The 243,793-nt window shown below is 36.0% G+C and overlaps 1 protein-coding gene and 1 pseudogene across 1 annotated transcript; both read left to right on the plus strand.

Moving 5' to 3' along the window:
* Nucleotides 1-66,576: 66,576 nt before the first annotated feature.
* LOC150108654 (BAI1-associated protein 3-like) lies at nt 66,577-242,125 on the plus strand. The gene is made up of 10 exons (XM_090390496.1): nt 66,577-66,726; nt 79,609-79,675; nt 99,523-99,628; nt 117,000-117,044; nt 152,484-152,543; nt 187,009-187,096; nt 200,441-200,635; nt 219,763-219,872; nt 222,102-222,350; nt 242,077-242,125. The coding sequence occupies exons 1-10, from the start codon at nt 66,577-66,579 to the stop codon at nt 242,123-242,125; spliced, it is 1,119 nt and encodes a 372-aa protein (XP_090246622.1).
* On the plus strand, nt 208,816-210,173 carry LOC150108655 (eIF5-mimic protein 1 pseudogene; annotated as a pseudogene).
* Nucleotides 242,126-243,793: the final 1,668 nt, after the last annotated feature.

The following is a 243,793-nucleotide window of genomic DNA, read 5'->3' on the forward strand; positions in this document are numbered from 1 at the left end:
TAGTATTTAATATCATTTTCTGTATAATTCTTACTTCTTTGCTGTGTTATGGAGGAGATTTGTTTTTGTAAAAGCTTAAACATCTCCATCGCCTATTTCATTATTGACGACGTAATTTACTTGCATGGTTCATAGTTCCTGTACATTTTATGGAATACTGAATTTTCTTGATCGCATTCGTTTGTCTAATGGCTATGCGCTTCGCAACCATATGCCTGGGAAAGGAGTGTCCTGGGTTCGATTCCCATTGCCGACGTGAGGAGTTTAAGGATCTTTCTCAGACTTAGCCAAGTTACCGGTTTTGGGCGTGGACAACAGAGTTTTTTCCTGGGGTTTTTCCTCCCGCAAGCAGGCAAACCTTCCCCGTGAATACACGAGCTACAGCCATTGGATATACCGGGAAGCATAGGGCTAGTGACCTTATCCTCGGGACGGGTACGGCTTAAGATAGCTCTGTAAGTAGGGAGAAGAAGAAGAAAACAAGTGGCCTCCTGTTATGGAAAATGTGGTGCAACATGATCAACGTTAAGTTCGTTATAGAATAAAGCATCAAAAGGTAAAAAAATATCAGAATTGTTTATGCTTGCTACAGAAATATAATTTCGATGCAAAAGGAAATGGCCAATATTGTGTATACCGCTTGTTAATTATTCTACAACGCACGTCTACATAGCTTAAATCATCACTAAGTTATCTTTCATACGAAAGATAACTTAGTGATGATCTCACCAGACTAAGGTTATTTCTAGTAAATGAATGGACTATAACGGAGCATAAGAACCAAAAAAGGATGCGAGTAATAACTCATGGCTTCATTCTGACAATGTAATGCCTGCAGTTATGGATAGCCTCTCATTTCGACTATTCCCTGACCCGAAGTTTTTCAGGTCGTTGTCCTTACATAACCGAGTATGCCAAGGAGTTTTGAAACTCGGCGAAATGCTGCCATTCCTTGCATACCCATACAGTTGTTGACATTGCGATAAGGAAGTGAACTGAACTGCTGCTACGAACGAGAAAATAATAATTATTATTACAAATTGCAGCTAAAGAAAATTATATGGCTGGAGTGAGATGGAAACGTCGCTATTCTAACTCCAGGGAACCCATAATTAAACGGTTGTAATACCAGAAATTATAAATGAAAATCATGGCACGTCATAATATGCAATCCTAATTGGACGAACCAGATTTATTAGCGCAGTCCAATGACATGTTTTATTACGAAAATATAATTACAGTCTCGTGACTGTGCGTTTCCCACTCGCAAACCTTTCTTGGTTTAACTATTCCAGTGTGCGGAATCACGCTATACGAACGGCCCCCGCTACGTATCTGATTAGCTTCCCAAGCTCATTACATCGCGGATGGCGCAAAATTGATTTATTTGCAGCGTCGAGTAACTGTAGTATAGAATTAATTCTAGACGTACTCATTTCCTCTTCTGTTCTCTAACGTGTTCTCCATCTAGTTAATCTTCCTGCTCTCGTAATGAAAAACTTTTCAAACTGGTTTCCTAAATTCCAGGCATTTAATATTTACCACAATTGACTTTTACTTAGTGTAAGGAATAGGGGGGGGGACGATCGCTCATCCATTATTTAATTCTCTCTCTCTCTCTCTCTCGGCATTAGTTTACTCTTATCACACGTACGCAAGATAACAACGCTTGCACGTGCTAAATTGAGCACCGATCACTGACTGCTAACAGAGAACTTTGCATTTTAGTAAACAACGATAGATAGAACAAATGGAAAATAGCTTTGATCTTGACCTTTGGAAATAGTGTAGATGATCCGACAAATATAATTGCGATTAAGATAGGAAGGGCAAGAAGATATCTATGTAGCTAAAATCCAACAGTAAAGAAAACTATCCCCATACAGATTAAATACAAAAATATCCCAAAATAAAACAACAAATAAACAAATACATTTATTTTTGTTGTTAATGCAGCGGTATGTATGACACTGTAGCGATAGTGGTGCGGGGCGCATGATTCTCGGATGTCTTGGTGCCATTGATTACAATTGAGTTTTGGTAGAAATATGTTGTGATTTCATTTAGGTCTTGTTATGCTTTTGGAGAGAATCGTGTTGACTGTTAGTAGCGCGGTGTCATCTGCGTACTGAAATATTTGACTTCGTGGGGCCAGGTTATGAACATCGTTAATGTATATGTTGAATAGAGCAGGTGATAATATGGAGCCTTGTGGGTTACCGTGTTTTATTTGTATACCTCGGCTATAATATGTGCTTATTTTTACCTCAAAGTGATTTAAGAGAGTTTAATAAAAGAAGGATTTCATACTTAAGTTTAATGTGCGCGCAAGTGAAAAATGTTATCTAGTGTTTCCAAGGGAAACTAATGATTATCGAATATTAATTTGATAGCAAATGATGAACAAACGCAAAGAATAAAACCAAAAAATAATAATAATAATCAAATATAAACATCTCATAGTTTATTAAGTAAGTTCTGCATGTATTCTATTAAGGAGGGACTCTTCCACTATAATATAATATAATATTTCGCGTGAATTATAGCTGCCGATCATAATCCTTCTTGGCATTTTCGACAATCATCTAAGCCATATTGATCGATGCATTATTCACATAATGGCGGCGGAACACAACCCAAATAATGAATAATCTCTGCTATCACAAATGAAAAATATTAAATCTAATTACACTAACTGTGCTTAAAAATCACTAGAAAATATGGAGAGCCGTTATAAGCTTTTTTTTTTTTTTACAATCGAAGTTTTCAGGATGCATAGCTACATTAGAATGAAACATAAGTGATGTGCATATTTCTGTCGACAAACTCAACTTTATAAAGCAAACAGGCATACTACAGTCCACTGTGTACTGTCATTGTCATTTGGAAGCAGGTTTCATCGTATCGTAGCAAGTCAATAGTTGTCCATCCATTCGTGCCAATTATAAAAGACTGCTGCGCCATCCAAAATCAAGAGGAAACCACAATCCGAAAACACAAGGGTAACTGATTCAGGTTAGAGTATACACGTGTAATAATATCTAAAGAGCTACATAGTTTTGGTTTTTGACACATAACTAACCAAACCCATTCAATCCGCAGAACATTGGAAGTCCATGACATGAAGGTAAGCATCACGTCAGACCCTTTTCCGATCGAATAGTTTGGTGTAGGATAGTGACAGAGGTATAATATTCTAGAGCTGTTTCTCTTGGTTTGAACTGCGATCGTGTCTGGAAGGCAAAGACAGACGGATGTGCAACATTTTTGTTATACACGAAGTAAAAATTAAAGAAGACTTTGCCATCCTTTTTTTATTCGATATATGGAATTGTTATAGGTATATCAGAATATGCAAATATAATCCTTAAACCTTCGTTCTATCATTTGTATATTCTGTAAAACCTATAAGACTATAATTACATCAAAATAAAAGAAGAAACGTTTTAATCATTTTTCAATCTATCCTATACATTTGTCTATTTTATTATTTATCATACTGATTAGAAACAGAAGCAGTAACTTTAATAACTGCCTTCTCTCGTCATATGATTTCTACGTTTACGCATTAATTAAACCGCTTGTTACAAAAAATTAAATGAAATACCGCATGAGTTTGACAATATACCGGTCACATCATTTTGTACACCCATCTTCGTGTCTAAATAAAGCGCTATTAAAAATTAACCACGAAACAAAAGTGCCACGTGTGAATTTATTATAATAAATGTACTGCTGAAACAGTGTGTTAATCACATTAATGAAAATTACACTTTACGCACCAATGAACATTTGGCAGCCGCGATGACTGTATTTGCCTCTCATTGGCTTCAGGTTAGTAGCTGTTACTCGTACATCCACTTTGAGAGTGCCGGTTGCCAAAAAAAAATCTAACTTATCAACTTCATTGTTGATCTATCTATTGTCGTGAAAAGCGTAGTCCTGTAGATTTCCAATAGCATTAGAGCACTCTATTTTTTTTTTATATATATTTTTTTTATTAAAGCTATTCGCTGGTTGCTGATGAGATTTTCATTAACACTGTCTTTTTTTAATGTTCTAATCTTATGTTAATTTTAATCTAATCACAATAATCAACAATAGCCGTTCTATACATATATTTATATGGCATTGTGTCTTAGAGAAAATAAGTATAGAACTAAAACGTTTATTATTTAGTGAGCGCTCGCAGAAGTCAATTGATTTAGAATTTCATCAGGGAATTTTTTTTTTCTTCGCAGAATTATGAACCTTTTATTAGTAAATAGTTGAGAGAGAAGCAATATTTAGATATCGATTGTGTGGCAAAACACCACTACTACCACTGGGAATGATCAAGATAATGACACACACGTCTTGGTGTCGGTTCTAAATTAATCTCAAGGGCTCAATATTGATGTAATCTCTGATCCCTATTGCCTTCTCATCAAATCCTCTAGCTGCGCTTTGATGTATGAAGGTTAGAATCGAGGTCGCTTCTGTCCTGCACGTTCCTGCAGTAATCCGACAAGTGTCGCCCAATGAATATTACAACAGTTCCTGTCATCAATGGTGATCACGTGTCGTACATTTCGACATTGATCATTCGCGCTCATAACCAATAGGATATGCTTCGTTCATTGATTTATATGAATTTATTCGTGCTATCAGTAAGATGGTAATGAAAAATATAGATGGCATAACATATTATATGTTATATAACATATTATATGTAAAAATATAGATGGCATAACATATTATATGTTTCTAGGCTTTCTCTTAGAGAAAGCCTAGAAACATATAATACCTTCGGATATCGAATCCATCTATGGTACAATCAACATTTTGTTAGGGAACATACATAAAATCGAGATCCTGAAAGGCAGGTCATAAATGATTTATGCGAATTGTAACCACGAAAGGGTATAAACCAACCGTGAATTAGCAGAGGTAGTGGGCCAAGGTCAGATTATCCAGAATCTCTCTCTACTGAACTAAACAAAGAACCTTCTTTAAGCCTCCAAAAAAAGTAGGGCAGTGGCCTCACACTCAGCGATAAAATTCGTCTATCACCTTATAGACATTCACAGATATCCATAACCAAGGTGGGATTTGAACCACAACCTGTTGGTAAGAGAGCAGGTACTCTAATCACTCCACCTAGCCGAGAAATATGAATCAGATTAATCTTACGAAAATGCATGTTGTTTTACTCGATTGAAATGAATGAATCCTATCCCAAATAAGGTTCATTTCTTAACTAAAATGTAATTTAATTCAAACATTCCAAACAACTTTGCTATTCTCGGTTTTTGGTGTGGTTCGCAAAATGTGTAACAATCTATTAAATATTCTTTGGGTTCGAAGTCCGTACTTGAGTTTATTCCTAAATTCTAGCTGGACATAGTTAAAGTTTAGTTTCAATCAGCGCACTGAGATTATTGACAAAATTCTCGAAATGATATTAATAATTCCTCACAGGGCATTTAACGAAATTTGGTATTCAGAAACTCTATAAATATTTGCTGATTCGTCACAATCTTTTGAATTTAAACCCAACTATGTTCATTATTTGTTTTTAATAAAATTGCTTCCTGTGTTTGCATAGAGTGGATTATCGGTGTAAACGTAATTAACTTTCGTAAATATGGAGATTATCTCTTAAACTTCTATAATAACACTACCTACTGTCGATTAACAAGCATTAAATCATGGCGAGAGGATAATAACAGATACCTGACAATAAGCTAAGTGGTTATAAAATAGCAAGTAAGTAGTCAGTCTTCTTAAAAGTGAAACAGAAAAGAAAAATCCGTTATCCATACTAGATTATAATACTTACTTTAAAATGATGAGCGCAACAATTTAAAACAAACAATATACGTGCAATTCGTTTTAGTAATTAATAATTCTTTGTTGAAAGATGCGATTTTAATTGATTGTTGGCAATTCGTTCGATAATTCATGATTAAAGGATGCAATTTTAAATTATTGTTGGCAATTCGTTCGATAATTCATTGTTGAAAGATACTATTTTAAATGATTGTTGGCAATCCGTTCGATAATTGATTGTTAAAAGATCCAAGTGTTATTATTTGCTCCTCATCACGAGTCGTTTAACTGATATTTTTTTCCTGATTTAATTCAGAATCTACGAAAGTTTTCCACCTGATTTTATTCGTCTTCTCAGGTAGGCAAGAAAGCATCAAGATAAAATCGTCTTCTCTTTTTAAGTAACAAATCACTTGCATTTCTCACCTTTCAATCAAAAAGTTTTTTGTTACCATGACATAAAAAAGCGCAGGTATTTTGAAGAACGTGTTCCATCACAGGTAAAGACCGCATCAACTCTAGAAGGTACTTGAACTGCTTTTTTTGGTAAAAATTTCGCTTCGTCTTTCTTCACTTTAACTTCGTTTCAAAATATATAAGTTTCTTAAAACTCTGTTCGAAGTTTTGAATCAACCGTTACTAAGCTAACTTAGGATGCCTTGTGCCATGGAAACGCAGAAAGCAAAAACACTTTTCGGTGTCAGAATTTTCTTACGACGCTCATAGTAAAACAATCTTCTCGACAAAATTGACTGTTCCGTTTTTAAGGAACTCGCCATGTAGCATGTAGAAGCGTTAGAACGCCTCACAACTACCAGAATTTTATTGTGAGTTTCGGTTGTTCAGTTTTTCTTTTCTTTTCTCTTCTTTTTCTAAAGAGGATATTTGATCAGCTATCTAGCTACTATTGTTTTTTTCCAAAGTTGAATTAACGCGTACGCATATAACGACATTTGCGTTTTGATCAAGTATCGATAAGTGGAATCAAAAGAAAGAAAAAAAAATTGAAGACTAAAGAAAACATTAGTCTAATAACTGTTATCACTAAAAATGATGAATAGTTTTTTTTTTCCTTTTTATTTATTTAGTTGTGAACGAATATAAGCAAATTCACATTCTACCGACCGATCTGTAAATATTATACAAGATGTAGCATGCAGCAGTTAAACTCATAACGTCCAGCGTGCCGTCTAGAACTTTTAAGAATCCTTTTATAATGAAATTAGTAAGTAATCAAATATTAACATAATCTGGATCAGGTCAATAGAATTTTTGTTAAACATTGTGCTCTGTTGCGTTTTATTATTATCTTAAATTGCCAATTGTAATGCGTGCTCAGGATTCAAGCAATTCAATGATAGATAAATTACTAAGAAATAGACACTCCTCCCATTTGAAACCATCAGCCTGGTGATAGTAAGCAGTTAACCTAATCATATGTTCATTATATAATAATTACTTATTACCATGCTATTTTATTAATATGCATTCCATTGTATTCCATAAATTCATTTATTCTTCAAGCAGTGAAACAACATCGTAGTGTAGTCGGTAGCAACACTATCACCTGGTTGGAAAATAACCAGAGTTCGAATCCAATCTAGGATGACAAGAATATTTGTTAGTCCTTTTCAAAGATAACTCCCTCAAATAAAGCCCAATAAATTTTAGGGAAAACATACATATTCTAGTATTTATTATTAGATTAATTTTCAACTTTTTATTCCTTTTTAACATTGTTGGATTATTCATTGGAAACTGATCGAATACCATTGGCTTACTGTTAGATATTTATTTATTCACCTGAAAGTGATACCCCCTTTTTCTTTTATTCTTTTTGTTAACTGAAAGAGTTTTTCAAACGAAAAGGTCACCAAAAGTTAACCTTACTATAAGTCATGACGACATACGATCTCGATAAAGAGAAGCAAGAAGGAACGCAACCCAGTGATAAAGCCACTTGGGAACTGTTATCACCAGTTCCACATGTTCACTTAACTCTAGTGTCAAGTTCCACTCCACTTCCGAAATTTTGCTTCTCACCATCAGTCCCATACCAAAGAAATTGTAGTTTCAAACGGCACCAAAAAAAAAAAAAAATACGATAGCGATGACGAATACAGCTTGCTGCAAGTTATCAAGCGATCGCGTGCATGTCCAGTTAAGATAATAGGTGAGCAATATTTCATTCGACTGCACTTGTTCATCTATAATCTCCCGTTTTAGTTAGGAAAGGTAGTGAAGTGATCAAGTAAGGTCTCTAACACTCTACAAAGCCATTCGTCGGCAGTTTCTTCTAAAAAACGTAACGAATTATCGAAGAGAAAGTTCCGCCCAGTCAGTTAGGTTACAGTAATCCAGGAAGAAATGAAGAATGAACTCTTTGTTCAACTTGCCTTTTGTGGATAACTTTAGTCTGTGATTAATGATCGAGTACTTCTTCCAGGTTGCATCATAGGCAGAATGAGTATATCGATAGAGCAGTGGTTTCGTCGAATGGAAAGAACTTGCCCAAAATGACATATTGACTTATAAACAAGGGGTTAACATGATTCTCGAGGAAGATCATACGCTTCGCAAACTCCTATGTAACCAATAATGACATAATTATCTTTATATAGGATGGACTAGGGAAAAAAGTGCAAAAAATGAAATTAAATGTGGAATTAATTATGTTATATAAAAGTAACATGTTTATTTATTTGGAGGTCTCTATATAATAAAATCGTGCGTTTTTTTTTTTTTGTTGTTGTTGTTGCTGCTGTTGTTGTTTGGCTAACTGCGATGAATGTGACGTTACGGTTTCATATTTCCATGACAACATTTGATTTTGCTTCAACTTTGACAAAGCACTGCTTATGTAGTCAATTAATTATTGATCATGATAATACATGCTGATTGACCACATATTACCATCAATAGGGAAATTCTGGTACCTATTGTAATTCTGTTCCTAATGTTGGTTTTTCTTCGTTTTTACATCCTAAATGACACTTGAAGCTTAAAGGAAAGAAAAAAAAATTCCGTTCATAATCAAATAATAGAGAGAAAAAAGGAAATGACAGAAACATATAAGTTACTAAAGCGATTCTATAAGAGTGACACAAAGGAAAGTTTTCAGTATGTGACGAGTACGGAGAGAACTAGAGGACATCTCCGGAAACGATGTAAGAGTGAGGCTAGTGGGGGGGGGGGGTAAGGAATACTTTTCTACTTGGAAAGGTGAATGACTGGAATTAATTGCCAGAAGTGATTGAGAGGGCCCTGTCATTGAATTAGTTTAAGGAGAGATACAGCAGGTATTGCATGATTAATGATTAGTGTGGGTCTCCCGCGATGGGTCTTCAGACTTCATGGAGATACCCGTATAATAATAATAATAATAATAATAATGATTTGTGGAACTTAATTTTCATAATTATGGCAAACAACGTTTGATGGTTTAAGAAAATTATATTAAGAATATCCTATCTTTCTCAACATACAGAAATGTTGTTGAGAAAGTTTACAGTTTCAATCTCAACAGACAAATTAATGCAATAAAAGGCTAATGTTTTCTTTCATGTATAAATCTGTTTGACTAGTACACAAACGATCGCCGAGTCCCTGTTGTCAATCATCAACTTTGTTCCCTGTTGCATCGAGACTGCGTCGATTGCGTACACTTGTGCACAAAGTTAACACATCAGGGGGAAAAATTTGATGATGGCGTTTTGATTTAATGCCAGTTATAAAGAGACATATTGCTGCTAGGAGCAATTCCATTCTCCAGAGGTAATGTACATCGTTCATATCTCCTGTAATATTATTCTAGTAATACATTTAGTGAGAAGCTTGCAGCTGCGTCAGATCAACAAGTTCAATATTCGCCCTTGGAGTCACGAATAATGCTGTAAATGAATAACGAGTTCTGCAGGTCACTTGATAACACTGACCTGGTTTCCGATTAGCCGAAAGTATTAGCAGGCAAATTTAAAGGGCTGTTTCGGATATTGTAGTTATTATGCTCTGATGACATGACCTGTCCATAGCAATCACGTGGTTTAGTATGTTGCATTTGTTAATCGTATCGTTTCTCCAGTAGTAAAGGACTAATATCACATCGCACAACTCCACGATAGATTTACAGTTATTGAAATGGTTGCAAAGTTCAAAAATATTTGGCATTTATATGCAAAATATAAATGATTTTTCCCTGTACGAATTCCAGTATTTCAACATTCTTAAATTTTGGGCTATTCACAAAGACGAAATGCACTCAAAATAAGCCAAACAAATATCTAAATAGCATCATGGATACAATCGAAAGAACTACCAAACCTTAATAATACATTAGTTAAGAAATAAAAAAAAGAAGATACGAATGTTCTTAAAATGAATACATAGCATAGAGAGTAAGTTGAGAACCTCAGAGGAAATCTTACATAAGATCCCGCGACTCTAATACGGATAGCTTGAAAGAAAGGTTAAAAATTGAATCTCCGTTTCCTCTTCAAGAATTATTAAACAGTTAGAGAATAAATTGGGGAAGTTGGTCGTAAAAAAAATATAAGATTGGATAGAGCGAGAGAAAAAATGAAACAACTAGCGTAATTCAGATAGACTCTCTCTCTCTCTCTCTCTCTCTCTCTATTTATCTATCTATCTATATCTCTCTTGCAGAATTATTCAACAGTTAGGGAATAAATTGGGAAATTGATCGTAAACCAAAGTAAAAGCAGAATACCACAAAAGAGATCTTTACTTTCAAAATTACAACGCGACCCTTCGAATCCGCGTTCCGATAAGGGAGGGCGAATCTCACAGTTTGAAAAGTATTATATTAAACTATATTATTTAATTATTCTAATTTTAATATTATAATGATAATATTATAAATTTATGATAAAATCCTTAAACCATTTCTAAATAAACATAAATACGAAAATACACCATTTATTTAATATTATAAAAGAAACAATGGAATGGATGAAACCCTGGGAGGGTAATGGATGGCAATGCTGTAGCCAATGAAGTTCTAACTGAGGCTCGGCTATTGCTGTTACCCTCCTGCCATGATCAGAGCTTTAATAGCTCAATAACACCCTATCCTTACACTGTCCTCTACAGATAACGGGGAAGATGAAAAGCATTCTTGCTTCGCCCCTTTAAGCCAGTCCTTATAAGGACTATAAGGTTTGTTTCATAGGAAGTTCGTTGTTGAAGGTTATCTAATTGTAATCAATTGCGACTTAAGCTGCATGCGTGCAATATCGTCCTCTTAGCTTAATCCGTTGAGATTATCTGTTAATGAAAACAATAGATGTTGGTAAAAATGTATTTTATTACTGGTGGATATCGAGTTTTCCTGATTCCACTATTATCATAGTAATAAATATGCATTAAAGCAATTATGCTTCCCCTTGAAGTATCCTCCCTGTTGCCTAATACTCGTTACACATACAACCATATCCCATAATTATAGACCATTCTAAATTCGATCATATACATCGTCACCCGAGCCTTGTTTGAACTTCCTCCCGTAATGGCGGTTTCTCCGGGCATCACGTATAACTGTCCCAAACGAACGATCCCCCCATCCGGAAACTTCCTGCAACCACCGATGGAGCCACACATCTCAATTCATTATTACCTTGGCCGTCATTTACAGCCAGATATTTGTGTTATTCCAACACATTAGCTTAATTGCTTGATACTTCTGTTAAATCATAAATGACTTCCAACAGCAGAAGCTCATTACTGTGTAATTAGAAATACAAATTGTAACTACAGTTTTGGTCATGCAGGTAAACATCGATATGTTGCATAATGAAGTAATTACGATCTACAACCTTAACATCTGGGCTATTATGCTAATCTCTACCGTCTATCTTTCCCACTCACCCTGCTATTTGAATACTCTGTTCGGCCTCTTCTGAAATGTCTGCCTACAGCATTAATTATCTAGTCACACTGGTGCTTGACATATTGCAGCATACAACCGGCTAATAATCAAAACAATACACAGCTACTTAAAATCTGTCGGTCGGTATACCTTCGGATGCAAGGTATTATGCCTTATTCATGTACTGATTACCATTAGCAATGTGACTTGTTAAGTCTTTTGGTTATACTTAACTATTTACTAACAAGATAAATGATATATTAGGCTCAAAGGTGTTTAAAAACCCTCTGAATTAATTAAACTAATCTAATACAAGCGTAATGCTATTATTAATAATATTATTGTTATTGTACTTCCACCAGGATTAAGTTAATCTTGGGTGGCAAAGGCATAAACAGCGTCAATTACCTAAAGCCACGCCTTCTATCTTCACAGCACATGTGAAATATTGACAATTGTGTCCGGGGTTAATTTTATGTTAGTGAAGGAAGAATGGAACAACATGAAAACATCTTGAAATCATATTTTCATTAAAAAAAATATATACAGTATATGAAAATATAACCAAAACAAGCTACCAGCCAATGTCAGAGACGGATTAACTTAATGCCGAAAAAAAAAACAATAGTAGCAGAGTGATAACGAAGAATAATCAGGTGTGCAGATTGCATTGCCTTTCAGTGGGAAAATGAATGTATTCCTCCTGTTACGATTATTCTCCAGTAGAGTGTTTAGGAATAGTAAGTCGTTTTCAGGTTGATTTTTCAATTTTACAAATGAAAAAGAAAAACAAGTCAGAAGAACGACGAATGTTCTTTAGTTAAAGATCTACAGTATAATAGAAACGCGCCCAAGAACGAAAAGAAATTGTTGACTCCTTTTCAACAAAAGCTGAGTAAAATATTCTCAGAAATGAAGGAGTTTATCTCCGTTAACAAGACAAACTGGATTCATGCGTGGATTCATGCTTTTCGCATATATGATACACATTCTTTGCGGATCACCTCGGTTACTTTCACCTCATTCTAACAAAACTCAATTGAAGAATAACTTTCGTCTCCATGGCAAAATAACTAAATGTTACATGTAAATTGAATATATTTTAGTTTGAAAATGCTTAGAATTTAAAATGCACTACACAGTAGTCGACCAGAAATCATTACGAACAAGGAGAAGACGAATGAAGCAGTGATTTTCTAATCCTTTTTACTTTTACAATCAAAATGCTCTACCCTTGTTAATACAATCAGTTAGGTTAAATTAAAAAAAGAAAAAGTTAGGTTAAATTCTGCAACAAGTTTTGGAGTGTAAGCTTGAAGCGGAAACTGTTCTTGCAGAATTCGGAGTTGTTTGGACGTTAAGAACTTTTATAAGCTCTTTTCAAATGAAGATGAATTAGCTGGTTTCATACGGCGGTGGCAGAGGTTTTCTTTCTTCACACACACACACACACACACACACACACACACACACACACACACACACACACACACACACACACACACACACACACACACACACACACACACACACACACACACACACACACACACACACACACACGCGAAAATTAACGAATATAATACATTGCCCTAAGCCTTAGTTGCTATTAAGTCAAAATAACTGCAATCACAAGTTCCTTTCGGGCAGTGAATGCTTTATTGCAATAGAAGGATATTTGGAAGAGAGAGAGATAATCAGACTACTAGTGTGAGCGAGGTGAATTACGTGGCCGACTGTTGACGTGTACATTGATTTCTGGACAGGAAATGAGTAGCTCGCTTTCATAATAAATGTCTTTAACGCATTTATAAATAAAATTATAACAATCTGGAAAGAGTATAACCGATTTGTTATAAAAAATAACCCAGAAATGAAGATAGATACACTACTTTTTGCACATGATCAAATAGTATTAGCTATATCAGAAGATGATTTACAAAGATCATTAAAATCATTAAATGAATCTCAAAACAATATAGTATGACAGTATCTAAAGAAAAAAAAAACAAAAATAATGGCGGCATTCAAAGGAGAAAACCCAATAAGAAGTAAAATAGTGATAGATAATAAAATACTAGAACAAGTAAATACTTTAAGATACTTGGGATGTGATTTAAACATACGAAGAAGAAAAAGATATAGATACTAAAATATCACAAAAAACACACTAGAATCAGACTGTCTTGTCAAAACCAACTCTACTATGCGGAAGTGAAACATGGACCATAAAAAAGGAAGATGAAAAACGAATTCAAACAGCAAAAATGAAATTTCTCAGAAAAATAGCTGGATATACCAAGTGGGACCATAAAACAAATGAAGAAATTTTATAATTCCGTAATATAAAACCAGTTAATTACTACATAAGACAGTATAAACAAAAATGGATAAAAAATTTAAATCGAATGGACAACAGCAGACTACCAAAAATATTATACAGATACAAAATAAGTGAATAAAGAAGAATCGGAAGACCAAGAAAGAGATGCATGAGACCGGAACAGGCCACTTAGCCATGTTAGGAAGAAGAAGAGCTCATTAATGTCTTTAATGAATTCAAGGCATTGAAAAAGTAGCTTTCAAATTTATATTTAAATGTTTTTAAACTTTTGCATTTTGACTCTCATATTTTGCTTTCCTTAATAACCAACAAAGAATATAAGCAGTTTTGTTTTCAGCAAAACGGTTAGGATTTAATTATTTCTAGCTTTCTTATAAAGCTTCTAGAAGTTGAAAGTGTAATGCGATCTATTTATGATAGCCTAAGTCAGACTTAGAACACGAAGGTTTGAAATTAGTGGCCAGCATCTTTACCACGGAGCTGGAAGTTTTACGTATTTCTTCCTTTTTGAAGAAAATTAATGTACTAATGATCTAGCGGCAATATTAATTATAATACCACCACCTGATAGATATGCAGAACCTATTACGATCACGAACACCTGGACACATTGAAAAATACTGATGTGCCACATTGTTACAAAGAAAATAATTTTATTTGTAATAATGTGGCATTTTCTACGTAATCCAGTTTATTATGTAGAAAACTGTGTTAAATGTTGACAGCTGGATGGTTTCTCAGTTAAATTCTTTCCTGAGAAACATACTCTGGTTCAAATTTCGTCTATAATAGGAAGAATTTTACAGAACATTTTTCACCATTTCATGTAATTATTAAGAGAGCGAATGTTAAGATTATATGGATTACAGAACAGTAGATTATGGTTGAACTGGACAATTAACTATTTGAAAACTGCTCTGGAGAGATGAATCAAGGTTCACCTGTTTCCATTCTGACGGCAGGGTGTGAGTGTGAAACGGCCTGGTGAACCACATTGTGTTTTACCCACAGTAAATTTTGGTGGTGGAAGAGTAATGTTGTGGGGTGCATTCAGCTGGTTTGGAGTGGGACCACTGGTCGTTGTCCGTGGTTCCGTGAAGGAAGCTCAGTAGCTTGATATTCTTTCAGGTGCTGACTACACAGTGGAGGTTTTATGGAACAGACACGTGTTACTGTCAAGACGACGATGCCCCATACCACAAAACTGCAGCTGTTATGGAATGGTATGAATTTTGAATCGTACCAAATTCTAATCATACTCATTCTAAATCCTCAACCCCATCGAACGCTGTGGGACGAATTAGAGCGGCGATTGAGGTCCAGAGCAGCACGTCCTCGATCTGTCGCTGAACTCAGTGCTGCTTTGATGGAGGAAGGGAGGAAAATTCCAACTGATATCTGCGACACATTGGTGGAAAGTCTCCCTCAAAGGGTGTGGGAGCAGGTGAACTCGATATTAGGATTGGTGGAAAGTCTCCCTCAAAGTGTGTGGGAGCAGGTGAACCCGATATTAGGATTCACCTGCTGGTATGAATTCTAAATCGCTAAGGTGTCCAGACAATTATTTGCAGAAGTGTATTTCTATATAATCGCCAAAGTCTTCCCATGATTTTTGTTTCATCTACTTTAACGCATAGCTTAACTCCTTAGAAACTTTTGATATACTTTATTCTTTTTCTGTACTCTCTCTTTAACTTCCTGCATCCACGAAGGATCTCCTATTTTGCTATCCTTGCAAAAAAACTCCATCACATGTCTCATTAGCTGAATTAATTTCTTCTGAATCCGTCATTGAAACACCAAAAATTTATTTTTTCTTTTCTAATTCTTTCATTTTTTTCTGAATAATATTTATATAGATGAGTCTATAGTTCACCTGTGAAACGTGATTAACTTTATTAAAAAACATTTCTCACATTTTTTTCCTTTTAATATTATATTCATTTTTATTTAAAACTAAGTGATGAACACTTGCAGTTTCAAATCCTCTTTATACTCATAAATCGAACAACAGTAAAGATATCACCTTGAATAATAATGTAGTCAATAAGACTTATTTTTTTCTTGTCTTCTCTCTCTACGCGAATCTGTGCACATTTGGTGTTAAAAGATGATGTTAGTGATGGCATTTCAATATTGAACAGAAATCCAGCGAGCATTTATCATTCTTATTATCTTTGTCCTTTTCTACAAATTTTTCGAAACATTTCTGGTATTCATTTCCTACCCTATTTGATCTTCAACAAAGACAAACTTTTCCTTTTTGTTTGTGTCGGCTACCTTCTTTAATTATCCAAAAAAGTTCGCCTTTTCCTTAAAGGAGAACCTTCCGTGGTTCAATTCCCTTTTTGAAATTTGCCCTTATTACTCTACTTGAAATTGCCTGCAAATCAAGAAGCTTGCCATCGTGTTTTGGTGTTGAATGCTATCATTACTCCTTTCTTTCTTTCCCTGAGAACAGAATATAACGTCTATATTTATTATTTATTAGAATTTCGTCTGGTTTAGTCTTCTTCGTCCCAGTAATACCATTTAGGTTCACATGTTGCGTCTCCAGTTGTTCTGCAGTTCGACTTTTTTTCTGTTGATGTTGAGCTCAGTAGATGACTTTTCACTGATCTCCAAGTTCCCTGACAAACAGCGTAGGCCATTTTTAATCGGTCGACGCCCCAGCCATCATGAAGATTCATCACGTTGTACCACTAGCTTTGTTCAGTATCTAGTGGATATCTCCTGACGGTGCGCAACACGTGACGGTGAGCATTGGACATTAGAAGAGAATCTCTAGTCGGATCTCAGCATTCCTTACAGGTTATGTGAAGGTTTTTTTTTTTCAGTTATCTAGCCTTGACCCTTAACCGATATTCTCTTGAATTACAAAAAATCTACTTGGTGTATTTATAAGGTTAAATATATTAATATATTAAACAAGTGGAATATGCAGAAAGATTATTTTCGCATCTTCAGACTACATGGAGAAACTCAAGCAATAATAATAACAGACGAGTCTCAACTAAATGTGAGATTTCTGCATTGTACTAAACTAGATTACATAATACCACTATAAAAAGAATAGAAAAAGATTCCATAACCTTATTACGTAGTTGAACCTTTTTTTTCAACATTTTTCTTTCTGCAGAAAATAGAAAAATGTGTATAAGATAGCAGTCCATTGTTGAAGAGTTTATTCATTAAGCCTTAAATAAATTAATAAAAAAAATAAAAGAAAAACGTGCCTGAGTTCGTTAGACAATTGTTATCTTACGTTGCTTTTTAGGAGTCATTTTAATCGGGCTAAGCAGTACTCTTTAAAAAATTATATTTATCAAATTTGTTATAACAATGCAAAATTGCAAAATAATATTTTTCAGAAATGAGATATATACAAAAAAAAAGCTCGCAAGATTCCAGGCAAAGGAAAGCTTTATTCATTGTCTTTTCATGAAACTTTTAATTTAAGAATTACCCTGGACAGCAATAAAACACCAGTCCATGTTTTATTTTTATTTTCTCCTTCTTTCGTTTTTATTCCGTGGTTCATGATCAGATGCTAAAAAACTTCTAAGCAACACACAGCTTAGGAAAAAGCAGTGTAATCGACTAATGAATGCTGTTAAAAATTGCTCTCAATGGCATGAGAATTGTTTCGACTAAAGTAATGAATAAACCTCAGTTTCTTTCATGGGACAAATCTTTTTTTTTTCACTAAAATTCTCTGGGTGTTTATATACAGACATATTAGCTTCTTAATTGAATAAAAAAAAAAGTTCAACAATCAGTGGAATCTCAAAGTTTTAGAATCAATATGGTATTACGTTAAAGAAATTTATTTAAACATTTTGTGCAAATTACGAAGCTGCTTGGCCGTAGTTAAACAATCTTGGAATGGTTCCAAAAGCGTGGCTGTTTTCACAAATCAGCGCAAATCTGATATCGCAAAAATCCAACCGAAACTACAGATCTCATATATTTAAAACAAATACGCAGTAAAATGGTGTGCGGTTGCTTCTTTTTTTTAATCTTTTTTTTCTGCATTGTAATTAATATTTCAGAACACAGGGCAGCCCATAATTAACCTTTCCATCGTATAGAAAAAGTTTTTATTTCTCTCATTAATCAGTGACACAACACATGTATGTAATTAAACTAACCTCTCAGCTCGTTTCTAACTGTTTTATAAAATTATTGATTTATCAAGTGGAAATTGAAAAATTCCTATCTTCACATCGCATCACGTCTGAATAAACCAAGTAAAAAAAGTGGTATTATAAATGCAAATGAAAAAAAATTATAAATTTCATTTTGATGTCTTTCATTTTAATCGGTCGTTAGATATTATCTCTTTGACGATATGTCCTTGACATTTTCTCTTTTTTGTGTGTGTGTACTTTTATCCGTTTAACTCAGAAGAGTAACGAGAAAGTGAAATGAATCTATTTACGTGTGAAATGAAGTAAAATGGATTAGTATTCATTGTGTGACACGCAATACATCAGCGACCACCAAGAAAACAGAAAGGAAAGTGGATGGTAAATGACTTGGTAAAATAATGGATTGAAAAGAAAAAAAAGTAGGAGAGAAAACGACAACAGAACTGAAATGGTTTTTCTTTTCGTTTCTTGTAATCAAAAAAGCTGTTGCAATTTGATTCACATACTTCTTTGTCTGAGATAGAATGTCTTGATAATCAGTATCGCCCTTTTTTTTCCAACAGCAAATGCGAGATAGTGAATAATTATGTAAAATGCAACACAGCGAGATAATGCTTAGAAATTCGAAAACTTTGTATACTAAAAATATTGTATTTTTTGCAAATATACAAGAATACTGTAATGGCACAAATATACTATAAGATACAACACAAGAAAGGGCATATAAAGACATTGCAACTTGATATCTACCCCCCCCCCCCAAAAAAAAAAATAATAAATAAAATAAGTCGAATTCCGTAAGACTGGAATATAAAGTTGCTTGTTTGTTCCGTAATTTGAGAAATGGCCAAAGAAGAAAGAAGTGAAAACCAGTTGAAATATTACACCTTTGACACAAACTTTATGTAGGTGTGTGAATGGCAGCTGTGTTGAATAAATCACAGCGGCGGTGGTATACTCGAACGTGCAAGAAGAGAAGGTAAGGTTTCATACGTTCTACTTCAGTCACTACATGGCCAAGCCATAAAAGTTTTAGAGAGGTCCTGAGCCACATAAAATGGCGACTGTTAGAACAATGACAAGGCACAAAGAGATGCAATTTAGTCATCTGTCATTTTTACTGATCCAAAGCCGACATTGGGCTCTACGATTTATTCACCTATCCACACAAAGTGGTCGATTTAGTTACCAGCCCCCACGAGTCCGACTTCACATAGCAGCCAACATGGTCGTCATCAGCGTTCTACGGGGATAATGTACTAGAATAAAAGACGTTATTCCTCTGCAAAATGGAGGATATATATTCCTCCTTTATGATATTTTGAGAGACGTCGACATTGATAGTGTAAAACGAAGGCTCGCATCGTATGTCATATATAAGATTTTTCTTCTACGAGGGATGAGAGAGAGAAAAAAAAATCCGTGGAAGCTTCAGGTGGTAAAATCTCTTTCGACGCTCCAGTTCGTTGGCGTGGAACCGAAATGACACGCGGTACGGAGCATAACTTTAACCATAACGACACGATGTAGGATATCTTCCCGAGTTCACTGATAGCCCCTATCTTCAGCGCAGCACGAGTAAGCTCATTCTAGTTGAAGCTGAATTTTTATTCCCTTTCATAACGGCTTTTTATTTAGTGAGGTGTAAAGTGAAATACTCACGGTGCTCGTTTCTCTAATGTCCGATTGCTTTGTATTTTGTGATGTTATGCTTTCTGACGAAGTTTATTTGATAAAAATTAATATTTAAAGTGTAATAATGTTACTAAATTCGCAGCCAGTTGTGTGATATTGCTTGTTTTACATCACTGATCTCTGAGATGACACTAGAAATAAGTTTTTCTTTCCCATCCACTCCGATTACGCGTTGAAAATTGTTAAACCATCTTCAAATTCATGTAATATGATATTTTCGTAAATCAGAACTTCGCTATTGTTATCTTGTCAGAAATTCTTTTAAAAAAATCGAAAATCTTAATGTTTTTATGCTCTGGGAATTTTGAAACAATTCAAAATCAATATTAAAATTAAATTTTCTTTAACAGTTTAATTAAATTTTACATTTTCTTGGACAACTGTTATTGGTAATCGGATATGCTGGTTTCTGTTATTAATAAATAGCAATAAGCTGGAAAAAATGATAGATGAATATCATTAATAATATTCATTAAGTGTGCACATATTATAGAAAAAGTTATTTTGAAACGGAAGAAAACTACATTTCGCAATAATTGTGCCTCCTAATCACTAGATATAATAATAATAATAATAATAATAATAATAAACGTTTTAGAGAATGCTACATCTTGAAATCCGCATTAAAATCTGGGTTTCCTGAATTTTTTTCGACTTAGCTGACCGAGTGGATATTTTCTTCATTCTCCAGACAAATTGCAGGTTCGAATCCCAGTAGCAACGTTCTTCAAAGTATTTAGGGATAGACGATTTTTATCTACCGCTGAAAAAACGCTATCCTTTTAGTGGAAGTCTGAACCGGCTTGAAAAAATGCATATGTGGTACATCAAAGAGCAGAATTTCCAGTTTATCTAACTCTTAGCCACTGTCACCACAGTAATGTACGATATATATTATAGCGCCTTCTACAGGTGGACGTTATAACTGTCTGTTGGGGATAGTTTAATACTTTCATCGTATAATTAAAGTAATAGAGTAGAACTCACGTCAGTAAGATATGAATTTAGGTATTTTTTTGGCAATTACTAAGTTATTGCGACACGAATGTTGTTGGGTGATATGGAAACGCATGCAATATATACAGCCAAAAATACTGGCCTGAGATTTTTTTTTTAGTGTCGATGTGTAGATGCTCTGCACTACAAGAGTTTTGCATGTTGTTCGTTAAACTGTTTAATTATCATAAAAAGATTTCCAAGTAAAAAAAAAATCAATGAATTGAATGAATCAATGAAAAAAATCAATGAATCAATATTTTTTAAAAGAAACGAACCTTCCGAAGCCAGTGGAAAGATTTCTAAGGAAAAAAAGGAAAATGGATACGCAAGAGGTATTAATTCATATTATTCAAAATCTCTTTAAGAAGTATTGGGCTGAATAATCGCAAGATTTTCCCCATTATTTTATCACTAATCGTTCTTAGTAGAAAAATGCTATCTCATGTGTTTTTGGTTATGTACTTCGATGTAGCGCAGACTTTTTTTAAACTTAAATTTTAATAGGAATTTTATTTCTTTACTCCTCAAAAATGTGTATGTAAACAAACTAATCTCATAAACCTGTAAATTCTTACAGGTAAAAAATTTTTCTAATCCTGTTAGAATAAATCATATTCAAGAAAGTTCTAAGAATAAAATCATTTGGATATTAACCAGTGAAGAAGTCTGGACTTTTTTTCTCTAATCCTTGGCTACTTAAAACTTGAATAAACCAGAGAGATAAAAACTTTTTATAAGTACTAATCCAAACACATAATCCTCAGTAATAGTCTAGCCTAAATATCAGAGGTTACTTAATGATTATCAGCTGTTTTCCAAACATACCAAACTGCCTATACTTGAGAAAGATCGAACTTCTTAAATTGAGAACGCTAATGCATATTAATAGATAATTACAATTTTATACGCGATTATTTTTGTAGTGGCGCTAAAGTATGGATTCTCCATTAAAAAAAAAAAAACTTAAGCCACTGCACTATTCAGAAGTGTGAAGGGGAAACCTGTAATATTTACTTATGTCAAAGTGAGCGATTTGTTATCCAAACAGAATTTTAGAGTTTAGTGGAAAACCTTCAATGTTTTTTTTTTTTATCTCGTAGGGATTTTCAAAACCGAACTGGTTATTTTCTTTTGGAGTTTTAAATGTGATGAATAAGTTTTGATTTCTCATGGTTCAGTAATATTTCTTCGCAAAATCAATGCAAACCTTTCAGAAATATAAATCTTACTCGCATTATTATACAGTTTATCCTTATTAATCCGAAACCATAATAACCATACACGTTTCTCTGGTCTAATCATTAAAATCAATCGGATGCTTATAAAGCTTTAATTTGGGTTTCACTTTAAACTGTCTAATGTTTATTTAAACCAAAAATGTACCACAAATGTTCAGAATAAGAATAATATCCATCAAAATTCCACCAATTAGTCTCTTCTCTTTCTTGCCTATACCAAAACTTCTGTAAACAAGTTCTTAATATTAAAAACGTACAACTTTTTCGAAGCGGTTTTACCTATTGTATCATGAACCGTGTGCATCTGACAGATTACTCCGTAGTAAAGTAGCTCTGTTACTATAATGATTAATCTTATAGGGTACAGCCTTCTCAGCTGTTATTATGGTAAAAAAAATGCAAAAAAAAAAAAAACGACAGTACCCTTTTAGATAAAAAGATCTCGACTAAAATCCAGTATAGGATGGAAAGAATTTTATCACGGTTTTGTGAATAAAGGCATATTAACTTCTCTCATACAGGGTTCTCCTATAGAGCACGCAATTTACAAACAAATTATTTACTTAAATTAAGTCTTATTCTCTAGGAAAGAATAAGAAATTATAAAACATTATAAGTCGTATTCAGCTTTTGGAAATGACCTCTTTATTTCTAGCCCGTTTCACATGATGGTTGCATTGCAAACTTATTCTGAGATACACACCATTCTTGCTATTTTGGTTTCCTTCTAACTCGCGCATTAAGAATCGGGGAAGATTATCTCTTACTGTTTCAAATAAGGTATGCTCAATGCTTCTTTCGATAAAAAAGAAAAAATAATAAAGAAAGAAAGAAACTTTACCAGGAAGTCTTATGATTTGATAAAATCTTTCCAATCATTTTCACGCACTTACTCTAGTATTTTTAATTGTCTTTTTATATTGTCGTCTGTCGGTATATAACTCCTCTTATAATTTCCTATTCTCTTGAATGAATTTTCTTGAAATAAAGTTTTTCGAAATAAAATCATTTCGAATAATTCGAATGCTGTCTAGGACGTGGAGAACATTTATAGGGTTTTCATAAACTGAAAATGAATTACCTAATGTCATAGGTGACAGGTTTCCCTCTCCCTCACCATGGAAATTTCCGGATTTTCTATTCCACAGAACAGACAAACCGACCAGAAGAACACACGCAATTTATACACATAATATTAATACATATGCACAGCCTTAGCTGCTTCGACTGTCATTCCAATCAACCTAACCTCTCACTTATTCTTTTCACATTCTCGAGCGTTTTTTTCTTCTTCACTGATGACAGCACTCGACAAGTTCTCAGAGGGTTACGTTACGCACCGGTAGGGCTTGAATTGTCTTCTCCAAAGAATATATTTTAGTTATTTCGGCTTCATTTTAAAGTGTGCGAAAAAAACTACTTATTCTTATTGCTCAATCAAAAACTTTGTAGTGATCTTACTTATATTTCCAAATGGAAAATAATGTTTTATTAATAAATAGGTAATGCTTTACAACTGTAGAATCGACTTTTTCATGACTAAGATATTTAGTTGTATACGTCGCAAAGTAACCTCAAGAGTGCGTAATGTGGTGGATCACACTGCCCGCTATGAATTTTATTTTCATTCGTGTTTATCTAAGATATAGGCCGCTTTCATAGATAGATATCAACCCATCCTTTTTTTTTTCATTATGCCAACGAGAATTTATACACAGGTGCGAACGTCGAATGGACACAGTGGATTATTTTTTTTATTGGATAAGATCCAATTATAAAATTTAATAATTAATATTTGGTCAATTTTGTGAAGTCAACCTGAGATGTATGCAAAGAAAGCTTATTCAAAATAGCATACAGATGTCATGCTTTGTTTTTTAAAAAACAAAATTGTTTGAAACGTAGGCTACCATATTCTAGCTACCAATATATACATGCGCGTACTGATCCACAGCTCTGGAAACAGCTGCACTAACACTTAGAAAACAAACAACGAACAGCTTCTTAGAAGCATAGAAGCAATTCCGCCAAACACTACACTTCGGATAAGTGTTAAATTTCATGCTGACCTCAGAAAAAGTGATTTTTTTTCGTAAATCAGGAAAAAAATCGCTTGGAAAGCAAACTCTGATGACAGCTCTGGGCTAGTTTTTCGCCATATGACAGACATTCGCTGATGATACGAGATTCCCCCTGGAGCTCAGTAGAAATCGAAGATGTGTTTTTCTTTTCTTTTCTTTCTTTCTTTTTTTTTTTTTTTTTGTTTCTTTTGCTGAGCTGATGAATCGTAGGGAACAGGAATTATCAGAGGCGCTTACTTCTCACGTTAAATTCTATAAAACGCTATGTCAAACTATCCCAATCTTCTTCTTCGTCTATAGTTCAACGTCTATAGGGGGAAAAACTCCCTCGATATTCAAATGGGTAAACATATTTGCTATTGTTTTGATGCATTTTAAACATCTCTGAAGAACTGCACATTCCCTAACCATGTGGAAATATGCATTAGATTTTCCATACAAGCATACTCATACACATATAACGTGTATCAGAAACACAATAAGGGAAATCCTATTCCCTGTGATACTCTTCTCCACTCTAAGATTCAAATGTCCATTTTATTCAGAAAGGAGGAGCGAATTCTACCTTCTCAAAACGACTTGAGTTTCTTTACAATCAGCGATATTTAGAAATGGAATCCACCATACGCCGAGATGTGCGACAGAGATGTGCGAAATAAAACAAACATATTTCTGAAAAAAAAAAAAAAAAAACCTCATTAGGTTTGATTATTAGAGTGAACTGTGTCTGTCAGTTGCAGCATTCTCTACTTGCAAATAGTGTCTGTCGTGTTACCGTAGCAGAGACATTTTAAAGTTATTACAGATACAGATTTTTTAGACTCATTGACAGTATCGTTAGGAAATATTGTCTTAGAAGACTTCCTAGGTTCTCCTTAACAAATATCGATGACTACACTGTACAAAATAGTGACTGAAGAACATTCGCTCTTATCTAACTTCAAGTATTTTTAGCACACGAAGTTCCGTCTTAATTTTGTTTGCATTTTCCTGATATCCATTCCTTTCAATGAAACATAAAATTACTATAAAATACCATTTTACTGGATAGCAATTTCCTGCTTAATAATGTAGTACGTTTGGCTTGCAGTGGGCGCCTTCCAGGATAATGTTTCCTGCTATGTATTGCACACGTTGAACAGAACAAAGACAGCAAATTCAGTGTCTGCAGAGATCAACTTGACTTCCAGATGCTCAATAAACCATCTATGAGTGATTTAAGTGTCGCTCCAGGCGTTATTAGTTGAGCAGCTAGTTGTATTTCTGAAATAGAATGGCGATGTCAATCCCCCCCCCATCTCTCTCTCTCTATACATAGCGCCCTTTTAGTTGTTTCTATTACTGCAACTATTGTTATAACGATAGATAAATAATGCGAGAAATTCACATGGGGATTTTGAGAAATCTAAAGTAAATTTACTTAATAACGAAAAAATACACTTTTGTACATATTATGCTGTTTATCTTCTGATCCTCCAAAGAATTGATTGCTAGAGAGAAATTTTAATTTTTAAAAAATCAATTTTAGGTGAACGTTGCAATGAATAAATATCCATTGTTTGTATCGGTATCTATAAATATCTTAGGTATTTATTGGGGCGGAGATTGTCACAACAATGGAAAGAGTGAAAAAGGACAATACCTACAGAGTTAACTCAATGACAGTTGGGTAAACGTTGCGATGAACAAGCAGTCATCTTCTTTTCTCGAGTTCCTCGAGAAGAATGAAAGTTGATTGTTTATTTGTTTATTTACTTCGTTTATTGAAAAGAATGAAAATTAACTATTTGTTTGTTGACTTTAAAGGAGTCATTCTTTTCAGAGCAATCCACCACGTCTGATCATGAAGAACATTGAAAATCAGAATTGAAATGATTCCAGCTACTGTTCTGCTTAAGGAGCATACCAGAACAATTTTTTTTCAGTGATGGGCATTTGGAACACACTGTGTGATTCATGACGAAAATTACTATTATTCACTACTAATTAGATATATACGATCGATATGTGAACTTGGTTGATTTGAAATCCTACCGCTTCTCTCCCTGTATTAGCAATATCATCAAAGTCTTTCAGAAATACTAAAAACGAAAGTTAAAAAATCCTATTTGTAAGCCTCAGATGGGGAAACATTTCGAATATGTCAAATAGAAATGAATTTTTATGCAACTCACCTCCAAAGGCAGCTTGGAGAATTTGAACATAAAATGTAACTGAACAGCATTCTGCATAAAGAACTGTTTCATGATCTATGACACCCTAGAACTTATCTTAGAATAATGTTTATGTTATTTACAACATGAAGCCTTCGTAATTCGGTCAGCATAGATTAAGCCCTTTGGATGGAAAAACCTGGGTTCTAATTGAGTCCAAAATATAGACATTTATTAAGCCTTTTCACTTAAAGGTGAGTTAACTCATCTCATCTCATATATATTTAGGCACGAAATTAAGATTTAAGCGATTTATACGAAATAAACCTTATCCTAAACGTTTATTTAAACGTTTAGGATAAGGATTAAAATATTTAAACGTTTTTCAAAACGCCTGTCCAGTTTCAAGTAATTGGTCGTTTGGTCGTTATGATATGTTCTTTGCATCTTTGAAGTCTCTCATCGTTCTCATGTTCAGCGTTTATAATTAGCAGTGCTTGTCCTAACTGATAGATACATTTTCTCCCATCATATTTTGAATACCCTTTATTGTTGAGGATGTTTATCTTTTAGTAACTTGAGTAGAAATATGGTTCATGTAGAGATCTTAACATTAATGATGTATTATTTCGATATCATCGCCAGTTTTTGACGACTACTTTTAACTACTTTTCAGGTATGAATGAGTAAACAAACCTTAACGAGAGTTGATATTTTAGACTAGTTACACTCTTTAAGAGAATGCTGAAAATAATTAGTTGAACATTATTATAGTATAGTTCAATTCATTTATACGCGATGCTATTTTGAATATAGTCGCCAAAGTATTACAGCGCATAAGAATATTACTTTAATATCAGTTCGAATTACACGAGGAACGTTGCTCTTGACATCTCAATAAATCTACCTTGGGGAGTAATAATTTCAAGTGATGAATCTAGTTAAATCTTAATACAATTAAAGTTGGTCTTCTCTGTCAAAATATTACACAAGAAGCACAGCTTATGTGGGTATGATTTTTATGCTCACTACTATCGATTACATTTTGGCAACCTTATTAGTTTAAGAATGAAACTGTTTCATCCTTGTTTTAATTTCCACCCGAGATGAAAATCACCCAAGAAGAAAACCTGTCAGAACTAATTATAAATAGCACATCCAATATAATAATAATTTCTGAATTCATATATGTTCTTCGAATAAAAATAATTTCCAAGTGTTTTTTTTTAAGAAAAATTTGGCAACAGACATGTAGTGACAGACATACAGCCAGTGTCTTTAATTAAAGCCGTAGAGTCCTAGAAAATTAATCGGTTCCAGACTGATGTGTTATATTATTTTTCAAAGTCTATCATAATGATGGATTAGATTTTGTTCCCTGTTCGTAGCCTATTTATAATAAGAAGGGCTGCTTTTTCTTGCCATCTTCTTGCCACAAAATATTCGCGATATTAAAGAGATCTGTTATTTTTTTGGTAATATGCAATGAAAAATGACCACATTAGCAATAATTCCAGTGTACTATGGGATCAATAGATTGCACGATTTCCTTCTATTGCAATGCCAAGCATTTCTTCGAGTACTACGATAGTCATAAGAAAACATGTTTCTTGAAAAATCATAAAATGTGTGTCAATTTTGTCAACTGATATGAGTAACATCATGGCGAAATTCTTTTCATTCTTCTGATATTGCGAGAAAGTCTAAAAGATAAATATCATAATATCTTTATCTTGTATTATAGCAAACAAGGAATCTTACGAAAGGCATTAAAAATATTTAAAAAAAAATAAAAAACTAGGTTTGCATACATGTTAGGCTTAGGTGTATCACTACTCAGCTGCATGTGAATGGCTAGAAGTGGAAGCCTAAGTTGTGAATGATTTTAATTACCTCAGTCTGATATCACCATTCTGCTTACATTCTGGATGGAAAACTCATCCATATTCCTACGTTCTACTGCTATCAAGCAATCGCACCAGCAAAATTTATGTTATGGAAAATACTAAACTTATCAAAGAATATAATTCTATCCACAGCTTCATTTTCGAATTATTATGAAAATAGTTCTAGACATGCAGCCTTATCATTTTTTGAGTAGAATCTTTGAGTAGAAAAGTGTTAAATATCTTCATTATATTTATACACTTATACATTATCATTATACACTTACCATTTGTTTTTATATAATTATAATTATTATTACATGTCAATTTTTTTGTAGATTTTAACTCGATTACCTACGTAATCTTCCAACTAAGCAACTTTTTTATATACACATCAAGATGTTTGAATGCTTCTTGAATCGCAAATGTAATGATTGTATAACGTAAGGATGATAACATTGGTTCTCTACATGGGATTCTACGACATGGGGCATTTTGTTTTCTCTGTTACTACAAGTTCTCCCTCATCTATAGTTGAAATTCGAACAGGCTAATAGGAGCTTAACATCTCCATCTCTGCCAGAAGGTTTTGAGTAGAGTTTCTTAGAGGATCGATAATGTGCTCCCATAAGAAGAGCTGACTCAGCACCATTAGTAAGAAAACGTGGGAGAGAAAATAAATCCCTAAAGAATAAGGGATTACCATCGGGTGCCCTGTACACAGTTCCCACGGTAAATAGCCTCCCCAGTATTACGTTGATGTAACCATATCCCTGTCAAATAAGGATTACCTCGTGAAATTAGACCCGATGCCCGAGCGTCTCCTTACGTACACGAAGAAGACGTAAAGAAGTAATAACAGAGTTTAACTTAGCATTCAATTTAACGTCGCTCCTCGTGCATACAGACGTATGCAGACATGCAAACTCAGAAATATTTTGCTGCAGGACATCTCAAAACATTATTGAAGTACTCTTGAAAATTAGGTTGAATGGCTTTTGCGACGTGTTCAACAAGAAAACATCAGAACAGGAAGGTCAAGTAATAAATGATTTGCTTCAAACTCTTCTAAAAGGGACACTTGAGCATTAAAGATTAGCTTTGCAAATAAATTATTAATCACATTTCAATGTTAAAGTAACGATGATAGGTTCAAATATATAGCAGTCATAAAAATGGTGCAATGGTTTCACATTTTTTTGTAACCTAGGTAACCTAATAGGTTACCTAGGTTACAAAACACAACTGATTTAACAGTGACAAATAACATCCTGCCTTAAGTGGGATCAAATTATAGGGTATCAAATTGTTTCTTATCCTCTACCTGGCGCCAAAAAAATGGATTTTCAGTATAGGGAAATCTGAAAGTCAATAGACGATCTTCTGGTATCAGTTATCGTTGATCAACATTACTTCCAATTTACCGGAGATCAATATTACATAGGCGTTTGCCAAAAACGCCTAATGCAAATTGATTCATTAGGCGTTTTTCACAAAATCACATTTCACAAAATTTTTCACAAAATCAGAAACATTCCACATTGCAGAAAAAATCACAAAGCAATGCTATTTCTGGAAAGAAGTAAAAAATATTCATGATTAACTCCGCGTTTCTGTGTAGAAATAAAAATCGCTTTGCTATCATTACTTCTAGAATAAAACAATATTGCTTTAATTCATATTTATTTAAAATTTTTATTTATTTTCAGCGAAATCCCAGATTTTACTGTTTTACTTTATGAAGTAAAAAAAAAAAACATTGAATGACTTATTGCAATAAAGTAATTGTTGTTGTTTTTTTTTTCAATCCTTAAAACAACAACAAAAATTCTACCAAATTTACTTCTACTAGTAAAATTCTATTTACATTAGAATGAGTTTTAATTTAAGTTAAGTTAACTTTAGGAAATTCATTTAGAAGGGACTTTGAAAACGTACCACCTGCTGACTTCAGTGTTTCACTCTTCATATAACAGTCAACTCTTCACGAAAATCTTTGTTGCAAACAACAGTAACTCCAATAGCAAAGTTACCAATATTTCCGATTCATATTTTATGTTGCAAATATATTTACTCACTTTATTATCCATCTAACCTTATTTGCCGTGAGTACTTCATGCCTTAAAACTGTCGAAAAAATGAAGAACGCTTTGCTATTATCACTGGACTGTTTGTTGCCGTTTTTGTGTCATAAATTTATATTTCCAAACATCCATATATTTCCGACCCACAACTAAATTAAATATAATTGTAATAATAATACAAAAACAATATTATAAAATAATGATACGTTATCAAGTCTCTAATGAAGAAAAGATAAACTGTGATGTTTTTATGCATCTCAGTCTTCTCACAAAACTCATTATTATCAGACCCAAGTTAATTACTGTATTTAAGTGGACTTTTTCTTCACTTTGCAATGTTCTTTAGAAAAGAATTTATGAAGCACGCGGACACTACCATTCAACATATGCGCTTGAATGAAGTAGTTTGTTTAAGCTGCAAGGAAAAACAATGCGAGAGCAACCATATTATACCACTATAGAAAATCTGAAAGAAAGCCAAAAATTCTACCCATTATTAAGTTTTCCTTGCATCATTATTAAATATTGTTAATTTCCTCCATATAATTATAGAGATTTAAACTCTCGGACATTGGGTAAAATAAAAATCTAACTACATTTTAATCGTAAAAAAAAAAGATCGATGTGTTCCCAAGAGAAGAAAAAAAAAACAGTACACAATTATCTTTCCCTTCGTACTGCAGTTAATTTCTATCCTTAAAGAAACAATGTAATGAAATCATGCAGTCAAGCATGAAGCATTCATATGTGAAACTCCTGCTCTTTCTACCCTTCTTTTACTACGAAAGTGGGAACAATGTTTACTCCTATTATCAAATCAAACATCTACTAACAGTTACCAATCAAAAGTCTAATGTTTCTTATTTGAGATATTGATAAGAGTGGAGAAACAGAATATTAGTCCTCTGTAACATGTTGTTTTCATAACGTAACTACGATGTCAAAAGTCGTACTACTTTTTAATTGACATGAACTATTATATATCATTCACTTGCAAACAGCATGTAAATTGGATGTATACAATGCACTATAATAAGAACTGACACATCCTTACGTTTTAGAATGGAACACTGTGATGTTTTTATTAGAAAAAGACTTTGAAAAACTAACACCTGCTGACTTCACTTCTTCACTCTTCATATAATAATCGACTCTTGACGAAAATCTTTGTTGCAAACAACAGTAACTCTAGATTATAACATAACAACACATTCCTGTCATCACAACATGGTCTGTATGCTATATAAGACAAATATAAAAAAGTGTATAAAGTGTATACACTTTTTAAATGTGTTATGGTAGCATACAATATTAGTACACTCCCCGTTCATAACATTGGTAATGAAGTCTTTATGACCCACAATCAGTCGAAGAAATATCAGTCAGCCGGAATGTGAGGGTGCAAGAAAACTCACAGGACGACTGCTCTGTAGAAAGATGCTCTGTAGAAGGATGATACGGAATTTAAATAAGAGCCAAACGTCAGTCTTAGAAATTAACAGAACAGATTACGCCGGTATATGAATCATTTTGACATGTATGTAGAGCATTGGAAGTCGATGCTAAATTATATTTAATCTTTTTACGATCGAATGGGTGGATGGTGAAGAATGACTTGTGTTTAGTGCATCATCCCAACTGAGGCGAAGTTTCGTGAAGTGTGAATGTGATGTTCTGGATCTCATTCTTCTGGTATGAATTTTAGTGCCAGGAAGTATTATTTGTAGTTTCTCCTGTGGTAGAGATACTTGGAGAATCACGCTAGGACCTGCCAATCTCTCTCTCTCTCTCTCTCTCTCTCTCTCTCTCTCTCTCTCTCTCTCTCTCTCTCTCTCTCTCTCTCTCTCTCTGTCGTTCAACAGGACAACGCACATTGTCATACCGCAGGTGCTACAGCGAAATTGTCTGGGAGAAAATGATATGAGAAAAAAAGTTATTTAACCTACATAAATTCTAATTTCAACCCAATGACCCTTCAGAAGAACTGGAATGTCGAATACGAACATCGGTACATCAGTACCTGCACTCGTAATAATGAAGGAAAAAGGATTCAAAATACTTGATCTATATTATTACAAACTAGTGGAGAATATTCCTAGAATGTGAAGAAATACAAAAGTACCCACTTTCCAATCCGATCCACAAGTGGTTCCAGTAACAAGAATGATGATGCAGCAACAACTGTAAGCTGAAACGGAACAAGAGGAACTCCATGTGTTAGAGTGAGTTAAAAAGCAGTAGTGAATCATTATTTTTGTTCATAAAGAGTGAAAACTCAAGTGCAAAAAATGACGTAAGAGGACTTCAATTTTCTCAATATGTATCAAACGAATGTTCAAAAAATGCGTTTCATGGAGTATAACTTTGAATTCTGACATAATATTTCACAAGATAAATTATAATATATTCCCGTCTGATTTTTACAGACTGCTCGATTGAATTACATTGTAGAAAATAAATATTATTTCTCATCAAATATGTTTCTTTCAAAAGTTCTTCATAATGGAATTAGCATTATACCATATTTTTACTTAGAAAAAAAAAATGTAACCTTAAATGTTTACTTATAATTATACCTTTGCTAGGTACGTGTTTTGAATTTATTTATGATAATTAATTACTTCAAAATTCTATCATAATTTATATGAATTTCATGGGATACTTCTATCGCTCATCAATCATGATGAGAGAAATGAACAGCAAAATTGAACTTAAGCGAAGGACTTCGCATAATTGTGTCTGAAAATCTGAAATTGCTGGTTACATTCTTCTGATCAGCAAATAACAGGATAGAAAAATCATTGAAAAAATTGAGTGATGACGAAATGTAATGAAAATTCACCATTCACTGTATATGAGAATAGAGATATTCCGTAATAACTTGAAAAGCTTTCTGTTAAAGCGATGGAAAATTTACTTTCATTGAGCATTGGAAAAAAATACCCACTTTCCAATCTCTAGCATAGGTTTAGATTAAATTACTAATTAAAAATAATAGGTGGGAGAACTCACAGTGAAGTTGAACTCGATTACCCAACCTTTGTCTATTCCTTAAGGTGAAATATATATTACATTTCTTTAGTGTGATTCTATTTTCTGCTATACTCATTTGGAGGAACCGAATCTATTCTGCTAAAGATAAACAAATTAATATATGAAATACTTCCCTTTAAAAAAATAATAATCTTATTATTCATAACTAAACACATCCGTGTTTGCCTGTACTATATTTCCGTATTCGTTCGTACATATTACATTGCACAGCACATTCAAGGTATCTTGGTATTTATTGTAGCTCAAATAGATTGCTAAAATAATTTTATCGCTGCTTTTTTTTTTGAGAAGGGGGGGATTAATATTTTACCGCTTTGTTACTGAAACAGTTCGTACAAATTTTTCAAAAATTACGCATTCTTGTATTAATTTATATTGTTCGTATAACTAAAACGAAAACTAAAAAAAAAAAAAAAAACCAGAAATCCTAAAGATTTCTGTTTTTTTGCCTCATTCTGCTTCACCTCCATGTCTATCCGATTTTAATAACGGAATATACGAGGGAACTGACTTCGGTGTTTTTATAAATACGAAGAATGCATTCTTGCACTTATCTTTTTATTAGATGGTTCGGTTTCCCACAAGTAGTTTCCCCCTCTCTCTCACAGTTGGCTGCAAGATATTAGCATATAACTCAGCAGGTGAATAAAAATGTAAATAGTCGAAGGTTACAGCGTACCGGTTTGGCACGCAAACTACAATAAAGCCGAAGGATTTTGTGTGTGTGTGTGTGTGTGTGTGTGTGTGTGTGTGTGTGTGTGTGTGTGTGTGTGTGTGTGTGTGTGTGTGTGTGTGTTCTTCTCCCTAGCGATGTACCGCAATCTCAAAACACTCAGTGCCTGCATTGCTTCCAAGAAAAAAAAATTAAATCATCACACCAGTTTTTCTATTTCTCACTTCTTGAAGAAATTAAATTTTCTTGCGTTATTTGAAAAGAAGAAAAGCAAATAAGCACAGGCGTATGTATTTCCACCTGAGATTTTTATGCAGAAGTGCAACACTTGCTTTCGAAAAGCATATTTCGCTAATCATCGCTTTACGACCAAGTTAAGGGACACACAAAAACTTTCCATTTGGTTAAATGAATTGAATAAGATATTTCTACGCACGCTTGTTGTGCTAATGAAAGCGAGAAAGGGGAAAAATGTTTAAAATAGGGACGAAGCAGTGCATGTGTATGATCAGTTTTTCATTGATATTCTACCGAAAGCAGAAAATATAAAAAAAACATAGTTTGCAAATTATTTTTTATGTGACTTACATCCATGAATGGTTGCATTTATAGTACATTTGGACATTTTTATTTCTTTTCTATTGTTATTAATTGTATTTTTTTCTCGTTTTTTGAATGTATTATTATTAAAAAATAATAAAGTTCTTTATTATTATTTTATTTTTGGAGCGTGGTCCCTACATATCACATGTACTGTAGTTCAGTTCATGGCCACTAATGATTTTAAAGACATCAGGAAAAGTATGGCAAACAACTACCGCCATCTCGTGTTCGTAAACACTGACTGACATTATTGCCTGAAATAGTTTGAATTCTACTCGATTTTTTAATATTATTAATAATAAATAAAAAAAATTAAATCTATCGTAATTTCCTAAACACATTACGTAAAAGCAAAATATTAATTTTTTCGAAATTTTTGAGAACAATTTTAAGTCATGTAAGACATTTTTATCCTCATCAAATGCGTTGAAGGATGCGATTACTACATCTATTCATTTCAATTGAATTATATTCTCCTGTAAATCATACTTCTACTTTGATAACGAAATAAAAAGAAACCACGACTTGTTTTGTTCCTTAAATTGCAACTTTAGTTTACTAAGTAAGATGATAAAAAGTCTGACGCCTTAATAAATCTATCAAAAAGGGAAGTGAAAGCAAAAGCTGCTCACAAGATCTCATGATGCGATACATTATTTCTCTCGGAAATCTAGTCTCGATCGAGTAGTGTTAGCAGAAGTTAAATATCTCGTGAATACAACATTCTCTTAAATAGCCCGATATAGGAACAACTAAATGGCGCTATTTAATGGGCATCCACAATGAGCTGCATCAGTCTTCGTAGAAGATTTGAAGCGACTACTTGTGAACATTGCAAATGTTCACGGTAATGATGTGTCTACACGAAAGGCGAGTTAGACTTGTTTAAAACGCGTGTATGGAAAACTTAAAGATTAATAATGGTAGAACACTGGTTGAATCCAGAGGCCCTTGCACTGATGATTTCGTGGTTCCCTTCAGGAAAGTAGAAGAAAAAAGTTTATGAGATGCGTCATAATGTTCCGCAAGTTATTTACTAAAACTATCTTTACTTAGTCGCAAACCTTAATATATATTTTGGGGAAACATGAAATAAAAAAGTCCCTAAAATCATATATTGGAATCGAGATTTCTTTAACTGTATGAGAGTGCCCCGCAACACAGATTTTATAAATATACTGTAATGGGTAGTTAATGTATAATAAATAATGTGTAGTTGACAAAAATAATAAAATATCTGTAATAAATATCTGTATAAATTTTTTTTGATTGTTTATTTTTGATCATAAATCTTGTATAGCTCATATTACTCAACAAAATATTTAAGTGATAATAGATAAAAACAATTCCTCAATATACCTGCTACTCTCCTTCTACTTTCATCTAATCATGTACGAACTGCCTATGGATGTTGACCAGCAATTACTGGTCAACATCCATAAGCAGTTCATCTCCAAACTCATAGAAAAAACCAACTTGTCGTCTTGTCTTCGTTCCCTACACCTCTGTTCTTTGGAAGAGTCTCGCTCATGTTGTCTCCAATGAATGGTTAGGTTCACTGGTTTAAAAATAACAGTGCAATCAAGAAAAGCACTTAAGATTATGGATGATCTTTTTGTTTTGCCTCGTATTCGTTTCTTTCTTTCTTTAAGCCTTTTATTTATCAAGAAAAGTTGATAAATAAAAGGCTTAAAGAAAGAAACGGAAAAAACCAACTTGTCGTCTTGTCTTCGTTCCCTCCACCTCTGTTCTTTGGAAGAGTCTCGCTCATGTTTTCTCCAATGAATGGTTAGGTTCACTGGTTTAAAAATAACAGTGCAATCAAGAAAAACAATTAAGATTATGGATGATCTTTTTGTTTTGCTTCATATCTGTTTCTTTCTTTAAGCCTTTTATTTATCAACAAAAGTTCCTGCATCTTTGGAGACAGAATTTGGCATATAATGGATTTGCATCAAACCTGCTGTAAGCTTGTTTTCTGCATGTCAAAGTTTTCAGTGTTTCACAAAATATTATTCAACAAATAAACTGATTCTGAAAATCTAGAAACATAAAGGATTCATTCCAAAGCAGTATTTGTGCATTCTTTCATCTTAACTTCTTTCATTTAACTCTTTCCATCAATGTCTCGCCAAATCTTTTCTCATCTTCCTAACATCGTACTCAAGGTATCACTGAATCGCTCCCACCACCTCCCAAAAAATCCTTAGTGAATTCGATAACAGAATGCCTTTTGATCCTTATGGTATCACATTTCTCTTTTTATCTGTGATTCGCAACTTATATTTTGACTCATTTTTGACACACTTCTGTTCTGCTGACACTTATCCTGAACATGAAGAATTCGCTATCTACAGAATGTTGTTAAACGAAAACAGAAATACTTATCATCCATCCCAGTGTTCCTGTTTCTTCTTATATAAACTCTTCTTCGCTGCGAGAAATGAAAAAAGTTCATTAGCAGTCAACTTGCATATCAACTCGAAACATTGCTAAAATGATCATCGATATGAACTTCGTGATTGCCGATCTATAAAAGACCCTTTCACGAGTATGTATAACAAAGCTTAGAAATGTTTAAAATATTAGATGATGGCTTCTCTCCTTTCAAAAAAGATATATTATGCTGAATAATTAATGGTGATGACTATATTTCAGAGAATCCTTGTAGACTCGACTCTCTGAACTCATGGGTGATATCGTTTCCACATTGAATCGACCAGATTTTGCATACAACTTCTTCTAAACATCTTTATTCTTTTGGTAATGGCCTACTGAGTCTTCCTGTATTTTTTTTTTGGCTATGGTAGCATCCTCACATTTCCATCTGTTAATAATATTGCTCGCTTCCAATTGATTTAGGATGATGCAGTCTTTTGCCACTGTCAAAATGCTATACTGATATGCCCTACTATGATGATAGCATCTTTCTTTTTCGAGGTTCATACACACACACACACACACACACACACACACACACCATATATATATATATATATATATATATATATATATATATATATATATATATATATATATATATATATATATATATATATATATATATATATATATATATATATATATATATATATATATAGAAACGTTGTGCTATATCGTGATGGAGTATATTTTGACATCAATCTTCTCTGACAATGTAGCAATGTCTAGTAGTTATTTCATTCGTCTTTCTATCCTATATAATAATGATCTTATTCATTCGAATGTAAATCTATCCGAAATTTTCATTATGTGTTAATGCTACACGTAGATTTCTCATTTATGAAAGAATGCATTGCATAAATGGAATATTGTGGAGTTCTCCGATGAGCAATTGCTGATTTATAAACTTCATGGAAGCATAACGCTATGTCACCTTTGAAATTTCCAACAAAAATATCTTTCTCCTTTTAGGATCTCATACAGAGATTTTCTCTCCAGGAAGGTCGGACTTCAACCCCCCTTCCCAGTAAAAAAAAAAAAAAAAACACAAAAGCAGACACACGATACTAATAAACATTAAATACCTGTTTCGGAATAATCGGTAAACAACATTAAAAAAAAAAGGAAAAAAAAAGAGAAGTGTTCGAACTCATGACCTTCAGACTTATTTGTTACTCCTCTTGTTATTTTATTCTGAATATAAGTGCATTGTACTTAAATACGAGGTGTCTATTATGACCTATAGGTGAACTTTGTTTATACACATTATTTCCTCGCACGATAGAAAAAAAAATGTTTATACATTTGCTCCATTCTGGCACAAGATATCAATTCCGACGTTAAGAGATCGTTACCAACTGTCTTTAACCAGAAAATCACAAAATCACATGTTGGTGCAAATCGCTTGTCAATCGAGTGCTGCTTCGATGGTCCAAAGATATAAAAACCATTGGATGCATGATCAGGGATGTGCAATGAATTAGGCCATAATACTCCGTTTATAGCGCCACAGTCACTTCGATAAATGGCTTCTTGTCTTAGACATGCATGACGATTTTTCAATACACTTTTGCCAACTGATGATGAATTTTCACCGCTGTGGCATCTTTATCATGCAAATATTGGGTCACTTGCTTACCTCTACGTATAACATCTTCTTGTCTTGAATGTGCAACTGATGATGCGGTCAGCAGTCATACCAAGCCCATGTGATGCCATCTCGTGGTGGTATGAGGAAACAGGAGGTACAAACCCTGCTCTTTCCTCCTGTCGAACAATGCATTTTCAATGTGCTGTTAGCTTATTTTTAAAACATTTTAAACATTTTAAAACATTTATTTAAAGCATTTACTATATCAACGATCTGAAGTACTGCACCTATTGTCTTCTTAATTTTTTTTGTTTCTTCCAATTATATTAATCACTTCCTTAAAATATTGTATATATTAAATTATACAATACAGAACAGCTATGTAAATTCATCAAAAACAACATAAAAAAACTTAAAGTTAACATCCTATCCAGTAGAAAACTTTATTACCTGTTATGTTCATAAACCATCTGTTAGTTGGCCTCTTTTGTAATATTCTTCCCCTGAGGAATGCATCGAAAAATAGGTTCAAGTATCCTGATCTTGTCCATTCTGTTGACATGCTGAAGTTAATGCAGATCTAAATGATAAATGCAGATCTTCATACTTTACTTGGGAAATAATGTTTGTCTTCAAATAGTAGTTATATATATATATATATATATATATATATATATATATATATATATATATATATTTTATATATTATATATATATATATACAGGGTGTTCGGGATAAATTTGACATATTTATAATTAATTATATTTTTCCGTAAGTTACATGTATTAACACACACTTCTCTTCATTTAAAAGTTTGGACCCTTCTTCATTCATATACAAGATGTCAGAAAGGATGGATAGCTGGAACCCACCTGAATCATGGAAGAGAATAACTTGTATCATGATGATTCGTGCCCGCCATCAAAATAAGGATATTACGACTGCTGCCCAATGCTCCCTGAATACAGTAAAAACAATCAGGCATGAACTAGAGACTTGCAATGGTGACTACGAGGATGTAGCAAGAAGAAAGATCCCTAGCAGACGATCTGATTGCGTTCGTACAGCAGAATTCCTCGCAAATCTGCAGGAACAGGTGTTGAAGAACCCTGGCATTGGAATTCGGGCTTTGTTCGTGGAGTTGCTAACTGTAGTCAAGCCCTGGATAACAAGGGTAGCCAATGGTAGGCCGTATGTATGGCAGCAGGATTCGGCCCCTTGCCACACCTCTGGGAAAAGTCAAAAATGGTTGTCTGAAAATTTCTACGACTTCACCAGTCCAAATGTTTGGCCTCCAAACTCCCCAGACCTTAACCCCATGGATTATTTTGTATGGGGCGCAGTTGAAAAAGACACCAATCGCACTTCCAGTAATACAAAAGCCCAGTTAATGGATAAAATTAAAACAGTTTTTGCGGCCCTTCCCAGGGAGACTGTAGCATCAGCTTGTTCGAGGTTCCGAAGCAGAATTGAAGCTGTGATCGATGCTAATGGTGGTTATTTTGAGTAAATCTTGTTGATAGTATTGTAATTAACTCTGCCTGTAATGTTTTTTTGTCAATTCATTAAATTTAATAGATACAAAGAAGATTTTCTTTTTCCTTACGAAACTGTCAAATTTATCCCGAACACCCTGTATATATATATATATATATATTATATATTTTATATATTACATATATATATTATAAATTATATATATATTTTATAAATTATAATTTATAATTTATAAAAATTAAAAAAATAAAAATTATAATATATAAATGTATATAAGTGACATCTCTGCTCTCCAAGTTATAACCTGTAATCCCACCGTAGGCTTGGATGTCTATGAATGTCTTTTGGTGGTAAATAATTTTCATGGCATAATGTAAGATAAGTGCCGTCACTACAGCTTTGCTCACAACCTGAAGTAACTTTCAAAAATACGTTTGCGCTCAAGCGTAGAGTAACCGGTTCTACCCACACAAATCTCTAAATCTTACGGAAGTGGAATTGCCAGAAAAGTTACTTGTGTAATTTTCATGAGTCCTTAAAAATATGTGCAGTTGACTTCCATCGTCTTTTAAATCACTTTTAAGTAAACTACAGCACATGGCTGGATAACAATCTTAAATCTTTGATGAAAAACTCTTCTTCTTCTTCTTTTGCAGCTTCTCCCACCTAAGTGGGGGTCACTGTTGATGATGAGTCTCCTCTACATCCTCTTGTCTTGGGCTGTCACCACATCCAAGTTCTTCATCCTCAAGTCCTCTTCTACCAGTTCCCTCCATCTCTTCTTTGGCCGCCCACGCTTCCTCCTTCCTTGCAAATCCATCTGCATGACCATTCTTCCCACATATTGGGAAGAATGGTCATGCAGATGGATGACCTCCCTCCTCATCACATGACCAAACCATCTCAACCTTGCCTCCTGTATCTTCGCTCCTAAGTTCGTAACTTTCACTGTTCCCCTTACACAGTCATTTCTCATACGATCCTTTCTGGTCACACCGCACATCCACCTAAGCATTCTCATCTCTGCTACTTCCATCCTGCTGATGTTATTTTTCCTCAGGGCCACAGTTTCTATAGCATACGTCATAGCTGACCTCACTACTGTCCTATAAATTTTACCTTTCAGATTGATCGGCACCCTCTTATCGCATAACACTCCAGCCATTTCCCTCCAGTTCCTCCAACCCGCTTGTATCCTGCATCCCACTTCCTTCTCAGCTCCTTCATCTTCTTCCACTGTTGAACTTAAATATCTAAAGTCCCTCACCTTCCTGATGATATTTCCTTCCAGCTCCAGATCTGTCTTCTGGCCGCCGCCCACTGTGCAACACATATACTCTGTGTTACTTCTGCTCAGTCTCATACCTCTCTCTTCCAGTACTTTTCTCCATCTTTCCAGTTTAGTTCCCGCTTCTGCTCTTGAATCTGCACACAGCAAGATGTCATCTGCATACAACATTGTCCAAGGCGCATATTCTCTCAAATCCTCCGTCACCACCTCCATCACAATGTTAAACAGAAACGGACTTAATGCTGACCCTTGATGCAAGCCAACTGTTACTTCAAAACTTTCTGTCTGTCCCAGACAGGTCCGAACACTTGTCTTCACATTTCTGTACATCTCCCGCACCAACCTGACATATTTCTCCGGAACCTTCTTCTCCCTCAGACACCTCCAGACTTCTTCCCTTGGCATTCTATCGTATGCTTTCTCCAGATCAATAAATGCCAGATGTAGCTCCCGTTGTTTCTCTCGAAACTTTTCCATAATCTGCCGTAACCCAAAGATAGCATCTGTTATTGATCTACCAGGCATGAAGCCAAATTGTTCCTTTGCAATCTCCGCCTCCTTCCTCAATCTTCCATCAAGAACCCTTTCTAGGATTTTCATTGTGTGGGACATCAACTTTATTCCTCTGTAATTTTTACAGTCTTGTGCATCCCCTTTATCCTTGTAGATCGTGACAAGAGTACTCTCCCTCCATTCCTCGGGTATATTTTCCTGTTGGTGAACTTTCATGAACAGGTCCCACAGCTGGTCAATTCCCTCTTCCCCCAGTGCCTTCCATACCTCCACTGGAATCCTGTCGGGCCCACAGATTTTCCATTCCTCATCCTCTTCATGGCCTCCGTCACTTCCACTCTACTGATGTTCTGCACCATCCCCTCAGAAGGCTGCCCATCTTCTCTGTGAGTCCTTGCATTTTTCTCATTCAAAAGTCCCTCAAAGTATATTCTCCATCTGTTTCTTATGTCCACATCCCTCCATCATACTCTTCCTTCAGCATCTTTGATCTGCCTCACATGTAAGATGTCCTTTGCTGCTTTATTTCTACGTTTCGCTAGTAAACTTTCGTTGGTAAATTTTTCTCTGTCCTTCCTTTGTTTCTAATTGATCATCCAGGTCTTGATATGCCATGGCCTTCGCCTGTGTCACAACTCTCTTGGCTTCTTGCTTTCTCTCTCTGTACACTTCTCTATCCTCTTCCACTCTTGACTCATCCCACTTCTGCTTTGCCATCCTCTTAGTTGTCACTGCCACTTGCACATTATTATTCCACCATCAACCCTCCTTCTGCTCTCTAATCTTTCCAGATGTCTCACTTTTCCACCTCTCCACCTTTGATGAAAAACTAAACGCACTAAATATTTTATCCATTGTTTATCCTTCCTTCTTTATAAGAGAAGAATGGGAATTCAATCCCCTACTAATACATTGAAGTTTCCAGTACAATTCTAGGAAACGTCGAGGTATTAGTTGAGTTTACTTTTAAAATGGCTAGAAAAAACAACTGAAATTATTTCAAATTTTGTTTTCTGACTTTATATAGGTGATAAATAAGAAAGGCAAACGACTTATTTTATGTTGACTGCTAGGCATACTTAACTATTAACAGAGGATTTGAGTATCCAATAATGCATTTACTTATTTTCCTATCCACTGTAATGAGAACGAATCAACAGTTATCTTCCAGGCAGAAAGCGCTAAGAAAAAAAATTCCACGTAAGTCGCTAGAGAACGTTTCTAAAACATTTTGGCAGAAGCTGAATTAGCCAATCCCATGAAGAAGAGGCAAAACTTTTCCTTTTGAAAATTCAAGTTTTGTATCCTATCAAAATAAGCAAAATTAGTCAGAAAACAATCGCAATTATCATGTATAGAACACTAATTATTTTTCCTCTACCATCATTTCGACCGAACAATTTTTCTTCTAATATTAGAGAATCAGTGATATATATACTTAATGAAGTACTGTTCACTATATTAATGAAGCAAAAGCAACGAAACTTGGTCTATTCATTATTTAATTATTACATTAAGAAAATAAAGTTAAATCATATTTCACATTGTTTTTATTTTCTTTAAAAAACTTTTAGATGATAACGTAATGCGTGTTTACTGTTTTAATTTGTAAAAATAAGACATTTCAAAAGAATTTTATGTATATATTTTAAATGTCCTCCTATTAAATATTTCTTATATTCCTGCACCGGTTTACATAAAAATAATGCTTGCATAAAATGAAGTCACGTTATGGTCAACACGCGCTGTGCTGTTAATATTTTCATGCTAGACGTGTAGTCATTATTGCTTCAAATTCTTGTGCTAAATGTTGGAAGGATTCGGAATATGGCAGTTTTCGCCAGTTCTAACAAAATTGATTTTTGTTAACTGACAACATTAGAGCAAAATGTTTAGAATTGGATGTCTGAATTGCTTCAGAGTCAGGTAAACGTCATCTTGGATTTTAATTTTCCCCAGTAGATCTAAAATAGGAATAAATGAAGATTAAATTAATGATATTTCGTTCTGTGTATATGTTTCGTTCGTTCAATAGCAGCACTGTATTACAGTTTGATGATATAGAATTTTTTTGTGTAACTCATTAGTGCGTTACGTAGATGCACACCGAGGAAGGCTTTGGAGTATAAATTCAGCCAAAATCTAATCTTTCCAATTGCTATTTCTTATAAAATGTTGAAATCACATGCGAAATGCAAGCTCTATTAATAATAATAGCAGCTAATAACCGACTCTGTATGTGTGAGATTATACATCTGTTGCAAGTGACAAAATTTCTTGTACTGTGATGGAGAAATGAATATATTCAAGTCATTTATTGTGATAAATACATAATATCCGTTGATGGAAGTTTCAAGGAAAAAAAAACGACTAAATAACCGATATCTGTTTCATTTTATAATTCTTACATTAATATGCAAAAGACAAACAAGCCTTCTGAGTTGAATTAACATTTCAGCCATCTTGCTCCGGCAATGCCTGAATCTACAAATAATGTTAAAAGAATCGCATCCATTTATCAAATTAATCAACTAATTCAATAAATAAAATAACATCACAAATCGCATATTATCAGTCAATGATAGCCAGGAAATGGATTATTACAGCAATGTATTTGCGTCACTTCCTGTAAGCTTCTTGCGCATTTGCTAATTGCTATAATCTTTTTAGTTCGAGCTTTCCTGAAACTACAAACTGTAAAGTTTTGTGCAACTGAAATTCCGCAAGTCTGTGTGGTACAGATGTTCCTTTGAATATATGGAATACAGAATACACTAGTTTCTGTAAGGATTTAAAAACATTTGGAGTGATTATTACTTTCTTTACGTGATTCCATCAATCAGACTGTATTTTTTTTTTATTACCTACCAACTGTTTTGATCACGTGTAGGAACCTGGGTCCTCTGAAAAAAAACCTTAAATCCAAGCACAGCATTTTTGTTCGCAGATAGCTTTCTCTTTAATAGAGTATACCTTGGAAATCCTATTAATATTTTTCATCTCTCCCTTGTCTGAAAAGATGCAGGGTTTCTTTGCTTTTTAATTGCATTTAATAGATAATCTGGAATCTCTTAAGTTTTAATTAATTAAAATGTAGTAGAAAACTTGACTGCAGGCTAACATAATGGGCAGAAAATTTAATTGTTTTCAAAGTTTCTTTCTTCCATTTTTTTTTTTTTTTTGCCTTAGTGGAGTGCGTTCCGTATAAACGTCTTAATGCAAGAGAAAGGAAAGATTATATAAACCAGATAAAACAACCCGAAAACTTCTCAAAAAGCAACTATATTAAAAAAAAGGAAAACTTTTGTTTGACATTCACAATAAATAACTGCATTTACCCACAGCTATATTACGGCTTCTTAGAGATGCATTAGAGATATAAGATTCTCTCACCAAATCATAAGTTTTAACAACGAGCCACCTGGCTTAAAGAAGTCTTCCCATAAATAGTTTTGTTTTAGCTATATGTATAGTATGAATGGATCTGCTTATTTTGCACCAGTTCTCACTATTTAAAAAACCTTAAGTGGAGAGGAACTTTTCAGTAAAACGTTGGTGATATAGAATTTGCTGTTTAAAATTATAAGATTACAAGGAGGGTTAAAATTATGTGGCAGTTGAATTATATCATCAATTGCGTGCATTCTCCAAGTGATCTGTCATTTTTGTGAGGTGGGGAGGGGGGAAGATTAAAAGTTTCCCGGATGAAAACACCCTACCACCTTTCCATAAAACTGCCTGATAGAGCTCCCTAAAAGTTTTTATAAATGTTTCAAAGCTTGTCGAAGATGACATTCAAACCCAGTTTGTGTTGTTGTTGTTTTCCTTTCAAAAGCACTCTTTCAACTTATGCTTTCTATCCGTCTTTAGACTGTGCTATGAAGCACCGACTACTCATCCATCTTAGCCGAAACTATTCTTTCCTTAATTATTTAATTCGACCAAAGCTGATTACGCATAATAAATAACAAAAATATTTATCACTAACGGACATTTTTATAACGAATTATAAATATGTAAAACTTTGTGTAAGGAAAACTTGGCGTTGTGTATTAATTATTCAATACTTACACCTTTCTTAGTAAATACTATTAATAAAACAATTTTCGTTTCCACATCCTATTATAAGAAATTCTCAAGAATGTGCCGAAACTGAAATCAATAGATAAAGATTAACTACTCGGTGGTCCTAATTCTAAAAAATAAAAATAAATAAAAATAAAAAATAATTAATAATAAATAAATAATTCTTTTCCGGAGATCGGCATTAAGAGTGTAAGAAATTTTCAGAATATCTCTTTCCACCTCTCTCTATACCACACCGAAATAAATAATGAAGTAAAGATAGATTTGTTAACTCATTTTAATTTCTTAGGAGTTATATAAGTATGATCAGTATGCTGTGTGCGGACATCGAAGAATATCGACAAAATCTTTTCTGCTGTTAGAAAATCAAGTATTGCTGATTGGCTGCTGATATGTATCACATAGCGCTTTACATACTGAACTACATAAGGCACGAAATACTCTTCAGATAAACGGGTGTCTCTAGTTACTTATTATAGTCTGATACAGCAGCACATGCATTAACTTGAAATAGTTTTCAACATTATTACTTTTCCTGCTGTTGTAATGGGAACAACCTGTAGACGTTCCATAATCATGCTAACAATTTAAATCTCCGACTGGCTTTTATGAAGAAACTAAAAGTCACTAAAACCATACGCAAGACTGACTTTAAAAATTAAAATGAGATAATTACATGTTTTAAGCGAAAAAACATCTGCATTTATAAATAATTAGTGAGTCGTAAATACTCATTTTTTACATCTACGATGTCCATTTCTGCTTTAACTAGGATAAAATGATTAAAAAAAAAAAGGATGCCGTCATGATGCCGCCTCCACTCATCCACTCCTGTAGGATTTATCCTCCTTATCCCTGGTAGTTCCCTTTGTTCTCTCCATTACACTAAGATCGTTATGCAGAGTAAACACAGATTACTTGTTAAGTCTGTCTCCAGTAGCTCACTGATCCGCTCGTTTATTATCTTGTACACGGAATCCCCTGGAAGCTGGCAGTAATTCTCTTTTGTGGTTCGCTGCCAGCACAGCTCTGCAGGGAAGGATTAAACACGAGAAAAAGTAATGGTTCTCGGTAAAGTGAATTACTCGAAGAGAAGATATTAAGTCGCTTATAGAGTGGACGGGAGGATCGCGTCTCAAATGATGCATATATCTTTGAACCCGACAGAACGAATAGCGTCTGTCGAGCATAAAATAAGAAAATATATCAACCTTAAACATGAGAAATGCGAGCCCGGAGTTGGTGTTTCTCCGGAAGAAATTTCTTGTCGCCCAAGTCCGTTTATGGTATTAATACGAAAGCTGCTGTATTGTTGTTAACTTTTTTTTTTCCTCTCACAGCAAAACTTATGGTTTGTATAAATTTTTTTGCTGCCATTATACTATTTAAACTGACTTTCGTTTGTAGATAAATTCCGTATCTGAAAAGCAGAAAAAAAAAAAAAAAACTCGACTTGTAATACCAAAACAAATAGGATGAATATTATACTCAACAATTCAAGTTATTTCGTAATAAAAAAAAATCGCTTGCCATCGTAAAGCCTTGCGTGGTAAGTCAAAAGACAGAAAGCCTGATTCAAAGTCCACGCAGGACTAGTGAATACTGATACGCATTAAAGTGACACGAGAACATTCAATCTTCCGTTAACTGTTAAAGCAAAATGCGCGTCTCTCGCCATAGTTCTCATATCCCCCAAAAACTTCTTTTAGAAACCAGCGAATTAATTTGCCATCGAGAAGAAAGGAGACGTCATCAGTGGATGCGGGGAAAAAAAAGGTTTCTAACCTTTAGAATCCATCTTCTGCTTTGGCAATGTGAATGCTTTCAACTTTGAGAATTCTAACTTTGAAAAATAAAATGCATTCAAAGTGCCAAGTTGTAAATTGGTTCGAAGACCAGAATTTTTTCCCTCCATCTCTCGATTTAAATGTGAAATTATCCTAAAAAAGTTAACTCTTTTCCAAAAGTTTTCTTTTTTTACTAAAACTCAAAGAGGAATACCTTACATTCTTGATATTACGATATTTCTGTTAAATGACAAGGAGATGCTAGCTGCAAAAATTTATCACATCTCATATAAATTGTTTTAATCGTTTCATGTCCTTAGTACAGATGACGTTTATTTTGACTCATTTCATATAATAAATTTTTATAACATTATTTTGAGTGAGGCAAGTGAAAATTTCCTGCTAAATGAGGTTGTATTTTTTTATAGAAAGAGAGAGAGAGAGAGAGAGAGAGATTTAAAACTTACGGCTAGCCAATTTACGACTACGTTTGTTAACTACGTGTGTTCTTCTTGCCAGTTTGTCTGTTTAGCAGAATCAAATGCCCGAATTTCAGGAGTAGTGAAAATACTTCCACCAACATTATTTATCTTCAGTGGAAAATTTTATAAAAATTCTTCATCAGAAGGGACCCGCAGAGAGATTACTAGCATTATTACGACTCGCGGAAATGTGTATTCAAGTAAAAGGCAGACATTCGGAGCAAATATTATTAAGAACTTCATTAGTATTTAGTTCCTAAGCTAACTGATTTTTCAACTTAATAATGAGTTTTAAGATGACATTAAAACTTTTTGCACATTCTAATTCTAAAATGTACGTTTAACACCGACATTTTAGTTTATTTCCTCCTCTTCCAGCTCTCCTATCTCCACGACAATTAAAATTCAAATTCTTGTTGATATTATTTTGTCATCTTTGAGTGATTGCTTGCAATCACCCAAGGATGACATTATTGATCGTTTTCCCAGTAATTATCCGTAACATACGAATTCTCTTCCTTTTATTAATTTAAAATATTCCGATTTCACTGAAACGTTTTTTTAAGTTGTACCTGTAATGTTTACAGCGACAACATCAACATACTACAGTAAATTCCACCAAGTACCCGAAATTTCTTAGCAAAAGACCTGACATGTTCACGAGCCCTTATTTTGCATGCATGTCAGTGCAGGGGCTCATGTTTCACATGAAGAGTAGCCGATCTCATGGAAAAGTACGGATAGTACGTGCTTCCTCGCTTCTCGTAGTGTGAAGTGTCTAGACCTCGATCTATTCCAGGCTTGTAAATGTATTTTGTTAAATAAATGTTTGGTTTGACAACAGGAGCGCAGTATGCAGAGGTTTAGAAATGATCCTCGTATATCAAAATCTTAAAGTACAGTAAGTCAGAATATATCCTACTCAAGACGCGAGTTTACCAAATGGATATAAGAGAATCTCTAGAAGTTTAGAAATTAATGCGCTTGTGAAATAAAGGCCTTGATAGGCCACTGAACGTTAACAGAGATGAGTGAATAAATGAGTAAAATAAAGGTTTATATCGATTACAAAAATGGAAGAAGACACAAAAGTTTGTCTGTTTAGTGTCCATCGTTCAGTCCGTCAAGACGATGTCCTTTGAAGGGAAAAACCTGAGTTTGCATTCCGATTAGGATGCGGTTGTCCTCTTATACAGGTGGAAAGGTTTTTTTGTTTTGTTTTCCCCCCAAGAACTTGGATTTTTCCTTCTCTCAGAAGCAGGCAATCTGGCAAGAAGAACATGCAAGTTCACAAGCATAATCTGGCCTCAAAGCCTCGACTACCTCAGCTGTAATACCTAACAGCTCAACCCAATATGCATTCCTTACACACGAGATCCTGATCTAATTTTGTATGCAGTGTACATTCTCCCAAACGAAATAATGTTCAGTTTCGATATTCAGTTACTGCAATCTTGCTGTTTAATAGTGAATATAGCAAAGTCATTCAGAGAATTTAATTAAAGTTTTCCTTCATGCAGAACACACGAGCAGGAGCCGTTTGACTACAACGAAGACTACGAAAGTGTGATTCTGTCTGCAGCAGAAGATAAAAGCAAGTCATCGAGAAGTCGTATCACGGTAAGTCGATTTATGATCGAGTTGAATTGGAAATGATGGAAAGAAAAGCAATATAAATATTCATCACAAAATTTATAATTTGCGACGGTTAGTGCAGTTTGTTATTATCTGGCATTCTATTTAGTAAGAAGTAATTTAATGCCTCATTAGATTAAATTATATATGCGAAGAGGGAAGATGAAGCAATTTTTGTTTATCGGACATGCCAATTGAATATATTTGCGCACCTTTAGAAACATAAGGTACTTATTTATGTAGCTTCGTATTCCATTGAATGGCCCTCTGTTTGTTTGTTTTTTCGTTTTTTTTTTGTTTTTTTTTTTTTTAGTTAGGAAATTACTGACCTTTTGTGGCGCTTTCTAGAATTGTCTGCCATTGTTTAATCGCCATTACGTGATCTTGAACTGACTAAGTTCCTATGGTAATTAGGCGAAAATTCTACGCTAATGAAGTTTCTTTACGTGAGTTTTCCTTCGGTCTTATAATTCTTTTCAATATGCCAACTCACGGTATTTCAGTATTGAAACAAACGTTACTCAATATTGTCATTATCGCATTGCGCTTCTAAAAAATGGTGCTACTATAAATAGTAGCACCATTTAACCGATTAAATTAAAAGCTTTGAATCTACGTGTGGCGATCATTTAGAAAAGATTAAATTAATTCATCCAGAGAAACTAGGAATTATAAACCTAATCAGAATGGTGAACTGTAACAGTAAGAAACACTGGGCACGATGCCACTTTTATATGTCACTTAGGCTAAACATGGTTGTGCAGATTTATTTACTTGGTAATTAAATTAAGGCTACTCGTTTAACGTGTTAAAAAGGAGGAGTTAAGAGAAACTAAACAAATCATAAACTAATGAAATTTAATTAGTTTATTCATATATAGCAAGTGATTTAAATGTCATTCTTATGACGATAATCCATTGCAATTTTATTGCATCCCACCTAAATATTTTTTTTACAAAAATAGGTATTAGATCTTTGGCATCTAATCTGTATCTAATCTAAACATGGAATTTTTTTTCTGGCTGCTTCGCCTTCAGTGAAATGGGTGTATACATACGGAGAGAGAGAGAGAGAGAGAGAGAGAGAGAGAGAGAGAGTAGTTTTTCGTGCTTTTGTTTATTAAAGTAATGGGTGTATCCATTATTCCAGACAATCCATACATGCCAGAGAATCCAGGAGCCTAGGTATGGCCAAAGAAGTTTCTGAGGAGAGGGTTCAACAAGATTTTCAATTTCTCAAGGACCAAAAAACTAAAATAACATTTGCTCGTCTTATTTTCACTTTAATTTCTTTTAATTTTATCTGATCGAACGATTTCTTCATTACCTTAAATCGCCACTAATACCGGAATATGTAATATAAGGAAAATTTAATTGTAAAAAATAATTCGATTGTTCGTTTGTCCTTTAAGGTTGTTTATGTCGTACGTAAGCCTGTTATAGGTCAGTTATTTGTCATTTCTTTGGAGATAATACACTCACCTGTTCAACATAAATTTCAGTGACTGTTTGATCAGAATACTTTTCCTGTTCTTCTTCTTCCTCTTCAGTGTTTCACCTTCCCTTAAAGAGATCATCAAAAAGCATTCAAGCTATAAATTAAAAAAAAAAAATCATTCTCAGTTACCTTTTGTGCTAAATTAATGAACCCAACAACAAACTTCGTCCCTTCTTCTGTTTAGAATATTTTTGACAATTTTTAAAAATCCGTTGAAAAATCATACAATGCATTTTAGATTACAATTTTCTTTATTGTTTTGTAGTAGACTACCTACAATTTACGACATATAGATTATGGTAAAAACTGAGCATAAAGTTTGAATTACTTCTTAAGCCGACCTGTAAATCTGTGGTGATATTTTAATAAAAGTGATGTACATTCTCAACAACATAAAGAAAGGAATCGATGTAGTAGGTCACTCAGCATCTTAATTTCATGTTTCATTCTCAAAATTGCAACTCAAAAAATTACAAACGAATGGCTAATTTTAATACTGCTGCTGCTGCTACTACTACTACTACTACTACTACTACTACTACCACTAATAATAATAATAATAACAACAGGTCTTTCTGTTCTTGAGCTGGACAATAGCTGACAAAATTATCCAGGAGAAATCTCGTTTGCACCATGTGTCTGTTTCTATCAGTCGGTTTTTCTTTTATTAAATAGAGATGCAAATATCATAATTCTTCCTGCTGGCAGAACATCTCGGAAATGTTTTTGGTTCAAAAATCGCATTGAACCAAACTGTTCTTCTCTAAATATAATCTCATAATTCAATAATAATGGGCCATTGTACAATGTATGTAGCATTATATTAGAGAAATTAGTACATTGTACTTGCAAATGAAAATACTATGCCCAAGAAATAACTGATAATAATGCATCCATTGACTTTAAAAAGTGAAGATACCTCTTTATTAAAATCAGATGAATAATCAAGGGCGATTCAGAAGATACCACATTTGTGCATGTATTTATTTTCTTTGTCTTGTTAGCTGCATGATTCATATATTAGATCAGTTTACCGACTGTTAATTGATTACATGAGTTTCTCCCTTCGTGTTTGTAAATAATCAGTTCTGGTTTTGAAATTTATTTATAATTTTAATAAAGTATTTATAATATATTTCTTTAAAACAGTAAATTGACGAAAGATAAATTTTAACCTTATTTAAAAAAATTAAAACTGTACAGTTAGATTACTAACGGTACAGCAGAAGAAGGACGAAAAAAAATCGAGAATCTAGTCAGAAGCATATATTGACTTCGACCATTCTCCTTTCTTCCTTAGTCTATTGATCCTCTTTCAAAAATCAGAAAGAGAGAGAGATCATAAATTTTATAAATTTTGTTCTGTTGTGGTTTCTAGTATCGTATGTAACTATTAGAATCAACACTACTTCTTTACGTATCATTAAACGAAGAAACACGTGACATCTTTCTTCTTATTGAGAAGAGAGTGAGTATGCCTGGGCTGAATCTAATATTCGATCCAAACCAAAGTAGCTGATTTTCATCTGATGAGAAAACTCTCTCTCTCTCTCTCTCTCTCTCTCTCTCTGATGACAACACAAGAGGATACATGCTTTCTCTCGGTTCGTTTTATTCTGTCTTAACTTTCGTTTAATGGGCATTTCAGTTTACTTTCCCCCTATCTTTCTCAGACTTTGATGATGTAGAGTAACAGATTAACTTGTCTAGTTTATTACAAACAAAAAAACACTTAGAAAGCTCACAAGTAGTTCTGAAAGAGAGAAAGATTTTTTTTTTTTATTTCTCCGTTTCGGTTCTCACGTATTTGTGCTAGTTAGAAAGGGAGTTAAAAAAAAACAAAAAAAAACAGTAAGAGGTGGCACTAGGACGTGCCGAGGTCCAGAAGTCAATAAGTATAGCCGAAACAGCCGTCAGCATTTCTAAGTTGTTTGTTTCTTGTCGGCAAAGTTTTTCACTCCTCAAGCGATAAGAAAGTATCCGGTCACGAGTTCTCTTTCCCGTAATGCTCCGACAATGTGTAGTGTGCTTTGCATAACTCCAGACCTATTGATTTCCATTAGACTTCTGAGAGAGAGACAGAGAGAGAGAGAGAGATGGCAATAACAGAAAAGTGTGTTTATTTCATTTACCGTATAAATAATTATTTGTTTTGTTTATTCAAATCCGCAAGATTTTGACTATGAGTAAGGACCCAGATTGAAATGAGATCTTAATTTGCAAACAGTCATACTAATGTTATAACTTCAAGTAGTACCTTACTTCCTTTTAATATTGTATGATATAGTAGAAGCCCACCTTATAATGTTCAATACTAAGTCGATTAATTTGTGCTCGATCCTAACCCACACGCTACTGTCGTGACGACTTTTTTCTGTCGTGTTCTAATTTACCAACTAGTCTTAAATCACTTTTATAAATAAAATAACTAATTACGAAATGATCACCGATCCAAAAATAGGGAAATTTATATTTATACTGCGCCACCCTATCTTAGATTAGTCTATATAAATAGTAAGATCAATCTTTAATTAGCTAGCAGTCTTCTCATTTACTCTGGCCGAATTAACTATTGTTCTATTTGGGGCACCCGCTAGATTCGAATTTTTTATGAACGGTGCAATAATGAGGAATTCAGGCAAACACAATATTTAGATTAACAAAATAAAACATTTAATATATGATATATAACAAGTACAATAATTCTACTTTTAAATGAAACAATACAATAAACTCAATACAACTCGCTAAGTCTCTCATTCCAGTTCGATGTTCTAAATTCTCAAAAACAATTTGCAACTTCAAAAACACATATTTTCTTAACTCAGATTAAAATAACAAACTTCACAATCAGTCAGTCTCTACAAATCTGTCAGTTCAATGCTTAAGTTCACAGCAGGCACTAATCTAGGTAGACAATATTCCAAGCAAGCTTATTCCGGACTTTGAGCATCGGAGATCTATTACAGTTAATGCTAGAATAGACAAACATATACAACTACTCTTACCAGATAAAATCTTCAATACATCAAGTTATTGCGAGTACACTTATGAATTAACTTATTTACATTAGCGGAACACACATAATAAAATTCTTCTACGCTTTAACTGAACTTTTGTTAACTGCGCTTCACTATTCTAAAAAAACAGCAATTTTGTTTATCTGATTACTGCATTAACTTTTCTTCACAACGACAGCTGATTTCACTTATAACAAACTTTATGATTCACTACGCTTTGGCCTTCTAACACTATTCTCATGAATATCTGCCCTAAAGAATTTATAATCTTCTTTTACTTCCTTGCTTGTATGCTACCTTCCTACTGGTTCCGCAAAGCTCACTCTCCCCTCTCTCTTACTAATAAAACTTCAATTATCCCTTTTTACTCTTTTTCTCTATATTCTATATGACCTTCACTCCCCCCTTACGTTCGAACGCCACGTTCTACTCCACTCGTGGTTGTTTACGCGTGCGTTTCCATGACAATAGACTAAGCGTAAACATTTCGCCAATGTAATGTATGCTATATTACTGCTACATGAGTGATTACATAACATTAAATATTTCACAAATAAGAACAATAGAATATTTAAGCTACTTCTTCAACTTATTGATTACGTATACAGTTAAATATAAAATAACACTTTACGTTACACCATATATATTTGGTTATACAAAATTCTATACATTTTATTATTTTATAAACTAATAATAGGTCAGGTTTTAATTAAATATTTATTTAGTAATTCTCAATTAAGGAATAATAAATAATTTTATATAAGTCATGATTAATATTTAATAAGCACTGTTAAATGTGAATGAAAAAAAATAAATTACATAACATAGCTTCATTCACAATTTAACATAGGCTCACCCTTTCTTTGAAAAATTTTTATCACAAGAAAAATTTTTCTTTTGACACTAGGCTCCTTTAAAAAAAAAAAAAAACTGGATTACATATTTGCTTTTCGTTTTCTCAAGTAATACCAAGTTTTACTGAAACTTGGTTCCTCATTATGTTTTGTGCCTTTATTCTCTTTTACATTATCAACAATTCTCTTATTACTATTATTATCAATTTCCGCATGTCTTCTAAGTTTGTAGTATAGGTTTCTCTCCTTTGAATTAAATTCACATTTTCCATTATTAGAATTAAGTTTTTGTTGTCTCACATCTTGGTGGTTTGTTCTACAATATAGATTAGACATCTTACCAAAATTGACTTCAACCGTTAGTTTGCTATTAGTGGTAACTTCTGATTTGGGCTTTGTCATTACAACTTTTTGTTCATCAGTAAGAAGAGGAGTATCAGATTGAATGTGTACATGAGAGTTATCACCACTATCTCTATTAGATGATTGATTCACAGCTGATTTTTCTTCAGTGGATGGTCCTGATTCAAGTGGCAATCTAAACTGTCTTGTTTGATACTTAGTCTTATCACAATCATGAATTTCATTTCTTCTGATATATCTCCTTTTGTTCATCAGGATTATTTCTTTCTTAGAAAAGTCACAAGAAAATTGATATCTTGCTAGGAAGTTTGTTCCCAAGATAATGTGAGAACCTAGATTGGAAGTAGTGGGGACAACAAGTAGGTCTTGCCACACATACAGTCCAAATTCTGGTAAGTATATTCTTGCTCGAACCTTTTCATACGCTACGAAGTTTGGATTTGAAAGAGTAGTAATTTTTACAGGTTGTCTAAGTTTGGCAATACTATTCCTTAACTTATATCTTATACTTTGGAGATAGTCCTTTCTAATAGTTGAAGCATTACATCCAGTATCTAATAAAATACTACACTCAGAACCTAGGATTTCTCCTCTAACTGTCATCATTCTATCATTAGGTGCCTGGTGTTTCTGAATTCTATTATTTCTTCTGTGGGGTTTCTATCCAAACTTTGAGTTCCATCTGTTATTAGAGTAGTTTCCCTTGTTATAGAAACAATTCCTGGCATAATGTCCAATTTTGTTGCAATTATAACACCTAAGAGGATTTCTTTGCTTTGTCTCTGTCTTGGATTGAGGGATAGCAGACATTTGTTGTCTAACATCATTTAATCCTCGGATTACCTCATCTAGGCTACTTAAAATAGGTTGACTTTGTTTTTCAACCTCATGCTTGATCATCTCATCAATTTTATTTGTAGTGGGGTTTTGATTTTCTTGAGACTTCGAAGTAATAGCTGATAACTGTCTCACAACTTCATTAAGACTATCCATTATTGGCTGATTTAACTTATTCACCTCCTTGTGAATTAGGGATTTCACTTCTGTCATCAGTTTCTTGTCCAATTGCTCTTTACTCTCAGTCATGTAGTTTACACTACTAGAATTTTCTCCAATATTCTTTGTTTTTCCTTTTTCCGGTGACATCATGTTTTGCCATCAGGAGGCCATCTTCATCCAAATATAAGGACTGCAAAAACGTGTGTTCCTCCAAGACTCCTTCCCCATTTTTGATTCGTCGATATATTTCTCCCCATGTAGGATCCAACTTTTGTGCTTCTATAATGGAGAATTTGGTCCAATTCTGAAGGTGTGGGGGTTTCCTTATGTTTTCTTGTCCCTCATTTTCTTCAGCTATCAAGTTCACTATCTTTTCTTCTGCACTGATATCCTCATCTACTTTATCATCTAGGGCTCTGGATAAGTAGTCAGCAACTACATTGAGTTTTCCAGGAATATAACATATCTGTATTTGGAATTCTTGTAATTCTAATGCCCATCGAATAATCCTTTGGTTTTTATCTTTCATCGTGGATAAAAAGGTTAGGGGTTTATGGTCTGATCTTAGAAAAATTTCTTGTCCTAGTAACATGTATCTGAATTTCCTTAAGGCATGTACAATAGCTAGTGCTTCCTTTTCAATAACTGAGTAATTTTTTTCTGATGCAGATAGTTTTCTACTTAGAAAAGCAATGGGTCTAATTTCTTCTCTCTTTTTCTGTTCTATCACAGCTGCAATAGTATCATTCGAGGCATCTGCTGCAAGATAGAAGGGTTCTCCAAGAGTGGGATGAGTGAGAACAGGAGATCTAGTTAATGCTAAATTTAAAGATTTATGGGCAGACTCTTGTTCCTTTCCCCATACGAACTTTTCTCCCTTTTTAGTCAACTTAATTATGGGCTCCATTATTTGAGAACAATTTGGAATAAATTTTCTATAGAAGTTTACCATTCCTAAGTACCTTCGTACTTGTCTCACGGAGGTGGGTATTTTAGCTCTTAGAATGGCAGAGATGTTTTCTTGAGTAGGGATTATTCCAGCCTCACTGACAACATGTCCTAGGTATTCAACCTTTCTCATGAAGAATTTACATTTTGAGCACTTCAATGATAGACGTGACAAATTTAATCTATTTAACACATTATCTAAAATTTCTTCATGTGATGTTAAATCTGGGGTGTAAATTAATAGGTCATCTTGGAAACATATGACTCCCTTTCCTAACATGTCTGAGAGTACAGTGTTCATCAGACATTGGAAACTCATAGCTGAATTTCTGGCCCCCTGAGGAAGTCGACAGAGTTGGTATTTTTGCCATCGAGTGGTAAAGGCAAAAAACTGTCTGTCCTGTTTTCTAAGAGGTATCTGGAAATAGCCAGAGTTTAAGTCTAGTTTTGAGAAATATTTTGCTCCTTCTAGACTAGCCAGGAGCTCTTCTATGTTACATAGAGGAAAGTCAATGGGCTTAGTGACCTTATTAATCTCACGCAGATCTAATATAAATCTGAGACTTCCATCAGGCTTTTCTACTAATAAAAAGGGACTATTCCATCTGGAATTAGATTTTTCTATGATCCCAGCCTTCTCATAATCATTCAGAAGGATCTGAAGTCTATCTAGATATTTAAGAGGGGTTTTGTACTGCTTAGTATAGATAGGCGTGTCTGAAGTGATCTCAATGGAATGCTCTACCTTGTTTGTACAAGTCAATGAGCTAATATCTTCAGTGAACGTTTGAGGGTATTTTTGAAAGATTAATAGAATGAAATTCTTTATTTCTGCTCTATCAGTTTTTGATTCTGTTAAATTAAGAGCTTCGTGCAATAATTTTCTTTTCTTATCACTCAATCCGTCTTCAAGGTTTAAGGTCTCAATCTCCATCTTGTCACATAGTTTCCTTTCATTGTCTTCATTGTATATTGACTTATGACTCACGCCACACAAGGAGATGGTTTCAGAGGCAAAGTCACACATGAATTTATTTTTCTCTAGGAAATCTAGTCCTAGTATGATTTGGTCATTTGTGTCAGCAACTTCAGGAAGGATAATGAGATCATGTGAAAACTTTACTGGAAAACAAGGTATGGAAATTTCAGCATTTAATTTTCTTGTAGCAATCAGTTCAATTTTAGCAACTCCTGTGATTTTTACTGGTCTCTGAATCAGGGTGATGTTATCAGAAAAGTCATCAACAAGTTTATTCACCATAGAGTTAGAAATAACTGATATATGGGCTCCAGTATCTAACAGAATATTGCACGGAATTTTTCCAATCAGACCTTGTACAAGGGTTAAAGGCAATTTGCCATTCTCCTTGGCCATCGTTACACTTTGCATTCTATGGAAATCGTAGTCTAGTGAATCTGGTTTGTTAGTTAAGGTGATAGAGTTATCTTCATTGACTTCCTCATTCTTAATTTCTTTCCCTTTTTTACAGTTTGAAAGACATTCAAGAATTGGTGAAGGTGTAACTTGATCATTACAATCTTGAGTGAGTGATTGTCTTATGGAGCATATTTGTTGCATTTCTTCCAATATTTTCTCTCTTTGCTTGGCCAGACTGTAACATGCTTCTAAATTGACAGCCCTTTTTTTGTAAATAACCTCTCTTAAATTTTTATGCAGTCCCAGTCGAAATTGTTGAAAGACAATCCAATTTAAGTGAGGCCTTTCTGTAGGGGACACCCTCGTAGATCTAGCAATGTTCATCAATCTGTTATAATAATTAGTCACATCTTCCTTGTCATCTTGCATTCACTTGTGGAGTTCTGTAAGGGTTTTAACGTAGCACCTAGTATGGGAAAACTTAGTAATTAGTTCATCCTTAAACTTCTTGTATTCTAAGGTTTCTCGAAGTATTGGAGATGAATGCAAAAATGTCTTTGCTTTACCTACCAATTTACTTCTAATCAGAACTAGCAGTTGAAAATCAGTCCAACCTGCAATTTCTCTAAGCTTTTCAACATAGGTAAAGAAAAATAGTACATCATCTGATTCTTCACCTGAATATTGGGGAAAAACCTGTTGCGGGTTTACCGTACGAAAGAATTCACTGTCATTCATTTCAGAGCTTGATGTGACAGCCATAGTGATTAATAAATTACTAATTCTATTAATACAATCTTTCTACTTTAAAATAAACTTTTATCTTTGCCTGACTCCAGATTATAACCAGTTCACTGTGATTTATTTATTTCACTTTCTAAAATTTCAGGGAGCATTTCTATGATTGTTATCACTAAAACTAAACTCAATTTCTTAACTTATAGTTGTTAAATTCAATTCTTATCGATTAAATCACATCCTGTCGACTGCGCCATTTGTCGTGACGACTTTTTTCTGTCGTGTTCTAATTTACCAACTAGTCTTAAATCACTTTTATAAATAAAATAACTAATTACGAAATGATCACCGATCCAAAAATAGGGAAATTTATATTTATACTGCGCCACCCTATCTTAGATTAGTCTATATAAATAGTAAGATCAATCTTTAATTAGCTAGCAGTCTTCTCATTTACTCTGGCCGAATTAACTATTGTTCTATTTGGGGCACCCGCTAGATTCGAATTTTTTATGAACGGTGCAATAATGAGGAATTCAGGCAAACACAATATTTAGATTAACAAAATAAAACATTTAATATATGATATATAACAAGTACAATAATTCTACTTTTAAATGAAACAATACAATAAACTCAATACAACTCGCTAAGTCTCTCATTCCAGTTCGATGTTCTAAATTCTCAAAAACAATTTGCAACTTCAAAAACACATATTTTCTTAACTCAGATTAAAATAACAAACTTCACAATCAGTCAGTCTCTACAAATCTGTCAGTTCAATGCTTAAGTTCACAGCAGGCACTAATCTAGGTAGACAATATTCCAAGCAAGCTTATTCCGGACTTTGAGCATCGGAGATCTATTACAGTTAATGCTAGAATAGACAAACATATACAACTACTCTTACCAGATAAAATCTTCAATACATCAAGTTATTGCGAGTACACTTATGAATTAACTTATTTACATTAGCGGAACACACATAATAAAATTCTTCTACGCTTTAACTGAACTTTTGTTAACTGCGCTTCACTATTCTAAAAAAACAGCAATTTTGTTTATCTGATTACTGCATTAACTTTTCTTCACAACGACAGCTGATTTCACTTATAACAAACTTTATGATTCACTACGCTTTGGCCTTCTAACACTATTCTCATGAATATCTGCCCTAAAGAATTTATAATCTTCTTTTACTTCCTTGCTTGTATGCTACCTTCCTACTGGTTCCGCAAAGCTCATTCTCCCCTCTCTCTTACTAATAAAACTTCAATTATCCCTTTTTACTCTTTTTCTCTATATTCTATATGACCTTCACTCCCCCCTTACGTTCGAACGCCACGTTCTACTCCACTCGTGGTTGTTTACGCGTGCGTTTCCATGACAATAGACTAAGCGTAAACATTTCGCCAATGTAATGTATGCTATATTACTGCTACATGAGTGATTACATAACATTAAATATTTCACAAATAAGAACAATAGAATATTTAAGCTACTTCTTCAACTTATTGATTACGTATACAATTAAATATAAAATAACACTTTACGTTACACCATATATATTTGGTTATACAAAATTCTATACATTTTATTATTTTATAAACTAATAATAGGTCAGGTTTTAATTAAATATTTATTTAGTAATTCTCAATTAAGGAATAATAAATAATTTTATATAAGTCATGATTAATATTTAATAAGCACTGTTAAATGTGAATGAAAAAAAATAAATTACATAACATAGCTTCATTCACAATTTAACACTACCATACCACGAATTAGTACCAGACGGTACTTTTAAAGACGTTAACATTTAGACTAATGCTACGATATCAGGTTAACTAGGAAACATATTAATGAAGTGGAATATTAAAAGATAATTCTTCAAAACAATTATGAAGAGAACATTCCCTTTCTTAATTCAAATTTAGTTATTTGCATTAGGACTCGGTTTATTGAAATACTGTTGAAGTGTTATTAAAATAAAGAGCTAAAACGGAATCATTTGCGTTTGTGTAGCTCCTTCATATCTTGGATCCGCATGATGAGAATTTAAATCTGGTCAAAGATAGGGAAGTTGATTGGAAGAAACTCATGGCAGCATTCAGGAAACGTCTCACACATCAAGAGGTGAGTAGGAGTTTGGCATATATTCTTTCATGGTGTAAACAGGGATGAATAAAGCTGTCTACTTTATCAGTTTATTAAAGATGTCATATCTAAATCTTCTTTTAAACCTTGCTAAATTTCGACCTGTAAATAATAATATGGCAAGTGTAAATTAATAAATATTTACTTACTTAATATATAATTAATTATCAATAGATGATTACATCAACTGTAAAATAGATAATTGTGAAAAGTTTAAAATAAGCATATAAATATGTAAACTACATATTTTATATTATTTTGTAAATAAAATACATATAAATGTTGTTGAATACTTTGAATCCAAATAAGTTCTATTGTTATCTATAAATAGAGGTTGGAAAGAAATAAAAAGACACACCGAAAATTTCAATTTATTATATCGAGTCCTGGGTGGATATGAAGCAATAAATTCTACATCCTAAATCCCAAATCCTATCCATATACAGTACATTAATATTTTTTTCACTATTATTTATGCGTGTGGAGTAAAATTAAGGTTACAAGGAATTGTAACATTGGAGAATGCGTTGTTTACTTGAATACAATGCCAATAAAATCAGCGGATTCCAAAATCCTTATCCCTGGATGGAAAGAACGGTTGTGAAAGTATGGTCCATATGCTTGTATTGTTGATGTCCTCCCCGTCAACGACCAACACTATTTCTGAGGAATGGAAAGTCCAACTTTTTTTTAAATTTTTCTCCTTTAAATTAAAATAAAGAAAGAGTTGTCAGTTAGATCCGGGGTTGCAAATGGAGTAAGGCAGCTATTTTGAAGCATTCTCTCAATATGTCCAAGGGCAATACAAGAAACTACATGTGGAAATTATCAAGGGAATTTTGAACTGAAAAAAAAAAAAAAAATCTGCAAAACACTGAATCTTTGGCGTCCAATCAGGAAATGAGTTCATGTAAATGAATCTTTTCATTAACAAAAAGGAATCAGAAAAATACGATAATCCAGATGAGTATATCGAAGGAATGCAAGCTGAATTATATAAAAAAAATCTCACTGATATAATTAATGAACCTTAAATGGATCCTTCCCACAAAATCCTTTAAAAGTGCTATCTACGAGTATACGTGATTGTTTTGTCCGATCGCTGCAGACTGGTGTGCACAACTACAGTAATATAACAACTCAGCATTCTTTTACTTGTGAACCGATGCTTGATGCGTGTATCGCGCTTAATATCGGCAGTTTACCTCAAGTTTTATAGGTTAGATTGAATATGAAACGTTTGGAAGTAGTAGCAAGAATTTTTACAACTCATTCACAGACGCTTATCTATTTCATTCTTGAGGGTGTAAGAAGAAAGCATAGTTACCGTGGAAACACACTTGATATCCATCTTGAGAATCAAAAGAAACTCTTTCATTACATAGTATCAGATATAAAATTATGTTGAAACCGTTCCATTCTAGAATTTTAGGTGCGCTATGACGGAAATGAAGGAAGAGAATTGCAAAGGCTTGGTTTAAGTTTGAATGCTATAAATGTTTGATGTCTTTATTAAAGGCCTCGAAAATCAAATATTAGATTTTCTGATGAACAGAATTCGTCTAAGAAAATTCCTCAGTCGGCTTGTCATTTCATCACAGTTAGGAAGTACAAAAACACGATTTATCTAGTAAGATTTAGTCTAAATCAGAGTTATTGGTAAGTATAAAAAATGGAATGGCTGAAACAGAAGGTATGTCTTTCTTAATGGAGTAAGCAGAAGTGACTAACGTTATTTGAAATTATACAGCTTTTCTACATTGAGCGCACTACGCTGGAGGATTTGTTGGTTGAATCGGTGCCAAATCAACTTAAGTCATGAGACGTTCAAGAGTTTGTTCTTCAGTTTCTCGCCTGTGCCATATAAGAAATAACGACTTCGAAACCATATCAAGATAGGTCCGTTTTCGGGTTGCGGTATTCCAAATAATGAAAACTATGGGTGTGAATGTCAAAACCTTGAAAAGATGATGAATTTTTTGTTTGCAGTGATCATAAATATTTATTTGAAGGTAAACATTTTATTTTTCTTTACAATTTAAAAAATTATGGTCGACATTGATGTTGCATATTATTTTCAAGAAATATGGTAACCCTACTTTCAGACACTTGTTAAGTTTAAAGTCGTAATTTCTGTAGGAATGCAAAAGAAAAATATGGGAGTCTAAAGTATATTCTTTGGAAGTTGAAACAGAGGAATTAAGTTGAAAATTATAGTACCAGACCTAATATTCAGTTGATATAAGAATAAATAATTATTTATTTGTGTTGGAAAAAATACATAACATAATAATTAGTTTAAAATATATATCACAACTATGAAATTAATGCCAGGAACAGAAAAAAAAAATATAATGCCACACGAGAGCAAAAAAAACAACAAAACTCATCTCACTTGTCAGAATTCCACACTCTAACCATACCTAGGATTCCACACACACACACACACACACACACAGGAAGTCACAAATACCCACAACAGTAACGTCCATTTCCACTTCAACTCAATGACATCACATTGGACAGAAACCTATAAGGAAAAATAATCGAGTGAATTTTCAGTTTATTTACTGCAATTCATTCCTTCAGGCTGCAGATCATCTTGTGTGTGTGCGTGCGTGCGTGTTGTGCTGAGTGTACTGTACTGTTTTGTGTATCCCATAAAGTAAAAAAAATGAGCGAACCGAAAACCCTTTGGAATTTTTCTTTCTTCAAGAAAATAGCAAGAGAGACAAATCTTGTGAAATATTTCTATGTAATTACATGTTTTAATTTTTCATTGTGAATATACTTGTAAATAATATTTCAGTCAAATAAATGTGTATTTGTAAACTTAAATGAACAATTCAGGTGTGATTGACGTGTTCTCCATATTTAAGAATATTTATTCTCTTAGAATTTGTAGTAAAAGGTAGCATTTAATTAGTTTTAGAAAATGTGAACATGAAAGAAAAAAAAGTGTGTGTGTGTGTGTGTGTGTGTGTGTCTTTGATGGGGGTGGATTCATGGAACAGCACTGATAGCCTGTAATTAATTATTTTAGAGAATGTCTAACTACAACCTATTAACAAGAAAAACGTGGAAGAAAAAAAAAAGCAGTAAAACTGAGATTCTAGTAATTAATTATTTTAGAAAATGTGAAAATGAAAGAAACAAATGTGTGTGTGTGTGCATTTAATGGGAGGAAGGGGAACACCACTGATATTCAGTAATTAATTATTTTACAAAATGTAAACATGAAAGAAAAAAAATGTGTGTGTGTGTGTGTGTGTGTGTGTGTGTGTGTGTGTGTGTGTGTGTGTGTGTGTGTGTGTGTGTGTGTGTGTGTGTGTGTGTGTGTGTGTGTGTGTGAGGGGGGTGAGGAGGTCACTGGTGATATCCAGTAACTAATTATTTTAGAAAATGTCTAGTCGTATATTGACAAATATTTTCTCATAGTTCCACAATGAATCCAAAGACCCCAACACTTGACCAAATATCTTCCTAGAATTCCAATCTCTAATCATTACCTATAATGCCACATGCAAACAAAAAGTTCATCTCATGTCAATGACAAACACAGCCACATCCCAGAATTCGACCCTCTGACCATTACCCACAACTCCACACTCGAACCAACACACAAAGCGACATCAGTTATCTAATTCTTATCTTATCTACATCTCAATCTTCTCAGAATTCCATACTCGAATTTCATACCATACCAGGAATCCATACCAGGATTCCATACTATAACCATCACCCAGAATTCCATGCGCGAACCAAAACACACAACGTGATGTCCCAGACAGATGTGTTCCCAGGGAAATTCCAAGGATTCCATACTTGATCTTATCTCTAACCATCAGCTATAATTCCATATGCAAACCAAAGACATAACGTGATGTCAATGATGGATGGTCCCCCAGAGAAATTCCTAACATTCCATACTCTAAAAATCATCCAGAATTCCACGCTCTGACCATTACCCACAATGCCACACGCAAACTAAAGACACAATGTGACGTCAATGACGGATGCTCCCCCCACAGAAATTCCAAACATTCCATACTCTAAACATCATCCAGATTTCCATACTAAAACCATTACCCATAAGCCACCACTGAAAAACAAACAAAAACAAGGCACTCACACTAATCTGCCACCCACGACACAGGAAGTCACACCTCCCCACTACAATAACTTCCTTTTCCACTTCAACTCAATGACGTCACTTATTTACGCCTAACAAATGACGTCACTAGAACTGATAACAACACACACCGATCGCAATGACATCACTACCATGTTTATCTGATCGATCAATGACGTCACGTTTCATGTGTCACATCCCCACCATTTACCCTACCCCTATTTGATTGACACCCCTTCTACTAATGTAACTTAGATATCTTTCAATATCTTTGAATGAATTCATATGTACAGTTCCGGCACTTATACTGCATGATGCTCGGTATGGCTAATAACTGTATTGGCGTCCCATCAGTTCCATTCGATGCCACGTCACGTTTTGTGTGTCACATCCTCCACCATTTACCCTACGCATATTTGGTTGACACCCCTTCTACTAATGTAACTTAGATATCCTTCAATATCTTTGAATGAATTCATATTTACAGATACGGCACTTATACTGCGTGATGCTTGGCGTGGCTAATAATTATATTGGCGTCCCATCAGTTCCATTCGATGCAACTCCTAAAGATATCGGAACGTACGCCGCGATTATTGCCAGAAATTTAACTGCAGCAGAGAGAAAGGAGCTTGAAAGCAGATGGCGTCCAATTCAGGTAATTTTTATAACTATGTGGGTATTATTATTATTATTATTATTATTATTATTATTATTATTATTATTATTATTATTTGACTATATAATTTGACAGGTGATATAAAACAATTCAGATTCTACCCAAGAATCTAAGAATAGTCCGCCAGGTAGCATCGTAAAATATGGACTGTTCCAAGTAATGCTGTTTTTTGTAGGTCATATGGGGTCACTTCGTTGATGTTTAATTGCTGTAAATAGTTGGATAGCTTCTTTGAAGTTGCACCAAGTGCACCGATAACTATTGGGATGACTTTGATGTATTTAAGCCACAGTCAGCCAACTTCGATTGCTAGAGCTCGATATTTAGTAATTTTTTCCAGTTCTTTGTTGTTAATGTTGTTATCACTCGGTACTGCGATATCAATAATCCAAACCTGTCGATGTTCAATAATTGTGATGTCAGGTCTATGTGTTCTAAATGCCGATCAGTTTGTATTCTAAAGTCCCAGAAAATTTTTGCTGTTTCGTTTTCCAACACAATCTATATTTTATGCTGCCACAGTTATCAGAAGTAGGAAAGCCATATTTTTTGCATACATGCCAATGAATTATTTTGGCCACTTGATCATGGCGGTATTTATAGTCAGTTTGCTCTATTTTGCTGCAGACACTGATTAGATGTTCTACAGTCTCATCTTTCTGATCGCATAATCTGCATTTGCTGTTATTATTGATGTTCAAAATTTTTGCTTTGATTGCATTAGTTTGTAATGCCTGTTCTTGAGCTTGCTAGAATAGATTCCTTCTGTTTCTTTTTTAATGTATCCGTATTGTAGCCATTGCCACCTCTTGTTCACGTCATTTTTTTCCTCAGTATCTCAAAGAAATTGGCCATGCAAGAGTTTATTTTTCCACCGCACATATCGGTTATTTTGTTGATCCTTTTTGTAATCGAATTTGTTTCCTGTTGCTTTTAGAAGGCCCTCTTGAGTAATTGCTTGAAGCATTTGCTCAGAGCTATTGTCGATGTAACTTCTTAAACTAATTTCTTCTTCTTCCATACTTGCAGCAGACCCCGTCCACCCGTTCTCCTCGGTAGGAACAACCGGTCAACATCATCGTGGATTTAATGCATGATGCATAGTCATTAGTTTTCTAGTTTTGCGGTCCAGTTTGTCCAGGTCTTCTTTTGTCCAATCTATTATGCCAGCTGTGTATCAGATCGCTAACTGTGTGTGTTCTTCTGTCCGGTCTGCATATTTTTTGGAAAGAAAAATCCTAGAAAAAACCCTGACACCTCCATATGAGGTAGGCTAACTCCCCTTCATTCGAGAAGCTCTGATAATTCTCTGCGTCCTAGTTTTTCTAACAGGAGGGCTTCGTCTATTTTCTTGGATGAATTCACAGTACTCACCACCCCTAATGGATATATATTCCAATCACACACCACTCGATGAAAGGAAAATCTAGCTCTTGACTGACAAATTCCATCTACTGATATCCTGTATGACCCTTTCAAAAATTTGTAAGTCTCAATCATATCTCCTCTCGTTCTCTTGTTTTCTATTGTCTGCGTGTCCACAAATTCTCAATTTGTTCTCATAATGTACATCCTACAGTCCGGATATCATTTTTAAAACAGTCTCCTTTGCACCCTCTTCAGTGTATTTACATCGCCTTGGAAACCAGGAGAGACCAGATCTGTGCACGATAATACAGGTGAGATCGTATCAAGGTCTTGTAAAGAATTTTGCCTTGAAAAATGACTTCCTTATCCTTACATGTCAATGTTCATTTAAGCATTACAAATTTCCACTGAGTTGTATTCTGCATAGTCCTGAATTTCAGCTTCTTATCAACAAAATGGTTAACATTCCTAGAATGATAGGCTGTTCTTGCATAATCTCGCAAATAGAATACGACATCGGATATCCCATTACACAAAATCGCATAACTTTATATTTACTAACACCGAACTGAAAGCCATTTTCACATGCACATAATTGCAACCTATCCAAAGCATTCTATAAGTACTGCATTTCATCTGCATTCCTGATTACTCTGCCTATCTTTGCATCTTTGCATTATCAACAAACAGCTGTATATCACCTGCCAAATCCTTCTCAATGTCATTAAGGTAAAGCTTGAATAACAATGGATCAAGGACTGTTAAATCTTACAAACTTGCATCTCCCATGCACCACTTTTTTACATCTATCGGTCAGCCATTCTTTTTATCCAAGCTGATAGCTTGTAATTCATTCTCATATCTTCAGAGCTATATAACATTCTTCCATGCTGTATCCTGTCAAAAGCATTAAAAAACTCTGGTGAATTATTATCATGGTGAATCCATTCCTCCCCCCCTTGTCTAACTCAACGGTAACATCATTATTAAATGTAAGAAACATAACCTTCCCATAGCAAACCTATGATTTTCATTGCAAAATATAGCTTCTGTGTCAACCCATTTCTGTATGCGAGCTCTTATCAACTTTTTTTCCCAAATTCTTCAACACCACTTCAGAGATACCGATAGGTCAACAGTTAGACACAATAGTCTTTGCACCACCCTTGCGCAATGGAATTATCTTCCATTCCTTCTACTCCTGTGAAATCTTCCCTGTACTGAGATTCACATTACACGACCAAGTCAATGCCACGGCCAGTGCAGCTGAACACTTTTTCAAATCCGTGCTGTTATTCCATCATACTCTATTGCGGAAGTCTTGTTTAGTTTATGTAACAGCTCTAGTACTTCCTACTCACCATCTGTTTCTTCATTCAGTGCTGAGCATGGGCGTCCGCAGAGTGTGTGTGTGGGGGGGGATACACGAGGCACTTTCCCCTTAAGATCTACTTGAAAAAAAAACATCAAAAAAATTAAATAACTAAATAAAAATTTATTGATGCAATTATTTGTCTCCAAGCTTTGTCCGCCCCTGGAAAATTTTCTGCAGACGCCCATGATGCGGAGCTAGAATACAGGTTGGTAGCTCTTAGCAAAATCGCACGCATTAGTTGAACAACCTCTCCAACATTTGTTAGCTGTGTATGATACCATACCATACCATCCACATTCATTCTTTCTTTTACTTGCAGCATTAGAATAAAATTCTTTCGAGTTGTCTTTAACTGACAAAGCCAGTTTCGTTTCACGTTTAGACTTAGCTTTTCGTGCAATACCAGTGGTGTTGGAACTGGTTCTAGCGCGAGTCAATTGTTTTTCAAGAATTGTTCAAGAATTTTGCGAGCCAGTTGTTAAACCGATAATGGCTCTAAACTGTAGAGCGGTAGTACTTCTTCAATCCACAATGGCTAGCTGCACTGATCTGACGAAGAGGTTAAATATCATTAATTTTTTGAAAGACTTCAGTAAAGACAACTAATTCAGAAAGCACAAACTATAATCAATCATGCAAATTTAAAGGTTGGTACTGGAAAACATGAATCTCAAGTTGAAGATTAGATTAAATCAGATAAGTATAATGACAATAAAATAATAATTTCGATGCTCTTCCTAGGAAAACCTTATTAGAAAATATAATTAAACACATAAATTTATGTCTTTTATTATATGATGAAAACATTTTAAATTATTTCGGTTTATCAGAACCATCTACTTGGTCCTATGAAGAACCAAGTTCACCATGGATAGTTCGTGAAAAAAAAAAAAAAATATGCACCATTTAGTGAAATTTTAAAATAGGGAAATTGATTTGAACGATTTTCGGGATTTTTGCAGATTATATTGAATCAAAAATGTTTTAATCTCTGCAAGTAAAGTATTTAAAAAGCAAAAAGCATGGTTATCACTATTGTAATCAGCAGTGATGAAGCTGAAATAGGTTTCAGTTTAACGAACATAATAGCAGACCATATTTCGGATTTAAAAACGACAAATTTATTAGTAAAAGGTGTTGATTGGATTTTAACGGAATAGATGCGAACACAGATTGATAAGAAAATAATATTTATTAACGTAAATGCTAATATCTTCAGAGCACACAAACAAAGTTTGTTACAGTAACAAGAAAACCGCAATCCGGGTGCCTAATTAGCAGGGGCGAATTCTCCATGCTTGCTATGCCTGCTGCGCAAGCTCATTGATTGAGAAAGAAGTAATATTTATTTGTTAATAAATGCATGCATTTATAAGCATTCCATTTAGGCTTTTGTTTTTGTAGACAGAAGACGTCTTAAGCTTGCGCGGCAATAATTGAGCTTTGTGTTGTGTTGTGTATCGAAGGCCGATGCTTGCTCGTCTAGTCAAAGCAACCTTGGCTTGCTCGGTTGTAGGAGCTTCCAGATCCTCGCTGCAGCACTGTGATTTCATGCGCTCGCATAGCCACTTCCGCTCCCTTCACGTCGACTTATACACAGGCCATACGCAGTCAAAGTAGCTCTAGCCAGTGAGCTTCAGTCAGCCTTTACAAGTGTGCGTGTTGCTTGGGAAAATGAAGTTACAACCAACTTTTTATGAGGATGTTATTGATCAGTTCATAAAGAAGAACCGTAGGGTAGAATTTGTATTCAAGTAGCTAAATTGAAAAAGATAGAATATCATATGTACATAAATTTCTAAATATATAGTTTTAAATGGTCAGTAATTCATTATTCTGCTAATCAGACTTCAATCACACCTCTGACTCCCTGAATGATAACAAGAGCAAGCGTGAATTTCAAGACCAGCATTCGCCCCTGCTAATTAGGACTTTAGGCGCCATCTAAGTTAAAAATAAATAAATAAAAAAAAATCAGTGATCCAAAGTTTTGAAACTTTTTCAGAACTTTGGACCACTTTTATTTTTAATTTATTTTTTAACTTAAATGGCGCCTAATTAGGACTTTAGTCTTTATGTTGCACGCTACAACTACTCATACTAGTCCCACTGTTACACCAGATTGCGGTTGTCTCGCTACTGTAACATAAGAATTTAGGCCTAGAGTGGCTTGTTCCTGCCTTAGAAGTCATCATTGAATCTTTTAAGAGGACGTCCTGATTTTCTTTTTCTTAATGGCTTGTACTTTAAGGCTTGTTTTGGTAAATTTTCTACTTTCATTCTTTGAACGTGTTCCATCCATTTATGTTAATATTTTTTAATTTTTTCTAGTACTGATTCTTGGTTTAATTCTTTCATAATTTCTTCGTTTCTTTTGTGATCAAATAGAGTATACTCAATAATTTTAATTGACTATATGTAAATAACAATAAAAAGGATTTATTTTTCTGTTTTTATTCAAAATGGTTGTTGTAATTCAGTAAAATCCTGCAGTAACTATATACAGTACACACATTTTTATTTTTTTTTATTTTGCCAGTTAAAAATTTACCAACACACTACTACTACTACTTATAATTATTCTGGCCTGCAACATGATTTTCATACTGACATTATTCTTATTCGCATGGTACTCCTTCTGCTTTAACTTTGTCTTAAGAATCTCTTGCTTAATTGCGCAATAAGATTGCATCCATTTATTCCTTGAACTCTAGGGACACATTCAGGTACTTCATCATTTAAGTATTTTAATGCTTCCTACTCACTGCCGATATATTTCCCATCCAGAAACTATTACTATGGGCCCGAACTAATATTCTCCTAAGTTAGTCATAATTTCCAGCTTTGTAGTTTGTGAGCATATAACCTCTTCTGAATGAAACATCCATATACTTAACCACTTCCCAAGTCAGTACAGCTTGATCACTGTCATCAACCGGAGGCAGAACAGTGATTTTAATCTGAAAACTCTCTAACACTATAATCAGGTCTAACACTCTTTGACTTCTTGTTCTTTCTGTTACACGATGTATGGGAAGGTTGTCTCTCAACAGCTCAATAAATTCGGCTTCATTCTTATAATGAGATTTCACCGCTATCTAAGGAAGGTTTGGATAACTGAAGTCACTCATGATGAACACTCGTTTAGCTTCCATCAGCTAAATCGTTGATGCATTTTGTTGTCACTAGAACCAATCCACCAGGTCTGTAGCACCATCCCACTATATATTTCATCTTAACTCCAATTTACACCAGATAGCATAAACTCACTACTACATGCAAAACTGTTGGAAAACTACATGGAAAAAATATTGCAATCATAGCTTTCTAGTTTAACTGGACTCAAATAATCGGATATCATTATCAGCATACTCTTGCTGTGCTAATTTTGTCTATCTTTCAAAAAATTGCTGTACCCTTTACAATAGACTCAAATTGGTATGATGACTGCCTCTTAGAATCAGGTTTCACTAATGTCTGCAATTCGAGGCCATAATATATTCGCAATGCAATAAACACTACTCTGTTATCCCTGATACTCCCGCCATTTGTGTCCAGACAGAATAAGTTACAGTAAGCCTTTTTTTATGTATATTCACCTCTGTAGTCGGCAAAACCCAGTTGGACAGTTCGCAGATCTTTAGTAGCTAAGGCCTCACTTATGTGCAGACATCCTTGAACATCATAATTAAATCCGAGCTGGACGATCACACAATAATCACTTTCATTAATAACATTCGTATCATTAACATAGTTACATAATTTATTCGCTCTTAAGCATAGATTCTAACCTTTTTTCTGGCATGATCTAGTTTCCCTGTACTTCTCCAGCCTCCTGATATCAGAGGCATTTAAGTGAAGGCCGTCCCTTATGAATCCATTTGTCCGTCAAACTCACTCTTCAACCCCACCCCCCACACACAAAAACCTATCTCTTCTAACGGCTCTGCCACCACAGTTCTTAATATCGTACTATCATATCAAGATATGCTAGTACTGAATTCACTCTCTCTTTCATTCTTCACTCTCACATTTTTCAGCAATCTTTGCATGTCCTGTCACATGCAAAGTTAAATTTACTAGTTAATTTAACTAGCAAATTTATTTACTAGTTAAATAAACGTTTTTTACTTTACTTTTCTGTTTTTCAATTGCATTCGTCATACTTTTGATTTTCCCTCCCGAAAAAACACTCAAATTAGCAACACTCTCATTTTTATGAGGGAATCTCCATACCACATAACATCTTTCTTTTGATATTCTACTGTCATTACTCAATAATATCGTATACCTGTATGAGTTGTCTTTGCTGCTTAACTTTCTTGTCCTCCCTATGCCTCTCTAAATCTTCTCTACAACGACACTGAAGGTACTACGCAAAAATTATGGGACTGGTTGAAGAAGAAGAAAGTGTTTGTTAAACTTTGCGACAGATTGTTGTTCCCTTCAAATATTTCAGGGCATTCCGAAATGTAGACCCAACTATAGACGCTGTTTCGGCGGATAAGTACAAACTACATTCCTGAAATGCCCTAAAATATCCGATATTTGCTAATAATTCATCTTAATGAGAGAGAGAGAGAGAGAGAGAGAGAGAGAGAGAAACAGTCACTTGATGTAGCCACACATAGTGCGGAACACATAGCTGTGTTCCGCACCCACATATGATGAATATGGTGGGTGCGGAACACAGCTATGTGTTTCTTGACGCCAAAGTACTAGCCTCTTTTTCGTAGTCAAACGGAAGCTAGACATGTCTTTTATTTTTAATTTTTTTTTTTTGACACAATGATAATAACCTTACCTGATGATGACTGCTTGCAACATTTCAAAGGTTACTGCAGTCGTTTTAGTGAGCGTACACAGCCTTGCAATTAAATCGAGTTTACATATTTTTTACGTGACTTCCATGAAAAGTTGGAAACCTATAATATATCCTAAATGGATTAAAGGTTGGATCACTCGGTTCGTCACTCGTCCGATTACTCGGTGTCTAGAGTAGAGAATGCTCTAGACACCAAACATGGTACTTTTCAGATCAGTTAGCAAGGTAGTAGTGTAGTCTCATTCGGTGAAATGAAAATCGTCTAACACTTAAAGACTTTCACAAACGTCCATAGCATTGATGGATTCAAACGCAACATCCTGTTGATTGAAGGGCAGTACACTAGCCACTCGTTCAGCTAGGCCGGCATCAATACATGGAAACATTTCAAACTATATTGGTGACATTCATGTTTCTCGTAATGAAGCAAAATAATAATGCATTGAATTATACCTAAAGTGACCATGGGGCCCATCAGAGACTTTTGGATATACAAGTACACCATCGATTTTCCGGCACTTTTGGTTCCAGAGCCTTGACGAACCAACTGAGATCATGTAATAACAATTCATCAATATACTTCTGACCTAATAATTATAATTATTCCATGTCTCTAAATAAAGCGCAGTTAACTCAGAAACTTAAAAATCAAATATAAATCGAATGTGGTTTAACTATTTAAATGAAATGCATGATTGCAAATGATACAGTTGAATGTTTTCATCCGAAATCAGAACAAGTTCTATAATTTCAGATCCAGTATAGCGGTGAACAACAGGAATCCGTCAATGTTCATCCACGCAGCCAGATTATCTTCATTAAAGAGTATACCTGCTATATACCATTGGAGCAGCTCCTGTAACACATTTTGAATACTCAAGAAATTCAAGAACTTCTTTCTCGTTTCCTTTGGTACATTAAACACTGTAAATTCATTGTCAACATTTTCATCAGGAGAATTATCAAACGTCAAGGTCGCAACTTATGCCAGCATTTCATTGGTGTTGACGCTTGTACCTTCTGGTTTCAGCATTGTTATTATTTATAAACACAAACAATGATTTTTGCAATCTTCTGGAGACCTACAGGTGTGAGTGATAGAGCTTCAGGATTTTCAACCCATTCTAACATTATCTCCGGTAATCCAGCCATTTTTATTTTCAATGTCTTATGGTAATTGTTAATGCCTTTCAATGTTCTGGGGCATTTACTTTTTCCTCTCACCGCCGGTTTACATCCCTGCCTGCTTGCAGTGTTTGAGTACTTCAGGACAGTAACTCTATCACTGGACTGAATCCTCTTCAGTGGCGGCCGGTGAAAATTTTAAGTGTGGGTGTTGCATATACAAAATTAGAAAAAAATAATTCATTTTTTCCTAATCAGTAACCAATTTATTAATAAGTAAATGTACATATTTACTTATTATTAATAAGTAAATATGTACTTATTTACTTATTATTTACTTTAATAATTTATTTATTTATTTACTTTAATAAAATGTAATACTATTTATTAAAGAATAATTAAAGTTTTGTGCACAGAAATAACGCGCGCAAGCATACAATATATCCGTAGCGACACTGCTCAACGAGCAGTGTCGGTTTCCACATTCCGACACTGCGTTAGATCGCAGTGCATTTGTTTCGTAACGATAATTGAGAAAATATAATTCTTTTCATATTTTCAACAGTGATACTCGTCATAATTCAGCCTTGTATTTATAATAAATAAATAATTATATGTTATTTTAACAGAATAAAATAAGGTTTGCCAAAAATATTTCCCCCTCACCACGAACACAAACCAATAATAAAAGTTTCGTATCTCACAGAAATAATACGCGCAAGCATACAATTTATCTGTAGCGACACTGCTCAACGAGCATTGTCAGATTCACGTGCAATGACAAGTGCAAACGAATATCGGTGAGTCTTGCCGGAACTGACCGAACGTGATAATTCCGACACTGCGTTGGATCGCAGTGCATTCGTTTCGTAATCTAAAGCATTAATCGAACAATTCCAATTATTAACTATTCAATCACTGTCGAAACATAAGTTGTAACCTTTAATATGTTGTATTGCATTTATATAATGTTGTAAGCATTGTTATTATTTATAAACACAAACAACATTTTATTTTTTGGCATTTATTTTACGTTTTTTCCTTGGGGGGGGGGGGGGTGCTGCGATGTCGCAGTGCTTATGTACAAGCCGCCACTGATCCTGTGGGCCTTTCTTCGTCTGATACTGTCAATATCCTTCGCGGCGTGAATTGCCATTATAATACAGTTTTATGAGCATTATATTTCATCAGCACTTGCTCGGGACTGAAGCGCTCGTCATCTATAAGTTTGCCAAATTCTTCCACATATTCGATAGCTCCTTCATGGTTGGTTGATTGATCGTTTTTCATCACAAACTTTATGGATAGAATTTCCATGATGTGTCTTAAACCTTTGAAACCATCCTTCACCACACTCACACGAATTAAGAGAGCGTGTACTTAAATAATTAAGTACATCTCTGGTTACCCAATGACTAGGCGAGTGGTTGTAGGAATTAAAAGTGCGCTCTCGTAATTTCGTCAGGATTAAAGAACCATCCGTTGCCGGAAAATCGGTGGTATACGTGTATCACCTAGTATACTAATTTAATGTATCAAATTTCGCTAAGAAAATTGCACTTCCTGTTATTTTACACAACAGTTTTAACCCTGAAACATCAATATCTGCTATAATCATTATGAAAATTATATTATAATCGGTATTAAAGTGCTTCATTACTATGTTAAGATATAATTATGTAATTATATATACTGAAATAGCCTAAACAGTATTAATACAATATGTTTGTGATGTAAAGCGTGATGAGCTTAGCTCATCACGGTATGATTGAATAGCTTGACGTTATAATCGCAAGTGATGATTAGTCAGTGATTAGTCGTGTCCGAATCCTTTGATTAACATCTCCTTCCATTAAAGCTTCGCTTAGCTCATGTATGAATGCGTCGTAGTCACAACAACAACCTACAGAGAAACGATTAGTCCTCACATGTGCCCGCACTTTAGGTGCTACCTAAAACGAGCATGTTGCACTCTATCGGTGCTTTTTTGATCTAGAGAGATTAATACATTGATGTAATACAGCGTTTCCCAAACGTTTCCTACGACGGAACACTTCGCAAATCCTGAAATTTTTTTCAATGAACACCTTGGTTGTTTTGTAATGCATTAATTAATAATTAATTCTTAATTTAGCTGATTTTTATCATTAATTATTAATTTATCATTAATTATTAATTTATCATTAATTATTAATTTATCATTAATTATTAATTATTAATTAATTAAACATCAATTAAACATAAACATCATTAAATTAATTTGTGCTGATTTTCATTGACATATCCCATTCTGAATCACCAAAAATTTATAATATTATTACAAATACGAGTGAATGCAGACTTTTTCTCCTGTGTGCTAATAGTTTTACCCTCCCTTTGTACATCCTGGAGATCGCTTTGTAGGCTGGTGGTGGATGACTCACTATCTGTTGAGTCACAAATACCTTCAATACGAGATTTCTTAATACCAAAATTAAACAAACTCCCTTGTCTCTTATTCATATAAAAATTTAAATCTGCAGGCCTATTACTTTTAAAAAATCACGGCACTACAGTTTCGAAACTTTCACCCTATAATACGAACTTGCGAAGAAAGTATTCAGTATTACTAGATTTGAGAACCGAATACAAGACTACCTTGATCTTCAATTTTAGTGGAAAAATTTTCTTTATACTTCCTTGCTGATTGGTCACTAACATTTGCAACACAGATGTTATTTCTTTCAGTTTTCAGAACAGAGGATACGATGCCCATTGTTGTAATCGGCTTGCAGGCAATTTTTATGATAGGTCATAAACAGAGGCAGGGACACGCCAAGGGTATTTGCCGCTCTCGGGTGCAAACTTTTATCGGCTGCCCCTAATACTGCATTGTGTAATCCAAATTAGATATTAGCTGGCGCGGCCCTGAACAGCGGTATTCTCTTTCCCGATTGTTGAAAGATTTCGATGTGTGAAAATTAACGATAATTCATGAATATTTTCATGTTTAAAAATATACCGCTTGGTCACTGACATTTGTTACACAGATGTCATTTCCTTCAGTTTTGAGAAGTGAGGATACGCGGCCCATTGTTATAATCCGCTTGCAGATAATTTTTATGACCGGTCATAAACAGCGGTATTCCCTTTCCCAAATGTTGAAAGGTTTCGATGTGTGAAAATTAACCATAATTCATGAATACTTACACGTTTAAAAATACACGGCTTGGTCACTAACATTGGCTACACAGATGTTATTAGGTGTTCTGGGTCTGAGCTTTTCGACATATTCACGAATATTATTCTCCTTAGAATATTTCCGCTATAAAATATTTATTCATGAAAAATGCTTAGAAAACTAAACTGACAAATTCCAGGAGAACTCCCGGAACACAGTTTGGGAAACCCTGATCTAATAAATAGTATATCGGGATTTGGGTCCTTGTATAAAGTATGGCGAAAAATAAAATAAAATTAAATTAAATAAATAAATAAAATGCCTGCATTCCACCTCCCAGCTAATTCCTTGATTTTCATTTCTAAATGATTGTTGGATATTCCTTTTAGAGCAACATTGGCACGATTTATTGAACTGTAATCAGTTATAGTTTAATTAATCGTGCCGCCAATGTTCCTTTAAGGGAAAACTTGCCTGTCCCTGCACAGAGAGAATAACTGGCGCTACTTCAGCCTTTACGTTTTTTTTTTTTTTTTTTTTTTTTTTTTTTGAATATCGGTAAGCATCTTGTCTCCACCATTTCAATATCGTTGAGGTTCGGTGTATTCTACGTCGTGCTAGATAAGAAGGGATAGTTTCTAATTCTAGCTCGTATTTATTTGGGCATACTAATCTAACTAGAATAATTGCAAAAATAATTAGACCTTATGAGACAAGAGTGTAAATGTTAAATACTGTGTTCTCACCAGATATCCATCTACCATGAAACTCACTCGAAATTATGCCAGACAGACCAGAATATTTCACAGTGAAGCCTTTTTTTTTTCAAACAGGTCTTGGCAATTTCATGCAATGCTGAATTCTAAAATATTGATATAATTTTTTTAATGATGTTTTTCTATCATGATAACTTTCGTATTCATATTATGATCGTTCTTTGCTTTTCATCATCAATAATGGTGTATTAAATTCAACCTTAATTCCCTAAACATTTTCCTTTAATTGCAGAGCACTACAATACAGTTAAAAGTGATCATCAGAGAAGTTAAACTCGATGATGAGCATTACAAAGAAGGTAAGTAATCCATCTGTAAAGATTAAATATTTCAGGACGATATGAGAATTTTTTCCCTATAGAAAGGAATGTGCATATGAGACAAAATAATAATAATAATAACTACACTATGCTGGAAAAATTATACGAATACTCAAACCTTTCTGGATACAGCGTATCAATAGAAGAAACTTCATAGCACAACAGATATAAGGAGAAGCTAATGAACACCCATTCAGTAAAAAGGCACACGACCTGCAACTGAGTATGATACTGAAAATGCGTCATCATTTAAAAATGACCTTGATTGAATTGCATTATCATAGCATGAACTGTTTATGAATCAGCTCATGCGAATACATGTAAATAGAAAAATTTGAGCATTCGAAAGCGATTGTACATGTAATGGTGAAACGAAAAGAAACATCTAGTCAGGTCATTCCTCCCGGAATACGGTAGAGGAATCTTTCAGCATGGAATTAAAGGCAACCGAAGTTTTCGGTGTTTCTTCCTGAACACTCTATTCGTCTCTATAGCTTAAGTTCGTGTAGGTCTTTGTCCCCCTATAAAGCAAGCCATACTCTGATTCTACCTCTATTGTGGAATGCATACAATAATTAGATAGTAGATTGTGGTTAAAAAAAAAAAAACTTTTTAAATCCGATGGATGTGTTCGAATACCAAAACGAACGTTCTTTACCGAGTGCATTAATTATCTGTTAAATGTATTAGCAGCATTTCCATGTTATGAGGATGGTGCCAAATTTTATGTTGGCTATGCTATAATGGTTTGTCATACTGCAAAGACTATTGCGACATGATTTGAAGAAACCTAAGAACAGAGATTCGAATGGGCAAAACAGAGTCCCGAGCTGAATCCTAAAGAGTTAGGATTGTTCGGAGGAGTTAGAAAGTCAGTTAATTACAACAACCAACATTAAATTGCATTACAGGAACTGAATGCAATTTGGGGAAGGAATGGGCCAAAATACCCTTGTTCATTAATCCACATTAGTGAAAAATCTAACCCAGAAGAGAGCGCTACATAGAATCGTCAGGAACGATGGAAATCGAAGGTACATACGAGTGAGGCTGAAATGTTTTGTTAAACACCTAGAACAAAAATGATATTAAAGCAACTGATATAACCACAAGAAAGAACATATCTTAAACCTGTTTATCTATGATGATTCATCATGTTTCATAAAATTGTAATGAATTGTTCTTTTTCTTTTAGGATATATATATAAGAAAAAATGTCAGAGGTTTTGAAGAAATTCGAGAATACGAGAACTTTTCAACACACCCTCGTACTGCTGAAATGAACTGTTTCAGCTTTACTCTTCTTGAATTGTGATTGGAAAAGGCGAGATTAAAATGTCTATTATGCTCATAAAAATAAACGATATAGATTGTTTTGACAAAGCGTTTCAATAGCCCAAATGGAACACTAAGCAAGTGTCCTTTTGAGGGGAAAGACCGTGATTCGAATTCCATGTTGGATACCACAAGCATTTATAAGAAAACCGAATGCAAGTTACATATGGAGGATCTATTATTATTATTTAAATCTGGAATCTGTGTATTTTCTTTCCCTCTTAAAAAAGAAAAACCTGCCAACACTAAACATAATAAATAAACACGTCCACTCTTGGCACACATAACATGAAGGTAAGATTGACCTCCCTAGTCTAGTATTAAAAGTACGTTTAGGAAAGTCAAGTCGACCTTTTTATGTTTTTTTTTTTAGTGTAATATCTCTGCAGAAAATGAAATACTTCCATTGTAGGATACTTCAATAACATAATCTTGTTCAACGATAAAGAAAACACACGCGCACGCACGCACGCACGCACGCACGCGCACACACACACACACACACACACACAGTCGCACAAGCTCGGGCGGAATAAAATTTATCATGAAATTTATCAAGCCCTAAGCGACAATCTCAGAAATTATTTAGAAAAGGACAAATTAACTGCAGTGAGTGAACTAACACAGGATGTGTCTTAAAATCGCTCCTGCTTTTATCTTGATTTTGTGTGGTAACGAACAGAAAAACTGGATGTATCTAGTATCGACTGACAGCTCGTACAGTGATCTATCTAACAGTGAGTAATTTAGATGAAAGGCCAAACGGCTATATTTTCTAGTGAAGTTAGTTAAATTAAGGGGATAAAAATCCCTTATTACTTTTCAGCCAGTATGCGAAACTCTAAGATCGAAAACCACGATCTACGAGTTTCATGCCGACGAACTATCAGCGAATCCAAGCGTAAGTGACCACTTAGTAGTACAACACCAAGGCAACTCTAAGCAAGCTCCCTCAAGGTGGAGTAAGCTCCCTCACTATCCTTGATATTTTCTCATAATGTGAAAACACAGCTCCTAGGAGATTTTATCCCCTTAATTTAAGTGAGTAATTTACTCTATAGTTTCATAGCTCTAAGCACGTATGACTGAAATTTTATTCCATCTCTTTGAACTGAATGCTACTGTGGTCAGGCTATCTATTGTTCAGCTATCTCAAACCGGTCATAATAGGATTAGCTACTACAGCAAGGTTTAACACCTCCCCCCTCCCAACTGCTTCCACTGGGAGGTACAAAGGACACAAGAAACAATCCTCTGAATCCTAATTCAATGGAATCATCACTACTAGGAACAAGCAGAAAAACTGTAACTTAGAAATTGTAGCAGTTCAATAGGAAAGCTATAACACACACAACTTTAACTAACATTAAGATGGCGGCAAGGGACGAATTAGAGTTAGAAAAAGTCCTAGATCTACTGCATAATGTTGCCAAAGTATGCGACAATCTAAGAAATGATTTACAAAAAGGACATTTTAACTGCAGTGAGTGAACTAACACAGGTGTTTAATATAATGAAAAATGCAACTAAAGCATCGATAGAACAACAGACTACTACAAACAACCAGGGACAGGCTAATTTAGCTCAGTCTACTCGGCTATACTCGCAAGTTATTAAAAACAACGCCAAAAACAAAGATGAATCCGAAAACAATCCTTGCTATAAATTAATAGTCAAACCGAGAGCTCAACTAAATAGCAAAGAAACCAAAAAATCTTATAAAAGAAAATATAGACCCAAGAAAGATAAAAATCGGAATCACAAAAATGAAAAGTATTAATAACGGAAGAGTGCTAATCGAATCCAAAGAAAAGACCGATATAGACTTGCTACATAACGAAATATCTAAGGAATGCAAAGACCCATTAGTAGCAAATCCCAGTAAGAAACATCTTCCAAGGCTGATAATATATGATATTCCCAGTGAAATTGATACGAACAACGCAATTGACTCAATTCGCGTGCAGAACGAAGAACTCTTTATCGGCGACACAGAAATTTATTATGACAAATAAAAAAACGAACAAAAGAAACCTGATTATAGAATTCGATCCAACGGTGAAGACCAAACTGCTGAAAACCGGTGTTAAAATCCAATGGAGAATTTGCCATTGCGCAGACTATGTAAGCGTTCTGAGATGCTTTAACTGCAATAAATTTCACCATCATACACGACACTGCAGGAGAAAAACCACCTGTCCATTCTGCTCTATAGAACATAAGTTCAGCGAGTGCCCACGAAATAAGTCCGAGATGAATTGCATAAATTGCCAAAATCACAACGAGCATGCCAAAACCAAAAACGACTACAAGCACATGGCATTAAGCAAAGACTGCCCGACATTCAACTACTACAAAAAGCTCAAAATTCAAAACAAAGATTATGGAAAGCAATAATAAAGCTTGTAGAAACAGCACTATCTCCCTAGCATGCCTTTAAATAAATCTTCAACGTTCTATCAAGGCTGTCAATAACTTAACAGAACTCATAAATAGAAAAAATATAAAACTGACATCAGTACAAGAACCCTACAACATCAACAACAAAATATGCGGCTTTCCAAGTAATTTTAAAATATTTTCCAAAGGATCTGAAAGAAAGAGAGCTGCAATACTCGTGGTCAACCCTGAAGTCGAGGCAATATTAATTTCTCAGCACAGCAACGAGGACTCGATACTTATTGAAATTACGTACAGAGGAATTAAAACTTTTTCTGCAAGTATGCACGGCTTAATTAATTCGGAATTAACAGTCCGAATTAATAGATAGTAACGCTCATTCGGTTTTATGGTTTAACGAGAACACAAACAATAGAGGTAAAAATTTGGAAGAGTTCATAGCATCAAACTCCCTTCACACACTAAACGACGACAGTAACACTCCATCATTTGGAAATACCAGAGGAAGCAGATTCATTGAGCTAACACTGGCAAACAACGATATTTTACCCCGGGTTTCTGAATGGAAATGCGAAGAAGAGGAAAGCTGTTCTGATCATCGCATATTAAGTTTTAATATCAGTAACAAAAATATAAACGGAATAAACAACACAAACCACCGCATTAACATCAAGCACTTCACCAATTAAACCAATCTAGAGATATTTGCTAAAGTATTAAAAACCGAGTTTTCATGCCTAATCTCAGAACATCACTTTAATGGGATCAGCAAACAACAGCTCAGCTTAGACAAGAATCTAGCCATCTGGGCTTCAGAACAAGCCGATATAGACTTCCTTGCTTATGTGCTTTCATCAGCAGAAGAACATACAAGAGAGAGCAGAAGACAGAATCATGGAAAAAATTCTGTACTGTTTCAACCGTATCGAATCCTTGGAATTGCATATATAAATTAGCAGCAAGCAAGAATATGTCAACATCTATATTATCAACCATGAAGAAAACAGACGGTACCTACTAAAAACTTAGCAGAAACTGCAGCTATTATGATCAACAAGTTTATTCCTGATGACGATGAAATCCATAAAACCTACAGACAAAGAATGAAAACAAACATAGATACTCCTAACGACGACTTATTTACAACTAAAGAAATCGAGTCAGTATTAAGATGGATCCAAGTAAAACTCCTGGAGAGGACGGAATAACCAGCGATATATTACTAAGAGCGTTTGTCGAATTCCATGAATTCATAACAACAGTTTACAACGAGTGCCTAAAAAGATGGCGATTTCCTTTAAAATGGAAACGTTCTAAAATTATACCCATAATAAAACCAGGAAAAGAAACATCCGACGAAGTTAGCAAATACAGGCCGATCAGTCTCATAAACTTTGCTGGTAAGGTGCTAGAAAAACTTCTGATAAACCGAATAATGCACTTGTCTACTCAATAAACCTATTAAGCAGCAATCAATACGTATTTAGATCTTAATCCAGCACAGTAGACGCAATTATATAGGTAAAAGAGTTCACAGAAGATAGTCTACAGCAAAAAAAAGACGCACTACTGATCTCACTCGACTTACAAGGAGCTTTCGATGCTGCGTGGTGGCCAGCCATAATCAATCAATTAAGATATTTAAAATGTCCAAAAAACTTACTCGATCTTACAAAAAATTATTTTACAGGCAGAAGAGCAACCATGCTATTAAAAACCACAGCTGTAGCGAAAGAAGTCAAACGAGGCTGCACTCAAGGCTCCTGCTGTGGACCAGGCTTCTGGAACATCCAGTACGACTCGCTATTAAGTCTTCCTTTCACTACTGAAACAAAATCATAGCTTTCGCCGATGATGCGATGATAATGATTCGGGGATGCGACGGCTTACATCTAGAAGTAACGGTCAACGAAGAACTCTTTAAAATTGCAGAGTGGGCATGAGAAGAAAGTTACATTCAATAGCAGCAAGTCTAAATTGCTTCATATCTCACGTAAAAAATCAAAATAACATGTTACAGTCTTCCTAAACGGAGAAGTTCTCGAGGTAGCCAGTGAGCTAAAATACCTAGGGGTAATAATAGATGAAAGATTTACCTTCAACAAACACATCTCATATGTTGCTGAAAAAAGCTTACAAATTGTAAACCTTCTGCAAAGTCGGCAAGGATTAAGTGGGGATTAGGCCAAAGAGCGCTGAAACCAATATATACCGCAGCTATACTACCATTAATATCTTATGCTGCACCTGCCTGGAAACATTCACTAAAATCAAAGAAAAATAGACAAAAGCTAAATAGAATTCAACGCCTTATAGCCATACGTATCCAATTAAAGGATATAGGACCATATCTTTCGAGGTGGCTTGCGTTATTGCAGTTTTTACACCGATCAGCCTGAAAATACAAGAATTATCTTTAATATACGAAGTCACTTCCCGAAGATATAACGAAAATTCTAACATTGATCCAAATTGCTACGAACGTCCGCTTCACCACAGTAAGTGGCCTCACCCAGCAAAGAAAACAAATATTAAGGAGAAGGAAAGCTCTGAAACGAATTCCATATACAACACTGATGGAAGCAAAACTGGAGGGAATGTCGGCTGTTCTTCTGTTGCATATAACAGGCAGTCCATTATACAAGAACGCTGCTTTAGACTGCATCTTCTCTGTTCCAACAACCAAGCAGAACAACTTGGTATATATCCAGGAGTTAGAAGTCAACACCTCTCATCAAAAGAGAGCAACAATTTCCAGTAACAGTAGAAGCACTATAGTCGGCATAAAAAACCAGAACAACCATATAGTGTTAATACAAGAAACAGACAAGAAAGCTGGTTTGGAATCTCACTCGATCGGAATGGGAAATAATGTTCTGCTGGGTGAACGCACACATCTGGGGTTTCAGGAAACGGGAGAGCGGATCCGTTGGCTAAAGAAGCGGCTAGAAACAAGTTACCAAAAGTACTCGAAATTTGCTGTAAAAACACTTGCAGAAGAAAGAAGCCTAGACTTGTGGGAAGAAGAATGGAAAACATCAAAAAAACGGATCATCCACAAAAGAATTCTTTCCTAGCATCAGAAGCAGACTCCGGCTGAAAAATCGCGCCATTTCTTCAGGTTTAACCACACTACTAAAGGGGCATGGAAAACTAAGACACTACTTACACAGATTCCATATCCTGGAATCACCATCATGTATTTGTAGTTTAAAAATCAACAGACTGTTGATCACATACTTTACGACTGCCAGCTACTGGACTCCATACGTGATGCCCTAATGCAACTCGTTATTACTTCTAGAGACAAGTGGCCAGTGACAAAACAGAGACTTATCGAAAAGTATTACTCAGAACTAATTAAATTTGCCAATAGGATCAACTGCCAGTCGTTGTAAAGTAACATAAATGACTGATATTGTATGAATTATATAGTGTAAATATATGTATATATAAAAATATAAATATAAATATGGATGTAAAAGTCGGAATATGTACATCTAGATGTAAAAATATAAATGTAAATATGAATATTAATACAAAACTGGAAATATAAATATGAATACTAATACAAAATTGAAATGTAAATATGAATATTGATACAAAATTAGAAATGTAAATGTTAATCAGTACTTAGAAGAAACATATAATATACGCATTGTATGCAATGGAACATGTAGGAATAAATTACCTCCTGGTAAAGTTACTATTGGGAGGAAAACGCACGCACGCGCGCGCGCGCGCGCACACACACACACACACACACACACACACACACACACACACACACACACACACACACACACACACACACACACACAAACTGAGAAATTATTTATTAATAATTGAAGATAAAAATCTTCCTTTCTCTTCTTAATGCTTCAACCCCCCCTACAAACCCTACCCTCCCCATTCCTGTCTTGTTAGTAAAGGCCATTCGTGTAGCCCAAAGTTTTCAGCAATAGATTTTAAATTCTGTAGAAAAGTTTTTCCATGCTTCCACCGTGCAGCGTAGTTATGTATATGGATATTTGGAAAACACACATGAAAAAAAAATTAACTTTCATAAAATATCAAGAAACTTTGCTGTTAAGCCGTCACAGGAATAAATAAAAAAACAAGATTGATGAACTTCTGATGGCTGTTTATTCGGAATCTGCTGAAGCTCACATGGAGCAAGTACATCGTGATAAATTATCACAATAATTTAATAATTCACGTAAGAAAAAGATAAATTCCTCGAAACAACAAAACCTCAGCAGAAATGATTAGATTTCAGCAATAAAGAGGGAGCAGTGACGAATTAATGAGAGATAAATAAAACAAAGCGAAAGTGATTGATAAATTACACAAATGGTTACTTGATATAATATTAAAGATATATTTCAAGAAGATCTAGAAGTGATTAATTACAAAGCAAGTCTTCTGTGATGTGTATGTGTACAACTGAGTCAGCATACTTTCTTTAAATATTAATCAGGAGCTACCGGATGTAATTAATTAAAGTGAGTCTTACCTGATTAAAGTTTTTTTTTTGGTCCGTTAATATTACCAGAGAAGCCCATATACCATATAAGCCTCAAGAAACTCCAACCAATTTATTCAACAACAGAAAACTTCCGGCCATATGCAACTTTCTATCAGGAATATTTTTAGAAGTCTTAGTTGCCTTTAAGGATCTAGGTTATTCTTCCATTTTGTGATATTTGAACTTTCTCATTCTGTTGTTTTACCAGCTCTTGTGGAGTAATTATTTAACCTTTAGCACATAATCTAAACATTTCATAAAACTACAGTGAATTATATACATGTAATTCGCTTTTTAGATAAGATAAACATCTTTGGAGAGTTTGAGATCGCAATTCGCACTTTGGACTTCTCGGCATAATAACGGACTATTGCAAATTAAAGAAATTTTACTGCTTGTAGTTATCTGTTATTCACCGCGCGGTTAGCCTAGTGGCTTTGCGCTTCGCAACCATATGCTTGGGGAAGGAGTGTCCCAGGTTCGATTTCCATTGTAGACATGAGGAATTTGAGGAGCTTCCTCAGGCGTAGCCAAGTTAGCCGGTCTTGGGCGCGGTCAGTAGGGTTTTTCCGCCAGTTTATCTGGCGTTTTTCATCCCGCAAACAGGCAAACCGGCCCGTGAACATACGCCTCTACAGTCCAAAATATATCCCCCCAGCGGCAGACCAGGCGACGGGTCGGTTGGGAGTAGTACTAACAAGAAGTCGCATCTAAAGTAACACGCGGACCCTGCATGGGAAGCGGAATAACTCGTAGAAGAAGAAGAGAAGTTTTCTGTTAATCCACCCAAGTAGTATGGGAGCCACTCTGAACAAGATCAAGATCAAAATAAGATAAGGAATCATGACGTGTTAGTTGTTCCAATGATGATCTCATTGTGTCTGTGACGTCATGAGTTTGGGATGTCTGGAATTTTTCTGGGGATCATCTGTGTGTGTGACATCACGTTGTTTGTTTTGTTCGCGTATGGAATTGTGGGTGATGGTTGGAGATAAGGATTCGTGTCGTGATTGGTGGGGCACTTTGAACAAGATCAAGATAAGATAAGGAATCGTGTTGGGATGTGTGTTGTTATCAGATGAAGATAAGTGCCATAATTTGTTAGTTGTAAATAAGTGACGTTATTGTTATGAATGGAAAACGAAAATATATAAGTGGATAAGGATTCGTGTCGTGATTGGTGGGACACAATGAACAAAATAGGGTTTGAGTGAATGGCAAAAGTGATGTCCGTGTCCTGTATGTGTGAGATGAAGTTAAGTGATGTAATTTGTTAGTTGTAAATAAGTAATGTTATTGTTTTGAATGGAAAAGAAAATATATTAGTGGATAAGAATTCGTGTCGTGATTGGTGGGACACTCTGAACAAAATAGGGTTTGGGTGTATGGGGGAAGCGACGTGAGTGTCATGGATGTGTGTTGTTATCAGATGAAGATAAGTGACTTAATTTGTTAGTTGTAAATAAGTGACCTTATTGTTTTGAATGGAAAAGGAAGATATATTAGTGTATAAGGATTCCTGCCATGATTGGTGGAACACTTTAAACCAAACAGGGGTATGGTGAATGGGGGAAGCGACGTCAGTGTCATGGATGTGTGTGTTCTTATGAGTTGAAGATAACTAAATGGTTTGCATGTGGCCTTGTGGGTGATGGTAGAGATAAGATAGAGTATGGAATGTTTGGAATTTCGCTCATGGGCCCCTTCTGTCATGGACATTACATGGCGTGTTTGGTTCGTGTAAGCCTTGTGGGTGTGTTTTGAGATTAGGAATCGTGACGTTATGTGTTGGGAAATTTCTGGGTAACATATGTCTCTGTGACATCACGTGATGTTTTGTTTTGCCTATGGAATTGTGGGCAATGTTTTTGAGGTAAGATATCTTGGAAATTTCCCAGGGTGACACACACACACACACACACACACACACACACACACACACACACACACACACACACACACACACACACACACACACACACACACACACACACACACACACAATTAATTATATGCTGGTCTCCCCTCACACACACACACTTTTTTTCATAACCCTACCCCTGTTTGGCTTAAAGTATCCTACCAATTATGGCACGAATCCTTATCCATTAATATATCTTCCTTTTCCATTCAAAATAATAACGTCACTTATTTACAACTAACAAATTGCGTCACTTATCTTTATCTGATAACAACATACATCCACAACACTGACATTGCTTCCCCATAAACCCCACCCAAATTTTGTTCATAGTGTCCCACCAATCACGCCACGAATCCTTATCCACTAATATATCTTCCTTTTCCATTCAAAACAATAATGTCACTTATTTACAACTAACAAATTACATCACTTATTTATAACTAGCAAATTATATCACTTATCTTCATCTGATAACAACACACATCCACGACATGATTCCTTATCTTATCTTGATCTTGTTCAAAGTGCCCCACCAATCACGACACGAATCGTTATCTCCAACCATTACCCACAATTCCATACGCAAACAAAACAAACAACTTGATGTCACACACAAATGGTCCCCAGAAAAATTCCAAACAGTCCAAACTCATGATGTCATAATCGAAACAACCAATCACATCACGATTCCTTATCTATCTTAATCTTGATCTAGATCAGAGTAGCTCCCATACTACTCACCCATGAAAAGTTGTAAACCTTTAAAACAGTAGTTTACCGAGAGGGTTAAGGATTAAAATCTGGAACTTTTCTCTAGAGACAATAGATAGAATTTTTCAAGCAACTATCTCCAGAAAACTGGGTGGTAGTCTTACACAGTGCAATTAATCTTGCATATTCAAAGTAATATATATTTGCAGTTTCAAGTGTAAAGGAATTACTATCAACAAGATCAGTGCAAGTAGTACGGGAGGCGGTTTGAACCAGATCAAGATCAAGATAAGATAAGGAATGTGACGTCATTGGTTGATAAGAAGATGACATCATTGTGGGCGTAACGTCATGAGATCGGAATGTTTGGAATTTCCCTGGGGGCATATGTGTCAGTGACGTGAGTTGTTGTGTTTTAGTTCGCGTAATGGGTGATGGTAGAGATAAGGATTCGTGTTGTGATTGGTGAGACACTTTGAACCAGATCAAAATCAAGATAAGCTAAGGGATCATTACGTGAATGTTTGCTGTTATCAGATGAAGATAAGTGATGTCATTTGTCAGTTGTAAATAAGTGACATTGTTGTTTTGAATGGAAAAGGATATATATTAGTGTATAAGGAATCGTGTCATGATTGGTGGGACACTTCTGACCAGATCAAGATCAAGATAAGATAAGGATTCGTGACGTGGATGTTTGCTATTATAGATTTTGGAATGTTTGGAATTTCGATGGGGCCCTCGTCTGTCAGGGACATCACGTGGTGTTTTTGGTTCACTTATTGCATTGTAGGTGATATTTAGAGATAAGAATCGTGACGTTATGTGTTTGGAAATTTCTGGGGAACATATGTCTCTCTCTCTGATATCGCATGGTGCTTTGCTTTGGCTATGGAATTGTGGGTGATGTTTTTGAGATAAGATATCTTGGAATTTTCCCAGGGTGACACATATCCATCATTGTCATCATGTTTAGTTGTATATAGATGGGTGTACTAATTTTCCAATACATTTTGGGCTATTTCTTTCCTGTTAAAGAGAGGGAATTATTAGAGAAATTCGTGTTGGCGGCAGTGTTTCGAGCTTTTCTGAATAATTTAATTATATACTGTTGTCACTTAAACACACACTTTTTTTCCCACAGCTCATCTGTATTTTCTTCTATATTCATATTCTAATTCAAGTTCATATTTTATTCATAATTCATCCGAATATTTTGATTTCTCTAAAATTAAGATCTTAAAGCTCAATAAATAAATAAACAAATAAACAAATCGTGTGTGAATTCACTGCGATTTCGTTGAAAATTAGTAAAGATGGCTTTACTAATTTTCCAATACATTTTGGGGTATTTCTTTCCTGTTAAAGGGTGGTAATTCTTAGAGAAAGTCGTGATGGCGGCAGTGTATCGAGCTTTTCTGAATAATTAATTATATACTGTTGTCACTTAAACACACACTTTTTTCCATAGCTCATCCGTATTTTCTTCTATATTCATATTCTAATTCAAGTTCATTTTTTTTCATAATTCATCCGAATATTTTGATTTGTCTAAAATTAAGATTTTAAAGTTCAATAAATAAATAAATAAACAAATCTTGTGTAAATTCACAGTGATTTGAAAAGTGATCTTACTTAAACATACATAACACATAAACGACACTATTTGTTATTTTAAGTTTACACGGTGACAGTATTTCGAGCTTTTCTGAATAATTTAATTATATGCTGGTGTCTCTACGGCATTTTAAAATAAATAAATTAAAATAAACCGACAGTTAAATGGATTACAAAACCTTTTGCATGTATTCTAGAAATTCTAATGATAATTTACAATTACAGCTTTCCAGAATGGCTCTTCTAAATACGAATATTCCAAAAAATATTCCAAAATAGTTGAATTTTATATCCACACAACAACACAAAGACAAAAACCACAAAGAACGAAATTTCTGTAAATACTGTAACCTGAAATAGTTGAGTACGTCTTCCTTTAGATTTCAGTCCATAATGCTATGTTATAGACATGAGCAATATCCTCATCCCCCCAGCGAGTGGTGATTCTACAAATCGCAGTTTTCTTCAAAGGGGTCTTTCATGAAGTTGACATGAGTCACATCCGTAAATGGCAGTATTGTTCAAAAGGTATCATTTTCCCAAGTTTGGATGTTTCTCAAATACTTACATATTACTAAGTGATTAGCATTCACATGATTGTGATGTCACATATCCTAAAATTATTCATTCTTCATTCCCATGGGAAATTATTGCTGTAGTAAATTAATGCTTACATTTATTTTTTAAAACCAATATTGACTATTAATTTTACCTGCAATTCCTTTTGCTCTTAACCTATTTCTTTAACTGAAATTTATTTATTTTATTTATTTTTTTCTTTAGTGTTAGTAATGTTAAGTAACGGATATGCAACAAACAAGGTTTTGAACTCGCCGTTGCGTTTTCTTTTAGAAATTTCTTTTGCCAGCACAAGAAATAAATAGTTATTTCTTATTATTTCAAATGAAAATTAGCTCTGTAATATATACTTTGTTAATTTCTATGTTACCTTTTATTTTACTGTAATATTATTAAACGGTTCTGTAAAATAGCCAAATTTTTACAGTATTATAACTTTTCAAGTGAAAGAAAAAAATAAAAACACGCGTTTTTTTATTTTTTTCTTCCAAACGTTATCATAAAAAAAGCGTTTTTTATTTATTTTTCCTAAAAAGCTATCAGTATCAGTTGGAGGTGACATCATTAAAAGATGTCTTCAAATGATTAGCTCGCTCACTCATCTGTATGATGTCTCAAAGTAAGATTATATAAAACTCGCTGTTGCGTTTTTTATTAGTTGTGAAGAAGCTGAGAGATTTTCACCAAAAATGTACGACATTGATAATCATTTACTATTTTTGGAAATTGAATTACCATCTATTCGTATCATGGGGAAAATTATTGCTAATCATTTAAATTCATCAATGGTAAAATTAGACTTTCAAGATTTTATCCAATTCGATAAAGATTCTTTATTTTGGGACATTTATGAACATTTTACAAAAATTGTTTGTATATTTGCTGACAAACGAATACACAGAATGTTTAGGGAAGCATGGTGACATTTCCAGACTGACACAATATAATGTATAGAAGTGCGGTTACCATGGTATCTGATTTAAAAACTCTTTTGCACGACCAGCTATTTTGATGTAATGTAACCAAGAAACAGTGAGTAACAAAAATTTTATTCATTGAACTCTTTGGAAAATGTTAAGAGTCTAAACTAAATATTGTGAAATATTTTTAGGTAATTACATGTTTCAAATTTTTCTCAGTGAATATAATTGTAAATAATATTTCAGCAAAATAAAATACGCATTTGTAAACTTAAATGAACGATGTGTGCTTTTGTTGTTGTGTTTTTCCACAGTGAATTTTTTACTGAGTTATTCTGATTAGAACTTGATATTTAAATCCACATCTTTATATCTTAATGCAATTCTGTTTAATTATTTTAAAAATATCACAACTGTGAAATTAATGCCAGGAATGGGGAAAAAAGTGTTGAAAACTGATATCCATGTATTGATTATTTTAGAAATTGTCTAATGCTACCTATTGACATTGTTTGAGTTATCTGAAAACAATTTGTTCACATAATCGAAAATCCAAACTGTTAGAATTTGGTTGTTTTATAGAGAGAGAGAGAGAGAGAGAGAGAGAGAGAGAGAGAGAGAGAGAGAGAGAGAGAGAGCAGATTATTAACCCAAAACGTGACTTTAACTCTTAACGTTTGGTACAGAAAAAATGTTTGTACTCTCCAGATAACACATATACAAATTTTACCTTTCCTCACACAAAGTAAGATAAAAACACACCAACAGTATATCCAGCCGCATGTGAAAACATGTCATTGAGTCATCTGCACAAAAGGTTCATTTTTGAAGGAACAGTCAAGGTAGGGCATGGTAAGTGTAAACAGTACTATAAGAAAATACCATAGAGTCGAGTGACTTTGTACTTAAGGTTCATCCACTGCAGCTGCTGTTTTGTGTTGTGGTGTTTTGTGTTTGGTAATGTAAAAATAATGGGTGAGCCACAAATTCTTTGAAAGTTTCTTTGTGAAAAGTTTTAATTGTTTAGGATTTTGTAACAGAAAGTTAACATAAAATATATGATCAGAGCTAATAATCAGTGAAATAATAATAATAATAATAATAATAATAATAATAATAATAATAATAATAATAATAATAATAATAATAATAATAATAATAATAAATAACTATTTATTTGTGGTGCCATATGAAGTAATCTAAGAAGAAGAATGAAGGAAAACGATTATGAAAAATTGACAGTGGGTGAAAAATACGAATTTTCAGTTATTATCATTGGGATATTGACAGAAGAAAGTTAAAATATTTTAGACACATAGAAAGGATGGAAGGAGGACTTCTCAAAACAGTAATAGAATGTAAAGTTCCTAGAAAAAGAGGCAGGGGTAGACCAATGAGATGAATGGATGGCATGGGTGGAGTGACTGATCTTCAGAGAGTTGAGGCTGCCAGAAAAGCAAACAACAGGACTACATGGCAAGGCCTGGTGTGGAACATCACTGAGCATCGGAGTGACCATACGGCATCTGTTGATGCCCAGTGAACATAGATAGATAGATAGATAGATAGATTGGGACAATTGATTGCCAATTTCTTTTAAATAAGAGTTCAAATTTATTTCCTAAAGAAATTTGTATTTCTGATGGAATTATTGTAAGATATGCATTGACAAAATCACCTTGTAGTTGGAAAGAATTACCTGAAAGAGTTAAAAATACAGAATTCTTGGTTAATAAAATATATTCCATCATCCAATTTCTTAGTTTGTCCAGAGATAGGATGATGGAATCAACATGCAAATATCAAATATTACTCACCAGAGGAAGAGAAAAATCAAAAACATTAACAAGGTTAGTAGGGTAGCCTGTTCTTGATTTAAATGAAATTGGATACCCAAAACGTGAAACATAACGAGTACTTTTAAATGCTTTTGGAAACATAACAAAAGATTCTGTGCTTTTAATAAATCTCAGAATATATGTATTGGTTTCAAAAAATTAAATATGCAACCCCTAATTTTACTACAGTAATTAATTCCCAACGATCCCCAAATGAAAAATTAACTTTCAGATGACAGTCACATTGTCAAAAACCACATGATGGCAATTCCACAAGCATGGGAAAGAACCTTTGATGTATTTTTCAATTTAATTATTTTCTGTATGTTAGATTCAGTAAATACAATTTGTAAATAATATTTCATTCAAATAAAATGTGTAAATTTAAATGAACAAATTGGGTGTCATTGATGTGTTATACAAATTTAAGTAAGACCATAACGTTTTTTTTTTCATTGTAAAATTTCATGTCACAAAGTAACCAGGGACTTTTTTTTGGACTCAGTGAATTAAAAGTCTTATTTGTTCCTGCAAGCCCTCAAATATTTCATGAAACTGTCAACTCTTGGAACCAAAAGAAATAATCAGGTATTAAATTAATAGCCAGAATTTTAGTGGAGAAGATTTCACCTGAAAAGTTATAATACTGTAAGAATTTTTGCTATTTTACACAGCCATTTGTTAATAATATTACAGTCAAATAAAAGGTAACATATAAATTAACAGAGTATATATTACAGAGCTAATATTCATTTGAAATAATAAGAAATAACTATTTATTTGTTGCGCTGGCAAAAGAAATTTCTGAAAGAAAATGCAACGGCGAGTTCAAAAGCTTGTTTGTTGCATATCCATTACTTAAAATTACTAATGCTAAAGAAAATAAATAAATAAAATAAATAATTTTCAGTTAAAGAAATAGGTTAAGAGCAAAAGGAATCGCAGGTAAAATTAATAGTCAATATTGGTTTTAAAAAATAAATGTAAGCATTAATTTACTACAGCAATAATTTCCCACGGGAACGAAGAATGAATAATTTTAGGATATGTGTCATGACAATCATGCGAATGCTAATTACTTAGTAATATGTAAGTATTTGAGAAACATCCAAACTTGGGAAAATGATACCTTTTGAACAATACTGCAATTTACGGATGTGACTCATGTCATCTTCATGAAAGACCCCTTTGAAGAAAACCGCAATTTGTAGAATCACCACTCGCTGGAGGGGGGGGATATTGCTCATGTCTATAACATAGCATTATGGACTGAAATCTAAAGGAAGACGTACTCAACTATTTCAGGTTACAGTATTTACAGAAATTTCGTTCTTTGTGGTTTTTGTCTTTGTGTTGTTGTGTGGATATAAAATTCAACTATTTTGGAATATTCGTCTTTAGAAGAGCCATTCTGGAAAACTGTAAGTAATTGTAAATTATCATTAGAATTTCTAGAATACATAGAAAAGGTTTTGTAATCCATTTAACTGTCGGTTTATTTTAATTTATTTATTTTAAAATGCCGTAGAGACACCAGCATATAATTAAATTATTCAGAAAAGCTCGAAATACTGTCACTGTGTAAACTTAACATAAATGTATGTTTAAGTAAGATCACTTTTCAAATCACTGTGAATTTACACAAGATTTGTTTAATTATTTATTTATTGAACTTTAAGATCTTAATTTTAGACAAATCAAAATATTCGGATGAATTATGAAAAAAATATGAACTTGAATTAGAATATGAATATAGGAATAGAATATGGATGAGCTATGGAAAAAAAAGTATGTGTTTAAGTGACAACAGTATATACAGTAATTAAATTATTCAGAAAAGCTCGAAACATTGCCGCCATCACGAATTTCTCTAAGAAATCCACCCTTTAACGCTTTCATTGCCACGCTGAAAATTGGAATTTCGTGTGGTGGCCAATTTTTTTTTATTTAGTTAACGACGTCCACGCAATAATGCGTAATCGGCCGTTTGGTGAGAACTCGCATCGCGCGATATCGTGTGATTGGCAATGAACGTGTTAACAGGAAAGAAATACACCAAAATGTATTGGAAAATTAGTACACCATCTATAGACAACCAAACATGCGGACAATGACGGATGTGTGTCACCCTGGGAAAATTCCAAGATATCTTATCTCAAAAACATCGCCCACAATTCCATAGCCAAAGCAAAGCACCATGTGATATCAGAGAGAGACATATGTTCCCCAGAAATTTCCAAACACATAACGTCACGATTCTTATCTCTAAATATCACCCACAATGCCCTAAGCAAACCAAAACACCACGTGATGTCCCTGACAGACGAGGACCCCAGCGAAATTCCAAACATTCCAAAATGTATAATAGCAAACAACCACGTCACGATTCCTTATCTTATCTTGATCTGGTTCAAAGTGTCCCACCAATGACAACACGAATCCTTATCTGTACTATCACCCATAATTCCATACGCGAACCAAAACACAACTCACGTCACTGTCACATATGCCCCAGGGAAATTCCAAACATTCCGATATCATGACGTCACGCCCACAAAGACGTCTCTTCTTATCAACGAATGACGTCACGATTCCTTATCTTATCTTGATCTTGATCTGGTTCAAACCGCCTCCCCTACTACTAGTGTATACTGGTATGAAAAAATAAAATTTATTTAATTTTTTTATCAGTTTTAAATGTTTTTAAAGGTTCATATGAATATACGATAAAATTTTAATACAATATACAAATATTAATATTTTCGATATGTTAAAATCTACGTAAAGTAATAAAATAAAATGCTCAAAAATTCAATATTTATTTTATGGCCATGGATTTGTTTCTGAACAAGCAGAAACTAATCTTTACGAATCGAAAGAATGTTAAAAAGCAGCATAATACGTTGGTGTGCTGTCTCATGTTATGCAATGCTAGTAGAGAACAAGGTCGTCCAGATCAAGGAGAAACAGCAAGTAATCTCCACTTTAACAAAATTTAAATTTTAAAAACTATGACATTTCTCCATAGAAAATTAGTATGTGTCCGCGCGGTTAGCCTAGTGGCTACGCGCTTTGCTACCATATGTCTGGGAAAGGAGTGTTCAGGCTTCGATTCCCGTCGCTCACGTCAGTAGCTTAAGGATCTTTCTCAGACACAGTCAAGTTAGCTGGTCGTGGCGTGGACAGCAGAGTTTTTCTCACCAGTTTATCTGGGGTTTTTCCTCCTACAAGCAGGCAAACCGAACCCGTGAACACATGCAGCTACAGCCTTAGAATATACCGGGAGGTATAGGGCTAGTCACCTTATCCTCGGTACGGAATGACTTTGAAGGGCTTAAGATAGCTCTGTGTTATCTTAAGCCCTTCGTGTATTCTTCGACTTCATCTGTCGAAGCCTGAATAAATTCAGGTGTGTACGTAGAAAGCGTCAATCTCTGACTGTGTTGTTGTTCTCCACAGTTCATATCGAACTGTAAAGAACAACACAAAAATTATAGAAATTATTCAATCAAAGAAAAAAAGTTAACTGGATGGAAATTAATCAGGTTTGTTATTTCTGATACGCGTTCTTTTGGAACTTTTGTTTAAATATAAAGTTAGGTCTTGCAGATTATTGCTATCTGTGGTTATGCGAATGCTTAGGTAGAAACAATTAAATAATATTTAATTGCTTCTACTAATAAATAATAATATTTTAATAAATAATTAAAAATATGTCTATAACATTAAAAAAATGTCTATAACATATTTGCAGATGATGCATAATCCTTATAAAAAAATCTACGCGTATTAAATAAAGCTGAGCACATCCTAATGCCAAAGAGTGGACAAAATATTCATTTTAAATAACAAAGCATCTAATATAGTAGATCATAATTATCACATTTGTAACAGATAAATTAAAATTTAGCAGTTATTAATTAGTTCTGTTTTATTTGTTGTTTTATTTTATTATTATTATTCAAATGATTTAGGTCTAAAGGGTGTTTATTGCAAACTGTGGGTGCCAAATCAGGAGGAGGAAATCACTACCATCAAGAACGACAGCAAGTCCTTAGTGTGGAATGAAACTTTCATATTGTAATTTTATTCATTATTTAATATATTTAAATTTAAATATAAAGTTATGTCATATTTAACATAAATTATATAAATGTTCCAGAACAATATAGCCTTAACACGTTCAGCTGTGCGATAAAAATATCCTCAGTAATGTGTCCTTCCTCTCATGTTGTGACAAATCCGGAACTAAAACTAAGCGAGTCCTATTAAGCTTTAAAGCCATGCCCAATGGATGAAAGTATGATAGTTAGCAAAGGCACGAGAATGTCGATTGTTTGTTTGTCTGTCTTAGAAAGAATTGTAAATCTAGAGCGTTGAATTTTTCCAATTACAATACTGATTTTCATTAATTTTCTCTTCATCGTCTTTGTTAACATGCTGAGAATGTTTCATACCTCAGGAGCTCAAAACACAGCCTTTAAGTTGATATTTGATCTATATTATTTAAATTATCTTCTAATTTATCATTGAAATACCATCGATCAAAATTCTCATCCATTAAGGCGCAGGAAGAACGAAATATGTCTTTCTGTTTGACAAAATATCAGAATGCTTTTTCAAACAAACAGTTGCTACATAATAATTATACTCGTATACAGATGCTACACATTGAAACATTGTGAATAAACATACAGAGAACTTACTGCTGGCTGATTTGAATGGCTGTTTGTCGAGGCTGGTGAGGTAATGACTGGCCATGATAAAGTTGAAATTTCCTGGAATAGCATAATCAGATTTGCACGCAAATGATTCAGTACATGAGATCACCGTCTATCAATATCCGTTTCGTGGAACACAGTTGCTTAGAAAGTTCACCGCAAATATTAAGCAAACGTTTTGAAAAATTGTCCAAAAAAAATAAATAAATAAAAAAAACTTTCAAAAACAACGTTTTTTTTTCTTCTTTCATATAAAGATTTCACAGCATGGATCTTCATGGAAGAGTGCAGTTCAACAAACATTTATTAATAACAATGATGTATCCATCGTCGATTGGCCTGGACCATGTAGCAATGGAAATTGGTCCTTTGGATTGGGTGATCGTAATTACACTCTTTTACAGTCTGATGGAAGAAAACTGAAGGCTTTTTATCTTGAGTGATTGTCTTTTCCCGACGATGTGGATTGGCGGTAGCAGCATAATAATATGGAATTTCTTTTCGTGGTAGGGATTAGGTCTACTAATAGAGGTACCTGGACTCATGACCGATGAGTACGACAACAACAACAACAACGTTGTTGTTGTTGTCGTCGTACTCATCTTGCTGGGTGAAGCATAAAATGTGTTTTGTTTTCCCCTTTGTCTGTGTCGAGAAGCTTGATGGGGGGGGGGGGGTTGTGAGCCTTATGTGAACTATGGAGTTAGCTCTGTTCTGCTGAGAGCAGGATTGCCTTGGGTCTTTTATGTTTGTGATGGTCATGTTCACTATAACTGGAAGCTTGTCTGATTAATGGGTTGGGATGAGAGTGTGCCTTGCTGAAGAACTTTTCCACATGGTCATGAAGGAGAGAATGGATGTCTGGGGTTCTGGTTTCTCTGCGGATCTGCGTATTTCTAACGAACCATGGGGCGTCCAAGATCATCCTGCAGGCATTTTTTTGTATCCTCTGCAGTCTCAGGGTGTTAGATTTGGATGTGTGACTCCATGCTGGGGATGCATATGTGATTACTGATCGTATTAACATCTGATATAGTAGCAGCTTGTTGTGCGTATCCAATTTGCTGTTGCGGTTGATCAGGGATAGAGTTGGGCTATGGATCTGGATGTCTTTGTGCCTATGAGCTTGATGTGGCTGTTGAAATTTAGCTTTTTGTCTAGCTGTACTCCAAGGTATTTGGTTTCTGTTTGCCATGGTATCTATTTTCCGAGGAGTTGAATGCCATCTTGGATGAAGGCTGCATCTGGTGAATAGTATAGCTGAGCTTTTGATGGGGTTTACTTGTATCCTGCAGTCCGAGAACCATTTATCTAGTTTTGTAATGGTGTCCTGGAGACGACTGATCGGCAGGTGTGGGCGGAGAGATCTTCTCATTATAGCTGTGTCATCAGCATATAGGACTGCGATGGTAGTCCTCAGGTTCTGTGGAATACAGCTACGTAGATTGTGAAAAGTAAAGGAGCCAATAGAGATCCCTGTGGTACTCCTGCCAAGATTTGGCGCCTAGTTGAGATGGTGCCATTTATTTTCATCTGCATGGATCTGTCAGTAAGGTATGATTTTATTAGATGGGTAAGGTTTTTTGGAATGTTGGCCTGAATGAGTTTGTAGAGTAATCCGTGATGCCATACCTTGTCAAAGGCCTTGGCAATATCCAGAAAGACTGCAGCTGTGTGAAGGTTCCAGTTGTATCCTTGAGTGATATGCTCCACTAGTCGGTGTTGCACTGTGCTGTGTACACAGCAGAAGCCAAACTGTTCGTTTGGAATTATTCCTAATTGATCTGATTTTTCTTGTAGTCTTGAAAGGATGATTTTTTCAGCAATCTTTCCTAGGTTGGAAAGCACTTATTGGATGGTAGCTTTGGGGGAGTTGTGGATTGTTTCCTGGCTTTTTTATTGGTATGATGTCGGCTGTTTTCCATGCAGTGGAAAAGTGTTGTATCCTCAGTATTGCATTGGTTATGTTAACCAGGTGCACAATAGCCTTTCGAGGAAGTAGTTTGATGATTCTGTTTGTAATTCCTGGAGCTTTTTTGTTGTTTAGATGTTTTATGATGTTGATTATTTCCATTGGAGTAGTGGGATGATGCTGTCTGGTTTGTCTGAGTTCTGTCTTAAGATACGCTTGACCTGCTGGTGGACTTTATATATGTGGGTGATGTTTATGTTGTCATATGATGGGCTGCATCGTTTTTCTAGATTTTCTGCTATTGCTTCTGCTTTTCTCTTTATCAGTGTGCGCCATTCCATGTGCAGTTTGCATGGGGGGGGGGGTAGAGCGTTGTGTTTGGTGCGCAGGATCTTCAGAAATTTCCATATTGTGTGATCTTCTGGGTTGAGTGATGACAGTTTATTGTCCCAATCCTGATTCCTGTGGTTTGAAGTGCTTTTCTGACTTTGTTGTTCAAGCTGTTTAATGTTTTCTTGTCCTGTGGGGCTCTTGAATTGTGGTATCTTTTCCTGGCTTTGTTCTTTTGTTCCGATGAGGTCCATGTTGTTTTCTGGGAGCCGTTTGGTTGGGTGATTGGTTGTGGTTTTGGTGACTGCTTGTAGTGCTTTTTTGATTTGGTTTGTTAGATTGCTTACTGCTTCATCTATTTCTTCTTTTTTGTGGATGATGGGTACAGGGCCAATGTATTCTGGTAGGATTTTGGCTAGTCTATCCCATGACATGAAGGTGTGCTGGGGGGCCAGTTGGTCTTGCATGCCAAATTTGATCAGGATTGGGTTGTGGTCAGATGATAGTTCATTGATCGTCTCTAATTGGTATTGATAACTGATGTTTTTAAGGATAGCTATGTCAAGTACATCTGATCTGCCATGAGGGCTGTCATGAGTGTGCTCAGTAGGTCCTGCTACCACAACTGAGTTAAGTGCTGAGTAGTTGTGTAGTATGTGACCACTTCTGTTGTTGGTGGTGCTAAACCATGCTGTGTGTTTGGCATTCAAGTCTCCTGCTATGATAATGGGGTCTGTGGTGCCAAGGACGGCATCCAAGTCTGCTGTCAGTAAAGGGTTGCTTGGTGAGTTGTAGGCAGCATATATCTTGAGGCTTCCAGCATGGTTTGTGTGGACTTGTATTCCTGTAGTATCCAGGTTGGTAGTCTGTGGGTTGGATATGACATTGTGGTGGAGGTACGGTTTGATGTAGATGGCAGTGCCTCCCCCTCTGGTGCTGAGTCTATCCATTCGGTACGTTGTGTATCCTCTCACTTTTGGGTTGTTGGCAGGTCTTAGGTGGGTCTCGTTGATGAGCATTATGTCCGGGTTGTGTCTTTTTGCGAATTCCTGTAGTTCTAGTGTCTTGTTGGTGAGGCCGTTGGCATTCCTGGCTGCAATTAGAAGCGAGTTGGGTTTTACTTTTGTTTTATTCATTGTTGAGTGCTGTCAGTATGGAATGGGTTCCTTGCAGGAATCTCTTTGTGGAGGATGGAGTTGGGTTTGTTCTGCTGAATTCCTGCAGCATAGTGGCTAGCAAGGCAGTCAGTATTGCTGTGATATTGGAGCCTATTTGATTGCTCTGCATTGTGTCCTTTGGGTGGGCTACTTCTGCATAGGTCTTGGTGGGAGGTTGAGCCCTTTCCTGACTTTTGTGGATATGGTTTTGCTGGTTTGATGACTATGCAGCTGAGATGTTTTGAGTGGTCCAGAATGGGGGAGGTTGGACCGGTCTTGTATTTCCGTGATTTCTGTGGTGGTGGTTGCATCCTTTGTAGTTTGCTGGGTGGGGACCTCCACGGTTTTCACATTTGGCTGGTGTGGATCTTGGTTTTGAGCATGTAATGGTTTGATGTTTCTCACCACATTTCAGGCATCTGAACTCAGCTTTACATAGTCTTTGGGCATGGCCAAACTTTTGGCAACGATGGCATTGCCCTGCTGATGCCCTATGCATCCGGCTGACTTTGATTGGTGTTAGGCCTTGCTGGGTGAGGTCTGCCGCGATCTCCTCGGAGGTAATGCCTTCAGTGACACCTCGCAGTACAACCTTGAGATTTCTTTCGCTGCTTAGTGCAAAAGTGTGGTACTGTAGTTTGTTGTTATCCATCATTTTTGTTATCCCTCTGTAGTCTGTGACTGTTGTTGGTTGAATTTTTACTCCTTCGTTGGTGTTTCTGGCCCAGGAGTAGTCAATGTTGTGTTCTCTCAGGTTTCTTGCAACTGTGGTCAATTTTTCTTTTTCACGGAGAATTACCGGGGGGGACCTTTTCCTTTTTTTTTTCCGGCACTGTTTGTGAGGGTGTTTCGTTTACCTCGATTCTTCGTCTTTTATTTGTGTGTTCTTCTGTGAAGTCTGTCTGACTGTGGTCCTCAGGTAGGGAGATGGACGTGTTGTTGATCTCTTCAACTTCGTCCTCGATATCTTCGGGTTCATCTGGTTGAGTGTACAGGTTTAGGAAACCTGGCCATTCCGTATCGAATTTTTTAAATAATAATTTAAATAGTTTTAGTGCTTGATCTTTGTTTAGATGCTCTAGAAGATCATTAAAGTTGTCCATATCTGTTCTGTTCGTTGTTAAATCTAGTAGGTGGTGATTGGGAAATTGCGTATGAGCAAGTAGAAATCCCGCAGGTCTAGAGACCTGCCAGCAGAAATTCTGAGAAATATTTATAATCGCGAAGAGAACGGGCTAGGGCCAGAAAATTACATCAAAAGTCAAAGTCTTACCTTGTATCCCACTATCAAAGACGATTCACAAAATCTAAAACTCACTAATCACCACTGAAATCAAAAACATTCTTCGCAACAACAACAATCTTGCCGGTATTCAACTTCTGCCATCTTGAATTCCCGATGAGTACCATTTTTAACCATTAACATTACTGACAGGATTGGTGAAGCACTAGGGCTTTTCATATTCTATCTGTAATGAGAGTTGTTTGGGAATGGCAGATTTGTGAGCATTTAAGCTCGCCCTCTGAGGACAGTTGTGTTAGTTATTATCAGTTGAGAGAAGAATAGCCTTCGGTCTTTTGTGTTTGTAGTAATCAGTCTCATTGTAATTGACAGCCTTTACGATTAGTGGGTTTGAATGTGAACTTGACTTCACGAAGAATTTTTCTGCAAGATTACGAAGAAAGGAGGAGATGTATGGAATGCCGGTTTCTCGGTGAATCTGTGAATTTCTGATGAACCAAGGTGCATCCAGAATCATCCTAAGGCATTTGTTTTGGATTCTCTGCAATTTCGAAATTGTTGATATTGAAGTGTGACTCCATGCTGGTGAGGCATAGGTTATGACTGGACGTATTACCATCCGGTAAAGAAGCAATTTATTGTGTAGATTCAATTTGCTCTTGCGGTTAATCAATGGGTAGAACTGTGCTATTACTTTGGAAGATTTGGAGTCAATGAGATTGATGTGCTTCTTAAAAAGGAGTTTTTTTTATCCATTAATACCCAAGATATTTAGTCTCTGATTGCCATGGGATCTTATGACCAGAGAGCTGGATGTCTTCTTTAATGCAGACCTTTCTTCTAGAAAACAACATGGCTGAGCTTTTGAGGGGGTTCACTTGAATCCTCCAGTTGGTGAACCAGTTTGCTAGCTCATTGATACTTCCTTGGAGTCTAGTGATTGCTAGGCGAGGGCTGAGCGATCTAGCTAGAATAGCGGTGTCGTCAGCATAATGGACGTAGTAGTTGTTCTTGAATTGAGAGGAATATCTGCCATGTAAGTTGTGAAAAGTACTGGGGCCAGAAGAGAATCCTGAGGTACTCCCCCCAGAATTTTGCGCCTTGATGACACAATTCCATTGAGTTTTACTTGCATATATCTTTCATTAAGATATGAATATATGAGTTTCACTAGTTTAATTGGGATATTGTTTTCAATTAGTTTGAAGATAAGCCCTTGATTACAGACCTTATCAAAGGCCTCGGCAACATCCAAAAATACAGCAGAAGTGTGAAGGTGCCAGTTAAAACTATGAGTGATATGTTATGTTAGTCAGTGAATTTGTTGCACTGTGCTGTGAGCTTTGCGAAACCCAAATTGCTCATTTGGGATTATTTTCTGTTTGTCCACTACTTATTGTAATCTTGATAGGATGACCTTTTCCATTACTTTGCCAAGACAAGAAAGAAGACTGATGTGCCTGTAGCGTTGGGGAAGTTGTAGGTTATTACCAGGCTTTTCAGAGGTATAATGTCCGCGATTTTCCAATTTGTGGGAAAGTACTGGAATCTTAAAATGGAATTGGTAATATTAACTAGATGAATTATGGCTTTCCGTGGGAGTAGCTTTATTATTCTATTGGTAATGCCGTCAGGGCCAGGAACCTTTTTATTCTTCAGCTGGGAAATAATATTTATTAATTCTGTTGGAGATGTGGGTTGAATCATCCTTAGGCTGTCTTAAGTGCATTTCTAACTTTACGATGAACTTTGTAAATAAGATTGGTATTTAAGTTTGTGTAAGATGGGCTGCATTGATTTTCCAGATTGTCAATTAGGGCTTCGACTTTTTCTTCATCTGAGTGTGCAATTCCAAGATTGGTCTTCAAAGGGGGAAGTGGTTGTCTTTTGGTACGAAAATATTTTATAAACTTCCACATGGAGTTATCTTCTGGGTTGATTTCCATGAGTTTCGATTCCCATTTGGAATTCCTGTGCGTCTGGAGGGCTTCTCGAACCTGTCTGTTCAAGAAGTTTAAGGTATTTGTCATGCGGTGCTCTGGTTTTGTGATATCGCTTTCTGGCTTTGTTTTTGGCCCTAATCAGGTCCATTATCTCTTCTAGGATCCAGTTAGGAGCGTGAAAGACAGTGGTTTGAGTGACTGATGCTATTGCTGTGTTGATTTGCCTAGTTAAATTGCTTACAGCTTGGTCTATTTCTTCTTTTTTACGAATGACAGGGGGTGGACCGATGTGGACTGGGAGAACCTTAGAGAGCTTGTCCCATGGTAAGAAAGAATGATGGGGAGAAAGCTGATCTTGAAGTCCTAACCTGAGCAGGATGGGATTATGATCTGAGTTAAGCTCTTCTACTCACTCCAGCTGGTATTGATATTTGATGTTTCTGAGGATAACTATCTCTAATACATCAGAACTTCCTGATGGGCTGTAGTGGGTCCAGCTACTATTGATGAGTTGAGTAACGTGTAGTTAAATAAGGTACGGCCTTTGGAGTTGATTGACGAACTGAACCAAGCTCTATGTTTGGAGTTCAGGTCTCCTGCTATAATTATGGAATCCTTGGAGCCGAGAATGTAGTCTAAGTCTGCTGTCAATAGTGGAATGCTGGGAGGATTGTACGCTGCGTAGAATTTGAGTTTGCCTGCGTTATTAGTGTGCACTTCCAAATCTGTCACCTCAAGGTTTAGAGTTTGGGGATTAGCGAGTTGTGGCTTAAATAATTTTTAATAAAAATAGCTGTCCACCTCCACTAGAGTTAAGTCTGTCTGTCCTATATAAAATATAACCTCTTAATTTTGGGTTATTTGATGGTCTGAGGTGGGATTCACTGATCAAGATTATGTCTGGATTGTATCTTTTTGCGAATTCTTGCAGCTTGAGAATTTTGTTTATTAAGCCATTGGCATTCCATGCTGTTATCATAAGGGAATTCGGTTTAAATTTTTTAAACATTATAGAGAGCTGTTAATATGGATTGAGTTTCTAGATAGAATCTCTTTCTGGAAGATGGTGAGGTGCTTGCTTTGCTGAATTCATGCAGTATTCTTGCAAGTGACGAGGTTAAAGCTGATGTGAGATTTGAGCTTGTTCGCTCTTGCGATGAAGGAGTCTGGGTTCTTACCGCTTCCGCATATGATTTGGACATGGATGTAGGTCGAGTGCAGCCGAATGTGAATGTGAGGTATTATGATCTGGAGGGCGACCTGTTTCGTTGATCTACGGTTTTTTGGGTGAAAAAGGCATCCCTTGTAATTAGAGGGATGTGGTCCTCTACAATTGGCACAACTGGCAGGTGTGGTCTGGGCTTGGTGCAGGAGTTAGTTTGGTGACCCTCACCGCATTTTAGGCATCTGTAGGCAGCTCTGCACAGATTTTGGGCATGCCCGAACCTCTGGCATCTGTGGCACTGCCCTGCCGATGTCTTCTTCCTTAGAGGTTCAGTTGTGGTTTTAAGCTTACAAATGTCAGTAACTTCATAGATTCTATTTTGTGTGTTGGAGATTTCGACCAACACCAGTGGCATTGGAGTTTTATCTGACCTCAGTATTCTACTGACTTTGGTTGGCGTCAATCCTTGACTGATGAGGTCAGTTGTGATCTCATCAGTTGTGATGCCCTCAGCCACTCCTCTTAGAACCACCTTTAAGTTCTTCTCGCTTGCTAGTGCAAAGGTGAAATGGCAATTTAGAGTTGTCCAGCATTTTCGTCATCATGCGGTAATCTGTGACACTGGTAGGATGAATCTTTACACCCTCTTCAGTATTTCTTGCCCAGGAGAAATTGATATTTTGTTCCCCTAGGGATCTTGAGACTGAGGTCCCTTTATCTTTATCTCGAAGGATAACTGGAGGGACCCTTTCTTTTCTGTCTTGGGTGACCTGATTTTGGAGAGTTGTTACATCATCTTCCATTCCGTCTTCCAATGTTCTGCGTCTTTTATTAGATTGTTCTTCCTGTGAACAATCGAACTGTCGGGGAGTCTTTGTAGGTGGAACAGGTGTAATGTCCTCTTCTATGTCTAAATTATCATCTTCAGTGTCATTTACTTGAGTGAAGAGATTCAAGCAACAAGGATAATCCGTTTCAAAAATCTTTAGTATGAATTTGAGAATGTCAAGTGACATATCTTTGTTTAAACGTTGTATGGCGTCCTTGATATCTTTTGCATTCTCCATCCTTGTGTACAATGGTGGAAGCTTCCAAAGTCTTATTTCTGACGATCTAGGTGTGTAGTGTATTGACAAATCCCTTAGACTTACTCAAGAGTCTACCAGCTAAGAAATGAGTAATCACAAAAATAGACAAAACGAAGAACGCTTACCTCTATATTTATCATTCGAGAATCCAGAAACTATCACACTTAATCAAAAAAAAAAAAAGAAACGAGAGACTACTATGCGAGCCGCCATATTTTTACTCTCCCCGATCCCCGATAAGTACCTTATAGTCCTTATAAGGACTGGCTTAAAGGGGCGAAGCAAGAATGCTTTTCATCTTCCCCGTTATCTGTAGAGGACAGTGTAGGGATAAGGTGTTATTGAGCAATTAAAGCTCTGATCATGGCAAGAGGGTAACAGCAATAGCCGAGCCTCAGTTAGAGCGTCACTGGCTAGAGCATTGCCATCCATTACCCTCCAAGGGTATTGGATTGAATGAATCAGTCACCGCATCTCACGGTCGATTCCTCACGCCCCGATAAGTACGACGTTGATGTTTGTCATTTGTATATCTAATATTGCTGAAACATTATGGTGTACGGTTCCTTAAAAATGTTCCTACATGATAACGCTCCTTATCAGAAAGCAATGGTTATAAAAAAAAAAAAAAAAAGGTTGACGAGAATGACATCGAAACATTGATCTGGCCAGCACTGAATCTAGATCTAAACCAGACAAGAACACTGTGGAATGAACTAGAAGGCAGAATTAAGGCATGGAAAAGACGGCCTCATCATTAGTGGAACTTATTAATGGAGTAATGGAGCATAATTCTACTAACACTTTACAAGAAATTAGTAGAAAATCTTATAGGGTGCATGAGCACATCCTAATACCAAAGAGTGGACAAAATATTATTCATTTTATGCAAATAAAGAAGTGAATTATTTATCTTTCTGCATGTCCATAACTTCTTATAAAGTAATGTGCAACATTGTGAAATAAATATGAAATAAGAATAAAATGTATTTTAATAAGAGGAGAGGAGAAGGACAGCATTAGTAGTTAAAGAGACCATAGCGAGAATTAACACGCATTTTGTCGTGTTTTTTTTTTAACCAGTTATTTGGAGGTTGGGTTGCGAAACTTAGGTTAGGTTTGCGAAACTTTTTTAAGCCACTTCAGGCCTCCAATAAACGGGGAACTAGTTTCATACCGTGCGATGAAATTCATCTTCCACATAAACACAATAATAAACACAATCGCTAACATCCATGTCATTGGGGGGATTCTAACCTGAAGCTTGTTGTTTGGAGAGCGAGCTAAAGATCTGGTCAACCAACCGGCATTTGCGCCATTTGCCGCTGATTGGGCCAGGCGGCAAAAATATTTACCTATCCTGTCTTTCTAGCAAAAATAAATTATCATTACCACCAAATAAAATTCACCATAGAAATAGAAAAAGAATAAACTGGCATTCTCAGATGTTTTAAGCTGTTCTCTCCTTCAGATAAGCTAAGTATCTCCATCTACTGTAAATCGACTTTCAAAAGGTAACTGCATACAAGAGCAGCTTCCCATTCTCTTTCCCAAAAAACTGGAATCAAAAAGACTCTACTATATTTAGGCTCATTTGTATGCTCCAACCACCATCTGGATCTCAAACAAGAATTTTCTTAACGCATTATGAAAACAGTACGGAATAGTTCTAATTACAAATATTTCTGTATTTCTGAACCGATTTCAAGAATCCTCAAGAAATACACCTGCTGCCTGGCATCCACCAAGTTCCCTCTAATTACCGCTCTCCTATTTCAGGCAAACTAGACGCTCTGTGGAGAAAAGACTACAAGGACACCAATATTCTTACATCACTGATAAGAAATTTGAGATATGTGGCCTAATGCAGCATAGGATTAATATCAAATATAGAATCTGGTAATAATCTCTGGTCTAGATACGCCTTCCACGGATGCCGCTTCAAGGTCGAACGTGTATTTAAAGAGCGTGCTGAAGTTCTGCTGCTGGATCGTCCTAATTTAAATCGGAACGACTGTCTCTCATTACCAAAAAACTGGGAAAATCTCGTTCTCATCAGACATCAATGACTTTTTTTTTTAAATCGGTTAATATATTTTGCTCACATCACGTTCTTCTTTATCATTCTCCTTATAAGTTTTGCTGATATTCTCCTTATATATTTGTTAACGTGTGCCTTTTCTCATTTGTGGTACAATGATGTATCACTTAAATATCTATTATTATACTCAAATTATCAAATTAATCATCTCGATCTCTCAGAACCTGTGTAGCTCAGTGGATGTGGCGTTTGCATACCCCGGCGCTTGACCGCACGAAGGAAGACTTGGTTTCGAGTCTAGTCGGCGACTAGAGGAAATTTTTCTAAGCCTTTTTTTCGACCGGTTCCCGAGTTAGTCGATCTCTGGCACGGGCAAGCGGGTTTTTCCTCCCGGAAACTCGTGTTTTTCATCCCGTAAACTCAAGAAAATCGACCGTAGAACCCACATTATTTCAGAAATTAAATATATTGTGTTAGGGTTAGGGACCACGAGATGGCGGCACATTTGAGCCGTCTCTCTTCACTGTGTACCACTTAATTAGTGATAGCCTTGGGCCATCTATCTCTGATTGGTACCAGTGGAGATTGAACTGCCCACTCAGTCTCCAAAAGTTAGATAGGGCTAAATGGCCTTGCCTACTCCCCGTATACGGGAATAAAAAGGCGTTAGCTGATTTTTTTTTCGTCTCGATCTCATTTTTTTGTAATTCTTTGCTGATGTTGCCAATTAGCAGTCCACGAGAACTGTTAATTATATAATTAAAAAGCCTCCATGGAGTCAAAAGCCTCATCGCGAGAGGTCCCTGTGTTACACATTTTATCATACCACCGCACTTTCGAGTAATGCATTCCAATCACTCACCACTTTCCATGCAAAAACCTTCTACTCATCTCTTTGCTCAGATTCTCCTTATAAGAAGCTTTCAGGGATTACCTCATGTTCTCTCCCTATCTTCATCCATTCTATGCAAAACTCCCTGATATTAATCTGGTAATAATCTCTTAACAGCTTATATGTCTCAATCACATCCTCTCTCCTCCTCCTATCCACTAATTTCTGCAAATTGCATTTTCTCAATCTGTCTTCATACCCAGAATTCCAGAGACAAGAAACCACCTTAGTAAATCTTTGAATCTTTTCCAATACATCTTCATCTTTTTGAAAACCTGTGCACAGTAATCCGTATGTGGCCTAACCAAAGCCTTATACATGGGAACAATAATATCCTTACTTCTACAAGTCAGTGCCCTCCACATCATTCCCATTATCTATGATGCTGTCTTCACAATTTTAGCAATATGTCGCCGAAATTTTAGATCCTGTTCACAGTCACTCCCAGATCGCTTCTCCTCTACCTATTCCAAGATATTTTCACCGATTATGTACTCTACATCCCATCTCTGATTCCCAAATTTCAAAACCTTACACTTCGCAACATTGAATTGACATAATATCCAAATAATTTTCCCATTTAGCAAGTGTGTTCAAGTCCTCTTGCAAAGCCACAGCATCCACTATACTCCTGATTTCTCCCCAAATTTGGATCATCTGCAAGCAACTGCATGGTACCATTCAGAACTCTCCCAGTATCATTTACATACAAATTAAACAGCATTAGACCTAAAAGAGACCCTTGGGTTACACCGCTAGTAACTTTCCTCTTCTGCGATATAGCTCCTCCATAGGCAACTCGCTGATACCTATCAGATAGTCAATCTCCAATCCAGCGAACTAATCTGCTGTTTAGCCCTCATCCCTCCTAATTTAATTACCAGCTTGTCATGTGGCAATTTCCTTTGAGACCTTTCTATCTATCCCAATGGCTTTAACAGGCCTTTAAGGCCCACAACCTTCCAAGCATGCTTGGATTTCGTAACCGAAATACGAGGATAGAATGGTCATTCCTATGCCTCAAGGTATTCTTGGCTGTATCCGTGTGTGTTCACGGGGCCGGTTTGCCTGCTTGCGGGATGAAAAACGCCAGATAAACTGGCGGAAAAAACCCTACTGCCCGCGCCCAAGACCGGCTAACTTGGCTATGGCTGAGGAAGATCCTTCAGCTCCTCACGTCTCCGACGGGAATCGAACCTAGGACACTCCTTCCCCAGGCATATGGTTGCGAAGCGCAAAGCTACTAGGCTAACCGCGCGGACTTTGATACCTTTGCAAAATCGAAATATACCACTGTGTACATTTAACCCTTATCCAATGAATTTATCACTTTATTGTAATAAATAATCAGATTGCTAAAACATGATCTTCCTTTAACAAACCCAGGCTGGCCATCAAAGAGTATTTTTCTGTTGCCAATCAAATTCTGAAACTTCGTCTTAACTAACTTGTCTGATACTTTAGCTACAACTCCAGACACATAGACTGGTCTATAATTCGCAACCCTAGTCGTATCACCTTCCTTACGAATCAGAACAATTTTATTCTCTTTCCACTTCTTTGTGACTTGGCCCAGCGCAAAGATATGTAAAAGCTCTTGTTAACTCCCCAAAACATTCCTTCAAAATACGTGGTGAAATAGCATCGTCATACAGCCTTATTTACATCGTTTATTCAATTCCTCATGTATCTCCTCCTCTTCCTTTCCCACTGCATTCAAGTTCTGCATGATGCCATATTCACAAGATGAAATAAATTTATAAATTGCTTATTAAAAACCTCAACTATATATCATCTACAGCGTAACGTTATCATTCTTCCATTTTTACCAATCAGTGCCATCCTTTCATAACCATTATTTCTTCTACTTACCACATATCGAAAAAATTCCCTAGGATATTTAGCCGCATTAGCTAACTGCTGCAATTTTGCTACCCTTAATATGCAAGTCATACCTTCCTCACCTGCTCTTTGTACTTCTCATGCAACTGGTTGTAATACCCACTCATCTTGTGCTTTTTTCATGATAACTTCTTCCAGATTGAATACCTTATCTCTTGATTCATCATTTCACACCTGGTCTATTTAACCTCTTGACATTGGAACACATTCTGGTATTGCCTCCACCAAACAGTTCTCGGTTAGAGCCCAATCAGCATCGATATCCTTTCCATCTAGTTCCTCTTTCCAATTTATTGCCGCAAGCTGTTCCTGAGCTTTTCATAATTATCAGCCTTATATGACTTCTCACCCTGCAAATGATAACCACATGGTCACTCTCACCAACTGGTGGAAAATTTGACACCTCATTTATAATAACATCATCTGATGAAATGATCAAATCCAATAACCTTGATACTCGTGTACCGTCTGTTATGTACTGCCTAAGGTAAATGTCTCTCAAAAACTCCAGAAAATCATTTTCTTTGGCCCCCAGATGCAGTCTCTTGATTCCAGTCTATTACCATAATTATAATGATCACTCGTTTCTTGCTAGGCAGGATAATTTGTCTTTACATTTCCTTCTTACTACCCTCCATATTACCAGGTCTATAGCAACACTCAACTAAATATTTCATCCTGTTCACTTCTCCTGTTTTTGCGTAATATTTTATGTAAGTAGCACACACACACACACACACACACACACACACACACACACACACACACACACACACACACACACACACACACACACACACACACACACACACACACACACACACACACACACACACACATACACACACACACACACACACACACACACACACACACACACACACACACACACACACACACACACACACACACACACACACACACACACACACACACACACACATACACACACACACACACACACACACACACACACACACACACACACACACACACACACACACACACACGCTCTTACGTTTTCTGTAGTTCGCACACGAAATAAATAAATAAACCTTACCTCACCCTGTCTTCACAAAAAATATCATATCCATTCATCTCTATTCCTGTCAGGATATCATCCTCATCTAACCATGTCTTTCTTATATCAACAATTTTGGGACGAATAAATTCAATCAATGCAACAATTTCGTTCCTCTTATTTCGAATACTCGTGGCATTAGTAAACAAGCATAAGAAATCATTTCTGGTTCTCCAAGTTCTAAGAACATCGCTTCTCCAATGTTACTCTTCAATATCTTCCCAGGTCCCTTCAACTATATTTTCACCAATTCTACAACTTTCCTCACAGCCAAATTCTCCAGTCCCATCCCAGACCATTTGATCATTTTTCTCAGGACATCATCCTATGTTAATGATGTTTCACTAATACCAATATTTTAGGAGAGATTACATTCACTCAGTGTTACTGATTCATTCCCTTTATTCCTAATGCTCCTGGCATTAGTATATAGCAAAAAAGCAACTTCTCAGTACTACTTTCTCTATAAGCGACAGCTAAGTCATTACTCTTGCCCCATATATCTATCATTGTTCTTAATCTCCAGTGCACTAGACGTTCATCTCTTCAATCAACTTCTCCACACGAGGCTGTACTTCCTGCTCTCAACTCTTTCAATTCTAGTTTCTCTGTCCGAACATTTCCACTTGATCAGAGAACAGCAACCTTTCCAAAAGCTTGTGTCCTTCTCAGATACAGCTCATCTTCTGCACACTTCTATCATCAAATGCACTCCAAATATCAACATATTCTCGACTTATCTTCTTACTTATCTTCTAATGAATGATATGATTGCAAGAATGCAATCATATCATTCATTATCACTGTTCTTCTACTTAACTCTGCATTGTCAAAGCAAGGAAATACACTCAACTACCCTATCCTTTACCCTTTTCTACTGCACAGTCTGAGGGATAGGTTAGTGAGTGTACTTGTGTAATTCCTCGCTTTGACAATGCACAGTTAAGTAGAAGAGTGGTGATCATGATTTGCTCTGAGATCTTTCATTTCTTCTTCTTATCACGCTTTCCCTTTCTTCCGAACTTTCACAGCATCCTCTCATTATCTCTCTTTCTAATGTTCTTTCATTCTCTCAGCTTCCTGTCGCTTCCACTCTCTCCCTTGTTCTCATATTCACCTGATTCCCTTTCTCTCTCCGACCCATTCTTGTTCTTGTCGCATCAACTAAACTATTCTCAAGAGTCCTAATATTTATATTCATTGTCCTCAATTCAGCTCTCATACATTCCGCTTCTTCTTCTCTGACTGCATTCATTTCTCTTTCGAGCGTCGCAATTGAGACATTGTCGGGCCAGTAATAAAAGGTTTTCACATTTTCACAGGACTGTAGTCCGCAGCAACTTGAGTTTTATATTTAGCACTATCAACATTAAATGGATGGATAACTGGAGCAACACTCCGCTTCAGTTTAGTCAGTGGAACTGAGACTAGAACTGATTGGCTATTGAGTGCGGTGTTCCTTTCCTCTCTTTACAAGCATCGGACTCCTTCCAAACGCCTTTTAGTGTCACCTCTAACTGAGGTGTCTGTTTAGCTAACCGATCATTACTTGAACTAGGGATAACAGGCGCCCCAGATAGGTCCATACAATTTACCGAAGAGCTACTTTCGTCACATTAAAAACAAGCAGAGGAAGCTGTCCAAATGATATCAGGGTACTTTGATGATGATTATTTTCAGAAGATATATCATTTGTTGTCATAATCTGTGATAATGGCGGTAACTCTATATCAATTATTGTATCGTCTCTAGATCGCTATCTTGCCACCATTACAGAACACTGAATATTGAAAAATGATGTTAATGTCATTACATACACGCCAGCTTTTAAATTCCTATATTAGAATTAAGACTCATAATCTTTGTAGTAGTGATACTAGATTTGTTATCAGATCTGTAATCTAGTATTGTATTATATATTCATGCAATGATTTGTATGGTAACATGCATCTTGTGATTTTTATTTTTTTCTTTAGTAAACTATGTTGTCATACAGAAGGAAACATTCACATTCAAGTATGGTAAGTGATGAAATTAATCCAGTTACAATAGTTATTGTACTCAAAAATAATTTATTCGACAGTGTGATTTTTTAATGTACTTTTTGTTTGTATTCATACAAATAAATGACTTTTCTAGTGAGTCTAGTCGGAATGGCTGACGTTTGACAACACGGAGTGCCTACAATTGATCCATTGATATCTTGCAAGAATAGCGTTTTAAGTGTGCACATTCAGTGTTTTCACTGAGTTCTTGTTTTAACGGCATCTGAGCAACCCGAGTTTACTCCTCGTTTGAGAATATAGCCTGAATTTGTTCTTCAACGAACAGAATGTTGTTTTGTGAATATTTTTAGAGGTGATTATTTTCATCACTATGTGTGCGACCACCGCCGCTTACTTATTGGAGTCCTGAAGTTAGTTGAAAAGTTCCATGTCTCTCTAGGGCAAGGTTTATAGATTATCTAACCCTTGGCCCACCCACGGTAAAAAATAATAAAACAAAGATAAACAATTCCATCATGTCTTACATTACTTAAATATGCATCTTGTGCTAGTGTAGGGCCAAAACATGGAAAAGTGAACATGTCGAAAAAATATTAGGCACTTAATTATCCATTATTGCTATTTATCTATTCGTATACAGTATTAATACTGTATGACGAAGTTTCTCAGCATATAGGTTAATTTTTCAAAATAATTACGATAAATCTTATATCGCCTTTTTATTCGCTAAATGGAACAGGCAGAACTCCTTTAGTCCTAATCAACCTTTCGAAATCCGTAGGCAGCCTGTCCTCAATCAATAGATCAGTTCATGACTAGAGTTTTTAAGTCATCACTTCTGATGATTTTAAGGCTTTGGTGACGAGATTATAAGATAACTACAGCAATCTCGTATTTCAAAACTCTAACTGTGATTACTGATTTAATGAAAGTTCGACGGTCGATTTTTTTTAGTTGCTTGTTTATAAACTCATTTCAGTTATTTCATTTCCTAATTGATCCATTTGATGATTATCCTCATCATGAACATATCCAAGTCTAAAGGACTCGTGATGCATGCAAATTTCGAGTCATTCTGGATTATTATTATTATCATCTTCTTCTTTCCTCTTCAATATCTTTGATATCATGATATCAATCAGTTGTCTCTTAAAGGCACAATCTTCAAATATTCAAATGACACTGCAATTATCCATTCATATGGACAAAAGCACTGCTTGTCTACACGAAAAAGACTGTTTTAACTTCTAGTTGTTAGGGGGACGTGTCTGTGCCTTTCTTCATCGGATTCCAGTGTCCATTGATCTTTGGCATTGGCAAGTAAGAATACACAGAGAGGCAGTTTTTTAACCCTTCATCTTAAAATAGTCAGTCGTAGAGTCCTCAGTATTATACAAGAAATATGAGCGTTAGCGTTTAGGATTAAGTGATTTTGGCAGTTGTCTGTTGTACCTTTACCCGAACCTATTGATAGCTTGCGTTCACTCGTTGGAAGAAAAGGATGAAGACAAGCTGTCCAGATTTCTTGGCTATTAATTTTGGTAAAAAGCTGGCCTTCTTAGCCCTATCTGACCAAATCTATATTATTATTCTTCAGTTTCTCCATTCAGCTATTTTTTTTAGTTGTTTATCAAGAATGCTTTCATATAACTTTCCTGAAATATCCAGATAGGAAAATTTCTCTCTAATTCTCATTTTTATCACTGTAGCGATATATATAAATATGAAACAAACCTTACTTACTTACTGAGTTACTTACTGAAACTATAACAATTTTAAACTTTCCAATTTAGACATAACAGGAAATTTTCTACGCTGATGTTTAACACCGTTTAATCATCTTTTACCTCATTCCATATTTTATAATAAATTACTCGAGACTGCCCACTTTCTTCAAAAAGTTTGTTTTGATGGGATGAAGTGCTATCTACTAGGGCTAAAAGCAATCTGCCCATTTCCTTTTGGTATGAAAGGGTTAGAATATGTATCTTAAAGCCACCAACACCTTTTATTCCCTATAGGGAGTGGACAGTGGTTTTAGCTCAGTTTAACTTTTGGAGACTGAGGCGAAGTTCAATCGCTACCTGCATCCAATCACAGATAACTGGCTCAAGAATATCGTAAATTATAAATGGCATCCGACGAAGAGCGGCAGACAAAGCCACCATCTCATAGTCCCTATCCCTAACACAGAATACTATTGCCTAAACCAGAATTGGTTCTAGGTCTCTTTTCTTGAATTCAGGACACGAAAAACTCGAGATTCGAATAGAAAGAGAATAAATTGCCCATGCCAGAAATCGACTAACCTGGAAAGCAGTAGTAGAGATGGCTAGAAAAGATGCACACACACACACACACACACACACACACACACACACACACACACACACACACACACACACACACACACACACACACACACACACACACACACACACACACACACACACACACACACACACACACACACACACACACACACACACAAAATACCAATATCACCGATATATTCTTGCATTTATTCCTATTAAAGAATTGTTTCCTCACTTCGCGTGATTCCTAAAATTAAACACGACATACTAATATTTCATGGGTAACTTTTCGACGCTTGAACATTGCATCACATTCTCGTTAATAGCCGCAGGTTTGCGGTCACAAACACAGACACCTTTGAACCTTTTGAACAGATGTTGCAGCGGGTAAATTCTTATAAACTTTGTGGCTGGATGGACCTCAATCCCTTGGATTATAATCCTTCACCTCTACGAAAAATGTCTTAAATTAATAAGAATGTATCGAGCACCTGGCTCACCCATTTTAGGTCAGTGTGGGAGCGTCTGTACCGATGAGCAGAGCCACTTTCGGACGCTTGTGTTTTCATCTATCGTTTTCATCGTAACTAGATGACTCTCGAATGAGTTGATTGGGATGATTAACTGCTTTTGTGAAATATGTAATGGCAGTATTACGGAGAAACATGTGAATATCAGTAATGTCAGCTTCTCAATGGAGGTGAGTATTCCTGACAAACCACGAAGCATTGAATATCATACGGAGACATTTGTTCTGGATGACCTGTAGCTTTTCGATGTTACCAGGGGAGGTGTGACCCCAAGTCGGTGATCCATAAATCAATGTGGGTCTAATGATTGCTTTATATATTCGTTGTTTGTTTTCAGTGCTGGCCTGGCTTCTTCGGTTGAGAAGAGAGTAAAGTTGCATAATTGAGGAGTTTGACTAGCTGCAGGCATAATCGATGTGAGAGTTAAAGTTGAGACGGTTATCTAGTTGAATACCTAAATATTTAGTGCTGGGTTTCCATGGAATAGCTGTGTTGAAAAGTTTGACTTCTCCTTAATGAGATGCCTTCCGTCTTGTGAAGAGAAGGCAGAACTTTTGTCGGCATTCACAGCTATTCTCCATTTCCTGAGCCATTTTTCTAGGTTTGTTGCTGTGATTTGTAAGCGCTGCGTAGCTAAGTTCGGCCTGAGAGATCTACTCAAAATTGCCATGTCGTCCGCATAACAAGCTGTGGTGGTTGATTCCATGCTAGGGACGTCATCCACAAAGATGTTAAAAAGCAGCGAGCCTTGAGGAACACCTGCAGTGATCCTTTTCGAAGAAGATTTGAGTCCTCTCAACTTGAGCTGAAATTTTCGATTTTTTAGAAAAGAGTCAATAAGTTTGGTAAGGCAGAGCGGAACTTTGGCAAAAAACAATTGATAGATGAGGCCTTTGTGCCAAACCTTATCAAAGGCGTTTGCTACATCCAGAAAAATAGCTCCTGCGTGTGGTCGCCAGTTGAATCCAGTTGTGATGAATTCGATTAGCCTGTGAACTTGTTGTGTAGTACTGTGCTCGGTCCGAAACCCAAACTACTCTTTCGGAATTGTGTTGTTTTTGCTCACCACATCTTGAAGTCGATTAAGTATGACTTTTTCCGCAATTTTTCCCAAGCATGAAAGGAGACTGATGGGTCTGTAACTTTTCGGTAACTGAGGCGCTTTTCCCGGCAGCTTATGAATGAGGATTATGTTTGCTTGTTTCCATTGAACAGGAAAATAATTTAATCTGAATATTGCATTTGTAATGGCTACCAACTGCAAGAGAGCTTTGTGCAGAAGGGCCTTGATTTTTTTTCTTGTTAATTTCATCAGGACCAGGGACTCTTTTGTTGTTAAGCTTCCTAATGATTGAGTAGACCTCTTTAGGTGAGGTGCGACAGATATTTTCACTGCAAGGCTGCTGGACTCGACGCTGCATTTTCTCTATGAAAACCAAATCCGGATGCGCATAATTAGGATTGCCTGAAGTTGAAGAGGATCAGCGAGAGCTTCTGCCTTTTCATCGTCCCTATAAACTATACCTCTTTCTCCGTGAATGGACTGGATATTGGGACAACCTGTACGGAGAGCTTTTGCCAATTTCCACAAAAAGTTATCTTCAGTTTTCAGGGAACAAAGTTTTCTTTCCCATTGCTGATTTCTGTGATCCTTTAGTGTATAACGAAGTAAGTTAGATGGTCTGTTCAGCTCTTGGCGGTCCTGAGGAGATAGCGTGTTATGAAAGCTGCGTCTGATTTTATTTTTGTTTCTGATTAGAGCAAGAATTTCTTCTGGAAGTAGGTTTATCTGAGCTGGAGTGGAAATAGAAGAGGCTGTAGCTAAGCCAGTTTGAATTTTGCTTTCCAGGTTAATTGACTGCCGCGTCAATTTCTTCACGGGAGGAGATATTGGACCCTGAATCCATAATAGTGTTGATTGTAGCCTTGAATTTTGTGACATTAGTAAATGACGGACTGGGAATAAGTTCCAGATCCTCTCCCAGTTTTAGAAGTACTGGGTTGTGGTCCGAACTGAGGTCGTTAACTACTTGCAGCTGGAATTAATAAGATGTGTTTTTGAATATGGCTATATCTAATATATCGGGCCTTGCATGTGTTCGTAATGAATAATGGGGCAGTAGATGAGTATCACCGATTAATAGGATATCAATTTTGAAACGATTAGCAAATTCTTGAAGTTCTATAATGTTGTTACTGAGCCCATTAGCATTCCAAAATGCAACCTGTATGGAATTTATTGTGATCGCAGGATTATCCATTAATGATTGAGAATATGACTTGGGTATTTTTAAGAAATCTGTTTGTATCAGTGGTTGGGAATTGATTTGCTAAAATCTGTTAGCATTTCTCCTAAAATGGCAGCAAGCATCGCAGCGAAGTTTTGACTGCTTGGTATAGTTTCTGCTGATTTAGTGTGTAAGGAAACCACTGAGGCGTAGGATCTGTTACTTGTAGAAGCTCGCAAAGGGTTTTCTGGTGTAAGAGGTGTAGCATGCTTTTGAGTTGATGGAACTCCTGTTTCTCTAGCGTTATACATATTAGATGGATGGGATGAGCAACCAGTGTGATTTGGCGGATACAGCCCACCACAATTTGAGCATTTGGTGGGAATAGTGCGTGGTTTAGAACTACTGACTACAGACAATTAACAAAAGTAATGGATAACAAAAGTCTTCCTTCTCATACTTTTGCTTTTCCCAGTGAAAAGAATCTCAAAGTAGTACTTCGCGGGGTAACCGAAGGTGTCACCTCTGAAGAAATAGATGCTGACCTTATGAGCCTAACACCAGTAAAAGTGAGCAGGATGCTCAGGTCAGATAAACAGCCAATGCCACTGGTGCTCGTAGAAATTGACAAGGCACAGAAAGAGATATACTAACTGACTGCAATCTGTGGCCTCAGAATTTCTGCTGAGCCACTAAGGAAAAAGTCGTCTGCTGGGAAGTGCCATAGGTGCCAAAGGATTGGCCATGCCCAAAAACTTTGCAATGCAAATTACAGGTGTTTGAAATGCGGCGAGGGCCACCAGACCGTCATGTTTACTAAGCCAAGATCCACACCAGCTAAATGCATCAACTGTGGAGGACCACACCCTGCCAACTACAAGGGATGCATTACACACCCAAAGAACCAAGGATCAGCAAAAACAATCCTTCCAACACATTTCAGCGATGCTCAAGATAGCCGTGCAGGTCGCACCCCCTGTCCAAATTATCTCCAGCTTGACAACTCAGTAAAGAAAACAAATGTCCAAAACTTATGCAGATGCTGCACGAACAATGGCTGCTCCATCCCATGATCAAATAAGCTCAAATCAAACATCAGTATTAACTGCCTCACTAGCTATCATGTTACAAGAATTCAGCATAACAAATCCTTCTCCATCATCCACGAAACGGTTCCTACAAGGTAGCCACTCAATTCTGACAACCCTCAATAATGAATAAAAGAAAATTCCATCCCAACTCTCTCATGATCATTGTATGGACCGCCAATGGACTGAGTAACAAAATCCTAGAACTGCAAAAGTTCACTCACAGACACAATCCTGACATAATACTAGTAAATGAAACACATCTCAGGTCAGCTAACCTCAAGTAATGGAACTATATTATGTACCAAACAGATAGACTCACCATTAGTGGAGGAGGAACAGCCATATACATTAAAAATGACCTAAGCCACAATGTTCTGACCAATCCACAAACCAAGAACCTAGAGATAACAGGCTTTGAGGTTCATATCAACAATGACGGCAGTATCAAAATCTATGCTGTATATAATCCACCCAGCATTCCTTTACTGGTATCTGACTTGAGCACCATTCTCGGCTTCAAAGACTCCATTATCATGGCTAGTGACTTTAATTCCAAACATACAGCCAGGTATAGCTCCACAATCAACGAAAAAGGTCGAACTCTAAATCATTACTCAATACAAAATTCTATTGTTGTAGCCGGACCCACAGAGCCCTCCCATCACAGCTCAGCTAGAAGCTCAGATGTACTTGACATAGTCATCCTCAGAAACATCAGATACCAATATCGCTGGAAACATTAAATGAACTTTCGTCCTATCACAACTGCTTCAACACTGTGCACAAGAGCAATTCTCCTCTCCCCACTCTTTCATATCTTGGGACAAGCTCTCCAGAATTCTCCCTGACCACATTGGCCAAGTCCCTACTATTCACACTAGAGAGGAGATTGACTTTGCTGTAAACAACCTTACCAGTCAAATCAAAAAAGCAACAAAGTCAGTTACCCAAACCACAGCCTTTCACCCTAGTTGTCGGATCCCCGACAAAATCATGGATTTAATCAGACTGAAAAACAAAACCAGAAAGAGGTACCATAACGCAAGAGCCCCACAAGATAAAACAAATCTGAATTAATTAAACAGACAAGTCCGTGAAGCTTTTTAATGTTTTTGGAGAGCTTCACGGACTTGTCTGGGAATCCAAGACTGGGAATCCAAGCTAACGAAACTAAACCCGGAGGACAACTCCATTTGAAAGTTGCTCAGAACCTTCCGCACTAAAAGGCACTTTTACCCCGAAATCAGACCAAGAAAGGAATAGCTCATACTGACAAGGAAAAGGCAGAGGCTCTGGTAGAAAGCTTGGAAACTCAATGCAACCCCCTCTTATGAAAATTTGAACATCAATCCTATCTACAAGATTCACCGCAGAGTCAAGCAGGCCATAACACAACAAAACGATGATCTGGAACCTGTCACACTCACTTCTCCAACAAAACCTATAAATATCATAACCCACCTGAACAACAATAAGGCTCCAGGTTCAGATGGAATCAAAAACAAAATAATCAAACCACTCCCCAGAAAAGCCATTGTACATCTAGTCAACATAATAATGCCATCCGCAGACTCAAGTACTTTCCATTAACATGGAAGATAGCGGATATGACGCCAATGAAAAATATTGGAAAAAAAAGCTACAGACCTATCAGTCTTCTGTCCAGCCTTGGAAAGATCGCAGAAAAAGTAATCTTTACAAGGCTTCAATCAGAAATGGATACACTAGATATAATTCCTAATGAGCAATTTGGATTTAGAAAGAACCACACCACCGTTCAACAGATCCACAGGTTGAACGAATTCATCTCCGAAGGCTTCAACCGGAACATCCACACACCTGAGGTCTTTGTAGATGCTGCGAAGGCTTTTGATAAGGTGAGGCATCAGGGTCTTCTCTACAAGCTCATCACATTCACTATGCCTACAGATCTAGTTAAAATAATCCACTCATACCTCAAAGACAGATTTATGCAAGTCAAAATAAATGAAATTATGTCAACCGGATGCAAGATCCTTGCGGGTGTGCCGCAGGCTTCATTCCGGGCCCCCCTTACTGTTTTCTATCTATATTGCTGATATCCCTCAAAACCCAAGCTCAACAATCACTGCATTAAATGCAGATGATACTGCATTATTAGCAAGATCTCTCAGCCCCAAACTAGCCATCAAAAAATCCAAAACAGTATTCACACACTAGAGAAATGGTTGATGAACTGGAGGATCCAAGAAAATCGACAGAAGAGTTCAGCCATACTGTTCACTAGAAACAAGCCTCAGATCAAGGAAGATATACATTTACTGGGAGTTAAGATCCCATGGCAGAATACAGTCAAATATCTCAGCGTAATGATTGAAAAAAAAACTACAATTCACCAGTCATATAAAACGCATAAGCTCAAAGACATCCAAAGTAACTGCGCAGCTCTACGCCATGATCAATAGAAAAAGTAAACTGGACACTCAGAACAAACTACTCATATACAGGATGGTAATATGCCCAGTCATCACTTATGCATCTCCTACATGAAGTCATACCTCGAATACAAATATTCAAAAGCTACAAAGAATACAGAACAAATGTCTGAAAATGAGTTTGGATGCCCCATGGTTTATCAGAAACTCCCAGATTCACAGAGAAGTCAACATTCACTACATCACATCCCTCCTTCATAACCTAGCAGAAAAGTTCTTCATCAAGACAATTAACCATCCAAACCCACTGATCAAGCAAGCTTCAGACTACAATGAAGCAGATTTCTGCAAATACAAAAGACCCAAGTCAATTCTATGCTCAACTAAACACAACTAATCTCACTAATCTTTCAGGGCGAGCTTAAAGATCAATAATTCTCCACTCAAAGAATTTTCCTTCTCAGACAAAGGAGAATATGAAAATCATTTATGCTTCACCCATCAAGTCGGTATCGTTCTGCGAGAGACCGTTATGGGTTCAGTTCTAGTTGCAAACTAGGTGAGCTTTTTTGTAGATATTTCTGTAGCCAATTCTGCAGTTAGTAGATCTTGGACAAGTAGAGTTTGTTCCCCCACCCAGAAACATTTCACTTGAACCTTGCATCTCAAATATAATCGCCCTTAAAGTTTAGGGAATATCACGAATGTTAGAATTTAGGACCTACAGTCTGCCATGCTCTCTTTCTCTCTCTCTCTCTTTCTCGTCCTTTGTTCCAAAAGCCATCGCTCATCGAGAGTTTGAGCTCATTATCAATGAAGGAAGAAGACTGAATATCTCTTAAAAATGAAGCTATGTCCCTCTGGAAAATGAAAAGCGTTAGACTGGGCACACCATGAGAAGGAAAGGATCGAATATTAGGTCTGGCCAATCCTTAAAAGGCTACAAGAAAATCTCCCATTTACCTAACTTTGATCCGTTAATCCATAAGGTTAAACCCCAATTTTGGGAGGAAAACCTCCTCTTTCACTTAACGTCAGTTAACTCACATTCAGATCTTTTCTAACTCGACCATAGATCCTTCATGGATGTATTAAAGATACCAAGTAATTTTATATAAATAAACTTGGTTTTAGTCCTATTTCTCAAGTAAACAAACAGACAAGTTAGTCAAGTTGGCTTCTGCACGTAGTGCAAGTCTGGGCAACTCGTGGTAACGTAGTACCAGTCTGAGGCAATTCGTGGTAAAAGTGGGGTAAGCTCCGATCACTTTCCTTAGAATTTTCTCCTAATGCAAAGCACATCCCCTTGCGGAGATGTATGATGCTATGTATTAAAGGCAAGGGTCACTACCCAGACAGGTTTCGACCTTCATTGAGGTCTCATCAGTGGGAGTGAGACCTAAAAATGTCACGGTTGAAGTAATACAGAGCTTATGAATTTTACCTAAACAAGTTGCCACAAGGTGCTTTGACCTTATTAAATAATATCTCAGGATGATTAAAACCAAGTTTATTTATATAAAAATTACTTGTTATCTTTAATACATAATATACCCAAGTTAAAACTTTCTACATCTATCTCTCATCCTGAGATATTATTTAATAAGGTCAAAAGCACCTTGTGGCAACTTGTTTAGGTAAAATTACTTCAACCTTGGCAATTTTAGGTCTGGCTCCCACTGACGAGACCTCAATAAAGGTCGAAGCCGGTCTGGGTAGAGGATGTGCTTTGCATTAGGGGAAAATTCTAAGGAAAGTGATCAGAGCTTACCCCACCTTTACCACGAGTTGTCTCAGACTGGCACTACGTTTCCACGAGTTGCCGCAGACGTGCACTACGTGCAGGCACAAACTTGACTTACTTGTCTGTTTATTTACTTGGGAAATAGGATTAAAACCAAGTTTATTTATATAAAATTACTTGGTATGTTTAATACAAAATATAACCAAGTTAAAAAACTTGGTTTAAAACTTGGTTTAAAAAAAAAAAAGATGCAAGATGCTTTCCAGATTCACAAGGAACGCTGTGCATTTGATATTTTACATAAAATCCTATAAAAATGAATATTAAATAAACATGCTTCTTCAGCCATCTACCAGCGCCAAGCGGTACTTAAGTACTAGTACTAACGTCGCAGGTAGATATGGCTTCAGACAGATGGCTGAAGCAGTAGTTCGTTCGAGTGCGCTGTCTAGTGCTTTCCAGATACATTTCGAAGGTTCTCGATACTTCGTTATTTTCATATAAATACAAGAGGGTCTCATCCACAGTTAGTCGTAAACAGTGTGATATTGGTGTATAAGCGCAAGCAGGTTCGTCATGTCAGCCATAGCTTATTGTAGTTTTATATTGCCAGACATTTTTCATTAGTGTGAGACATGTTCAATGGATAATAACCGTTACACGGTCATTTTGGATCATATTTTGGTTTCACCTTCCATCACTATGGCGTCTACGAGTAAAAAGTGTAAATCAAGTGATTCTTGTCGGGTTTTTAATGAAAAGTGGACCAATTTGTACTTTTTTTTTGTCCCGATCGACGATAAGCCAGTGTGTTTAATTTGTCGTGAGTCACTGTCAGTATCGAAAAAATACAACATAAAACAACGCTATGAGACAAAGCATAAGTACAATTTCGATCACCTTCAAGGGCAGTTTCGTGTGGACAAAGTTAACCGTCTCCAAATTGACTTAAAATGTCAGCAGGGTACGTTTAAAAGGCAGAGGGAAGAGAGCGAAGTGTGCGTCAAAATAAGTTATGTAATAGCTGAAATAACTGCTAAAAAATCAAAAGCCCTCGGGGACGGCGAGTTTGTAAAAGAGTGTCTCATTGCTGCTGGGCCCACTTCTGTGCCCAAATAATAAGAAAGTATTTAAAAAAACCGAGTTTGTCTTGGGTAACTGTAGCAAGACGTGTCGAAGAACTTGCCAATGACATTGAAAGAACTTTTAAAAACGGTTGTCCGAATTTACGTCATATTCAGTTGCTTTAGATGAGACCACAGATGTGAAGGATACAGCACAACTGGCTATCTTTGTCCGTGGCAATGATCAACAATTCAATGTGACAGAAGAACTACTAGCTCTCGTACCAATGAAGGGAACGACGAAAGGCACTAATATTCTTGAAGCCGCCAAGAAAACGCTCCAGCGTTTCGATTTCAGTTTAACCAACCTCGAAAGTGTGATAACTGATGGTGCCCCTGCTGTGGTGGGAAATGAGGGGTTTGTTGCGCTGATACGGAAAGAACCGGAACTAGGAGAAAAGGATTTCGTCCATTACCACTGTTTAATCCACCAGGTGAATTTTTGCTCGAAAACTATTGGATTTGAGAATGTCATGAAAATTATTGTGACTGTCGTCAACATTATTAGGGCAAGAAGATTGAATCATCGTCAATTCCAAGAGTTTTTGACCAAAGAGTGGGAAGAGGATCACTTCTATATGGTTTATTATAGTGATGTGCGTTGGTTGAGCAGAGGGAAGGTTCTTAAAAGAGGTCTTTGACTTAAGGAGTGAAATACAGCAGTTCATGAAAATCAAGAGGAATCCAATTGCTGAATTTAACGATCCGAAGTGGATGACAGACTTTGCCTTTGAGACAGATATCTCGTTGCATATGAATGATCTAAATACGAGGCTACAATCCAAAGATCAACTGGTACATACTCTGTTTGATCACATCAAAGCTTTTGTGGCCAAGCTCAAACTTTAGGAGGCACAACTCACAATAAAAAGTCTTAATTCATTTTCAGCTTCTCGCAGAGTCCAACTATTCATCTCTTGATGAATACCCTACAAAAATAGCCGTGTTGCGAAGTGAGTTCGAAGAGAGATTTAGTGATTTTCGTAACCAACAGTCTTCTTTAGATGCATTTTCAATGCTATTCAGTGTCAATGCTGCTTGAACTCCAAAACAACTCTTCTTTGAGAGAAAAATTATTCAATATGCCCTTGCTTACATTTTATAAACACTACATTTCTGAGGACGCATTCCCTAATCTTCGCTGGCATGCTTTGAAGATGTGCGCTTTGTTAGGAAGCACATACTTACGTGAGCAGTTCTTCTCCAGAATGAAGCATGCGAAGTCCAAGAAGAGAACTCAGATTATGGACCAACATCTCGAGAATACTCTGCGCATAGCGACTTCCAACATTGATGCCAACATCGACAAGCTAGTCAAGGAGAAACACTGCCAAGTTGCCCCCATTGACATTGTAAAAAATGAATGTTTTCTTCATTAAATTATCTTTTTTCAAGTATTGATTGTATTTACTTATCATAAACCCGACTCCTACCTATGCTCTTAAAGCTGAGTTTGTTTATTTTTATAGGATTTTATGTAAAGTAGCAAATACACAGCGCAGGCCCGTTTCTACATTTTGCGAGGCTCTGTGCGAAATAGAAAAGCGGGGCTCCTTAAAGTTAGTAACTTTTATGGAAATTTTAAATGGAAGACTATCTTGTTAATTAATTAATTAAATCAAATATGAAAAATATTTATGCACATAAATAAACAGGCATGCTCTTCAGCATCAATTTAAGTAAAGGGAAAAAATTAGTTAAAAAATAAATGTGTTTGTATGTACATGATATATTATTTTATTATGTAAGTACATATTATCATATAAATACGCCAGAACAATGATTTATTTAATAATAGAAATAATAATATAAAAATATGAAAAAAAATATCAATTTTTACTATAAAGAATGAAATATATGTATAACAACTTATAAGATTTAAAAGAAATCTTAATATATTAAATTTTATTTAACCTAATGCGCTTATCAATAAAATCATTTATAACGTTATCAAAATTCAAATTTTTTGCAATTTCATGCTCTATAGATATTATTGCCAGGGACGTCAAACGTTCTTGAGACATAGACGATTCCAAATAGGTTTTTATTAATTTTAATTTGGAAAATGACCTTTCTGCTGATGCGACCGTAACTGGACTGGTCAATAATATTTTAATTATCGTAGTAATATTTGGATAAATATCCTACAAATTATTTGCAATTATGAATTTTAAAATATTAATGGGTGCACAAAATACCAATATCACCGATATATTCTTGCATTTATTCCTATTAAATATTTCTGGAACAATATTTCTAAAAATAATTAATTCATCGTAAAATTCAGATTCATCATATCTGTATTTAATTTTTGATACAGCTGTTTGCAGCAAAATTTTAATTCATTATCTGTCATCTTTCTTATTAATTTCATATCATAAAGAAATCCAAATGATTTTTCGTAAATTTCATACAATTCAAATCTTTTTTTGACAGATTGTAGAGCAGTATCTAAAATTACAAAAAAGAAATTTATCATAAAATTATCTTTGTTATCACCTATGTGTGATTCATCAAGCGTTTCATAATCAAAAAATACTTTTCTTCGACGTACTCGACTTTCTTTAAATTTAATTTCTATTTATAATAGATTTGACAGTTCTTTAGAAATCTCAAAGCAGCTATCAAATCCTGCTCTTCAAAGTACTGGACTAACTCTTTAATATGCTTAGTTGCTACGTCTATGGGAATTTTTGAATTTTGTAATACTTTACTTACTAAATTAACTTTTGACAAAAGCTCATACCAAATTACAAGGCTTAGTATAAACTCAAATGAATCTATTTGTTCATATATTGAAACCACTTCTATTTTGATAGTATTATCTGATGCAGTTTTAAATAATTCTTTTAGTGCATTTAAAAATTCTGGAATTTGAAAACGTACAGCTCTAACTGATTCTATTCTACATTCCCATCTTGTATCACATAACGGTTTTGGAGTTAATTGTTTAACAAATTTCTTTAATACGTCCCAAAGTGAAGTTGAGGTAGCAAATAATGTATATATTTTTTGTATAACATTAAAAATATGTATTGCTATAATTGATGATTTTGCGACATCCCCTAAAATCAAATTTAAATTTTGACAGGCACGCAAGAAGTATAAAATGCCTTTTCGTTTTAATTTAAAATGTAAGCACGGACTCCCTCATATACCCCTTTCATATTCGCTCCGTTATCATACCCTTCTCTACAATCTGACAATTTAAGATTTAATTTATTCAAAAGTGATTTTATATTTTCATATATTCCTTTACTAGTAGTGTCATTGGTTGTTAAAAACGTCAAAAAGTGTTCATAAATTGAATATCTGCTTCGTATATACTGTATGTAAAAATCTAAAAATTACTGAAATTTGCTCCAGATGACTAACACCAGGAGTGCAATCGACAATTATTGAATAGCACTTTGCCTGTCGTATCATATTTACAATATTTTGTTGAAATTTAGTTCCCATATCAACAATTAATTCATTTTGCACAATGGGTGATAGATACCAAGTTAATTCTTACCTATCCGCCCCCCCCCCCGAACATCGCATTAAATTATCTTTTAAAAGTGGATCAAATTCTGCAATTAATTCTATTATTCCAAAAAAATTACCATTATGGGCTGTGTACAAAGTATCAAAATTACCTCTAAAAGCTAAATTATGTTCGGATAAATAAAGAATTGCTGCTACTATTCGTCTTAAAACATTTCTTAACAGTTCTGCTTCAAATTTTGTGACATTTTGATTTGCTTGTGATTTTTTAAATTACATTCCATTTGTGTCCATGAATACATGCATTTCATGTGCAGTGGATTTCGTTCGTGCGACTTTAATCTTTCACTTACATGTCGCAGTCAGAAAAGCCATTATTAGATAAAAATGATCATAAGAAGAAAATAATTTGCAACAAAAACAAAAAATAGAGTTGGAAGAGTTTGAATACAAGCGATCTTCTGTTTTGCTTCTCTCCGTTTGCAATTGTCCTAACATAGTGAGCTGTGGAAAAACCCCTCTTGTCGTCATCTTTTGGAAAATCATATTCAGTCGGAGGAGACGGTGGACCACGTATATGTTAGTGTTGCGTTGTTCAAAATTTTGGGCCATGTTGCTGGATCATCAATAGTAAATAGTTTACCTTCCTCTGATGTCTCACTTTTAGGATCTTCAATACTCATTGTTTGACAAACGCGTCATGTTCTCCGTTTCCTTTGAGTATTTCAGAATTCTCATTATTAATTAATGTTGAAGCCGAAGAACTGTTTGTAGTTATTTCAGAACTCCCGTTATCAGCTGATATATCTGATATATGAGTTCAACTTCATAAATTTAAACAGTGAATTTCTATGACGTTCCTCAGCCGTTTCTTTTTCTTGTTTTCGCTTTCGTTTTTCATGCCCGCTTGGGTATTTTCTTCCATAATAATCTCTTTCACGACTAGGCATACTCTAGAATTAAACACGATAAATTAATTATAAAATAAGTTAATAAATTAAAACAAAATTACTTATCTGATAAATAAAATATATCTAAAATAGATAATATTATAAAATAAATAAATCTAATATAGATTGAAAACTGCTATTGAAGAAAAATTCTGATGTCGGATAACCTAAAACCAGTTTACAAAATATATTTTTTAAGATGTTTTTCAAGTAATGTCACATAAAAAAAATTGCCATGACAGAAAGTGTATATAGTTACTTGTTCATAAAATCATAAACTAAAATAAAAAAACTCCTAAAAATTATTAGAAACACCTGTTTTAAAATGCCCTTTTCCCTATTCAACACTACGTTGTACGATATTGTTATGTATCTTAGAGTAGTTTCAAATACTACCGCTACCATCTCATTTCGCTTACTATAACAACAATAGTTGGTTGTAAAATTCTATACATATATTTTTCTATATAATAATATTTTTCATATAATAATTACAGTATTAATTTATATAATAATTAATAAATAATTAATTAATTTTCTTTTTTCAATTTTTTGTGCTTTGCGGGGCCCTGTGCCACCGCACAGTTCGCACACCCATGAATACTGCCTTGTCACATCACAGCGTTCCTTGTGAATCCGGAAAACATCTTACAATTATGAATACCGCAGTATAGCTTAGTGGCCCGCGGGCTTCATTGAAATTTTTAATGCAATATCCCCCCACACACCCTTTTCTATGAGACAGCCTGTGTTGGAATTTAGCCATTTAACAGGGATATTATTTTTTAACAAAAATCCACTTAATTTTGCTGTGTTGCTTCTTTTTCGTAATGTAATAACCTTCCCATGCTGGACGTTTTCCAAAGATTTCTTGTTTCTAGATTTGTTGTTAGCCTAGGAAAAATTAAACGGATGTTAGCTAATATACTTCGCCCACCGTTTTCAGGTCTCTCTTTGGAATTTTGCCAAGAATAGTCGATTCATGTTGAAGGGGAGAAAGAAATGAAGGATGTACGAATTAGTCGCCAACATGCGAAATCACGTGCTTTCTTGTCTGTCGCTGCACTAGTACTAGCTTGATTTTTGTTCTCTTTTTGCATTATTTTTTTATTATTAATTTCTATGATGGATCCAGTACAGTCAACAAGTTCTATTGTTACACGTTTCAGTAGCTCTTGCAAAAGAATATTGAATAATGTGCTGACATTCTGCGAAAAAGAATCGTCAGAAGGCCCTCTTCTTGTTCCCCTTTCTCAAGTCATAAAAAGTGCAATTGCGGGCGTATCGGGGTCGACTGTTAAAAGAATTCGTAGGGAATCAAAAGGTGAAGGTAAGCCAAAATTTAAATCTCCTAAAAAAAAAAAAAAAACCACAGAGTAAAGAAAACCATCGAAACCGTAGCTTTGAATGATTTTGATGTAGACGTTATAAGAAGAACTATTCACGAATTTTACGTATTCGAGAAAAGAGTGCCAACTGTTCCGAAATTGATTCCTGTGCTTAAAGAAAAAATTAATTTTCCTTGGAAAAGAGAAACTTTAAGGAAAATACTTCATGAAATCGGATTTTGTTTTAAAAAGTCCCAGAATAAAAGGAAACTTATCATGGAGCGAAGTGACATTGTTTTATGTAGAACGCAGTATTTGCACGTATTAACACTCTACGTACATTTTTCCAACTGTTATACAAGCAAAATAGTTACACTTTAAAAACAGCAATGTTCGTAAAAGAAAAGCTAAATTTTCCGACCTGTAATAATAAACAAACTCAGTTTGTTTATTATTACATCCCAGAAGACAGACTGATTACCCTATTATCGGAATGGATTCTCCTTTTTCTGACATGCGCAGTAGTTTCGAGGGACCTCAAATCGGTGGGCGAACTATAACTGCTTTCGTTTATACCTGCAAGGATGGGTGTTCAAATTTGCGCAAAGAAAGTACCCGCGAAGTTTATATTTTTTCATTTTTTATATTTAGAGAGCAGGTTAAAAAATTTACAGCCCCCCCTCCAGTTATTTGGGGCGGAGTGCTGCCTAATGATTGCAGACGAATTAAAGCCAAAAACGGGAGGCAGGGATGCAGAGTGCAGTTCATTTGGTTGCTGCTATATATCCAGGAAGTATAAGAGAGAATGCAAATGAGATGCATTGACAAATCAGCAGGTTGAGTAATTATTATGTGGGATTTCAAGTATGGTCTCCGGAAGGGAAGCAAATGAAATTTATACATTAAATTTAATAATAACCAATCTATATAAATTTTCTTTTAAGAAAGGTATATGTGGAATTACAAAACAGGTGATTAAATACAAGTTGAGGAGTCAGCTTTCAGCAGCGGTATAAGAATTTGGAGGGGAGAGATGTGTGTGGTGGTCAAGAAGTGTTTGAAGAAAGCAGTATCAGAGTGTATACCCAGAGGCAGAAGAATAAATGAGATAGTAGATGGATGAATAGCTTTATTAAGGTGGTGCAGACAAAGAAAAAGTTGTGGATGGATTATAGTTATAAAGAAAAGGATCATTTGCATGGTCATGAGCAGTATAATGCACAAGCAAGAAGAAGGCCTTATATGGTAAAGAAGGGTAATTATGAGCAAAAGCTAGCTGTTAAGGCCAAAATAAATCCCGAAGAGTTATTTCACTGTGTGGCAAGTAAAAGGAAGAATGATTATGGAAGGTGACTAAAAAGTGCTGATGGTGGAGAAGTAACAGAAGCAAACCAAATAGTTGAATTATTGAGTGAGCCTTTTGCAGGGGTTGTGCAATCTAGGTGATGATGTTGCAATGTCAGATGTGACATTGACTGATGGGAGAATAAAGGTTAAAGAAATGGAGGTACATAAAATATTAAAGAACTGCAATGCAAACACAGCATGAGTGAGGTGGTATATTGACCCATGTATTGCTAGAATATGCATGGGAATCCAGCTATCATCTGACCAAGCTGTTTAATTTAGCCTCAGTACAGGAAAGTGCCATTAGAGTGAAGATATAAGACAGAAGTAGCAAATTACAGATGAATCAGCATCTCAGGAATGGTGGGAGGTTTAAGGCATGGAGAAATTACTGGAATACAGAATTCAGGACTTTGTAGATAGGAATGTGATATTCTATAGGGGACAGGATGGTTTTGTGAACATAGGTCTTGTTCACAAAATAAGTAATTTTATTGCATTTTATAATAAAGTGACAATGGTATTAAAATAAGGGAAATAGCTACTCATTGATATTGCTAGGTTTTATAAAGCCATTTCACAAAATTCCAAAGTTCTGTTAAATAAATTGGAACATGTGGGAATGGATAATCTGATATCTGGATTAGAGGGTGGCTGATGAACAGATATCAGAGTAGTTTATGGAGGTGGGTTAAGTCCAGAAGGCAGGCAACCAGTGGTGTGTCACAGGGCTCAGTACTTGGTCACCTGTTGTTTATTTTGTACATCAATGATATAGTAAGACAGGATATATTTAATTGTTTGCTGATAATGCTAAACTTGGAAGAATGATGGGAAATGAAGGTGATGCAGAAATCCTGCAGGAAGACTTAAATTAGCAGTAAGGCAAAGATAAATGGCTGCCAATTTAATGTGGTCAAGTGTAAGGTGATGGATGCACTTTGGGAAGAATATATCATAAGCTATGTACTATCCTGATGGAACTGAACTGCAGTAAACTGACAAGGCCTGAGTCTTGGGTGTGACTGTGGACAGAGAGTTGAAGTTTAAAGGCACATTGCAAAGGTAACCAAAACAGCACATCAGATTGCACAGTTCTTGTAAAACATGCTAACAAGCAGTGATAAAGAGGTAATTGTTCCCCTTTGTAAGGCTTTAATAAGGCCACATCTGGACTACTGTGTGCAGTTCTAGACACCGAGATATATGGACGAAGAAGTGGTGAAGAGGATCTAGAGGTGAGTGACAAAGATTGTTGCAGGTCTATAGAATGCTCCGTATGAGAATAGATTGATGGCCTGTTGGCTTCAAAAACTAGCTAATAGGTAAAAAAAAAGGAGACAAGATAGTTATTAGAGATTATTAGAGCATATCAGTTATTAAAGTGGTTGTATAGGATTGATATGGAAGACTTTTGTTTTTCAGCCCTTGGCAGGAAAGGAGAGAATGAGGGGTAACCCATGGAAATTGTGAAAGTGCATAGTTAGTAAGGATGTTAGTACTAGATTTTCTGCTTGGTGAGTGGATTGAATGGGTTGATACAAGTAGTTGCGAGTGCTCCATCAGTAAATGGGTTTAAGGAGAAGAATCATAAGCATTGTGAGAATAATGGTTAGTGTGTGAACAATGGATCTCCAGCGATGATGAAGATGATGATTTATATTCTGAGTGGGAGGAGGAGTTGAGGAAGTGAAGCTTAATGAAATAGAAGTATTTGGATTACAAGTGCTGTGGATGTTAGATGTTGAAACATAATTTATTATAATTATATTAAATCTGTTCACTGTTTGTACTTTCAAGAACTATTAGGCAGTGCCTTCCATGGTCTAACCACCAACCATGTAGAAGAAGAAAAAAAAACATTTTTGACCCTCTTACCACCTTTTGCAATCTCCTGGGATGGCCCTTTGTTCTTGTTCCTTTCTCTTGTTCTATCATGTGTAAAATCTCTCCTGTGTTAATCCTGTGAATCTCTCTCTCTCAAAGATTTAAGTGTCTCGGTCATATCACCCCTTCATCTTCTGTCTACCAAACTCAGTAGTTTGTATGCCCTTAGTCAGTCCTCATAACCAACTTTATATAGTACTAATTTCATTTTTGTCATTTTTGCCTCTATTTGCTTTCCAAGATTACTTCATCCCTTACAAATCCCATCACACTGATCCAGATGGTATGATCAGGCTTTATACAATGGACTTACTACTTTTGTATCTCTGCTGATCAGTGTCCTTTTCATTATTGCAGCAATCCTTTCACAATGTTCCCTAAACTTCAATTTCCATCAACCATCACCCCAAGATCATTTGTCCTCTAGTATAGTTCTACCAGTAGAGTATGCAAACCCAACAGTAGATACCAGGTTTTGAGACCTCACATTGAGTTGCATTGAAGTGATATTCCCATTTTCTCACTTATCCAGCTTATTCAAATTCTCCTAATGGATTAATAGATCAGAATATCAACATTATTCTTAATAACTCTTCCAAATTGCACATTGTCTGCAAACAGCTAAATATATCCCCATAATCTAGAAATAATATCATAAACATAAAGCTTAAACAGCAGAGATCCTAGTTATGAGTCCTTGAAACCCAACTTATCTTCTCTTCCCCTATACATGACAGACAGCCAATTTCCAATTGCTGCTGTTAAGTATTTAACTAGCACCTATGCACTGCTGATTTTTTACCATTCCAATCCTTCCATCCACGGAACTGCTCCCATCTAATTTCTAAGTTTATTTTAGTCACCTATGCTTGATAATTTCAGATAAATTCCCTTATCCTTGGTATTTCTGTGTCTGTTCATCATCTAAGTCAAAACTATGTAGCTCCTCTCACCAACTAGGGAAGGGGGGGGTGGAAGGATGTCATCTCAGTTACAATCAGATTTTTTGATGGTAGGACTATGCTATATAGCCTTATGCTTCAGCTGCTTAGCTGAGGCCATTATTATGAATAACATCTGACCTCCATGGAGTCCGAAACTCATCGTGGGAGGTACACACTATCACGCACAATGCTCATCCAAATGTGCCTTAAACTGATTCAGTGTGTCTACATTCACAACACGCTCAGGCAATGCATTCCACTCATCCACCACTCTTCATGCAAAGAACCTCTCCTCACTGCTCTGTTCACATCCTCCTTATACAATTTCCAGCACTGGCCTCTTGTTGTACACCCCTCTCCCATGCTATGAAAAGTCTCCTCTATGCCAACCTGATAACAACCCCTTACTAGCTTATATGCCTCAATCATATATATCCTCACCCCTCCTATTCACAAGGCTTTACAATTTACATTCTCCAATCTGTCCTCGTACTCCATATTCCAAAAATCACTGACTACTTTTGTGAATCTTCTCTGGACCCTTTCTAACATATCCTCATCACCTATCATCCAGCTTATTCAAATTCTCCTAATGGCTCAGAACATCAATTTTTCTTAATAACTCTTCTAAATTTCACAATGTCTGCAAACAGCTGAATATATCCCCTTAATTCAGAGATAATATCATAAATATAAAGCTTAAAGAGCAGAGATCCCAGTATGGTTCCTTGGAACCCAACTTATAACCCTCATTCTCCTTGATACACTTCCCGTGTACATGACAGACAGCTGAGTATATTATGTCTGCTTTTTGTGTTTCCTATTTGGTTTAGTTTGCAGAATGGAAAAAAAAAAAAGAACTGATTTTTTTGGATCGAAAACTGGTACCTCACCTGCATTTTATGGAAATACGCTAATGAACAGACAGCACCTCCATAACATGGTTGTTTAACAAGAGTCTTGCAACTTGAAGAATATTGAAAAAATCAGTGAGGAATAGAAAAAGGGAAAAAAAAGGTAAAATAGTCCTGTTGCATAACAATGGTGCATTTCTGCACTTGTAGTTAAAATTTTGGAAAATTTGTTATAGGCTCATATATGACTGAATAGATTTGAGTGTGATTTATAAGGACTTGGATGTCCTTATAAATCACACTCAAATCTGTTCAGTTTTTTTTTTTTCCTTAGGAATTTGTCCACCCACTGAGAGACAATTACTTGAGGCAGCATGTGATGGAGAGGGGACTCAGAGTATGAGATTGTTGGATCTGGTTATATGATAAAGGAATGATCTTGTTTTGGTAAACTAGCTACGATTTATAATGAAATACCTAGAATGGTTGATAAATGGATTGCATATGTTATTATTATTATTACATGACACCTCCAGGGAGTCCAAAGACTCATTGAGGGAGGGCACCTACTCTACAACTCTGTCTCCACCACTCAATCCACCAACTATAACGAACTCCAGCTACACCAATGCCATCTACCACCCACCACCACCACTACTAGTATTTTTACAGATAATCGCAAACATCCATGCCCACAGTGGGATTCGTACCCACAGCCTTTTGGCTGGAGAGTGGATACGCTAACCACTCGGCCAACCAGGCCAGCTTTTTTACTGTTCTGTTTTCTACGAAAAATGACTACAGAAGGATGACATTAACTAGTGCTGATGGTAGCAAGCTGACAAAAGCAAATTGAATACTTGAGTTACTGAGTGGCCAATTCGCAAGTATCTTCATCCATGCAGAAGGAAATGATGTGAGAATAGAGGTTGATGAATGTAGTTCCATTATGGAGGTTGATGAATATATTTCCATTATATAGAAGTTGAGGAAAAATAGCTTCATTACATAAAAGAACTATTTTTGTCTTTAGTTTTCAATAATATTTTTAAGTAATCAGCTAGTAAATTGAAGCAGTTTATCTGATGAATATCATAGTTGTTAGTGAGAGAGCATTGTCTAGTAAGAGGAAGAGTTAATATGGATTCTGCAATATACTGTTCTGTCTTTTGTTAATCATAAGGTATCCAAACTAAAGGAAGTTATTCAATGTGGTGATTAAGTCAGTGGTGTAGCTAGGGGTGCGGAGGGGATGGTCCTCCCGGGCGGTACTTTGAACCTTTTTGAATTTTTGCAGTTAATTCTAAAATACAGTCTCGAGAACTCATTTCCAAATATTGTAATACTACTGCAAATTTTCTTCACAATTGCTGTAAGTGTTGTGAGAGGAGTTTTTCTAAATAAAATAGATTAAGAATTACCTACATTACTATAAAATAGACTTTGCCATTGTCATTGACAATTTTGCTAACATAAACTTTAACTTCAACACTTTAAAATGTTGAAGTTAAAGTTTTACTTCAAAAATATACATAGTGTTTTAATTTATTTCCCTATACGTCGTTTTGATTTTTTGTAGTATTTTTGGTGTGTGTTGAGAGAGGTGGCGAACTCAGGGACCATCTCAGGTGGTAAGAGCTCTGGCTACACCACTGGATTAACTTGCTTAAAGACCACACTGTGCACCTGTAGTTTTATCCCATCAAGAAACTTCGAAAGGGATATAAAGGCAATTCACAAAGATAAGATCAAGACTTTGAAATGTAGGCTGTGAGGACAGAACAGATTCAGAAAATGCAACTTACAGACTTTGGTAGGTAGGAGGAATTGGGATGATATTGTTGAATTGCCTTAGTTCTTGAGAAGAGTTCACATGACAGGAAGGAAATGGAATTTATACACCTATTGAGAGACAGTTTCTTGAGGTAGCATGTGATGGAGGTGACTCAGTGTATGAAAGTGTTGGATCTTGTTGTAGAATCAGATGAGCTATTCTTAACCAAGGTGGCTGCATTTTTCTGTTGGGAAAAGTGATCATGCATTCTTGACTTGGGAGCTTGCAAGACATAATTTTTAGTAAAGAAGGGGTATATATGAAACTACAACGCAGGTGATTGTGACACGCTTAGGAGTCGGTTTGAAGCAGTGCCATGATATAAGAATCTGCAAAGAAGGATGTTAGCAGTGCATTGGTGATAGTCAAGGGATATCTGAAGGAAGCAATATCAGACTGTATATCCATGGTCAGGATGATAAATCAGATAGGAGTTGGATGGATGAATAGTCTTGTTAAGCAGGAGCTACCAAAAAAGAAGCTGACCAGGCAAAGCCAATCCCAAATAGTTCTTTTGTTATGTGACAAGGAAAAGGAAAAATGACTATGGAAGGATAACATTAACTAGTGCTGATGGTAGCAAGGTGACAACAGCAGATTGAATACTTGAGTTACTGAGTGGCAACTTTGCAAGTATCTGTCATCCAAGCAGCAGGAAATGATGTGAGAATAGAGGTTGATGGATGTAGTTCTGTTATGGAGGTTGAAGAATATATTTCCATTATACAGAAGTTGAGGAAAAATAGCTCCATCATAAAGCAACTATTTTGTCCTTTGCAATTATTTGATATCTTGTGAGTGGTAAAAGTACTGGACATCTTGGTATGGACAGAATTCGGGAGCGGGTGGAAAAAAATCTGGGAGCAGCATGGCTTTGTGAAGGGTTGGTCGTGCCTTAGTAATTTACCAACTTTTTATATTAGAGTGACATTTGATACTGCTGGATTTTGCAAAGGCATTTGACTGGATACCACATGGAATTCTGTAATGGAAACTGGAACAAATGGGGATGGATACGAAACTGGTTATATGGATATGAGGGTGGCTGATTGAAGATCCAAAAAGTTGTATATTTAGGAACAGAATCCATGAGCACACAGGTGACTGGTGATGTGCCACAAGACTCTGTACTTGAATAACTACTGTTTAATTTGTACATAAATTTTATGGGGGATGGTTTGGAAGGAAATATTCAGTTGTTTGCTGCTGATGCAAAATTGGGTAGGGTAATAGTTAATCAAGGAGATGTAGAGAGTTTGCAGGTTGACTTAAATATGTTGACATTTTTGTCAAAAGATAATGAATACTAGTTTAATGTGGAAAAGTATAAAGTTATGTACTTCAAGTTCAGTTATGCACCTTAAGGTCATTCTTGAAGTTTTGAGGGCATATTGCTAAGGTGCCCAAGGTAACTCAAAGGATTACTTGGTTATCAAAAAGAACACACTAACAAACAAATAAGGAAGTTATAATTCCTGTTCATAAGGCCTTCATACATCCATATCTGTATTACTGTGCTCAGGTCTGGTTATATGAGTTTCTTGGGGATGAGTAAGTGCTGGAGGGGGGATCCAGAGCTGAATGACCAACATAGTGAGAGTCTTTGGGATGCTTCCTATGATGACAGACCAAAGATTTGTGGTTTGCAAAAGTTGGTTGATATAAAAAATTTTTTATTTTATTTATTTATTTATTTTTTATCACTAGAGGTCAGGTTAGGGAAAAGGATTAATTAACTACGTAGATTTAGTTTACTGGTATACAGGGCTAGAGCATGTAGCTTGATTCCTTATACACTTGTATCCTTCCGATGATGACCTTGATACAGAGGTCGAAATGTCAAGTTTTATTTTATTAGTAATTAATAAAATAATCTGTTCAATATGTGTGTTTTTGTGTCCCTAAATTTATAAATATGAATGCTGATCACCATGTAACCTTAAAAGAAAGAAAGATCTTCATCAGTTTCTCCAAGCATAATCTCATCACTATAATATTGTGTTGGAAATCATATCACATCACAGTGGTGCATAATTTTACACTTATTAACATTGAATTGCCAGCTATTATCATTTGCCCAAAGTTCCAGTATGTTCAAGTGATTCTGTAAGTGCTACACATCATGATTAGCATCATCAGAAAACAATTGAACATCTCCTGTCAGGTTCTTCCCAATATCATTGATGTATAGATTGAACAACAATGGCCTAAGAACTGATCTTTGGAGTTCACTACTGTTCACCCTAAATCTGGCAGATTAATACCCCCCCCCCCCCATTCTATATACTCTTTTGTGATACCTGTCCATCAGTCACCTGCTTATCCAAGTCAGTTATTTATATTACAATCCTATATCCTCTAATTTATTCAACAGCCTTCTTATGTGGTTTCCTGTCAAATTCTTTAGCAACATCCTACAATACCATAGTGTGTCCATTCCTTTTATCCAACTCAGCCATACTATTGTTATAAAATATGAGCAAATTGCTCAGGTAATAACCCCTCTTTAGAAAATCCACCCTACAAAGTATAGCTTGTTCTGTCAACTCATTTCTGTATGTGAGTTCATATCAACTTCTCTAGAATCTTCACCATCACTCCAGAGATACTAATAGGGCACTCAGGTACAAATGTTATGTTAAAAATTGATGTGTCTAACTATACGTCAATTTTTAACACAACATTTATACAAAAGGGACTATTATACATTCTTTCCTTACTGCAAGATTATTGTTGAGCTGAGACTCAAATTATGCAAGATCAATGGCCTAAACCAATTCAGCTGAATTGGTTTAGGTTTAGCATACATGCTGATATCCCATCTGGCTCCATTGCTAAATTCTTATTCAGATTATGCACCAATTCTATAAATTCATGCTCTTGTACTTCTATCCCTTCATCAAATGTAGTGTCAGCACTGTGTGTCATGTTCCATAACAACAGGTTAACAGATCTTAGAAAAGAGAGTCTTTATTATTTGACCAATTGCATCTGCTTCTGACAGGCATATTGTCTGCATTCAGTAAAGTTATTATTATCATTCTAAGATCCCATGGAGTCAAAGGCTCATCTAGAAGGTCCTTTTGTCACTCACTCACTCACTCACTCACTCACTCACACACACACACACACACACACACACACACACACACACACACACACACACACACACACACAGCTCATCATACCTTGCCTTAAACACATTCAAATTCTCTGCAAACACCACACTCCCAGGCAAGACATTCCAACTCTGCATGCAAAAAATCTGCTTCTCACTCCCTTGTTCACACCCTCCTTATACAGCCTCCAGGGATGACCTCTTGTTCTTCCCTGATCCCTCTCCCATGTTATGGTAAACCTTTTCAACATTAATCCTATAACAACCCCTTACTAACTTGTACATCTCTATCATATCAACCCTCTTCCTCTTATCCACTAGACTGTAAATTGCATCTTCTCAACCTTTCCTCATATTCACCATTCCAGAAATCAGAAACTACCTTAGTCTCTGGACCTCTCCAACATCTCCTTATCCTTTTGAAAACCAGGTGACCAAATCTGTGCGCAGTAGTCCATATGTGGTCTGACACCTTCAAGGAGTCCAAGGACTCATTGCAGGACACTCTACTCTTCTCCACTACATAACATCTCACAGTCTCCCCTACTACTAAATTCTCCAAATACAACAACAACACTACTACCACCACCACCACCACTACTATCATTAATACCATCTGCTGCCCATTGTCACCAAGTATTTTTTGTCTGTCAATTGTTTGTATGTGGGATGAAAATCCCAAGTTTCCAGGAGAAAAAGTTCTGCTACCTCTGTATGAGATCAGCTAACTCTCCTCCAACTGAAAAAGCCCATATAAAGATTCCTTTAATCACAACAAGAATCGAACTTAGGCTTTTCCAATCGAAGGCGGCACTGTACCTATGTTCTTCCAATTGTACTGTGACGGCAATATTATTCTTTCCTTTATTTCAGCATAACAGTAAAATTCTTTTGGTTTCCTTTAGCCTAGGCAGCCTGTTTCTTTTCTTACTCCAACTTTACTTTCTGTGTAATGCCTGTAACTTGTCAAGCCTACACTTCATATATTTCATAACACCTTTCATTTTCTCATGATACTCCTTCCGCATCATCTTCTTCCTATGCATCTCTTGCTTAATAAGTTTACATATCTATTTGATGTCTATTCTGTTCATTCTTCGAATTCTAGGGGATACATTCTAAGCATCCATGCACTGCTGATAACATAGGACCAAACACAGTATTCTCTTGAAAAGATAATTTCCAGGTTTGTAGCTCAGCATGTGACCTGTCCTAATTGGAATATCCATATACTTACTTACTTTCCAAGTAAGTATTACATCATCACTATTACCAACTGGTAAGCAATCACCTTAGCTGAGACCCTTTCTGACTTGATCATATCTAATGCTCTCTGATCTCAAGTGTTCTTTCTTCTTTTTCTGCTTGAGAAAGTTTTATTGCAACAGCTCAATAAATTCTCTTTCATTTTTATGACGAATTTTTTCAACTACCCAATTGCTATTTAGACAACTTATATGTATATTGTTATACTCATATATGATAACTTGGGTAATCAACTTACTTCTGCGAAACTGCTCCGCACCATAGTCATGAAGTTATTTCACGTGAAAACTTTGTTTGCTTACACTTGGATAAAGGATGAAACTAAAAAAATAATTTCTTGGTATCTTTAATTTATTGTATAACCAAGCGAAAAACTTTCATCTATCTCTAATCTAGAGTGTTTTAAAATTCATTTGACTCTCAAGACATTTTCCAAGATTCTTATTTTTAGTTTTCATCATCATCATCATCATCATCAAATTCCTGCCATGTACCCTCAAGGGGTGTACAGGATATGACAGTACTACATGAAAAAATTACATCATTACTAACTTCCTATCTACAATTTTCCTCCAAATCAGTCTGTTACTTGTCAAGACTCCAACATTATCAGATCTTATATTTCTATCGTCTAAGGCACTTTGTACCGTATCAATCCACCTATATCTTGGTCTTCCTCTGGGTCGTTTTCCTGCCAACCTGGCAGAGAACACTTGTTTTGCTAATCTTTCCTCTCCCATTCTATTTAAGTGACCATACCATCTGAGATTAGCTCTGCTAACGCATTCCTGGATGCTGACAATGTCAAGTTCTTTCCTAATATCCTCATTTTTAATATGATATTGCCATTGATGCCATCTGTTCACGCCTCTAATCTTTCTCAGGACTCTCATATCTGCGGTCTCTAGTCTTTGGTCAAGTGTTTTACTTCTGACCCAGCTCTCAGATCCATAAGTTAAAATTGGTTTGAACACAGTTTTGTATACAGCTAATTTAGTGTTCCGACTAATTTCTTTCTTATTCCATATGAATTTATTCAATTGACTTCCCACGATACCAGCTTTGCTGATTCTGTTGTCTATTTCTATATTTAGTTTACCATCTTCAGTAAAAATTGTGCCCAAGTAGCTAAAATGTTTTACTTGTTCCACAGGTTCTCCATTCACAACACAGTTGACATTTTCAATGATTCTGCCTATTTTCATTGTCTTTGTCTTTTTATTGCTAACCTTCATACCATATCTATTACAACAGCTATTCAATTTAGTCAGAGAATCTTGCAGACTTGTAGCGGATTTATTTAGAAGTATAACATCATCCGCATAAAGCAAAGAGCTGACATTAACATCTCCAATTTTGATATCAGGTTTAATACCACATTCCTTCATAATGTGATCCATATAGATAATGAATAACAGAGGGGATAATGTACATCCTTGTCTCACACCAGATTTAACATTAAACCATCTTCCTGTACTTCCTTCAATTCTAACTGCTGACTCACAACTCAAATACAGACTAAGTATTGCTTGATATAATGCCCCATTGACACCATATAACTGCAGCGTATTGAATAGCTTCTCTCTTGGCACCTTGTCATATGCCTTTTCCAAATCAACAAAACTTAAATACAGATCTTTGTTATATTCCCATGCTTTCTCGACTATTTGTCGTAAAGTGAAGATCTGATCCTGACAGCCTCTATTTGGCCTGAATCCAGCTTGTTCTTCACCAAGCTTTTCTTCCACAATTCTTCTCAACCGTTTCTCAAGTATACTTGCATAGATCTTGCCAGGAACACTCAGTAGGGAAATACCTCTGTAATTCTCACATTCAGTTTTATTTCCCTTTTTATATATGGGTACTATGAGAGCTCTACTCCAATCATCAGGAATTCGTCCCTCTGTCCAGGCTTTCTGAACTATGCAGTGCAGCCACTGTAAGACTCTTATACCACCATACTTCAGCATTTCTGGTCGAATATCATCTACTCCTGCTGCCTTTCCACATTTCAAGCCTTTGATGGCTTTTTCTACTTCAAGTATGGATATGTATTCCTGACTGCATGCCTGGTCAGTGTTTTTTATCACTGTGCTGTCATCACTGCTTGTTTCATTTAGCAGTTTTTCAAAGTAATTACTCCACACTTCAAGGATATCTTTTTCTCCTGTTTTCATTTCACCTTTATCATCTCTAATTCCTTTTACAGCACTCTTTCCTCCATTCCTAAGCTTCTTCAACAACCTCCAGAATATTTTGCCACCTTCTTGATATTTATTTTCTATATTCTTGCCAAAGTCCTCCCATGACTTTTGTTTAGTTAGTTTTACACACTGTTTAGCTTTCTTACATTTGTCTCTGTATTCTGTAAGAGTAAAAGCTGACTTATTTGCCAGGAACTTTTGATATGCTTTCTTCTTTTCCTTCACTACCTCTTTAACTTCCTGTGTCCACCAGGGAGTTCTGATTTTTTTATCTTTGCACACAACCTCACCACATGCCTCTCTGGCAGAATCAATCAATGTTTCCTTCAGAGTTTGCCACTGAATCTCCAAGGTTTGATTCCTGTTCTCAAACTCTTTCATTTTCTTTTCAATAATATTTCTGTATTTTAGTCTACAGTTTACATCTGAGAGCTGCTCAACTTTTATTCGCTTTAAAACTTTCTTACATGTTATTCTTTTCAATATGAAATTCAATTTTATCCTGCTCAAGACTAAATAGTGATCACTTCCAATTTCAAATCCTCTGTACACTCTGGTGTCCTGCACCAGGGAGAAAACATCACTATCAACAATAACATAGTCAATGAGACTTTTCTTATTCCTAGCCTCTTCTCTCCATGTGAATTTGTGCACATTTTTATGTTGGAACATGGTGTTAGTAATAACCAGTCCATGTCCTGAGCAGAAATCCAACAGATATTTGCCATTATTATTAGCTTTGCTCTTTTCTCCAAATTTTCCCAAAATATTTTTGTATGTCTCACAATCATTTCCTACTCTACTATTTAGATCCCCAACAAGGACCAACTTTTCCTTTTTCATTGTGTCAGTTGCTTTTTCTAAAGCCTCAAAAAATTCCTCCACTTCTACCTTAGTAGAGCCTTCTGTGGGACCATAGGCACAAATAAGTCTCATTGTCCAGTTCCCCATTCGGATATTTGCCCACATTACTCTACTTGAGACTGACTGCCATTCAATAAGATTAGCCTCGTATTTTGTGTTGAATACTATGGCTACTCCTTCTTTTCCTTGATTGTCATTGCCTGAATATAACATTTTGTATTTATTGCTCAGAAAGATCTCACCAGTTTTGGTCTTTTTTGTTTCAGTCACCCCTATTATGTCGATCTGGTACTTATCTAATTCCTCAGCTAGCTCCATTTCTTTGCCATTCAGGCTTCTTACGTTGATAGTACCGATCTTTAACTCTGGTGATGTTGAGTTGGGGTTTGTTTTCAGATTTGTTCCAGTAGCTGACTTTTCGCTGTTCGCCCTGGTTCCCTGGCAAAAACAACGGGGGCCTTGTTTAACCGGGCGACGCCCCAGCCGGCATGAAATTTTGTCATGTTGTACCATCATTTTTTATTTTGGTTTAACCAATAAGAATACAATTTGGTCGGCTAAATCCCAAATTGCCAGCCCATCCTCGTTCGTTCAGTATCAAAGTAGATACCCAACAGGGTGCACCACGAGAAGGTGAGGATTGGACATTAGGTCAGAAGCCCTGGTCGGTTCTCCGCATTCCTTTAAAGGCTATGTGGAGGTCTCCTCTCAGTTATACAGCTTTGACCCTTAAGCACCCCTTTTAGTTTTCAAGAAGTAAATATTTTTATGTTTGAAACTTGATTAAATATGTTATTTATACATTATAGTGGTGGGTGAGAAGTTTCACATGCAGATTGGCATAAGGTGAACAATATTAATCCTTAGAATGATAAGGATTCCTTTTATCACAATCAGTAGTCTAGAAATGTTGTGGCAATGGGCAGATGCCAAGGGTGGTAGTATCAGAAGGATGCCAGTGACAGGATATTTTATAAATTAATAAAATTGTCACACTAAAAAATAAAAAAAAAATTTAAAAATAATAAAAAAAGATGCATACATTATAAATTCCAAGGGCACAAACCTAGCTGTGCTATTGATCACTGGATTGATACACATTTGTTAATGTGTGAAATTAATTACTATCATATTATCCTATAATAATATGAATATTATTATTACGCTCTCCATGGAGTCGACAGACTCATTGTGGGATGCTCATTCAACTAACAATATATTTATCATATAGAATCTTAAAATCCATAACACTCCTTGCATTAACAAAGCATTCTGGTAATGCATTTCATTCACTGACAATTTTCCATGTAAAAAAATCTACTTCTCACACCCTTCTTCACCACACTTTTACATACTTCTGGGAATGGCCTCTGGTTCTTCCCCTCTCACCTTCTACTCTTTTTATAATCCAACCCTGGATTAATCTGTTAAAATCCTCTTACTAGCTTAAACGTCTCTATCATATCACCTCTCTTCCTCCTATCCACCAAACTCTGCAATCCACATTTCTTCGATCTCTCTTCATAGCCAGCATTCCAAACTCCTGATATTGTCTTAGTCACTCGTCTCTGGACCCACTCCAATGTCTCCACATAACATTGAAATCCAGGTGATCAGATCTGAGCACAATAATCCAAGTGCGGTCTGACCAGTGCCTTTATACCGTGGCACAACCACTTTCTTATCCTTACATGTTAGAGTACTTCATATCATAGCAGCAACATGATGTGCAACCTTTGCAACAGTAGCAATATGTCCTCTAAACTTCAGGCTACTGTCAACCATCACTCCCAAATCTCTAATCTCATCCACTCCCTGCAGTATGGCACCATCGATATTGTACACAGCCTTATATTTCTGCACTCCAAAATGCAACACCTTGCACTTATTGATATTAAAACTACAACCCAATTCTTTTGTCCAAGTAAAAAGTCTATTCAAATCTTCCTGAAGGGATTCAGCATCAGCAATGCTACTTATAATTCTTCCCAACTTTGCATCATCAGCAAATAACTGAAGATCCCCAGTCATTCTACATGATATATCGTTTACAAACAAGTTAAACAGCAGGCCCCAAGAACCATACCCTGGGACATGCCACTTGTTACCCTTCTTTTTTGAGACACTGCTCCATCATACACAAACTGCTGGTATTGTTCAGAGAGCCAATCTCTGATCCATCTAACCAATATACTATCTATTCCCATTCTCTGCAGCTTGTACACCAATTATCATGTGGTAACCTATCAAACACTTTTTCAAAGTCTCAGAATATCACTGTATATGATTCTCACTTATCTAATGCACTTTCACCTTATCATAAATTGCAAGTAAATTACTAAAACAGGACCTACCCTTTACATATTCATGCTGATCCTCATAAAGAATGCTATGTCCATCAATCCAATTCTGTATTCTATTCCTTACCAATATCTCCAACACCTTGACCACAATTGCAGTTATACAGAACTGGCCTATAGTTGGAGACTTCTGTCTTGGAACCATGCTTGTGGAGTGGTACTATTTTGTCTTCTTTCCACTCCTTAGGAACCCTACCCACTGCATGATGTTCTTTAAATAACCAGGTCAAGGGCATAACCAATTGTCATGCACATTCCTTAAGAATACGTGGTGATATGTCATCCATTCCCACACACTTATTCACATCTAACCCAACCAACATCTGATACACCACTGTTTCTTTCACTTCCAATTCTCCTAATACTTGCCTCTCTTCTATATATTGTACCAGATCATTTATACCACTATGATATATGCTGATAAAGTGCTCATTCAATAATTCCACTATATCCTTTGTGGCTGTTAGTCTGCTGCCATGACTATCCACCAATGTTAATCTGCCATAATTATTCTTCCTCTTGCCTGCCATGTAGCAGAAAAATTTCCTTGAGTTTGCCTTGGCCTGACCCGAAAATCTCCTCTCATACTGCACCTTTTCTTTCTTTATCATGCTCTTCAACTTTCTAGCTTGCACTTTTTACTCTTCATGGATCTGATACACCACCTGTCTTGTACCTCCTCAACATTTTGTTTTCAAGCTTGATTTCTCTTGATTTCGCTCTTCATCCATTTCGCTCCTACTCTATTTACTCACTTAACCCTTGGTATGCAGTCATACATTGCTTTTCAGATACTGCCTTGTGAGTTTCCATGTATTGCCAATATCTTTTCTGCTCAACTCATCTATCCAATGTACCGATGGTAACTAACTACAGGGTTTCCTATAATCACCTGCTTTATACTTCCACATGTATTCATTTTTGGCAGTGACCTTTTCTTGTTTCATCACTTCCAAACAAGTACCTCATGATCATATCAAATCACAGACAGATACAGTCAACTCTAACAATAGCAAACTCATAGAGGTTATAGCAAATTTGGTTTAAAATAGCATTCTGATTATGAAGCTTTGCTCAGGATCTTCAAATAGTTTGTTACAATAATTGAAATTATTCTAACTGTGAACAAGAGTCAATTGCATGATGATAATTATTGGACCGCCTCTGTAGCGCAATTGGAAGAATGATGGTACATTGTGCCCTTTGATTGGAAAAGGCCTAAGTTCGATTCTCATCGTGATGGTAGGAATCATCTTTATATGGATTTTTTCAATTGAAGGTGAGTTAGCCGATCTTTCATCCCACATACAGATAAATTGACCCTTCAGAACACACACAGTTTACAGACAAAAAAAATACTAGTGGTGGTGGGTAGTAGATGGTGTTGATGTAGAGATGGTAGAGATTCGGTGTAGTGGTGGAGATGGAAAGTTGTAGAGTAAGTGTCCTCCCTCGATGAGTCTTTGGACTCCTTGGAGGTGTCACGAAATAATAATAATAATAAAACATTATTCAGTCTGTTTCATATTACTGTTATTTCTTTTAATCTCTCTCTCTCTCAACTAGGTCTGATCATCCGAAGACTATTGGTAGATTATGCTCATCATGCAAATCTAAAAGTAGATAGTAAGTATATGGCAGCTTAGTTATGATTGTTTTAAAATTGAAAATTATCATTATTGTTGTTGTTGTTGTTGTGTGGGATTCCCCAGTTTTCATCATCCATCCCTTAGGACTGGTTGAGCACTCCTAATGAGGGATTTTAAGTATATATTTTTGACTGTAGATCCGTGTGTTCACAGGCTGGTTTGCCTGTTCTGAGGGATCATTAACCTGAGTTTCAAGGTGAAAAAAAACCTCTACCTCCATATGAGACCCACTCACTCACCTTTAGTCAAAAGAGACTAAAGGTGAGTGAGTTATTAATAATAATAATAATATTAATTATTATTATTAATTAAAAAGGGCTTTGTCTAAACCAACCGAGCTATGGAGGCTCTACTACTATTATTATTATTTATTAATAATAAAGGAAAACACCACGTGTACACACACACACACACACACATAGTAATAAACTAAGATCCCACTTTCTTCACAAAATGCCTGTTCTAGCTTAGAAGAAAATGCAATTCAATTGCAACACTATGCATGATCTTATTAACACAGTAACAGCCAGCTGACATTATCTCAATAGATATTATCTATATAACATTGTCCTTATTTAATTACACTTCTTAACTATTGTGTTTTTTTTTTTTTTATGACAATGAATTTTATTCCTGTCTATGTATATTTCTCTCCCTTTGTGTATGTCATATCATTTTGATTTTGTTTTCTTTCTTAGTTCATCTAAAATTTGTCAGTACTGTTTTGTTTACTTAACCTCTTAACATACAAAGATATCTGTGACACGTCTTTTGTTTATTGCATCAAAATTTATTTTGAATTTTGGTTTCACATATAAATACAACCGAATATAGACGCTAGACAATCTTGTGCCTATTTCCTTTCAGCCGAGAAAAGTCGCCAACGGCGTGTATCGGCTATTTCGTTTGTGTTTGCACAAATTCTTCATTATTTTTCAAATAATGATGAATTTGATCCAGCAAATCACCTCGCCCAAAAAATTGGCAGAAAAACGACCGCTTTCTGATTTTTAATTGGTACGTTAAGGGGTTAATTTTATGTCTCTGTAGTCTCAAGTTATGTATTCTTTCTTTTGTTTTTTATTTTTTCCTCTTTTTTTCCTCATTTTTTTCTTCTTCATTTTCTTTTCTTCTCACTCTATTTTCTTATAAGCTTATAGCCATGAATTTTGGCATATTTTTGTTCCTGTAATTTCTGTAGATATGACTTACAGCTGGGTACTAAATAAAAATATATTGCAATCAGTAAGTGTGTGTGTGTGTGTGAGACACCTTTATAGACTCCTAGGGCTCATCACAGGAAGGCACTATATATCACACAACTGACCATCTACTGCTCACTAATAAAACACCAACCACACATTGTGTCATCTGCTGCCATCTGTTATTTGAATGAGTTCTGTAACCAGTTGGTCTGTATGCAGGATGAAAAACCTATAGTTTCTGAGAGAAGAAGCCCTGCTACTTATATATAAGATTGACGAACTCACCTTCAGTTGAAAACCTATAAAAAGTCCATTCTGCCCATCATGACAAGAGTTGAATTCAAATCTTTTCCATTGAAATGCACATTGTCTGGGATATGCTTTTAAGTGGCTATAGAGGCATTTAAATTACTTATATTATTTATATTTAGATGGTAGGTGATTTTTATCACTTGGTATGAGACTGCCATCCTGCTTAGTAGAATATTGAAAAACCTTGAATTGAGAAACCTTGAAACTGTTGTATCACATATATATATATATATATATATATGCTACAATGAATTTTTAATTATGTCATACTTGGCTGTATGACATAATTAAAGAAATATATTATTATTATGATGATTTGGTAACCTCCATGGAGTCAACAGACTCATTGTGGGAGGCCCACTCAACCAGCACTACCTGCACTCACAACACACTCAAGTAATAATAAATTTAGTTTAATCCTTTATCCCAGTGATAGCAAACAAAGTTTGTGCCTGAAAATATCTTCAGGACTGAATATAGTGTTGTACTATCTTATCTGGGTAAGCAGTGCAACACCACGGCAACTCGTACCAAAGGTGGAGCAAGCTACAAACACTCCTATCCCAGCATCTCCCATAATGCAAAACACATCTCCTTGTGGATATGTATACTGTTATGCATTAAGGGATTGGCCACTACCCAGACTAGTTTCGACCTTTATTGAGGTCTCTTCAGTGGGAGCCTGGCCCAGAGTTGAGTTGGAGATACCAGGCAGAAGCAGTAGCGAGGTCATCTTTACCTATAGAAGTTGCCAAAAGTTTACCACCTTTTTTTATTAAATTACTCTGGATTTAGAGAAAGATGTTGAAAATTTATTTTTCACTAGGTTAGACTATAATAAATTTAGTTTAATCCTTTATCCCAGTGAGAGCAAACAAAGTTTGCACCTGAAAATATCTTCAGGACTGAATATAGTGTTGTACTATCTTACCTGGGTAAGTAGTGCAACACCAGGGCAACTCGTAGCAAAGGTGGAGCAAGATACCAACACTCCTATCCCAGCATCTCGGGCATTTCAACATCTTTCTCTAAATCCAGAGTAATTTAATAAAAAAAGGTGGTAAACCTTTTGGCAACTTCTATTGGTAAAGATGACCTTGCTTCTGCCTGGTATCTCCAACTCTGGGCCTGGCTCCCACTGAAGAGACCTCAATAAAGGTCGAAACTAGTCTGGGTAGTGGCCAATCCCTTAACCTCCCAACCGGCTGGTGTGCATGATATAGTCAGCTCTCCCTAGCTTTTTTCATGGATCAAAACTTCGTCGGCATTCTGCCTTTTATCATGCCATTACCTTTTTTTATTATTATTATTATTATTGTTCTGGGCAACTCCAAGGAGTTGATAGACTCATCGAGGGAGGCCCTAACATCATGTCAAGAACAACTATTCGACATTGACACAGTATCTATCATACCTTGCCTTGAACTCATTCACGGTCGTAGCACCCACAACAGACTCTGGAAGCTTATTCCACTCATTCACCACTCTCCAAGTAAAAAACCTAGCTCTAACACCCTTGTCAACTGTGCTCTTGCCCAGCTTCCATGCATGGCCCCTAGTCCTCCCACCACCAGTCATATTTTCAAAAAATATCTTCTGGATCAATCTTATAGAACCCCTTCAGTAATTTGAATGTCTCAATCATATCACCCCTTCTTCGCCTATCATGCAATCTCTGCAACCCACAAATCTTCAACCTATTCTCATAAGGTTCATTCCACAGACCTGCTATCATCTTGGTCACTTGTCTCTGGATCCTCTCCACTTCCTCCCCATCACGAAGAAACCCTGGTGCCCATAACTGGGCACAGTAGTCCAGATGGGGTCTTATCAAGGCTCGATACAGAGGAACAACAACTTGTTTGTCTCTGCATGTTAAAGTATTTTTCAGAAGCCAAATGATTTCATGAGCTGATTTAGTCACTTTTGCAATGTGCCCCCTAAACTTCAATTCCCTATCCTCCAATACTTCCAAATCCCTGGCCTCATCAATCTCCTGGAGTACGGTTCCACCAATGTGATATACTACTGCTATTCTTTTCATCCCAAAGTGCATAACCTTACACTTTGCCACATTAAATTGACATCCATTTTTCCTAGCCCAGTCCTCCAAACTATCCAAATCATCCTGTAAAATTTTGACATCCAGTGCACTCACAATTGCTCTACCCAACTTTGCATCATCAGCAAACAAGTGAACACTTCCTCTCACATCCTTTCCTATAACATTGATGAACAAATTGAAAAGCAGTGGTCCAAGAACAGAGCCCTGCAGCACACCACTAGTCACAAGCCGTCTTTTAGACTCTACTCCTGAATAAACCACTCTCTGGTATCTCTCCTTCAACCACCCTCCTATCCATCTCACCAACCCTATATCTATCCCCATCTGCTCCAGTTTACTGATTAGGGTTCCATGTGGTATCCTGTCAGAGGCCTTGGCAAGGTCCAGTAGTATCACTGTAAACCCATTACCCCTATCCAGTTCAGCCGTCACTGTGTTATAAAACGTGAGCAAGTTACTGAGGCATGATCTACCCTTCACAAAACCATGTTTTCCCACATACAATAACCCATTTTCATCTATCCAATCCTGTATTCTTTTCTTGAATAATTTCTCTAAGACCTTGACAATGATTCCTGATATGCTAATCGGTCGTAATTTACAACAGCAGTCTTAGAACCACCTTTATGCAGTGGAACTATTTTCCCCTCTTTCCACCCCCCCTCGGGACTAACCCAGACCCGAGACTCAAATTAAACAAAATGGTCAAGGGTACTGACAATTCTTTAGCTGCTTCTCGTACGACATGAGCTGGTACCTTCCTCCGCCGTTAATCTCATTACGGCTATTCTATAGCCATTAGTGGATTAACTGTTACTGAGTGACCTCTGTGTTCCCCTGTCTTTACGTCTATTGTGTTGCTTAGAATTTCATTTACTGTCCTAAGTTATTTGACCTTTTTTGCCTGTAAAATGATTTATTGTGTCTCTTCCCAAAAATTGAAACGAATTTCACATATGCAAAAAAAATCAATCCTGAAATGACCACTGATCAGCTTTTGCAATGAATCTATTTAGTGATAGTAAATTTGGTGTATTTTATTCTACAAATCAGTGCACCGGAAAAGTTGCACTGATTGTTCTTTCACTTTGCATATAATAATTGAATAATTTTTTTTCGAATTTCAGAATTTTCAAATGTTTGTTTGAAAATATTATGTCAAATATTTATATTTTTAAATAATATTTATTGAAATAAATATGTCCTTTTGCTTTCATTTCTAGCCAAATATCATTATATGGATCATCACATTTCAGTTTTAGAAACGATTTTTTGTTATTCATAAAGACAAAATAAAAAAAAAATGTTAAAATGCTAAATTGCATTACTCGGTTTCCGATTGTGTCTTTTTGGTATCAAAAATTTATATCCAATGATATTTTAGCAGTGATTCTTCGCCTTCGTCTTTTATTTATTTATTTATTTATTTGTATTATGCATATTACGATAATATCTAATGCATATCCTCGTAGATATGTTGAAAATATGTGAAAAATATCATATACGGAATGATTCAAAATTTTTGCTCATTTTGAAGATTTTCTAATGCTTTCTCCCCCCCCCCCTCCTTATCCTCTCCTGGAACTCAATTGCATAACTATTCTAAATTTCTATACAGGTTTAAAAGCTTTTCTAGACAGCATTCAAAATCAATTACTTCATTTTACCATTTTGATAAAAGATATACAGCAATCATCAGATTGTACCATGAAGCTTCTAATGCTGTTCTATTTATTTGCAATCTAAAACCAGCTGTTCTACTGTCCGCTGAAATTATGTGAAATTTTAGAAATAATATGCTATATTTTCACCGTGCAAAATTGTTTATATGCATACCACACAAAAGAAAGTTCAGTAGTATTATTTTTGTTTGTTTTTGTTTAAAAAATCTAAATATTACTTCTGCTGCTGGAAGCTATTTCTGAAATAATCTACGTCTTATAAATACTTGGTAATATCCTCTTAGCTGGAGGAAAAGTTGAAGGCTTATTACTCTCAGTGCTATTGAGAAAAAAGGGGAGAACACTAAAGTGCCTCAGGCTGTAGTGCAGAATATGTCAAGAATGTTTTGTTTCCTTTTCGATTGTTGATTACCTATATCCTAACAGAAATACTGACATTTCGTTCTACATTATTTATGCAAAAATAATTGCTTAATTTATAATGATCAGTTTCACTTTTATTATCAAAAATTAGAAATTAAATCATACAATTATCTTGAAAAAGAGGATTTGAATTATTTTCAAAGAAAAGGTGCATATGCATTTCATAATCTTCTTTTTTTGGGGGTGGGGAGTATAGACCTAATCAATCTGTGGATATTTCAGATAATTTATTTCATAAATCATTTGCAAGACAGCTGTTACAAACATAAATCACTCAGGGAACATACCCATGCATTTTAGTCTAAAATAGTAGCAAAGGTTCAGTTACTTTAGATATGTAATCTAGAAGAAAATGTTGTCTGCTGAGATTAGATGAATAATTTTTCTGACATGATTTCTCTATTCGTTATAATGTAACCAATTTCCAGATTTTTTTCCTCATGCAGACTCCATGTTATATGCAGTGATTTCTTCTTTGTACTACAAGAAAAAAAAAATCAGATAACAGAAGAAAAATATGTAGTATTTTCTTTTCCACTGGCTGAATTTACAATGTTTTTTCTTTGTGTTTTGAAGAGAAAGTGCAAATGACTTTTTTCTTACTATTTTTGCCATTATAACATCTTATATAATTATAAGAGTTACATTTTACCATTTTTCTCCCACACGAGAAACAGAAATAAGGTAGTAATAATATTGTTGATTATATCAAACTTCATTGTAGCAGAAATTTTTATTACAAAACTTTGTAATATATATATATATATATCTCCGAAACAAGAAATTTGGAACCCATATCACATCAGCGTTGAGTGTTGGCAAGGTGAAAATGATCCCGTTATTATTTATATATTTCATTTATTAACTGGGGGGGGGGGATATGCCCAATCCCCCGTGTTCCGGTCTAATAGGCCAGTTCTCCTTCAATTGTGATAACTCGAAAGGGGGTTCCGCCCCTGAATTCTGATGACTCGAATTTTGAAGACTCGACACTCAGGGTAGCCTCTGAGTTTCAAAACGTTTCGAAAAACATGACATAAAAAGGCTTATCATTTTATATATATATAGGGTAGATTTTATTTCATTATTTTTTATTGTTTTGGTGAAATAATTTACCTTTCCAGTTCCAGAGGTACTGGAAAGAGTATTCCAGTTCCTCATATTTTATTCCTTCGAAAATATCATTCTGTGTCATAAAAAGAACTTAAAAATTCGCCTTCAAGATGAAAAGGAAACAGTTCATTCAGGTATCCCTCTATCAATATTTGTAGTCCTGAAAAGGACTGTTTTGATGGCCTTGAAAACAAACATTTTTTATTTCATACTGTTCAGAATTTAAAATTCTTGAACAGTGTGGAACACCTTGAAGCAAGGGTAAACACACAAAGCAGTTTTACACTCAGGGCACCAGATTTTTGTTTCCTTTCTGATATATTTTTTATTACATACATAACATTTGCGTGCAGGTTTTTTTTTATTAGCCGTTGGTGGTAGATTTTCGGGAAAATGGTTGGAGTTAGCAGCGTTCAACCTCAGATGTCTGGCAGGATTTCCTGTTTTTCTGCTTGCTGAAGAAGGCGCATGTGCATGCAGCAATGCTTTCGCAATTTCTATTCTGTATTCTAGATATGTTATGGTAGACAAACATTTTTTCATGTGCAGGAGGAAACTGTTCCAAATAACAAAATCTAATACATGTCCAAACACTTTTTTGTAATATTTTTTATGCTGTTTCCTCATTACAGAGTAGAATGATAGCTGCTGATCGTACCTGCCGACTCCACCCATAGTGTCGTATGCACACACAGCAATGGGTTTTTCTTTCTTCAAACCATGCTTCTCCACGGATTCCATTGATGGATTGTGCAGGGAAGACAGCAGAAAAACATCTTTTTTGTCTTTCCAATGTAGTGCAAAGACTTTCCCTCGCTGATAAGCTCGGATTTCCCCCTTCAATAGCTTTCCTGAAGCCAGATCTGGAGGCATATCTCGCCTTTTTGCATTTACAGTACCATAACTATCTGTACAATGCTGTAAAAGCAAATCAGTGAGTTCAGGACACATATAGTAATTATCCATTGTAATGCAGTAACATTTCCCCAGTAAAGGGTCTCTCAATATCAGACAACATACATAAATAATATGTATATTGTCTGATTTATAATTTGCTAATTTATAATAATCACCACATAGTTTCAGTATCGAAAAATTAAAGTTATGTGGAACAATTACTAGAGGAAAATAATGAATTAAATAAAAACTACGTATGTTTCATAGCAGTTTTCGGGTGTGTGATAGTAATGCAATGGGGGGGGGTTAAACTATCAGAGGCGAAATAAAGTTCAATTCTATTGTGAAAGGAAATGAAATTTTGATATACATATTTTGAATGATAAAAATAAGCAAATGTATCGCTTACTTTAAAAATTGGAGAATAAAATATCTGAATTATGCAGAAAATATAAATTTAAATCATAACTGTTAATTTCATTTTGTAATGACCAATTATACAAGGAAATCAAGAAAGTGAAAGTACAAAGAACAGCAGATTACTATATAACATGAAGAAAAAATTTAGTAATATGATTAAAGAATATCATGTTATTCTCTATAAAGCAAAGTTGCTCAAGCATCTCCTAAAGGAGATCTGTGAAGTATTATTCGGTTTCGAAGGTTTTGTGCAAAAATAAAAATAATATAAAACTGGAACGTAGGCAGCCTGTTTTCTTTTCTTTTTTTAAAAGAATATTTCAAATAATTATCGTGAATTAATTTCTTTGAGAACAAAGAAAAACCTTTTGTCTAGTAAGCGATTAGAAAAAAATTAGTGCAAAAAAATAAAAAATTAAATTGGTTCTCCAAGGTAAGGCTTTGTTCACTTAAATATTTTTAAGTGAACAAATTATACAATCATTAAAATTGTATTGCACAATAAAAAGAGAAAACAGAAATATAAATAATTTCTCTATTTTTAGTCTATCCTATATAACTAAAATCCAGTTGACCAGTATGGAACAATGAAGTGTGTTTCTTGTTATAGGCAACTGAAAGGCAGCTACGAACGCGAGATAATCTGATTAACCATTCTCTTCAGTGTGAGAGTTTATCACACTTTCTAATGGACATGACAGTCAAATTGCACTTCTTATCCAGGTTCTTTAAACAGGTGGGCTGAAACATATCCAGATTTAGTTGGACGTCTATAGACGTCCTAGCCGTTTGGGAGGTTAATGCTTAACAGTATACATATCCACAAGGAGATGTGTTTTGCATTATGGGAGATGCTGGGATAGGAGTTTTGGTAGCTTGCTCCACCTTTGCTACGAGTTGCCCTGGTGTTGCATTACTTACCCAGGTAAGATAGTACAACACTATATTCAGTCCTGAAGATATTTTCAGGCGCAAACTTTGTTTGCTCTCACTGGGATAAAGGATTAAACTAAATTTATTATAGTCTGACCAAGTGAAAAATAAACTTTCAACATCTTTCTCTAAATCCAGAGTAATTTAACAAAAAGGTGGCACACTGTTTGGCAGCTCCTATAGGAGGAGATGACTTTGCTAATGCTTCTGCCTTGGTATCTCCAACTCTGGGCCTGGCTCCCACTGAAGAGACCTCAATAAAGGTCGAAACTAGTCTGGGTAGTGGCCAATCCCTTAATGCATAACAGTATACATATCCACAAGGAGATGTGTTTTGCATTATGGGAGATGCTGGGATGGGAATTTTGGTAGCTTGCTCCACCTTTGTTACGAGTTGCCCTAGTGTTGCACTACCTACCCAGGTAAGATAGTACAACACTATATTCAGTCCTGAAGATATTTTCAGGCACAAACGTTGTTTGCTCTCACTGGGATAAAGGATTAAACTAAATTTATTATAGTCGAACCTAGTGAAAAATAAATTTTCAACACTCAAGTAATGCATTCTACTCACTAACAATTCTCCACATAAAAAATCTACTCCTCACACCCTTCTTCACCACATCTTTATACAACTTTTTTCTTCCCATCTTAACATCCACTCTCTTTAATTTCTTCTGTATTAATCTGATAGAATTTCTTAACTAACTTGAAGGTCTCTATCATATCTCCTCTTTTCCTCCTATACACCAACCTCTGTAATAATCCACATTCTCTCAAATGCTCTTCATAACCAACACTGCAAAGTCCTAATTTCACTTTCGTTATTCATCTTTGGATCCTCTTTAGTATTTCGACATCACAATGAAAATTAGGTGACCAAATCTGAGCACAATAGTTCATATGTGGTCTGACCGATGCCTTATATAGAAGCACCATCACCTCCTTATCCCTACATGTCAGTGTACTTTTTATCATAGCAGCTATATGATGTGCAGTCTTTGCAACACATATGATGTGCTCTTGGAACTTCAGTCCACTGTCCACCATCACTCCAAGATCCAAAATCTCATCCACTTAACTGAAGTACAACCCCAACAATACAATATGTAGCCTTATATCTCTGTATTCCAAATTGTAACACATTGCATTTATTAACATTAAATCTGCAACTCCACTCATTGTCCAAGCTAAAAGTCTATTCAAATCTTCCTGTAGAGAATTTACTTGAATCTACTCGGTTATATTAAATTAAAGAAATTTAATGACTTGAAGAATTAGCAAAACTATTAACCAAAACCATCAATTCTGTTTTCCTCTTTGTAAGGGATATTCTAATAGCATCATTCACATCATCATTAGTGCAAGGAAAACATGATTTTATCAAACTCTTCAAGAATTTTGATGATGAAATTACCATAAAATACTGTCTTTCTCTTCCTTTAAATCCTTTTCATCCTTTCTTCTCTGCACCCCTTTGTGAACATTTTTCCTAGTACCACAAGCTAACGCTTCGTTCTGTGTAAGAATATCTTAGTCTTACACATAATTGTCTGCCACCACTTTTTTCATGCTGTCTTTTTTCCAACTTGTTTTTCCATCATTCCCCTTTTCCCATTCTATGAACAGTTTCTTCCACATTAACTCAGTAACTACCCTTTACCAACTTAAATCATATCCCTGTACAATGTGACCCCTGTACTTCAGAGGTCACATTGTACAAGTTGTGAAGTCATCAGCTAGGTTATCGAGTAGTGAAGTTGATGACTTCACTACAAGTTGTGAATTCATCACTTCAAGGTCTCTTTTCTCCTCACCTTTCTCTGAAATTTTCCCCATCGAGTGTATACTTTGCATCCCATGTTGCCTACCAAATTTCAAAACCTTACACTTTGCAAGTGCATTTTTGAAAATTATGGAGGCAACTACCGTATTTGAATAAAAACTTTAGTTTAATATAACTAAAATCTACATTCGACGTTTCGACCTTTATGTCAAGATCATCTTCTGGAGCATACAACTATACACAGAAAACAAGCTATACTACAATCAAACTGGTTTGTTAAAGTTACTGACCAACCGCTACAACAATTGTTGGCCTGACCTCTGGTGGGAGAAAAAAAAACATCAATGCTATAGTTTTATTATTAGTGTTATCTGTTGGTTGTAGAAATACATTGGGCGCAACAACGTCTATGTATCTATCTATATACATATATTAACATCATGATTATACATGTACATTCCAGCCAGTTGGTATGGAATGGTTTCTAATACTAGCTGAATATTGGCTAGAGTCCTGACTTATGCTGGATCTTATATATTAGGTGGGCTGAATGTGTGCCATCCCAGAGCCTTGGAATTTTCATGCCATCTTTGTTGTTGATATTTGGGTGGTTTATCAGGATTTTGCAGGCTTCCTTAGATTTCCTTTCATACCAGGTTTTTGTGTGGTGTAAAGAGTGGGTGCTTTTCCAGTTGATATGGTGTAAGGTGTTGAGCGCATGATCTGAGAGGCCTGCTTCACCATAATGGTTATATTTAATGTGTCTAATGTGTTCTTTCTTGTGTATAGGGATTGTCCGTCCTGTTTCACCAATGTACGGTAAGTTACAGGTGCAGCGGATGCAATAGACTCCAGGATGTGCCAATGGGAGGAGAGGATTCTTAGAGGAGCTGAATATGGTTTTAAGTTTAGTGGGTGGTTTAAAGGTAGCATTAAGGTTATAATGTTGTAGGATTCTGTTGATTTTTTCTGATAACCCTTTAATGTATGGGATGGCTATAGTTTTACTGTAATCTAGATTCGTTTTTGTTGTTGTTTTATGGAGTATTTTATTAATAGTGTTTTTGTTATATCCATTATTTATGAATGCGTTGCTGATGATTTTTAGTTCTTGTTTCAGGTCTTGCTGGTTAGAGCAAATTGTTGTAGCTCTGTTTTTAAGGGTGTTAATGACTCCATATTTTTGTGACGGGTGGTGGTATGAATTAGCATGTATGTATTGGCCAGTGTGTGTCAGTTTTCGGTAGACCGTGAAGAATAGACTGCCTGAAGGAAGATGTGTGACTAGTGTGTCTAGGAACGGGAGCAAGTTTTGATTTTCGATTTCGATGGTAAATTGTGTGCGTTCGTGTTGTTTATTCAGGTGGCTAAGGAATGTGTTTGGCATCTGTCGCCCGTGCGGCCAGATTGCGAACACATCATCGATGTATCTAAGCCAGACTGTCGGTCTTAGCGTGGCAGAATCAAGAGCCCTTTGCTCAAAGGTTTCCATGTAGAAGTTAGCGATTGGGGGGAATAGTGGTGAACCTATGGCTGTACCTTCTTTTTGTAGGTAAAATGTGTTTTGCCACATGAAGTAAATGGACTGTAGTATGTGGGCAAAGAGGGGCCGTAATGTCGGGTGGAAATTTTTTCTGTAGTAGGAGAATTGTGTCATTGATGGGGACATTAGTAAAAAGGGCAGAAACGTCGAAACTGACTAATAGGTCGTCTTTGTCTAGTGTTATGTTTTTAATTTTGTTTATAAAGTGTTGTGTCTTCTTTATGTAGGAGGGGAAATGACCTACCAACTCCTTGAGTGTTGTGCTAATTTCTTGGCTAAGTGGTAATTGGGGCTGTCAATTCCTTCTACAGTAGGTCGAAGGGGAACATTTTGTTTGTGTATTTTCGGAACCCCATATATTCTGGGGGGCAGGCATAGTAGGGTTTGAGTTTTTGAGTCCTTAAAAGAAAGGACTTACACTTTGCAACATTGAACTGACAGTTAAATACTGTTGCCCATTCATACAATATATTCAAGTCCTTCTGTAAGGCCACAGCATCTGCTTGATCTTCTCAGTTTTGCATCATCTGTAAATAGTTATTTATAGCATCCCCCATACACAACTTGCTGATACCCATCTGAGAGCCAGTTTCCTATCCAACTCACTAGTCTGTTATCCAATCCCATATGCTTCAGTTTAGTGACCAACTTGTGGTGTGACAATCTATCAAAAGCCTTTGAAAATTCTCAGTATACTGCTGTATATGCATTACCTCAAGAGCTCACTTTAGTGAGTATAGGCATGGCAAACCTGAGGTACCAGATGCTGGACCATGCCTTACTTCATGTAATATACATCTGTTATATTATTCTATAGACTGGTCCCTCCTCTTCTTTCTTTGCTTCTTTCTCCTCTCCTTGCACCTTCCCCCTGAGCTATTAGAGTATTCGAGGGCTAGGGGGTGAGTCTTTACTATCTTGCTAGGTCATTTCATCTTATGCAGTCACTGAAGAAGGCAAGCTAGCCTCAATAGGTGGCAGTCCCAAGCCCAGATAAATGGCGAGGGTTGATGTCAGGAAGGGTATCCGGTCGTAAAACTTCAATGCCAGCTCAAACTATGATATGAGTCAAAGAGAAAATGATATAAGGGCTAGGGCGTACCCCTTAAGCGATGCGCAGCCACATCGCCCTACAGCTGCGAGAAGTGGACAAGGGTTACCGCATCAAGGGCGGGTGCAGTTAAAGAAGTGAGCCCAGCAGGTGGAGAGGATGTTGCGAGTGGGAACACAGAATGTTGGAAGCATGACTGAAAGGGGAAGAGAGGTGGCAGACATGATGAGAAAGAGGAAGTTGGACATTTTATGTGTGCAGGAGACAAGGTGGAAGGGGGGGAAAGGCAAAGGAACTGGGAGATGGATATAAATTGTTCTACTCTGGAGCAAATAATGAGGGAAGAAATGGTGTAGGAATTGTGGTGTGTGGCAGAATGAAGGGTGAAGTACTGGAAGTGGGTAGAAGGAACGACAGGATCATGCGAATGAAATTGGGTCTTGGAGAAGAGTGGGTGGTTGTATTATGTGTATATGCCCCGCAAGTTGGTTGTACAGCAGAGGAGTAAGATGAGTTCTGGAACGTGTTAGATGAAGAAATGAGGGAACTGGAAGAAAATGAGATGGTGATTGTCGGAGGAGACTTGAACGGACAAATAGGGAGACAGAATAGAGACTGTGAAAGGGTGGATGGTGGCCATGAAGTGGGAATGATGAACTAGGAAGGAGAGAGGGTTGTGGACTTTGCAGTAGCATTTGATTTGACAATTGTGAACTCGTTTTTCTACAAGAGGGAAGAACATTTGATAACATTTAGGAGTGGTAACAACAGTTCACAAATTCACACTACATTTTGACTAGAAGAAAACATCTTAAAGTTGTGACAAATTGTAAAGTAATTCCAACAGATCAAGTAGCACAGCAACACCGACTGCTGTGCGCAGACTTTAAAATAAGATCGAAGATAAGAACCTCTGGATGCCATGGGATGAAGACAATTAAGTGGTTTCGTTTAAAAGAGGAGAGTGTGAGGAATCGTTTTAGGGAGAGGGTGTTAGAGAGGATTCCGGATGGACTGGAAAGTGTACAAGATTGGTGGAAACATAATTCAAAAAGTAATCCTGAGCTGTGCAATCGAGGTGCTTGGTGAGACATCTGGAAAGATTAGAGAGCAGAAGGAGGGTTGGTGGTGGAATAATAATGTACAAGTGGCAGTGACAGCTAAGAGGAAGGCAAAGAAGAAGAAGTGGGATGAGTCAAGAGTGGAAGAGGACAGAGAGGTGTACAAAGAGAGAAAGCAAGAAGCCAAGAGAGTTGTGGCACAGGGTGAAGGCCATGGCATATCAAGATCTGTATGATCAATTAGAAACAAAGGAAGGACAGAGAAAAATTTACCAACTAGCGAAATGTAGAAATAAAGCAGCAAAGGACATCTTACATGTGAGGCAGATCAAAGACGCTGAAGGAAGAGTATTATGGAGGGATGTGGACATAAGAAAGAGATGGAAAATATACTTTGAGGGACTTTTGAATGAGGAAAATGCAAGGACTCACAGAGGAGATGGGCAGCCTTCTGAGGGGATGGTGCAGAACATCAGTAGAGTGGAAGTGATGGAGGCCATGAAGAAGATATGGAATGGAAAATCGGTGGGCCCGACAGAATTCCAGTGTAGGCATGGAAGGCACTGGGGGAAGAGGGAATTGACCAGCTGTGGGACCTGTTCATGAAAGTTTGCCAACAGGAAAATATACCCAAGGAATGGAGGGAGAGTACTCTTCTCTCCATCTACAAGGGTAAAGGGGATGCACAAGACTGTAAAAATTACAGAGGAATAAAGTTGATGTCCCACACAATGAAAATCCTAAAAAGGGTTCTTGATGGTAGATTGAGGAAGGAGGTGGAGATTGCAAAGGAACAATTTGGCTTCATGCCTGGTAGATCAACAACAGATGCTATCTTTGGGTTATGGCAGATGATGAAAAGTATCGAGGGAAACAACGGGAGCTACATCTGGCATTTATTGATCTGGAGAAAGCATACGATAGAGTGCTAAGGCAAGAGGTCTTGAGATGTCTGAGGGAGAAGAAGGTTCTGGAGAAATATAGGGAGCTTTTAGAAGAGGACTTGAGGATGAAGAACTTGGATGTGGTGACAGCCCAAGACAGGAAGGTGTGGAGGAGACTCATTATTATCAACAGTGACCCCACTTAAGTGGGAGAAGCTGCAGAAGAATAAGACTACTGTATATGCATCTCTCTTGTCCAATATTCATCACTTTGTTATAGTACATAAGCAAGTTGATAAAACACAACCTTCCTTTTTACAAATCCATGCTGATCTGTTACAAGGACAAAGAATACCACTTCATCAAGCCATTTATGTATTCTGTCTCTCATTAACCTCTCCAATACCTTAACTACAACTTGAGATATATAAATTGGCCTATAATTTGTAGCCTTAGCTTTGTCGCCACCTCTGTGAAGTGACACAATTTCACCTTTCTTCCATTCCTTTGGGAGTTGTTCTGTTGCAAGAGTCTTGTAATTGTCTAAAAGCAGCACTCTTATTGTCACTGCAGGAACACATGATTTTATCAAACGCTTCAGAACTTTTTGATAATGAAAACACCATACATTACTGCCTTTCTCTTCCTCTAACACTCTTTCATACTCTCTCTTCTCTGCACCACTTTGCAAACATTTATCCCAGTACCACAAGCTAATGCTTTGTTATGTGTATGACTAAAATAGTAATGGAAGAAATAGCATATACACTATTTCTTCTGTTACTGCAGCCTTATCATTCTTCTTGTCTCTGGCATGACATCATTCTTTCATGCTGTCTTTTTTCAAACTTGTTCTCCCATCATCTCAATTGACATGTGCACATCTAGAAAGAGAATGATACTGTGTGCATTTGTGTGTGTGTGTGAGGTCAAGGAAGAAATAGCAAAACATGCAGTTTCTTCCTTTTCTGCTACCCTATCATGATACTTTATTTTCTACCAACACTTCTTTCATGCTGTCTCTTTTTCCATCTTATTATCCCATCATCTGCATTTCATTCCACTTTATATGCAATTGCAGTTGCATATAAAGTGCTAGACGCACTTCTAGCACTTCGTTAGTGCTAGAAGTGTGTCTCTTGGCACGCACACACGCACGCACGCACACACACACACACACACACACACACACACACACACACACACACACACACACACACACACACACACACACACACACACACACACTTCTAACACTCTGTTTTAGAATTTTAAAAGTGCTTTTGGTAGTAATAAGCACATTGCACACTATAAAGTCATGCACATTGATCTCCCTAAACAATTTATGAAAACCATTCACAACACACTTAAATTCCACCCTAAAGAAAAGTGCATCCTATAATAACAAACAAAGATTATTTTTTCTTTTATTCTTCTTTTTCTTTTGTCATTAGTCTCTTTTAACCAACCTCTCTGTTATTTTTTATTATTACTCTTATGGTATAGTACCTCTTTTTGAGTCTGAGGAGTAATTATTTCAGGAAGCCTATACAACTTTTGGATCTTTTTTTTAAGCTTATTTGGTGATGATTTACTTGTCTCTATTACTCACATTCACTGCTTTCCTTGGAAAAAATCTCACCCTCACATCCTTATTATCCATACATCTACTCAAATTATAGAGAATGAACCCTTTTCTTTTTTGTTTTTTCTCATCTGCTTCACTCACATCTCCTCCAAAATCCATTTACCAATTGATGTGAAGTCAGTTGGTAAATGGTAAATGGCAATTAGCCTCTATATACAAAAGTAGCCCGGTCATGAAGTGACTTCACGTGCAAACTTTGTTTGCTTACACTTAGATAAAGGATAAAACCAAGAATATAATTTCTTGGCATCTTTAATTTATAGTATAGTCAAATGAAAAAACTTTCTACATCTATCGCTAATCCAGAGTATTTTACTAATAAGGTCTGACACCTTTTGGCTACTTGTATATAGAAATATTTTCTGCATTACTTTATCCTTGGTATCACTTCTGGGTCTGGCTCCCACTGATGTGGATTTCTGCTGAAGTGGGAGCAGCTCTGTTGAGTGGTAGGGTGGGCCTACCATCGGGCAGAGCCACTGTCGCTGAGCAGTGCTTTGCTCAGCGACAGCATGGGCCTGTCGCTGATGTTGCCTCCACGGATGCTTTTCTCTAGAATATGAGTGGTTCTGCTCAGTAGTATGTAAGCATGTCACTGAGCAGAGCTACTTCTGAGTTAAAGGATCATTCAGGTTGCTTATTGGTGGGTAATCCGAGGGATCACCTGAGATTTTGAAGACCTGAAGTTTAAGCATCAAGTTGGGAAGTCACCATATCAGATTATGGCAGTGATGATGATGAGGATCTTCACATGCAGGACTAAAGTTATGGTTCCATTATATAAACAACTTAATCAAGCCTCATGTAGTTTATTCAGTGAAAATTTGGTAATCTTGTTTCCGTGAAAACAAGATTACCAAATTTTCACAGAAATGAGAATAATTCTCTGGAAAAGTCCAGACATGCAGAATTTTCTGTCTGAGCCCTCTGTATTATGACTAACTACAGAGTGAGCTTAAAACAGTTCCATCGCATTTAAAAGTGAAGGGGAGAGATAATGGCAGTATATAGGAGATAGTCAAAAAAAAAAAAAAAAAGATGATCAGCAAGCCCATGAACAGTACAAGGCACAGGCTAGAAGGGTTACCTATAAAGTAGTATCCAAAAGTTTCCAGCCTGATATATAAAGTTCGTACCAGTTTTAAAATGCTGTGTGTATGTGTGACAGAAAGCACCATCTATGGGATCTTAGTGTGTACCAGTTTCAACTCTCTACCTGCATCATTCAGTTGAAGGCACCTGTTTGACTTACATGTGGCACACTAATTGGCTGTAATGTTAAAAATTGAGTACCGCATTTTGATAAAGTTTTTCACCAAATAAGTGCTATCAAACAATGATTGGATGGTGTTTATAGGGAAGCTTCTCCTTCATATTCCACTGTCAAGAAATGAGCTAAACAGTTTCACCTGGGAAAAGAGAGCATCAAAGATGATCCTTGTGATGGTTGGCCTGTGGAAGTGATGACTGAGGAAAATATCTCTCTTGTTGAGGAGAAACTGCTCAATGACTGACAACTGAAGCTCAAAGACATCTCAGCAGGTTGGGCTTTCTATAACAACCATTTTTCGTATCATTCACGAGAAGCTTCACGTGACGAAAGTCAGTGCAAGGTGGGTGCCCCGACCTCTCTTCAGTTCAGGAGACGCATCGTGTGACCTGTTCCTGCAAGTTTTTAGATTTTTTTTGCCAAGGTAATCAGTGAGACATGCTAAAAACCACTTTCACCAGAGATGAAATTGTTCTTTATTATGATCCTCTTTTCGAAAGAGAATCCATGGAGTGGATTTCGTTTTGGAAAAAGGATCCCTAATATTCACTAACTGATTATCCGACCAAAATATCATAATAGACTACAGAAATCCAACCATGCAACCCACCAACATTAATTCTTACCAAAAAAAAAAAAAGTTTTCACATCCACTTCACCAACATCCGTGGCCTAAACAGCAATATAAATGATGTGCACTATGACTTACAGTCATCTAAACTAGAACTACTATTCTTTTCAGAACCCCAACTGGCAATATTAAAACAGCCATTGTACACCTCAACTGTCCAAACTACACATTACACAGCTCTTGCTGCCACTTTCTTCCCATGGTCCACTACTGTTTCATTTCTGATCCAAACACCTGCTCAGACTGAATAACAGAAATCATCCTCACAGGACTGAAGGCTTTCATCCCTTATTCCACTCAAAATTTTCAGCCACCATCCAAGCCTTGGTTCTCAAAAAAAAAACAGAGTGCCAATTCTGTAAAAGAAAAAAAAACCCTGCTTACCACAATTGGCTCAAGACCAAAACTCCAGCTGCTCTCTCTGCCTATGCTATAACTCGCAACAGTTGCAAAAGAATCATCACCAAGTCGGACTTTGAAAAGGCCAAATGTTGCAAACTCACCTCTTGCCCAAATGGCAGTTGCTCCTTCTGGTGCCTTGCCAAGGCCATTGGGTGTAACTTTAGGTACTGTAGTCACATCACCAAAAGACAAGGCCAAATTACTGGCATCTCTTCTCTTCCAATTCCTGCATTGATGACCTGGGCAAAGTTCCCTTCATGTCTCCCATAGTCTTCCAACAAAAAGAAATTCGAAGAATTCCTTAATAACCTGAACACAAACAAGATATCTGTGGAGTCGCATAAAAAAGAGCATCATCATTACTTACTGACTGTGTTATGTTTTCCATCTCTTCTAGATGATCAAATTTCCATAAAATAAAAAAAGGACAACTTCAAGCCATCTGAAAAGAGTATTTTTGTAATAAGCATTTCAGTTCTTAATAATCTGAACACAAACAAACATCTGGTCCTGATAGTATCTCGCCTATTGTGTTAAAATATTGTGCCTCAGAACTGTCATCTACCCTATAACATGGAAACAGATCCATATCCAGCCCATTCCAAAGGTGATAAAAGTCAACCAATGAACTACCGTCCAGTTGTTCTTGCTTCATTTCTCTCAAAAATTTGGAAGGGGACAAATTGTTCGATGCTGTTGTGGGTTCGAATTCTGCCATGGGCATGGATATTTATGATTGTCTGTGAAAATAATAGTAGTAAATGGCATTGGTGTAGATAATGAAGGTAGATGTGGTTGTTGAAGATGGAGAGTTGTAGAGTAGGTACCCTCCCTCCATGAGTCTTTGGACTCCCTGGAGGTGTTATGTAATAATAATAATAATAATAATAATAATATTTCAACTATAGCTTTTGCAGCCACCAAAAAACTTGGTGTATTTTTTTGCACAAGACACTACTTCACACCTCAGCTGCTAACTCTATACAAAGCTCAAATCCACCCAGTCATGGAATATTGCTCCCGTATTTTGGGCGGTGCACCAAAATCCTCTCTAATATTCAATTCAATTCTATCCAGAAGTGGCCAATCAGACTAATTAATGATCCTCTCACACATATCCATTTCAATCTCTCTCTCTCACAGACATTCAGTTTCTGCCTTGTGCTTCTTCTACAGATACTTTCATTGACATTGCTCTGCTGAATTGGCCACTATTATTTCTCCACTCTCCTCCAAAATCATTAAAAAAAAAAGCCACTGCTAACTGTCATCCTTTTACATTGCATCTTGAAACTCACCAAATCAACTTCACTACATCTTCTTTCATTCCATTTACTTCTGTCCTTTGAAATAGTCTCCACCACTCTGCCTTCCCCAAAGATTACAACTCCCAGCTGTTCAAACAAAATGTAAAGAAATTCCTGCTTTCATGATATAAAAAAAAAAAAAAATATATATATATATATATATATATATATAAACCCCCATTGCAACTTGCATATCAACAACTTATCATGTGGTACCCTATCAAATTCCATTGAGAAAAGAAAAAAAAAAGGAAGTATTATGCCTTTCCCTAATCAACTCTTCTTGTTACTTTATTACAAAAGACAAGCAGATTACTGAAACAAGAGTGCCCCTTAATAAATCCATGCTCATCCTCATAGATAATATTATCCTCATCTGCCAATTTTGTATGTGATCCTCACTAATATCTCTAAAATATTAATAACTGCTGATGAAATACAGATTGGTCTATAGTTTCACACCTCCATTCTTCTGCCATTCTTGTGCAATGATGCTGTCTTATTCTACTTACTCTCCTTGGATAGTTTTCCAGTAGTTAGACTTTCATGGAACAACCAAGTCAGTGGAGCTGTCAATTCCTCAGCACATTCTCTTAAAACACATGACAAAATAACATCCAGTCCTATTGCCCTATTGACTTCCAGGATATTTTGTATTCAAAATACATTCTGCTCATTCACTTCTAAGCCTTCAACTTTCCCCATCTTAGGAATAAAACCTGCTTTTCCAAGAAGAAATACTCCAATAAACTGATCATTAAACAACTCCAGGATGTTTGTATATTGGTCACATGAACCCAATTTCCATCTAGCAAAGTTGTTTGTCCACAATCATTTCTTCTCATGATAACCATATAACAAAAGAAATTCCTTCAGATTTTCCATGGATCGCAATGCTAGTCCCCTCTACTCCAGATTTTTCTTTCTTTCTTACTATACTAGTCACTTTCCTGGCTTATCTCTTATATTCCTCATGAAACTGTCTCCACCATTCTCTTTATACTTTTTTCATACTCTCTTTTCAAATGCAGTTCCTGTTTGATTTCATTAATCACCCACCTTACACCAAATCGTGTTATCTTTTCACTTGAGGTACTCAATTTAGCATTGTTGCTGTTAAATATTTCTTAACTAACTCTGATGCACTTCTGATATTTCCCTCTCCACCTTTCTTCTAATTCTTCCATCCATAGAACTACCACAAACTGATTTCTAAGATTATTATAGGCACCTACCTTATAATTCCACATAAATTACATTCTTCTTGATGGTTTTGCATGTCTGTTCATCCTCTGTTCATAGGCACCCTCAACAGCTAAGAGCAAGGATATTATCTTAGATACAATCAGATCCTGTAATGTAGAAAGTTTTTCACTTGGTTACAAAGTAAATTATACATGACAAGAAATTATATTCTTGTTTAATCCTTTATCCAAATGTAAGCAAACAAAGTTTGAAATATCTTCATGACTAGGCTGCTTGTATATAGAAATTCACTTCATTACTTGTATGTGAATAATATATGACTTTTACATTAATCCAACCTTGGTATCTTCTAGTTCTGGTTCCCATTGATGAAACCTCAATTAAGGTTGAAACGGGTCTAGGTAGTGACTCTTCTCATAATTCAGAACAATATATATACATCCAAAAAGAAGTAGGCTTTGCATATTGGGGATACTAAGGCAATTGATGCGAAGTCAACAGCCTCGATATACAAGTAGCCAATTGAAAATAGTACACACAAGCTTTTTTTTACATACACTTAGATAAAGGATAAAACAGGAATATATTTTCTTATTCATGTATAATTTAATTTGCTTAAAACCAAATCCAAACCTCTTGATCCTGATGTTCACTCGACTAGATGTTGCTTAAGACATTTGTCCTTCAAGAATTCCATTCCCTTGCTACTATATATTGTTTCCTCTGCCCAGTGTATACTTCTATAGTTAAAACATCCCATAATGTTCATTGCTAAAACTTGCCACAGTAACCTGTGTAAACATTTCCTGCTCATCACCCTCTGCCCCTGAGCAACATCCCACCAAATATCCTGTCTCCACATCACAACATATATTCTCAAAACCATTATTGCCATTTCGTTCTAAATTCTAACCCTAAGAGAAGACTAATCAGTTATAATACGTAACACTCTACCCTGTTTATCCTTCCTATCCTACTGAAATATGTTCTATCCTTCTACTTCATTTCATTTCAGATCATCTTCTGTCGACCACACTTCAATTATTCCAACAATCTTTGAATATGCTGAGGCTGTTAATACCACCTGTTCTTTTCCTTTATTTCTCATACTTCTGGCATATATATATATATATATATATATAGTGAAGCATTAGTTCATTATCAGTATTCTTATACTTATCATTATGCCTTCCAGACTATTTGCCTCTGCAATATACCATACATTCTTCCATCTCCCTGGCAGCTATCTCCACAGATCATCCACCCTTGAAACTCAAGTTTCTCTGCCCAAACACTCTCATTGGCCCATACAACAATCTCTCCCAATGCCTGTGTCCTTCCACATTCAAATACAGTCCATTTCTTACATATAGTTATCTTCCATCCTCAGATTAATTCTAAGGATTTACATATCCCATGATGAGTCTTTTGACTCCATAGAGGGCTGGTGTAATAATATTAGAATATTATTCTAATATTATTAACTGTGGAAAGGATACAAAAACGGATGACAAAGATGGTTTCAGGACTGTACAAGGAGGATAGTTACGAGGATCGGCTGAGGGAATGTGGACTGCAGAGTTTGGTGGATAGAAGGAGAGGTGATATGATTGAGACTTTCAAACTGTTGAGAGGTGGTTACAGGGTTGACACTGGGGAGTTCTTTTGCTTGGTTGAACAGCGGGAAGGAGTGATGACAAGAGGCCATCCCTGGAAGTTACGAAAGGAAACTGTGAGCAAGAGGGTGAGGAGTGATTTCTTTGTGTGGAGGGTGGTTGAACCGTGGAATGCATTGCCTGATGGAGTGGTGAGAGTGAGAACGGTCAACGTTTAAGGAGTGGTATGATAGACTTTCTGTTTCTTAGGGGGGGGATCTCCCCTCGATGAGTCTTGACAGACTTTATGTTCTTAGGAAGGACCTTCCACGATGAGTCTTTCGACTCCATGGAGTCCTGAATAATAATAATAATTATTATTATTAGCACTTCTCTTTTGACACATTTTCACTATTGTCATTCATTATTATTACTCTTCCCCTGAACTTTGCATCATGCTGCACAATCTGTTAGCATTAACCTGAGATTTCTCAACACACGAGTCACATTACATCTCAGGTCATTATTCATGTGGTCTTTGTGACAACAATAAAATTAGGTAACCCCCCCAACTGATTCCACTGAGACACAGTTGACAGATGGCAGTATAATGATATGAATAATATATATATAGCATTTTTGAGACAACAGACAGGCTTTAAAAAGGGGAACAGATATTGATGATAACAGAAGATTCTGATCCTTCCAAGTGGTGGTTGAAGGAATCAACAAGCATAAACATAAAAAGCATACTCAAAGCATATTTTGAGTATGTTTTTTATAAAGTTTAAAATTCCTGTATGAGCAGGAATTTTAAATATGTAATGGATTTAATATGTGATACTATAAGCCAATAAATGTAAAGGGAGGTGATCCAAAGTATTTAGACAGATGAGATTAGTGAGTGAGCAAGTAATAATAATGGGCAACTTTAACTAAGAAAACATTTATTAGAAGCAGGAAATGTGTAAGGAGAATTAATTTCTAGAGTTGCTCGAGGACATCTATCTACATCATGCAACATATGGATGTGAATATTGGATTATGAGCATAAAATTTTGAAAACAAAAATGGATGTCGAATTTACTCTTTGTGAGGATATATTGTTGGAGGTGGAGGATATAAGAAATCTAGGGGTGATGGTAGTTAAGGATCTAAAATTTAGAGGACACATTGCAAAAATTGTGAGGACAACGCAATGAATTCTGGCAATGATGCAGAGGACACCGACTTGTAGAAGTAAGGAGATTATGATTCCATTGTATAAAAACTCTGATTAGACCACATATGGACTACCCTGCACAGATTTGGTCACCTGGATTTTAAAAAGATGAGATGTTGGAGAGGGTTCAGGGATGATTGACTAAAATAGTTTCTGATCTCTGGAATGTTGAATATGATGAAAGATTGAGACGATGTGATTTGCAGAGTCTAGTAGATAGGAGGATGAGGGGTGATATGATTGAGATGTATAAGTTAGTAAGGGATTGTTATAGGATTAATGTTAAAGAGGTTTTTCATAAAATGGGAGGAGAACAAGAGGTCATCCCTGGAAGCTGTATAAGGAGGATGTGAGTGAGAGGTAGGTTTTTTTTGCATGCAGAGTTGTGAATGATTGGAATGCATTGCCTGAAAGTGTGATGTCTGCAGAAAATTTGAATGTGTTTTAGGAATGGTACGATGAGCTTTATCATCACCATAAAGTCCACAAAGTCATATGGCTCTTTCTTTAGTAATTACTATAAAATATTATTAAATTGTTATTATCCTAAGATTCCATGGAGTCACAGACTCATTTAGGAGGTCCTTTTGTCATACATTATGGTGATGATAAAATTAGTTAGTTCCCGAATCACTGGTTCCAGTGAGACACATGTACTGCCATCTGTCAAACGTTATGAATGAAATATGATAGATATAGCATTTTTGAGACAACAGACAGACTGCAAGAATTTCTAGAATTCTTGAAGGACTAATGTCTTAGGTAACATGTAGTAGATTGAACATTAGGATCAAGAGGTTTGGATTTGATCTTAAGGAAATTAAATTATACATGAACAAGAAATTATATTGTTTAATTTCCTTAATTATCCTTTATCCAAATGTAAGTAAACAAAGCTTTTGTGTAGTATCTTCATGACTAGGCTACTTGTATATAAAGGCTGTTGGCTTCACATCAATTGCCTTAGTATCCCTCATGCAAAGCCCACTTCCTTTTGGATGTGTATATATTGCTCTGAATTATATGAAGAGTTACTACCCAGATCAGGCTCAACTTTTATTGAGTTTCATCATTGGGAGCCAGACCCAGGAAGATACCAAGGTTGAATTTATGTGAAAAAGTCATATATTATCCACATACAAGTAGTGAAGTCAACCTCTATCATGTAGCCTACTAGGTACAGTTCATAGTGATATTATTATGATGCCACAGTTAGTGATCATGTGGGTTTGATATGGGAAGTAGCTGGGTTGGTACAAGCTTCACTGAACAAGAAACTTGTTTGAACTGTAGAGCTTGAGACTGACACTAAGGAAAGATTGGTGAACCATTGTGACATGATCAGTTTTTTATGAAAGTGGTAGATTGTATCTCTAAAGTTAAGAAGATAAATAGAGTGGGGTGAAGTGCCATCTGCATGAAATTATGCAGGTACTGTAGAAGAAGCCTATGTTATGGAGGAGATTTAAAAAAGAGGGTATTCATTATGTGATTATGAAAAAAACTGGTATATGAAAGGAGACAAAATAAAATCCTAGAAAATTTTCATTATGCAAAAGAAAGATTGAGTATGGAAGACTGACTTCACTTGCTGGAGATAATGCACAGATCATATCTTCTGAAGATATAGTAAAAGTATTCAATGAGTATTTTGTCCATTTCATGTTCATGTAGGAGATTTCAATGTAGCGATGAATACAATTGGAAAGGAGGAACTGGAAGTTCAGAAATGTGAAGTGTTTTGAAGATGGTTGGACTGGATGGGATATTAACATATATATTAAGGGAATGCAGGAAGAAGCAAATTAGTTTCTTGCTTGGTTTTTTAACATGAATCCAGCAAAAAAGAACAGTCTAGAAGAATAATACTACCATTGCATAAGGGAGAATTCAAACAAGTGATGGCAAAGTATAGGCCAGTTTATGTATCAGATATAATGATGATGATGGTGTCAGAGAGGCTGGTTAGGGATTGGATTGAATACAAAACTGGATTGAAGGGATCAAGAAATTTTACAGAGAGTTGCATAAATTTCTTAAGAGACAGTCCTGCTTCAGTAACCTAATAACATTTTATAATGGGACAGCAGAAGAACAGGGGAAATTCGTCTTTAAATTCGTCTCTGCCCCCAGACGAATTAAAAAAAAAAAGTTTTATAATAGGGTTATAACTGTATTGAACAGAAGATGCTTATTTTTATTATTATTATTATTTTCCTCACCCCCCCATGGAGTCACATGACTCATTGTGGGAGGTCAATACTAGTGAACACACAGTCTATCATACCACTCCTTAAAATCATCCACAGTCTGCATGTTCACCACCCTCTCAGGAAATGCATTCCATGCTTCTACCACTCTCTATGCAAAAAACTCACTTCTTACCCTTTTACTCACTACCTCCTTTTGTAACTTCTAGAGATGACCTCTGGTCCTTGTTCTACCATATGAAAAATCTCCTCAGTGTTAATATGATAATAACCCTTCAACAGTTTAAATGTCTCGATCATATCCTCCCCCCCTGGCCTTCTGTCCACCAACCTCTGCAGTCCAAATGCCCTCAGTCTATCCTTATAATCAACATTGTACAGTCTTGACATCATTTTTGTTATTCGTCTCTGCACCCTCTCCAAGGTTACTTCATCCCCCTTCAAAATTCTGGTGACCAGATATGAGTACAGAATTCCAGATGTGGTCTGATCAAAGCTTTATACATTGGGACCAGCACATTTTTATCTCTCATAGTCAATGCTCTCCTCAACATTACTGCAGTTCTCTGAGATGTCTTTGCAGTATGACCCCAGAACTTTAAATCTCTGCTCATAATCATCCCAAGATCCCTTGCTTCCTCCACTTTCAGTATAACTCCACCAAATAAGTATGAAGAATCCCTTCTGTGGATCCCAAATTATAAAACCTTACATCATTTAGTTGCATTAAACTGACATCCCAATGTCTTTGCCCAACTTTCCAGCACTAATTCAAATCCTCTTGAAGAGCCAAAACACCAGCACTATTACTAATAACCCTCTCAAGCTTCACATCATCTGCAAACAACTGAACATCACCTTTCCTACTGTCTGATACTGATCCCCCATTATACAACTCTCTGATATCTATCAGGGAGCATTATACAGTGATTTTTCTACAATTTGGACACCTGATAAAATACCTGTGAATTTAGGAGAATGGAGATGGATAATCATTTGTTAACCTGCTTACAGAGGTAATTCACAGATAAACCAGTTAGATGTGTATGTGGTTGTATGAGCTTGTTACCTCTCTCTAAAGAGAAAGATGACAAGCTACTTACCAGAGTTCTATTCTTGGACCACTATTGTTTAATTTATATATCAGTGATATTATTCAAAGTTTGAGAGGAGATATTTACTTGTTGCTGATGTTAAATTGGGAATAATAATTCATATAATGGTAGAGACCATTGAATATAATTTATTTACGCATATGGCTTTGTGAAACTGACAAGTGAAATGTACAATCACAACATCCAGAAACAAATGATGAAAACCTTAACATGTAAAAGTTCATTACATAAAAGGGCACAAACTGCTTTCCAAGTCTTCCTTTTTTAAAAAAAGCAAAAGTAATTACAACTACAGATCAATATCCAGTCTGGAAAGCCAATCCAAGGCCTCATCCATCACCTTGTGGATGTCCTGTAGGCCACCACTATGAAATTGGCTCCTTGGGCAGTCATACACAATATGAGTAATCGTCTGAGCCACGGGAAAATGATCACAATAAGGGTGGTTTGACAGCCCCATTTATGTAGTAGGTAGCTACATTTGCCGTGATTAGTTCTGATCCTGTTGATTGATGACCAAATCTTCCTAGGAAGAGCAAAACCAGGCTGCAGAGCACAGCGATCTTCTACCAGGAAGCCGTTTATTGGGAGATTGTTGGACCAGTATTCTCTCCACATGTCAGGTGTTGATGGCAGGGCAGCTGAAGAGAGTTCGTTCATGGACCAGAGAGGCTTTCTAGATTTTAGGCGAAGACCATGTGGATTTATGAGAGTCTGGTGCAGGGGCAGGAGTGGGTTGCTCATTGCTTTATTAAATTCTTTAATCGAGGCTTGTCTTGAATTGAATATAATAAATCTGGTTTAATCCTTTATCCTGATTGTAAAACTTATGAGTTTCTTCTGGAATAAAACTTTATTCCAGAAGAAACCTACGAGCTTTGCTCTCTTAAGTTTCTTCTGGAATTTTGCTCCCGCTAAGGGGAGCTTAGATTTTGGGGGATTTGCCTGAATGATTTGAGTCTCTGCGGAGGGTGTTCTCCGGCATGGCCCATGGGGGGGGGGGCTTGTCAGTGGGTTCTTTTTTCTGGAATATAAGTGGTTCTGCTTAGTGGTGGGATGAGCCTGTCACTGGGTAGAGCCAATGCTGAGAAGATCTTCTTGGTAATGGGGTGAGCCTGTCACTGAGTGGAACAATGCTGAGTTGGATGGTCCTTCAATCACTAGTAGGGAGTGGTCTGGTGTGGATCACCTAATTTTTAGAGAGGTCTTTGCTTAAACACACCTCAATAAAGGTCAAAACTGGTCTGGGTAGTGGCCCTTCCCTTAATGCATAGCATTATACATGTCTGCAAGAAGATGTGCTTTGCATTATGGGAGATACTAAGACAAGTGATGAGAGCTTGGTCCACCTTTATCAAGAGTTGCCTCAGTCCTGAAGATACTTCAGGTGCAAACTTTGTTTCCTGATACTTGGATAAAGGATTAAACTAAATTTATTATAGTCTAACCAATTGGGAAAAAACTTCCAACAGACCATTGAATTTTGGTGCTTGGATAAGTGAACTCTTCAGGGATAAGGGATTTCTGTCAAGTAGGAATAATGAAGTGATAACATTGCTATTGTCTAAGGCACTCACATTGCCATGGTTCTAGGAAAATATGCCGCAAACATTTTCGTCATAAACATTTATGGCGTACGGCATTTTCAGTTTAAGACATTTTGCATTAATTTTTGTAAATAATCAATGGATGATAAAGAGTATTATAAATTCAATAAAAAGGCAAATCTTTATTAAGGTGAATGTCAGTGATACATAATATAATGAAATCATTTAAAAATTGTGCAAATTAAAAGAGATGCTGCATAAATAATTAACTTTTTGCTGCGGATTGTCAATTCAACAAATCCATCAGTAACATCACTCATTGGAAAAAATGCTAATGCTCTGAAGCATTTAATTTTTATGTTGAGTTCAGCATCTGTTTGATAGCGTAACTTCAAACCAATGGCAACATTTTTTCGATAAAGATTTTGTGCCATATGAAATAAACAACCTGTTATAGTTGTTGATGTAAATATGTTAGAAAAAGCTTTGATAGTTGCTTTCTCGAAGTCAACCATTAATATTTCGGGATCTAATGATGAATGTAAGCCCCTTAAGGCACTGAATAATCTGATATAAGTTAATTCTGATTTGCCATAAAGCAAAAAGTCGCCATTGAATCCTTAGGGGTCTCATGCCAATCCCCAAGCCTGGATAAAGGAGGAGGGTCAATGCTCTGCCGCGTTAAGAAAAAACATGATTGTTATCTCATGCATATGCGATCAACAGCTATAACATTCCTGCTCGGACGTCGCCCGGTTCAACAAGGTCCGCGATGCCAATTGAGCGATTCCATATCATATTCATTACCTGGTGGTGACACCTGCTTCAATTCTTCAGTCAGTTTCCCAACTAGCTTTTTTTCATATAACTCACTACAGTATCTTGTCCATCGCTGTACAATTTTATCTTTATACATCAATACTTTGCCTTTTTCATCTTTAACTGTGGTCTGTTTTGGTTCCCACCTTCTATTAATGATTCTAATCATTTTGTATACCTCCCTAGTTTTATGGTCTCCATGGCACTGTTCTATATTATTGCATTGGGCTTCTAACCATTTCATCTTATCTGGCTGACGGCTTTTTTTCACCTCATTACACTTTCTTCTATATTGGTCCTCTATTTGTTCTGATGTATCCCTTCTTATTTCAACATTCTTTTCTCCTGTACTAACATCAGTGTTTCTTGTCTAATCCATTTCTTCTTGATCGTTTCTTCTTCTGGTACTGTTTCTTCTTGATCATTTCTTCAACTGCATCTTCTAGTGCCTTCATTACTCCTTTCACTCTTAGATTCAAATATTTTTCTTTGTCCACACTTTTAAGTTTCTCCTTTAACACTGTCTGTACCTTCTTCCTATTTCTGCTTCATTTATTCTTGCTCTCTTCGTTTCTGATAAAGGGGTTTATATTTTCTTTTTTTATTTCAACTTGATGTTTGCAATAACTAAACTATGATCCAAATCTACATCTGTTCCTTGAAAAGTTTGACACTGCTGTGCTGATGTTATCCATCTTCTTTTAATCATAATCACATCAATCATGTTCTTGGTTTTTCCATCATTTGATCCCCACATCCATTTTCTACACTCCTTTTGCTGGAATCTTGTGTTACAGATCATCATATTGTGGTCCACACCAAATTCTAACATTTCTTCACCTTGTTCATTTCTTTCTCCGAAATCATATTTTCCCATGACTCTTTCCCAACCATCATTATACATTCCAACTTTGACATTCTAATCTCTTCCAATAATTAGTACATCTTGCTTTGATATTGTTTCTATTGTCTCTGTCAGATCTTTGTAAAATAAGTCAATATCCTCATCTGTGCTGTCAGATGTGGGTGCATATCTGGACTATTGATATATTAAATGGTTTGCTTGAAATCTTGCTGCTATGATTCGTTCATTGACTGGATTGTATCCTGAGAGTGATTTTCTAGCTTTTTTGCTAAGAAGGAAACCAACTCCTGCATCGTTCTTGGTATCATGCCATGACCATATGACTTTCCATCTATTTATCTTTTCTGCTAATGTCCATCATCCAGTCCTAGTATATCACACTGATATCTCTTCATTTCCTTGCAAAGTAATTCTAATTTTCCTGCCATTCAAAGTATCTGTACATTTGATGTTCCTACTGATAATAGTTCTGTTGGTTTCAGTTTCTGTTTCCTTTCGGTATCCCACTTTTCGATCCAATCCCCAATTGCTCAATTGGTATCTTGGACCTTGTTGATTTGGGTGACGTCCGAGCCAGCATGTTGAAGCTGTTGATTGTATAGGCATCACATAACAAGCATGTTTTTTCTTTACAGTCAGAGCATCGATGCTCATCTGACCGACCATCCTCCTTTATCCAGGCTTGGGACTGGCACGAGACCACCCCTAAGGATTCCACGGCAGTTTTTTGCTGTGGAATCCTTAGGGGTGGAAAATCAGAATTAACTTACAGCAGATTATTCAGTGCCTTAAGAGGCTTACGTTCATCATTAGATCCCAAAACATTAATGGTTGACTTCAAGAAAGCAACTATCAAAGCTTTTTCTAACATTTACATCAACAACTATAACAGGTTGTTTATTTCATATGGCACAAAATCTTTATCGCAAATTTGTTGCCATTGGTTTGAAGTTACGCTATCAAACAGATGCTGAACTCAACATGAAAATTAAATACTTCAGAGCATTAGCATTTTTTCCAATGAGCATTTTACTGATGGGTTTGTTGAATTGATGATCAGCAGTAAAAAGTTAATTATTTATGCAGCATCTCTTTTAATTTGCACAATTTTTAAATGATTTCATTATATTATGTATCACTGGCATTCACCTTAATAAAGATTTGCCGTTTTATTTTATTCATAATACTCTTTATCGTCCATTGATTATTTACAAAAATTAATGCAAAATGTCTTACTGCGAAAATGTTTACGCCGAATTTTGCGGTCATGCATTGCCACATTTGGATTTTACACAGATCTTGTCAATGGACATCCACGTGATAAGAAAACATTAGAGAGAGAGAGAGAGTGAGAGTGTAGAGATGAGGCAACTAAAATTGTCTTAGGACCTTAGAATTAGTAAAAAGACAGAGTGATGGTATATGTTCTGCAGAACTTGACAGACAGGAAGAGAAAGGGATGCTAATAATAAATTTAGTTTAACCCTTTATCCAAGTGTGAGCAAACAAAGTTTGTGCCTGAAATTATCTTCAGGACTGAGGTAAGGTGGTGCATCTGTTGGCAACTCGTAGCAAAGGTGGACCAAGCTCTCATCGCTCCTTGTCTCAGTATCTCCCACCATGCAAAGCACATCTCCTTGTGGACATGTATAGTGCTATGCATTAAAAGAAGGGGCCACTAAAGTTTCTCCAGTTGTCAACTGGAATTGATCTTAAGCCTGCCTTCATGAATAGGGGTGTCAGTTTAATGCAGCAAAATGTAAGGTCTTGAGGTTTGGGAAACATCAATGGGATGCAGCATACTCTATGGGAGGAGTTATGCTGGAGGAAGTAGAGGAGACAAGAGATCTGGGGTTGATAGAAACCTGAAGTTTAGGGGACATATTGCAAAGGTGGTCAAGGTAACACAGAGGATTGCTGCAATTATGAGAAGGACACTGACCTGCAGAGATAAGAGGGTTATCGTTCCCTTGTATAAGTCTCTGATCTTGGACTATTGTTCTCCAATTTGGTCTTCAGGATTTAAAGGGGATAAATTAACTGTGGAAAGGATACAAAGACGGATGACAAAGATGGTTTCAGGACTGTACAAGGATAGTTATGAGGATCGGCCGAGGGAATGTGGACTGCAGAGTTTGGTGGATAGAAGAAGGAGAGGTGATATGATTGAGACTTTTAAACTGTTGAGAGGTGGTTACAGGGTTGATACCGGGGAGTTCTTTCACTTGGTTGAACAGCGAGAAGGAGTGATGACAAGAGGCCATCCCTGGAAGTTACAAAAGGAAACTGTGAGCAAGAGGATGAGGAGTGGTTTCTTTGCGTGGAGGGTGGTTGAACTGTGGAATGCATTGCCTGATGGAGTGGTGAGAGCGAGAACGGTCAATGAGTTTAAGGAGTGGTATGATAGACTTTGTGTTTCTTAGGGGGGATTTCCCCTCGATGAGTCTTGACAGACTTTATGTTCTTAGGAAGGACCTCCCACGATGAGTCTTTCGACTCCATGGAGTCCTGAATAATAATAATAATAATGCGTGTTAGCACAAAGTATGCAAGACCTGTGTAAAATCCAAATTCCACTTAGCTACACATCAGACAGATTAATGCATAGCACAATACATGTTCGCAAGGAGATGTGCTTTGCATGGTAGGAGATTATATTAAACTATACTAAATTAAACTAAATTTAGTCTAAATTTGACTATCACTTTTTTTTTTTTTCTTTTGCACCAAGTGCAAAATAAACTTCCAACAAAAAAAAAGGGATGCTAATATTAATACATCTAAATTGAGGTGCCTATCAAATAGGTAGAGGTGCAAATAATGCATAGGTACTAGGCAGTGGGAAAACAAATGTCATCCCTAAAAGCTATTTAAGAGTAATTTGAAAGTATATTTTTTTGTACATGGAGAGTAATGAATAAATGGAACATATTTGGCATTAAGGCACCCCCCCCCCAACTTTGTTAAGGAATACCTCAGTGCTAAATGTGTTCGAGAAGTGGTTATGATATCTATTGGGCTTTTGAAAATTTGACCTCCTGCAACGAGTCTTGCGACTATAGAGCTTCAGAATAGTGTTAATCTGTAAATACTGCAGTTTTAAGATGCAGTTTTTCATTTTATTCTTTTATAGACATTTTTATGAGAGAATTCTATATTAGACATTATTCATCATCATCTTTTCTATATTTTAAACATATTAATTATTTTTGACTTCTTTTCCTTAATAGTGATTACACTGATCCATCAGAAATTCCAGTGGGAGAAATAAAAGGAAGTGGTATCTATTTTGTTGGAGAAGTTTGTGAAAAAATAAAAGTGAGAGGTTTCTTTCATAATTTGTCATTTAAATTAGATAAGAGAATGGAAATTTATTTGAAATTTTAATATTTTTGTTGATTTAGATTTCTCTTATCATGAACCGTGATTTCATAGAAGTCAAGTAATAACAGTAATCTCACAGTTATCTGATCCTATTGGGAAATTGATTTAGTAGTTGGTTAACTGAGTGTATGGTTGGCAGAATGTACAGTTACATAGTACTACCCCAGCAATCAGATAATATGCTAACCCATTCAGAGGTTGTTTAATTGAAGATTTAGTTATAAATGAATATCAGATAATTGAGATAATAATAAAATTAGTTTAATCCTTTATCCAAGTGTGAGCAAACAAAGTTTGCGCCTGAAGTATCTTCAGGACTAGGGTAAAGTGATACAACACCAGGGCAACTCGTTGCAAAGGTGGAGAAAGCTACCAACACTCCTAACTCAGTATCTCCTATAATGCAAAACACATCTCCTTGCAGATATGTCTAATGTTATGCATTAAAGGAAGGGCCACTACCCAGACTAGTTTCGACCTTTATTGAGGTCTCTTCAGTGGGAGCCAGGCCCTAGTGGAAATACCAGGCAGAAGCATTAGCAGGTCATCTCTACCTATAGGAGTTGCCAAATGGTGTGCCACCCTTTTTTAATAAATTACTCTGGATTTAGAGAAAGATGTTGAAAGTTTATTTTTTCACTTGGTTAGAGTATAATAAACTTTCAACTTCAAGATAATTGAGAGATCAAAGAAAAATACTGTCAGACCTATACGATCTCATGATTTATCACTACAGTGGTGGAACATCTAACATTAAAAATTTACAGAACATCCTTAAATAATTCTTATTACAGGCTTAATGGAGTAAAAACAGCACTGAGGATTAAAACCAATGTTTAATTGTTCCGGTATTTCATCTTGGTTGCAGAGACCTTCAGGGAGTGCAGTACAAAATCGTAATATGCACTCACACACATAAGCAAAATTCAGTAGACAAAAGTCCTAAGTAGGTAGTGAGTGCTCTGTTGGTTCCAGCTAGAGGCTTTAGTAGTAATATACGCTCTCCAAGAATTAATATTTCCCATAATTTGGGAAGTTTAATGCACCAATGTTTATTTAAATTATACTGGTTTTTAAAGAGAGCTACAGATTCCAAAAAAAAAAAAAAGTCTTTCATTTCTAAACTTGGCAATAAGGCATTGTGGTGGTTTTTCCCCATTTGATTCTGTGTGTAGTATCTAAAGCATGTTCCACTGATTGATCATGATTACAGATGTGCTTTTTTTTTTTTTTGTGGATAATGGCTTATTTTCAGTGTGCCTGATAGGCTAACTTGTAGGAACAAGAAACTTTATGCACACACACACACACACACCAGGAAAACTGAGAAAAACGAAGGAGTTACTCCTTGGGGAAATGAACAAGGGTACCCAGTTTCAAGTGAAGCTTGAAGGCAGTATTGAGTTGTACTATTTTTTTTTAATTTTTGGCTATTTTTTCAGATGTGCCCTGAACACAGGAGATTATGCTTGCATTACTATAATCTTTCTCAAGAGAAGGTTGAAGATTGGGAAAAGTATTAAGTATTTTGTTGATTCTGAAGAAACTGTAGCCATTAGGTAGGAAGGTGTTGTGTGTATATATATATATGACTGAGTTCAGCTGTAAGAGCTGTAAGTCTTTGGAACAAAGATTATTGACTCTATTAGTTAGGTTTTTTATAATATCGCACTGTTGAGGTGCTGGGGAGATGGGAAAGTTTGTGGATATATCTGCCTGTGAAGCAGGTTTTCTACATGCTGTGAAAGAAAGGTTACCATTGGAAAAGTATGTTACTAAGGTGTCTAGAAAGGCTGGACTATTATTAGCTTTATTTATCATAGTAAAACAGATTCTTTGATGTTAACTCTTGAGGTAAAGCTGGAAAAAGTCTAATCTGCCTGATCCATGAAGACAAATGGAGAACACATCATCTACGTATATTTTTTTTTACTTGGGTAGAAAGCTTAAGAGGGGCTGAGTCAAGAGCATTCTGAGAAGCTGAGTGTGCTTCTCAGAATTTTCTATGAGAAAATGACAGCAGGATGAGGGGAATCTATCCCAGTTCCCTCTGTCTATTTATAAATTTTGTTCTTCCAACAGAAGTAACTAAAATGGATTACAACAGAAAAGTGGTTATATCAGGAGGAAAAACATTTTTTTTTATAGTGTTAAGGCATGATTCAAGGAAACATTGGTAAACACTGAGTTGATATACAAGTTGATCAATATATCAGAATTATTTTATTATTATGATTATTATTATTATTATTCAGGCCTCCATGGAATCAAAAGACTCATCGAGGGGAGGTCTTCCCTGAGAAACACAAAGTCTATCATACCACTCCTTAAACTTATTGACCGTTCTCACTCTCACCATTCCATCAGGCAATGCATTCCATGGTTCAACCACCCTCCATGCAAAGAAACCACTCCTCCACTCCTCACCCTCTTGCAAACAGTTTTCTTTCGTAACTTACAGGGATGGCCTCTTGTCATCACTCCCTCCTGCTGTTCAACCAAGTGAAAGAACTCCCCAGTATCAACCCTGTAACTACCCCTCAACAGTTTAAAAGTCTCAATCATATCACCTCTCTTTCTTCTATCCACCAAACTCTGCAGTCCACATTCCCTCAACCGATTTAGAATTAAACTTTTGAAGGAAGTTTTAAAATGGTGAAGGTTTTTTTTTTTTTTTTTAATGTAAGAAGAGGTACTGCTAGTGGGGAAGCAGGTTAAGAGATTTCATTAATTGTTTGAATAATCTATAAGAGGGCATCAACTATAGATCTAAGAGGATGATTAAGCTTTTTTTTTTTTTTGTTGTTGTTGTTGAAAACCATGTATTTTTCTGGGACAGCAGATGAGAGATAATTATATATTTACTGGCACTGGAGATTACAGTGGCACTGCCCTTGTCTGTGCTGGTGATGACTATATTATTATCTTTCTGTAATTGTTGATATGTTTGTTTCTTACTTTTTCAAATGTTTTATGAGACAAGGCATTGTAAATATTTGAAAGTCATGTTAGAGTCTTAATGGAGTGAAACAGTACCAAGAAAGGATTAAAAATGTTATTTAATTCTTCCAATATTTCATCTCAGTCACTGAGACATCATTAGGAGTGCAATATGAGACATGTAAACACATGCACACATACAAAGGCAACACTAAGTAAAACTTGCAGGAATAGGATGAAAGACTAGGGTCCTAACTAGGTAGGGTGCCCTGTGTTGTCACCTATTGGTGGCCTAGGATATAAACTGGGATCTTGAAGTATTGGTGTTTCCCATATTTTGGGAAGTTAAATGCAACCATATTTTATTTAAACTAGGCTAATTTCTGAGAGTAGCTGCAGATTCCCAAAATAGTCTTTCTCTTCTAAATTTGCAGAGTCTGGTGGACAGGAGGAAGAGGGGAGATATGATAGACCTACAAGTTAGTGAGGGGTTGTTATAGGAGATTGTTGTTATCTCAATGCCGGAGAGGCTCTACAGAAAATAGTGGAAGATCAGGGGAGAACCAGAGGTCATCCCTGGAAACTATATAAAGAGGATGTGAGTAGGGGAGTGAGAAGCAGGTTTTTTCATGCAGAGTTGCAAATGATTGGGATGCCTTGCCTGAGAGTGTGGTGTCTGCAGAGAATTTGTGTGTTTAAAGCACGGTATGATGAGTTCTGTGTGATAAAACAACCTCTCAGATAAGTCTTTGACTCCATGGGGTCTTGGGTAATAATAATTTACTGCGATGAAGCATGGTGGTCCTTTTCCGATTGATTTTATGAGCTGTTTCTAAAGCATAGTCCACAAGGTCTAATTAACAATAGTTATGATTGCAGATATATTCGATGTATATTTTTTGTTCTTTGCAGATGTTGGCTGATCTTCATGTCTGTCCATAGTAGGACAACTTGCAGGAACAGGACACTATACTCCAGGCACAGAGAGAGGACGGAGCTGATCTTTAGTAGAACATATAAGGGTAGCAAGCTTTCAGTGGGGCTTGAAAGCTGTGCTGAGATTGTATTTTTTAAGACTCTGGCTAGGTTTTCTGAAGTCAAGTCCCTCAGACCTTGGGGATAATAATAGCATTACTAAAATCTTTCTGAAAAGATGGTCAAGGATTGGGGGAAGGATTGATTATTGATACTTATGGCTATTTTGCCCATTTTCATAAGGAGTAACCCCTTGCACTACATCACACACACACACACACACACACACACACACTGTTCACTGGGCATCTACAGATGCCGTATGGTCACTCCGATGCTCGATGATGTTCCACACTAGGCCTCGCCATGTAGTCTTGTTGTTTGCACTTCTGGCAGCCTCAATTCTCTGAAGGTCAGTCACTCCACACACGCCATCCATTCATCTCATTGATGGTCTACCCCTGCCTCTTTTTCCAGGAACTTTACCTTTTATTACTGTTCTGAGAAGTCCCCCTTCCATCCTTTCTATGTGTCCAAAATATTTTAACTTTCTTCTGTCAATATCCTTAAGGAGCCTTAAAGTTCTACTAATCTTATCTAACACCCATTCATTTGTACGCCTTTCAGTGTATGATATCCTCAACAGCCTTCTGTAATACCACATCTCAAAAGCAGATATCTGTTTCTTATCTGACTTCTTTAGGTTCCAAGTCTCGCATCCATAAGTCGCTGTTGGAAAAACAACTGCATCTAAAATCAACTGGTTTTTTTTACTTCAGTTAAATTAAAACATTGATGAAGAGTATTTTAAAAACATAAAAGAAAAGTAATACACAAGGAATAATTTTTGACATAACTTTATAGAATCCTCAAGATTAACTTTTTATGGAAGAGCATCAGAAATATATTGCTAAAAAGTATATATACAGGGTGGCCATAAATTAACTTTCCCTCTTTGGAGGTATCTGTAGCTAAACCTAATACACGGAATGAGACCACATTTTATATTGAGACTTTTGAAGGAATGGGGAGGTGAATTCCACGAAAAAAAGATTTAGTACCGAGAGTTGCCGATAGGGGAAATTTTGGTGCCTGAGGAGCCGAAAACAGTCAAATATTTGCAGTAAACACAGGCAAAAAGGATTATGCAAATTTTACTGTGTGTACATGACAGCAGAGCCACCAATTCCACTTAAAAAGGGATTCGGAATGTTCTAGCAGTTATTCGAATGACTGACGAATTGTGCTCAATATGTGTCCTACCTTGCCTCAGCATGCTTTACTTGTTAAGTTGTTTTACCTTAAACAGTGCGTAGTGCCCCTTCGGGAATTTAGAAGGCTTTATAACCTATGTACAGGTCCTATGTCAGCTGTAGCACTGAGAGCTATGATTAAGAAGTTTGAAGAAACTGGATCACTAGGAGTTAGACCTGGCAGAGAACGGAAAGCAGTGCAAGAAGAGACAGTAACAGACGTTGCTACTGCGGTATTCGGCTCTTGCCAAGCTATGGCACGAGCGCTTGGACCAGTACTGGTCCAAGCGCTTGTGCCATAGCTTGCAAACTTGATATGGCTTATGATACAGTCTTGAAAATCTTATGGAAAATGCTTCACTTATATCTGTATAAGTTCAGTCGTGTGCAAGCACTAACTAACTACCGCAGATTATGATACCTTCACGCTAACGTTTCTTGCCTGAAAGGAGGTCGACAATGACTGGCATTGGAGAATATTGTGGGGTGATGAGGCTCATTTTTATCTGAATGGGTCGGTTAATACTCACAACTGCAGAATTTGGGCATCTGAACCTCCCCAAGCGATCCAGTAAGTACCACTGCATTCTCTAAAAGTAACCGTGTGGTGTGGCTTCACAGCCGATTTCATAATAGGACCATACTTTTTTTGAGCATATTACCCCTACAGGTCCTATAACCTGCTCCATTACTGGAGAGATTTATCAACGAATGCTGGAAAATTTTGCCATTCCTGCATTGCAGCAAAGACAATGTTTGGACTCCATAATTTTTATGCAGGATGGAGCATAGCTACACATTGAACATTCAGTACAGCACCTTTTATGCAGACATTTCAGTAATGAGAGGGTTATCTGTCATTTCTTTCCAACAACATGGCCGCCTCGATCCCCGGGCATCACTCCATGTGACTTTTGGCTGTGGGGTATTTGAAATTCGTTGTGTATGTTGATGGCGTTCCCAACTTGCATGTCTTGAAAGAGAACATAAAACGGGCTGTTATGAACATCCAATCCGACTCCTTACGCTCAGCTGTAGAGCATGTCACACACCTGATGCAATTTGTTGTACACAAGAAACGTCAGCACATTGAAAATCGTGTATGTGGTCCAGGGGACCCTGATTCTGATGAATAAAACATTATTTCCTGTGAGTTCAATCACTACATTAATTTGTCTTTCTCCCAAGTTGTTGTTTTAGTTTAATTATTCTTATTATCATTGTAACCTCCACATATCCAGCTGGAATGAGTGACGCAGCTGTCGCTTACACCGTCAAAATGTTATTATTCCATTTTATCTGCCTTTAATGTAATTATCCCCTTGTTTTTGGCTCCACCAGCGCCAACATTTCCCCTATCGGCGACTTTCGGTACTAAATCTTTTTTCGCGGAATTCATCTTCCCATGCCTTCAAAAGTCTCGATATAAAATTTGGTCTCATTCCGTTTATTGATTTTAGCTACAGATGCCTCCAAAGAGGGAAAGTTATTTTATGGCCACCCTGTATATACGTAGGCTGTTCGATAAGTAATAAGACTATATTTATACAGAAAACAGATTACCTTTAATCGTCATCATTTACATGGTCTTTTTCGAAGTAACTACTGTGAGACGCGATGCATTTGTCCCAACGTTGCGTCCACTTCTTAAACACATGTGAGAGTCCATTTTTTGAGAGTTCTTTCAAAACTGCCTCTGCAGCTTTTACACGTGCTTTGTTGCTTTTGAAATGGCGGCCTCTTAGTGGTTTCTTGAGCTGAGGAAACAGCCAGAAATCGCACGGTGCAAGATCAGGACTGTATGGAGGGTGTGGTAGGATATCTGTGTTGTTCTTCTGCAAAACGTCCACTACACAACCAGCAATATGTGGCCTTGCATTATCGTGGTGCAATAAGAAGCCATTCTTCAGCAGTGGACGCTTCCTTTTGACGTGCTTGATGATAATCGCTGCTGTGTTGATCATTGTCTCTGTGATGGACATTGAAGATCTTCACTTACGTTCAAGATCTTCCACATTTTGCCTTCCTTCCTTAAAAGTTTTATGACAGCGAAAAACACTTGCCCTCAACATTGCTTCATCGTGGAAAGCTTCGCGTATCATGTTAAAAGTGTCCGATGCCGATTTTTGCAAACACACACAAAATTTAATCGCATAACGCTGTTCCAAGGACACTTCCATTTCGAAGACTGATCACACCTCGTAGGCGTGCCGATGAGCACTTGCATTTAGTCACGTGACACTCTGGCACATCAGCCCGTATATGCCATCTATCAACCTCTTTTATTAATACATACAGCAACATTTCTTTATTCTACAGAAATTAATATTGTGATGAGTGGTTTCGCCACAGTAAAATTAGTCTTATTACTTATTGAACAGCCCACGTATATAACTGAACTTGAAACAATTAAAATAACTATGAATAATGAACTATATACCATTTAGGACTATTATTTGGATAAATACATTAGAACTTTTTTTCAAAAAAAGGAGAGTCAGAATAGAGATTAATATATATGGAAGCTCAAACTATGGAAATTAAAATATGAGGACTAAAAACCGAAAAATACATAGTGATTTGATAATGGTCTCATATCAAGGATGAAGTACAAAATTAAAAAAAAAAAAGGGGGGGAGATAAAAAACAAAGATAAAACAGATAAAAAAATGGAATTACAGGATATGAGCCATTTCAACTAAGTGTTGTCTTCAGAGCTCATACCCGGCATAATAGCTTTATCATAGAACTGTGTTGTTATGGTGACGGATGTGAATGCAAGTAACCCCATTTTTTTATGGGAACTCAGCACCACCACTTATTCAGATTTCAGTTCAATTGTGAATAAATAGTCTGTGGAAAGTACCACTAAAAGGAAATTAGAAATTTTACAAATATTTAAAATGAGAAATGAATATAGTTAAATATTATACAAGAGGGGAAAAATATTAACTAGAATTGAAATGAAGCATTTTTTTTTTTTTTTTTTTTTGTCGTCTGCAAAGGTAAAGTCTACAAGAATTTCTTTGGATCCTAACTTAACCTAATCGTTATGCATCTTTAAGTTTTAATAATAAGATAAAGCTATTAACCAAAAACAGATCTGAAGGCAAAATGGCTTAACCAAAAACTTAGATTTATTTAACAGTGAAACAGCTTTAATAAAAAGAAAAAAATACTATTTATTATTATTATTACAAGTTTCTTAGGAGCACGGCTGGTCTTCTCTATAAAGGGGCCTGGGTGCAAGAAACCTTTTGGGGCCCTAAAATATTTTTCAAAGGTAAAAATTAAAGGATTTGAAATAAACGTATTGTAAAACCACTTACCTGCAAATGATTTTAGCACAGGAAAAAAAAAAACACATTCAAAATATAATACGTTTCTGCAAATGTGTACCGACCGTGCCCACTCGATCGTGGGGCCCGGGTGCATTGCACCCACTGCACCCCCGAGATGGCAGGCCCTGCTTAGGAGGCAAACTTATTGTGGAAGGTCTGCTCTCTTTTATACCACAACTTTAAGTTAATTTACTAGTGGCATCATTCCCAATCTTTCATTCAATGTGTTCTACATATCCACCACTCATTCTTGAAGCAGTTACTCACTCCCTTTCGTAATTTCCAAGAATAGTCCCTTGTCCTTTCTCCTTGTTCTGTTCTTTGGAAAATCTTTACAGCATCTGTCTAGTAAGCACCTGTCAACAGTTTTTTTTTTAATCATTTCACTGATCCCATCTACTGGATACCAGGATACTTTTTCTCTGTCTTCATGGCAAATATTTCGTCGTATTGATAATATTAATATATCTCATCTCCTTTATATCCACACTTTCTTATTTTTTATTCATCATATTAATAGGTGCTTATATATTCTTCTAAGAAATGCTATACTTCTGATAGAAATATCATCTTAATTAATCCATTTTGCCAAACCTTCTCATCTGGGTTCTGCTGCCATCTTATCTATGTTTACTATGTATACTGGTCAGTAATGACTTAATGTTTCTAATCAATGAAATATCTCCCTTGCAAATAATGTAAGGGAAATACACTTTGACTTGCATTAATTAGTTACTGTATTCAAAGAAGTACACCTGCATTCAAATAAAAACTAGCTAAAAGATTTGTAAAGGGAGTAGTGGAAATCAAATGGATGATGGAAGGAATTAGGTGAGAACTTAATTCCTGCCATTCTTTAAATAGTTTTAAAGGGATCACTAGTTGGCAGTGAACTGTTTTGATGATATGATCCACCATAGTTCAGTCTGTATGGACCCTCTTTTATTGAAAAGATGGATGTTTGAATCCCATCCAGGATACAATGGATCTTTATAAGACTTTTCCACAAAAGGTGAATTAGTCAGTTTCAATGAAGATAACAGGATTTTTTTCCTGGAAACTCATGGTTTTCATCCTGCAAAACAGGCCTGAGAGCCAGTATGCAAATAACAGACATAAGACATTGGCCTCATACAGTGGTGTAGCTAGAGCTTTTGCCACCCAGGGGCGGTCCCTGAGTTTGCCATCCCTCTCAATACACTCCAAAAATACTACAAAAAGTCAAAACAACATATAGGGAAATAAATTAAAACACTATGTTTATTTTTGAAGTAAAACTTTAATTTCAACATTCTAAAATGTTATTTTTCTTGCTTTTCTGTTAGCAAAATCACCGGTGACATTGTCAAAGTCTATTTCATAGTAATGTAGGTAATTCTTAATCAATTTTATTTAAAAAAACTCCTCTCACAACTAGCAACACTTGCAGCAGTTGTGAGGAAAATTCGCTGTGGTATTACAATAGTTGGAACTGAGTTCTCGAGACTGTATTTTAGAATTAACTGCAAAAGTTCAAAAAGGTTCAAAGTGCCACCCGGGGTGGAATGTCCCCATTGCCTCCCTCTAGCTACGCCTCTGGCCTCATAGATTTAGTTACTTCAGCTATGATTTCAAACAATAACATCCAGCAGTGACTCTTATCCCCAGTAGGGAATCACTGAACTATTCTTTTACAAGGATCATTAGAACCAAATTTGACTCTTAAACTTTATAGTCATATGTAGTCATATATAGACTAGGTATAGACAAAGCCCTTTGGTCAGAAAGACTGGGGTTCGATTCCCATCCATGACGTGAGGAACCATTATCCGGTCTCTTTTGACTAAAGGTGAGTTAGCCGGTCTCATGTGGAGGTGGGGTGAGGGACAAAAAACCAGAAACTAGGGTTTTTTTGTCCCTCAGAACCAAGCAAACTGGCACATGAATACTCTTGGATCTACATTCATAAAATACATACTTAATCCCTCATTAGGAGGGCTTAACCTGTCCTAAGGGATGGGGGAGGAAAGGGGGAAAATCATATACGAAATAAATAAGTACAAAGTTGAATTTTCTTGATCCACTTTTATTTGATGGAAGCATTCAGCTGAATTCAGCCTGTGTGAATTTGAAGAATTAAATCCAATTCATAAAAGAACTCAAGTACTTGAAAAATTGTGAAAAAAATCAACCCTGGGTTTTCTCCCAGGAACTCTTTTTTTTTTTTTTTTTTTGTTCATTCCACAAAACAAGAACACCAGCCAGTAGAACACACAGAGTTAACAGAAATAATACATTAGCCTCATAAAATTAGTTGCTTTGTATATAATTCTAGCATAATCCACCCAAAAAGCATTGTTTTTCTTATTATTCTCTACCTTCTTTGAAGACACTTCTACAAGTCACATTGTTGAATCCCCTCAAAAGACTGAATGGTGTAGGACATTCATTCTAAAAGACTTGTGGATTCAACTACTATCTTCTTCTTTGCCCACACAATTATTCCATTTCATTTGGGATTGGGTCTCCTAATCTATAATCACCAGGAAATTGGAGACATTGATGACCCAGGTCTTGTAGACTGGTAAGATCGCATAAATGTAGATATTTAGTAAAATCATGTTTAGTAAAAAAAAAAAATAATAATAAAAAAACATTTCTAGAGATAATTACTAAATTTATTTAGCTAAGGTATCTTCATGGGCACAAAGAAATACAACTTTAGCACAAGCAAGCACACTAGTAGAAAAGTGAACAGAGACTGGATCTTACAATCCTAACTGATGCCTTCTATGAGTGTGGTAATTAAACCTTGGTGAAGGTCTCAAGATAATAATGTCCAAGATTTTTTGGTAAAGTGAGGTGGCCAAATTTGTTCATATTTGGTAAATGCTGTAAAAAACACTGGCAGATTCTAGAATACATCGGTTAGGATTGTAGGATCCCTCATTTCATATTCAGTCTGTTTTTCTTCTGCTGGTGTGCCTACTTGCTTGCACTAAGTTATATTTCTTTGTACCCATGAAGATGCCTTGGTGAAATATTAGCATCATCATTTATTAGCTAAATAAATTGAATTAATAATTCTTATCTCTGGATATGTGTTTTCTCCACTAAACATCAACATGAGTGATAATCAATATCCAAGCATCCATATCTGATAGGGCCAACCTTGCTGCCAAGGTCAAGGGGGAGGTTTGAGTTAAGTACAATCCAAGATCTCATTGGTTATATGGACAGAAAAATATATTCCATCTTTCAATGGCCAGAAAAGAAGGCTGCAGTAGAATGGGAATTTACAACCATCTTGCTATCCCTACCATTCAAATGAGATTCACAAGCTGTCATTTTGTATGTATCTTTATAGTGCACCAACATTCCTACAATCAAAGAGGTCATGCACAGTCTTCTTTCTAAGCAGGGACTACCATTATTCTTATATATTATCTATGTAAGTGTTTTAATGATTGGTAATTCCCATTGTATAAGGTGTTATGCAGATCACAGATCAACTTAATTAACTATCTCCTGACTTACCAGTAGATTAGCTTTGAAAGGCAATCATGCATGCTTATTTGTGAGAGACTGCTGTTGATGAGGGTGATGACTGAGGGAAATATAAAGTGATGGATATAGCAATTTTTAAGAAGACATAAAGGAATAATAGAGGAACAACATCACAGACAATATCAGAAAATTTGTCACCCCCACTTCCAAGAGTAGGGACAAGATAGCATAGTAATAGTTGCTCTGAAGTTGTTTGATTTGAGATGGTGAGCAGGAACATTAGATATTTAATGGAATGTTACTATAGCTGGAAATGCAGAAGGAAATAATTGTGAAGTGTTTAAGTAGATGGAATTGGCAAATCACAGATAGTGAGAGTTATGACAGCTAACTATTATTGTTCATGGGAATCTCTATTGACTTTGAAGAGTGATCATGGGAGAACCAGAATATCCACACAACATCTGTTGCACCTTTCTTTAAATGTGTTCACTGACAAAGCACTCATAACAGACTCCTGCAACTCATTTCACTCATTTACCACTCTCTGAGCAAAATATCTAGTCCTGAAGCATTACTAACTGCACTGTTATGCAATTTCCCAGGGTGACCTCTCATGTTTTCCTTCTTCCCCCAGAGTGATGAAAAACCAGTCCTTATCCTCTTTATCAATCCTATAAAATCCTTTTAGCAACTTGAACGATTCTAGTATATCCCCACTTTTCTTCATATCTCACTCTAACCTCACAGGAAGCATTATTCCACTGACCACTTATCATTTTGTCACTTGCCTCTGGAACCTCCCCCATTTCTTCATTTTCAAAAAACCAGGTGACCAGCCCCATGCATAACTATGAAAACATTAAATAAGACATGATATGGATTTTACTTATGTAATTTTTATTTTATCAAGCATAAAATTTTTGTCCTAGTGTCCAGGGCATGTTCAGTATGACTTTCAAATTAAACAAGTAGAACAGAAACAGATTCAACACTGAAAATGCATGAACCACACATACATGTTATACAATGACATTGTCCAAAACACATTAAGGTCTTAACTAAACAAAATTAAACAAGTGACCATTAATGAGTTAATTAATTTAAAAAATTATTAATTACAGAAAGTATAGAGAAGTACTTGTGGAGAAAGAGTACTTCTCCACACGTTCTGCAAATAATATTTTATAAATAATAATAACAACAATAATAATAAATATCTGTTATTTAATACTATTAAGAAGTTATGAAAAAAAAAATGTTTATGTATATATCCCTGACAGAATATACCTTCAGTTGGAATTGAGCTTACAGGGCCACTAAGGAAAAAACAGTTCAACAAACCAGCTGAGAGTCGTGGCAAGATCCAAATTTCTTTGGAATTCATAGCTAAACCTAGAAAATGGCATCTCTTAAATGTTCAGAGACACCTAATTTTATGTAGGTCAAGTCTTGATTTAGAGCTCCCAAGGCATCAGGTACAAGCTTCTGTCTCTTCTTAACTAAATTCTTTTATCACTTTCTAAAAGGTAGAAAGAATAAAAACTGTTTCTGTCACCATTGAAGAAGTTGGGATCAACTTTATGACTACAAGTTCAAAGAAAATTTGTTTAGTTTATCAACTGTTTTGCAGTTATCCACATTAGTATAAATAGATTATGCATAGTTTAGTTTTGTGTACTCAGGACCAGTTTTTAATGCACAAAACTATTCTGTGCATAATCTAGTTATACATAACAATAAACCAAACAAAGCTTTCTACCATGATTGATTAATTTATTGAATATAAACTTTCTACAGTGAGAGCATTGTAATAGTATGTAATAGTGATGATTTACCGTATTTTTCAGTCGATAAGATGATGAGACAATTTATGAGACAATTTTTAGAAAAAATATATTATTATATAAAAATATTCACTAACATTAAATTTCATTTATTATTACCATAACTTGTACCAGCAGCATTCAGTTCATCTTCACTCGTCTCATTACTGTCACTTTTTGTATTATTGTCTGAACTATTGTTATCACTCTCTTTAAAAACTAAGCCGTCTTCAGTACCATCTATTGTGCTACTTATGCCGCATTTTTTAAAAGACTTAATAATCGTCTTGTCTGTTCAAAACTGCATATGCTTGTCCACTAACTACTATTGATGCCGGTAAAGTTTTCTTATGTAAATCAGGAATTCTCGCATATGCAGCGAGACATGTGTTTGGCTTGAATCGAAAACACGGGAATCCGAAGGTAGGTGAAACTTACCCAGTTTCACCTACCTTCGGACCATAAGACACACCCCAATTCTAATATAATTTCTCTAAGTAAAAAGGTATGTCTTATTGTCGAAAAATATTGAATATAGACAGTAGCAATTAATTAGGGAAAGGAAGGCAGAGTTGTGGTATTCAGTGCTACACATAAAGATAAATTTCTTGAATGGAAAGAATTTCAAATAGAGTGATTTGGACAGACTCAAAAATGGAAAATTTGGACAAAGCTGGTAATTATTCTGGTAATCTGATAATTCGAGCCAAACATATGTCTTGCTGCATATGCGAGAATCCCCGATTACCACATTAATCTGGTAATTATTCCTTCAACAATACATGAGAAGTAGTCAAAGAGCATATGAAGGAAGCGGTAAGTGACTTTATCTCCAGAGTTAGAAGAATAAATAGCATGAGAGATAAATGGATGAATAACACTTTCAAGCCAGAGCCACAAGCCACAAAAAGATAATGTTTTGGATTTGATACTATGAGAAGAGTGATGATGAAGATCAGAAACAATATATATTATTTCTCAAGTTTTTGAGAAAGAATGTTCTTCCCAGCCATTATATGAAAAATTTCATGCACATTAATCTGGTAATTATCCCTTACCAACTTATATGTCTCAGTCATGTCCTCCCCCCTTCTGTCTGTCAGGCTCTGCAATTTGCATTTTCTTAATCTGTTGTAATACTCTGCATTTCAGAGATCTCAAACTGACTAAGCAAATCGTCTCTCAACACTCTCCAACAACTCATCATCTTTTGAAAATCAAGTGACCAAATATGTGCATAGTAATTCATATGTGGTCTGATTAAAGTCTTATACAATTGAATCATAACATCCTTACTTATCTGTGTGTCAATTTTTTCCACATCATTGCCATAATCTGCTATGCTGTCCTCAGAATTTTAGCAAAATGTCCCCAAAATTTCATATTCCTATCCACCATTACCCTCAGACCTTTCATCTCTTCTGCTTCCTCTAAGATATCCCCACCAATCTGATTCTCTGCATTCCATCTTTGCTTCTCAAATTTTAAAACCTTACGCTTGTCACACTGAACTGACATCTCCATCCACTTACTCCACTTACCCATTCATCTGGTCTTTTCATGTCCTCTTGCAAGGCCACAGCATCTGTTCTACTTATCATTGCTCTCCCAACTTTTCATCATCTGCAAACAACTGTTCATCACCAGTGTGAAGCTCTTCCAAATGTTATTTACATACAAATTAAACAACAATTACCCTAAAACAGACTCTTGGGCCACACCACTAGTGACTTTCCCCTTTTGGGATATCACCCTTCCCCACACACACACAACTTGCTTATACTATCAGATAGCCAATCTCTAGTCTAATGCACTAATATAGCATCCAAACCCCATCTGTTCTATTTTAATTACAAACTTATAATGTGGTAACCTATCAAAGGCCTTTGCAAAATCTAGATATGCTACTGTGTATGCATCCCCCTTGTTAAATGCATTTGACAGCTTATTATAATAAGTAAGCAGATTGCTAAAACATGGTGTTCCTCCTTTAGCAAACCCATGCTGTCCATCAAAGAGAATTCTGTTGCTATCAGCCCAGTTCTGAACCCTGGTCCTCACTAGCCTCTCTAATACCTTGACCATAACTCCAGTCAAGAAGTTTGGCCTATAATTCGAAACCTTAGTCTTATTATCCCTTTTATGAAGTGGAACAATTTTGCCCTTTTTCCACTCCTTTGGAACCTGAGCCAATCTAAAATGCATATTAAAACTGTTGTTAACTTGTTTGCAGTGGTGGCCGGTGAAAATTTTAAGCGGGGGTGCTGCATATACAAAAAAAAAAAAAAAAAAAAACTTTTTTTCCCTAATCAGTAACAAATTTATTAATTAAATTTACATATTAAAAATTGTTTTATTAAAAATATTTTATCCTCACCACGAACAAACACCAATAAAATGTTTCTTATCAATAGCAATGACAAGTGCAAATGAATATTGGCATTAGATCGCAGTGCACTTGTTTCGTGTAACAATAATTGAAAAAATATAATTCTTTTCATATTTTTAACAGTGACACTCGTCATAATTCAGCCTTGTATCTATAATAAATAAATAAATAATTATATGTTATTTTAACAAAATAAATTAAGATTTACAAAAAAAAAGTTCACCATGAACACGTGCCAATAATAAACGTTTCATATCTCACAGAAATAACAAGCGCAGGCATAAGATACACTGCCCAAGCGGCAGTGTATCTAATGACGTAATGTGCAACGACAGCAAACGAATATTGGCGTTAGATCGCAGTACATTTGTTTCGTGTAATGATAATTGAAAAAATATTATTCTTTTCATATTTTCAACAGTGACACTCATCATAATTCAGCCTTGTATCTATAATAAATAAATAATTATATGTTATTTTAATAATATAAAATAGGATTTACAAAAAAAGTTCACCAGGCACATGCACCAATAATAAACGTTTCATATCTCACAGAAATAAGGCGCGTAAGCTTACTAAAAATACACTGCTGTTTGAGCAGTTACAGTTGGGAATGACGTAACGTGCAATGACAAGAGCAAACGAATATCGGCGTTAGATCGTGGTGCATTTGTTTTGTAATCTAAAGCGTCAATCGAACAATTCCAATTATTAACTATAAGCTCTAACCTTTAACATACTGTACTGCATTTATATAATGTTGTAAGCATTGTTATTATTTATAAACACAAACAAAATTTAATTTTTTCATTTTTTCCTTGGGGTGCTGCAGTGTCGCAGTGCTTATGTATGGACCACCACTGCAAATAACAGAACAGTTCCTCTCAGATCCTTTCCTATATCGTTAATGAATCAGTGATAAAAATCTGAAGAATACATTAATTGACGAAATGAATAAGCATTCTTGTGAAGTTGTCTCCATGGAGAAAAATAACAAGTCTGTGATGCGCCCAAGAAGCTATGAAAGCAATTTATGAAAATAATAATAAGAGTATAAGAGTAATAATAATAATAAAAGAATCAAATTAGCAAGCAAATAAGAAAAGAGTGATCATTGTGGGTGATTTTAATTATTGCAATATAGACTGGAATGATGAGATAGCAACTGGAAGTAAAGAAAATGAGTTTCTTGAGTTCTGATGTGTCTGATGATAACTATCTCAAACAGTATGTAACAGAGGCACATGAGGATTGAGGATCTTGGATTTGGTCATCTCAGCAGAAGATGTAATTATAAATGAGGTGTCAAATCATCCACCAATTGGTGAGAGTGACCATGAAGTAAATAACTGGGTGGTTGCCAGCAGTGTGAGGACCTCTGTGAGAAAAGGATATATGTGGAACTACAAGGAGGGAGGTGATTATGAAGAGCTCAGGAGACAGCTTGCGGGTGTAGCATTAAATGAGGAGTTAGCTGGAAAAGAGATCAGTGCAGCTTGCGGGATTTTTAAAAATTATCTAGTAGATGCAATGTCTAAATGTATTCTAAGGGTGAGAAGGTTAAATAAGGTAGGTGTGAAATGGATGAATAAAGAAATTAAGCATGCGATATAGAGAGAAAGGCATTATGGATGCAGAATAAGACAAGTGGAAATAACCAATTCCATGAGGACTACAAAGACCAGGCAAGGCGGGTGACTTGGTTGGTGAGGTATGAACAGCAGTTAGCTAATGAAGCCAAAAGGAATCCTAAGGAGTTCTTTCAATATGTAGCCAGCAAAAGAAAGTGATTGTGGAAGGATGAAACTGATTGGAGAAAATCGTATAAAGACAGCTGTTGCAGAAGATGTGGTGGAGATACTTAATGAGCAGTTCATAAAGGTCTTTCAATCTTATGAATATGACTTCATGGAGAGATTGAGAGCAGTTGATGATGGGGAGGAGAGACTGACTATAAGTGAGAAATAGGTGTATGAGGAGTTGAGCAAACTAGATGTAAATAAGGATATGGGACTTGATAATATATCACCACATATTCTGAAAGAATGTGCGAAGGAGTTGATGCCGGCCTTGACATAATTTTTTTAATATGAGTCTTGTACTGGGTCAAGTTCCTAATGAGTAGAAGGAGGGCAAGATTGTACCACTTCATAAAGGAGGTGATAGAACTCAAGCATCAAACTATAGGCCTATCTGTGTGTCAGGTGTTATAGTTAAGTTATTGGAGAAGCTAGGATCCAGAATTGGGTTGAAAACAATGGTATTATCTTTGATGGATTGCATGGATTTGCTAAAGGAAGGTCATGTTTCAGTAATCTACTTACTTATTACAATACGGTGACTGCTTATGGACAGAGGAGAAGGGTACACATGATTATACTTAGATTTTGCAAAGGCTTTTGATAGAGTACCGCATGATAAGTTGATAGTCAAACTGGAGCGGATGATGTTAGATATTAGATTGGTGCATTGGATTGGAGACTGGCTATTTGATAGGTATCGAAAAATTGTGTATGGTGGAGAGCGATATCCAGGAAAAGGAAAGTTACTAGTGCTGTGCCTCAGGGGTCTGTTTTAGGGCCATTACTGTTTAACTTGTATATTAATGATATTGGTGAAGATTTGGATGGAGATATTCAGTTGTTTGCAGATGATGCAAAGTTGGGATGAACTATGAACAGTAGAGCAGATGTTATGGCCTTACAAGAAGACTTGAATAAATTGAGTGATTGGGCATGGGAATGGGGATGTGAGTTCAATGTTGCAAAATGTTTGCCTTGTAACACTAGACTAAGAAAAAGCTTTTAACCGCATTGAACACCTATACCTATTCAGCTGCTTGAAAGCCTTCAGCTTTGGCTCAGGCATCATTCATTCTATTAAGATGCCGTATGCCAAAGAACACTCTTAATGAAAATAAACAACAGACTTCCATAACTGTACCATACAGCAGAGGTATTAAACAAGGCTGTCCACTTTCCGGTCCTCTTTACACAATTGCCATTGAGCCCTTTTTGTGTAGATTAAACATGCTGCTTAGGGCATCCCATCCTAAACTTTCCTATCAAACCATAACCCTGACAGCATATGCTGATGATGTTACAATTATAACCCACAAAGAAGAGGCATACCAACAATACCAAGCAGCCTCAGGAGCCAAACTAAATGCACATAATACCATAGGACTGTGGTGTGGCAAATGAAAAAAAACTAAACTGCAGAGGGAAACAAATACCTGGGGATTTACCTAGGAAACACACCCTCTTATGTGGATAAGAACTGGGAAACACTATATAAACATTTCAAGCAAGTACTAGGAAAGTGGGCAGCAATACGAGCTTCTGCCTCCACAAGTGGGAGAACAATAATTATTAACCAAATAGCCACCAGTGTCCTTTGGCATACACTAAAGATTCACGCCAGCGGTGCAATTCATTAAACAAATAAAGTCGACTATCTGTCGATTCATATGGAACAAAACAAACTGGCTTTCCTATTCCAAGCTATGTACTTCTCTCAAAGTACATAGATGGAGGACAAAACTTGACTTCCATTCACAACAGGATAACAACGTTCCACACTTGATTTCTCCTTAATACTCTACAACAAGAAATAGCACACAAACTCGTCACTAAATATATTTTCACCTCTGCCACTAGAGGTCTCTCTCTCTACAACCTTAAGAATGACAACAGCACGTGCCAGTGAATCTAACAAACTTCTACAAAGATGCTCTTCAAAGATGGAAGATGCTAAACCTCCAGCACACAGTGAAGATAGCATCCCTTCCTGAAATCCTCATGGAACCCATCTTCCACAACACGATGGTGAGAAACCCGATCACTCAGAAAGAAATTTTCTTTCCTCCATGGAGCTGGCAAGGCGTGAGGATCTTGGGTGACATTCTTTCTCCGAGCCTCACCTGACGCTTTCCAAAATCGCTCGAAAACCTGGAATACAGGAATCAGGCTGAGCAGATACACACTGTAAAGGCCACTATGCCTGATAGCATAACGGAAGAGGGGCTTAGCCCTACTAACTCAGAAGATCCAGGGCCTATCTTTCTGATAAAAACTAATAATTAATGGAGAAACTTACACCCAGCAACACTAACAAAATCTACAGCACTCTAACACAAGTCGAAAATCCTGCATTATCCCACCAAACACTATTTTAATGGGACCTACCATATTGCACAAGAGCCATCAAACTCGACGCAGATATTCAGTGGAGAATGTGGCACAATGTATTACCCACTCCAACTATATTATGAAAATTTAATTCAGATGTCTCAGATAACTGCCTGTTCTGCTACCAATCAGGAACAGTCCAGTGTATCTACTTGGAATGCCCAGTCAACACCCAATTAACCAGTTTGTCTCGGGGAAACGGAAGCTCTCACCTGTGGTAGTCTTCACACAGAAGAGGAATATTTCAATCTCGTCCATTAAGAGTCAAATAATCATTCATTCTGCAATTACCTCTTCATCACTGCGAAAGCGGTAATATATAGCTTCTACCTCAGACATACAACAGATCCTACACGAACATCACCACCACAGGCAAAATAACACCCTAGATCTTTTCCACCAAGACTGGAATCCACAGAATCATTCCCCCCCCCCAAAGAAAGGGGGAAGAAAGGCTTTTTTGTGCTTAACAGTATGAATATTGATCAGCTGCCACTTTCATGTAAATAGATAATATTGTCCTATAGTAACTGTTATGTTCTTCCACATGTCAGATTTTATGTTCTTATATAGTGTCATGTCAAATAACTGTTAATGGTAATTAAAAAAAACAAATGCAATTCATATTAAATAGATAACAATCCTATTTTGTTATATATATAGCCAGTAAGTGAAACTCAAGATCGATAACTACGATCTATGAGTTTCAATGCCGAAAAACTATCGGCGAAGGCAATTCGAAGCAAAGGTGGAGCAAGCTCCTAGGAGATGTAATACTGTCATTACATTATGAGGGGAGGTCACTACCCAGACCGGTTTCAACCTTTTTTGAGGTCTCATCAGTGAGTAGGTAGACCTGGAAAATATCAAAGCTTAGTGAAAAGAACTTACATACCTTCACTATACGAATGCCATAAAGGTGTGCTTGTATTTTGTAATTAAAATAAAATATATATAACAAAATAGGATTCTTATCCATTTAATATCTATTCAATTGCCAGAAAACTAGCCTTTTGGCTTTTTATTTTAATTACAAAATGCACTTCATTTTATAACTGATATTTTGATGTAACATACCTCAACAAGAGTATGAGCATGTAACCTCTCTGCCTGAGTGCAGAGAACCAAAAACCAGTTAATCCTGTACATAAGACTGTTATGTTTACAATAAAAAAAAATAAAAATAAATCTCTCCCTTCCATGTCTACCCAGATGTAGACTGGCATGTTGTAGGGTTATAAGATTTCCCGGAAGAGTTGGGCAAGCGTGTTTGGGAAGGAGCGACAAGATCTGCATTTGTATGAGTCAGAAAACTGAAAAGCTGACACTATCAGGCCAGTGCATCAAAACCAGAACAAGAGATGAAAACGAAAAATATGACCCTGCAGGGTTTAGAGATGCCATCCTGCAGGGTCTCAGTGTGACTGGGACCAACTTAGAACAGGTTTACAAGTTTCTAGACACTGCTGGATCTAAACTTGGCTACAGAAGATACAGAGAAACTCTTTTTGACATTCTCCTTGCAGGGGAAATTTTAGCTCCTGCTGGTACTGTTGCTTGTGATGTAGATCCATCAAAAACTTCACGTACTGATGTTTGTATATTCACAGCTCAGGATAACCTGGACATATTAAAAAAACTATGCCCAGGTATTTACTAAACTTATACTGCGGTACAAATAACTTGAGAAGACTATAGAAGATGAGTTCAAGAAGGTAATGGTCTTCCTAAAAGGCTTTACTGCTCAAGAACAACAAAAACTGGCAAAAGTTGCAGCCATATTGAATTGCTGGAGGTCAAGTTCCACCCACTGTTTTGTCAAACACGTTACAAGATCACTTGGTGAAAGATGGAATTGCACTGGAATTCATTCAAGACTTGGCTTACTGAAAGAGATAGCACTACACTTTGGGCTGCTTTGAGAAAGGCTGGGCTGGATACATGACTTCTTGAATTCTTTCCTGTAAGCAAACGCAGTCAGGATAATATTACTGCCACATTCAGTTCACATGGCCTTAGCCAACTTGTAGACTATCAGAAAGCACAAGAAAATGCCAGTGTAAAGAAGGATCTGCAGCAACAAGTAGGTAGTCTTCTTAAAGATGAGATGCCTGTGAAAGAGATAATCTCACTTGTTAAAGATTACATGACTAAATACTCCCTTCCAGAACATGATGTTGCAGTCCTGCTGTGGACTTCGTTGATGGCAGTTGTTGAATGGAATAAGAAGGAAGAATTGGTAGCTGAGCAGGCATTGAAACACCTGCGGCAGTATACGTCCCTTCTGTCTCCATTCACTCACAGTGCCAAGGCAGAACTTGCACCTCTTGCGACAACATGAACTTAATGAAGTTGTTTCAGTGAATTGTTGTCCTTTTTTTATAGAGCTGATGTTTTAAGTGAAGATGTGATAATGAAATGGCACAGAGAAGCACATTCTCCCAAAGGAAAATGTGTGTTCCTAGATCAGATGAAAAAATTTGGTGAATGGTTACAAAATGCCGAAGAAGAATCAGAAGGGGAGGACCAAGCCCTTCCATACAACTCCCCAAAACTCAACTCTAGTCCCCTTCCTTCTTTTCTTCCTTTTAAGGCAGAGACAGACAATTAGGGGTGGTGATACTTACCTTTGGAGGCTTTGGCTCAATTTCATCAGACAGTCCATGTGCATTTTGTTGCTCTTTCAAATTGGAAGTGTAACCCTGTTGGCTGGTTTTATCCTTTTAATCTGAAACAAATGAGAAGTTTTCCAATGCAAGAAATTACTTTTGTAAGGTGCCTCAGATTTCTACACAACCTTATCCTTGTTTAGGCATTTATCAGAGCTGTGTGTTTGTGCATTTTAAAATAATGAAGCTTTTCTGCAATGAAAAAAAAAAAATCTCCCTTCCATCTGATTTAGACTGGTTTGGTCTCCTCCTAATGAGAAGTCACAGCGAAATAATGCACCTGGCACGCAACTCCTCTGCTGCATCCCTATTGGAGATATTCATGACTGTAGTCTGTGTGTGTTCACGAGGCCGGTTTGCCTGCTTGCGGGATGAAAAAACCCCAGCTAAACTGGGAGAAAAACCCTACTGCCGTGCCCAAGACTGGCACGGCAGTAGCTCCTCACATCTCCGATGGAATCGAACCTAGGACACTCCTTCCCTAGGGATATGGTTGCAAATTGCACAGCCACTAGGCTAACTGTGCAGACGTTGCAAAATGTAAGAATTTATGCTGGGTGAGGATACATTGTTGGAGGTGTAGGAAATAAGAGATCTGGGGGGGGGGGGGTAATAGTGGATAAGGATCTGAAATTTAGGGGTCACATAGCCAAAATTGTGAAGACAACACAAAGGCTTCTGCGAATGATGTGGAGGACACTGACTTGTAGAAGTAGGGAGATTCTTTTTCCAATGTATAAGGCTTTGATTAGGCCACACATGGACTATTGTGCCCAGATTTAGTCACCTGGTTTTCAGAAAGACGAAGAGATGTTGGAAAGGGTTCAGAGGCAACTGACTAAGGTAGTTTCTAACCTCCGGAATGTCGAGTATGAGGAAAGATTGAAAAGATGCAACTTGCAGAGTCTGGTGGACAGGAGGAAGAGGGGAGATATGATAGATATCTACAAGTTAGTAAGGGGTTGTTATAGGATCAGTGCTGGAGAGTTTCTGTAGAAAATAGTGGGAGATCAGGGGAGAACCAGAGGTCATCCCTAGAAACTGTATAAAGAGGGTAGGGGAATGAGAAGCAGGTTTTTTTCATGCAGAGTTGTGAATGATTGTAATGCCTTGCCTGAGAGTGTGGTGTCTGCAGAGAATTTGAGTGTGTTTAAAGCATGGTATAATGAGCTGCGTGTATGATAAGGACTTCCGAGATGAGTCTTTGACTCCATGAGGTCTTGGGTAATAATAATAATAATAATAATAATAATAATAATAATCAGCAGGCTAGGTCAACAAGCATAATTCTCAGAGAATTCAGAAAACAGTCTAATTAATCAAAGCGTCATGAAGATTTTGGAAAGTGACAAAATATTTTGGAAACTATTAATAAAGCTTAGAAGTTGAGGAAAGGGGAAAATTCCTGCAACAAAAGGAATCAAAGTTCATGAAGATTAAAAAGAACAGAAGATAGAGATGTTCTGGGGGATCTTGAGTAAAATTGTAAAATATTTAAAATTATAAATGAGGCAATAAGTGATGAAATGGCATAAGCAGGTGAAATGTAGTCAGGCATATACACTGATTGGAAAGAAATCAATGGATAACATAGTGCGAGGAAAAAACTGCATGGCATTCAGCTTTATAAGATGTAGGACCTCTTCTGGCTGCATTCACTGCAGCCATCCTACAGAGCATGCTTTCCACTAGCATACGATAGCAATCAATGGGAATTTTGTACCATTCTTCTTGTAGGCATGTAATGAGTCCTGGATAATTGTGGGATAGATGCCCCTTGACCTCACCTGATGCCTCAGTTCATCTAACAGACATTCAATAGGGTTGAGATCAGGGCTCTGTGGAAGCCAGTCAGGTGTGGTGACATTCATATCCACAAACCATGCAGTTATGGCAGTAGCTTTATGACATGGTGTGTTGTCTTGCTGAAAGAGACATTGGTTATTGCCATCAAAATGCTACAAAGTAGGAAGCATTGCATTGTCCAGAATGTTCAGATACCTCTCAGAGTTTAATGTTTGTGACACCACAAACAAAAGTCTGAGGCCAAACCAGGATAAACAGGACTATACCATCACACCACCACCTCTAAATTTCATAGTTGGGATTATGCACTCTGGTAAGAGTCGTTCACTGAGCATCCATCTGCTCAGTACAGGGTGTAGCATGATTTGTTGTTCCATAACATAGCTTTCCAAGCATTCACTTTCCACTGTACATGGTCTCTTGCACCACTGAAGACAATGCCTGCAGGCTGGTTTGGGTAATATGGGGACTTGTATATTGCAGTCATATTATGGAATCCCATGCTGTGAGCCTTGGTTCTGAATGTTTTTGTGCAGAGTCATGTTCCAGTCGATGCCCAGAACTCAATCTGTCAGCCAATGAATGATGGTTTTTATATAATATCATTCATTGCACTCTACAGTCATGTTCAGTGATGTGGTGATCATCCACTGCAGGTAACCCTTGCAATTGACTCCCTACACTTCCATCTCAGTATGGTATCACTGATATGCCATGTTGTAGGTGGACCTACAACATGGCATCTTATCACAATGCCTCTTTCAAATTCTTTCAGTTCCCTTCTCGCAGCCATTTCATGCAGACACAGTTACACTGACATGGGAGCATCATATTTCTCCCATTTATACCAGCTACAAACACAACTTGTTACATGGCACGATGCACCTTGCTCATGGAGGTATGTATTTCAAACACTACAGATAGAATGGCCATCAGTAACCTGAAATGTGGAACTTCAGCTGAAATAGGATAATATAGCAATATAAAAGCTTTTCAGTGGATATGCTGCATAATAAAGAAATCTTTGTCTGAAATTCAAACTTCAGATAATTGGTGTGTATTGTGCCATTTTAAAAAAAAAGAAAGAAAGAAAAAATAATTCACAATCTGAATGTGGGAATTATAGAGAAATTTCTTAGCTGTGTGGTACAGGAAAACATTTCTGGAAGCATACTTGAGAAAAAAAACAGCAAGAAAATTGCGTAAAACAAACTTACTCTTGGTAATTATTTATCCCAAATTATTATTATTATTATTATTATTATTTAGGCCTCCAAGGAGTCAAAAGACTCATCGTGGGAGGTCCTTCCTAGGAAACACAAGTCTATCAAGACTCAACGTGGGAGGTCCCTCCTAGGAAACACAAAGTCTATCATACCACTCCTTAAACTCATTGATCGTTCTCACTCTCACCACTCCATCAGGCAATGCATTCCACAGTTCAACTGCCCTCCATGCAAAGAAACCACTCCTCATCCTCTTGCTCACAGTTTCCTTTCATAACTTCCAGGGATGGCCCCTTGTCATCACTCCCTCCTGCTGTTCAACCAAGCGAAAGAACTCTCCAGTGTCAACCCTGTAACCACCTCTCAACAGTTTAAAAGTCTCAATCATATCACCTCTTCTTCTTCTATCCACCAAACTCTGCAATCCACATTCCCTCAGCCGATCCTCATAACTAACATTGCACAGTCCTGAAACTGTCTTTGTTATCTGCCTCTGTACCCTTTTCACAGTTAATTTATCCCCTTCAAATCCTGGGGGACCAAATCTCTTTGTTTGTTTGTTTTATTTTACAGTATTCTATCTGATAACAAATAGTCAAGAAATCATGGAAGTTCAATAAGAATATCTGTTTAAAGTTGAGCTATTCAAACACTTCATCTGTGTCGTATAGCAACGTATATAGAGAAAGAGAGAGAGAAATATTGGCTTATACTTAAGTTGCAATACTTAGATTTGAAGGATGTACAGGAAAATTATTTGATGCTAAATCATGTGCACTGTGAATTGTACACTATCTCCACTGTTGTTTATAATTTATATGAACTCTATCATATATACACATCATCATAAACAAAAGATATTCTGGATATCTGGAGTAATTACTCTGAGAGATTGTTAATGAAACAAGCAGTGACAGAACAATGGTAGAAAATATTCAACAGGAGGACACATCAGAAGTTATCTGAAGCCTGAAAGGTAGCCAGAATAGATTTCAACAGTACAGTTCAAATATGAAGGTATAAAAGTTATATGCTGGCCTGATTGGCTGAGTGGTTAGTGTATCTGCTCTCCAGCCAAAAGGCTATGGGTTCGAATCCTGCCATGGGCATGTATGTTTGTAATTGTCTGTGAAAATACTAGTGGTGGTGGTAGGGAGTAGATGGCATTGGTGTAGTTGATGGATTGAATAGTGGAGACAGAGAGTTGTAGAGTAGGTGCCCTCCCTCGATGAGACTTTGGACTCCCTAGAGGTGTCACGTAATAATTATAATAATATAGTGACAACACTTCACTGCAGAATTCAAAAAGTCTGGCCAGAAGGACAAATTCTGGATGATTGGAGTATAGCTGTCATATTTCCCATCTGTAGAAAGGAAATGAAACTGAATGTGAAAATCACAGAGAATTTTTCCTACTGAGTACTTCATATAAGATCTATGTAAGCATACGTATGAAAAGAAACTTGGAAAAGTACTCAGATTTTCACCTTAAGACACATAGTTGGGAAAATCCTTGGAATATAACAAGGCCTGTATGTTATAGATTTTCAAAAGACATTTGAAAAGGATTCGAGAAAAAAGCTGTTCACAATGCTTCAATTATATGGTGTACTTAGAACATTATGCTAAGCAATACCTAGTCGGTATTTAAGTTTTATGTTAGAATTGAAAGCGGCACAAGAAGATTGTTTATTGTAAAATCAAGTGTGTAACAAGGGCTTACATAATCTTCAGTGATGAGCTTAGAGCGATCCTTTTGGATGACTTTAAGCTTATCACTCCTGACCCAAATCATTCCAGGACACTCAGCAATGCTTCCATTCAGTGAACAGGCAAAATCTTGCACCAATCAGATCTGCTGTTCTGCTTGGTAGCACTTAGGAAGATACCAAGATTAAATCAATGTAGAAGTTATGTATTTCCATATAGAATGTAGAATGTTGTGTCATATTATTGAATATTCTTTATCTGAGAAAGTTGTAGCAAGTTTTTCTGCTTGGCTATGAAGAACAAGAATAAAATTTCTTGTCAAGAATGATATGTTTTGTAACCCAGCAGAAAGACTTTCTTCAGCTCTCTCTATCTGATCCAGAGTATTAGTACTCTTGATCAGATAGAGATCCATTTTAATACTTTTATATGGAAAATATATACTTTATGCATTGATTTAACCTTAGTATATTCCTGGATCAAGCTCCCACTGATGAGACCTCAAAAAAAAAAAAAGAAAAAGATTTAATCCTTTTTTACCTTAATCAATAGTTGGAAGCCTATTTCTCTATCTAATACTGACTACAAGATATTTCTGCATTATCAATAACAGGACTTCAAGGGAAGAGCCACTACCCAGACAGGGTTCGACCTTTATTGAGGTCTCGTCAGTGGGAGGCAGACCCAGAAGTGGTGATACTAAGACAGAAGCAATAGGAGAGGTCATATTTACCTATACGAAGCCAACCGCAGTCCTGAAGATATTTTCAGGCACAAACGTTGTTTGATTACACTTGGATAAAGGATTAAACTAAATTTATTATAGTCTAACCAAGTGCAAAATAAAGGTTCCTATGAATTTGATATTTTTCATTTTTCAGTTATGTATTGATTCGTAATCTAAGCTTGTTTGTTTTAAGCTGTTATATGTATATTCATCTAACCCAGAAGAAGCCACCAGTTAACGTGGCAAAATTATTTGGTTACTAGTTGGATCAAATTTCCTCCCAATTAAAAACCCAATTTTCAGTTATCTTATTTAAGTATTTAGTGGTCGAAAAAACATTGATCACTTTATGTGGGCTTTTCGTTTGAAAGTGAAGGGATCTAATATGGAAGTAGCAGAGTGTTTTCTCCTGGAAACTCCGGTTTTTCGTCCAATGTGCAGGCAAATCTGCCAGAGAACGTACAATTTATAGACAAAATACTATTATTGAGCACAGTGTGTATAGAGAATTAAGTAGTGTAGACATTGGTTATTAGAGAAGAATGGAAATAAGTGAAATGCAGTAAGTTTCTTGGACTCCTTGGAGGTGTCACATAATAATAATAATGCATTCTTATCAAAATTTCCCATTACTTTGGCTTAGCCATTTTTACATATAGCTTAGTTTTCTTACATTTTTCTTTGTATTCTTAGGACACATGCTGACTTACTTTGTTAGGAACTTTCAATATGCTTTCATGTTTTCTAACAAGTATTACTTCGATACCTTTGGTGTAAGAGATACCCAGCTCATAATTATATCATCTGATGCTGTCTCCAAATCCAATCTTCTGAAAACTTGAATTGCTTCTATTATGTGTTCTCTCTCTCTCTCTCTACTTCCATGTGCTACCCACATGCTTTAATTATAATCTCCCATTATCATCATCATCCTTTCAACATCCTGTTAGAGATCTCAGCCCCATACCATATAAGTGTAGATGATTTAGAATTTGAGGTGGTGGACAGTGTTTGTTAGTATTTTTAAGTAATTCACTCCAAGGAGTTTATATCAACTTAAATTGCTACTCAAAGAAGTTACTAAAGAAACTTTTATTTTCTAATGAACCATCTCAATGTTAACCTAGAAATTAATCACAATGACACCGTCTCCTTACCATACGTTGGAAACCCATCAAGAAATAATTAACTGATTTTTTGGTTACTGGATAATTAACTGATTTTAATAATTGGGGGGAATAGCCCAATTATTAAAATCAGTCAACATCAGAACAATCTTCAAACCATTTAACACTTTACAAAAGTTTCCTACATTCTCCTAAAGACATTCTGTTCTACAAACACTCTGGAGGCATACAAGATTCCTTGTTCTTGTGGAAAGTTGTATGCATGTCAAACTGAGAAAAGCATAAAAATCCATAAAAAAAAAACAACAACATGTAGGTAATAGGTGATGTTGAAAACAAAAGAGAGAGAGAGAGAAGAAAGTAGCAGACTCATAGCACACATGCTCTCAAAACATCACGTTGTAGATTAGCAAGCTTCCCCATGGAACAGTCTGACAATAATACTTTTGTCATATTGTTCAAAGAGTCTTCTGAGGTCATTCGCTCATGACATCCAGAAGCATTAATTAGTGTATGTAGCATTTGCAACCTTTCTTATGCCAGCAATCACATACAGAGTTTACATAACAATGTATAGATTGTGTATAATGATGCTGTCAGCAATATAAACAGCAAAACATGTTGAATAAACATTCAGTTTTAATGAATAAAAAGTCGATGAGTCAAATTTGGTTAGTTTTTGTTGGTGTAAGACCCTCACTGTACTAATTAACTTGGATTGACTGTCTCTTTCAAATCAAATCTGCAAGCATATAAACTCCTCCTTATTCTTGATATTAAAGCATTTGTATATTAACAAGCATTGCTTTTTTAGTACTCCTGTCTTTATCCCCATATTTGTTATTGCTCTCTCCCTTGACCTTGACTCTGCTCTTGCATATACCATGCATCTTGTTATTTTGAAAGGACACAGAATAGATAGCAAACTACAGACTGATCAATATCTTAGGAGTGGTGGTTAAGGTATTAGAAAAATTGATTTAGAGGGACAGAATTCAGGAATGGATGGATAAGAATATAATACTCTATGGAAGGCAGCACAATATTATAAAGGGTAAGGCTTGTCTTAGTAATCTGTTTATAATCTACATGATGATATTACTGTACATCTTCTTTACTGATGATACAAAGCTGGGAATTAATCCTGCAGGATGATTTAAACAGACTGACAATATGGGTCAAAGATAATGGGTACAAGTTACATAGTGATAAACTGACAATATGGGTCAAAGATAATGGGTACAAGTTACATAGTGATAACCCATTTCACTCATTCATTACTATCAAGCAAAGAATCTTGCTCCCAAAATAAGCAAGGAATAAGGACGAGAATCTTTTCATTGCAAAGTGAGGACAAGGGTATCCTCACTTAGGAATGAAAAGTTTAAAAGATTACAAAATTTGGATTACACCCATTAGAACGGGACCAGGCATTTGACAAGGTTAGGGATTTAGAGATAATAGTAGATATGGAATTTTAAGTGCAATGGACACATTGTGGTAGAGGGGAAAATAACTGAAAGAATCACTTAAATTTTGACAAATACACTTTCATGTAGTGAGAAGGATGTAATTATCCTTGTTTATATGTCTTTGATTGGACTATGTTTGGTCTAATATGCATGGATTTGCTACTCTAGTTTTCTTGAGGATGAGGAAGTGTTGGAGAAGATCCAGAGATGAGTGACTAAATTGATGACTGAGTTCTGGAATATTTCCTATAAGAAATAGAATGAAAGTTATTATTATTTGATTCTTCCAAGTAGTCAAGGACTTATGTGGAAAAGCACTCTACTCCACACACCCCACCATCACATACTGGCACTATCCACCATCTACACACAACTCCATCCATCCAACAATAGCATCTTTTGTCTGTAAATTGCATGTGACCTCTGGCTAATTTGCCTGTATGCAGAATGGAACACTTAAGTTTTTTAGGGAAAAAACCCTGCTATGCCTATATGAGATTGGCTAATTCACTTTCAGTTAAAAATGTCCACGAAGATTTCTCTTGTCACAGTGAAGAGGGAATATGATAGAAACATATGAGTTACTAATGGGATTTTATAGAGTGGATGCTGAAGAAACATTCCAATATGTGAAATTACAAGCAAGAACATGGGATCATAACGTGAGATCACCCATGGAAGTTGAGTAAGAATATGGTTTGCTTGGAGAGTGGCGAATGAGTGTACGGGTTGTAAGAATCAGTTGTGTTTTGTCAATGAATGAGTTCAAGAAGTATAATTGGTATTGTGCGAATAATGGTTAGTGCAGGATTCCTGTGTTGAGTCTTTGGAATTCACGGAAATGCCTGTGTAATAATATATGTTGCACAAACAATGTACAAATAATCTACCATTTTTCTTGCCATGATGGGAAAGTAATTTGCTGTTCAGATAATTGAAGGTTTTAGAAGATATAATTACATGGCAGTGTACCAGAAGTCAATTGACATGCAAGGGTCAGTTAATTGAAGGATTGTTGTTTTTGAAAATCAGATAAATGGTAGCTTACTATATAACTGTATACCAAAAGTCAAGCAATGGAAAGGGCTGCTAGAGGCAGTAGTGAATGCTTTCAGTAAATGAGTTTAAGAAGAGGTGTTATAGATATCATGAAAATAACAGGTAGTAGTAGCTTACTGTGATGAATCTTCAAATTCCATGTATATTCCACATAGTAATACTTTATTTTTATTATATTTATTTTTTTTTTTTTTTCACTTTTATAATTGATGCCATTCCATAGGAGCTAGAAATGCATTTTTCACTGTTATTTATTACCATGTTTTGAAATATAATAATTATTATGACAAAGTTTGCTGTAAGTAAATGAATGAATTTATTTCATTAGTAATAGACTAATCTTAAAAATACAGATCCATGTATTTCAGCTTCAAATTTATGAAGTAAATAATTTCCATCATTAGGATAATACTGTCTGGAGTAAGTGGACTGAAATACTTTCTGCTCCTGCAATGACACTTATTTACCAGCATGCTTTACTGCACCAGATTTCATCACCAGAGCAAGTAGTATGGTAAGAAATTATTAAAAAATCTATTTATGTCCTTTTCTTTTTCTCTAGTGTGGAAAAGAAAACAAACACCACAACATGATGAATTTTAAAGCGTGGTGATCTATTATTATTATTCAGGCCTCCAAGGAGTCAAAAGACTCATCGAGGGAGGTCCTTCCTAAGACATAAAGTCTGTCAAGACTCATCGAGGGGAGGTCCCCCCCTGAAAAACACAAAGATCTATTTTACAAAAAACAAAAATCTATTTTTTTTTTCCCTGTTAAGTAATAATATGCAGTAATTACTTGGTATTTGGTCTCCTCTTCAATTAACATTAATGTAGTTGACTGATCTTTTCATCACTGAGATTTTTTTTAAAGTGAACCCTTCATGAAAGGTTGCAAGCTTAATAGAACATTAGGCTTTTTCAAAGCCTAATGTTCTATTAGGCTTAGAATAGTAAGCCTAATACTATTCTAAGCCTAATGTTTATTAGGCTTAGAATAGTTATACTGATGGTCAGGTAATCTAGAAACTATACTCTAGAGACAGGTATGGATTCCTTTAAAGCTACTTCAGGCCTCCAATAAGCAAGGGGAGGTGAAGGAGTCACACTGTCTGATGAAAATTATCTGCATTAGAATTAGAGAGTGAAGATGCTATCCACTCAGTCAATCAGACAGCCACAAAATGAAAGTGCTACATAGCAGTATATTATTATTATTATTCAAGCTCTCCCAGAGAATCAAGCACTTGATGAGTTCTTGTGGGTCTCTTTTGGGTCAGGGGCAATTGGATTAGGAGTGTTGTGAGCAAGGGAGTAAGAAGCAGGTTTTTTTGCATGCAAAGTTGTGAATGATTGGAATGCCTTGCCTGAGAACGTGGCATCTGCAGAGAATTTGAATGTGTTTAAGGCAAGGTATGATGAGCTGTGTGTATAACAAAGTAACCTTGTGTGATGAGTCTTTGATTCCATGGAGATCTTGGGATAATAATAATAAATACCTATCATGTCATTTTTTAAAAACATTCACCAAAGATGCCTTCACAACATCACTAGTAGCTTATTCCACACATATTCATCACATGCCTTGAGAACCTGGACTTAACAATGACTTAAAAATCTTCCTAATCATATCCTTATTCAGTTTTCTGGGGTTATCCCAGAAAACTGAATTTCACTTGTAGCTATACTGTAAGATCTGCTTAAAAAACTTATATGTTTCTATAATATCTCTTTTCTTTTATCTATTATTCAAAGTTTGAAGGTTACATTCCATTAGTCTGCCCTCAAATACCTCACTTTATTGCATGGTTCATCTCAATATAATATAATATAATATAAGAAAGACAGTTTTGTGTCATTGACGTACTGAAAATATACAGATGAACTATTTATTACTGAAAATTATGTACTGTATTAGTGGGAATGCATTGCAATGTCATTTGCTTTAGATCCCTCTGCATGGGGATCACTCTTCAAAATGACAGAGTGTTTTGAAGTAAGGGGGGGTCCACACTGCCAAACATAGTAAAGACGAAACATAAGATGGCTGCATTAATAAGAAATGCAATGAGAAACTCTGATGAGAAGGCTGTTCTGTATAAAGCATTCATTAAGTTACATCTGGACTATCACTCAGATTTCAAATGGATAAAAGAGAATAGTGCAGAAATCCAGAGATGGCTTCAGGATTATGGAACATTTGCAGGGAAATTGTGGAATGAGGAAATGCAAATTACAGATCTTGGAAAATGACAAAAAAGAGATTGTGTAATTGAAACCCAAAAGGTGAGGTCAGCTGTTCTCAACACATAAAAAAAAGCAGTTGTATTATAAATCATATATATTCTTCGAATACATTGGAAGTTATAAATTGAATAAAACAATAATATAACTTCTTAATACTATAAAATATGAAATTTACACTCACTTTCACAGTATTTCTATGAAACAACATCATGTAAAGTTTTGTCTGTCATATGCTGTCATAAATTCATCTACTGTTGGCATGTTGAATAAATTTTGGTGTACATTAACATGGAACCTTTCCCAGTAATTGTTTATAAATTTATCTTAAACAACAAAGAAAATGTGAAACTTTGAAGTCTTCACCTTAAAAGTTGTTATATAGAAGTTCTTTTTTAAATCTTTATTATTATTTTTTTGTTTTTTTTTCATCTGATATTTTCTGAATAAGTTCTGAATTTTTTGTAATTTTATAAACCATATTGAATACTGTTCACCAGTTCATGGCTTTTAGCAAGTCACTACAGAATGAGAGATGAAAAAAGGATTAGCTTTGTACTTATAAAAAATCTACTGGAAGATGTAATCAAAGTCAATCAAAATAATCCCATACATGAAGAACTAGAGAAAGCATTTTCAGCCAGCCTCTCCACCTTTACTAGCTTCATATGTTCAGTACTTGAGCATCTTCACTCACATTTTCCTTATGATGATGTTGAAGCAGCCATGGAACTTTCTGGTATTCTCAGGTATGTATGTTGGTTATCTTTGATAGTTAGTTTTCATTTGTCTTAAAACTTTCACAAATAGAAATAATAGTATCAATATTTTTTTGAAAGTTTTATCTTATTAATTAATAGAGTTTAAGACATAAACATTTCATTAAGGTGAAGACCAAAATATAACTGTCTGTAACAGTGATATGTCATCAAGCCCCATGCTTTCTCCATCACTTTATTAACACAGAGTTTATTTAGCATCTTGTATACCTCCTGCTTACTCACTTTTAGTCCTTCTCCATGCTCATTAAATATTTGGTTATGTCTGCGACAGTAATTCCTAACTGACATTTCCATTAACTAATTTCTTCATCCTCCCATTATTATTCTTACTTATTATTAGACACCTCCAGGAAGTCCAAAGACTCATCGAGGGAGGGCACCTACTCTACAACTCTGTCTCCGCCACTCAATCCACCAACTGACTGCAACTATACCAATGCCATCTACCACTGAACACCACCACCACTATTTCCAAAGTTTTGGCTGGAAAGTGGATACGCTAACCACTCAGCCAGCCCAGACTGGCAAAATAATTAATGCGAGCAGCACCCAGGGTTCCAAAAAACAACAAAAGTTCCCTGTTTGGTCTCTAGAGCAGAGTTTCCAGACTATGTAAAAAATAAATTTAAAAATATATATATATATAATTGACAAAAATAGAAAAAGCCCATGGAACAAAAAAAAGTACTATAGATAATAAAGCAACATGTGAAAACCTGTTGCTTTATTATCTATAGTACTTTTTACTATAGATAATAAAGCAACATTTCAGTGATATCTTTAATTAGTAAAAGGACATATATTTCGTACTAAAATTAATAGTACGTCTTCAGTGTCTGTAACAGTAATAGGAATGGAATACAAGCAAAATGTTCGGTGGATCACCTATTAAAATACAATTTTTACCGCGTGCTAGGAAATAATAGAAATAATAAATTTAATCTGTTAAGATAAATGGTTTTTTACATAAGATAAAAGTCTCCAGATCTTTGAGAGAGACATAGAGTCATTTCTATTTAAATTCGGTCGGTGTAAGATAGTTTGACAACTTTCTTTGAATAAGCGTTCATATTTGAATCTGCATCTATGGAGGAGAACTGCTTTATCCCACTGGACGCTATGAGTAGAGTCAATACTGTGCTGCGCCAGACCAGACTTCAGAGGTTTGTTATAATCAATATTGATGTTCTTTTATTCTTTTTTCCAAAGAACGGCCAGTTTGTCCAAAATAAGAGACATCACATTCGCAAGGTATTTGGTAAACGCCAGCGAAAGATAGAGAAGACAGTTTATCCTTTGTAGAAGGTAATGAAGAAGAAATTTTGTTGATAGGAATATATGTTGGAATCAGTTGATACTTTTTCAGAATTCTACCTATAGGTTCTTAGATTCCTGGAATGTACGGAATAGGAACTCTGCTGAGTGTTGAAGAAACTGTTGAAGAAATCATACAATGCTCATCCGACCACGTCTTAAACTGATTCAATGTGTCCACATCAACAACAGACTCAGGCAATGCATTCAACTCACTAACCACCCGCCATGCAAAGAATCTGCTTCTCACTCCATTGCTCACACCCTTTTTATACAGTTTCCAGCAATGGCCTCTTGTTCCCTCTCCCATTCTATGAAAAATCTCTTCCATGTCTACCTGATAACAACCCCTGACCAGCTTATATGTCTCAAACATATCCCCTCTTTTCCTCCTATTCACGAGGCTCTGCAACTTACATTCTCTCAATCTGTCCTCATACTCCACATTCCAAAGACACCACTGACTACCTTTGTGAATTTTCTCTGTACCCTTTCCAACATATCCTCGTCACCATGAAAACCCGACGACCAAATCTGTGCACAATAATCCATATGAGGCCTGATCAAAGCCTCATATGGAATCATAACCCTCTCTATTTCTGCATGGCAGGGTTCTCCGCATCATTGCCATTATTCAATGTGATATCTTCACAACTTTTGCAATGTGGCCCCTGAATTTCAGGTCCTTGTCCACCATCACTCCTAGAACTATCATCTCCTCTACTTCTGTTAAAGTTTCCCCACCAAGTATATACTTTGCATCCCATCGTTGCTTATCAAATTTCAAAACCTTACACTTGGCAGCATTGAACTGACAGTTCCACTTACCTGCCCATTCATGCAATCTATTCAAGTCCTCTTGTAAGGCATTAACATCAGCCTGACTGTGCATTGCTCTCCCTACAGCTGGATATCACTAGTTAAACACCCAATATCATTAACATACAAATTGAACAACAATGGCCTCAAAACTGACTCCTGTGGCACACCACTGGTGACCTTTCTCTTTTGAGATACTACATCCCAATATACAACTGTCTGATACCTATCCGGCAGCCAGTCACTGATCCAACACAGAAGTTTGTTATCCAATTCCATCTGTTTCAATTTATTTAAGAGTTTGTCATGTGGCATTCTATCAAAAGCCTTTGCAAAATCCAAGTACACCACTGTATATGCATCTCCCTTGTCCATAGTATTTGTCATCTTGTTATAGTGCATAAGTAAGTTAGTGAAACATGATCGTCTCTTAACAAACCCATGCTGATAACCAAGAGAGAATACTGCTGTTATCAACTCATTTCTATCTCTCTAGGACCTTCACCACAACTCCAGATATACAGACCAGCCTATAATTTGAAGCTACAGCTTATCACCACCTTTATGCAGTGGAACAATCCTATCGCCTTATTAACATCAAGGTTATTTATTTCCTCAAATACCCCCTGCTCACTCACAATTAAGCTATCCTTTCCAATGTCGTTTATACTTAAGATCCTCATGATTCCACCCTGATCAGGATGAAACACTCTTATAAATCGATCACTGAATACCTGAACAATGTCTTCTGCAGCAGTTACCATTCTACCACTTTCATCCCTTAACTGCATCTTTCCATGATCATTCTTCCTTCTACTTGCCATATATCTAAAAAAAATTCTAGGGTTTTTCTTAGCCTGATTTACCAATTTCTGCTCATACTCTACTTTTGTTTTTCTTACTAACCGAGTCACTCTCCTGGCTTGTTCTTTATATTCTTCATATGACTGATTACCATTATTCATCTTGTACTTCCTCCAAAGTACTTTCTTTTCCAGATTTCATGCTTAAGCTCCACATTCATCCATTTTACACCTACCTTATTCAGCCTTTTGGCCTTTGGAATACATTCGTACATTGATGCTGTTATGTATGTATGCAGACAACTGCTGCCATCTCATGTTCCTAAACTCCAGCATTCATTTGCTTGTCCATGACAAATGAGAAGTTTTATTTTGCGAGTTCAAAAATCTGAAGAAGAGTTTCAGTTTAGTTGTCACTTATTTTGGTTTTTATCATTATCACACCTGTTTGGAGCATGGCAGCTGGGTCAGCGAATACCTTTTATTCCCTTATCAGGAGGAGGCAAGGTCTTTTAACCCTAAAGTAAGCAATTCAGTCTCCACCAATAGCCAATCAGAAATAGCTGGCCCAAGACTGTCACTAATTATAAGTGATGAAAAGACTGGCAAACAAGTGCTGCCATCTCTTGGTACCTAACATGATATGTTATTGTCTGAAATAGTGTGTGTTCTACTGTCGATTTTTTTGAGTTTATTGGATGAAAAACCCAAGTTTTGGGGAAGAAAAAGACTTGCTTGCCTGTGCCAGAGATTGACTAACTCAGGAACCAATCAAAGAAATACTTAGAAAACATTCCTCCAGTTGGCAACTAGACTTGAACTTAAGTCTGTCTTCTGATGGTGGCATAGCGCAGAGAATGCTAACATCACGTTAGCTATGTTTGGAGCATGCCAGCCATTAAAAATTTTGTTGATTATCACTGATTTTTGTAATGGAATATGACCAATAAGAGGTTAGGATATGCTTGCAGCATTTTATTTTTAGAAAGCACTCCATGAAACATGTGAAGTAACCTAAAATAGACGATAACCTAAAATAGATGCACAACAGATAGTAGTAATAGAATTTGTACCCAGTGATACAGAATTTTAACTATTAGCAGTGGATATTAATACTTGGAAAGTTAGGAAGGAAGTATTACAGATTTTTTTCCTTTTTATTTTTCCAAATAATTTCTTGCCATTGCATCGTATGACATTACTGCCGCTATCTGTTCACTGTTGTTTTGGAGTCAATCAGAATTCAAAAAACATACTAATATAGTCAATATGTGTATAAGATAAACTGTATGAGTTTTTAATAACTAATGCTTATAAATTGGCCACATCCGGATTGAACACATAACAATGATATATTAGAGGGCTAGAGAAATAGTTAATAAAAGTGACATAGGGATCTTTCAGAATGATTTAAATAGGCTGACACAGTGGTGTAGCTAGGGCTTTTGCTGCCCGGGATGGTCTCTGAGTTTGCTGCCCCTCTCAATACGCACCAAAAATACTACAAAAAGTCAAACCATGTATTGGGAAATAAATTAAAACATTGTTTATTTTTGAAGTAAAATCTTAATTTCAACAATCTAAAATGTTATTTTTCTTGCTTTTCTTTTAGCAAAATTGTTGATGTCATTTTCAAAGTCTATTTCATAGTAATGTAGGTAATTTATAATCAATTTTAATTTGGAAAAACTTCTCTCACAACTAGCAACACGTACAGCAATTGTGAGGAAAATTCACAGTAGTATTACAATATTTGGAAATGAGTTCTCGAGACTGTATTTTAGAATTAACTGCAAAAGTTCAAAAAATTTTAAAGTACTGCCTGGGGCATACCACCCCCTCTGAGCTGACAGCATGGACAGAAGAGAATAGTTGTCAGTGTAATCTGGCAAAGAATAAGGTTCTGAATTTTAAGATGAAAAGATTACCAGTTGCATACTACATTGATTGAATTGGACTGCAAGAAATTGATGAGGCTATGAGCATCACTACTCCCCTACTCACAGTCATCAGCAAAAAACCGAACATCCATTGTCAATCCATCTAAATATCTTTAAAATAAAAATTGAACAGCAGTGTTCATGCATCTTACTGGTGTAAAATCTCTTATAATATGTAATTATGTAACTTATCATGTTCACTTTTACATGTTTTTTTTAACGGGAATGTACTTAGAGAAATGTTATTTTGTCTGTAATAAACTTGTAAATTTGATAACTTAATTGAACCTTTGTTAAAATAATGTAGTGCATGATGTCATCATGTAACACTGTTAACTCATGTCAAGAATAGTGAAGAATTTTAAGAATTGCCATGGATAGAAAATTCCAAAGATGCGCAAAGAAAGATGGCGGCATGTTCGAAGGTCAATACATGACCATATATGGAAAGTTCAAGAAACACACACACACACACACACACACATGCGTACAGTGGAAGTCCAGGTATATAAGGCAAATCATTGAGAAGGAATTTTGTTTTAGAATTTTGTTTTAAGAGACGAAATAGAGTTTCTATTTCATCTCTTACCTGGGTCCACTGTCACGCTAGGTCCGCCATGGTAATCTAAAGAGAAGTGTCATGGGTTTGGAGTCTTCTACCTGGGTCTTCCACCACACGAAAAGTATTGCATTGATCATCTTGAAAGGAAAGAGCTTCATATTGCTGCCATGTTAAGGGTCCTATAGGGCATGAAATAATTGTCGACTCAGACAAGGAAGAAATTTAGCAGGAAATCAAGAATGAGTCAGCAGACAGAAAGGACAAGAAGGAGTACTTACCTGTGGACAAAAGATTCAAGTAAAGGCAGTGTGCTGAATGAGAATTATAAGTAGTTATGCACTTGTTAATTTCTGAACAAGAATGTTTATCAAGTGTGTTTGTTTATGAGATAATGTATATTGATATTGAATTAGGCTTAGGCCTAATTCAATAGGAAGAAAATTAAAACTCAGTTTGGATACAAATGATATTTGTTTTGTCTTTGGCTTAAAATCTTATTATCTCGCACTCAATATATAGAATAACTGGCACAGTCGTAAAACAAATAAATTTGTTAGACTATAGAGCGTGAGAACATAAGATCTAGAAGAAATATATAAATGGCAGCAGTCGATAGTTAAACAGTTGACCATTCACGAATAATAAATAAAGAAAACAAAGACAAAGCAGTATAAGAGAATACAGAACGTTTTATAATACTGGTACTGTTCAAGCAATAATTAATTCCTTCTCCGTCTGACTCATCATCTTCCCAGATTCTACATCAACTTGTCATGTAGCAGTCTGTTAAAAACCATTACATGCAGTAATATTGAATAACATAATAGCTAGAATGTGTCAGAAGAGAGGATTAGAATATGTGGATGCTTGGAGGGCATTTGAGGACACAGAGGAATTGTATGCAAGAGACCGCTTGCATTTGAATGAGGAAGGATGTAGGTATCTGGAGCGATTGCTGTGCTGAACGAGTTGGTGTGTCCCAGTGTGGATGGTAGCAGGGGTGGCCTCTTGTGGGAATGGGTACTTGGGAGAAGGGGTATGACATCAGGTAACGCTGAGCCCAGTGGAATCTAGAGGGGATAATGCTGGGTATAGAAACCGTGGCATTTTTATGCTTTATGCTAATGCCAGGAGTATTCGGAATAAAGGAGAGGAATTGGTGGTGCTGATAGCATCAGCCTGGACAAAGATTATTGGGATCGCTGAGACATGGTTGACAGAAGAGGATATAATAACAGAAATAGAAGTAGCTGGGTACAGCATTTTTTGGCAGGATAGGAAGAGAAAGCGTGGTGGTGGAGTACTGCTTATGTACTGCTTATGATGGCATACTGCTTGCCTCCACTCTTATGTCCTCTAAGAGTGGAGGCTTTGGAAGGCAGTGACACTAATGATTTTTTAAAGCACATGGTGTGAGGTAGAGGTGGGCAAGACAGGATATTTAGTGGGATGTTGCTGCAGACCAAGGAGCACAGAGGGTGGGGACCAGGAGATGTTTAGACAGTTGAGCTTGGCAAGTGCAAGAAGAATGATTGTTATGGGAGATTTTAACTACACCAGTATGAATTGGGGAGAGGAAGATGCATGTAGCCATAAGGGAATGGGATTTCTAGAATTCTTGAGGGACAAATGTCTTAGGCAACATGTAATAGAGGGAACAAGAGGTTCAAGAGTTTTGGATTTGGTCATAGCATCAGAAGAGTTGATAATAACTGAGATGACATCTCTCTCCCACCAGTTGGAGAGAGTGACCATATGGTTTTGACTTGGAAGATGAATAGACATGCAGGAGTATCAAAGAGACGGGAACGTATGTGGAATTATGAGGCAGGTGATTATAATAGTCTTAGACATCAACATTGGGGAAGTTTCATGGAGGGAGGAAATGGAAGGCCAGGATATCATTAGTGCTTGGAAAATTGTGAAGGAATATTTGTTAGCAGCAATAGTAAGCTGTACTCCACGAGTAAAGAAGAAGACACAATTTGGAGTAAAGTGGATGACAAACAATATTAAACAAGAACTGCATGCGAAAAAGATGTTATGGAAGAGATATAAGGAGACAGGTGAAGAGAAGATACATGAAGAATATAAGACACAGGCCAGGAGAGTGACTAGTATGGTAAGGAAGGCAAAACTGTAATATCAGAAGAGATTAGCCCAAAGAAAATCCTAGGAAATGTTTTAGCTATGTGGTCAGTAGGAGGAGAAATGACTGTGGAAGAATGACATTGTGCGATAAAAATGGGAATAGAGTGACTGATGCAGAGGACAGTGTAATTGTTCAATGAACACTTTATTGGAGTATTTCATCTTGGAGGAGTAAATTTTAATACTAGAGGGATTGGGCAGGTTCGAGGTTTATAGGTGCAGGAGTAGAGCGTGTTCCAAATACTGAGTACTCTGGATGTCAGTAAAGCAACAGGAATGGATGGTATTTCACTACGGGTTTTAAGAGAGTGTGCTAAAGAACGAACAGAGCCTTTGACCTAGCTTTTCAATGAAAGTCTGGCTGCAGAAAAGGTGCCCAGGGAATGAAAGGAAAGTAAGATAGTGCCATTGCATAAGGTTGGTAGCAGACTGGAAGTGTCTAATTATAGGTCAGTTTGTGTCTCACAAGTAGTTGCTAAGATCTTGGAGAAATTAGTGAGGGACCATATACAGCATTGGTCAGATGAGGGTAATGTTATCTGTGAGAGTCAACATGGATTTGTGAAAGGGTGCTCTTGTTTTAGCAATATGCTAGCCTTTTATAATAAAGTTACAAAGAGCAGTAGATGAGGGAAAGGCATATACTGCCATTTTCTTGGTCTTAAGCAAATGCATTTGACAGGATGCCACGTGATAAGGTGATATTTAAGTTGCAGCACATGGGGTCTGGATGTCAGGTTGGTGTCAACTGGATTCAGGATTGGCTGTCTGATAGATATCAGCGAGTTGTGTATGGTGGGGCAGTTTCAAGGAGGCAGAGGTTACAAGTGGGGTCCCACAGGATTCAGAACTAGGACCTATATTGTTTAACCTTTATATCAATGACATTGTCAGTGGATTGCAGAGGAATATGCAGTTGTTTGTGGATGATGCAAAGCTGGGAAGGGTTATTAGTAATAGTTCAGATGTGGTAGCCCCTGCTAGAGGATTTCAATAAGCTAGACAGATGGCAAATGAATGGGGGGTGTCGGTTTAATACCGCAAAATATAAGGTCTTGAGATTTGGGACACATGGATGGGACACTGCATACGCTATGGGAGGAGCTATACTGGTGGAAGTAGAGGAGACAAGAGATCTGGGGATGATGATTGATAAAAACCTGAAATTTAGGGGACATATTGCATAAGTGAAGGTAACACAGAGGATTGCTGCAATAATGAGAAGGACACTGACCTGCAGAGATAAAACAGTTATCATTCCGTTGTATAAGACTCTGATCAGACCACACTTAGACTGTTGTTCTCAGATTTGGTCCCCAGGATTTGAAGGGGATAAATTAACTGTGGAAAGGGTATAAAGGCGGATAACAAAGATGGTTTCAGGACTGTACAATGTTAGTTATGAGGATCGGCTGAGGGAATGTGGACTGCAGAGTTTGGTGGATAGAAGAAGGAGAGGTGATATGATTGAGACTCTTAAACTGTTTAGAGGTCGTTACAGGGTTGACACTGGGGAGTTCTTTCGCTTGGTTGAACAGCCGGAAGGAGTGATGACAGGGGCCATCCCTGGAAGTTAGAAAGGAAACTGTGAACAAGAGGGTGAGTAGTGGTTTCTTTGCATCGATTGTGTTTGAACCATGGAATTCATTGTCTGATAGAGTGGTAAGAGCGAGAACAGTCATTGAGTTTAAGGAGTGGTATGATAGACTTTGTGTTTCCTAGGAGGTACCTCCCACGATGAGTCTTTTGACTGCATGGAGGCCATAATAATAATAATAATTATAAAATCCAAGAATATTATTTAAGATCTGATAATGTTGGAATCTTGACAGGTAACAGACTGATTTGGAGGAAAATTGTAGATAGGACATTAGTAAGGATGTAAATTTTTCATGTAGTACAGGATATGTACTATCATATCCTGTACACCCCCCCTTGAGAGTACATGGCAGGAATTTGATGACGATGATGAAGAATATTATTGCACAAGAGAGCTTCTTCCCTCATCCAGAACATAATAATAACACTTTTTGTTATCTGTTTATAACCTATTGAATATTCAAGGCATATTAAACTACCTCATTGACTATAATCGTCATGCAAATCTTATTATATACTATGCAAATTATGTATTATGCAAATCTTTATTGTTGTAAAACTTGATAAATATTCTGTACTACCTTGTTTATTATGACTTATTTTACAATTGCTTAGAAGATAAGTTGATACTAAGCCATAACTTTTGCTACTAAACTAAAAATCATGTAATATTTAATAATTACATTGTTTTTTACCTTATGTTTCATCATGTTTTCTTATTCTGTCACTATTTTCTTAGATGCTTGCTGATTGCAAAAAAAATGGATGCACTTCACAGCTGCTTAAATCCAAGAAAGATTCTGCAGGTAAAAATTTTGATTGACTTTCTTTCTTTCTTGTTATACCACTTGTTAAACTAAGTTTTTGTTATAATATTTTCAGGTGTTTGTAATATACAGGGTGTCCCATAATTCTTAGTGCAGTCTTAAACTTTATTAGGTCCAACATTATAAAAGTTGCAGATTTATATTATATAATAGCTTAAAGAGTATGTAATTAAGTTTTATCTACAATAATTTGTTTCTTATTAGTGCTCAACATGACCATCTTGTGTGAGGCATGTAACTAGGTGAGTTTCGAAGTTCTGGAAAATGTTTAGTAGTTGCTGAGCAATGACTGCATTGATTGCGTTTGTAATTTTAGTCTTAAGGTCATCGAGAGAAGCAGATTTTGAAGCATATGCAACTGTTTTAATGTGATTCCATAAGAAAAGTCTAACAGATCAGGTGACTGAGCTGGCCACACAAGAGTACCTCCTTTACCGATCCACCTACCTGCGAAAGTGTCATCCAGAAACTTTCGTACCTGTGTTTCATAATGACAGGATCCCCATCCTGTTGGAAAATGGTTTTATTCATAAGATTTAATTATTTTAATTCAGGAATAAAAAAATTCTGAAGCATTGCTAAATAAGCTTCACCTCTGACAGTGGGCTCATTGAAAAAGAATGGCATGATAATGCAACACCTCTTAACTGCACACCACACATAAACTTTTGGTGAGTCTCTTTTGTGTTGCCACATTTCCTGAGGCTTCTCTGTATCCCAAATGCAGCAATTGTGATAGTTAACTTACCCACTTATGTGAAATGTTGCTTCATCTGAAAAAATCAACATGTCAATAACATCTGTGTCATTTTCCATTTGTGTCTTCATCAGTTGACAGAAATCCAACCTGGCACGATAATCCTCTTTTTGTAGCATTTGAATAGTTATAATTTTGTAAGCATGTTTATGGAGTTTTTCTGGTTAGAATTCTGTGCACTGTGGTTTTTGGTACATTTAACTCATCAGCACGTTGCATTGATTTCTTGGGACTTATCAAATGCCCTTTCGATTTCAACCACATTCACTTCCCTTGATGAATGTCTACCTGACCTGGATTTGTCATGAATTAATCCAGTTTCTTTGAATTTTTTCATCCAGTTATTAATTAAATTTCTCTGGAGAGCCACCTTGTTATAATGATATAGAATTTTCTTCTTACTGCTGTTATGGACTTCAGTTCAGCAAGCCACAGGATGCAATTGACTTTTTCTTCACCATTTGCCATCTTCAATCATGGCAGTCTAAAATAAATAAGAAAAATATAATGAAAAATTAAATAATAATATTCATGCTTCAAAAATTCTAATAGTTATACTTTCAAATGATACTTGTTGCAACTCTGTTACTGTGATACTTTTGAAGCAGTTAAAGATCAAAACTGCACTAAGAATTATGGGACACACTGTACTATATATAATTTTTTTTGCAAAATGGTTTCTCTCTCTCTCTCGTTCTCTATCTATCTTTGGAAGGGAATGGTAGATGTTCACTGCTTATATCTTCTCTGTTTTTCTTCAGGCTAGCAGATATATTTACCACTATTTGTATGTTTGTGTTTATGATGTTCAGTCTTGTTCAAGTTTGTAACGCAACATACATGTTAACTTTCATTTGTCAGTTATCTTATGATTCTCCACAGTAGATTTCATTTATCTTATTTCATAGTTTTTTTTTTAATACCACTAATTTTTCAATATTGTTGAGAAGGATAAAAGATATGTTGCCCAGGTATGATAGTGATGAAATGAAGTGGAGAGCAAAGATTGTGAATATGTTAGCAGAAATATGTGAGGAGAAAAGAGTGCAGCTTGTTAATGTGTGGAATGAGTTTGAAGGACGAATTAAAATGTATAAGAGTTATGAACTGCATTTGAATGGTTTTGGTATGAGTCATTTGGAGAGACTGCTGCTGGAAGGTAGAGTATGAATTTGATCAAGCACTCTCCCACTCTTTCACAAGAAGTAATATGAAAGAGCAGGAGAGAAAGAAAGGAGAGATTGAAGTGGTGATTATGAATGAAGAAATGGATAGCATGAGTAGAGAGAATGAGAGAACAAGTGTGCAAGACAAACAGGGAGGTACAGGGTGGACAGGGGAACAGTGTAAGAAATGTTGATGCTCCAGGAGGATGTGAATGTGTGTGTAGACAAAAATGGAGTGGGATGGCCTGGGATGTAGGGGAAAAACAGTTGGATTTGAAGAAAGATCTGGAATGACTAAGGAGAAAAAGAAATGGCTCAAGAAGGTATGGAGAAGTCACATCAATGTTATGATTGTATACAAATGCTAGAAGTGTAAGAAACAAGGCAGATGAAATGGTTGCATTAATTGAGTCTGTTCACCCAAGAATTGTAGGAATAAGTGAGACATGGTTAGATGAGGATTGCATCCTGAGGGGAATAGAGATGAAAGGGTATGTATGATATGTTTCATGAAGATAGAAAGCATAAAAAGGTGGGGGTGGGTGCTATTGTTGATAGAGAAAAAGTTATGTCCATACAATGTAGAGATGCAAGAGGGAAATAGTGCCAGTGGTTTTTAGGTCATATGGTGCGAGATAGAGGTGAATAGAATGAAATACTTAGTAAGATGTTGTTATAGACCTGGCAATGTGAATTGTAGTGACCGTGAGATGATAATCAAATTATTTTCATTTTACATAAATTAGGGATTCTACAGCCATGTTATAAATAATTATTTTAATTTCCCGAAGTTTTGACCTTCATATGAAGGTCATCATCTGGAGTACACACACACACACACACACATACATATATATATATATATATATATATATATATATATATATATACATATATATATACACAGAGACAAGCTAAATTACATTTCACACAGTATGCTGAAGAGACAATGATTTGATCAACAGTTATTTTACTGGCCTGACTTCTAGTAAAAATAAAATAAAATTACAATAAATAGATGAAATGAAATAAAATAACTACATCAAAGCTGTATTCTATTTAAGACAATATCAGAGAAACATTCTTTCATATAGATAGTTTTTTTACAGTAAAAATGATGTTCTAATTTAACATGACAATTGTTATATCAGATTTAAGATCCTGGATTACTTATGGTTCTATTTATAATTAACTCTTAGGAGAAAGGTTAAGTGGGTAGAATACGTGACGTTCATATTCTTGGGATTTTTAGACCATCATTATTGTTAAGATTAGTTGATAAGAATCTCACCGGCCTCCTTAACCCTGCAGAGGTTGCGGTCGTAAAAATTGCAGCTTAGGTCGCGTTTATCTGAGAGATACATTCATTACTAGTATGTGCTAAAATGCGATAAAACTTAAAAAAAACACTGTAAATATAATACATGATGGTTTATTTATTTTCAGTTACAATCTAGAAATTATTGAACAAAGAAAAAAATAACAACTAAACCAGTACTATACTGACTTCGGAGTTCTCTGTATCTCTCAAATACAATTTATTATCAAATATTACACACCTTTACATAACATGGGTTAAACCAAAACTGACTGCATAAACAGTGTGGAATATCACTCATATATATGCATGTGCAGCTAGTCATGACCTCCAAGCTATACACTGAATATGTGTAAGAATATTTATATTAAACAATTTGTTTGTATCTTTCAGATCAGTCGCGACCTCTGCATGGTTAAATTTATGTTCATACTACGTTTTGGTGTGATGTAAACAACAGGTGCCTCTCCAGTCAATTCTATGTAAAGTTCAGGGCATGATCAAAAATACCAGCTTGACCATAGTTATTATATTTAATGTCATTTATGTTTCTTTTTTCTGATAGGAATTGTACATTCTGTTTCCCCCTATATAGGGCAAATTAGGGTGAATACAGTATACTCCAGGGTAGGCCAGCGGAGAGAGTGGATCCTTGGATAAGTTGAGCAAGTTCTTTAATTTTGCGGGAGGTTTAAAGTTGGCTTTAAGGTTATATTTCTGTAGTATTCTGTTTATTTTGTCTGATATCCCTTTAATGTATGGGATGGTTATAGTTTTATTGTAGCCTAGTTTATTTTTGTTTTTAAGCGAGGTCTTGTACAGAATTTTGTTGATAGTATTTTGCTGTAACCATTTTTTAGGATGATATTGTTGATAACTTAATTCATCTTTAAGTGTTTGTTCATTGGAGCAAATCTTCAAAGCCCTGTTTTTTAGTTTATTAATGATCCCTAGTTTTTGTGTTATTGGTGGTAGGATTTTATGTGTATATATTGGCCAGATGTGTCAGTTTCTGGTAAACAATGAAGGAAAAACTACCAGAAGGAAGACGTGTGACGAGTGTATTTAGAAACGGAAGTGTGTTCTGCTTTTCTATCTCAATTGTGAATTGTATGCATTAGTGTTGTTTGTTTAGGTGGCTGAGAGAAGTGTCTGGTGGCCATGGGCTAGATAGCGAAAATCATAAATGTATCTAAGCCAGAATTTGGGGTTTTAGAGAAGAGGAATCTAGAGCACATTGCTCAAAATGTTCCATGTAAAAGTTAGCAATTGGGGCAGGGGGGGGGGAGAATAAAGGTGAGCTCATTTGCTGTGCCTTCTTTTTGTAGGTAGAAAGTGTTTTGCCACACAAAACAGCCAGAACATAGTACATGTGTAAAGAGTGCTGTGATATCAGGAGGGAATTTGTCCTGTAATAGAAGGATTGTGGGGTGCTTAAGGGTCAAAGCTATATAACTGAGAGGAGACCTCCACATACCTTCAAAGGAATGCAGAGAACTGACCAGGGCTTCTGACCTAATGTCCAATCCTCACCTTCTCATGGTGCACCCTGTTAGGTATCTACCTGGATACTGAACGGATGAGGATGGGCTGGCAATTTAGGATTTAGCCAACCAAATTGTATTCTTATTGGCTTAAACCAAAATTGTAAATGACGGTACCACATGACAGAATTTCATGCCAGCTGGGGCGTTGGCAGGCTAAACAAGGCCCCCTGTTGTTTTTGCCAGGGGACTAGGGCAAACAGCGAAAAGTCAGCTACTGGAACAAATCTGAAAGCACACCTCAACTCAACATCACCAGAGTTCAAGATCGGTACTATCAACATAAGAAGCCTGAATGGCAAAAAATTGGAGCTAGCTGAGGAATTGGATAAGTACCAGATCGACATAATAGGGGTGACTGAAACAAAAAAGGCAAAATCTGTTGAGATCTTTCTGAGCAAAAAATACAAAATGTTATATTCAGGCAATGACAATCAAGGAAAAGAAGGAGTAGCCATAGTATTCAACACTAAATACAAGGCTAATTTTCTTGAATGGCAGGCAGTCTCAAGTAGAGTGATGTGGGCAAATATCACAATTGAGAACTGGACAATGAGACTTATTTGTGCATGGTCCCACAGAAGGTTCTACTAAGGTAGAAGTGGAGGAATTTTTTTGAGGCTTTAGAGAAAGCAATTGACACAGTGAAAAAGGAAAAGTTGGTCCTTATTGGAGATCTAAATAGCAGAATAGGAAATGATTGTCAGGCATGCAAAAATATATTGGGAAAATTGGGATAAGTTTTAATAAGTAAATATTTCATCTTAAGTATCTTAGGATATCAGTACAGTTAATTCAAACAATACTAGGAATAACATACAATTAGGACGCATGATTACAATGGAATCCCAATATGCGTGCAGTAGCGTATTATAAATTTAAATTAAAATATAACTGGAGGGGAAAAAAATTACATTAAAATAAGATAACATATATAAAGAAATTATTTAACACAATTTTGTTTGACAATTTCCTACTTTAGGAATAGCAAGAGCATCATTACTTAGATTTGGTCTGTGAAGTAGGGCTTCAGCACTTTCTTTATATGATCGTTCATGGTTATATAAAGATCTATGTAAAAGTTTGGACTTTTCCCAATGGATCCTATGGTTATGGTCTTGATGTTCCAAAATGCATTTCTGAACAGATCTACCTGTCTGTCCATAGTAAGACAATTTACAGGAGCATGGAACCTCGTACATGCCAGGTAGCATCAAAGGTGAGAGTTTGTCTTTAGGAGAAGGTAACAAGTTATAGATCTGGTTGATGGGTTTGTAGGTAGTAGCAAGTTTGTATTTCTTCATAATTTTTGAAAGTCATTTGGAGATGCCTTTGACATAAGGTATGGGAATCCTATGGGCTTGTTCTTTAACAATTTTTTCTTCAAGGAAAAAATCGCCAAACTTAGCAAAACTGTTTCTAGAATACCTTGAAGAAAAAATTTTCACGTTTAAACCGAATCCAAAAATTTGGCTACGATATCTCGATGACGTCTTTGCTGTCTGGGGTCATTCCAAACAAGAATTACACCTGTTTCTAGATAAAATAAACTTTCTTCACCCTCGCATCAAATTTACGCTAGAAAAAGAATCTCCACAGGGTATCTCCTTTCTGGATCTACACATCCAAAGAAAAGAAGATGGCTCTATCTCCACTTCTGTCTATCACAAGGCAACATTTTCAGGTCGCTACATTCACAATTCTTCTGCTCATCGTCCATCTCAAAAATTTGGCATCATTAAATCCTTAGTAACCAGAGCACACAGATTCTGCTCCTCTGAAGTATCTCTAAACCAAGAACTGGAAATAATCAAAAATACAGCCATACTAAATGGATACAATCTTAAAACAACTAAAAAAATCATCAGTCACTTCCCCCCTCCCCCACACACACACACATCAACCTAGACAAGAACAAGCCCATATGATTCCCATACCTTATGCCAAAGGCATCTCTGAACGTCTTGGACAGACAGGTAGATCTGTTCAAAAACGCATTTTGGAACATCAAGACCATATCCGTCTTATCAAACCGCACAAATTTGGCCTCGCTCAACATGGTGTTGAAAACCCAAACCATGGGATCCATTGGGAAAAGTCCAAACTTTTACATAGATCTTTATATAAACATGAACGTTTATATAAAGAAAGTGCTGAAGCCCTACTTCACAGACCAAATCTAAACCGTAATGATGTTCTTGCTATTCCTAAAGTATGGGAAATTGTCATACAAAATTGTGTTAAATAATTTCTTTATGTATGTTATCTTATTTTAATATAATATATTTTTTTCCCCTCCAGTTATATTTTAATTTAATTCTATAACACGTTACTGCACACATATTGGGATTCCATTGTAATCATGTGTCCTAACCGTATGTTATTCCTAGTATTGTTTGAATTAACTGTACTGATGATGTCCTAAGATACTTAGGATGAAATATTTACTTATTAAAACTTATTACTGTGGTTATTACATGTGTTTGTTTAGTCATAGTACTAATATATGTACTATGGGTTGGATTCACATTGCAAAAAAAATCTCCCCAGTACTGGTCTGACAGATACTCCTCTCTCTCTCTCTCTTCTCTCCCGTTGTCCTAAATGAACCGTTGGGTCATTCATGGCTGGTAGGTGATATGCTTTGTTAGCCTCCTCTAATCATCTCGATCTCTTGTACTTGATGTCAGTTGAGAAAGGGATGAATTTGCCCATTTTTTGATGTTATCAGTCCATTTTAATCGAGGTCAGCCCTTTGTCCTGGAACGATTCTTTCTAGTGCTTGCTTTGGAATGCCGTTAGCTCTTTCCACATGTCCGAACCATTTCATCTGTCTTCTTCTGATGACTGTCAAAATATTTTCCCTTCTTCTCCCATCTATTGAATCAATCAGTTTTCGGACATTTTCATTGGTTTCGTGAGCAGTATAGGGAATTCTCAAAAGTCTTCTGTAAGTTTTCATTTCAAAAGACAGGAGTCTCCTCTCATCTTCCCTCAATAAAGTCCAGGCCTCACAACCATACAAGAGGATAGAATTCACCAAGGTGTCAATTAGTCTTAGTTTGGTTGTGATTGCTATTCTGTTATCTCCCCACAAAATTGGTTTAACTTCTGTAGGGCCACGGTTTCCTTAGCAATTCGGTATTTAATGTTGGTTTTTGAACAACCATCTTGACTCAATGTGCTTCCTAGATAAGTGAACTTGTTTACATTCTCAATTTGTTTATTGCCAATTTGTATCTTTAAGAATTCAATGTTTGATTTTAAGGTTATCGTTGTTTTTGTTTTTTGTAGGTCTATGTATAATCCATATTTTTTTAATGTTCTGAAAACGTGGCTGGTTATCTCTTGTAATTCTTCACTTTCTGCCAGAAGATTGATATCGTCTGCAAAACATAAGTTATTTATTCTTAGTCTGCCAACTACTATTCCAGTGTCATATTCATGAAGAGCTTCATCTCTGACATATTCCAGAAAAAAACTGCTGCTGTAATTTTTAATTTCAATTCTCATATCAGATGAGGAATAAAGAGATTTAATAATCCTTATGATTTTGTTGTCAATACCATAATGTTCTAAACTTTTCCATAATGCCTCATGCCATATTGAGTCAAAAGCTTTTTGAAGGTCTAAAAAGTTGTGACAGATTATTTTGTTATGTTCTATGTATTTTTCGCCTAGTATGTGTATTGTAAAAATATGGTGGGTTGTACTTCTGGACTTCCAGAAACCCGCTTGTTCATGTGATAGTCTGCTTGCTATTTTCTTTTCAATTCTTGACAATAGTATTTTTAACAGGATTTTGCTTGGATGACTAATAAGGCTTATTGTTCTGTAGTTGCTACATTTATTGCTGTTCCCCTTTTTAGGAATAGGTACAAGGACAGAAGTCTGCCAATCAGAAGGCCAAGTCTCTGTGTTCCATACGTTTTGGAATAAAATTAGCAAGGCGTCTATGATGATGTCACCTCCTTCGCATATCAGTTCCATTGTAATACCATCAATTCCCAGTGAATTTCCTATTTTTGAGGAGGTAACTGCTGCAATGACTTCTTCTTTTAATATTGGCTAATCTCTTTCCTCCGAACCTTCTGGCAAAATTCCGTCCAAAATATCGTCAGTTAGTTGAGGGTCTTTTTGAAAAAAGCTTGGTTGCATAACATTTCCATCTATCAACTATTTTCTGGTTGTCTGTGATAGGAGTTCCATCGTCATCTTCTATGCTCCAATTAATTGCAGTAAAAGATTTGGTTAACTTATTGATAATTTGAAAAGCACTTTTAGGATTGAAAGTTTATTTTTTTCACTTGGTTAGAGTATTCGGGCACAAACTTTGTTTGCTCACACTTGGATAAAGGATTAAACTAAATTTATTATTCCACCTTACCCCAGTCCTGAAGATACTTTCGGGCACAAACTTTGTTTGCTCACACTTGGATAAAGGATTAAACTAAATTTATTACACTTTTAGGATTATTTTTATTTAAGTCCTCTTCTATATTTTTGCATTCATCTAATATCCATAAGTTTCTAGCATGTTTGATTTCTTTTTTAATAATTTTAGTAATATTTTTATACTGTTCTCTATTATCACCACTATTAATATGAGATTTTAAATATCTTATGTCATCGCATAGATCCAAAATATTTTTGGTTATCCATGGTTTATTTATTTTCTTTTGTATCCAAAGATTTCTTCAGTCTCAGTTATCTTTTGTGAGAAGTATTTGGTTTTAGATTCGATATTATTATATTTCTTGAAGCTTGTGTCAAAAATTTGTTTTAATTTGTATTTATATAGTATATTTATTTGGGGATCTTTTAAATTTTCTATATTATATCTTTTACGAGTTGATTTTGTAGTTAATATTTCTCTCATTTACATATTCACAGTTGTGATGACCATGGTGTGGTTGCTGCCAATGTCGGCTCCAGGAAATGATCTGGTTCTTGTGAGGTTGATGGAGTTTTTAAATCTTGTGCTTACAAGGATAAAGTCAATTTGGTTGTGTGTTTTACCATCAAGGGAAGTCCATGTCCATCTTCTGGAAAGCTTATGGGGAAATAGAGTGTTATTAATGGCGAGTTCATTTTGTGAGGCAAAAATGATCAATTCAAAATCTCTTTTGTTTGTCTCCCCATAGCCATATGGTCCTACAAATGGGAGATAATCCTTGCCGATATCTGTTCCAATTTTGGCATTCCAGTAGCCCTGTACATTCAAAAGAAAATCATTTTCCAACAATGGAAAATGATTTTCTATCATTTTCCATTGTTGCATTAAGTTGACCATAAAACTCTTCTACTTCGGAGTCCTCGTGGCCTGTGGTTGGGACATAGATCTGTATGATGGTGATATTGAGTGGTTTTCCTGTTAGGCAGACTAGAGCAATTCTGCTATTGATAGGATTAAATTCCATGACAGAATTTCGAGATGATTTGTGTATCAAGAACAGACCATGCCGAAGTAGCGTGGCAGCGAACGTGTTAAATCTGTAGGCACCTTCTGAGTATCATTTTCCTCATCCCCAGCAATGCATGCTTTCATATATCTGCTGGCATTCAGTTGTTTCCAGCACACTACTTCAGCCATGAAAGATAATCAGATATTCTGAAATGAATATCTTTTCATATCACTCTGTGCTCACAGTGTGACTTGAGTCGCATTGTGAGCACAGAGTCACAGTATCCATTTGTATCAGTATACATTTGTCATCATTTGATTATCAGTAGACATATACATTTCTATTCCTTACCTGCCACATTTTTAATTGATGGGAAGCAGATATCCCACAAGCATAACATGCTGTGAATTCTTGTATTATGTCATCTGAAAAGTAGTCTTGGAATGGTAGCAGGTTAAATAACAATAAGCCAAAGCAATGAATGCATGACAGCTGTGATGATAGCTATATGAAGAAATACAACAAGATAAAATAATATAGTTCAATAAACAGGTTTGGTAATTAGGCATAAGTTCATTATTTATTAATCTTTTATATTTAGCATTAGCAATGATGTAGATGTTGAATAACCAAGGCTTGAATGGTGGTTGGGAATTTTGAGTGGATTTTATTATTATTATTATTAATATCTGACCTCCACGGAGTCAGAGACACATTGTGAGAGATGCAAATTATTGCACACAATGCTGATCCAACCATGCCTTAAAGTGATCCAATGTGTCTACATTCACAACACACTCATGCAATGCATTCCACTCACCAATCAATATCCATGAAAAGAACTACTCCTCACTCCTCTACTCACACCCTCCTTATGCAGTTTGCAGCGATGGCCTCTTGTTCTACACCCCTCTCCCATTCTATGAAAAATCTCTTCCATGTGGACCTGATAACAACACCTGACTAGCTTATATATCTCAATCATCTCCTCCCCTCTTCCTCCTATTCACAGGGCTCTGCAATTTATATTCTCTCAATCTGTCCTCATACTCCACATTCAAAAGACCACAGACCACTTTTGTGAATATTCTTTGGACCCTTTTCAACATATCCTTATCACCATGAAAACCCAGTGACCAGATATCAGTGCACAATAATCAATATGAGGCCTGATCAAGGCTTTATACAATGATCATAAATTCTTT

This window comes from Typopeltis vanoorti, chromosome 3, assembly GCF_054136105.1.
Source record: "Typopeltis vanoorti isolate ZY-2024b chromosome 3, IOZ_Tvanoo_1.0, whole genome shotgun sequence".
NCBI lineage: Eukaryota > Metazoa > Arthropoda > Arachnida > Uropygi > Thelyphonidae > Typopeltis > Typopeltis vanoorti.

Bases quoted from the DNA above. Each gene is read 5' to 3' on its own strand.
- LOC150108654 (XM_090390496.1), top strand. From the start codon at position 66,577: ATGCTTGGCGTGGCTAATAATTATATTGGCGTCCCATCAGTTCCATTC. The intron at 79,676-99,522 runs GTAAGTAATCCA...CAAATGATTTAG, and splicing joins TGATGAGCATTACAAAGAAG to GTCTAAAGGGTGTTTATTGC. The intron at 99,629-116,999 runs GTAATTTTATTC...TTTTTTCTTTAG, and splicing joins TGGAATGAAACTTTCATATT to TAAACTATGTTGTCATACAG.